A 254,001-nucleotide genomic window follows, 5' to 3' on the forward strand; every position below is an offset into this window, starting at 1 on the left:
TGCCCTGATGCCGTTGTGTGTGTGTGTATGTGTGTTTTGGAAACAGTTTGCCCTGCCCTTACAGCTTGGGAGCCGAGGAACCCAGAAACACAGCCTCGCTCTGTTCTCAGGAGCCGAGAGCCGAGGGCAAGGCAAGGGCAGGCCACAGCCTGCCCCCAAATCACTGCCATCTAGAATGAGCTGTGCTCCACTTTGAATGGCCACCCGTTCTTCCTGCGGCTACTGCGAGGAAGGTGGCGAGGTGCAGAGAGCGAGAGCCAGGCAGAACAGGTCAGAGATGGGGATCGGGTGCCAAGGAAACTGATCCTCCTCGCGCCCAAGACAGGAACAGCCCGCAGGGGGTTTCGCTCGCTGGGAAAAGCGAGAGAGGAGATCCCGTCAGCCTGGGTTTGTCAGAGGCTGGCATTGCTGTCACTCAAAAACCCCCAAAACAACCGGGGGGGGGGGGGGCAGAGAGACACCTATTTTTGCCCACAAAAATGCCCCTTTCTGGTGTGAGAGGGGCCCGTTTCCAAACTGCTGGAGGCATTGCTTGACGCCAGAGATTGGACCTTGATGTTTCTGAACTCGTCCTGTTATCGTGTTGTTTTAATGCTATTTTTGTATACCGCTTACGAGGTTTTTCTTGTTGTTTTTTTTAAAAGAAAGTCAATTAAAACAGCTTTTAAATGAATAAAATAATCTACAGTGGTACCTCAGGTTACATACGCTTCAGGCTACATATGCTTCAGGTTACAGACTCCGCTAACCCAGAAATAGTACCTCGGGTTAAGAACTTTGCTTCAGGATGAGAACAGAAATTGCGCGGCGGCAGCGGGAGGCCCCATTAGCTAAAGTGGTGCTTCAGGTTAAGAACAGTTTCAGGTTAAGAATAGACCTCCGGAACAAATTAAGTACTTAACCCGAGGTACCACTGTATTGGGATTCTCCCTCTTGTAGATGACCTTAATAACTGCTGATATGTAGTTACAGATAGGTAGCCGTGTTGGTCTGCCATAGTCAAAACAAAAAAAAATTCCTTCCAGTAGCACCTTAAAGACCAACTAAGTTAGTTCTTGGTATGAGGTTTCGTGTGCATGCACACTTCTTCAGATGTGTGTATCTGAAGAAGTGTGCATGCACACGAAAGCTCATACCAAGAACTAACTTAGTTGGTCTTTAAGGTGCTACTGGAAGGATTTTTTTTTGCTGATATGTACTATCGCTGAACTGTGTATTTGGGGTCTGTGGGCTGCAATAAAGCTGGGTGTGGTTTTTTTGAGATGGCTTTTAAGCGGGCATTAATAATAATAATATTTTATTATTATTTATACCCCGTCCCTTCCCGGTTCAAAAACCGGGCGAATCTCAAATCAAAAAATTTTGGGGGGACAGAAACGTCAAATCTTCACCAAGGCCAACTATCCAGACTGGTCCTACGTGGGCCAGAAAAAAGCCAAGGAAGTCCCCAAATAGGAGTTCCATCACAGAAGGAGAAAGGATAGAGGGGAAGGGGGTCAGGTTGATTCCAAGCCAAAGGCCAGGCAGAACAACTCTGTCTTACAGGCCCTGCGGAAAGAAATCCAGATCCTGCAGGGCCCTGGTCTCATGAGGCAGAGCGTTCCACCAGGCCGGGGCCAGTGTTGAAAAGGCCCTGGCTCTGGTTGAGTCTAATCTGACTTCCTTAGGGCACCTCTAGGGTGTTGCTATTCATGGACCTTAAGGTTCTCCGCAGGGCATACCGGGAGAGGCGGTCCCGTAGGTACGAGGTTCTTTGCCGAGGGCCGGAGGGTGGTAGGGTAGCCGTGCCTCATCAGGGGTCAGGGGAAAGGAGGGCGTGTCAAATTTTCCAACTTTCAAATTCCAAAAATGAGGGGTGCCAAGAAGCTGCAGTATGACTTGGGATTTTGGTTAAATTCAGGGCTTTTCTTCAGCCGGAACTTACTGGCACCTCACATCAAATGCAGACTTACCGATCTAAATGTTGTCCAATTGCAAAACAAAAACCCTAGCAGATCTGAATTACTCACACCCCAAAATAATATTTTAAAGACACCTCGCTGAAGAAATTTGCAGAAATTAAGTTTCACCCCCTAAAATGGCACAGGGAGCCAGTAGGGTCCCCTGTTTAAAGGCTGCCCTCCGGTCAAGTGGTTTGGATGCCGTAGTATCCGCGATGACAATCGGAACCGTTCTGGGACAGACCACCCCAAGCCAAGAAATGAAATTTCTCCCAAGGCAATAAATGAGGCAAATAAAGTATTTACTCAGGTTTCTTCAACTGTGCCCCAGTACAAAATAATCATCAATTATCATCTTTAAAGTATCCAGAAGATCAACAACAAAAAGCTACAAAGTCATCTTTACAGTATATTACAATTTAAATACATTCAGCCCACTCCCAGCTGGGGTTGGGGATACTGTTACCCTCCCGCCCATTGTTCCTCACCTTTTTCAAATCTGTACAAGTTCTATCTGATTCAGAGTAATGGATTATTCTTATTAATCACAATAGCAATAATGAATACTCTGCCCAGTAAGGGAAGGAGGGAGAATTGGTCCTCGATTTGGGTCGGCAGCTGGCGGACTTTGGTCCGGATACGCCCAACAAACTCTGGATAACTCAGTCGATACGGCGCGGGACTCTTAAATCGCATTTTTGTGGGTTTGAGCCCCACGTTGGGCAAAGGATTTCCTGCTCTGCAGGGAGTTGGACTCTTGGGGTCCCTTCCAACTTTATATGATTCTAAGGAAGGGGACGGTGGGGTCCCCTGCTGGCAATGCGGTAAGCAAAGAATATGGAGGCAGGAGGATCTGTGGCAAGGAGCATATGCGATCTTCGTCACCCTGTGTATTGGACTACGACTCCCATCAGCCCGTCTCTAATTTCATTCATTTGGTCAGCTAACGTTGCTGCCTCCTGTATAGTTTTTGGGACGTCACTCTTTTGCCAGATACTTCAGTTCCCTATTTATGCTGGAGGTTAAATGTGCAATAGGTAATGGTTTGACAAGGATACATTGAGCATGTATAACGTATTATTTTTGTTTTCCCCAGCTAGGGCCGGGGCCTTTTCAGTACTGGCCCCGCCTTGGTGGAACGCACTGTCACTGTCAAATATATAAAAGGATGTCACATAGAGGAGGGAGAAAGGTTGTTTTCTGCTGCTCCAGAGAAGCGGACACGGAGCAATGGATCCAAACTACAAGAAAGAAGATTCCACCTAAACATTAGGAAGAACTTCCTGACAGTAAGAGCTGTTCGACAGTGGAATTTGCTGCCAAGGAGTGTGGTGGAGTCTCCTTCTTTGGAGGTCTTTAAGCAGAGGCTTGACAACCATATGTCAGGAGTGCTCTGATGGTGTTTCCTGCTTGGCAGGGGGTTGGACTCAATGGCCCTTGTGGTCTCTTCCAACTCTATGATTCTATGATTCTAAGAGACCAGGGCCCTGCGGGACTTGACATCTTTCCGCAGGGCCTGCAAGACAGAGCTGTTCCGCCTGGCCTTTGCTTTGGACTCAGTCTGACCCTTATCTTTCCTTCCCCTTATGGTTTCGATCTATGGGCTACTTTTAAAATGAGGCTGCATTTTAAATTGCATTTTAACCTGTATTTTAAATTGGGGGTTTTCCCCACCTATTATGTTTTTACTGTAATTTTACTGGGCCCGGCTCTGGCCGGGGAGGGCGGTGCATAAATAAAATTTATTATTATTATTATTATTATTATTATTATTATTATTATTATTATTATTATTAGCTGCCAGTTCCAGTTTCCTCATTTCCGTGCCACATCTACTTAAGGGCGCACATTTGAGAAACCGTTCTGAATACAGAGGTACCTTGGGTTACATACGCTTCAGGTTACATACGCTTCAGGTTACAGACTCCGCTAACCCAGAAATATTACCCTGGGTTAAGAGCTTTGCTTCAGGATGAGAACAGAAGTCGTGCTCCAGCGGCGCGGCGGCAGCAGGAGGCCCCATTAGCTAAAGTGGTGCTTCAGGTTAAGAACAGTTTCAGCTTAAGAACGGACCTCCGGAACGAATTAAGTACTTAACCCGAGATACCACTGTATATTTAAAACTTGTTTGTTCTTCAGTAAACTGATCTCAAGCATTTCCCTGAATTCAAAAGAGAAAGATAATCCAGAGGCTTTCCTCATCTCGTTTGAAAGAGCATGCAATGGCTGATGGGAGTTGTAGTCCAAAACATCCAGAGGGCACCAGGTTGGTGAAGCCTGCTGTAACCAACGATTCAACACCTCCTTGGAAGCACCAAGCGCAACTTGGGGTATGCAATTCGCAGGACTACGGCAACCGGGATAGTTTCACAAAGGAGTGGTTAGAAACTGGGCCGCCTTGGAGGCAGATAAGGAGACACAAAGGGGTCCAGTTTTTCTGAATCAGACTCAAACAGACCATTTGCCAGACAGTTGCAACAGGGAACAATAAGATATCCCAGCGGGGAGGGAAAAGAGAAGGCCTTTTCCCGGGGCCTGCCCATGACACTATGCTGCCGGTGTGATGGCCTGGGATTCGGACTCGGAGGCTGAACCTGAGGAATCCCAGCCTGCACAGGATTCCCCGCCTCCAGAACCAGCTGAGCCGGGGCTGGGGCATGAGCCTGAAGGGTCCTCACCTGTGCTGGATCCTCAGGTGCAGGCACCAGCTGAGTCTGCTCTGGCTCCTGAGGGGATGGAGGACCCATTGCCTGCCGGTGCTCCACTCTCAGCCCCGTCAGGGGAAGCTGAGGTTGCCTCTGGGTCTGGTAACCCTCCAGCCTCTCCTGAGCTGCAGAGGCTCAGGGCAGAGAGGTGGAGGGAACTGAGTTCCCGCAGGAGGAGTGCTTGCCTCCAGGCCAGGAGAGGCGAGTCACCAGAGGATCGGGGCCGCCCTATGCCTCGGGGCAGATAAAAGCCAGCCAGCCCAGTCCCAGGTTGCGGGAGCAACATTGTTGGTAGCCTGTTCCTGCCTGCACCCTGTCCTGCTCTTCTGACAGAGTTCCTGACCTCACCCGACTCCCTGCCTTGGACCCACCTACAGCTTTGACGGACAGCCTCCATACCGCACCATCGACCTCGATCTGGACTCAGACCTCGCTGCACGGTTAGCCCTTGGGACCAGCACAGCCGGAGGCAAATGGCAAGATGGCGTCGCCCTGTTCTGCGTACAGATTCCAACCAGACCGACGGGCGACTCTGATTTCAACACTAGGTTGGCATCTTCCACCACATCTGAAGGTCACCAAGCCAGCTTAGGAGGTGGCGAGTCAGCTAGCTTAGGGGACTTGAGTATTGGGGTGTGTTTGTGTGGAGAAACTGCTGCCACCCCTTGCTAACTGCCACCTGAGGCAGCTGCTCACTCAAACTAATGGTAGGGCTGGCCTTAGCTCTCCACTCCGCAACTGTGCAAACTTACACAGTCTTCTGCAACAGAAACCACAGCGGGAATCTCCTAACGTGGAGCGGCTTCTACACCCCATCATGCATTAGGACCAACACCCCAGCTCATTTGGAGATTACATTTTTAGTCTCCGTTTAGACCAGGGGTAGGCAAACTAAGGCCCGGGGACCAGATGTGGCCCAATCACCTTCTCAATCCGGCCCGCGGACGGTCCAGGAATCAGCGTGGTTTTTACATGAGTAGAATGTGTGCTTTTATTTAAAATGCTTCTCTGGGTTATTTGGGGGCCTGCCTGGTGTTTTCACATGAGTAGAATGTGTGCTTTTATTAAAAATGCATCTCTGGGTTATTTGTGGGGCATAGGAATTCGTTCATTTCCCCCCCAAAAAAATATAGTCCGGCCCACCACATGGTCTGAGGGACAGTGGACTGGCCCACGGCTGAAAAAGGTTGCTGACCCCTGGTTTAGACCACTGGACCTTCCCCTTCATGGCTGTGGAGCTGGCCAGGGAGCAGGGACAGGCGTCAAGGTGCTAGATATCTATAGCCAGAACTCACCAGCTGCTGCTTCCGGAGGCTAGGAAAATTCTCGAGGACGGAAAGTCTTGCACCAAATGGCTCTTAAGCATGATGGACCAAAACTGGGCCTTCCAGAAGTTCACTAGTCTACAGCTCCCATCATCCCTGACCAACGGCCACACTGGCTGGAGCGGATGGGAGTTGTAGTCCAGTAACACCCAGAGGACCACAGGTTCCCCCGTCCCTGGCTTGAAACATCCAGGAGCACAGAGGCACTAGACTTATGGGGGGGGGGGACAGTGTGCCCACCCCCATAGGAGCATCCTCTGAGTCACCTGACAGGCTCTTATAGGCAGAAAAGATGACCTCTGGTCTGATCCAGGAAGGGAGGTCTTAGCTTTGATGCCCCGTGACAAGAGATGGCCGATACAGTTGGTGGAGGTGTAGGCCTTCGACGGGCTTCTCCTTGGCACATTTGCCACCCCTCCCAGCAGGTCCGGCCCGCAATGACGCCCGATGAGGCAGTTGCCTCAGGCGGCAGGCTGTGATGGGTGGCAAATCCGGCCCTCCAAGGAGTGTGGCACTCGCTGCTTCCTGCGCTTTTCGTCCACACCAGCCCCCTCTGCCTGCTTTTTGGGGGTCTCCATTCTTCCCCCCTGCTGCCTTCCCCGGCCCTCCTCCAGCCCCCTCAGGCAGAGGAGGAGGCAAGGGCTGGCATTTCCTGTTTTCCCTCATGGCAAAATGGCCGGCAGTTGTCAGCAACGCTTGGCCACAAGGCAATCTTCCGCCCTAAGCCCTCTGCACTCCATAATGTAGCTTTCCAGACCATGTAGCCAATCGGAGGCTAGGTCCAGATGGGCGCGGCCCAGCTCCTCCAATCCCTTCTCTCCATTCAAATCACACACACACACACCTTTAACCCCTTCGGAAGCAGAAGCAAGGTGACTTTTCATTGTCCTCCGGCCAACCTGGACTCTCTGAGAAAAGTCCGGCAGCGGAGCCAAAATCCTCCCGGCTTCCATATTGCCTTTGCCAGACTAAAGTTTGGAGGGACGGCTTTCCTCGCATCCAGAGAACTAATCTCCCCAACCGATCCCCCTTTAAGGGGCGGGGTCGTTATCCGGTGACCCAACCTGTTGGGCTTCCGCCTGCACGTGTTTCACAGAAGCTGCTCCTCGCTGCCCTACAGTGAAAGGCAGACAGGAACTCTGGCATCCTTTCCAAGTCAGAAATACAGCAGCGCTGGGCAAGTGTGGACGGACTGCTACTACAAAAGGCTTGATTGGTCAGGAAGGTGCTTTGGGGGTCGCACACCCCACTTTTGGGGGGGGGGCAGTGCCACTGGGCTCTTTAGCCCCTGGTCGCAGTGCTGACGGAGTCCTCCTCTGCGGGTCCAATTCCCCTCTCCGCCTTTTAAATTTTTTTGCACACAGCTGAAACACCGTCCCCTCTCCCGCTGCGTCAGAGCAGAGGCCTCGGCAAGGCTGGAGCGGCGTTCAGCCGGTTCAGTTTGGCCCTCTCCTCGTTGGAGATGTCTGTCTTTGGGAGCCCGCAGGGCGGGCGCGTTCCTGGGGGTCGCCCCGCCTTGGCCGTGGCCTCCTCCTCCCCGGGTCCCTGCTCCGCGTCGCCGTGGGTGAAGTTGCGGATCAGGTGGACGGCGTCGGGCTGCAGGCTGTTGTTGGTGGCGGGTTCCGGTGCGGCTGGAGGAGTCCCCTGGGATTTGCGGTGGATCCACAGCGCCAGGAGGACCAAGGTGGGGACCAACAGGACGAGCAGCGCAGCTAGCGGCAGCAGCACATAGAGGATTGTTGTGTTGGCGGCGCCTGGAAGGGAGAGGAGGATGAATGAGGCCTTGCCCGCTGGGAAACAAAAAAAACAGACATTCCCAACCTGGTCTTTCGGACTACCACTCCCATCATCCTCGGTCGGGCAGCGTGGCTGATGGGAGTTGTAGTCTGGAGGGCTCCGGGTTGAGGAAGGTGGTCCCAAATCACCCCAGAGCTCTGTAAGCAGAGCAGGAGGCCCAAAGTTCAGTCCTCGGCCTCTCCAGGGATTGGAAAGATGTTTTGCTCCCATAATCGCCTGAAGAGGAAACAGGGCTTAGTGAGCTAGAAGAGTCTGTGGCAGAGAGCAGTTCAGAAGCAGAGACAGAAGCAGAGGCTGGAGAGGAGCAAGGCCAAGAGGCAGAGATCGGGCAGGCTGGTGAGGAAGCCAGGAAGTCGCCCCCTCCTGCTTCAACAAGTTTTCCTCCTGCCTGGTCTCCCAGGACCAGAAGAGGCATCGGAGTGAAGGAATGGGTTTCCCAAATCCAAAACTGACTGTGCAGTCAGTTTGAAACAGCCCCAAAATCCCCATTTTTCCTTAGCTAAAATCCATTAACTTGAGCACTTGAGCAAATGTACAACAGAGACCCAGCTGTATAAACAAGTGCTCAAAGCCCCCTCCTTTATCAGTCTGTGACACTAATGGATGGCCTTGTCAGTTCCGAAGTGAAGACGGGATGCTGCCCCTCAGGGCTTTCCCCAGGCCCGCCCCTCACCGGCCTCACTTTGCAACCTTCACCGGGCTGGAATGTGCCCTTGAACCCAGACAGTGTTTGTTCAGAGGAAGCATGGTGTGAATTATGGAATGTAAACATGAAATTTACGGCATGTGCGGCTTTACAGGAAAATATGTGGAAAAGGATATATAGGTGGCATCTCACGCCGGTGAAATTGGCAAAGATGTATAGAATAAAAAATAGGAAGTGCTGGAAGTGTGGTGAGGCAGAAGGAGATTTATATCATATGTGGTGGGTTTGTGGGAAAGTGAAGGGTTTTGGGGAATCAATATATAATGAGCTTTAAAAAATCTTAAAGTACACTTTTCTAAAAAAAACACCTGAAGCCTTTTTATTGGGATTGACAGGGAAGGAAATTAAAGAGAAGGATAAAAATCTTTTCCTGTACGCCACGACAGCAGCTAGAACTATGTTGGCCCAGAACTGGAAAACTGATACTATACCTACAACCATGGAATGGCAGACCAAAATGATGAATTACGCAGAACTGGCTAGATTATCGGGGGAAATACGGGATCAAGACGAAAAGAAGTTTGTTGAAAATTGGAGCAAATATTTGGTGTATGTAAGAGTAAACTGTAAAACTTTAAAGACACTGGCAGGGTTGGAGTAACTCTAACAGCATAAGATAAAATAGTATTAAATAGAATACGCGATGTTATAACTATATGATACGTACCGAAGAGACGGAGGGAAGTCCAAATCTCAGCAGAGCTTAAGGTTTAGGTGGATGGATCAATGTATAATGTGTATATGTGTATGTGTAAGAATGAAAATTAATAAAAAATGATTGTAACGAAAGTGTTTGTTCAGAGGACAGAGAGGGGTGTGTATACAAGTGGTAGCCATTGTTGAACTCTCCTATAGCACTCTGACAGTGTTACCCTGGGCCCCGCCAGCGGCTCCCGGCACCTACCTTGGCACACGCCGTCGAGGCAGGCGTCTCGCAGCTGCCGGCAAGTAGCGCCTTCGGGGCAGGAGCAGACGTAGCTGCCCTCGCTGCCCACACAGGAAGCGTTGTCGGGACACGGGTTCGAGGAGCAGGGATCCACAAAGACCTGCCGGATCCAAACAACAAGGACACAGATTGGTTGCGGAGGGATGGAGAGGGGGCTGCAACCGGGTGGGGCAGAAATGTTCCAGATCGCCAGAGGTGGTTGTAAAGACGACCATCTGGACTCCACTCTTCTCTCCCCCCCCCCCCCCCGAAAAGGCACAATTTGCAGAGGCAACATTCTGCGATGCATACGTCACTCAAAGTGAGCGCATCTGCATGCATTTTGCATAACATATTCAACTTTGTGAATGCACTGCATGAAAGCATAGCTTCTGGAAAGCAAGCCTTATGAGGAAGCTGGGAATGTTTAGATGGAGAGGTGATATGATACACAGGGGAGTTTTTTAATGTTTGATGTTTTATTACGCTTTTATATTTGTGGGAAGCCGCCCAGAGTGGCTGGGGAAACCCAGTCAGATAGGCAGGGTACAAACAGTAAAAATATTATTACAGTGGTACCTCAGGTTACATACGCTTCAGGTTACATACGCTTCAGGTTAAAGACTCCGCTAACCCAGAAATAGTGCTTCAGGTTAAGAACTTTGCTTCAGGATAAGAACAGCAATTGGGCTCCGGCGGCACGGCAGCAGCAGGAGCCCCCATTAGCTAAAGTGGTGCTTCAGGTTAAGAACAGTTTCAGGTTAAGAACGGACCTCCGGAACGAATTAAGTACTTAACCTGAGGTACCACTGTAGTACTATTATTATTATTATTATTATTATTATTATTATTATTATTATTACAGTGGACACTCGGGTTGCCAACGTGATCTGTGTGGGAGGTACATTCACAACCAACAGCGCTGCATCTGCGCACGTGCGGGTTGTGATTTGGCGCTTCCGCGCATGCGCAAAGCGAGATTTAGTGTTTCTGCGCATGCGTGAGCGCTGAAACCCAGATGTAACCCCTTCCGGTACTTCCGGGTTCGGTGTGGTGCGCAACCCAAAAGCGCGCAACCTGAAGCGTCTGTAACCTGAGGTATGACTGTATTATTAAAAAGGTAAAGGTACCCCTGCCCGTACGGGCCAGTCTTGCCAGACTCTAGGGTTGTGCGCCCATCTCACTCTATAGGCCAGGGGCCAGCGCTGTCCGCAGACACTTCCGGGTCACGTGGCCAGCGTGACAAAGCCGCGAGCCAGAGCCGCACACGGAAACGCCGTTTACCTTCCCGCTAGTAAGCGGTCCCTATTTATCTACTTGTACCCGGGGGTGCTTTCGAACTGCTAGGTTGGCAGGCGCTGGGACCGAGCAACGGGAGCGCACCCTGTTGCGGGGATTCGAACCGCCGAACTTTCGATCGGCAGGTCCTAGGCGCTGAGGCTTTTACCCACAGCGCCACCCGCGTCCCTTGACTGTATTATTATTATTATTATTATTATTATTATTATTATTATTATTATTATTATTATTGCCATTTCAATTCGAAGGGCTTTCACATGGAAGATGCGTTTTCCACTACTCTGGCAGGTAGGACCTGAACCAATGGATTCCAGCGACAAGAAAGGAAATTCGGACTAAACATCAGGAAGAACTTTCTGACAGCAAGAGCTGTTAGACAGCAGGCTCCCTCAGGAGGTGATGAATTCTTTCCTTGGATGTTTTAAGCAGAGGTTGGGTGGCCATCTGCCATGGGCAGTCTAGTTGATATTCCTGCATTGCAGGGGGTTGGACTAGATGACCCTCGGGGTCCCTTCCATCTATTTTATGAAGGCCCAGGGGATCGCGCTCGGCTTTCAAGGCTTCATGAGAAACAATGCCCAGATTAATGAAAGAGATCGGCGCAGCACTGTCTCGACACCCTTGCCCTGTGATCCTTTTTAGGAACTGAAGAGTTTTAGCTTGGGTGCTTTGACCTTGCCCCACAGGAAGTCCCAGACACCCCAGGACCAGGGGACAATTACCTCACAGCGACTAACGTGCTGCCATCTGCCTTATTGCAGGGCAGATTCGAGGGTAAACCATACGTGGAACGAGTCTGCCCCTGCGGCTTGATGGAGGTAGAAACTGTCTCTCATGTCTTGTTACGCTGCCGTTTCTATGGGGATATACGCTCGGTATTTATCACTCCTCTTATACAAAAATCTCCAAATGGGTCCGAACGTCAATGTCTAAAACTCCTGGTAGAGGACAAGGATCTAGAGATCACGCCAAGGGTGGCCAAATTCTGTGCGACTGCCTTAAAACTTAGGGAACAAGCTGTACTACCAAAATGGTGATGATGATGATGATGATGATGATAATAATAATAATAATTTATTTATACCCCGCCCATCTGGCTGAGTTTCCCCAGCCACTCTGGGCAGCTTCCGATCGAGTGTTAAAAACAATACAGCATTAAAGGTTTTGAATGTCAATTTTAGATTATATTTTAGTGATCAAGATTTAACATATATTTTTAACTGCCGCTATATCTGTACTGTCTCTGTTATAGCCAATTGCAATTCAATGTATTCCTGTTGTGTTTTATGATTTTCCTGATATTGTAAGTGAACCGGAACTGGTTTGTGACCATAATAATAAAATTCATTCAGTACCTCACAGCGGCTGCCACTAAGCCCGGGAGGGCAGTTGCAAAGGAAGGTCTTGTTTTCCATCTCCTGGCATTGCCCTCCGTGCAGGCAGGGGGCGCCACCACAGGTGCTCAGCTCCGTCTCGCACTCTGCGCCTGTGAAGCCCTCCCGGCAGGTGCAGAGGTGCCTTCCACCTTTCACCTGTTGGGAACAGAGAGGAAGAGGAGGAAGAGGAGAGAGGGAGGAACTGGCGTTAGCGAGTCGTCGAGTTGCGTAGGAGGGGAATTGTGGAACACAGGAAGGGCATAGGAATCGTGGAGTCATAACAGATGGCAGCTAACAGATTGAGGTTGAATCCTGACAAGACAGAAGTACTGTTTTTGGGGGACAGGAGGCGGGCAGGTGTGGAGGACTCCCTGGTCCTGAATGGGGTAACTGTGCCCCTGAAGGACCAGGTGCGCAGCCTGGGAGTCATTTTGGACTCAGCTGTCCATGGAGGCACAGGTCAATTCTGTGTCCAGGGCAGCTGTATCCCAGCTCCACCTGGTACGCAGGCTGAGACCCTACCTGCCTGCGGACTGCCTTGCCAGAGTAGTGCATGCTCTGGTTATCTCCCGCTTGGACTACTGCAATGTGCTCTACGTGGGGCTACCTTTGAAGGTGACCCAGAAACTACAACTAATCCAGAATGCGGGAGCTAGACTGGTGACTGGGAGTGGCCGCTGACACCATATAACACCGGTCCTGAGAGATCTGCATTGGCTCCCAGTACGTTTCCGAGCACAATTCAAAGTGTTGGTGCTGACCTTTAAAGCCCTAAACGGCCTCAGCCCAGTATATCTGAAGGAGCATCTCCACCCCCATCGTTCTGCCCGGACACTGAGGTCCAGCTCCGAGGGCCTTCTGGTGGTTCCCTCATTGCGAGAAGCCAAGATACAGGGAACCAGGCAGAGGGCCTTCTCGGTAGTGGCACCCGCCCTGTGGAACGCCCTCCCATCAGATGTCAAAGAGAACAACTACCAGACTTTTAGAAGACATCTGAAGGCAGCCCTGTTTAGGGAAGCTTTTAATGTTTAACAGACCACTGTATTTTAATACTTTGTTGGAAGCCGCCCAGAGTGGTTGGGGAAGTCCAGCTAGATGGGTGGGGTATAAATAATAAATTATTATTATTATTATTATTATTATTATTATTATTATTATTATTATTGAGTTGTTGAGTTGGAAGGGACCCAGGGGTCATCCAGACCAACTCCCCGCAATGCAGGAATAACGCAAATGGGCTAAAGAGGATCCCGTTAAACAAAATTGCGGACAACTCACAGATGAACTTGCACAAAGGGAAACTAGCCCCCCAAGTATTGCTAAACCACAACCCTTGTCATCCAGCTCATTGGCCACGCTGGGTTGAGCTTGTGGAATCTGCAGTCAAAGAGGTTCCCCATGCCAGAACGAATAATTATAATAACAATAAAATTTTATTTATATTCCGCCCTCCCCAGCCAAAGCTGGGCTCAGAGCGGCTAACAACAATAAAAGTAACACAGCATTCTAAAATCAATTCAAAATCAAATTAATGGCAACCATTGGGCTAGAGTTCTGTGAGGATTACCAAGTGGAAGTCTTCCTCCAGGCAGACGTAAAGCCCACAGAAAGATCATGGGCTGGCAGATATCACAGATCTAGAATACCTAAGCTACTTTATACTGAAGCGACCCATCTACTATATATTTTGGAAAGTTGTCCATCCTGTCTGTTCTCTATAGGTTTGGCCGTCTCTTGATATCTTGTTGCCAAATTCGGCACAAGGGTTCCTTGGGGGTTGGCGGGGAGGCAATCTTTGTCTCTGTTTGGACGCCATGTTGAATCAAGATGGCGGGCCAAACTGGGCCCAACACTCAGCCCAGTCTGTGGAGATGGTGTTTTCGCTAGCAAAAAGCTAAATCCGTCTTTGAACTTTGTGATTACTGGCTGGTGGGCTTCTGCGGCAGCAGGGCAGTGGTCCAAGAAAGCCAGCAAGGCTGCGAGGATGAAAACAACCTGGCAGGATGTCTCTGCCAGCACAAGTTGGGTGGATTTATCAGGGTAGCATCCCTAAAATGGCAGCCCTCAATTCTTGATTTTGAAAGTTTCTCTTTCTCTCAATCTGACCTGAGCACCCACACACTTACCTGGCAGGTCCCTCCATTGCGACATCGTCTCCGGCAAGAGTTTTCTCCTATTTGGGAATAAGGGGGTAAAGTAGAGAATGGGTGTGTGATCACTGAAGTTCTAACCAGTTTCTGTGAGAGAAATACACTATTTATTTAAGACAGTGGTTCCCAATGGGTGCTTCCACATAATCCATTTAGGGGTTCTGTGGCACAATTCACATAACAAAAACTACCATAGAGATATCAAAATTTTCAAAAGTACAGTGGTGCCTCGCAAGACGAAAATAATCCGTTCCGCGAGTCTCTTCGTCTAGCGGTTTTTTCGTCTTGCGAAGCAATCCTATTAGCGGCTTAGCGGATTAGCGGTTTAGCGGCTTAGCGGCTATTAAAGGCTTAGCGGCTAAAAGGCTATTAGCGGCTTAGAAAAAAGGGGGGGAAGCGAAAAAAATCGCAAGACTCGCAAGACGTTTTCGTCTTGCGAAGCAAGCCCATAGGGAAAATAGTCTTGCGAAGCGCATCGAAAAACGGAAAACCTTTTCGTCTAGCGGGTTTTTCGTCTTGCGAGGCATTCGTCTTGCGGGGCACCACTGTAAAGGGGTCCATGGCTTGACTTTCGAAAAACAGTCGGTCCACAGTACTTCGCTAAATTGGGAACCACTAGTTTAAGACATTTCTATACCCCTTGATTATTCCCCTTTCTCAGCAGTGTACATAAAAAACTACCTATGGAAAACAGGCCAATAAAACAGTAACCATTTTATCTGTAAAACCAAACACTACCTTAAAATGTCTGCTGGAACGAGAAAGTCATACATCATATCCGCACTATGCGTTGAAAGTGCATCCAGTGCAGAGTTAAAGCGTGTGGCTTTCCTCAAAGAATTCCGGTAACTGTAGTTTTCCCCTCGCAGAGCCACAATTCCTGGCACCCTTAACAAACTACAGTTCCCTGATTCTTTGGTGGGGGGGCCATGGGATTTAAAAGTGTGTGGGGTGTGCTTTAAATCGGTGGTGTGGATCTGCCCTCAGTCATGTGCCTGATGTTCACGAAGGAAGCCAATCAGATTGCCAGACGGTTTTCAGCTGAGCTGTCTGGCTCGAAAGCAGCAGTGGGCAACTTCTGGTCTACAAATCCACCTTACAACACCTCCATCCCCGCTTTATCCAAACCTCTACTGTGGCTTAAAACCGCCATTTTAACACCTGCCTTCTCTTTTGCTCCCCTCCTGTACCCTGACGTGATGCAAATCCAGAATTGTGATGTGGCATCCCCAGTCCTCCAAAGGCGGCTGCGTGACGACAGCCTTACAGTTCTATGTCTATAGGAAGATAGCTGCCTGGTTTAGAGTCTCACCAGTCATCCACCCAGGGCTCAATTATCTCATCTGATTGGACAAAGGTCTCTCTGAGGTCTCAGACACAGGTTTCCCCCTAGCCTTGCTAAGGTGCGGATGTGTTCTTACCACTGGGTAACAGCCCTTCCCCTTGCTACGGGTACAAATTGCAGTGCCAGATTAAGGCTTACTTTGCCCCCACTTCTGAATGCATGTTGCACCCCACTGGGCTCCCCGGTCCTTACTGATATTGCAGTTTGTTCCAGTCCAGCCATCCAGACAGTCACAGAAATAGCCCCCGATGAGGTTTTTGCACCCACGCGCGTGGAGACATGGGTTCTTCTGGCATTCGTTCACATCTGGAAACAAGAACATGGGGAATTGGCCAAGCCAAATCAGAGCCAAGGTCCACTGAGGTCAGCACCAACAGCTTTCAACAGTGATCAGCCAGATTTCTCTAGGAAGCAGGGGCGCGATGGCCTAAGGGTTGCCTCTCGCTGGTTGTACCCAGCCACTAGAGATATAATACTCCTGTAAATGGAGGTTCAATCTAAGTATGTGACTAAAACCCAAATGCACCCTTCCTCCAGCAATATGCCCGGTCTGATTTGTAAAGCCATCTAAGAAGAGTGTATTTTGTGGCAACTGTAAATCACACCAGTTAATCGTCAGGGTTCAGAACCTCCATAATGCTTAGACAGAGGTCACGCCCAGGGACTCCAAACTAGCTGACTCAGGAGAAAAACCAGAGAGATTACACCACTTTGCAAGTATCTGGCCTCACGGTTACAGAGAAAAACCTGAAACCAACACAGAAAGCGTCTGGTATCAGCACAGGATTTAGGGCAGTGCAGGTGGCCGAGTCGAGGGGGTGCAAAATTGAAAAGATCCATAATGGGGAAAGATCCATTTGGGGGCGCCCAATTTTGGCCTTGCACAGGGCACCACATTACAAAAGATTACCAAAAGCCTGCCCCTGTTAAAAGGCTGAAAGCTCCCGGTTTTTCACCTCCCCTAAGTGGCAGTTCTACTGTGGAGCAGCGGAATGAGCACAAACATTCTAACATCTGAGGAGGAAGAAGTCACCGACTTCCAGAATGCTGAAAACAGGGCAGGGGCGGCGAGGGAAAGAGGGGTGTTGATTTGGGGGCAGGAAAGAAAAGGAAAATGACACGGGACCAGCTGGGGAAGGAGGTGGAACGTTGGGAAGAACAGAGACGTCTTTCCCATAGGGTTTAGTGGTGCGTCGCGCCAGGGCGCCGGCCTCTCAGGGGCGCCCCAGTGAGTGGGGGAGCTGCGCGGCTTTGCTGGCGGCCTCCCCTTTCCCTGCACACGCACCAGCTGCGCCCCGTCAACCATATGGCTGGTGGGCGTGCCGCTTGCCTCCCAAGCCTCCGCGGGAGGAGAGCGATTCCTGCAGAGGCTTAGGATGGAAGCGGCGCCCCGCTAACTACCGTATTTTTCGCTCCATAAGACACACTTTTTTCCACCTAAAAAGTAAGGGAAAATGTCTGTGTGTCTTATGCAGCGAATGCGTGGTCCCTGGAGCCGAATTGCCCAGGGGCAAAAAGCAAATCATGCTTTTTTTTAAAGAAAGAGGGAAGGGGGTGTTGAAAGGAAGCCGCTGATCAGCTGATCGGCAAGCGATCAGGAGAGAGATAAGGGACGCTAGTGATAAAGGAGGCCGCCTGGGAGGGGGGAGGTAAAAGCACATGGATCCTCAGTATTTTTGCATTGGGTCACCCCAAATTCGCCATCAGATCACATAGCATGTCCATGGCTACAGCCTGCACCCAAAAAAATCACGCACCCACTGTTTCGTGGTGCAAAAACGTGGTTACAAAGCACGAATCCACATGGATTCTCAGGATTTTTGCATTGGGCTACCCCAAACTCACCGTCACATCACATATCATGTCTGTGGCCACAGCATGAACCACAAAAATCATACATCCACTGTTTCATTCAGAATAATTTTTTATTGTTTCCCTCCTCTAAAAACTAGGTGCGTCTTATGGTCAGGTGCGTCTTATGGAGCGAAAAATACGGTATATGGCTGGCATTGTGCAGCTCCCCCCCCCCCAATCCGTGGTAATTTGGGGGCGCTGAGCGGATATTTGCACCCCGGCACCGCATCTGCTAAAGAAGGCCCTGGGGAAGAGGGTAGGAGGGGGGGATGTAACCCAAGGAGGAAGGAGCGACTCTGGACCACAGAACGTCACGCAACGAAGGGCAAAAATCCTCACCGATCTGGCAGGTCTTCCCTGTCCACTGAGAAGGGCAGAGGCACTTGAAGCCGTCAGCGAGGTCCTTGCAAGTCCCGCCGTGGCTGCAGGGCTGTGAGAGGCAGTCGGTCACCTCTAGGGGGCAGCAAAACAATGCGCTGTGGTTAGGAGGATCCAGCAACAGAGGCAGAGGGAAATCGCAGCGCCTTAATCCCTTAACTTTACAGCCATCTAACGAGAGTGGAATTAACGCAGCGCCCGGCGGTTTGCAAAACTGCACTTCTGCTAGCAGTTATGGCAAGCTGAACCTAATTTGTCTCAGGAAAAGAACAGAGATGTCGCTTTTTAAGATTTCTGGTTCTTACGGTTACAGCGTTGGGGAAACTGAAACCACACAGAAATTGTGTATGTGGAATTCAATGCATAAATAGTAGAAGAGTTGGAAGGGACCCCAAAGCTCATCTAGTCCAGGGGTCAGCAACCTTTTTCAGCCGTGGGCCGGCCCACTGTCCCTCAGACCTTGTTGGGGGCCGGACTATATTTTGGATTAAAAAAAGAACGGATTCCTATGCCCCACAAATTACCCAGAGATGCATTTTAAATAAAAGCACACGTTCTACTTGTAGTGATCAGGTGGGATTGCTGTGAGGAATTATAACAAATATAGAGTAAGCCATCAGTGTCAGCAATGAAAGCATTGCGTTGACTGGGTTTAAACTATTTTGATACGATTCTTGATCAGTCCACACCTCTGCATCCCTGTTCCATTTCTCTTTCTTCACAAGTCACGTACACAGCCCAGTTGCTTCGCCAGGCAGGCATCCTGGGTCAGCAAAGACAGTGGGCAGTTTCTTTGATGTAGCTTTTCTGATATATTAATCTTAGGATGTTAATCTTAGGGCCAGGAAACTGTTTTCACATAAAGGTGATAATGATCGCTGTCCTCCTGGCCATCTTTCTTATCATGTGTATTGATTGTTTATGACCTCCGGGGTTGCTGAATGCACTCCTTTGTAGTTTTCATTCATTTACCCCAAAAGTATGCATGCTTAACTAGTGTTTGTAGTTCAACTTTGTCCCCACGTGGGGTTTGTTGAATTGCTCAGAAGAAATCTGATTGGTTCTTACAAACACTCTGTAAAAAGTTCGTGAATAAAACAACCTGGGCCGGAGGGTGGAGACACAGATTATTATACGCACCCTTCCCAGAGTCTTGCTGATCAAGCCTCTGTGTGTATTCTTATTAATCAGAGTTCAATCCTTCCTTTACTTTGGGAACGCCTCACTACTCATGTAAAAACACCAGGCAGGCCCCCAAATAACCTAGAGATGCATTTTAAATAAAAGGACACATTCTACTCAAGTAAAAACCACGCTGATTCCTGGACCATCCGCGGGCCGGATTGAGAAGGCAATTGGGCCGGATCCAGCCCCCGGGCCTTAGTTTGCCTACCCCTGATCTAGTCCAACTCCCTGCAATGCAGGAATCTCAACTGAAGCATCTGCGGTAGATAACCATGCAATGTATTGTCACAATAGACTTATCAGTCCAGCCCAGCCATCACCAATCGCGTGTCCTCCAGCTGCTCTGAACTACAACTCCCATCCCACACTGGGGCTGATGGGCATTGTAGTCGAAATCAGCTGGGGGAAGGTCTCAGTTGGCTTGTTTTTTGTTGGTTTTGCTACAATAGCCCAAACATGGCTATTCTACTGGGATAAATTAATACCAGTTTAGCATTTACTGCAGCTTTGAAGTTCCCAAACTTCATCTGTCTTGCTTTGTCTCCTTTGGAAACACCTTGGGCAGCCCAATTCCCCGAATCTGAAATCCAAAAAACCTCTGACTCCTTTGCACTTTAAAAGGTAGTCTATATTTTTGATGAAGTTTAGAATTTCTGAGGCCTATCTCAATGACAAACCTAGACAGCATCTTAAAAAGCAGAGTCATCACCTTGCCAACAAAGGTCCGTATAGTAAAAGCTATGGTTTTCCCAGTAGTGATGTATGGAAGTGAGAGCTGGACCATAAAGAAGGCTGATCGCCGAAGAATTGATGCTTTTGAATTATGGTGCTGGAGGAGACTCTTGAGAGTCCCCTGGACTGCAAGAAGATCAAACCTCTCCATTCTGAAGGAAATCAGCCCTGAGTGCTCACTGGAAGGACAGATCCTGAAGCTGAGGCTCCAATACTTTGGGCCACCTCATGAGAAGAGAAGACTCCCTGGAAAAGACCCTGATATTGGGAAAGATGGAGGGCACAAGGAGAAGGGGACGACAGAGGACAAGATGGCGGGACAGTGTTCTCGAAGCTACCAGCATGAGTTTGAGCAAACTGTGGGAGGCAGTGGAAGACAGGAGGGCCTGGCGTGCTCTGGTCCATGGGGTCACGAAGAGTCGGACACGACTAAACGACTAAACAACAACAACAACATCTCTGGACTGCGTCTCATTTTTAAGCATCCATGTGTGTCCCCAAAACTCATCAGTCCTCCACTCCCCCAAAAAAGTGGGAGGAGGTCATCCCATTAGCTGCAAATACTGATGTCTGAAACATCAACATTTTGTTTTTATTTTATTTATTTCTTAAACATCTCGTTGGCATTTGCAGAGTTTTAATGCATAATCTATCAGCAAAATTAACTCGATGCAAAGTCGAATTTTGCATAACTTGAGTCTGAACCTCATTAAAGGAGAAAATAATAGTAAGAAAAACACCAAAGAAGGAAAAAGCGAGGGAAAATAGGAAACACTTATTCATCCAGCTGAGGTTCCCTTTCTACTCGGTGGAAAAAGTGAACACACATAAAAATTAGGCATGCGGAATAAATCATTAAGTAGGCTCGATCTTCTAAAATTCATGCCCATCTAATTAACCGGTCTGAACCCAGTAAAAGATCAACGCTTAATAAGCATTTTCCATTCAGATTTAAAATTTGCAAAGCTGAGTGCTCACACACATCATATGCATCCCTCCTCGAAAACTTTTACCAAAGCAGAAATTTGTGCATTTCCACCTTTGAAAAACTTTACATCTGTTCCCAAAGTTTGCAAGTGAGAGTGCTAACACTCTACTTCCTTCCTCGTAAGTAAACACCGTCATTTGTTTATTTTTTAAATGCCCTTAAGACTGTTAAAATTGGTAAAAGCAAACATCGCATTGGTGACAGCAGCCACGAAATTAAAAGACGCCTGCTTCTTGGGAGAAAAGCAATGACAAACCTAGACAGCATCTTAAAAAGCAGAGGCATCACCTTGCCAACAAAGGTCCGTATACTAAAAGCTATGGTATTCCCAGTAGTGATGTATGGAAGGCTGATCGCTGAAGAATTGGTGCTTTTGAATTCTGGTGCTGGAGGAGACTCTTGAGAGTCCCATGGATTGCAAGAAGATCAAACCTATCCATTCTGAAGGAAATCAGCCCTGAGTGCTCATTGGAAGGACAGATCCTGAAGCTGAGGCTCCAAGACTTTGGCCACCTCATGAGAAGAGAAGACTCCCTGGAAAAGACCCTGATGTTGGGAAAGATGGAGGGCACAAGGAGAAGGGGACGACAGAGGACCAGATGGTGGGACAGTGTTCTCGAAGCTACCAGCATGAGTTTGACCAAACTGCGGGAGGCAGTGGAAGACAGGAGTGCCTGGCGTGCTCTGGTCCAGGGGGTCACAAAGAGTCGGACACGACTAAACAATAACAACAACAAGAAGCCACTTACCGTGCTGACACAGCTCCCCGCTCCATCCTGGGGGGCACATGCAATGGAAACCAGGTGAGGTGTTGAGGCACGATCCGCCGTTGGCACAGAGCTCAGGAGCACAAGTTAATTCGGCAACGGGTAACGGAAGGAGAGCTGGCATTGGGGAGACACGGGAAAGAGAAGGCACAAGGCTGTTTTGCAAATGGGCCTGCCCCAAAGCTGCTAGCCCACAGTAAGGTCTACTAGCTGGCCTCCCCTTCATGCTTATGGCCACCATGGGTTGGGCATTAAAAAGGAAAAAAGCCCCCACTCTCATGAAGTTCCTCTGTTCGCCTGGGAATTATTCTGAGAAGCCGCCTAAGTTTCTATTCAAGTGCGACTTTGGTTTTAAACACAGTGTAAGGTAGTCTCTGGGACGCAGGTGGCGCTGTAGGTTAAACCACAGAGCCTAGGACTTGCCGATCAGAAGGTCGGCGGTTCGATTTCACGCGACGGGGTGAGCTCCCGTTGCTCAGTCCCTGCTCCTGCCAACCTAGCAGTTCGAAAGCACATCAAAGTGCAAGTAGATAAATAGGTACCACTCTGGCGGGAAGGTAAACGGCGTTTCCGTGCGCTGCTCTGGTTCGCCAGAAGCAGCTTAGTCATGCTGGCCACATGACCTGGAAGCTGTACGCCGGCTGCCTCAGCCAATAAAGCGAGATGAGAGCCGCAACCCCAGAGTGGGTCACAACTAGACCTAACGGTCAGGGGTCCCTTTACCTTTAAGGTAGTTTCTATGGGAGTACAGTCATACCTCAGGTTGAATATGCTTCATGTTGAGCGCATTCGAGTTGTGCTCCGCGTTACTCCCCAGTAACGGAGCGCCTTACTTCCGGGTTTCGCCACTCGCGCATGCGCAGACGCTCAAAATGATGTCACGCGCATGCGCAGAAGCGGCAAAAAGCGGCTAGCACATGCGCAGACGTGCCATCGCTAGTTACGTTTGCTTCTGGATCCGAACGGGGCTCCGTAATGGATCCCGTTCGCATCCCGAGGTACCACTGTATATTGTATTCAATTACAGTGGTACCTACCTCGGGTTAAGTACTTAATTCATTCCGGAGGTCCGTTCTTAACCTGAAACTGTTCTTAGTCTGTAACCTGAAGCGTATGTCACCTGAAGCATATGTAACCTGAGGTACCACTGTACAGTGGACTCTCGGGTTACGAACGTGATCCGTGCGGGATGCACGTTCGCAAGCCACAGCGTTTGCAAGCCACAGCTGCGCGTCTGCACACGCACAGGTTGCAATTCGGCTCTTCTGCGCATGCGCAAAGTGTGATTTAGCACTTCTGTGCATGCGCGATCGCCAAAACCCGGAAGTAACCCATTCCGGTACTTCTGGGTTTCAGCAGTCCGTAACCTGAAAAAACGCAACCTGAAGCGTCTGTAACCCGAGGTATGACTGTATAATTATTTATGGCTATTATTATCATCATCATCATCATCATCACCATCATCATCACTGTTACCTTTTCTTTGTACAGTCGTACCTCAGGTTAAGTACTTAATTTGTTCTGGAGGTCCGTACTTAACCTAAAACTGTTCTTAACCTGAAGCACCACTTTAGCTAATGGGGCCTCCTGCTGCTGCTGTGCCGCAGGAGCCCGATTTCTGTTCTTATCCTGAAGCAAAGTTCTTAATCCGAGGTAATATTTCTGGGTTAGCGGAGTCTGTAACCTGAAGTGTCTGTAACCCGAGGTACCACTGTATTTAAGTTTGCTGAAGTCCAGTCTGTGATTTCGGTGGTTTCCATTCTTCAGTAAAATGTTTTATAAAAGGAGGCTATCAGAATAATTTCCAGCGTTAACCTGAAGCACTATTTCTGGGTTAGCGGAGTCTGTAACCTGAAGCGTATGTAACCTGAAGCGTATGTAACCCAAGGTAGCACTGTACATGTATTTAAGATTGTGTATGATATCATGGACTTCAATTAATAACAATAAAAAAGTGGAGGGAAAGGGGTTGGCCAATGAGGTGCCCTAAAAATGAACTACAACTCCCATCATTCCTGACCGGCTGCGGCCAATGGGAGTTGCACGCCAAAGCATTGGGAGGACTATACCTGTAGCACACCAAAATAGTTGTCTCTGCCCCCTGAACACTGTACAGCATTGCCAAAGATTATGGGAGAGACCCAGGGGGCAACTGCCCTGGAGGGGCTTTTCTCGCCCGACATTTTGAGTCGCCGCTCACCTTCCTCGCAGTTCCGGCCGTAGAATCCATCGGGACAAAGGCACTCGTACTCGTTCGGCTCGTTGTTCGCACAAGTGCCGCCGTTTTTGCACGGACGGTGAGACCCGCAGTAGTTCAGATCTGGGCAGGGAGGAAAGCTCAGGTGATTCCTTGGTTCCAGAGAGTTTGCAACTTTCCATTATCGCTGTGCTTGATCTAATAAGTATCCAGTGGTGTAGCATGGGGGTGCAGGGGGGGCCGGCCGCACCGGGCGCAACATCTGGGGGGGGGCGCGCTCGCCGCCTCCGGAGTCGCCGAAGAGCCTCGGGCGCAGGCTGTAGCAGAGCCCCATGTCTCGTGGAACCGACGAGCTGGCAGCGGCTCTCAGCGCTCGTCGCGGTCCCCGCGCATCAGGGCCGCGGAGGGCGCGCCAGGCAGCCCCTCCTCACAGCCCCGCTGCTGCAGCTGCTGGGCCATGTTGCATTTTCCTCGCCTCTCTGCCCTCCTCCTCCTCCGGGCAAGCGGTGTCGTTTGGGTGGCAGCGCCAGCGGCAACTCACCTCAGATCACCTGACACGGACCTGCCGCTGCCGCCGTGGCTACCTTACCGTAAATACCCCAGCCCAGGCAGCAGCAAGAAGGAGCTGGCAGCAGCGGCAGGTTAGGGGTTAGAGGGCGCAAATTACTTGCCTTGCCCCGGGTTAGGGGGCGCAAATTACTTGCCTTGCCCCGGGTGCTGACAACCCACGCTACGCCGCTGTAAGTATCCCCAGTCTATTGGCACGTATGAAAAGCACTTCTATGTATCTGACAGCGGCCTTGCTATCAAGAACGTTTATGAGGGACTTGCTGGAGAGTACCAGCTTGCTTATCAACAAAATGACAGCTGCGTGCTTTAGTTCTTCCTTAATATACTGTATTTTTCGCTCCATAAGACGCACCTGAACATAAGACGCACCTAGTTTTTAGAGGGGGAATGCAAGAAAAAAAATATTCTTTAAAGGGAGCGCTGAGCAGAGCCTGTATGCATCCCAGGCTCTGCTCAGCGCGCCCTTTCACGAGCCACGTGGAGCGTGTGTGCGGCGCTTGCAGCCTTCTCCCTCCTCGGGGAAAAGCCCCCAAGATCCGCACACACGCGGCTCTTTAAAGGGAGTGTGGCTCTTGCTGGCTTTCGTGGGAGGTGGGGGAAGGGACAGAGCACGGCTAACCCAGAAGCTAGAACAGCGAGAGGGAGCGACCCCTCTTGCTGTTCTGGCTTCTGGGATAGCTGCGCAGCCTGCATTCGCTCCATAAGACGCACACACATTTCCCCTTACTTTTTAGGAGGGGAAAAGTGAGTCTTATAGAGCGGAAAATACGGTACCTGTTTCAGGTTCAGGATGCACACATATCTGGGTGTACCTCACACTACAGATTGTCATGGTTTGGCTGCTGTGTTGCATACTTAGTTTAGCAAACACTAAAGAGAAAAAACCTCCATTTAACCTTGCTGCTCAGCAAATGGACCTCTGCTTCCTGGGTCATCAGAGGTACAAAGAAAAATGGAAGAGGCCTATCCAGCAGAGAAAATGGCGACTCTCTTATCCCTGGGAATAAAAACTTCTCAGTGTGTGGCTGCAGAGCAGAAGCTGCAGGATCTTGACCTCTCTGGGTCTTAGAAGTATTTATTGTTGGGGTTTTTTGTATCTTTAGTATATAGATCTTATTGTGGTTTATGTGAAAATTGTTCAGTTTGGTTGAGTATTTGTTTAATATTTAATGTGTTGTTTATGACCAATTTTGTTATGTTGTTTTTACGTATTTTTTCATTTTGTAAGCTGCCTTGAGCATGGTTTGAACTGTGCAAAAAGGTAAAGGTAAAGGTACCCCTGCCCATACGGGCCAGTCTTGCCAGACTCTAGGGTTGTGCGCTCATCTCACTCTAGAGGCCGGGAGCCAGCGCTGTCCGGAGACACTTCCGGGTCACGTGGCCAGCGTGACAAGCTGCATCTGGCGAGCCAGCGCAGCACACGGAAACGCCGTTTACCTTCCCGCCAGTAAGCGGTCCCTATTTATCTACTTGCACCCGGGGGTGCTTTCGAACTGCTAGGTTGGCAGGCGCTGGGACCGAGCGACAGGAGCGCACCCCGCCGCGGGGATTCGAACCGCCGACCTGACGATCGGCAAGTCCTAGGCGCTGAGGTTTTACCCACAGCGCCACCCGCGTCCCGAACTGTGCAAAGGCAGCATTCAAATAAAATTATGTATGTATGTATGTATGTATGTATGTATGTATGTACTTGTTTGGGCCTGACTCTGCTCCCTTCTCTGGCTTACCATCGCCAGGCTTACTGGAGACAAATTTAGTGACCGACTTCCAGGCGCAACACAAAATAATTTAAAACAAAGGACCCTGTCAGTAGAACATGAAAAGCAATGGCAAAGAACCCCAGGGGTTGGGTTCAACATGAGTCATAGAGTAGCCTGGGGGAAATTCCAGACTGGCCAATTTCCAATAGAAGCCAAGCCTCTACTGAGCATGCTCCAAGTGGGGGGGGGGCTCACCTTTGTCGCAGAGGATGCCCCCCCAGTTGGTCTCGCAGTCGCACTTCCAAGGCTCGGTGCAGCTGCCGTGGACGCAGCCTGGGAAAAGGATGCACTCGTCGCAGAGTTGACCGGTCCAGCCATAGTGGCACCTGGGAGGAGGAAGGGGAAAGCTCAGAGCAGCACAGTGGTTATGAGCGGGAGATGTGAGCCAGCCAGCCAGCTCTAATCTGAGCAGAGAGAGGGCCTCGTCACACAGTTATTGGCTTCATCATTTTAAATGTATAATGCTAGTCTCACTTGAGAGCATCTTTTTTTAAAAATACAGAGCTACCTCGGGTTAAGTACTTAATTCGTTCCGGAGGTCCGTACTTAACCTGAAACTGTTCTTAACAAGAAGCACCACTTTAGCTAATGAGGCCTCCCGCTGCTGCTGTGCCGCCGCCGCACGATTTCTGTTCTCATCCTGAAGAAAAGTTCTTAACCTGAAGCACTAGCGGAGTCTGTAACCTGAAGCGTATGTAACCTGAAGCGTATGTAACCCAAGATACCACTGTAAAGGTAAAGGGACCCCTGACCGTTAGGTCCAGTCGTGGCCGACTCTGGGGTTCCGGCGCTCATCTTGCTTTACTGGCCGAGGGAGTCGGCGTACAGCTTCCGGGTCATGTGGCCAGCATGACTAAGCCGCTTCTGGCGAACCAGAGCAGCGCACGGAAACGCCGTTTACCTTCCCACCAGAGTGGTACCTATTTATTTATCTACTTGCACTTTGACGTGCTTTGAACTGCTAGGTTGGCAGGAGCAGGGACCAAGCAACAGGAGCTCACCCCGTCGCGGGGATTTGAACCACCGACCTTCTGATCGGCAAATCCTAGGCTCTGTGGTTTAACCCACAGCACCAGCCGCGTCCCTAATACCTCCTAATACCTCCTCTCTAAAAGCGATTCCTCTCTTTCTCCCTGGCTGTCCTGGAACTGCCTCCCAGAATGGACTGGCTGAAGCCATTTCTCTCTCCCTCTCTCTCTCTCTTTCTCTGTCTCGCTCTCTCTCTCTTCCTCCAAGTCCCTCAGAATCTACTGTTTTGAGTAAAGTCCTCTGGCACAACCCCCTGGCGCGGGCAACTGAATAGACAGCTATGTTCTAGAAAAACAACTACCAGACTTTCCGAAGACATCTGAAGGCAGCCCTGTTTAGGGAAGCTTTTAATGTTTAACAGACCGTTGTATTTTAATATTTTGTTGGAAGCCGCCCAGAGTGGCTGGGGAAACCCAGCCAGATGGGCAGGGCATAAATAATAAATTATTATTATTATTCCTCGTTTACATCTGCCTCAGTTTCGCTTCCCTTCCATCTGCGGTCTTCCCTGTGTCACATTTTAGACTGTAAGTGCCTCGGGGCATGGGACTGTTCTTTTGTCCTCATCATGCAGTGATGGCATTAATTAATAATAGAAGATGGGTTGAGTTTACTGCTTTTGGGCAGCTGTGCCCAAAGAAGTTTACAACAAACATTCGAAACATAAAAATACAGAGCACTCTGAGGGGGGAAACAAATACAGTGGTGCCCCGCAAGACGAACGCCTCGCAAGACGGAAAACCCGCTAGACGAAAGGGTTTTCCGTTTTGGAGGCGCTTCGCAAAACGAATTTCCCTATGGGCTTCCTTCGCAAGACGAAAGCCCGTAGGGAAATCTCCGGGACAGCGGGGAAGCGCAGCGCGTCTTCCCCACTGTCCTAGGACCTCCTCCGAAGCCTGGCGGCGGAGCGGGGACACCTCCTCCTGCTGCCCGGCTTCGGAAGGATGCTCCGAAGCCGGGCGGCGGGGCAGGAACACCTCCCGCCGCCGCCCGGCTTCGGAAGGCTCCTCCGAAGCCGGGCGGCGGGGCGGGAACACCTCCCATCGCCGCCCGGCTTCGGAAGGATGCTCCGAAGCCAGGCGGCGGGGCGGGAACACCTCCCGTCGCCGCCCGGCTTCGGAAGGCTCCTCCGAAGCCGGGCGGCCGGGCAGGAACACCTCCCGCCGCCGCCCGGCTTCGGAAGGATGCTCCGAAGCCAGGCGGCGGGGCAGGAACACCTCCCGCCGCCGCCCGGCTTCGGAAGGCTCCTCCGAAGCCCGGCGGCGGGGCGGGAATGCCTCCTGAAGGCCGGCGGGGGGCAAAAGTCTTTTTTCCCCCCTGCCTGCCTTCCCGGGAGAGCGGAGAAACGCGCTGCGTTTCTCCGCTGTCCCGGAAGGCTTTTGAAGGCAGGCAGGGGGGAGCAAAGACTTTCGCCCCCCGCCCGCCTTCAGAAGAGGTCCTGGACCTCTTCTGAAGGCTGGCGGGGGGCAAAAGTCTTTGTCCCCCCTGCCTGCCTTCCCAGGGGCTTTTAAATCGCCCCGGACAGCGGAGAAGTCCTCCGCTGTCCCGGGGCGATTTTAAAATGCCGCCCACCAGCATTTTAAGATCGCCCCGGACAGCGGAGAAGTCCTCCGCTGTCCCGGGGTTTTTTTAAAATGCTGGGGGTGGGAAGAAAAGCCCTTGCCCCCCCCCAGCTTTCAGAAGAGGTCGGGGGACAGACTGTCCCCGGACCTGGTCTGAAGGCGGTTTCCATAGGAACGCATTAATTGATTTTCAATGCATTCCTATGGGAAACCGTGCATCGCAAGACGAAAAACTCACAAGACGAAGAGACTTGCGGAACGAATTAATTTTGTCTTGCGAGGCACCACTGTATACAAATTAAAGAGCATGTCAGCAAATTCCTATAAAGTCATACCTCATGTTATGTCCACTTCATGTTACATTCTTTCAGGTTATGCCCCGTGGCGACCCGGAAGTACCGGAAAAGGTTACTTCCGGGTTTCGCCGCTCGCGCATGCGCAGACGCGCAAACCGATGTTACGCACATGCGCAGAAGCGACAAATCGCAACCCGCACATGCACAGACGCACCGCTGCGGATTGCGCTCTTTTCGTGTTGCGAACGGGCCTCCGGAACGGATCCCGTTTGCAACCAGAGGTACCACTGTATAATTAACAACAACACATGCCATGTGGAACAGGGGAAGAAATGGCAGATACTTATCGTATTAAGGAATTGCACAGAGAGGGGGAGAGACAGAGACGTTTCTTCCTCCCCTTTGCCTAACTCTAGAAGTCATTGGAGTCACACAATGACACTGGTTCACAGGAGATCGGAGAGGCCAACAGGCGTGGTGTTAACCTCTGGGACTCACCGCCACAACGCAGTGATGGGCACTAGCTAAGACGCCTTCGAAAGGGTGATAGGAAAAATCAGGCTCCTTCCAAGAAACATGACGGGACTTAAACTCCTACGCCAGGGGTCTGCAACCCGCGGCTCCGGAGCCGCATGTGGCTTTTTTACACCTTTGCCACGGCTCCGGGGCGGATACTAGCGAGGGGAGGAGGCACATTGTGCGCCCCGACACTCCCCACTGTGGCGGGCGCTGTACTGGCTGTGACGTCGCATGGGGGCGGTGCGTGCGTTAGTCACGCACCATCCCAACGTCACCTTCCCGCCCGCTGTCAGATCGGAGGGCAGCGGCGCGCATGCTTTAAATGTCGCAATGGTTTTGCGGCTCCCAGTTTTTTCCCCCTTCGGAAACGGGTCCAAGTGGCTCTTTTTGTCTTAAAGGTTGCAGACCCCTGTCCTACGCCAATGCAGAACAGCGACAACAACGGCTTCACCCTAAAGAACTGTGAGGGCCATCGCCTGTCCAGGGTGCTGAGAGGTGTCAGGAGACACACACACACCCCATTCCCCTCACAAAGCTACAATTCCCAGAGCGGTTTGACAACCAATCCTTCTTCGCAGGGAACTCTGGGAATTGTAGCTCTCTGTGTGTGTGGGAACCTGGGTCTCCTAACCACTCTCAGCACCCTGAACAAACTACAACTCCCAGGATCCCCTGGGGGAAGGCGTGGCTGTCTAAAGGAGGGTCACAGCGCTTGGAAACGGATGCTGCAAATAAATGCATAGCTGTCAACGTTTCCCTTTTCTTGTGAGGAATCCTATTCGGAATAAGGGAATTTCCCTTAAAAAAGGGAAACATTGACAGCTATGTGTAAATGTGGCATCGGGAACTTTCTGCGTTCCACGGAAACCCCATTTAGCCCTTTGACGCAGCCGTCGCTCGGCTTGGCTTCCCCCCTCCCAGCTTGCCAAAAAAGCCTTCTTGCCCCACCGGGGCCATCGCGCTGGGCGGCCGGTCAATATCCTGGCCGCTGCCCAGGCTTCCCAGTCAGGGGCTGGGCCTCCTTGTAACCGCAATCGGTGCCGCACCCCATCCTTATCAGCCCTGGGATCCAAGGGTGACATCATTTTTCCTGGCCGGGACCCAGAACTTCCTTCTCCTCCCAGCGGGGCTTGGCTGGCTGTTTCCTGCCCTAGGCTATTGCCCTGGCGTTGGAGAGGAGCTGCCGGGCTTCCACTTGCCGGGGCTGGCCAGGAAATCGGGTCCTTGGTGGCGAGGGGAGAATTTGGGAAGCAGGGAAAGGGGGAGGGGTAGCCCAGTTCCCAAACATTATGCACCTCGCAGGGCTGTGCAATCCAATTTTACGCAAAGAAAACCCACTGAAATTAGTGGCCCCTGATTTCAACAGGCTACATCCACACGGCATATTTAAAGCACTAAGGTAAAGGTAAAGGGACCCCTGACCATTAGGTCCAGTCGTGACTGACTCTGGGGTTGCAGCGCTCATCTCGCTTTACTGGCCAAGGGAACCGGCGTACAGCTTCCGGGTCATGTGGCCAGCATGACTAAGCTGCTTCTGGTGAACCAGAGCAGCGCACGGAAACGCCGTTTACCTTCCCGCCGGAGTGGTACCTATTTATCTACTTGCACTTTGACGTGCTTTCGAACTGCTAGGTTGGCAGGAGCAGACCAAGCAACGGGAGCTCACCCCATCGTGGGGATTTGAACCGCCAACCTTCCGATCGGCAAGCCCTAGGCTCTGTGGTTTAAGCCACAGCGCCACCCGCGTCCCTTATTTAAAGCACTACAATACCACTTAAAACACACATGACTTCTCCCAAAGAATGCTGGGAAGTGTAGTTGGTTAAGGGTGCTGAGAGATGTTAGCAGACCCCCTCTATTCCTCTCACAGTACCGCAATTCCCAGAGTTCTCTGGGAAAGAGGGGTTATTATTGGTTATTATTGGTTGGTGGTTAAACCACTCTGGGAGCCGTGGGTCCGTGAGGGGAATTGGGGCCTCCTGGCAACACTCAGCGCCCTTGAAAAACTACAACTCCCATAATTCTTTGGAAGGTTGAAGCCATCGCTACTACTGTTCCCAGGGTGTGTTGAACCACCCTGGGAACCATAGCTCTGTGAAGGGAATAGGGGTCTCCCGGCAATTCTCAGCACCCTTATCAAACTACCGCTCCCAAAATTATTTGGCGGAAGGAAGGCATGACTGTTTAAAGTGGGATCGTAGTGTTGTGTCCGGAAACATGTGGGAAATCCTGAAGGGACTGACAACTTAAATTCATAGGTAGCTGTTCTTGAAAGGAATGGCACGGGCTGCCCCTGTCCTAATGGGCCAAGTCTAAAGTCTTCCCTTTCGTCTATAAAGCACTAAACAACTCAGAACCAGGTTATTTTAAGAGACCACCTTGCCCTCTCCTCAATAGCCCCACCTGGTGCCTGAGCTCAGCTGAGGGGGCCAGCCTGGCAGGGCCACGTAGCCAGTGGGAGCAGGGCCTTCACTGTGGTGTCACCCAGATTAGAGAACTCTGTCCCCGTGAGACAGGGACCTCCTGTACTGTGCTTTTGAAAGCCTCTCTTTTTAATAATAATAATAATAATAATAATTTTTTATTTATACCCCACCCTGCCTGGCCAGAGCCGGGCTCAGGGCAGCTACCACCAGTAAAATTACAATAAAAATAAATAAATAAACCAATTTAAAATACAGGTTAAAATATAATATAAAATGCAGCCTCACTCCTTCCAGCTGAATTGTTGTTTTCGGTTTGCAGGCAGTATGATCTACAACTCAGGATTTGTATTATTACTATTTATTTACAGTGGTGCCCCGCAAGATGAATGCCTCGCAAGACGGAAAACCCGCTAGACAAAAGGGTTTTCCATTTTTGAGTTGCTTCGCAAGACGAATTTCCCTATGGGCTTGCTTCACAAGACGAAAATGTCTTGCGAGTCTTGCCAATTTTTTTCCTCTTTCCCCCCCTTTTTTCTAAGCCGCTAAGCCGCTAATAGCCTTTTAGCAGCTCAGCCGCTAAGCCTTTAATAGCCGCTAAGCCACTAAACCGCTAATAGCGCTAATCCGCTTAGCCGCTAATGGGGTTGCTTCGCAAGACGAAAAAACCGCTAGACGAAGAGAATCGCGGAACGGATTCTTTTCGTCTTGCGAGGCACCACTGTATTTATTTATTTTTATTAAATTTCTATACTGCCCTTCATCTGTAGACCACTTTTTTATTTTTTTTTATTTACGATTTTCAGGTTTATACATTTCAGTAATTTTACCGTCCTTTTAACATTTCAAAACTTGACTTCCTTCCCCCTCTTTCTGCGGTTCCTTACATTTATTTTAAATATCTTCTGCATATCCAAATTAACTCAATTCATTTATTCATCTGCTTTAAATATATACTCTTACGAAACTGCAGGTTAGTACAATAATCCTGCCAATGTTCTTATCTGTTTTACAATTTGTCTGCAAATATTCAATAAACCATTTCCATTCTTTTTTTTTTTTAAATAAAAATTTTGCTATCTCGATTTCTTATTTTTCCGGTAAGCTTCGCCATTCATCCACACTCAGCTGTACATACCTGCATTCTCCAGGCTCCTCACAGGTCCCGTGAGTTTCGTGACAACCCGGCCGGCAAATGGCTGCAAGAAACACGAGGGGAGTTTATGTGAGCGTTGCAAATTCAGCCCAGGGCAGAGCGATGATAATCATCACCATTACGATCTAATAAATTTATAAATCTAAAAGACAATCCAGATAATTAAAAGCCACAGGCCTGGCAGAAAAAAAGTGATTTTGCCTGGCGCACTAATGACGCCATGTGAGTCTCTGTGAGAGAGAGAGCTTTCCACAAGCAGGGAGCCACCACAGAAAAGGCCCTTTCCGGTGGTGCCACCCTCCGGACTTCTCATGAAAAAGGGCCTCAGATGATAATCGCAGGGTCTGGGACAGTTCCTATGGGGAGAGGCATTGGGGTCCTTGAGCTATTGGGGTCCTGAGCTGCACAAGGCTTTATAGGTCAAAGCAAGAAGTCAAATTTCCCAGAGGTCTGCTCCAAAGGTAAGCATTTAGGAGCACTGAAACACAAGGTGCTTCTGTTTCAAGAGACAGGTTCTGTTAGATAACAATGAAACTTCACAGCAAACACAGCTTAGGTCACTTGGAAAGAAGATATCTGAGCACTCCAAATCACCTGGCCAAGTACATACAAAGAAAACAGTAGAACTAGCTGGAACTGATCATTGCTAGCAGTGTTTGAAACTGAGATATGAAGGTAAAGGTAAAGGGACCCCTGACCATTAGGTCCAGTCGTGGCCGACTCTGGGATTGCGGTGCTCATCTCACTTTATTGGCCGAGGGAGCCGGCGTGCAGCTTCTGGGTCATGTGGCCAGCATGACTAAGCTGCTTCTGGTGAACCAGAGCAGCGCATGGAAATGCCGTTTACCTTCCCGCCAGAGCGATACCTATTTATCTACTTGCACTTGGACATGCTTTCGAACTGCTAGGTTGGCAGGAGCAGGGACCAAGCAACAGGAGCTCACCCCATGGCGGGGATTCGAACCGCCGACCTTCTGATCAGCGAGCCCTAGGCTCTGTAGTTTAACCCACAGTGCCACCCGAAAGCTAGGAGCTAAATGGCACCTTAAACCTAGGTTATGGGCACAACAGAATGTCTAGATGCGCTTTTTTAAATAACAGGAATACAGTGCTGGAAATGAATGAACTGCAGCTGAAACATGATGTTCATTTTTCACATGGTCTAGTAGTCCTTCCCCTGCCCACCCCCCTAATATGCTTAAGAGGGTCTCCTCTCCAGTCTTCAGAGAGTAGCTGGAAGTGGGGAGGCAGAAAAAGGTCCTCCTTTCCTTCCACTTTGCAGTTTTAATTTGAGATCTTAGGCGCACTGCTGAGCCCAGAGCTCAGAATCTGTTTGCGCTCATTGAATTCCCTGACACAAAATGCGCCTAGAACAATGGGAGTTTTGAACGCTGGTTGAAAGGTGTTTCTAGTTATTATTATTGCATAACTGTATTGTACAGTCTGAAAAAGCTGTCTAATCTTAAAAGGGACGTTGCTGTGAGGGGCAATGGGACACTTCTGAATTTGCCACTACACAAGTGGGAACATCAATGTAATGTCTGAAACTGTTTCCTAGTTCTGCTGGATCTCTCAGCGGCTTTTGACACCATCGATCATAACATCCTTCTGGACCGTCTTGAGGGGCTGGGAGCTGGGGGCACTGTCATACAGTGGTTCCGCTCCTTCCTCCTGGGCCGTGTCCAGAAAGTGGTGGTGGGGGATGAGTGTTCAGACCCCTGGGCTCTCACTTGTGGGGTGCCTCAGGGTTCTGTCCTCTCCCCCATGCTTTTCAACATTTACATGCAGCCGCTGGGAGAGATCATCAGGAGGTTTGGGCTGGGTGTTCATCAGTATGCGGATGATACCCAGCTCTACCTCTCTTTTAAATCAGAAGCAGTGAAGGCGGTGAAGGTCCTGTGTGAGTGTCTGGAGGCAGTTGGGGGATGGATGGTGGCTACCAGATTGAGGTTGAATCCTGACAAGACAGAAGTAGTGTTTTTGGGGGACAGGAGGCGGGCAGGTGTGGAGGACTCTCTGGTCCTGAATGGGGTAACTGTGCCCCTGAAGGACCAGGTGCGCAGCCTGGGAGTCATTCTGGACTCACAGCTGTCCATGGAGGCGAAGGTCAATTCTGCGTCCAGGGCAGCTGTCTCCCAGCTCCATCCGGTACGCAGGCTGAGACCCTACCTGCCCGCAGACTGTCTTGCCAGAGTGGTGCATGCTCTGGTTATCTCTCGCTTGGACTACTGCAATGCACTCTATGTGGGCTACCTTTGAAGGTGACCCATAAACTGTAACTAATCCAGAATGCGGCAGCTAGACTGGTGACTGGGAGTGGCCGCCGAGACGACATAACAACGGTCTTGAAAGACCTACATTGGTTCCCAGTACGTTTCCGAGCACAATTCAAAGTGTTGGTGCTGACCTTTAAAGCCCTAAATGGCCTCAGTCCTGTATACCTGAAGGAGCGTCTCCACCCCCATCGTTCAGCCTGGACACTTAGGTCCAGCGCCAAGGGCCTTCTGGCGGTTCCCTCACTGCAAGAAGTGAGGTTGCAGGGAACCAGGCAGAGGGCCTTCTCGGTGGTGGCACCCGCCCTGTGGAACGCCCTCCCACCAGATGTCAAAGAGAAAAATAACTACCAAACTTTGAGAAGGCATCTGAAGGCAGCCCTGTTTAGGGAAGCTTTTAATGTTTAATAGATTATTGTATTTTAGTGTTTTGTTGGAAGCCGCCCAGAGTGGCTGGGGAAACCCAGCCAGATGGGCGGGGTATAAATAATAAATTTATTATTATTATTATTATTATTATTATTATTATTATTATTATTGAATGAATCAATGAATCAATGAATGAAGGGGCTGGTTAGGGTCTAAGCAGAGCCTCAGGTTCTCTTTCCCAGATTTGTGGATGCATAACCTAGCAGTTCGATAGCACGCCAAAATGCAAGTAGATAAATAGGTACCACTCCTGCGGGAAGGTAAACGGCATTTCCATGAGCTGCTCTGGTTTGCCAGAAGCGGCTTAGTCATGCTGGCCACATGACCCAGAAGCTGTACGCTGGCTCCCTCGGCCACTAAAGCAAGATGAGCGCCGCAACCCCAGAGTCAGCCACGACTGGACCTAATGGTCAGGGGTCCCTTTACCCTTTACCTTTAACAAAGCTTCATTACTGCCAGGAGGCCAGGATGGAAAATGTCACCCGGTGCAGGACTCCTGGGTTCTCTCCCCGCCCTCCCCCGGACCAATGCAGCCCCTTCTTCCTCTCTTCCGCCCCACGCCAGCCGGACGTCCCGGGACATACCCCGTTTACATTCGTCTCCCGTCCAGCCGTCCAGACAGACCTTGTTGCCCGCAGCGTCGCAGCTGTGGTGCCCGAAGAAATCGTCGCGGGGGCGGCACAGGAAGTTGCAGGCCGGGCCGTAGTAATGTTCTTGGCAGCGCACCCGCACCCGGTACTCCAGCGAGGTGCTGCGCCCGTGATGCCACAGGTCCTGCCAGCCTTCGCCAGGGTTCAGCATTCCCGAACGGGTCACCCGCTCCATCAGCTGCCCTCCGCCTGGAAAGAGAAGGCGAGAAAGGCAGGGGGGCGGGAGAGGAGACTCACTGCATCACCCGGCAAATTTCCGAAGACAGAAGAAGAGGTGGAGGACCCAAAACTGCCTGGGTGCATCAGAAGAGAGCCAGTCGGGCAGCTGGTCCACCAGTCGGGCAGCTGGTCCACCAAGCTCAATAATAATAATAATAATAATAAATTTTATCTATATCCCGCCCTCCCCAGCCGAAGCCGGGCTCAGGGCGGCTAACAACAATAAAATAGTGTAACATTCTAAAAACATTTCATTATAAAAATTAATTAAAATCCAATTGATGGCAACCATTAAGCTTAAGTTCTGTAAAGATGCCAAAGGAGGGAGTCAGGCTGCGCCCTGACCAAAGGCCTGGTGGAACAGCTCTGTCTTGCAGGCCCTGCGGAAAGATGTCAAATCCCGCAGGGCCCTAGTCTCTTGTGACAGAGCGTTCCACCAGATCGGGGCCACAGCCAAAAAAGCCCTGGCTCTGGCTGAGGCCAGCCTAACCTCTCTGTGGCCTGGGACCTTCAGGATGCTTTTGTTTGAAGACCGTAAGGTCCTCCGTGGGACATACTAGGAGAGGTGGTCCTGTAGGTACAAGGGTCCTAGGCCGTATAGGGCTTTAAAGGTTAAAACCAGCACCTTAAACCTGATCCTATACTCCACCGGGAGCCAGTGCAGCTGGTATAGCACCGGGTGAATGTGATGTCGCAGCAAAGACCCCGTAAGGAGTCTCGCCGCGGCATTCTGCACCCGCTGGAGTTTCTCGGTCAGTCTCAAGGGCAGCCCCACGTAGAGCGAGTGGGGCAATACGCTCTGCACTGGTCGGCAGTGGCTCTCCAAGCTGTCAAACAGGGGGCATTCGCATCCCTACCTGGAGCGGCTGCCAGGGATAAAAATAAGGACCTTTTCCACACAAAGCAGGAGATTTACCACCATGCTACACTCCCACACCTGGACGGCGCTGCAAATGGGCCCGCACAAGTTACCAGTCCACAATAAGGTCCATGTGGCAGCCTGCCCGTGAGTCATTTGCGGAATGGCAAACGCATTAAAGGAACCCGAAACTATATTCATCTGATTTTGCAGAAGCTTCTTTGCCTCTGTGCCTCTACCACATTGGTGGATTATCCTCCACCAGGGCCAGGGCCTTCTCAGTGATGGCTCCGACCTGGTGGAATGCTCTGTCCCATGAGACCAGGGCCTGGCAGGATTTAATTTCCTTCCGCAGGGCCTGTAAGACAGAGCTATTCCGCCTGGCTTTCAATCTGAACTTAGCCTGATCTTTTATTCCCCTTCCTTCCCTCCCCTTTTTATGAAGATTACCCGCTCTGGGATCCCACAGCTAATTCTCCCCTGGCCTCCTCGCTGGCCCAAATAGGACTAATTTAGCCAGCTAGCCCTGGTGATCATCTAATGTTTATTGGATGGATTTCCTCCCTAAATTGATTTTTGAATTCTGAATTTATTGTTATTCCCGTTTTATTTTATGCTGTTTTTTGTTGCATCAATTCAGTGTTTTAAATTTGTTGTTAGCCGCCCTGAGCCCGGTTTTCTGAACTGAGAAGGGAGGGAAATAAATAAAAAAATATTATTATTATTATTATTATTATTATTATTATTATTATTATTATTATTAAGACAGCTAAGGAGCTCTACTGGATCAGATGAAAGGCAGTTCACCTAGACCTCCATCATGGGCAGTGAGGTAGCCCTGGGAAACCCACAAGCAAGCAGGGTTTGAAGGCAAGAGACCTCCTTTGCTGTAACTGATATTCAGGGGAAGACTGCTCTGAACATAGCTGTCAACTTACAGATTTGAAAATAAGGGACCAGCAGCCTCGAAAATAAGGGATCAGCAGCCAAAATAAGGGATCAACAATTACTTTGATAAAATACATATTTTGTTGCATGCAAATGGCTTTAGATACCTATTAGGTCCATAAATTACCATATAGCACATATTCAACACAAAAAAACAGCAACAATTTGTTGTTGACAAAGCACAGTTGGACACAGAAAGGGCCCCATTACCTTCAGTAGCTTATTTAAGGGACATCATCAATAAGGGACAGCAGCGGGACATGGCGCTGGGATAAAGGACTGTCCCGCCAAATAAGGGACGCTTGACAGCTATGGCTCTGAACATGGAGGGTCTCAAAATCCTAGCCGTGTCCCTGTCCGGAATCCCACCCTGCTGGCTCCCGCAGGTGAGAGAGCAGCTCCTTACCTTGGCTGGTGACGTCAGAAGCGTTGGCGGCATCCCAGGCCTCCAGAACCAGAGAGTACGAGCGCTAGAAGGAACAAGGCATTTGGTTACGGGAGATTTTCATCCTGGGACACCATACATGTAAAGCACCATGATCCCAATTTAAACAGCCATGGCTTCCCCCCAGCCCAAAAAAAGCCTAGGAGTTGTAGTTTGTTAAGGGCGATCTGACCTTTGCTATAAAGGACTAATTATTTTAATTTTTGTAGGAACATGCCAACCAGTGGCACAGAAATGGAAAGCATTCTGATTTTCTCATTGGAAACAGAATGTAATGGTCAACAGCTGAATCAGGAAAAACTGGCAAAGCGATTGCATGCGTTGAATAATGCAAATGCTGGAAAAGATTCTGATGAAATATAGCCTCCTTTTATAAAACATTTTACTGAAGAATGGAAACCACCGAATCGCAGATTGGAGTTCAGCAAACTTACCGTAAATACAGTGGTACCTCCGGTTACATATGCTTCAGGTTACAAACTCCGCTAACCCAGAAATATTACCTCAGGTTAAGAACTTTGCTTCAGGATGAGAACAGAAATCGTACTCCGGCAGCACGGCAGCAGCAGGAGGCCCCATTAGCTAAAGTGGTGCTTCAGGTTAAGAACAGTTTCAGGTTAAGTACGGACCTCCGGAACAAATTAAGTACTTAACCCGAGGTACCACTGTAGACTGATCCATCCCGGAAGGGGATAAAATGGGATTTTGCTTCTGTATTTTTGCTTTTTTTGCATTTTAATTGTTGTTATACAATGGAAATCAATAAAACTATATTTTATCTTTTTTTAAAAAGGGTGCTGAGAGTCATTAGGTAAAGGTAAAGGGACCCCTGACCATTAGGTCCAGTCGTGGCCGACTCTGGGGTTGCGGCGCACATCTCGCTTTACTGGCCGAGGGAGCTGGCGTACAGCTTCCGGGTCATGTGGCCAGCATGACTAAGCCGCTTCTGGCGAACCAGAGCAGCACATGGAAACGCCGTTTACCTTCCTGCCGGAGCAGTACCTATTTATCTACTTGCACTCTGATGTGCTTTCCAACTGCTAGGTTGGCAGGAGCTGGGACTGAACAATGGGAGCTCACTCCGTCGGGGGGATTCGAACCGCCGACCTTCTGATCGGCAAGTCCTAGGCTCTGTGGTTTAACCCACAGCGCCACCTGCGTCCCCTGAGAGTCATTAGGACACCTCTAATTCCCCTCACTTGTTGTTTAGTCGTTTAATCGTGTCCGACTCTTTGTGATTCCCCTCACAGCTTCCCAAAATTCCCTGAGAAGAGAGATGGATTGTAAAACCACTCCCTCAGCACCCTTCACAAACTACAGCTCCCAGAATTCCTTGGGGGGGACCATGATGGTTTTGAGTGCTATCGCAGTGCTTTAAATGAATGGGGCACGGTACTGGCGTGCCCCATTTCCCAGAAGCTGCGAAGAGGGTGGGGAAGGAGCTCTCTCTCCAGCAGCCATCCCAGTAGGGCCAGCCAAAGACCTTTTGCTGAACAAGGTGTTAACGGAGAAATCTGAGGGCTCCCTTGGACAAAAAACAAGGACACCAGCCAGGAATACCAGAGCAAAACAGCAGCCAGTAGGTCTTGATTGAAGACTGTCGCGACAGGACTCCCACCTGCCACCAGGTGGAACAAGATGGAAGCCCCAAACAAAAGAGCCCCCAAACTTTTATTAGCTGCTCATCCCCATGTTACACCCCCCCCAAACTACATCACTCATACATCACGGTTACATCATGAAAGGGGAGGTCTGGTGGCAGTAATCTGAGCATCCTGGACCCTGTTCCATGGTTCTCCTTGCCCTCCACCAAACACCCATCAAGTGAAGCAAAAGAGATATTTACATTTCCCTGTTTCCCAGCCAAGTTAATCACACCCTTTTGTCTTCATCTGGGTTTGTTATTCTGGAATGGCTACCTGTCTGGCACTCAGGTATCAGGATGCCAGGGATTATCCCTCAGGCAGAGGGGCTGCTGAGAAGCTGAGCTCACATGTCTATATGAATTTCTGAAGTTTTCCCAGTGAGCCAGTACAGAGATGCATTTATCAGTGAATTCTTACATTTGGTATCGTGCAGCAAAGACCCTTTGAATAGATAGGAAGAAACACTGATGGAGTGTTTTATGGGGACAAATCACAAAAGTCATAAAAGCGATTGTGCTGGTTTTGGTAGTTGGCTGCATGTGCCTGATATCTGCTGGAGGGGCAAACCCCCCCCCCCAACCTATACATAAATTCCTGCAACAAAGGTGAATGACAAGATGGCGGCCCCAACGTCTATCCCATTCCACATACAGAAGCCAACTGGGCTTCTTAATCTTAATCCAACACTGGTGAAAGGACCGCATGCTCCATAACACCTGAGGCGCAAATTTACGGGCAGGGCAGCAGCACGCTCAGTCCTCCAACAGAGGGGCCTGTTACTCCCCATGCCCCAAGCATTTTGCCGCCTGAGGCAGTGGCCTCATTTTGCCTAATAGTAGGGCCGGCTCCACATACCAGGAAATAAAGCAGGGCTGCCATACGTCTGGAATTTCCTGGACATAGCCAGGATTCGCCCATCAAAAATGGTGTCCGGATGGAATTTTATTATTATTATTATTATTATTTATTGAATTTATATATACCACCCTATACTCGATTTTGTAAATCGTTTTAAACGTCCGGGGAAACCTGACCATATTGGAGGTGTAGCTTTTTTTTTGCAATTTCCCTAAAAAATAGCTTGAAAACTTCTTCTTTGCAAAAAAATAAACTCAAGAGCTTTGGCCAAGAAGGAAGCTCAACAACTTTTGTGTTCCAATTTTCATTTTTTCAAATATGGCAACCCTAAAATAAAGGAAATACCAGGTTCAATGTCCTTGTAGTAATTTACCAAGCCCTGCACCCTCAAATCCCAGCTCGATCACTGAGATCAACTGCAGGAACATCGTTCATTGTTTCCCGAGTTGGTGAGGCTTATTTGACAATGACAAAAAATAAAACCCAAGCCTTTAGTGTCGCCAGCCCGGTCCTATGGAACTCTCTGCCACTAGAGATTCAGCAAGCCTCTTCTCTTTCAACTTTTGAACGCCAGCTGAAAACTCTTCCATCCCACCCAGGCCTATGCAGGCAATTTAGAGAATGAATTTTCATCCCTTTATTTAATATACAGCAGTACCATCATTTTCTTTTCTTTCTTTTATTTTTTTAATAATCATATTTATTAAAATTTTCAGAATACAGAAAAAATAAAAATAAAAACTAAAAATAAGACAAAATTGAAATTAGGAAGAACTTCCTGACAGTAAGAGCTGTTCGACAGTGGAATTTGCTGCCAAGGAGTGTGGTGGAGTCTCCTTCTTTGGAGGTCTTTAAGCAGAGGCTTGACAACCATATGTCAGGAGTGCTCTGATGGTGTTTCCTGCTTGGCAGGGGGTTGGACTCGATGGCCCTTGTGGTCTCTTCCAACTCTATGATTCTATGATTCTATGAAATACTTTTAGAATCTAATTTTCATTGCCCACTTTCCAGGACTTCCCCCTCCCCCTCCCTACTGTATTCCCCTTTCATAATGTTGGTTCTACAAGCTCTCACTCCCAATTTAAACCTTAAATTATTTAGCCCCAAATTCCAATTTAAATTATACAATCATCATCTTTCCCTTAACAAAGAAAAAATATAAATCAAAAATTCTCTCCCCAAGGCCCCCTTGGTTTCATTCCACGAATTCCCTTTTTCATTTACTAATAACACCCCAGCATAATATAAAAAAAGATTCACAGCCTTTGGATTCTGATTCTCCCCCCCCCCCAATCCCCGGTTCGCATTCCCCATGTCCATCAATCTGTCTGTCTGTTGTCTGCCTGGAAATCTTTAGTCCATACACCAATCAGTTCCACCTTGCCAGTTTCTTTTCCTTTTTTCCCTTTTTAATTTAAATATTATTTTTGTAATGTCTAATTTCAAACGTCCAATCCAAAAAAAGACCCCAAAGGGGTTCCCCCCATTGTTCTGTTCCATGTTGTTGTCAAGTTTCTTGTCCTGTTCTGCTGCTAAAGCGTTCTAATTCAAAAATTTGATGCCTCTACAGGGGTTTGTTATTCAGGAACAAAAACTTACGTCCAGTCCCTTCCTTTCTTCAATAGAGAATTCTATTGTCTCCCTTAATGTAAACACCCCTGTAGACAAAATACTTTTTTAGTTTTGCTGCTTTCTCAGGAGATAGCAAGTCCTATACAGTTCCCAGAGTATTTTTCCGCTTGTAGTTCTTGTAATGTCCCGAAACTCCTCTAGGGGGGTTGCAGTAACTTTGTTTCCTCTTGTCCAAAAGTCCAATTGTTATTCCATATTTTCAACATTGTATCCAAATCGTAACCAATTGTAACGAAATTAACTAGCAAAGTCCTCATAGCAAAGTCCTCTTTACACTTTCCGACTTTGACAGCCACTTTGACAGCTGTCAAAGTCTGCTTCTCTTTTCCCCAGGCTCTCTCGCGGGTCGCCCCGGTTCCCAGGGGGGGGTTACGTTTCCCTTCTCACCCCACTCTTCTCCTCCAGCACAATTCTTGTAATATCCCATCGTGAAATTCTTGGTTTTTATCCGAAATACGCTTCTCTTTGGACCTTGGTTACTCAGTCCTTGTTTTGAAATGCTTACAATAGGGAGGGGGGACTGACTTCCTTTTTAGATCCCCCCCGCTCGTGCCGAATCCGAAAAAAAATTTCCTTTTTTCCTCCTTTAAAACCCGGTTGCCAGATTACTCACGGGTTGTTGTTAAAAGTCCGAATTTTCAATGGAAGAAGTCGGCGCTCTCCACCGGATGGCATGCGGCTTCGCTCGGCAGGGGAAGCAGAGGACTCAAAGCACCACGCCACTCCCCGGCACCCGATCCGTAGCCTTTAAAAAGGCTCCTTCACGAGTCGGGAGGGCGCTAACGGTGCCAGCCGAGTCACCCATGTCCACGGTCTCCGTGCCCGTGGTTTTTAAGGGTCCCCGCGTCGCCGGCGCGGTAGAACCCGAGCCCTGCCGAGCAGACTCCCTCCGGAGCTCGGAGGGAGTCCGCCATTCGGCGATGGCGCCAACCCGGAAGTCAGCAGTACCATCATTTTCAAGACAGCTCCCATCAAAGCCTGGTGAATCTGGAGCTAGACTTGGATGATCTGATAACGTCAATCGTCTTTACTTGGACTTTGTTATTATTTTAACTTGCGCACAAAGTACTCATTCCTCGTGGCTATTTGACAGTTTCGTTTTTCATCTTTTAATTTCCATCCATCGTTATAAAATGAAATAGTAATTACTAAAGCAGGGTTGAGCAGTAAACGCGCTTTCACTTTGAAGTAAATGATTCTTTACTGGTGCAACGTCTCCAGTTCATATGCAGTTCATTAGGAATGTATTGTGATTTTAATGTGCGAATCACCATGAGATCTATGGATTAACAACAACAACAATTTTACCCCCCGCCCCAAAAAAAAGCACTTAACAAAATACAACTACCAGGACTCTTTGGATAAAGGGTGATGTACAAATATTATAATAATAATAATAATAATAATAATAATAATAATAATAATAATAACAACAACAACAACAACAACAACAACTTCATCCAAAAAGGATACATTTTCCCACAACGCTTAGCTGATTCCCGATTCTAACTTTTTAAAAATATTGCTTTTATTGTACGGCTTCTATGTACATTTGTTGTAAACCACTCTGATTTATTTTATTTTATTTATTTATTTATCTGATTTATTTTTGCAAATACAGTGGTACCTCGGGTTATGTACTTAATTCGTTCCGGAGGTCTGTACTTAACCTGAAACTGTTCTTAACCTGAAGCACCACTTTAGCTAATGGGGCCTCCTGCTGCTGCTGCTGCTGCTGCGCCGCTTTGAGCACGATTTCTGTTCTCATCCTGAAGCAAAGTTCTTAACGTGAAGCACTATTTCTGGGTTAGTGGAGTCTGTAACCTGAAGAGTATGTAACCCGAGGTACCACTGTAAATAAATATTTTATAATATATATAAATATTTCTATAAATAAAATTTCGGATCTGGGTGGGGCAGGTGGCTGCACCCATTTTAGGGAAGTGGAAACTGAGGCACACGAAAGAGAACAAAGGATCGGTGGACAGAATCCAGGAGTCCGGCTTCCCAAAATCCCAACGCACGCACGCACGGGCACACACACGGTCCATTCCAACTCTATGACATACCCCTTTCGCACATTACAAAATTTTCCCAACGCTTCATCTGCACTTGGGGAGATCTGGAGACAAACAAGAGAACGTCTCCCTGGCTCTGAGCTGTAGCCCTCGGACACCACTCCCTCAACCAGCACCAGAACTCCAAAGCTGGGAAGAGAGCTCAGAGAGATTGGCAAGGTTCCTCGCAAATTCCTTCGGCCCACACAAAGATCTAGTTTTGGCACACAAGAGAAGGGAAAGGAAAGGGAGAGTCGCAAGCCCTGATCGCCCCCACAGCTCCCCTTTCGGGGAAACCCAGCTTTGCTCACAGGTAGGGCAGACGGAATATGTTCACACAGGAACTCGGATCTGAAATTGGATCGGATCTGTCGAAACAGAGCTCAAGGGGGGGGCACTCTACAGAAAGCCAACCCAAACTTGGAAACGCGTCTCGTGAGATTTCCCACGTTTGAGAAACCCGATAGATGCAAGGAAACAATGAGAATTCTGGTCAGCGTGAGTCCCACTCAGATACGATATCTTTATTGTCATTGTCCCATACAGAACAATGAAATTGAAAAATCTACATAAGACATTCAAAAACCCCTAAAAACTCTGAAACCCCATTTTAAAATACAATATACTAGACAAACTCCTTATACTGTGTTTAAAACCAGAATTGCATTTGGGTAGAAACTGTTTCTCAGGCGGCTAGTCCTAGTCTTTATAGCCCTGTACAGTGGTACCTCTGGTTAAGTACTTAATTCGTTCCGGAGGTCTGTTCTTAACCTGAAACTGTTCTTAACCTGAAGCACCACTTTAGCTAATGGGGCCTCCTGCTGCAGCTGCGCTGGCGCCGGAGCACGATTTCTGTTCTTATCCTGAAGCAAAGTTCTTAACCTGAAGCACTATTTCTGGGTTAGCAGAGTGTGTAACCTGAAGCGTATGTGTCCCGAGGTACCACTGTAACTTCTTCTAGAAGGCAGAAGCTGAAAGAGATCATTTCCGGGGTGCGCACTATCCTGCGCTATCTCTGCAGCTTTCTTATGGCACCTGAAACCATAGATTTGATCCGAGGCGGGAAGAGTGCACCCAATTATTCTCTCTGTAGACCCTCTGGAATTAATGTAGGTCCATTCATTTCACTCTGGCTGGACAGAACCCCGAGGACCTGCTCCCCAAAATTTAGAATATTCTTCAGATGCGTTGAATCAAATGGGAGCGGAGGGCCTGCGTATTCCTTTAAGCAGCCAGGAACGAGCTACCGTATTTTCCTGCGTATAAGACTAAGGTGTTTTCTTTAAAAATTCGTTTTCATATTTGCCCTCGTCTTATACATGGATAGCGTGGGGGGGGTGTTTGGTTGCAGCCGTGAGCAGGAGATTTTCTGCGGTGACGGGGCTGGTGATTGGTGGGTCTGTGAAGGCCTGTTTGCGATTGGCTGTCTCTGTGGCAATAGCGCGGTTGATTGGTGGCTGTGGGATCATTAGCCACTGGTGAGCGATTTTCTGCAATTCCACCCCAAAAACAGCTCAACAACTCTGCCAGCGATGGGACAGATGGGAGATGGATTTAGCAATGCATGTGGGTGAGCAATTTTTGGCAACCTTAAAAAAAGGCTCAACAGCTCTGTGTCATCTCCCCCCCACCCCCATTTTCTTAAATTGGAGTCCCCCAAAATATGGCTAGTCTTATACACGGGGGTGGCGCTGTGGGTTAAACCACAGAGCCTAGGACTTGCCGATCAGAAGGTCGGCAGTTCGAATCCCCGCAACGGGGTGAGCTCCCGTTGCTCGGTCCCTGCTCCTGCCAACCTAGCAGTTCGAAAGCACGTCAAAGTGTAAGTAGATAAATAGGTACCACTCCGGCGGGAAGGAAAACGGCGTTTCCGTGAGCTGCTCTGGTTCACCAGAAGCGGCTTAGTCGTGCTGGCCACATGACCCGGAAGCTGTACACCAGCTCCCTTGGCCAATAAAGCGAGATGAGCGCCACAACCCCAGAATCGGTCACAACTATACTTAATGGTCAGGGGTCCCTTTACCTTTATACACGGGGGCATCTTATTGACGGGAAAGTACGGTACTCTTTTCTGCTCCAGAGAGCCCCTGCAAACTTGAGAAAGTCAGAGCCTCAGTTTTGCCATCTGTGAAAGGGGAGCACCGGCAGCCTGCCTCACAGGGTTGTTGTGAGGGCAACCAGCTCTGAGCTTGTTCTCCAGAAACTGGTACTCCAAAGGAGCCTGTCTCTGATCTTGGAAGCATCACACAATGCACTCCTTGGAGGTTTCTAAGCCGAGGTTGGATGGCCATCTGTCATGGATGCTTTAGCTGAGATTCCTGCATTGCAGGGGGTTGGACTAGATGACCCTCGGGTCCCTTCCAATACAACTCTGAGATTCTATAAGTCCTCATTCTCTGCAACCCTAACCCCACCTGCTCAGGTGGCAGCCCTACTGAAGTCAGTAGGATGTACTGAGTAGGATTGCTCCGTAAGTTTAAATGCAGGCAACTGCAAGAACCGCACCTGACTTTCCAAAGACATTTGAAGGTAGCCTTGTAATAATAATAATAATAATAATAATAATAATAATAATAATAATAATAATTTATTTGTACCCTGCTCATCTGGCTGGGTTTCTCCAGCCACTCTGGGCGGCTTCCAACAAAAATTAAAAATACATTAAAATGTCACACATTAAAAACTTCCCTTCCCTTGTATTGAGAAGTTTGTAATGCTTGGTGTTTAGTTGTGCATTTATTTTATGTTATGTTGGAAGCTGCCCTGAGTGGCTGGAGAAACCCAGTCAGATGGGTAGGGTATAAATCAGGGGTCAGCAACCTTTTTCAACCGTGGGCCGATCCACCGTCCCTCAGACCATGTGGTGGGCCGGACTATATTTGGGGGGGGGGGCGGGGAATGAATGAATTCCTATGCCCCACAAATAACCCAGAGATGCATTTTAAATAAAATGACACATTCTACTACTACTACTACTACTACTACTATTACTACTACTACTATTACTACTACTACTACTACTAATAATAATAATAATAATAATAATAATAATAATAATTTATTATTTATACCCTGCCCATCTGGCTGAGTTTCCCCAGCCACTCTGGGCGGCTCCCAACAGAATGTTAAAAACACAATATAACATCAAACATTAAAAACTTCCTGAAACAGGACTGCCTTCAGATGTCTTCTAAAAGTCAGATAGTGGTTTATTTCCTTGACATCTGACAGGAGGGCGTTCCACAGGGCGGGCGCCACCACCAAGAAGGCCCTCTGCCTGGTTCCCTGTAGCTTTGCTTCTCGCAATGAGGGAACCGCCAGAAGGCCCTCGGAGCTGGACCTCAGTGTCTGGGCTGAACTATGGGGGTAGAGACGCTCCTTCAGGTATACAGGACTGAGGCCGTTTAGGGCTTTAAAGGTCAGCACCAACACTTTGAATTGTGCTCGGAAATGTACTGGGAGCCAATGTAGGTCTCTCAGGACCGGTGGTATGTGGTCCTGCCGGCCGCTCCCAGTCACTAGTCTAGCTGCCGCATTCTGGATTAGTTGTAGTTTCCGGGTCATCTTCAAAGGTAGCCCCACGTAGAGCGCGTTGCAGTAGTCCAAGCAGAAGATAACCAGAGCATGCACTACTCTGGCAAGACAGTCTGCGGGCAGGTAGGGTCTCATCCTGCGTACCAGATGAAGCTGAGACACAGCTGCCCTAGACACAGAATTGACCTGCGCCTCCATGGACAGCTGTGAGTCCAGAATGACTCCCAGGCTGCGCACCTGGTCCTTCAGGGGCACAGTCACCCCATTCAGGACCAGGGAGCCCCCCACACTAGCCCGCCCCCTGTCCCCCAAAAACAGTACTTCTGTCTTATCAGGATTCAACCTCATGTAAAAACATATTGATTCCCGGACCGTCTGCAGACCGGATTGAGAAGGTGATTGGGCCACATCCGGCCCCTGGGCCTTAGGTTGCCTACCCCTGTTTAATAATAATAATAATAATAATAATAATAATAATAATAATAATAATTTATATTTCACTATCTTACCCCATTTTCTCTGTGTCCTTCCCCGCCCCTGCTTTCTCGTTCTTTGCAAAACGCCACGTTTGCAGACGGCTCTGTTGCTACTCTTTATTTATTACCCTCCGAAGCATTTGAATATTTAAATGCACGCCTTCGTACAATCCATTTAAATGAATGCATTCCTATTTATTAAATGCAATTACAACTTTTCAGTGCTCAGCACACTCTCGGCTCCTTGGGAGCGAGTGCTTGTGTGTGCCGAGTCGAATGACGAACCCCAAGACCCAGCTGTTGGCCTCAGGCTGTGAGCCAGTTGGTTAGGTTTCAGCTGGCTGGCCTGGGACCTGACAGAGCAGGTCAGCACGAGAACATCTAACAAAAACCACCCCGGGCGTTGTTGTGTTTTCATCTCCTGCCCGCCAGCCAAGCCAATGCTCAGAGATGCTGAAAGTTGTAGTCCCATAAAGTCCGTAGGGCCACCTCCCTTCTCTCCATGCGTCCCTGTTTCCCAGGGACAGTCCTGGATTTACAGAAGCCATCCCAGTTTCTGATTTGATCCCGAAATGTCCTGCTTTTCCTTGTTTGTTGTTGCTGTTTAGTCGTTTAGTCGTGTCCGACTCTTCGTGACCCCCTGGACCAGAGCACGCCAGGCACTCCTGTCTTCCACTGCCTCCCGCAGTTTGGTCAAACTCATGCTGGTAGCTTCGAGAACACTATCCAACCATCTCGTCCTCTGTCGTCCCCTTCTCCTTGTGCCCTCCATCTTTCCCAACATCAGGGTCTTTCCCAGGGAGTCTTCTCTTCTCATGAGGTGGCCAAAGTATTGGAGCCTCAGCTTCAGGATCTGTCCTTCCAGTGAGCACTCAGGGCTGATTTCCTTCAGAATGGAGAGGTTTGATCTTCTTGCAGTCCAGGGGACTCTCAAGAGTCTCCTCCAGCACCAGAATTCAAAAGCATCCATTCTTCGGCGATCAGCCTTCTTTATGGTCCAGCTCTCACTTCCATACATCACTACTGGGAAAACCATGGCTTTGACTATACAGACCTTTGTTGGCAAGGTGATGTCTCTGCTTTTTAGAGACATCACCTTGCTTTTCCTTAGGCTGTCCCTATTTTCATTGGAGAAATGTTGGAGAGTATGGAGTCATGCGACCCCCAAGCCAAGGAGATAAGTAAATATACAACCTTTAGAACAGGCATCCCCAACCTCCGGCCCTCCAGATGTTTTGGCCTACAACTCCCATGATCCCTAGCTAACAGGACCAGTGGTCAGGGATGATGGGAATTGTAGTCCAAAACATCTGGAGGGCCGAAGGGGATGCCTGCTTTAGAAGATATCTGAAAGCAGCCCTGCATGGGGAAGTTGTTTAATGTTTTAGTATGCTTTATGTATGTTGGAAGTGGTCCAGAATGGCTGGGGCCACCCAGTCAGATGTGCAGGGTATAAATAATAAAAATATCATTGTTATTATTATTATTATTATGGAATAGGATGTCCCTTTTATTAATCAGAGGAAATTTTGGGAGGCTTGGACTCTTAGAACATAAGAAGAGCCAATGGCCCATCTCGTCCAGAATCGTGTTCTCCCACCAGCTTGTTGGAAACCAGCAATCAGAATTCGAACTCGAGATTTGAACCAGCAACGGGTATTCAGAAGAACCGATGCCTCTGACTGTGGCGGCAGGACAGAGCCATCGTGGCTAGAAGCCATCACAGGCTTTTCATCCAGCCCTCTTTTAAAGCCACCCATCGCAGCCTCTGGTGGCAGTGAGTTCCACAGTCTATGCGCTGCATGAAGAAGTCCTTTCTTGTATCTCCGGCTCGCTGGACGTCCACCAGTTCCAGTGTCGCGAGAGACGGAGAAAAGCTTTCCTGTGTCCCGCCTGGTTTTATAAACTTCCACCCCCTCGCCTGTTCTCTAAACTCTTCCCGCTTCCTTTTCGCTGGGGTCTGAGCCAACTTCCTCACCGCTGAGCTGCCAGAAAAGCAGCAGGGAGGTTTTCCGAGCCACAAGGTGTGATTTCCTGGAACTCAAGGCAGACAAAAGAAAGTGCTTCTGCAGCCAAGAGGGTGATTAAACTACGGAACTCCCTCCCACTAGAGGCAGAGATGGCCTCGGATGGCTTTGAAAGAGGATCAGGGAAATTCGCAGAGGATAAGGCTATCCATGGCTTGTCCTACCTCCTCTGTAAATGGCTCTCTGCATGCCAGGCACTGGGAATCATTTTCTAATGTTCTGTAGGCATGTTCTGAAATAAAGGTTTTAATCTTAAATTGAATCTGCCCCCCCCCCAAGTTTAAACCCCCCACGTGCTAAAGCCAAACACTCAGTGTTAGGCCACATTCGTAATGTACATATAAAGCACTTTGATCCCACTCTAAACAGTCATGGCTTCCCCCAAAGGATTCTGGGAGCTGTAATTTAATAATAATAATAATAATAATAATAATAATAATAATAATCAGTGCTGTTTTTCTAGAAAAAAGAGGTGCCAAAACGCTTCACTTATAATGGCAATGGAGTCCACCTGAGAGGTGAAAAAGCCATGATAATAGTAATAATAATAATAATAATAATAATAATAATAATAATAATAATAATAATTTATTATTTCTACCCCGCCCATCTGGCTTGGTTTCCCCAGCCACTCTGGGCGGCTCCCAACAATATATTAAAATACAATAACCTATTAAACATTAAAAGCTTCCCTAAACAAGGCTGCCTTCAGATGTCTTCTAAAAATCTGGTAGTTGTTTTTCTCTTTGACATCTGGTGGGAGGGTGTTCCACAGGGCGGGTGCCACCACCGAGAAGTCCCTCTGCCTGGTTCCCTGTAACTTGGCTTCTCACAGTGAGGGAACCGCCAGAAGGCCCTCGGCGCTGGACCTCAGTGTCCGGGCAGATGTTGTTGATGATAATTTTATTATTTCTTGCCACCCATCTGAATAGGCTGCCCCCCAGCCACTATGGGAGGCTTCCAACAAAATATTAGGGGGGGGGGGAATATAAGGATGCTGAGAGTTGTCTAGAGACCCCCTGATTTCCCTCCCAGAACTAACATTCCCAGAGTGGTTTAACCATCAACCCCTCTTTCACAGGGAACTCTGGGAACTGTAGCTCTGGGAGGGGGAAGGGGGGGTGTCTCCTAATAACTCAGCACCCTAAACAACTCCCAGGGGTTGGGGGGGGGGAGTCACAGCTGCCTAGAGCGGTATCAAAGCGCTTTAAATTTATAGTACAGTGGTACCTCAGGTTAAGTACCTAATTCGTTCCAGAGGTCCGTACTTAACCTCAGTGGCGTAGCGTGGGGGGTGCAGGGGGGGCCGGCCACACCGGCCGCAACATCTGGGGTTAGGGCAAATCCACAGGTTAGGGGGCGCAAATCCACGGGTTAGGGGGCGCAAATTACTTGCCTTGCCCCGGGTGCTGACAACCCACGCTACGCCACTGCTTAACCTGAAACTGTTCTTAACCTGAAGCACCACTTTAGCTAATGGGGCCTCCTGCTGCTGCCGCACCGCCGGAGCACAATTTCTGTTCTCATCCTGAAGCAAAGTTCTTAACCTGAAGCACTATTTCTGGGTTAGCGGAGTCTGTAACCTGAAGCGTATGTAACCTGAGGTACCACTGTATGAACATGGTCTTCCTCTGCTTTACAGCAGCCTTGCCAAGCTACAGAATGTGGTATCAGGAATCTATTGAAACTTCCCACCCTGCTTGCCTTGGCTCTCAAATCTCCTAAATCAAGTTTCTAGTCCTTCTAATTATTAAGATAAATAGGTTAGGATGGATGTATTGAATATTATATATGAAATATGCAGCGTTTAAGGGCAAATATGGAAACCGTGGAAAGCTGGTGGGACAGGAAGTCTGTAAAGTGGTGTTTTGTTTTGAAAAATCAATAAATATTTATATATTTTAAGTTTCTAGTCCTTAAACTTGGAAGACACCTGGGAGGCACACAATACTTTTCCTTTGCCTTCAAGAAACCTCAGCTGAATCGCCTGGCTTAGAGGAAACAACTTGCGGGGCCAAACCAGTCCCCACAGCTCTGCCTTAAAAAAAATTCACAGGAGGATATGGGTTTGACCCACAGAAAACCCAGGCCCCAAAATTTGCCCAGGTCTCCACCCTCAGAGCCTTGCACAGCAGACCCAGAGCGCTGCGGCGGAGAATTAAGCCGTCATCTGGGGAGGAGGCGAGGAAAGTGACTTTGCATCAATTAAGGAGAGAGACTTTAATTAAGTTATTTATCTCCAGATCTCGCTCCTCTTCTCTGCCCTCCCCCCCACCCCAGAGGGATGGGCAGAATAACACAAAGAGCTGGGGGGGGGGAGAGAAGGAGGCGGAGGAATCCCAACCCTTCTTTGCCCTCCCAGCACTGGAATTCCCCTGGGAGAGAGAGGGAGAGAGAAAGAAAGAGAATATCAAAACGGCCACATTATAGGCTCACCTTTCCGCTGCACATGAGATCTTCATCGCATTTAGCAAGCTCATTTCCACCTTCTGAAATGCAACCCTTCAGAGGCTGTGGGCAGGTGGGGGGGGGGTTATTCAAGCCCAAGGATGCAGCACTCTGCACATGCCTAAGAGCTCCTCAGCACACTGAGCTCACAGGCCTGGCTCTGAGTTAGAGTCACATCGCAGCACCTTGAACAAATATTGCTTTGATACTACTTTAACTATTGCAGATTCCTGCAAAGAATCCTGGTTTTTTTTGAGGGGGGGTGATGAGGATCCCTGGCTTGTTGAGGGGGTGATTACAGACCCTCCAAGTGTCCCTATTTTCCAGGGACACTCCCAGATTTGCAGAAGCCGTCGCAGTTTCTGATTAGGAGTGACTCCACCCCCATCATTCTGCCCGGACGCTGAGGTGCAGCGCCGAGGGCCTTCTGGCGGTTCCCTTAGTAATGGTCAGGGGTCCCTTTACTTTTACCTTTAAGAGGGTCATGGTTCTTGGCTCAAGGAGATATGCAGGGGGGAAAAGATGTTGTCCTCCAATAGGTTATCAATGGCTCAAAACATACCAGGGCAGCTGGAAGGTGCATGAGGAACAGCGCAGGGAGTTAAACTCTGGAACTCACTGCCACCAGAGTCAGCAATAGCCACCAAGTTAAAGGTAAAGGTAAAGGTACCCCTGCCCGTACGGGCCAGTCGTGTCCGACTCTAGGGTTGTGCGCCCATCTCACTTAAGAGGCCGGGGGCCAGCGCTGTCCGGAGACACTTCCGGGTCACGTGGCCAGCGTGATGAAGCTGCTCTGGCGAGCCGGCACCAGTGCCGCACACGGAAACGCCGTTTACCTTCCCACTACAAAGCGGTCCCTATTTATCTACTTGCACTTAGGGGTGCTTTCGAACTGCTAGGTGGGAGGAGCTGGGACCAAAAGACAGGAGCTCACCCCGCCGCGGGGATTCGAACCGCCGACCATGCGATCGGCAAGCCCTAGGCGCTGAGGTTTTACCCACAGTGCCACCCCGCGTCCCAGCCACCAAGTTAGATGGCTTTAAAAGAGCATTGGGCAAATTCATGGATGGGGAAGGTTATCAGTGGCTGTGCTCTCATGGATGGAGGCAGTAACATTCTGCATACCAGTAACTGGAGATCGCAGGAGAGAGGAGAGTGATCCTGTGTTCGAGTCCTGATTTCTGGTTTCCCAGGTCAGCCACTGGCCCAATCTGGTAGAGTATTTGCTTAAGGCTGCAATCCTATGCCCACTTGAAGGTAAAGGTAAAGGGACCCCTGACCGTTAGGTCCAGTCGTGGCCGACTCTGGGGTTGCGGCGCTCATCTCGCTTTATTGGCCGAGGGAGCCGGCGTACAGCTTCCGGGTCATGTGACCAGCACGACTAAGCCGCTTCTGGCAAACCAGAGCAGCGCACGGAAACGCCGCTTACAGGAGCTCACCCTGTTGCGGGGATTCGAACCGCTGACCTTCTGATCGACAAGCCCTAGGCTCTGTAGTTTAACCCACAGCGCCACTCGCGTCCCTATGACCCTCTTAGGGCAACCATTTGTGCAGAAGGCAGTCCTCTCTTCCAAAGGTTGTCGCTGCAGTGGTTATCATTAGCAGGGTTCGAATTCCCCACTCAGGCATGAAGCTCACTGGGTGAGCTCGGGCCAATCTCCATCTCTCAATCTAACCTACCTCACAGGGTTGTTGTGAGGGTGAAATGAGGGAAGAGAACCATGTACACCACCTTGAGATACTTGGACAATAAAGGTGGGAGGAAGAGGAGGAGGAACCCTAATCTAGGACAGCAGGCCAAATGGGCACCCAGACTGCTTTCATTTCTGTTTATAAATTGGAGTTATTTCTAAATTTTCAGCTATGCATAAAAATTATGCAAATCTCTTTTAGCCCCCTTTTTTTTTTAATACAAATCTCTTTTTGGCAATGCGCTAAGTGGCCACCCTGGTGGAAGACCAACATTTGCAGAGTAAATTAATACAAAGCACAGATGGCAGAATTTGGCTTTCGGCTTGAGAAGTGAAATCTACAAGAAGCCTGTCCTTCTTTTCGCAAGTGGCGCCGCAGAACTTGTCTGCGTTCGTCCTCAGGACCGACTCAAAGTTTAAGGGTGCTTTGTCTCAACTGAAGTAGAATTGAGGGGCATCTACTCACCATTTAAATATCCCACAATGCCCTGGAACGTGGCTAAGTCCGGGGCATTCTGGGAAATTAAAATGGCAGCCAGAGGTTTGGGATTCCCAGGACTGCTCGCTGGTGGGGAGACCAGAAAGCTAAAGGGCACAGAGTGCGAGGTCTCCAACAACAAATGCCCAAGGATGCCAGATTCTGGCACCGGCTTTGCTTGTGCCAGCAAACCTTTGGCACAGCCCTGACCCCAGACAGGTCTTTCCAAAGCGATTTCCGCCATCCGCTTGGAGAAGGGAAAATGAGAGGCAGATGGAATATACAAGCCAGCGGAAGCTTTTAACCCAGAGCCAAAGCATCCCACCCACTTAGCCGTTAGCCGCCGTGCCCTTGCGGTGGGGAAAGGCATCTGGGGCGGGCCCCATAGAGTCAAAGGTCATTGGTGCTCCGTGACCTTTCCCAGGGCCGGAGGAGAGGAAGGGCTGGGCTTTCCTCGCTCTCACTGTCTTTCCAAATCCAGGTGGACCTTTTAAAAGGAACAAAACAGAAACGGCAGACCAGCCTGTCCAAACAGAGATTGTGCCCCAGAAAAGCATTGGTAGGGTGTGCTGGAGGCCGGATGTAAAGCTTCAACCCAGGCACTTTTCATCAGGTTAAAAGGAGCGAAAGAAAACGCTCTCTGCCCATTAATTGGGGAGGAGGTCTTTCCCCCGATTTGGATGACATTAAGGGACGTTTTGGTGTGGATAAAAATAAGAGGCCTCAGAATTTTCAGAGAAAATCAACACACGCTTTGTTTTTAATAGGTAAAGGTAAAGGGACCCCTGACCGTTAGGTCCAGTCGTGGCCGACTCTGGGGTTGCGGCACTCATCTCGCTTTACTGGCTGAGGGAGCCGGCGTACAGCTTCCGGGTCATGTGGCCAGCAGGACTAAGCCGCTTCTGGCGAACCAGAGCAGCGCACGGAAACGCCGTTTACCTTCCCGCCGGAGCGGTACCTATTTATCTACTTGCACTTTGATGTGCTTTTGAACTACAGTGGTACCTCGGGTTATATACACTTCAGGTTACAGACTCCGCTAGCCCAGAAATATTACCTCGGGTTAAGAACTTTGCTTCAGGATGAGAACAGAAATCGTGCTCCAGCGGCATGGCAGCAGCAGGAGGCCCCATTAGCTAAAGTGATGCTTCAGGTAAAGAACAGTTTCAGGTTAAGAACGGACCTCCAGAACGAATTAAGTACTTAACCTGAGGTACCACTGTACTAGGTTGGCAGGAGCAGGGACCGAGCAACGGGAGCTTCGAACTGCCAACCTTCTGATCAGCAAGTCCCAGGCTCTGTAGTTTAACCCACAGCGCCATTCACGTCCCTTCTTGTTTTTAATACCAGGGCTTTAAAGGGCTGCAGGTGGCTAGCATCATCTTTGTAGCATCATAGAGTTGGGACCTTAAGAGTCATCTAGTCCAACCCCCTGCAATGAAGGAATCCTCTTGGTAAAAGAGGACTGAGAGGGCACCCATTTGCCACATCAAATTATTATTATTATTATTAAATATTATTATTAGCTGCTTTGCTCATAAAAATGACTCGAAGCAACTTGCAAGTACAGCAAAAATTAGTTACAATGAACAGAATCAATGGAAACCTCAACAAGCAAACACACTGATACAAGTAAAAGGCAGGTCTAGCAGATCCTGTCCCACTAAAGCAAGTTCTTATGGGTTACATTCGAGAGAGGGGATGTCAACAGAAGCAGCCGCGCCCATAAACGCTGGGAAATCTATCCTGGCACCCATCCAGCCCGTCGCTTGGGCCACAATGTGCTGGGGAGGGGGGGTTTCCTTAGCCCCGGGACCTGTTTCAAATAACAGCTCCCCACCACGGAATACTTAAACGGCTACTCATATAGAGAAGAGTACCTCTGAACACGTGCAGAGCGTCTCTTCCCTATCCGGCAGGCCAGGCATGAGCATCAACCCTCTTTTTGGAAAACAAGGAGGACCACACCCGACACCAGATCTGGATCTGGTAGAGGCAGAGAGCAAAGATCGCTTCAGGTTAGGAGCGGATCCACGCCCTGCATTTTCACCCTTTCAAGACAGAATCTGAAAGGGAGAGCGGGTGGGCGGGGAGCCAAGAAGGCGTTTCCCCCCTCCCCTAGCAACCGTCTGCAGCTCTCGACTTTGAAAACAAGGGTTGCCACATCCAGGTCTCTGCAGGTTCTTCTGCTGTTAAGAACAGCTTGGGAAGAGAACTTGGCCAGGATGCAACTTTTGCCCTCCCTGTGTTTCCGTGAGGGGAGAAGTTGCAAGAGGCAGAATTCCCCCTTCCAACATATAATCTCAAAAGGAACAGGAGTCTTCCCGGGTCCTGGGGGTCCTGACACTAGGACCAACCCTATCCTTTACGACACAATAATCTTTATTGTCATTGTCCCATACAGAACGACGAAATTGAAATTTCCGAAATTGAAACTTTCCCACCTCCTGCAGGCATTTGGGGGTGAAGGGCGAGAAACGGGGTTCCCTCTGCTCAGAATCTTCCCCCCATTTCCCACCGGGCTAATATAATCAGAGACCTAATTAATTAGAACGAGGAAATGGAGCGCACACACAAACACACACACACCTATCTCTGTGTGTTTGGCATCGGAGGCAGCCGGATAAAAGCTCCGGAAATCAATAAATCACTAGGCAGACAGTTTGTACAGGAGCTGCCTTGCCCAGTTGATTGGCCAAGTGAGATATTGCATCTGCCTCAGTTCCCCCAGGGGAAAAGAGAGTCGAAGCAAAGTCCATCTGGCTCTCCTCTCCCCTGGCTCTCTGCTGTTCCCTCCCCCTCGGCCCCTCGCCAAGAACACCTGGGTCCCACGCTAGCAAAAGAAACTGGCTCCGATTTCAGAGGTTAACACCCCACCCTCCAAAATATCGCCACCCTTCAAAGGGAGATTTTTGTGGAGTGAATGGAAATGGTTTGCAATTGGATAGACTTAGGCAAGAGTATGCAAGCTTCTGGGTTTCACAGAGCTCTGCGCCATCCCTGACGCAATGTGCCAAAGCGTTCTGTGAATCATAGAATCATAGAATCATAGAGTTGGAAGAGACCACAAGGGCCATCGAGTCCAACCCCCTGCCAAGCAGGAAACACCATCAGAGCACTCCTGACATATGGTTGTCAAGCCTCTGCTTAAAGACCTCCAGACGGAGACTCCACCACACTCCTTGGCAGCAAATTCCACTGTCGAACAGCTCTTACTGTCAGGAAGTTCTTCCTAATGTTTAGGTGGAATCTTCTTTCTTGTAGTTTGGATCCATTGCTCCGTGTCCGCTTCTCTGGAGCAGCAGAAAACAACCTTTCTCCCTCCTCTATGTGACATCCTTTTATATATTTGAACATGGCTATCATATCACCCCTTAACCTCCTCTTCTCCAGGCTAAACATGCCCAGCTCCCTTAGCCGTTCCTCATAAGGCATCGTTTCCAGGCCTTTGACCATTTTGGTTGCCCTCCTCTGGACACGTTCCAGTTTGTCAGTGTCCTTCTTGAACTGTGGTGCCCAGAACTGGACACAGTACTCCAGGTGAGGTCTGACCAGAGCAGAATACAGTGGCACTATTACTTCCCTTGATCTAGATGCTATACTCCTATACGCTAAAGCTTGCACACCGGCTTCAGTTAATCCAGGCATTTCTCTCTTTGTCTGCTCCTCTTCCTATGCCTTAGGTTGTGAAGTCAGAGCAGTGCCTGGAATGAGTTTGTGCCCCTTCCTAGTCAAGAAAAAATGGCTGACAAGACGCCTGGTTGTATTCTCAGCTCGCGAAGGGGAATGTTACCTAGTGAGAAGAATGACAGGGAACTGGGCTTCAGATTTCAGGGCCCAAAACTGAGACCTGGGGGCGGCCCCTGGTGATGTCACGATGGGAGGCCCTAGTGATGTCACAAGGTAGACCCTGGAGACGGAAGTTAATTGGGAGAAGGGAGCAGAGAGGGGAACATTCCTCAGAGCATCTATGCGATAATTTGCAGCCAGCTCCAGCTAGGCTGAAGCTTGTAAACCGCATGCACAGTCTTCTTAATTTTTTAAAAAATATTATTATTATATTTATTTATATCCCGTCTTTTCCCCAGACTCAAGGCAGCTCACACAAATCAAAACAACAAAACACAGAAGGCTAACTACATGCAGAAGGCAATAGCTGAAAAGCAATTGAACTATATCAGAATTAAAACATTTCTGTTAAAAGAAAAATAGTGAAAACAGTGTAGAACTATTTAAATTGAAGCCACTCGCCCACCTGGAAGGGGGAGCAGGCAGACTTCAGGTCAGGCCTGAAGATCTGGCACCCTAGCGAAGTGAAGAGAGCCCCTGAGCATCTGCAGAATGCCTTTCCCCCCATCACCACTGAGCCAGGGCATCTGAGTCAGAAGGCTGCATCTGCCAGCTTCCTTAAGCTCCGGTGCTTATTTCCCTCCCTGACCCCAGAGGAATTCGCAAGCTCCCTTCCTAGTGGCACCCACACCTGCCACCCACCCACCCACCCCCCAAGAGAAGGACCCCGAATCCACCTTACCGGCCAGGCAAAATCAAACGGGATCGCCACCCTGCCGGCGTGATCGCTCTTCTTCTGGTGAGGGGTGGAGAAGACATTGCCCCCTAGGACGGGTGTGGTGCCAGCCCCCAGCACGCAGGGCCCCCCGGGCAGAGCCCGCAGCTGGTATTCCTTGAGGCAGATCCGGAAGAAGGCGTGGCACTGCTGCGCCACGGGGCACGGCGGATCCAGGCCCCCGCGGCAGCACCGCCCGTCAGCCAGCACCCCTTTCTCGTTGCGGGCAAAGCGGATCTGCAGCTCGAAGGTTCCCGCCGCCTCGGAGACCTGGAAGGGGCAGAGAAGACCGAGAGGAGAGATTGGGGTGGTTGACCTACGGAACTCATTGCTACAGGAGGCGGTGGCGGCCCCCAATTTGGGCAGCTCTGAAACAGGGTGGTAGACAAATCCATCGAGACCCCTGGCCTTCAAGGCTAGAGGCAACAATGTTTCTGAAGGCCTGTTGCTGGAAACAGCAGGAGGGGAGAGAGAGGGGTCTTGTGTTCGAATCCTGGCGGCTGGTTTCCCACAGGTGTCTGGTTGGCCCCTGTGAGAACAGGATGCTGGGCTAAAAGGGCCATTGGCCTGATCCAGCAAACTCTTCCTGTGTTCTTAGGAAACAGGCACACTTGTCATTAAAAACAAATTGAAGTAAATCAAATGAATCGATAAAATAAAAAATTGAAAGTACAAAAAATCAGCACAGTGTATCTGGGGGAGACTTCATATGAGGCTGCAAAAGTACTCAAGGCCGTTGAAACCAAATTTCATCCTGTACTGTGCACCGCTCAGCCAATGCTAAACTCCAACCAAAAACTGGCATCCAAATCTGTCCTCCTGGTCTGACAGTGATTTCGGATTTCAGTGATTTCAGACCCAAAAGATCAGCCACATCCAGAGTTCTGATGCTGTTGACAGCAGCAAGGCCAAATGCCTTTGGGTGTTCACAGGCAGGAAAAATATTTTTCGTTTTCTGAAAGGTGTTCTGAAAGGTGCTGCCCTTCTCCCCCAGCTCCACCCACATCCCATGTTGTCTGGACTTCTTGGGGGTTTTCACATGCACACACACGCACACAAAGCAGAAATTATGCCCCTAGATCTGGCTCTCAGGATCAGGGCTGGCTGTGAATCAGAGCCGGGCTCCAGAACCTTTTCCATAGATTCACAGAAATGTATAATTGGAAGGGACCACAAGGGTCATCTAATCCAACTCCCTGCATTGCAATATTTCACCCAGCACGGGACTCGAACCCACAGCCCCGAGATTAAGAGCCTTATGCTCTACCGACTGAGCTATCCAGCCTCGAGTGCCAGGGCTTGATTGTTAAGCTACGCATAATCACGGAAAGGGTGTCTCTGAGCACATGTGGAGTGCATCTCCTTATGCACAGCCACCCAAACAGCTACGGCTGTGCAGTCCCTGAGCACGTGCAGAGAGGTGCTCCTTTGCTGGAGAGAAGCCCGCCCAGGTGTTCCATTCACAGTGTCACAAACCTCACACGCGGCAGAAATTTCCAAGCTTGCCCTTGCGGCCTGATCCCTGGCAAAGGAACATCTGCACATGCTCAGGGGAACCCACTAAAAAGGAACTTGCAGAGAAATCTTACTCTCAGACTGGGAATGCCAGTTGCACATCTTTGGCTGTGGATAGGGAAACAAACTCTGCACGCGTTCAGAGGCACCCTTTCCATTATTGTGCACGTCACACTGCGAGGTCAAAGCAGGTCCTTCAGGTTGGTTGGGCCCCGATCCCAGGCCAAGATAACTACTCAGGGAGAATTTAATGCCCTTCCCCGAAATCCCCACTTACGAAACTGCTAGTAAGAATTAATGTATTTTGATCAGAAGGGAGAGTGTTGCCCGCTGGGGGCAGGGGGTCGAAATGCCCCCACCTCCTTCCCCGCTCGTAGCTGGGGAGGCCGGATCCGTTCCCTGCCCTCCCCAATGCAGAAATCCATCTTCCCTAAGGGGATACTGGGCGTTTCTGGAATCGGAGCAGGCAGGATTTCACCTCTGCCCCCCTCTCCTGCAGAGAGCCCTACGGGCAGGGAGGCTCCTCATTCTGCCCTTTGCGCCTGCCAGATGTGGAGCCACAGGGATGCCAAATGCCACCAGCGGGAGGCGGGCTGCTGCCCACCCGATGCAGCCCACCCGGCCCTTGCCAGCTCCCCACAGGACTCTGCGGCCTCCGGAACATTTGCAGCGGCAAGAAAGGAAGCTTTTCTCTCAGAAACACACACACGGACGCACCAACCCTGCCAGCCTTTTGTTTCGTGTCTGAACAAGGAAATCGAACCCGAGCCAGCAGCAGGCGCCCCAGGTGCGAAATCCACGGAGCGCCCCGCCTCCGTGCCAAGCACCACGGGACCCAATCCACCGGGAAGTTCCCATTCCGCCGAAACGAAACAGGAGGCACGCAAGTGCTCTTGCACAACGGGAGGTGGGCCCAGGGAGACAGTGGGGTGCAGTGGTTAGAGCAGGGGTAGGCAACCTAAGGCCAGGGGGCCGGATGAGGCCCATTCACCTTCTAAATCCGGCCTGCAGATGGTCCGGAAATCAGCGTGTTTTTACATGAGTAGAATGTGTGTTTTTATTTAAAATGCATCTCTGGGTTATTTGTGGGGCATAAGAATTTGTTCATTTCCCCCCCCCCAAAAAAAAATAGTCCGGCCCCCCACATGGTCTGAGGGACGGTGGACCAGCCCACTGCTGAAAAAGGTTGCTGACCCCTGGGTTAGAGTGTCGGACTAGGACCTGGGGGACCTGGGTTCAAATCCCCAGTCACTGCGTCTCAGCCGAACCTACCTGCCAGGGTTATTCTAGGGATAAACTGAGGAGGGGGCTGAACTATGCATGCCACCTTAAGTTCCTTGGAGGAGAGGAAGGATAGAAAACAAACAGCCTGGAATAACTCAGCTGGGAGAGGCTCTTAATCTCTGGGTTGCGGGTTCGAGTCCCACATTGGGCAAAATATTCCTGCATTGCAGGGGGTTGGACTAGATGACCCCGGGGTCCCTTTCAACTCTACAGTTCTAGGAAACAAAATCTGGTTGGCCATAGGATGTTGGAATAGGCAGCCCTTTGCCCTGATCCAACTTATAGCGCCCCCGCAGATGATATTAGGGGCTCCCACACGGTCCACTTTCCATGCGGCTTCTACAGAAGACCCGATCAAAGGATCGGGCCCTCAGATCTGCCTCTTAATGGCGCCCAAACCTCACCGCCTGAAAAGGCACGGCCGGCTGCGCCTCCCTAACCCGCTCTGACTTCTGAGATGCTGCCAGTCGTGGGGCGAGCTTGACTCAAAGCTGCCTCTGGGATGGGGTGACTGCTTCCCTCCCAAGCCCAGAGATGCAGCTGACTCTGGGGCGGAGCAGAGCAGCTGCCAACCTGCCACACAGCACAGCAGCAGCCGAACCAAAAGCAAAATCGCATGCCCTCTTCTCACCCCTGGTTGGTGGCAGCGGGAAAAACACGGGGAGGTCGCAAGGGCTTCTTCCTACAAGTTCCTTGGAAGTGAGCGGGGGGGGGTCAGATAGGACCCCCTAGGATCCTGCAAACAAATGTCCCAGCTGCAAACGGAAGCCCAGTACAGCAGGGTCTGATCCGGTGCCAGAGCTACCCCGGGGGCTGAGGCTGGTTCAACACCAAAGAGATGCATCCACACCTAACCAGTTTAACCAGGTTCCTTCCTCCTCCTTCCGGGACTGGGAACTGGGGGAACTGTAGTTCTGTGATGGGAAGGGGAAAATCTCTAATAACAGAGCAGTCTAGCTGCCTCGTCAAACTACAAATCCCTTTTTTTTAGAGGGGGAGGCAGAAAGTTGTTGCTCAACCGGTATATCCAGCAAACCGAGAGAAGGATCCGGCGCATGTTGCCTTCGCTGGCGCTTACTCCTAGCAGTCGGTGTGTCACCAGATGCCCCAAAGATGGTGGCATGTTGACTCAGGCAAGGGAGCCCCCCCCCTATGATCACAGATCTCTCCCCCAGTCTGTTCCCTGCCCCCCTGAAAAAACACCCCCTGCCCGCCTCTCTCAACCCCATTTCAGCAGCTTGTGGGGCAAAGACACAAAACCAGCTCAGGATCCAACCAAGCGGGCACTGGAGCGAGTGTGGAGGTGCAGACATGCTCTCCACATGGTGCATTGATGCTCCCCGCCTTGTGGCTGGCCAGCAAGACACCACGCCTAGCTCTCAAAGGGATTGCGCCGTCCAGTTCTCTCTCTGGACAGGGTGCGATGCGCAGAGACGAGAGCGCAAAGGGTTCTCTGAGGTTGGCAGGGGCAAGGTGGCACCTGGAGGCGGTTGAGAGCCCGGAGACGGGTGCAAAGCAGCCCTCGGCGAGCGGTGCCCACGCCCAGCCAAAGAGCCCGGGTGCCCTGGTGCCCCTCTCCAAATGCCACCCCGGAGAGAATTCTAGGAACCCCTACCACCCAAAACCTGCAGCTCTCAACTTGGGGTAAACAGAGGCTTGGGCATGCCTGGGCAAAGTTGGCACCTGCCTCTCCCAGCCTGGGGTTGGTGCACCCATTTCAAGCGCCCACCCCAACCGCGAGTGTTGGAGAGGCGTGCCTGGGTGCCCCAATCGGGCACCTCCCGGGCACCCAGCAAAAGGGTTCGGGTGGGTGTCCCAGAAGCGGGGGTCTCACCTGGGGCCTCGCGTAGCAGAGGAGGAAGACGAGGGTGCACAGCACGTCGCCAGGGGTCCTCCGCCGTCTCATTGTGCTGGCGGCGGTGGGTGGCGGGCAGCCCCCTGCCCCTCGGCCGCGGCGCCCCGGCAATGGGAGCCCCTGGCCGGTCGCCCAGCGCGGGGCATCCAGGACTCGCTGCCCAGGCCACGCCGCCGACGGGTGCCCAACCTCCCGGGAGCGCAGCTCCGATTCGGATCGGGAAGCGGAGCCAGAGCCGTCGCTGCTGCTGCTGCCGAAGACGCCCGGCTGCGCTCTGGCTGCGCTGGGCAGGGCCGCCTGACATCACGCGCGCCGGGGTGGAGCCTCGTCGCCCGGCCACTTTCCCTGGCCCTCCGCCCAGCCAAGGGGGCGGCGGCAGCAGCAGCATCGTTTCCCGACCCTCCGGGGCAGGGAGGGGGCGGCACCGGGACCGGCCAGGAGGAGCAACCGGTTCCTTCGCGGCGCGCGGGGTTCATTGCGCCCAGGGCGCGCCAGCCGGAGCAACGCTGCGTCTCCTCCTCCTCCTGGCGAGGGGACTCGGGCCGGCAGCGCGCCCCTAGGTGCCTGCACGGGCCGGCAGCGGCAGCAGCTCCTCTCCGGGGTTTCCTGCGAGGGACTGCCCCAGCTCTGCGCGCACACGGCTGCAGCCCTTTCTCCAAAACGAAAAGCTAAGGCGCTAGTCCTCGTGGTTAAGAAGAAAGGCGCGCGGGGCCAGTTTGCGTTCAGGAAGCGCGGCCGGGGCGGCTGCGTCTCTTCTTCTTCCTCCTCCTGGATGGACGGGCGACCCAGCCAGCCCCGTGATGTCTGCACTGGCCGGCAGCAGCAGCAGCAGCTCCTCTCCGGGATTTCAGGCGAGGGACGTCCCCAGCCCTGCGCGCACATGGCCTGATCAGGGATAGGGGTTTTTCCGCGTGCCCGGCAGACGCGCTTGCCACAGAGCTGCTTCCCTTTCTTGCAAAAGGAGAAGCTAAGGCGCTAGTCCTCGTGGTTAGGAAGAAAGGGTTCGTTTGAGTAGGCGCGGAGAGTTGGAAGCTCCAAGGGGAAGGAGGGGAGCTGCCCACCCCCCAAATCAAGTGAATAAATAAAATACTTAAGTAACCAACCAAACGCGTCGTAGATAGCTCGGTTCAGACCTCCCCAGCATAGATCCTGCCCCCCTCCTCTGCCAACATAAATCATGGCTACGACTATGGTTGGAAGGGACCCGAGCGTCATCTAGCGCAACCCCCCCCCCCCCGCAATGCAAGACTCTTTTGCCAAACGAGAGACTTGAACCCACGGCCCTGAGATTAAGTCTCTCCTGCTCTACCCACTGGGCAATCCCACCTGCGGCGGTGGGGGGGTGGGATCCATCAGGGGCCCTCCTGCCGCATTCTGTTGGGTGGTCCCAGCCCCTTCCAGTGCTGCTCCACTGTGGGTCCCTGGACTGCGACTCCCATCATCGCTAGCTAGCAGGACCAGCGGTCAGGGATGATGGGAATTGTAGTCCGGCAACAATCAGCTGGGGAGCCAAGAAGTGCTGTGGTTACAGACTCTTCAGCTAGGCCAGCCCAACTGGCTGTTGCAAGACCCCCCCCCCCTCCCATCAGCCCCTGCGGCAGCCCTCAGGGCTAGTGGTCAGGGCTGGTGAGTGTCCAACACCATCCGAAGGGACCCGCTTGGCTCCACCTGGGTGGAAGGGAGCAGGGAAACTGGGGCTGCAGCTGGCCAAGGTCCAGGGTGGATGAGGGGAGTGGCCGCTCCAACATCTGGAAGGCCGCACTTGCCGTATTTTGACTCATGGAAAGAGGTCCCTGGTGGAATAAGGGGCCGTGTTTGCCAAAACCTCAAGACACCGGCTTTTGTGAGATCCTGGAAGGAAGACAAAGCTCTTTCAATTAAGAGAGAGAGAGAGAGAGGGTGGCGCTGTGGATTAAACCACAGAGCCTAGGACTTGCCGATCAGAAGGTCGGTGGTTCAAATCCCCGCGATGGGGTGAGCTCCCGTTGCTCAGTCCCTGCTCCTGCCAACCTAGCAGTTCGAAAGCACATCAAAGTGCAAGTAGATAAATAGGTACCACTCTGGCGGGAAGGTAAACGGCGTTTCTGTGTGCTGCTCTGGTTCGCCAGAGGCGGCTTAGTCATGCTGGCCACATGACCCAGAAGCTGTACGCCGGCTCCCTCGGCCAGTAAAGCGAAATGAGCACCACAACCCCAGAGTCGGCCACAACTGGACCTGATGGTCAGGGGTCCTTTTACCTTTACCTTTATATATATATGAATATGACAGAGCCACAAAACTGGCCACTCTCCTCAGCCAGTGTGGTGTAGTGATTAAGAGCGGTAGACTCGTAATCTGGGGAACCGGGTTTGATTCCCTGCTCCTCCACATGCAGCTGCTGGGTGACCTTGGGCCAGTCACACTTCTTTGAAGTCTCTCAGCCCCACTCACCTCACAGAGTGTTTGTTGTGGGGGAGGAAGGGAAAGGAGATTGTTAGCCGCTTTGAGACTCCTGAAGGGGAGTGAAAGGCGGGATATCAAATCCAAACTCTTCTTCTTCTTCTTCTTCTTTAAATGGTGTATGATTAAAGGGAGAAACACTTTGATTTTAACCTAGAAAGTGGTCTGCACAATGGTCTCCCTGGTTGGGGGTCTTGAAGCAGTTGGTGAGCTGCGTGCTGAGAAGGCTCAAGGTGTGGCTTGCTTGCTCTGAGGAACATAAGAACAGCACCCTCTTCTCACAGTGGCCAACCAGCTGCCCTGAATGGGAAACCTGCATGCAGGATTCGAACACTCTCCCCTTCTGTGGTTTCCAGTGGAGAGACAGAACCGTCTGGAGGTGGTTGGAGGATGGCTGGCAGCTAACAGATTGCGGTTAAATCCTGACAAGACAGAAGTACTGTTTTTGGGGGACAGGAGGCGGGCGGGTGTGGAGGACTCACTGGTCCTGAATGGGGTAACTGTGCCCCTGAAGGACCAGTTCTGGACTCACAGCTGTCCATGGAGGCACAGGTCAATTCTGTGTCCAGGGCAGCTGTCTGCCAGCTCCATCTGGTACGCAGGCTGAGACCCTACCTGCCCGCAGATTGTCTTGCCAGAGTGGTGCATGCTCTAGTTATCTCCCTCTTGGACTACTGCAATGCGCTCTGCGTGGGACCCGGAAACTACAACTAATCCAGAATGTAGCAGCTAGACTGGTGACTGGGAGCGGCCACCAAGACCACATAACACCGGTCTTGAAAGACCTACATTGGCTCCCAGGACGTTTCTGAGCCCAATTCAAAGTGTTGGTGCTGACCCTTAAAGCCCTAAACAGCCTCGGTCCAGTATACCTGAAGGAGCGTCTCCACACCCATCGTTCTGCCCTGACACTGAGGTCCAGCGCCAAGGGCCTTCTGGCGGTTCCCTCACTGCGAGAAGCCAAGTTACAGGGAACCAGACCGAGGGCCTTCTTGGTGGTGGCACCCACCCTGTGGAACGCCCTCCCACCAGATGTCAAAGAGAAAAACAACTACCAGATTTTTAGAAGACATCTGAAGGCAGCCCTGTTTAGGGAAGCTTTTAATGTTTAATAGGTTATTGTATTTTAATATTCCATTGGAAGCTGCCCAGAGTGGCTGGGGAAACCCAGCCAGATAGGCAGGGTATAAATAATAAAGTATTATTATTATATCATGGCTAGTGATCACTGACAGCCTGCTCCGACATGAATTCGCCTCATCCTCTTTTAAAGCCATCTTGTTTGGTGTCCACCCCTACTTCCTGTAGCAAGGAGTTCCGTAGGCTAACCACACGCTGTGTGAAGAAGGACTTTCTTTTGTCCATCCTGAATCTTTTAGTATTCATCTTCATTGGATGCCCACGAGTTCTAGTGTTAGGAATGAGGGGGGAAAAACTTTTCTCTATCCAATTTGTCCCTGCCAGGCATGAGATTAGAAACTTCAACCATGTTGCCACTTACTCGCCTTTTCTCTAAAAAAAAACCAAGGTTCCCCGAACCTGGGTCTCCGTCTGTTGTTGGACTACAACCCCCACCATCCCTAGCTAGCAGGACCAGGGATGATGGGAACTGTAGTCCAAAAATAGATGGAGACCCAAGTTTGGGGAACCTTGCCTAAACTAGAACATCCCGAATTCTGCAAAGTTTCTGCACAGGGGAGACTCTCCACCCCCTTAATTACTTTGGTTGCCCTTTTCCGAAGCTCTCCGCCAAGATGGGTCAGCCCCAAAATACAAAAATTAAAAATTAAAATTAAAATGGGGTTGCCAGCTTTGACAGTGGCCCCTGTTCTTACGCCTTTGTTGACAGCAGTTTAAATCACAAGCATTAGCAAATGTTTGTTTCTGTCCATGCCTAAACAAGCCTCAACCCCTTATTTATTCAGATGCAGATGCTGCCGTAAAAGGCACAGCCACTGGTGCTGGTTGGAAAATTGGCAACCCTTGGGAATGTAAGAAAGTAAAAAACCTCTGGGAAATGATATATAATGAAATGAAAAAGATGTTGAAATATACATTTTTTTAAAAAACCAGAAGCATTTTTACTTGGTATTATAGGTGAGGACATTAATAGACAAGATGTTAAATTGTTTTTATATGCAACAACTGCGGCAAGAGTATTGTTAGCCCAGAAATGGAAGCAAGAAGAAATTCCGACGAAAGAAGAATGGCAGACGAAATTAACGGACTACGCAAAATTAGATAAAATGACAGGAAGGATTCGAAACCTGCGGGACCAGAGATTTACAGAAGATTCGAAGAAATATACGAATTATTTGAAGAGCAACTATAATCAACAAATTACACTAGTAGGACTACAATAAGTTTTGTAAGGAGAAATATATGAAACATTGCAAAGTAGAGAAGGCAGAGAGAGATTAGTTATGAGACTTAAATGTAATAGTGGAAGTAAGAAATGTAAATTAAGTGAATAGATTGGGAAATTTTCAGATGTGATTGATGGAAGTCAAAAAAATTGTATAAGATATAAAAGTATGTTTAATTATTGTTGAAAATGATATGTTAAAAAACTAATAAAATTTACCGTATGTATATATAAAAAAGGGAAACTGGCAACCCTATTTAAAACTGAAACCTTTCTCTCCCCATCCCACAGCATACTGCATGTTACTAAGAAGTATTGCTATGTTTAACTGGTCCTGGTAACAGGAATATGGGTATAGGATCATCTTGGGACTCCGTTTATCCGATATACCTCCAGCACATCCAGGAAGAAATTAATCCGGCCATTGCCGGATCGCTTGGACAATTCCAAGAACTTTGCCTTCTGTCCAATGGAGAAAAATCAGTGAGAGCTATGAAATTTGCTTTAGCCACACAGACACTGAAAATATCATTCATGGCAGCAAATGCCATCAACTGTCAGACAGCACACATTAAGATATACCTTTAAATATATGGGCTGCCAACCTGCACCCTGTTTGCTGGCGTGTTTTGTTTTTGTTTTACTGTGGGTGCAGCTTAATTCCCGATTTTATCTGCTTGCGGGAATGACAAAGTCTTGGCATAGGCTAATTCATTAAGCAATAAATCTTGGGCTGACTGATCTCCTTATCTATCCGTGTATGAATCTGCGCACACAGAGAGAGCACGACGGTTGTTTCTCTGCGCCTTTCTTATTCATATGTTGGCTTCATCCCCTTCACAAAGCTTGTTGTTGTTGTTTAGTCGTTTAGTTGTGTCCGACTCTTCGTGACCCCATGGACCAGAGCACGCCAGGCACTCCTGTCCTCCACTGCCTCCCGCAGTTGGGTCAAACTCATGCTGGTAGCTTCGAGAACACTGTCCAACCATCTCGTCCTCTGTCGTCCCTTTCTCCTTGTGCCCTCCATCTTTCCCAACATCAGGGTCTTTTCCAGGGAGTCTTCTCTTCTCATGAGGTGGCCAAAGTCTTGGAGCCTCAGCTTCAGGATCTGTCCTTCCAGTGAGCACTCAGAGCTGATTTCCTTCAGAATGGAGAGGTTTGATCTTCTTGCAGTCCATGGGACTCTCAAGAGTCTCCTCCAGCACCATAATTCAAAAGCATCAATTTTTTGGTTATCAGCCTTCTTTATGGTCCAGCTCTCACTTCCATACATCACTACTGGGAAAACAATGGCTTTAACTATACAGACCTTTGTTGGCAAGGTGATCCATGAAGGGGTTCACAAAGCTACACAAGCCAAAAGACCTTTGCAATTTTGATTGTTGGAAGCGTGGGAGAACACAAAGGGCAAGGAGAGGCCGGCTTTTCGTATCCTGGTTGTGAAACGCTGTTTCTGCATCTCACCTAATTCACGCCAGTCAAGGCTATCACTTTTCTTTTAATCCACTTTTGAACCTTCCGTCCCATTTATTTGCATTAATAGCTCACCTTTTTCTCCAAAGAGCTCAAAGTGACGTACAAGTTTCTCCCCACTCTTCATTTAAGCCCAACACAACAATCAGGTTAAGCTGAGAGGCAGTGACTGGCCCCTAATAATAATAATAATAATAATAATAATAATAATAATAATAATAATAATAATAATAATAATTTATTATTTATACCCCACCCATCTGGCTGAGTTTCCCCAGCCACTCTGGGCGGCTTCCAATAGAGGGTTAAAAACAATACAGCATTAAATATTAAAAACTTCTCTAAACAGGGCTGCCTTCGGATGTCTTTTAAAGATAAGGTAGCTACTTATTTCCTTCACATCTGAAGGGAGGGCATTCCACAGGGCAGGCGCCACTACCGAGAAGGCCCTCTGTCTGGTTCCCTGTAACCTCACTTCTCGTAATGAGGGAACCGCCAGAAGGCCCTCGGCGCTGGATCTCAGTGTCCGGGCAGAAAGATAGGGGTGGAGATGCTCCTTCAGGTATACTGGGCCAAGGCAATTTAGGGCTTTAAAGGTCAGCACCAACACTTTGAATTGTGCTCGGAAACGGACTGGGAGCCAATGCAGTTCTCTCAGGACCGGTGTTATGTGGTCCCGGCGGCCACTTCCAGTCACCAGTCTAGCTGCCGCATTCTGGATTAATTGCAGTTCCTGGGTCACCTTCAAAGGTAGCTCCACGTAGAGCGCATTGCAGGAGTCCAAGCGGGAGATAACCAGAGCATGCACCACTCTGGCGAGACAGTCTGTGGGCAGGTAGGGTCTCAGCCTGCGTACCAGATGGAGCTGGTAGACAGCTGCCCTGGATACAGAATTGACCTGCGCCTCCATGGACAGCTGTGAGTCCATAATGACTCCCAGGCTGCGCACCTGGTCCTTCAGAGGCACAGTTACCCCATTCAGGACCTGAGAGTCCTACACACACACACACACACACACACACACAAACACCCCTCTTGTCCCCCCAAAACAGTACTTCTGTCTTATCAGGATTCAACCTCAATCTGTTGGCCGCCATCCATCCAAAGTCACACCCAGTGAGTTTCATGGCCAAGTGGGGATTTGAACCCTGTTTTCTCCCAGGTCCTAGTCTGACACTCTAACCACCGCACCACACTGCTTCTTTAAAATGAAACTCCCGGTGCCTCCCGTTTAATTCCTCTTGATGAAGAGCTCTGTGCTTCTCACAACCTTGCACACTTCATTGCCAGTGATCTGTGACCTCAGTAGAAGAAGAAGAAGAAGAAGAAGAAGAAGAAGAAGAAGAAGAAGAAGAGGAGGAGTTTGGATCTGATATCCCGCCTTTCACTCCCCTTCAGGAGTCTCAAAGCGGCTAACATTCTCCTTTCCCTTCCTCCCCCACAACAAACACTCTGTGAGGTGAGTGGGGCTGAGAGACTTCAGAGAAGTGTGACTGGCCCAAGGTCACCCAGCAGCTGCAGGTGGAGGAGCGGAGACGCGAACCCGGTTCACCAGATTACAAGACTACCGCTCTTAACCACTACACCACACTGGCTCTCAGTAAAGTGCACTCCTGTATCTCTGCTCATTCTTTACTGATCTTTGACATACTGCCCACAGGTACCTCATCCCATGCGCATGAGCATCACAGGAGTGCCTGGCGCGCTCTGATGCTTCAGGTTACATACGCTTCAGGTTACAGACTCCACTGACCCAGAAATAGTACTTCGGGTTAAGAACTTTGCTTCAGGGTGAGAACAGAAATCGTGTGGCAGCAGTGGGAGGCCCCATTAGCTAAAGTGGTGCTTCAGGTTAAGAACAGTTTCAGGTTAAGAACGGACCTCCAGAACGAATGAAGTACTTAACCTGAGGTACCACTGTATATGTATTTTGTTTTTCTAGCTTGATCAAAATTATTTATTATTTCATAACAGGTAGATAGTTAAGAGCTTACGCGGGTTCAGTGGTGGGTGCCTGGCACCCCCCAGAATTCGGCGCCCGGGTGCCCCGCAGCCCTTGCTCCCCCAGGTAAAGACAGTCCTGTCACTGCAAACTTCCCTCAGCTGACTATTTAAGTCAGAAACAGGATGCAGTCTCCCCCTTCTGCTTAGCTACTGTAAAGACACCCACCTATTGCGGGGGAAACTGGGAATTGTTTCCAGCTCAGCAAGAACTTTATATCGGTTCCTGCACCGTGCTTGCCTTCTGAATGGGAAGACAACTGAGTCTAGCAGCACCTTAAAGGCTAAGAGATCGGTTGTGGCAGAAACTTTTCGTACGTCTCATGAAGTGCTCCCTAGTCCACCAAGTCTTTTGTTGGCATCTGTCTGCCTCGGGAGACAACGGAGGACTGCGCCACCGGGTTGTGAAGTCAAACCGTTGGAGAGTCGCAGCGCCTGTTGTGGCTGTAGAGACCGATGCAGGAGAGACATGTTTCGTTACAGGCGGGGCAAATAAAGGCGCCCGGTTTTCCTTTTACAGGTGCACTGCGGCATTTTGTATGCCTCAAAAAAATCGGTTATTGGAACAAGATGTTGGTGTTTGTTTTGCAGCAGAGAAGCATTGGTGTCAAAAGCCCCAAATGACTTAGGTCCCAAATGTCTGAAAGACTGCCTCATCCCCTGCAGACCCTCTCAGGCATTCAAGATGGACAGAGGGGTCCCCAAACAGGGCTGCCTTCAGATGTCTTCTAAAAGTCAGAGAGTTGTTTATTTCCTTGACATCTGATGGGAGGGCATTCATAGGGCGGGCGCCACTGCCGAGAAGGCCCTCCGCCTGGTTCCCTGTAACCTCACTTCTTGCAGGGAGGGAACTGCCAGAAGACCCTCAGAGCTGGACCTCAGTGCCTGGGCTGGACGATGGGGGTGGAGACGCTCCTTCAGGTATACTGGGCCTTTGAGGCCATTGAGGACTTTAAAGGTCAACACCAACACTTTGAATTGTGCTCGGAATTGTATTGTGAGCCAATGCAGGTCTCTCAGGACTGGTGTTATACAGTCCCAGTGGCCACTCCCAGTCACCCGTCTAGCTGCCGCATTCTGGATTAATTGCAGTTTCTGGATCACCTTCAAAGGTAGAGTCCAAGCGGGAGATAACTAGAGCATGCACCCCTCTGGCGAGACAGTCTGCGGGTAGGTAGGGTCTCAGCCTGCGTACCAGATGGAGCTGGTAGACAGCAGCCCTGGACACAGAATGGACCTGCGCCTCCATGGAGAGCTGTGAGTCCAAAATGACTCCCAGGCTGCGCACCTGGTCCTTCAGGGGCACAGTTACCCCATTTAGGACCAGGGAGTCCCCCACACCCACCCGCCCCCTGTCCCCCCAAGAACAGTACTTCTGTCTTGTCAGGATTCAACCTCAAAAACACAATAAAACACTAAAACTTTTTTTAAAAAACTTCCCTACACAGGGCTGCCTTCAGATGTCTTCTACTCCAACATTTCTCTGATGAACATAAGGACGTCCTGAAGAAAAAATGGGATATTCTGGGATCAGATCAGAAACTGGGATGGCTACTGTAAAGGTGGGAACTTCCCTGGAAAGCAGGGATACTTAGAGGGTCTGTAAGATTGGCTTCCCCCAACTATACACACCCTCCAACTTTCCTCCAAAAATAGGGACATTCTATTCGACATCAGCATCCCTGCTTGAGCATTTCCTACCACAAAAGTTATTAGAGCAATCATCATAATAAAAACTATAGGACCCACCCTATTTTTCTGGTTGGAAATTGTTTGACCTGATCTTAATCTAGATATTTTTTTAACGTTGTTGTAACCTGTTCTGGGATCTTACGGCAAGGGGAGGTAAATAACGTCTTAGAAGTTGCTACACCAACATGGCCTCTGGGATTTTAAATATAAAAGAGGAGGTTTAAGGAAGCTGCTCATGAGAACCTGGATGCAAGATGGGGTACGTTTTTTGGGCGCCAGATGCTCAGAGGAGGTCAAAGGTGCTTTTTTTAAAAAAAAGTTCCCTGCACATAAAAAAGTTCTTTAAAATGTGCTTCTAGTGTCATGTAGAAACATGCCTATTGGATCACTCATAGAGAAAAGGGAGTTGATGAAAAGCCTCCAGCCTTCGCTTCCCAGGATAAAAACCATCTCTAGCTCTCTGAAAGAGCTTCTTAAATCTTCATGTGATCCAAGAATGAAAGGGGGGGGGGATCAGACCAGGGTTCTCAGTTCCCAGCCAGTTGGCACTGCAGGGATCTCTTCTGGGCCGAAGTCCAGATCCCGTAAGCTGAACACAGCTCCCCAGCTTCTGCATGGAAATATTGCAAAACTATGCCTAAGGTCCCCTGGGCATGCACAGAGTGCCTTTCTCCCAAGGGAAAGCAACATCTCTCTCTCTCTCACTCACTCACTCACTCTCTCACACACACAAGCTAGAGGAAAGGGATATTTAAGCCAGTACAGAGCGGCCTTCTCCCCAGGGAAAAATAATTATAAAAACTTCAGAGAAACTGCGGGAAAATTGTCTCTGGGCACGTACAGAATGCCTTTGGCTTCTGACAGAAACGCCTGCTTAGGGAAGTGAAGGAGAGCTTCCAGTGGTTTTTTTTGGGGGGGGGCTCCCCAGACAGTTAGGAAATGATGGAAGAATCTATCACATGTACTTTGTTTCCCCATCCTTCTTGTCCTTTGAGCTGGGCTAGGAGAATGAAACTCTGCTCCACCGTCATTCACTCCACCCCCAAAAGAGTGGGGTAGCAAATGAGCCAAGAGGGGAAGAGAAGCCCTGACCCTACTCAGCTTTCGCCCCCCCCCTCCAAAATGGACATTCTGCCCCCTTTTCTGTTTGTTTAAGGCATTAGCAGAAGCCACTCACTGGAAAATCTCTCCAGAATTCCCACAAAACCTCTTTTGTTCTCTTGGAGAAGGAGGGGGGCAGCCGGCATAAAGGAGTCCATGGGCTTTAAAGCTGGGAAAAAAGAAAAGCCCCCACTGGCTGCAGCCAAGGGTCAGGCCTTTCTCGCGCCTCCCCCCCCCCGCCCAAAAAACGGAATTAACTCTCAGCTCACCAGCAAGCAGGGCTTCACAGCTGTCAACTTACAGATTTGAAAATAAGGGACCAGCAGCTTCGAAAATACGGGATCAGCAGCCAAAATAAGGGATCAACAATTACTTTGATGAAATACGTATTTTGTTGCATGCAAATGGCTTTAGATACCTATTAGGTCCATAAATTACCTTATAGCATATATTCAACACAAAAAAACAGCAACAATTTGTTGTTGACAAAGCACAGCTGGACATAGAAAGGGCCCCATTACCTTCAGTAGCTTATTTAAGGGACATCATCAATAAGGGACAGCAGCGGGACATGGCGCTGGAATAAGGGACTGTCCCGCCTAATAAGGGACTGTCCCGCCTAATAAGGGACGCTTGACAGCTCTGCAGGGCTTCCATTGCCTTAAAACAGCAGCACAGTGAATTCCACGCAGAAAACAACCCTCCCCATCACTCTGTGCTCTAAGCCTAGAAGTGTTTTGGGTGGGGTTTGGGGGGGGGAGGGTTTGCAGGGTGGGTGTGTGATTATAAGCAAGCATTGGTCAGAGAAAAGCATCCGGCAGACAATTGTAGAATTGAGAAGGACTACCAGGGGTCATTTAGTCCAACCCCCTGCGATGCAGTTGCTCTGAACCACCCGCTGAGCTGGCATGACGCAACCTCTTCTCCAGCAGGATCTCTGCCTTGGGGGAAACTGGTTTACAGCTGAGGAAGGAAATATATTATTATTATTATTATTATTATTATTATTATTATTATTATCGCTATTTTTCTGGAAAAAAGAGGTGCTGGAACTCACCACGATCATGTCCCTCGTTTTCTAAAGCCCTGATGATGATGATGATGATGATGATGGCGATGATGATTCATTTTATTTCTTATACCGCTACATTTTTTAGGGGGGGGGTCTCAAAAGTTAGAATAACTTGTAGCATACCCCAGGGATGAGTCCTAACACTAAGTCCCGGTTCTGCGGCATATAAGGCAGGACATAAATCAACCAAGAAGATAAAGATTAACCTACTTGTAGCCAGAAGTACACTTGGGACGCGGGTGGCGCTGTGGGTAAAAGCCTCAGCGCCTAGGGCTTGCCGATCGAAAGGTCAGCGGTTCGAATCCCCGCGGCGGGTTGTGCTCCCGTTGCTCGGTCCCAGCGCCTGCCAACCTAGCAGTTCGAAAGCACCCCCAGGTGCAAGTAGATAAATAGGGACCGCTTACTAGCGGGAAGGTAAACGGCGTTTCCGTGTGCGGCTCTGGCTCGCCAGAGCAGCGATGTCACGCTGGCCACGTGACCCGGAAGTGTCTCCGGACAGCACTGGCCCCCGGCCTCTTGAGTGAGATGAGCGCACAACCCTAGAGTCTGTCAAGACTGGTCCGTACGGGCAGGGGTACCTTTACCTTTACTACTTGTAGCCAGAAGTTGAAAATGTGAAACAACACCAAGAATAACAGATTGGCAAACACTCGTGATAGAGCATTTGCAATTAGCAAAGCTGACCGGAAAAGTCAGGGGAGCTTTAAATCAAAAAGTATACAGAGAATGGAAATAATGTATAAACATTTGGTTCTTTGAATTGTAATTTTCTTTTTCTTTTCTTGTTACTATTAAACTCTTTTTTGTCCTATTTTTTTCCCCTTTCCCCCTTCTTTTTCTTTTCTTTTTTTTCTCTTCTTTTTTGTGCTTAATTTTGTTGTTTGTACTTACCTTTATTGTATGATTGTATTTTAAATTAATAAAGATGTATTTTTTTAAAAAAAAAAACCAACACCTATGGAACTCCCTCCCACAAGAGGCAGTGATCGCCAACTCAGGTGGCTTTGAAAGAAGATTGGGCAAATTCATGGAAGATAAAGTCTGTCCATAGCTGCCAGTCACAATCGCTTTGCTCTGCCCTCCATGGTCCAAGGCAGAATTGCTTCTGAATCCCAGTTGCTGGAAACAACAGGAAGGGAGACAGCTCTTGAACTCAGGTCCTGTTTACGGGGTTTCCCACTGTGGCAAAAGGATGCTAGATGGGGCATGGCGTAATCCAGCAGGACTCTTCTGTTCTTAAGAAATTCAAAAAAGACCTGAACCTTAAGGGTTAGGGTGCATGTGTCATAAGAAGAGGGAAAGATGAACTCATCTCCCCCTAGAATCTAGAAGTACAGCAGTTGTCCCCCTAGATCCACAAATATTATTGAAAAGCATTGAAAGCAATTATTATTATTATTATTATTATTAGTAGTAGTAGTAGTAGTAGTAGTAGTATTATTATTATTATTATTTTTACCCCACCCTCCCCGGCCAGAGCCGGGCTCAGGGTGGCTAACACCAGTAAATGTACAGTAATAACATAATAGGGGGGGAAACCCAATTTAAAATACAGGTTATAATGCAATTTAAAATGTAAATGTAAAGGTAAAGGTACCCCTGCCTGAAGGCCAGTCTTGACAGACTCTAGGGTTGTGCGCTCATCTCACTCTAGAGGCCGGGAGCCGGCACCGTCTGAGGACACTTCCGGGTCACGTGGCCAGCGTGACGAAGCTGCTCTGGCGAGCCTGCACCAGCGCAGCGCACGGAAACGCCGTTTACCTTCCCGCTATAAAGCGGTACCTATTTATCTACTTGCACTTAAGGGTGCTTTCGAACTGCTAGGTGGGCAGGAGCTGGGACCGAACGACGGGAGCTCACCCCGCCGCGGGGATTCGAACCGCCGACCATGCGATCGATAAGTCCTAGGCATTGCGGTTTTACCCACAGCGCCACCCGCATCCCCCTACATTTAAAATGTAGCCTCATTTTAAAAGTAGCCCATAGATCAAAACCATAAGGGGAGGGAAACATAAGGGTCAGACTGAGTCCAAACCAAAGGCCAGGCGGAACAGCTCTGTCTTGCAGGCCCTGCGGAAAGATGTCAAGTCCCGCAGGGCCCCGGTCTCTTGTGACAAAGTGTTCCACCACATTGGGGCCAGTGCTGAAAAGGCCCTGGCCCTAGTTGAGACCAATCTAATCACCTTGCAGCTTGGGACCTCCGAAGTGTTGTTATTTGTGGACCTTAAGGTCCTCTGCGGGGCATACCAGGAGAGGCGGTCCCCTAGGGACGTGGGTTCTAGGCCGCATAGGGCTTTAAAGGTCAAAACCAGCACCTTAAACCTGACCCTGTACCCCACTGGGAGCCAGGGCAGTTGGTATAGCACTAGATGAATGTGATCCTGCGGCAAGGACCCCCTAAAGAGCCTCACCATGGCATTCTGCACCCGCTGGAGTTTCTGGGTCAGCTTCAAGGGCAGCCCTGCTTATTACTCAATTATCTGAGGTGCTGCCCCCACAGCAGAACCTGCCCCCACCCTAAAGAAAGATCAACAACTTTGATTTCCTTAAAAAAAAAAAAAAAACACCCCTCCGCGACCCCCACCCCAAATCCTGGCTATGCCCCTGAACCCTGCCCCCAAACACCCCAAAATGAGAAGCATTCCTTTTGAACACAGAGACCGATCCGAACCCGCCTTCTTGCCACGGTTGCAGGATTGCAGAGGGAAGCAGCTGCCCCCTCTTATGGAAGAGCAGGGCTGCAACTGGCATTTGCCAGTAGGGCCCAACCCTCCCTGGCCCTCTTCGCAGAGGGGTGTTTTGCTGGTTTTGGCCATAGCCAATAGAATTGATGCTTTTGAATTATGGTGTTGGAGGAGACTCTTGAGAGTCCCATGGACTGCAAGAAGATCAGACCTCTCCATTCTGAAGGAAATCAGCCCTGAGTGCTCACTGGAAGGACAGATCCTGAAGCTGAGGCTCCAAGACTTTGGCCACCTCATGAGAAGAGAAGACTCCCTGGAAAAGAGCCTGATGCTGGGAAAGATGGAGGGCACAAGGAGAAGGGGACGTCAGAGGATGAGATGGTGGGACAGTGTTTTCGAAGCTACCAGCATGAGTTTGACCAAACTGCGGGAGGCAGTGGAAGACAGGAGTGCCTGGCGTGCTCTGGTCCAGGGGGTCACGAAGAGTCGGACACGACTAAACGACTAAACAACAACAACAACAAATAGCTCCTTATCCAAGCGCGGTTTGATATTCTTCTCCCAGTGTTTGCCTAGACAGGCTCCTCCATCTCCCAGCTCTTGGCCTGACATTTCCTCTGTCTTGAACCTGTTCCTTCTTGCCCTCCTTTCTTTTAAGTGCTTCAATGCTTCCTTCCTCTCCCTTTATAGCCTGTCTTTCAAGTAGGCAAATGAGAGAAAGTCCTGCAGCGTTTTCCAACCTTCCTCCTGCAGAACAAAGAACATTTTCCACACTGTCCGCTCTTAACCCAGAAAACCACCAACCTTGGAACCAAAGTGGGTTGCAAGGGATTCTGGGTAGAGTGGTACCCAAGATTATAATAGGTCTGGAAACTGAGCCTTATGGGGAACGTTGATAATCATGGGTACCACTTTACCCAGAATCCCTTGCAACCCACTTTGGCTCCAAGATCGGTGGTTTTCTAGAACACTCCGTCATGGTTTTAAATGCATAATTAGGGCATGTCATTTAAGGGGGTGAAACTTAAGTTTGCAAGTTTCTTCAGTGAAAGGTCTTGAAAATATTGGGTGCGAGGAATTAAAAACTGCTCCTTTTTTGTGATTTGACAACATTTAGCTTGGTAAGTCTACATTCCATGGGGAAAGTGCATGAACTGCTTTCAGAAACCCAAAGAATCTGAAAATGTCAATGCTAAATATTAATGGATAACTGCAAGTATTTGGCAATCATTTCTAATTATTTCTAGTCAATTATACACACATTTTACAGAGCAAAACTATAAAGGGGCAGCTCCAGCCAGTTGTTTTTTTCTTGGGGGGTACACAGTACTGGCCCCTATTTTGTTTCCTAGAAGAAAAGCACTGGTTAAAAGTACTTTTCTTAGCCAAATAGATCATTGCCAGAAACAAAAACCTTTGATAATTCCAAGCAGCCTGATTGGTACAAATGTGAGCTACATTCTCTGCATGCACTCTTAATAGAGATGAAGTTTGTTTCAATCTTTTTTCTTCTAGCCTAATTGGTTCAAAACTGGGAAAGGAATACGACAAGGCTATATATTGTCTCCCTGCTTATTTAACTTACCGGTATATGCAGAATTCATCATGCGAAAGGCGGGGCTGGATGAATCCCTAGCTGGAATTAAGATTGCCAGAAGAAATATCAACAACCTCAGATATGCAGATGACACAACCTTGATGGCAGAAAGTGAGGAGGAATTAAAGAACCTTTTAACGAGGGTGAAAGAGGAGAGCGCAAAATATGGTCTGAAGCTCAACATAAAAAAAACGAAGATCATGGCCACTGGTCCCATCACCTCCTGGCAAATAGAAGGGGAAGAAATGGAGGCAGTGAGAGATTTTACTTTCTTGGGCTACATGATCACTGCAGATGGTGACAGCAGTCACAAAATTAAAAGACACCTGCTCCTTGGGAGAAAGACGATGGCAAACCTAGACAGCATCTTAAAAAGTAGAGATATCACCTTGCCAACAAAGGTCCGTATAGTTAAAGCTATGGTTTTCCCAGTAGTGATGTATGGAAGTGAGAGCTGGACCATAAAGAAGGCTGATCGCCAAAGAATTGATGCTTTTGAATTATGGTGATGGAGGAGACTCTTGAGAGTCCCATGGACTGCAAGAAGGTCAAACCTATCCATTCTGAAGGAAATCAGCCCTGAGTGCTCACTGGAAGGACAGATCCTGAAGCTGAGGCTCCAATACTTTGGCCACCTCATGAGAAGAGAAGACTCCCTGGAAAAGACCCTGATGTTGGGAAAGATGGAGGGCACAAGGAGGAGGGGGCGACAGAGGACGAGGTGGTGGGACAGTGTTCTTGAAGCTACCAGCATGAGTTTGACCAAACTGCGGGAGGCAGTGGAAGACAGGAGGGCCTGGCGTGCTCTGGTCCATGGGGTCATGAATAGTCGGACACGACTAAACGACTAAATAACAACAACAACAATGTCTGACACTTAAAATTATGGTTGCCTTTTTATGTTGAAAAGCGATTACCGGTAAACCATCAGTGAATGTCTCAAGCAAAACTACTCTGACCTGGCTGCAACAGTCCCAATGGGCTCTGACTAAAGCAGTGTTTCTCAAACTTAGGTCCCCAGCTGTTTTTTGGACAACAGTTCCCATCATCCCTGACCACTGGTCCTGCTAGCTAGGGATGATGGGAGTTGTAGTCCAAAAACAACCAAAGGCCCAAGCTTGGGGAAGCCTGGACTGGAAGCAAGGGTGGCATTCACTCAAAGTGACTCAACAATTAATAATAATCCCTTCGCCCTAAGGCCACACAGTTAAAGCACAGTGTTAAAAACAGTATGAAACAACAACCAGATGGAGGCAGGTCCTAAAAATGTTGTTGCAGGAATTTATGTCTAGGTTGGGGGGGTTGCCCCTCCAGCAGATATTATGCACATGCAGCCAACTACCAAAACCAGCACAATCGGGTTTGTGACTTTTGTGATTTTTCCCCACAAAAGACCCCATCACAGTTTCTCCCTATCTATTCAAAGGGCCTTTGCTGCACAACACCAAATGTAACATTTCACTGATAAATGCATCTCTGTACTGGCTCACTGGGAAAACTTAAGAAATTCATATAGACATGTGAGCTCAGCTGCTCAGCAGCCCCTCTGCCTGGGTGATCATCCCTGGCATCCTGATACCTGAGTGCCGGACAGGTAGCCATTCCAGAAATAACAAACCCAGATGAAGACAAAAGGGTGTGATTAATTTGGCTGGGAAACAGGGAAATGTAAATATCTCTTTTGCTTCACTTGATGGGTGTTTGGTGGAGGGCAAGGAGAACCATGGGGCAGGGTCCAGGATGCTCAGATTACGGCCACCAGACCTCCCCTTTCATGATGTAACCGTGATGTAGTTTTGGGGGGGTGTAACATGGGGATGAGCAGCTAATAAAAGTTTGGGTTCTCTTTTGTTTGGGGCTTCCATCTTGTTCCACCTGGTGGCAGGTGGGAGTCCTGTCGCGACAGTCTTCAATCAAGACCAAGCCTACTGGCTGCTGTTTTGCTCTGGTATTCCTGGCTGGTGTCCTCAACCCAAGTGTCAAAGGCCAGGTTAAAGGAGTGGGCCTTCAGCATTTGTCGAAAGCTGTACTACGAAGATGCCAGACTCACCTCGGTGGGTTCCAACATTTGGAGAGTGTTTCTCAACTACGGGTCCCCGGCCCAGTAGATGGCAGTGTGGAGAGTGTTTTGGCAGCTACAGTTGGATCTATTCAGAAAAGTACAGCATAGTACAGCATTTTGAGGGAAAATACATTTATGGAAAGATACATTTCAGTAAGGATAAATTCAGAAATACAGATACATTCATGGAAAAATACATTTCAGTGAGGATATATTCAGAAATGCAATTTTAAAGTCACTGAGAAAGGCACAGCAAAACGGCACGTTAGATACTGCGAAAATAATACATTCTCAAATGATGCATTCTCCAAGGCACAATTTACATTTTTGTAGGGTTCTCAGGCAGAGTACTATAAATTGTTATTTTATTGGTAGGGTTATTGTTATGTACTGAGTTGAATAGGATCCAAACTGCAGCAGTCTGATTGGCCCTAGAACAATAGGATCCAAATTGCAGCAGTCTGATTGGTCCTAGAACAATAGGATTCAGAATGCAGCAGTCTGATTGGTCCTAGAACAATGCAGCAGTATGATTGGTTGGCAGGAACCACCCAATCATGCTCCAGATATAAGTGAATCCACAACCTGATTGGCTTACAGTAGAATTCCAGAATTAGCCAATCATGTGCAGCCCATTGTGTAAATAATGTATATAAAGCAGATACTTTGTGGGGGGCTTTCATTCATTCCTCCTCACCACTATGAGCTGAATAAAGAGCATGAAATCACTTTGCGACTCTGAGTATATTTCAGTTATTTTCCTCCCCCCCCCCACCCTGGCTCTCTTATGACGGGGGGGGGGGGGAGGGCGCAAGGAATGGAAAGGGGCATATACGGTGCGGGGGTTAATCATCGTATTCAGCCCAGTATTCCGGGGTATAGGTTAAAGAGGGCAAGGGCAGAGCTGGGATGGGGGCAAAAAAGGGTCTCCTACTGGGAGGGCTCAGGGGGCAAGGGGGCATATGATGGGAACCTTTCAGGGAGGGAAGGGGCATATTCAGGGAGGGATTAAGGGGGGCATATTTAGGGAGAGTTTCAGGGGTGGAGGGGACATATTCTGGGACAGTGTCAGGGGCAAGGGGGCATATTTTGGGAAAGTTTCAGGGGGGAAGGGACATATTTAGGGAGGGTTGCAGGGGGCAGGGGGGCTGAAATATACTACTCAGTACATAACAGGGGCATATTCCAGAGGGGGCTGAAGGGAGAGGGAGCAGAAATATGAGACAATTTTCTGAGGGGGACTCGTGGGGGAGGGGGATATTTTGGGGGGAGACCAGAAGGGAGGGGGATACAGTGTGGTTCGAGGGAGAGGGGGACAAGGAGGAAGAAGGCAGGTTTTGGGGTGGGATCAGAAGGGTAATGGTGGGTTTAAGTGGGAGAGAGGGCTTAATTATAAGGGGCGGTCGTCGGGGGGGGCAGGGGGGTTCTTGAGAGGTGCGGAGGGTGGAAACTTGTGGGGTATGAATTATGGTTTTTTGTTGGGTGGGAAGTGTTACCGGAAAAATCCGAGGGCTCCCTTGGACAAAACAAAGACACCAACCAGGATAACTTGGAGCAAAACAGCAGCCTGTAGTCTTGCCCTTTATTGAACTGTTGCAACAGGGTGTTCCCCTCACTTGCAAGAGAGAGGAAAGACCCAGAAAGATGGTGTGCAAGACCTTATAAAAACTTTTGAAATTCCCATCCTCTAGGTCAAGCCCACCCCCAGAAACATCATGCATACATTACAGAAAGGAGGGGTTGAGGGAGGAGTTGGTGGTAACCTGAGTGTCCTGTCACCTGGCTGGTTCCTCCTTTCCCCCTCCCCATGAGTCACTTCCAGGAGACAAAGGGGAGTTGGCAGTTTCCTGCCCCCAGAGGAAAGATCTGATCATTGTCCTTTGTCCCAGTCCATGCTGAATCCACTCCCATATGCAAGTTCTTTGTGATCTTGATGGTCTTCTGTCTAGGACCATCAGGGTTGGCATAGCAACTGGGCAGGGCTCCTGTGGATGTGCTGGGATGCAGTGGCGTAGCGTGGGGGGTGCAGGGGCGGCCAGCTGCACCGGGCGCAACATCTGGGGTTAGGGCAAATCCACAGGTTAGGGGGCGCAAATTACTTGCCTTGCCCCGGGTGCTGACAACCCATGCTACGCCACTGCTGGGATGGTGAAGGGATTATGGCTGGCCTGTATCAAACCTTCCCCATTTTGTAGTCCTTCCTTCATGGAGTCAAATAAAAGTGGAACAGTGCAAATCCGATGTATGGTTGATTTTTTATGAATTTATAACAGAAGCGTAGCGTATGTAGTGTGTGTGAAGTTTGTACAAACTGAATGATTGGGGGGGGGGGGTTCCTGCTACAGAATGAACATTTTTGAGATGTCGGGGACAGGAACCCGAGAGGTGGGGCGGGCAGGTGGTTTGGGGGGGCATGGAGGGATGTTTTGGGTTTGGGGAATAGGTATAAGCGGAGCCTGGAGAAAGAGGGTGCTGACAGGTCCCGGCCCTGAACTTCGCTCCTTGGTGCAATTTCCTGTGTAGAGCAGAAGAAACAAAGAAAAGAACACACACCTTTTGAGCATTTCTGTGGCTAAAATCTCTGGAGCTAGAAGCATGCCTGGATCCTAACTTTGCCTATGTCTGCTTCCTGTGAATGGTTGCCATACGCTACATTGCTATACATTGATGGATACGTTCCGGATTTCCCCAGACATGTCCAAGATCCCAGTGACAGAATTAGCGTCCGTGGGGAATTTTGAGAAAGCAGTAAAATGTCTGGGGTTTTCTTTGAAACTTTCCTCAGAAAAGCGCAACAACTTTTGTGTCCTGATTTTTACTTCTTAAAGTATGGCGACCCTAGATGATATACCCGCTGGGATGTCGCTGACAAAAAGGACTGTGGGCTTCCTAGACCTGCTGGCGGCACCAATTTCTCAGCACGCCCCAGAGTGAGTGTGGAAAGTTAAAAACGATGGCTCCCCAACACTCCAGGACTGAGGGGCAAGATAATGGCACAGCAGTGAGGCCTTGTCACAAGTGGGGACCCTAGTAGCTGCCTAAGGATGCTATGTGCTACCAGGTTTGTGAGTTCGTGGAGGTGAAGGAGCAGAAGGGACCTGAGGAGAAGGATCAGGAGATAAAGGCAGGGAGAGATGGACTAGCCCTTCCTCAAATGCTAATTCTGGGGTGATGTATTTATGAGGCATACCATCGTCCTAGGGACGCGGGTGGCGCTGTGGGTTAAACCACAGAGCCTAGGGCTTGCAGATCAGAAGGTCGGCGGTTCAAATCCCTGCGACAGGGTGAGCTCCCGTTGCTCGGTCCCTGCTCCTGCCAACCTAGCAGTTCGAAAGCACGTCAAAGTGCAAGTAGATAAATAGGTACCGCTCCGGTGGGAAGGTAAACGGCGTTTCCGTGCGCTGCTCTGGTTCGCCAGAAGCGGCTTAGTCATGCTGGCCACATGACCCGGAAGCTGTACGCCGGCTCCCTTGGCCAATAAAGCGAGATGAGCGCCGCAACCCCAGAGTCAGTCACGACTGGACCTAACGGTCAGGGGTCCCTTTACCTTTACCTTACCATCGTCCTAGTTCTCCTGAAGCTGCTTCGTCTCAACTGCCATAACTGCTTTGCTTCTGAAGCATCGCGTTTGAATTCACTGGCGTCTCCAGGGACACCGGAACCCAGGCGTTGTGGCACAAATGGCTGCAAATCCCAGGCAACCAAACAGGGACCATCCAATTTGTGGGTCAAAGTAAACCTCCCCAGCGGTCTCCTTAACTTTGGCCATTTTCCCACCGTCACACTCACCTGGTCCATGGGAAATGATGACTTGGGCAGGAGTTTTGGATCCATCTTCAGTTAGCTGCATAGACTCAGAATCCGGTCGCTGGGTGCTTTCTCCAACTCCACCGATTCCCTCATAGATTTGGGGGCATTTGGGGACAGCACTCCACTGGTTTCTCTTCCTCGGCCTTCATTGGCTGAAATGTCAATTTGCTCAGAGCCCCCCCCCCACTCCACCCCCTTTTAAATCCTTTCCCCCCTGGATGCGAAAGGACAGTAAAGGGAGGGCTATCTCAGCAAGAAGGGGACGCGGGTGGCGCTGTGGGGTAAACCACAGAGCCTAGGGCTTGCTGATCAGAAGGTCGGCGGTTCGAATCCCCGCGACGGGGTGAGCTCCCGTTGCTCGGTCCCTGCTCCTGCCAACCTACAGGTTCGAAAGCACGTCAAAGTGCAAGTAGATAAATAGGTACCGCTCTGGCGGGAAGGTAAACGGCATTTTCGTGCGCTCCTCTGGTTCGCCAGAAGCGGCTTAGTCATGCTGGCCACATGACCCGGAAGCTGTACGCCGGCTCCCTCGGCCAGTAAAGCGAGATGAGCGCTGCAACCCCAGAGTCAGCCACGACTGGACCTAATGGTCAGGGGTAACCCTTTACCTTTACCTTATCTCAGCAAGAAGTCCCATTCTTTTCAAAGGGAAGCAAAACAACCACCCCAGTTCCAAGGCTTTCTGTGCATACTGGTGGAACCAAAGACCTTTGCCTTCCACCCCTGGCAATCCCCCAGAATAATAATAATAATAATACAGTGGTACTTCGGGTTCATACGCTTCAGGTTACAGACTCTGCTAACCCAGAAATAGTCCCTCGGGTTAAGAACTTTGCTTCAGGATGAGAACAGAAATTGTGCTCCGGCGGCGCGGCGGCAGCAGGAGGCCCCATTAGCTAAAGTGGTGCTTCAGGTTAAGAACACTTTTAGGTTAAGAACGGACCGCCGGAACGAATTAAGTACTTAACCCGAGGTACCTCTGTAATTTATTATTTATACCCCGCCCATCTGGCTGGGCTTCCCCAGCCACTCTGGGAGGCTTCCAACCAAATATTAAAATACAGTAATACATCAAACATTAAAAGCTTCCCTAAACAGGGCTGCCTTCAGATGTCTTCTAAAAGTTTGGTAGTTGTGGTTCTCTTTGACATCTGGTGGGAGGGCGTTCCACAGGGCGGGTGCCACTACCGAGAAGGCCCTCTGCCTGGTTCTCTGTAACTTGGCTTCTCGCAGTGAGGGAACCGCCAGAAGGCCCTCAGAGCTGGACCTCAGCATCCAGGCAGAACAATGGGGCTGGAGATGCTCCTTCAGATATACTGGACCGAGGCCATGGGTCCTTTATGCCCTCACTGCTAGCAGGGCAGCCAGAGCAAGAGGCCCTCTACCTTCAAGAGAGGGTCTCCATAGCAGGTTCACTCTTTGCAGGTGAACGTCCCTCTCCTGATAGGCTGGAGGAACCACATGCTACCTATTTTAAGGCCCACCCTATTCTTGCGACTGTAAATTGTCCTAACTTATTTCAAGGTTGCATTTTTATATTGTTGTAATCTCCCCTCAGACCGCGTGGTGAAGGAAATAAATTTCACAAAATTATTTCCTCCTTGCCAAAATATACAAGTCAAAATCCAATCTTTGTTGGAAACGTAAGGAGGTGGAGGGTACTGTGATGCACTCATGGTGGGGCTGCGGAAGAGTTAAAAATTGGGAGGGGGGGTTGCATTCATGAGGAATTTTAAAAGATGCCCCAAATCTCTATAGGAAAAAACCCAGAGGCTTATTTATTGAGTAGACTGGGCAAGGATATACCACAAGACAGGAAAACACTATTTTTATACGCTACTGCCGCAGCAAGGCTCCTACTGGAAAGGAAATCACATCCTCACAAAAGAAGATTGGCTAAACAAATTAACAGAATTCGTCGAAATGGCAAAACTAACCGCAGCAGTAAGATATCAAACAAACCAGAATTTATGGCAACAAAGGAAATGGTTTGAACACTATATGAGCAAACACTGCACCAAAAACAACACGTTGATCTGTTTAGATTAAGTTTGTAAAGTTGATCTAGAAAAAACAATAGTAAAACAAGAGGTTTAAGGATCAGAGATAAAAATTGCAATGTGAATAACAAAATTACACCTAAGGGAAGACGAGCCCTGGTGGAGGGAAGTCACATGGGTGTAGGTAATTTTTGTATGTTTAAGTAGGTTGTTCAATGTCTTTATTATTCTTTTCTTGGTATGTAGCGTTTGTGTGTTTTTGTTTGTTTGTATGTAAATAAATGTTTAAACAGCAACAACAACAACTATGTGTCCCCGGTCCTTGTTTGACTACAACTCCCATCACCCCTGATCACTAGTCCTGCTTGCTATGGATGATGGGAGTTGTAGTCCAACAACAGCTGGGGACCAAAGTTTGAGAATCCCTGATTTAGGGGCTGCTGCAGAGAAGGCCCTCTCCCAACCTGCCCCCCCCCCCCGAGCTTCAGAGAGAGGAGGAACCCTCCTCTGTTGATCTTAACACACCAGAGCACGCCTGTGGGGAAGGAGGCCATCTTCCAGATATTTGGGTCCGAGTTGATTGGGGTTTTAAGAATGAACCGTTTGGGAAGGAAAAAAACTGAGGCTGTACCCAACCTGGCAGGTCTTTCAATAGTTACTTTATTTTAACATCTTTTGTTTAATTACAGACAGTAAAATAGCTCAAATAGGTAGGAGGGCGAGTGGAGAGGGAATCCTGGATGTATAAAAACCCTCCATGGTCAGCATGGAAATAAGAACATCCAAAGTGCTTCTGGAATATTCGCTGGTTTCTCTTTTCGGCCACGATAGGGGAAGAAAGCAGCCTCGTTTCAGTTTGGAAAAGCCGAAATGACGATGCCTTGCCAGAGCGGGAGCAAGAAGGGGAGGTCCCAAGAAGGTGTGAGTGTTTTGGGGGGGGAGGCGGGGAATAGGAGCAACAAAAAAAACAAACAAACCACCAATTTTTTCTATTTCCCAGTTCTTCAGCCCTTTGGCAAAGCTGGTCCCCTCAGGCCTGATTCCCTCATCCCCAGGCAGTTTTATCCTCTGGCGACGAAAACTTAAAACGCTCAAGCTAGGGGAAGGAAATAAAACCAGGAACCACAAGGCAGATTATGCACATCTCCGCTGAGATTGAGGTCTTTGTCTCTCTTTCTCAAGAAGCCAAGCTTGTGCGATATCAGAATTGGAAGGTCCCAACTAGAGAGAGGACCCTGACCTTCCCGAGATCCCCCCCAGCAGCGCATCCTGGACTAAAAGAGTGATCCCGCCAAATCAGTCACAGGGAGAATGCTGAGAAAGATCTCAAGAGGATCAAAGCCCCGGAAGCGGTGTTAAGTCTCCCCACCCCCTGGACAAACGGATCCCCGAAGCCTGCAGATCTCAAGACGGGAGAGTTGTCAAAATGCCCCGATGAATTTGCCCCTCCCCGGAACGTGTAACAATCCCTGCAAGGCTGGAATGAAGGGGGCCCGAAAGCCAAGGGTCAGCCCTACACAATTCCCGAATCCCCTTCCTGTCTCCACCCCAAAATTACCAGAAGCCCCCCTCCCCTGCTCAGTACTGCGCTGGGGACGGTGGCCAGTAATAGCCCAGCTGAGGCTAATCCACAGTTGGCAGAGGTAACGGAATAGCTCTTCCCCTTGAGCTTTGAGCGCCTGGGCAAACCGAACAGTTTCTCTGCGGCGACGCAGAACCCACGGGAAAGGTGGAAGGGGTTGGGTGTATTTGCATACACCCTGATCTTCCGGGACAGCAGCCATCAGCTGGAGGAGGGGAAGAGGGGAGAGGCTGGCAAAGGCAGCCCTCAACCTCTGCCCCACTCCTCTAGGCTGGTGGGTTGCAGAATCGTGAGTGCTTTCAAGCTGGAAAAAGATGAAGGAGAGCCTGGGGGGCGGGCAGGGGGGAAAAATAATCAGAGTAGGTAAGGAATAAATACAGTCTTCCAATATATTAAAAAAAAATTGTTATCTAATGTTCTGGCTGCCGTTTTCTCGTGTTGCCTGTGCGCATTACACAACGCTAGCAAAGGCGAGGGTCGCCCTGGGACAGTATCTGCCTTCTGGGGGGTGGGTGGGGGGTATTACAGACGCAGTCCTCAGCACACACGCACCCTGCAGGAGATGCTCAGGCGTAACCACCAGCCCACCTGCCAAAATATCCCTTGCTTTGTAGTGAAGGCTGATGTCGGAAGGAAATGTAACCAAAAAAAAAAAAGGAAGGAAGGAAGGAAGGAAGGAAGGAAGGAAGGAAGGAAGGAAGGGGGATTTGTTGTTTGCCTAGCGCAGGGGTCTCCTGGCAAGAAGGTGGGGGGGGGGGCAAGCTGGCAGAGCTGGAGGGCAGCTTACATCATCCCCATTTGAAGCAGCGAATTGGCATACATCATTGGCTTGACGTTCGGATGAGGCTGGGGAAGGAGGAAGAGAAGTTTGGTTAGCAAAGGTGCGCCCCCTTCCAAGAGCAGGGGTCCCCAAATCAGGTCCCCGTCCCCTTGGCTCCATAAACTCCTCCCCGGTGCCCCATCAAAAGCACCACTCAGAATTGTAGCAAATTCTTCCAATTAAAGCTTTTTGGTTTAACTGATTCAGCAAAACCGACACACCTGATCCAGCGACACCTGCGTGGAAAATATTTTTACGCCTTCTTGCAAAAAGAAGGGTGAAGGAAATTGACAGTATAAAATGTTTTTACATGACGGCTTTCCTGAACGTGCACACACGTCTTCATCTACCACAGGTGTTCAGTAAGTAATTCACAGGAAAATCAGCTCTTGCCAATAATCGGCTACCTTGTGACTTGTGCCAACTCAGGATTGTGAATACAAACGGACTTGGGAATCTTTTGCCCAATATGGGACTCAAACCCACAGCCCTGAGATTAAAGTCCCATTTGCGTGGCAAGATCCCAGGAAGGGGGCCGAGAAGGAGTTGGGGCATCGGTGCAGGCGCACTTGAGAGCTGCGTGCGACCGCTAAGTGCATCGTTCCAGTGGGGGAAGGACTCACCACTGCTGTGAACTGGTGGAATTCCGGCCGCAAGTCTGAGCCTTGCAAGTGGATGTAGGAACCCTTATTGCCCATCTGGTCACTGGGAAAGAGAAGGTGGGGAGAAAGAAGAGGGTTAGGGCAGCATTTTCTAAGGGTTTTCAGGATATTTGATTTGGTATTGTGATTTGATATGGATATAACGAGGCGTATTTTGGATTTTTGTAATTGAAAACTAATAAAAAATTGTTTATATATAAAAAATAGGAAGTAGAGCACCACCACGGCAGCGTGTCCCCTCGCACACTCACCAGTAGTTGGGGGCAGAGAAGACAGTGACGCACTTGCCATCGTGAGCCATCTCATACCCTTCCGGCTTGACTTCGTGGCTGCGGATGATGTAATCTAGGTGGTTGCGCTCAAGGAAGCTTTTGGTGACGTCGGGCCCGAACTGGCAGCTCACGCCACGCTTGCTGATGGACCGGCCGTTCTGGGTGGAGGAGAGAAAGACACCCTTGGGTGCAACAGCAGTCTTATAAACATGAGATGGCGAGGGGTTCGGGTGCCTAGTATGCAGGCGACACCAAGAAATCCACCGGCATCCATCTGTCTCGGGAGACAGAACCAGGCAAAAAGGAGAAGAGCTCTTGATATAAAACTCTACAGCAGAATTCCCCAAGCTTGGGTCTCCTGCTGTTGTTGAACTACAAGTCCCATCATCCGTAGCTAACAGGGTGGTCAGGGATGATGGGAACTGTAGTCCAAAAGCAGCTGGACCCAAGTTTGGAGAACCCTGCTCTATAAGGCAGGATAAGAACAAGAAGAAGAAGAGTTTGGATTTGATATCCCACCTTTCACTCTCCTTCAGGAGTCTCAAAGCGGCTAACGTTCTCCTTTCCCTTCCTGCCCCACAACAAACACTCTGTGAGGTGAGTGGGGCTGAGAGACTTCAGAGAAGTGTGACTGGCCCAAGGTCACCCAGCAGCTGCATGTGGAGGAGCGGAGACGCGAACCCGGTTCCCCAGATTACGAGACTACCGCTCTTAACCACTACACCACACTGGCTCTCTCTCTCACTGGATAGAGAAGGTCGTACTAGAGGTGGTGCCGCTGTGTATATGGAAGCCGCCCAGAGTGGCTGGGGAGGCCCAGCCAGATGGGCGGGGTATAAATAATAAATTATTATTATTATTATTATTATTATTATTATTATTATTATTATTATTATTATTATATCGAAGACAGCACTCAGCCCAGCAAGGGGCAGACTCCTCCACAGAATCATCGTGGGCGGGGATACCAGGCCCCAAGAGTAATTTAGTCCCGGGGAAATGCTACTGTCCCTCCCCACCCGGTCAAAATGCCCAGGGAGATCAAGAGATGAAGAATGAAATCAAGGAAGCATCCGAAATAGGAGACGTTGTAGTCATGGAGCAACGGGCACGCAGCTCGCGAGTCTCACCAAAGCAAGACCTACCTGGGGTTGAGGGTCTGACCAGAGCAAGTCGCACATGGGACCTGCAAATGAGAAGGAGGCGAGTTCAATAGATGAGCGGGGAGGAACGCAGACACAGATAGTGAGGCCTGTGGCTGGTGGGCACCAATGATGGCTGCCAGCTGACTGCCGGACTCTGCGATTGCCAGGTGAGGCCTTGTTGGTGGTGCCACCACTGGGGGATGCCTGGCTGGTGCTGAGTCGTAACAGGGCCTTTCCTGTGGCGGCCCCCCAGTTGCGGAACGCCCTCCCTGGTGAGGTGCGCCAGACTCTCCATCACCGTTCACTTTCAGGAGGAATTTGAAAACATTCCTGTTTGCACCCAGGCACGTGGTGGCTGAAGACCACTGTTCTGGGCAACCCTAAGGTCACTGGGCGGAAGAATGGCTCTTAATTGTAACTGCTTTTAGCTGTTTTTAATTGCAGTCGTTTTGAGAACGCTTTTACCGGTTTTCAAATGTCTGCTTTTGTTTTAAATGGTGCTTCCGCTTGCTATCCAGGGCTCTTTGGGGAGTTGAGGGCAGGATATAAATTCAATCAATCCATTAATCACAGAATTAACCCTGCCTTTGCCAACTGACCTGGTGCCCTCTAGCAATGTTGAACTGCAACTCCCACCAGCCTACTGGACTCTCCTTTATTGGAGGTTTTTAAGTACAGGTTCGGTGTCCTTCTGCCATGGATGCTTTAGTTGAGATTCCTGCATGGCAGGGGGTTGGACTAGATGACCCTCAGGGTCCCTTCCAACTCTACAAGTCTATGAGTCGACTCTCAGGCCTTCTGCCCTACCCCAAATCTGCTCAGATCTAGGGTTTACACCTCTTTTTTCTCCTCCTCCAAGCATGGCTTCTCTTTCTTAACAGCAGCTGACTGGCAGCAGTCTTCCCCATCACTTTTGTCTCTATGCCAGGGAAGCTTCACCTGCCAAATTTCTGCTCCTCAAAAACAGGGGAAGCAACAGCAGGACAGCAATAAATATATGAATAACCATAGTTTAGATGTCCTGCGCCCTAAGGAAGTCAGACTATCCTCCACCAGGGCCAGGGCCTTTTCAGTGATGGCTCCAACCTGGTGGAATGCTCTGTCCCATGAGACCAGGGCCCTGCAGGATTTAACCTCCTTCCGCAGGGCCTGTAAGACAGAGCTATTCCGCCTGGCCTTTAATTTGAATTCAGCCTGATCTTTTATTTCCCTTCTCTTCCCTCCCCCTCCACTTTTATGAAGATCACCCGCTCTGAGACCCTGTAGCTAATTCTCCCCTGGCCTCCTCGCTGGCCCAGGTAGGACCAATTCAGCCAGCTAGCCCTGGAGGATTATCTAATGCTTATTTCCCCTAAATTGATTTTTGATTTTTGAATTTTATTGTTATTCATGTTTTTATACTGTATTTTTTGCTGGTTGTATAATTAAGCATTTTAAATTTGTTGTTAGCTGCCCTGAGCCCGGTTTTTGAACTGGGAAGGGCGGGGTATAAATAAAAATTTAGTAGTAGTAGTAGTAGTAGTAGTAGTAGTAGTAGGTGGGTGGAGAAAACAGAGAGACAGCTAAGCCTAAAACTTTTAGATGTCTACATCGGTCAGATTCGCCAGTCAATCCCAAAAGGTTTAAGCTAACAAAAAGGTGCCCCTAGTGAATTCAGGCAGGAAATTTGTATTTCCCCCTTCTAAGAAGGGCAACCACAACCTGCTAGGTGGGAAGGAAGTGAAGGGGGGTGAGCTGTCCTCCCACAAGGGGCGGTAAGCGTGTCCTAATTTTCAGAAAGCATCCTAGTGGAGTTTGTGGGAGAGACAACCCATCCAAGATCCCCTTCTCCACAGCAGGAAAAGCCATCCTCGTTCCCTCCCAATAATTAGCCATAAATTAAGTGCAAGTGGCGAGTGCCATCTTAAAAGAAGTGCTTTTGGAAGAGAAGATGTCTCTTCTCAGACGGTGTGTGCCGTGACTCACGCTACACATGTACATCCTCGAAAAAGAGAGAGCTGCTTTTGTTGCAGCTCAGAACAGTTTCCCCCCTCTTAGTTCTGCCAAAAAAGCTGCAAAACATCTTCATTTATGCGACAACGCCCGTGAGAGTTTTAACAGCACAAGGATGGAAGACAGAAGAAATCCCAACTAAAGAATCATGGCAAGAAAAATTGACGGACTCTGCAGAACTGGCAAAACTGACATATAAGCTACGGGACAAGGATAACTGTGACTTTAAAGATGAATGGGAACCCTTTACAAAGTATCTGAAGATGCAACAAAGCGAACTGGACTCCTTGGCAGGTTTTGAATAAACATTCACAAACCTTTTATTGATAATAATCAGCTAAATAGTTTGAGGATCTATACAACTGTGTAACATGCAGAAAACAGCATTCTTAGAGATATCAAAGACTGGAACTGAGGGAAGTCGGGGGGTGGGTGGGTTTTGTTGGGAGGGTGGGGGGAGGGAGGGAAAATAAGGATGATATGTTTCTGGATAATAAGTTTTGTTTTAATTTTGAATAAAAAAAGGTGTGTTTTTTAAAAAAAAGAACAGTTTCCCCTCTCTTGTGCAAATTTATGCCCGTTTAAATCGCTTAGTCCAGAGTTTCCTAAACGTGGTGGATCTCAGGCTGTTTTTGGACTACAATTCCCATCAACCCTGACCACAGGTCCTGCTAGCTAGGGATGATGGGAGTTGTAGTCCCAAAACAGCTGGAGACCCAAGTTTGGGAAACCCTGGCTTGGTCGACCAAAACCTGATGCAATGGATCAACAAATATTTCCTTTCGTGACTATTCCCTTGCTTGTAGCATTGATAGCCATACCCTCTGGGCCAGAGCACCAGGAAGGTCCTAGGTTCAGCATCTCCAGGTAGGAAAGCAGCTGCTGCCAGTCAGTGCGAACAATATGGAGCTAGATGGACTGTCTGGCTCATTGTAAGGCAACTTGCTTTGCTCCTACGGGTACACAAGGCTACCCAATCCCCACCAGACAAATCATTCCACCCCAGTCCCCGCCACCGCTCACCTGAATCTGGAGGTTGCCGATTCCTCTCGATCTTCCTGATATCGTCTAACGTTATGCCGTCTTCACTGAAGAGGCCACCGTGCATTATCTACCCAGGGGGAGAGAAGAGGAGAAGGAATAGCAAGGGTCACCAAGAGTGCTCAGCTGAGCTGCAGACCCCCACCCAAGCGGCCGGCTCCTCACCAAGACTTTGCCGTTGATGCACTGCGCCAGAGGTAGCCACTCAAAGACCTCGCTGAAGAGCTCAAACATCTGGGCTGTGTATTTGGCTTTGACCTCTCCCTCAAACCCATAGATCTGGTTCATATTGTCCGTTTCGTGGTTCCCTAGAAAGGAGGAGGAGGAGTTAAAAGGCCACAATGAAGGGGGATTTTGGTTCGAGTTTGCAGGAAAGGGCTTCTCCCTCCCTCCCATCCCTAAACTTCCAGGGCTGATGATATTACAGTCGTACCTCGGAAGTCGAACGGAATCCGTTCCAGAAGTCCGTTTGAATTCTAAAACGTTCGGAAACCGAAGCACGGCTTCTGATTGGATACAGGAAGCTCCTGCAACCAATCGGCAGCCGCGGGAGCCCCGTCGGACGTTTGGCTTCCAAAAATAGTTTGCAAACTAGAACAGTCACTTCCGGGTTTGCGGTGTTTGGAGCCAAAACATTCGAGAACTATGCTGTTCGAAAACCAAGGTACGACTGTATTATTTTTATTTTTATTTATTATTATCCTCATCATCCCCATCTGACGGGGTTGCACCAGCCACTCTGAGCAGCTTCCAACAAAATATTAGGGGGGAAAATTAAGGATGCTGAGTGTTGTTTGTGTTGGGATACTGCCAGGAAGACAGGGGCATCAGGAAAGCCCCCAACTGGCTCCAGCCACCGGCCGGCAACCGGTCTCCCTTGGAACAGCATCAAACAGCGACACAAGCCTCAGATACGTTTAGAGACTCGGCACGCTCTATCAGCAGAGTGAATAAATCTTCTCACAACGGAAGTGGCAGAGAAATGTGTAAGCATATTTACAGCATTTATTCAGCATAGTTCAGGAACAAAGGAAAAAACATGTCTGCTTCCCTTCGTGTCCAGCAAACAGCAATACTAGCAAAAGCAATATATAAAATGGAAGTTCCCAGCAGACTGTGCTGGAGGTAAACAGGCATGTGACACACAACAGTCATGCCTGTTTCCTTTTAAGGTGGAACGGAACTACCGTATTTTTCGCTCCATAAGACGCACCTAGTTTTTAGAGGAGGAAAACAGGAAAGCGACGCAAAGCCTTTTGAGCAAAGAGGCAGGAGCGCTCCCGCTGCACTCAAGAGGCTTTGCGTGGCTATCCCCGAAGCCAGAAGAGCAAGAGGGATCGGTGCGCACCAATCCCTCATGCTCTTCTGGCTTCTGGGATAGCTGCGCAGCCTCTTCAGGGCAGCGGGATGAAGGCTCCCCGTTGCCATGAAGAGGCTGCGCGTGGCTAAGCCCGAAGCTAGAACAGCGAGAGGGAGCGCTGCGCAGCCTGCATTCGCGCCATAAGACGCACACACATTTCCCCTTGCTTTTTAGGAGGGAAAAAGTGTGTCTTATAGAGCGAAAAATACGGTATATCCTAACAGTTTGGAGACCCCCTGATTCCCCTCCCAGAACTAACATTCCCAGAGTGGTTAAGCATCAATCCCTCTTCACAGGGAACTCAGGGAAGTGTAGCTCTGGGAGGGGAACGGGGTGGGGGGTTGTATCCTAACAACTCTCAGCACCCACAACAAATGACAGCTCCCAGGGGTCTTTGGGGGAAGTCACAGCTGTCTAGAGTGCTAGGGAGCAAAGAAGAAGAAGAAGAGGAGGAGTTTGGATTTGATATCCCGCCTTTCACTCCCCTTCAGGAGTCTCAAAGCGGCTAACATTCTCCTTTCCCTTCCTCCCCCACAATAAACACTCTGTGAGGTGAGTGGGGCTGAGAGACTTCAGAGAAGTGTGACTGGCCCAAGGTCACCCAGCAGCTGCATGTGGAGGAGCGGGGAAGCGAACCCGGTTCACCAGATTACGAGTCTACCGCTCTTAACCGCTACACCACACTGGCTCAAGTCCTGCTTGCGGCCATCCGACAGGTATCTGGCTGGGCAGATGTTGGACTAGATGGGCCAATGGCCTGATCGGGCAGGGCTCTTCTGATGTTCTTACCTCGAAGTAGGTGGAAATGATCTGGATATAGCAGCTTAAAACCGAAGAGCGTCAGGATCACCTCCACGGAGAAGGAGCCACGATCAACAAAGTCCCCGTTGAATATCTGTGGTGGGGAAGCAGCTGTGCTCAAGGGAAAAAACCGTAAAATGCAGCCTGTGGATCCATGTGGATTCCACACACCCAGCTTCTTTCTTGTCGCCTGATGCATCACTTCCCCAAGAAATGCCATGCCTTTTCTAGAGCTCTTGGGAGGGCAAGCAAGACAAGTAAACACAAACTCAAGGATAGATTGCCGTGATGCGGGTGACAATGAAAGCAGGTGCCAAACGTGGCTTCAGAAGAGCTCAGGGAGCAATGGCAGAAGCAGGTAAACGTTGCTATGCAAGGATCCTGCCCTCAGAGCAAAAAGACAAAACGAAAGGTTCACCTGGATGAACCTCCAGAACATTCCAGCTCCTGTGGTTCTAGGGAGGCTCTGAAAACAAGCTCCGAAAGCGTGACCCTAGGCATGTTTACACGGAAGGAAGTCCCATGAGCTCAGGGGGGGCTTGTTCTGTAGTAAGGGCATCTAGGATTGCAGACTGAATGTGGATCCCAGGAGCCTGTACAGAATTCTTGGGAGCCTCAACGTTCATTAGTTACAACAGGGGGTGGGGAGAGCAAAAAAAAGGGGGGGGAGGAAGGGAAAAGTTTCTATCCCTCACATTTGGAGAGAGAAATCTGAGCATGCATGGACAAAATATGTGGCAGTGGCCACTGGCCAGAGGGCATTTCCAAGTGAGATTTCCAGCTCAGAAAGTCTTCACATTGCCTACCCCCAAAATTAGAGGATTGGCAGGAATGAGCATTACAGTGGTGCCTCGCAAGACGAAATTAATTCGTTCCGCAAGTTTTGTCGTCTTGCGATTTTTTCGTCTTGCGAAGCACGGTTTCCCATAGGAATGCATTGAAAATCAATCAATGCGTTCCTATGGAAACCGCCTTCAGACCAGGTCCGGGGACAGTCTGTCCCCCGACCTCTTCTGAAGGCGGGGGGGGGGGGGGACAAGGGCTTTTCTTCCCACCCCCAGCATTTTAAAAAACCCCGGGACAGCGGAGGACTTCTCCGCTGTCTGGGGCGATTTAAAAGCCCCCGGGAAGGCAGGCAGGGGGGAGCAAAGACTTTTGCCCCCCGCGGGCCTTCAGAAGAGATCCTGGACCTCTTCTGAAGGCCGGCGGGGGGCGAAAGTCTTTGCTCCCCCCCGCCTGCCTTCAAAAGCCATCCGGGATAGCGGAGAAACGAAGGCTGGCGGCGGGAAGAGGTCTCTCCGCCCCGCCGCCAGCCTTCGGAGGAGGTCCGAGGACAGTGGGGAAGATGCGCTGCGCTTCCCCGCTGTCCCGGAGATTTCCCTATGGGCTTTCATCTTGCGAAGGAAGCCCATAGGGAAATTCGTTTTGCGAAGCGCCTCCAAAACGGAAAACCCTTTCGTCTAGCAGGTTTTCCGTCTTGCGAGGCGTTCGTCTTGCGGGGCACCACTGTACTTCTTAATTCATAACAAATTAATTAAGGAGCAGCCACACACTTTTTTACTGCCCCTAATTAGCAGGCCCCAGGGTGGGAGTGAATCATTTAAAATTCAGTACTAAAAGTGGCCTAAAGCAAGTACCGTATTTTTCGCTCTATAAGACGCACTTTTCCCCCTCCAAAAATTAAGGGGAAATGCGGGAGTGCTGCGCTCCAGAGGCTTCGCATTGCTTTTCCTGAAGCCTGGAGAGCGAGAGGGGTCGGTGTGCACCGAACCCTCTCACTCTCCAGGCTTCAGGGATAGCCGCCTGAAGCCTCCAGAGAGGCTTCACTGGAGAGGCGCTGAGCAGCTTTCCCTCTCTGCGCAGCGCCCCTTCAGCGAAGCGGGAGGAGAAATGGAAGGGGCTCCGTTTCTCCTGCCGCTTCGCTGAAGGGGTGCTGTGCAGAGAGGGAGAGATTTTTTTTTCCTTGTTCTCTAGGTGCATCCTATAGAGCGAAAAATACGGTAACAGCCACCGGAATCGGCCGGACCCTGAAAAAACACATCTCAGGCGTCAAAGAAGTGTATCTTCAGCATCTGCCAAAAGCTGTATAGTGAGGATGCCAGACGCGCTTCCAGGGTGGGTGTGTGGGTGGAAGTCCCACAACTTAGGGGCTGCCGCAGAGAAGGCCCTCACCTGGGCCACCACACACACGCACACCCCTTGAAATTTTGGAGGTTTCTGAAAGTTACCAAGATGGCTCCCTCTGCTGATCTTAAAGGTAAAGGTAAAGGTACCCCTGCCCGTACAGGCCAGTCTTGACAGACTCTAGGGTTGTGCGCCCATCTCACTCAAGAGGCCGGGGGCCAGCGCTGTCCGCAGACACTTCCGGGTCACGTGGCCAGCGTGACAAAGCTGCATCTGGCGAGCCAGTGCAGCACACGGAACGCCGTTTACCTTCCCGCGGTCCCTATTTATCTACTTGCACCAGAGGTGCTTTCGAACTGCTAGGTTGGCAGGCGCTGGGACCGAACGACGGGAGCACACCCCGCCGCGGGGATTCGAACCGCCGACCATGCGATCGGCAAGTCCTAGGCGCTGTGGTTTCACCCACAGCGCCACCCGCGTCCCTCTCTGCTGATCTTAGCACCCGAGAAAAGGTCTGCAAGGAAGGTGGCAGCCTCCAAGATCTTTTCCCCAGATAAATTCAGGTGCGCACAGAAGTTCTACAAAGTGGCCTACAATTTTCCCGGCTGGAAGGAAGCGTTTGCTCCCAGCAGGCCGGTTCTCTCACATCTGGGTGTGCGGAGAAGGGGGAATTGCGGGAAGCCCTTGCTCCCTGCCATTTCTCCCTTTCCGAAGTCCGCCCATCTGCCCCCTGCCAGGAACCCACCAGCGCAGTTCCCTTTCCACCCAAGGAGGAGGAGAAACAGGTGAACAAGGCCTACAGCGGCCCTAGAGGAGCGGCAAGAAAGGATACATATGGATTCGTTTCCGACGGCAGCCCGTTCAATTCAAATATATTCAGGAGGTCGTAATACTGTCCGTGGGTGTCTCCACAAACAGTTATTTTCTCTGTCTGGAACAAAAAATAAGCGGGGGGCGGGGGCGGGGAAGGCAGAATAAGACAACAGAGGGAAGAGGCGTGAAGCTCAGCCAGATAATGCTTATTTATAACCAACTATTTTGGGATGCTTCTCCTCATCCCACTCTTTGGATTTCCCCACACAAGACATCACAGTCTATCCCGCAAGGAGAAATCTATGCAGGGCACTATAGGGCTGGCTGGTGAACCTGCACAGAGGTGCCCTGCTCTAGAGGTTGCTGGACTCCGACCATTGGCCATGCTGGCCAGGGCTGAGGAGAGCTGGGAATCCAACAGTGCCTGGAAAGCCCAGGAGGCTCCCTGCCCCCGTTTTAAAGGGATGGGTTGCCCGCAGAATTTGCAGGCGGTGTACGCCAACCCAGACGCCTTTAACGGTTCTGGCCTCCTTTGCAGAAGGACAGCGCTGCAAATCTGCTGGCAAACCCCAAAAGAGCCCTAGGCTCTCGTGATTATTCCCAGTGTTTCCTCGGAAAGAACAGCAGAGGAGACAGCAATAAGCAGTCTGAGCCTGTAACGTGGATAAACTTTTGTGCTGCAGTGGTGGCTCATGGGGACAGCAGTCACGAAGCAAGGCATGGCTGTACTGTGTGTGTGTGTGTGTGTGTGTGTGTGTGTGTGTGGAGAGAGAGAGATCACTTGGGGAGCCGTGATCACTCTCGGAATCCGGGCATCATATGGCCAGGGATTCACCTTACTCTCAAGCTAATGGAACGTTAAGAGTTCTTAAGGATGGGATGCAGTGCAGACACTTTTGAAAGAACGACTGTTCAAAGAGTTCTGAAAACCTGGAGATCTTTTTGCAGAATGGATCTCCCAGGCCTTGATAGAAAAATGTAACTCATGAACTGCAGGTCGGAAGGAAAAATAGTAAGACTGCAGGTGATTTTCAGATTATTTTGACTGATTTTATGTCTTATGTAATGACTGAAGAAGGCATGGTTACTGCCCTGCGCATCTACAGAGCAGTATTCTGGAGCGGAATTTCTTTTGACAGCTCCCTGTCTTTTTGTAATCCAAGGAAGCTGAGGAACTGCTTTGGATATACAGTGGACACTCGGGTTGCAAACGTGATCCGTGCGGAAGGCATGTTCGCAACCCGCAGCATTCGCAACCTGCAGCGCCGCGTCTGCACATGCGTGGGTTGCGATTTGGCGATTCTGCTCATGCGCAAAGCGTGATTTAGTGCTTCTGCGCATGTGCCAAAACCTGGAAGTAACCTATTCTGGTACTTCCGGGTTCAGCGCAGTGCGCAACCTGAAAACACGCAACCTGAAGCGTCTGTAACCGAAGGTATGACTGTATTATTCTTTGTATGTTTCCTTTTTCCTTCTGGTTTGAATTTTTTACGTTATTTAAAAATCAATAAATAACATAAATTGTCCCCCAAATGGGGAGTTCTGAGAAGAAAAAAATTGAAAAAGGAGGGAGGCAACAGACCTGCAGCTTTCAATTTAAGTGTTGTGGGAGCACAGAGAGACACGCACCTCTTTTAACGTCGTTTCTACTAGGGTGGGGAGTTTTGATAGCACCTCTTTCACTTGCACCAAGATCTGCAAGGAGGAAGAGAGAAGTCAGTCAGAGAGAGACAGAGAGAGAGAGAGAGCGCACACATACAGGCACGGTGGCAGAGAAGAAATAATAATAATAATAATAATTTTTTATTTATACCCCGCCCTCCCCAGCCAAGGCCGGGCTCAGAGTGGCTTACAAGCAATAATAAAAAAAGTTGAATGATTACAACTTAAAAACAAAATTAAAATACAACATTAAAACATTGAAACATTAAAATATTAAAATGTAGCCTCATCGCAGGAGAAGGAAAAGAAAAAAGAAAGAGAGGGAGGGAGGGAATCAAATTGGCTCCAAGCCAAAGGCCAGGCGGAACAACTCTGTCTTACAGGCCCTGAGGAAAGAAATCAGATCCTGCAGGGCCCTGGTCTCATGAGACAGAGCGTTCCACCAGGCCGGAGCCAGTGTTGAAAAGGCCCTGGCTCTGGTTGAGGCTAATCTAATTTCCTTAGGGCCCGGGACCACTAGGGTGTTGCTATTTATGGACCTTGAGGCTCTCCGTGGGGCATACCAGGAGAGGCGGTCCTGTAGGTACGAGGGTCCTAGGCCGTGAAGGGCTTTAAAGGTCAAAAGCAGCACCTTAAATCTGGCCCTGTACTCCACCAGGAGCCAGTGCAGCTTGAAAAGCACTGGGTGAATATGCTCCCATGGCAGAGACCCCGTGAGGAGCCTCGCTGCAGCATTCTGCACCCACTGAAGTTTCTGGGACAGCCTCAAGGGCAGCCCCGCGTAGAGCGAATTACAGTAGTCAAGCCTGCAGGTGACCGTCGCATGGATCACTGTGGCCAGTGAAAGATGAATGCAAATTATTATTACATTTATATCCCACCTTTCTTCCAAGGAGCTCAGTCATGTGGCGTACATGATTCTCCCTCTTCCACGTTTTATCCGAACGACAGCCCTGTGAGGGTGGCTAGGCTGAGAGGCAGCGACTGACCCAGAGTCACCCAGGGAGCTTCAGGACCAAGTGGGGATCTGACCCCTGGTCTCACAAGCAGTCTAACCCAGTGGTTCTCAAATGTTTTTCCTCTGGGCCAGACTGGCTGGGGCAACCCAGCCAGATGGGCAGGGTACTACTACTACTATTACATAATAAAAGTTTGCTTGCGCCACACCTGATTGCGGCCTAGGACCCACGTACCTACAGGACCGCCTCTCCTGGTATGCCCCGCGGAGGACCTTAAGGTCCACAACTGACAACACCTTGGAGGTCCCAAGTCGCAAGGAGGTTAGATTGGTCTCAACTAGGGCCAGGGCCTTTTCAGTACTGGCCCCGACTTGGCGGAACGCTCTGTCACAAGAGACTAGGGCCCTGCGGGACTTGACATCCTTCCACAGGGCCTGCAAGACAGAGCTGTTCCGCCTGGCCTTTGGCTTGGACTCTGTCTGACCCTTATGTTTCCCTCCCCTTATGGTTTTGATATATGGGCTACTTTTAAAATGAGGCTGCATTTTAAATTGCATTTTAACCTGTATTTTAAATTGGGGTTTTTTTTTTACTATTATGTTTTTACTGTAATTTTACTGGTGTTAGCAGCCCTGAGCCAGGCTCTGGGCGGAGCGGGCGGGGTATAAATAAAATTGATTATCATTATTAAATTTAAAATTGATGAAGAAATACATTGGAGAACAAGAAGAAACAACTCCTAGCAGTGCTCAGTTCTGAAAATATCTCTATCCATATTCTGCAAAAAAATTAAAAAATTATACTATCCTATTACTACACTGAAATGTTTAAATGTTTCTTCAATTATCCTTGAATCTTCCCACCATCCTCACCTGCCACACCCTTTGAGAACCACTATTCTAACCACTACACCAAGGGGGGACGGGACGGGAAAGAAGAGTTGAGGCTTCCAGTGAGTATGGCTTGGATTAGCTTAGATCAACCTTCGCCATCCTCTTGCCCTCCAGAGGTTTTGGACTACAACTCCCATCAGCCCCGGCTAGCACTGCTGAGAGCTGACCTGGGACAGGGCCTTCTCAGTAGCCGCTCCCCATTGGTGGAACGCCCTCCCTAGTGAGGTGTGCCTGTCTCCCTCATTAACGACATCCAGGAGGAATCGAAAACCATTCCTGTTCACTCAGGCATTTGTGGGCTGAAAGATACCGTTCCTAATCCTGAAATTATTAGCTGGGAGTATATGCGCGACTGTTTTTAAATGTCCTTAATGATTTGAAAAGCGTGTTCTGCTGTCTGCCGTCCTGGCCTCCTTTGGAAGAGCAGGGGAGGCATTTAAATACAGTGGTACCTCGGGTTAAGTACTTAATTCGTTCCAGAGGTCCGTTCTTAACCTGAAACTGTTCTTAACCTGAAGCACCACTTTAGCTAATGGGGCCTCCCGCTGCTGCTGCGCCGCTGAAGCACAATTTCTGTTCTCATCCTGAAGCAAAGTTCTTAACCCGAGGTACTATTTCTGGGTTAGCGGAGTCTGTAACCTGAAGCGTCTGTAACCTGAAGCGTATGTAACCCGAGGTACCACTGTAAACATGTACCCGGCGGAAACGTCACGTGGCTGTGGCCCACAAGGGCCAATGGCCTGCTGTGGTATGTACTGTGCATGAGATATGCCTTCAATTACAGACAGGTTGCAATGATCCCCTTAGAGCAGGCATGTCCAACTCCCAAGAGATCTAGCTGGAAATCTACCGGCAGATCGTGATCTACTGGTTGGACATCCATGCCTTAGAGCAACCCTTTAAACCTCTTGCAGCTCCATGTCATAGCACAGAGAACCCAGCGTTTCTGCAGCCCTGGGGGGGGGGGGGCGGCTCTCAAGGGAGGAAGAAGAGGAGGAGGAGGAGGAGGAGTTACCTGATAGGCACATTTCCTGTGGAGCTTCTTTTGATCCTTGTACCACTGCATTAATTCCTTCATGAACGCAAGCGTCACTTTCCCGTTGTCCAGCTTCGGGCCACTGTACTCGTCCTCAATGGCTGGGGAAGCAGGAAGATGGAAGTGGGTGGAGAGGCAGAACGCAAACACAAGGCCAGCCTAGCATCACGCGGGGGGAGGGGGGCATAGCTGTCAAGCGTCCCTTATTTGGCGGGACAGTCCCTTATCCCAGCGCCATGTCCCGCTGCTCTCCCTTATTGATGACGTCCCTTAAATAAGCTACTGAAGGTAATGGGGCCCTTTCGATGTCCAGCTGTCCTTTGTCAACAACAAATTGTTGCTGGTTTTTTGTGTTGAATATATGCTATATGGTAATTTATAGGACCTAATAGGTATCTAAAGCCATTTGCAAGCAACAAATAAATATGTATTTTATCAAAGTAATTGTTGATCCCTTATTTTGGCTGCTGATCCCTTATTTTCGAGGCTGCTGGTCCCTTATTTTCAAATCTGTAAGTTGACAGCTATGGCTGGGGGGGGGGGGGGAGTCCGCCTGACCCTTGGCACCCCAAGCGACCACCCAGGTAACACCCACTGCGTTACAGGTAAGCAACTGCAGGTTCAATACCTCACTGGCCCTTGCCTTTCACTAATGGCTCCATCCCAAGCTGCCCCGGGAGCCTTTTTCCTTCTGGCAGAAGATATTTTAACAGTTCCAAGTAGACAAAACTGGGCACCAAATTGCCCTCCCTCAGTACATATTGCTTTACCACTTTTCCAGAGTGTGGGCAGGATACCTGATCCCCAGAAACAATCACAGAAATGTTGAGTTGAAGGGGACCGTGAGGATCATCTAGTCCAGTGTTTCCCAACCTTGGGCCTCCAGCTGTTTTTGAACTACAATTCCCATCATCCCTGACCACTGGTCTTGCTAGCGAGGGATGATGGGAGTTGTAGTCCAGAAACAGCTGGAGGCCCAAGGTTGAGAAACACTGATCTAGTCTAACTCTATGCAATGCAGGAACCTTTTGTCCTAAGTGGGGATCGAACCCACGACCCTGAGATCATGCTCTACCAACTGTTTGCCCAAGGTGGAGGCGGGCAAGTGTCTGCGTGTTCACCTCAGAACAGTACCGTTTCTGCAAAACCAAAGCGTCTTGCCAGGGCTCCCTTCCTGTAATTGCCACTGCCTTTCCGCTAATTGGGCTGAACTGCCAAACTCGAGGGACAGCAATTTCCCCTCCGGCTCCTCCAAATGCGGCGTGAGGAAGGCCCCTGCTTGCAGAAACAAGCTTTGAATGTAGAATCCACAGATGTCCAGGATGAAAGCGTGCAGTGGCTTAGTCCAGACAGTGAGATTAAGGGACGCAGCTCGTGCCAGCAGCTGGCCCGCAGAGGAGAAGACCAGTCTATTTATTTTTCCTGATTAAGCCTCTCCACGCCAGGGATCTATTTATGATCAGAGATCTTGATCTATTTCGGGCGCTGGCAGAGAAACCTTGGCGCAGCCTCCCGTACGAAATGGCATTAGTCACCAGCGTGAGGATGGCAGGGCTCCCTCGGAAAGGAGGGATGCTGAGATGAGGAGGGAGTGCTGCCCGACAATGGCAGTGGCCCCCAATCCAGACCAGGGGTCCAAACAAGCTAAAAAGGGGTTCCATCCAACAGAAGCTTGAAGTGGCTGCAAGCAGGAACCTTAGCCTTGCGCCAAGTCAGAGACCTCCTAGTTGCCTTTGCTTTTTTGACTTCTAACAAGCCTGATCTCTTTCCTTCTAGTCCTTATCTCAAGCCTCTCTGGAAACCTCTTTCAGACAGAGTTCTAGAGAATCCCCAGGATTTCCTAGTGAAAAGATCAGTAATGGCAGATACTTTGGCCAGCACGTTTCCGAGCACAATTCAAAGTGTTGGTGCTGACCTTTAAAGCCCTAAACGGCCTCGGTCCTGTATACCTGAAGGAGCGTCTCCACCTCCATCGTTCTGCCTGGACACTGAGGTCCAGCGCCGAGGGCCTTCTGACGGTTCCCTCGCTACAAAAAGCCAAGTTACAGGGAACCAGGCAGAGGGCCTTCTCGGTAGTGGCATCCGCCCTGTGGAACGCCCTCCCATCAGATGTCAAAGAGAAAAATAACTACCAAACTTTTAGAAGACATCTGAAGGCAGCCCTGTTTAGGGAAGCTTTTAATGTTACTGCATTTTGGGGACGTGGGTGGCGCTGTGAGTAAAAGCCTCAGCGCCTAGGGCTTGCCGATCGAAAGGTTGGCGGTTCGAATCCCCGCGGCGGGGTGTGCTCCCGTTGCTCGGTCCCAGCGCCTGCCAACCTAGCAGTTCGAAAGCACCCCCGGGTGCAAGTAGATAAATAGGGACCGCTTACTGGCGGGAAGGTAAACGGCGTTCCGTGTGCTGCGCTGGCTCGCCAGATGCGGCTTTGTCACGCTGGCCACGTGCCCCGAAAGTGTCTCCGGACAGCGCTGGCTCCCGGCCTATAGAGTGAGATGGGCGCACAACCCTAGAGTCTGTCAAGACTGGCCCATACGGGCAGGGGTACCTTTACCTTTACCTTCTAGGTTACTGCATTTTAGTGTTCTGCTGGAAGCCGCCCAGAGTGGCTGGGGAAACCCAGCCAGATGGGCGGGGTATAAATAATAAATAATAAATTATTATTATTATTATTATTATTATTATTATTATTATTATTTGGCCTGCCGTAACCTATTTTTTCTCCTGCAGTTTCTGCCAGGGGTGAAGGCAGTGGGCCTCTTCTCAAGCACATCCACTATTCACTCGAGGTGTCAGGGACTGAGTGGACAAGGAGGAGCGGTTGGAGGCACCAGCCGGAAAACCCCCAAGGGAAATCCCAGAGGAGGATGGCTCAGAGCCTTGGGATACTGAAGAAACAACAGGGTTTGGGTTTAGTGAGCAGGAGGAACCCGTGACAGGGAGCAGTTCAGACTCTGAGGCTGAAGCAGAGGAGAGGGGGGTCAAGAGGCTGCTGGAGAATTCACGGAGTCTCCCCCTCCTGCTGCGACAAGAATGCACAGAATAATGAAGAGGGCAGAACAGAGACCAGAGGTGCGCAGACACAGTTTGAGACTGCTTGGGAAACATCCGGGAGATGAGGAGCCTTAGAGTGGGTGGAAGGCAGGGACCTTCAGTCCTGGCAACTGCTCTATGGGGGTAAGACCTGCTGGGAAGTGTTGTTGAGTGGTACACCATTTCCTTGTGGAAGTGAGAACTGGACCATAAAGAAGGCTGATCGCCAAAGAATGGATGCTTTTGAATTATGGTGCTGGAGGAGACTCTTGAGAGTCCCATGGACTGCAAGAAGATCAAACCTTTCCATTCTGAAGGAAATCAGCCCTGAGTGCTCACGGGAAGGACAGATCCTGAAGCTGAGGCTCCAATACTTTGGCCACCTCATGAGAAGAGAAGACTCCCTGGAAAAGACCCCGATGTTGGGAAAGATGGAGGGCACAAGGAGAAGGGGACGACAGAGGACGAGATGGTGGGAAAGTGTTCTCAAAGCTACCAGAATGAGTTTGACCAAACTGCGGGAGGCAGTGGAAGACAGGAGTGCCTGGCGTGCTCTGGTCCAGGGGGTCATGAAGAGTCGGACACGACTAAACGACTAAACAACAACAACACACCATTTCCTTGAATAAAGAGTTGAGTTCACTGACAACCGATTCTGCGTCTTCCTGCTGACCTTCATCTGACTCCAGCCCTGACGCAGGGCAATGCTAGAGTCCTGTGTGAGCACCTTGAAGCGTGTCCCAGAATCCTCTGCAATATGCAAGAGTTCCACAGCAGATATGCAGAGACTCCTGAGCACAGGAAGTTTGAGAACCACTGGGCTCGAGTCCAGCAGTTAAAAGAGCTACTCTAGCACACAGCCTTGGGAAGAAACCGGAGACAAGCAATTAAGAGCCGTGAGCACAGGAGACGATACATACGATCATGAGCCCTGCCCCAAATCAGAGACTACGCAAAGCATGCTGGGTAATTGGGCCCTGTGGCACATCTTTCAGGCCATCAGAGAGGCTTGTTCCTGCCTCTTCCGGCCCTCTCTTTGCCTGTGAACATTACTATGAGGGTTTGAGTTACAGATAGGTAGCCGTGTTGGTCTGCCATAGTCAAAACAAAAAAAAATCCTTCCAGTAGCACCTTAAAGACCAACTAAGTTAGTTCTTGGTATGAGCTTTCGTGTGCATGCACACTTCTTCAGATACACTGAAACAGAAGTTGCCAGATCCTTCTATATAGTGAGAAGCTGCTGAATTGCAACTCATTACCAAACTTAAAACCATGGAGAGACCTGGTCTGAACAAAGACATTGGATTCTTATCTCATTATACATGACAAAGCCATTTTTCACCTTCTCACCCCTTGCTTTTTCCTGTAAGACCTATTGCAGCCGTTAAGAGTCGTCAACAGGCTCATCACAGCCATCTGCCAATCACCCGTTCCCACCACCCTTCTGAGTAATACCCCTCCCCACCTTCTCACTATATAGAAGGATCTGGCAACTTCTGTTTCAGTGTATCTGAAGAAGTGTGCATGCGCACGAAAGCTCATACCAAGAACTAACTTAGTTGGTCTTTAAGGTGCTACTGGAAGGAATTTTTTTGTTTTGACTATGAGGGTTTGGTCTCTGCACAGAGCATGTTAAAACACCTGTCAGAACGGCTGATGCCTGAAACTTTAGCAATGGGGTACTGATTACAGCCTCGCTGAAGATGTCTCATGTGGATTAGCAAGAAGCTTGGAAGCTCCCCTCTGTGTTTCAGCTGCACCTTGCCCCAGTCAGGCCGCAGTCAACCCTCCCAGTATTCACTGTACCAGCTTCCCCCGCCACAGCCTCCACAAAGAACTCACTCATGTTCTCTATGTCCAGGGAGTCAACCACAGACCGCTTGTGCTCGTCACTGGCGATGGCCCTCTCGAAAGCCTTTTGCTTCACAATCTTATTGCACTCCTGATACTTCATCTTAGCATCCTTGTCGTTCGGCTTCACCTTGACAACCTGAGGGCAGAGGAGAGAATTTATATATATTCATCATATACAAGTTGGGAATCTCGTAAATTCACGGCTGAGCCTTTGTGCGCAACACCAATTTCTCAAAATCCGGTTTTAAGCGGAAAACAATTTTATTATGCTGTATTACAATTATTACTGTGTATTTACAAGATATTGTAAACCGTCCTGAAATGTGGCCTATGAAGTCAGGTTATACACAAGCTACTTTGGCATGTTTACCTCCTCCTTTTGCTCTCCATCACAAAAAACCTACAATGTCCTCACACGCACGATGTTGGCACATGGAGCTGTATCCATTTTTTGCCGCATCTGCTCCATTTCTTGCCGAAACCTTTCCAACCAACAACACGCAGCTCCCCTTGTCCACAGGCCTTGCCTGCCACACACTCTTAAAAACTTCAGAGCAAAGAGAATGCTTATGAACATTCCTGAGCCGCTGAGCTACTGAATAAAGAAAAAGGTAAAGGGACCCCTGACCATTAGGTCCAGTCGTGCCCAACTCTGGGGTTGTGGCGCTCATCTCGCTTTACTGGCCGAGGGAGCCGGCGTACAGCTTCCGGGTCGTGTGGCCAGCATGACTAAGCCGCTTCTGGAGAACCATAGCAGCACACGGAAACACCGTTTACCTTCCCGCCGGAGCGGTACCTATTTATCTACTTGCACTTTGATGTGCTTTCGAACTACTAGGTTGGCAGGAGCAGGGACCGAGCAACGGGAGCTCACCCCGTCGTGGGGATTCGAACCGCTGACCCTCTGATCGGCAAGTCCTAGGCTCTGTGGTTTAACCCACAGAGCCACCCGCGTCCCCCGAGCTACTGGATAGGGTGGGCTTATATCACTCTGCTGAAACTGGAGGCCATCTACATTTACCTTGGGGTTTTGCCTCTCCCCACTCTTAGCACCTCTGAGGGAATAAATTGACAGAGCATTCCCCACCCCCAAAAACCCTGCATATTCTGTCCTGAACTTGATACTATTTTCATCTCTGACCATTGTCAAGGCTGGGGACGCGGGTGGCGCTGTGGTCTAAACCACGGAGCCTGTTGTGCTTGCCGATCAGAAGGTTGTTGGTTCAAATCCCCGGAATGGGATAAGCTCCCATTGCTCTGTCCCAGCTCCTGCCAACCTAGCAGCTCGAAAGCATGCCAATACAAGTAGATAAATAGGTACCGCTGCAGCGGGAAGGTAAACAGCGTTTCCATGCGCTCTGGTTTCCATCACAGTGTTCCGTTGCACCAGAAGCGGTTTAGTCCTGCTGGCCACATGACCCGGAAAGCTATCTGTGAACAAACGCTGGCTCCCTCGGCCTGAAAGTGAGATAAGCGCCGCAACCACAGCATCGCCTGTGACTGAACTTAACTGTCCAGGGGCCTTTTACCTTTTATTGTCAGAGCTCCACAAAGCCAATTGCTGGGTGGCCAATCACAATCACCCTTCCCCATCTTGCCCAGAACAATAATGCCATCTGCGCAATTCTTAGTGAAATGAAGATGTGTGTGTGTGTGTGTGTGTGTGTGTGGACATGTGTCTTCTCTCACTCTGTCCTGGAACTTGGAGAACATGGAACATCAGGAATCTGCTACGCTGCTCAAAAGAGCTTCCTTTGCTGCCTCCTACCTTTGCCACATTCTGGTGCGAATGAGAGAAGGCCCCACTCCTTCCACAAGTCTTCTGTCTGAGTAGTGGGATTGGGGAGAGGAAGAGGGTCGTGGTGGTGATGGTCTGGCATTGTCCACAAATGATGGCTGGCTAGAAAGCCGAGCCAAGATTTGTGGACTCCTGAGGAATTATTCAAAGCTGACACTGGCTTCGCAAGCTTAGCCCCATGTGAAGCAACACCCCCCGCCGCCATAGCGCCAACCCTAGATGCTCAAGAGGCTAAAACCGCCCCCCTGCTTACCGTCTCATAGTCCCGCAAGGCCGCCTTGAACTTGCCCAGGGCCATGTTGCTGGTGGCCCGCCTGTAATAGCCTTTGGTGTACTTCTTGTCCAGCTCGATGGACTTGGTGGCGTCGGCCAGGGCGTAGCCGTAGCATTCCGTCCGCAAGTAGGCCAGGCTCCGGTTGCCATAGTAGATGGCGTTGGTGGGGTTCAGTTCAATGGCCTGGGTGTAATACTTCACGGCGTTCTCATAGTCCTTTGCTGGGAGAAGAGGGGAGGACAGGCAGGAAACAGCTGTTATCAGGGAGCCAATACATGCTGCCAGAAGCACCCCTTTGGCTACGGAGCCCGGAGGTGCAACAGATGCCAAGCTTTTCTTATTTCATTAAATTTCCAATACTGCCCTTCATCCGAGGATGACAGGGCGGTTTAAAATATAAAAGCACAAAAATGCACAACAAAGTGACAAGCAAAAACTGTTATTCGCACAAGGAAGAGAAGGAAGGCGAGGTGCGAGAAGCTAATCCGTGGAAGGCTCACCTGTGCCGTTTACACGCAGGAGTGGGCTACGCACAGAATCAGAGAGCTGAAAGGGACCTTGAGGGTCAACTAGTCCAGCCCCCTGCAATGCAGGGATCTCAACCCGCTTAGCTTTGCATGAGTATGTCCAAACTGCTTTTAAAGTCATCAGAGTTGGCATGAAGAGGACGAAGAGTCTGGGGAAAAGCAGGTCGGGGTATCCCAGAGTTCTCCTCTCTTCTGTCAAGAGGAAGCAACATTCCTCCATGACAGGAAGAGGCTCCCTGGGAAGGGGGACTTAACTCTGGTGCAAGTCACCTAAATGTTCAAGCAGAAAGGCACACAGTGCATATAGCTCAGTCGGTAGAGCCTGAGACTCTTAATCTCAGGGCCGTGGGTTCGAGCCCCACATTGGGCAAAAGATTCTTGCACTGCAGGGGGTTGGACTAGATGATCCTCACGGTCCCTTTCAATTCTATGATTCTTCTATAAAGAAGAATCTGCATTTTAGCTCCCTTCTGGTGTTACCTTCTTGGCCAGTGAAAGACATTGACCTCTGCCTGAACATGACCCAAGGTCACCTCTAGACAATACCATAATAGCTTTCCCCAAGCTGCTGGCCTCCAGATGGGAGTATCAGGTTGGTGGAAGCTGGTTTAGACCAAGATGATAGCTGTATGGTGAGCAGACACATGTCTGTGCAGCTGCTTCCTTTGCTACCCAAGCCCCGAGGCATCTATGAACAACAACAACCACCCTGTTCCTTATTGCCTAAGAATCAGGAACACAAATGCAAATCCACAGGTGCTCCAGTCATCACGTGTTTCCGCTGTTCCTATTATGCCCACCCCGCAGACTTTCCCTCCCCACACTGCAATGCTGGTAAGATGGACTGTTGGCTACTCCCAAACTGCAGAGGTGGGTGGGTCTTTTGGGGGAGCATTCCCCCATCCAGGTTCACTATAAACCTCCACAGCTGCAGCCCCTCCCTCTTGCATGAATGTACAGTGGTGCCTCGCAAGACGAAATTAATCCGTTCCGCGAGTCTCTTCGTCTTGCGGTTTTTTCATCTTGCGAAGCACGGCTATTAGCGGCTTAGCGGCTATTAACGGCTATTAACGGCTTAGCGGCTTTAAGAAAAAGGAAACAAACTCGCAAGAACTCGCAAGACGTTTCGTCTTGAGAAGCAAGCCCATAGGGAAATTCGTCTTGCGGAACGACTCAAAAAACGGAAAACCCTTCCGTCTAGCGAGTTTTTCGTCTTGCGAGGCATTCGTCTTGCGGGGCACCACTGTAACCTCAGTTTCTTTGCCCTCGCCCATCTCAAAGCAGCCCCCAGACATGGTTTTAAGGTTCCCACAACCCGATCAGAGATGGACAAGAAAGGCACAGCTGCATGTTACCAGCATGCTGGTGAAATGGAAGCCCAAACCTTTGGATGACTTCCCCCCTGTGGTTCCATGTAGATGTTAGAGTGTGGGGGACAATACAGACCCCCTGGAACCTCGTAGGCTAAGGGGCAAAAAACAAGAGCTCTCCCTCACCATCATCTGGGCATGCCCGTCCAGGAAGGAGCAAAACCACCAAAGAGCCTCCGAAGTCTAGCCCCAATCCAGGCGGATACCAACGGCAGTGGTATCAAAAGGAGCTGAGGTTCAGGAAAACTAACAGAGCAGCACTCCTCACTCCATCCTCCTGGCCCACTCGGAGGTGTAAAGTCATCTGCTGGCAAAGTAAGCCTTCTTCTGTCTCATAACTGGGCCTGAAGCCAGACTGCAATGGATCCAGGTCATCAGCGCCCTCTAAGGCTGAACAACCGTCCTCAGGCCCCCTCCAGACAGAAAGGTTGATGAGACTGATCCACTACCTCTAAGCTACAAACCTGGTGAGCTGTAAAACACCAATGGATGCAGAGCTTTGGACAGCATAACAAGCAGTGCACCAACTTCCTGTGCCCAAAACGCGCAAGTTAAAAGCAGCTCCTTGCTTTGCTTTTCCACCTACAGCCTGGAAAGGTTCCCCTTCCTCAAACGTAGGTTGGGACAGCATTTGCTATTGCTCTCTCCACAGCAAAGGCAACCAGGACCCAATCCTGTCCCCAGAGCTTGTTTTTCCTTTAAAATCATTTTTAACCATGCACACGCATACCTAGGAGCAAGTCCCACTGGGCGCATGCATAGAAAGGAGCTGTTAAACAGACCTTGGAGGCCCAATGAAATTATGGAAGGAAATGACTCCTGTCTCTTGGGGCAGCTAGGAGGGGACATTCTCAATGACAAACATACTCCTCTTTAAACAAGCTCTTCTGCTTACTTGCTTAAGAACTCTGGAGAGACCAGCCAGATGGAGATATCAGTAGCCAAGATGCCGTCCAGAAATGTCCATGTGGTCACAAATAGACCCAGGCAAGCCACAAAATGCACCTAGGTAAAGGTAAAGGGACCCCTGACCATTAGGTCTAGTCGTGGCCGACTCTGGGGTTGCGGCGCTCATCTCGCTTTATTGGCCGAGGGAGCCGGCGTACAGCTTCCGGGTCATGTGGCCAGCATGACTAAGCTGCTTCTGGCGAACCAGAGCAGCACACAGAAACGCCGTTTACCTTCCCACCAGAGCAGTACCTATTTATCTACTTGCACTTTGACGTGCTTTCGAACTACTAGGTTGGCAGGAGCAGGGACCGAGCAACGGGAGTTCACCCCGCCGCGGGGATTCGAACCGCCGACCTTCTGATCGGCGAGTCCTACGCTCTGTGGTTTAACCCACAGTGCCACTCGCGTCCCTTAAACACTCTGTGAGGTCAGTGAGGCTGAGAGACTTCAAAGAAGTGTGACTAGCCCAAGGTCACCCAGCAGCTGCATGTGGAGGAGCGGAGACGCGAACCCGGTTCCCCAGATTACGAGTCTACTGCTCTTAACCACTACACCACACTGGAGCACCTAGAGCCCAGTGACGACACAATCAAATTTTCCCCAACAAATTACAAGTTATGCGTTTTATGTATGCAGTGCCAGTGAGGACAGAAACCAAGAGTACATTACGGCTCTGCTGAACTGAAATAACCAAACATGTGAATGTGGGGCAAGTTCCCGCAGCTTATTTGACAAAATATAAAGAGACAGAATTACTCCAGAAAATAGAGAGAAATGTGCACATTTCCATATATGTGAAGCTGCCCTCACTTGTCTCCATGGATCCGTAGACGCCAGAATTACGAGGCTATAAAAACATCTTGTTTCAGGGCATGAGCCAACATCACAGGGGATTAAAAGTGAACCATATTCTGAAAGTTGGCAGAGGTTCTACCAAATGCAACAGAGTCCGAGAGGCCTGGATTGTTTAATTACAGAGTTGGTCATCATGTGACCCGAGGGCACAACGAAAGGTTAAGCATCATGGCTGCGGGAAGGCAGAAAAGCCTCCCAAATCCATCTTTAAGAGCCTGGTGTCAAGGAAGGTGTTGGAGGCTTAAGAACAAGAGCTCATAGAGGCCTACTTGAAGGAAACCCCATTCTGCCATATCCCAAAATAGGAAGATGGACCAAGTCACCTTCTGCATGCCAAGCAAATGTTCTACACCTGAGCTGTCACACTTGCTTTAATAATCTGGGTCACTCCTTTACACTCTCCTAAACAACACACCTCCACCACTTACTCAGCCAGAATTTCCCCATTCATCTTAGATTCAACCCTCCTAAGAAAGTTATTGGGGAGAAAACCTCTTCCACAAGGTCATCTACTTCCTCACTGGGTGCTGTGGATCCAGCCTGTCGTTCAGCAATGCCTGCAAAACTCTGCAAATCTGCTGCCACCTCCAGAGATTAGGATCCCTTTGAATGCTAATCCTGCAAATTAATCACAATGCTTCCCCCCCTGAATAGATCATTCTAGTGGACAGACCGTGTGTCATGGGATGGAAAGTAGAAAGTCTACTTGCTTGCAATTAACAGGTTTAATGTAACAGGGAGGAAGGAAGACCATTAACCTGTAATTTGCCTGGTGTTTTTCCTACCTAGGGGACACCAAGAACCCAAGTATGGCTAATTTCACACATTCAAGTCACAGAGAGTTATTTGTTCCCTTACAGGAAGCAAGGGAAGTCATGGCTGCCCAACACACCTCACCTTTAACTCCCCATGTGAAGCACATACCTCTGCACATGTTTCTCCAAGATGACATGGTCCCTTTAACAACCCTTCTTCTCCCCCATGGAACCAGATAAGCCACCAACATCCCTTAAAAAAAACCTTCCAAGGAAGCCACTGTAGGCAGACCTGTGTTCCCATAAGTCACTCTGCCCCAAGAGGACTCTTCTTCCTTCCAAGCCAAAATTAAGTCCTTCGCTTTGCTGCAAAGTCCAGTGGGTTCCATTTACAAACATGGTTGACTCCAATTGAAGACTGGAAAGAGCCTTTTGACAGCAGGAGCTTATTCCACAGAAGAATAATGTACTTCAGAAGGTGATAGACTCCCTTTTACTGCAAGTTTGTAAGGCAGGAGCCGTCTGGCCTCCTATCAGCGGATGCTGTTGCAGCCAAATTCGCTGCTCAGCAAAGGGGTTAAGCTGGATGACCTTTGGGATCCTTCCCAATACTATGATTCTATGCCCTCTACCTATTGACCTCCCTCTCGCAGACAACCAGCCCAGGACACGTTTCATATTTCCTCCCTCACTGACTCCCACACACATCCTAAGGGAGCATCTTCCTCGAATCCTCCTCCTCCATCTAATTGAGCCAGTGATAGGGTTGCCATATGTCCTCTTTTTCCAGGACATGTCTTGTTTTTCACAGGTTTGTATTATAAGAGTCATCACAGCATTCCATGGTTAAAATCAGAAGTCGGCAAATGTGTCCTATTTTTTTATCTTCAACATATAATAATAATAATAATAATAATTTATTTATACCCCACCCATCTGGCTGGGCTTCCCCAGCCACTCTGGGCGGCTTCCAACAATGTATTAAAATACTGTAATACACCAAACATTAAAAGCTTCCCTAAACAGGGCTGCCTTCAGATATCTTCTAAAAGTCTGCTAGTTGTTGTTCTCTTTGACATCTGAAGGGAGGGCATTCCACAGGGCGGGTGCCACCACCGAGAAGGCCCTGTGTGCCTGGTTCCCTGTAACTTGACTTCTCGCAGTGAGGGAACCGCCAGGAGACCCTCAGTGCTGGACCTCAGTGTCCGGGCAGAATGATGGGGGTGGAGACGCTCCTTCAGAGCGGAGGCACTCAGATTATGAGCTCTGGACTAGGACCAGGGTTCAAATCCCCATTCGGTCAGGAAGCTCACTGGATATGACCTTGGGGGCCAGCGGCAGCCTCTCAGCCTAACCTACCTCACAGGGTTGTTGTTGCGGGGGTTCGACGGGAAGCATGGGAGGGTGAAGTGGGGGGGAGCCATGCAGATTACTTTGAGCTCTTTGGAGAAGGCAGGAAATTAATGCAATAAATAAATAAATTTATTATTATTATTAATGCTCCCCCTCATTAGTCCTCTCTCACACAACAACCCCCCCATGGGTGGCACAGGAGGCCCCTCCCTCCCTCCACCCCCCCATCTCTTTCCCCACAATGGGACCCCCTAACTCTAAGCAATAAGCCCCCTCCCCACAAGCAGCCCAGCCCTCCCACTGGCCACCTCTTCAATCAGATGCCCCTCATTAGCTCCTCCCCTATGGGAAACCCCGCCCCTTTCCCATGGCCCCTCCCCTCCCGGCTCCGCCCCTTCCCTCCCGGCTCCTCCCCTCCTCCCTCAAGGTGCCCCGCCCCCTTCCCCTCACGGCTCCTCCTCCCTGCCGGCCGCTACCTTTGAAGAAGTCGTTGGCCTGTGTCTTGAGGGCCTCGGCCCGCTCCAGCGCCCCCGGCTCGCCCTCCTGAGGCGGCCGCCCGGAGCTCCCGCCGCCGCCGCCGCCGCTCTCCGCCCGCTCTCCCTCCGCCATCGCCGCCGGGCCGTAAAGCGAGCTGCCCTGACAACCAGCGAGCAAAGGAGGAGGGGGAGAGAGAGCCCACCAGCCGTCAAGCGCGGCGGTCGCAAACAGGCACCTAGCGGGAAAAGAGCGCGGAGCGGGGGGCGGAGCCGGCGGCGACGTCACTTGACTGACGTGCGGAGGGAAAAGGAGGGGCCGCTTGGCGCCCATGCGCAGAACCGAAGCTGGGAGGAATCCTGGTGGTTTCCCTTCTCTCGCGCCGAGGAGGCGGGGCCTGAGCGACGCGCCCGACCACAGAGAGGGGAGCGGAGGGGATTCCTGCCTCAGACACCGGCCTAGAGCGTCCTCCAGGGCGAATGGAGGCGGAGCCAGCGCCATGATAGGCCTGCAGCCTTAGAAGGAGGCGTTACACGATTAGCCGTGGCGGTGCCCGGAGAGCCACGATTGGTTGCTTTGTTAGGATAGGCGGGCTTCGAGAGCGAGGTGGAATGTCATTGGCCCGTGCCCATTTGCAGCTGGCAGGGGACGGACTGTCGTCCTCTGAGCGCGTCACTTGCGTTGGGAAACAGCGGAGGGGGAGGATCGGTGCAAAGAGGGAGATCCTGCGCAGCGATGCTGATGCCTGCGAGGGAATCTAAATCATGAATCGGACGCTTTTTTTTTACTGAAGAAAACCTTCGTCCTAAAGGAATCCAGAGCAGCGTACAAAATATGTATTGTGTTGCTTTATTGTTATAGCAATATATTCAGATCATTTTTAATACTATTAATATTTATTAGGCATATATCAATTAATTTATTCGATATCAATATCTATATAATATATAGATATTTTTCTCAGTAGTGATGTATGGAAGTGAGAGCTGGACCATAAAAAAGGCTGATCGCCGAAGAATGGATGCTTTTGAATTCTGGTGCTGGAGGAGACTCTTGAGAATCCCATGGACTGCAAGAAGATCAAACCTCTCCATTCTGAAGGAAATCAGCCCTGAGTGCTCACTGGAAGGACAGATCCTGAAGCTGAGGCTCCAAGACTTTGGCCACCTCATGAGAGGAGAAGACTCCCTGGAAAAGACCCTGATGCTGGGAAAGATGGAGGGCACAAGGAGAAGGGGACGACAGAGGACGAGATGGTGGGACAGTGTATTCGAAGCTACCAGCATGAGTTTGACCAAACTGCGGGAGGCAGTGGAAGACAGGAGTGCCTGGCGTGCTCTGGTCCATGGGGTCACGAAGAGTCGGAAACAGCTAAACAACAACAATTAATATATATTAATATTAAGTATATCACTATAATAACAGTAAAGCAATACAGTGTGATAAAAATGTAGTAAGAACAGCACCTCCATAGCTTTGTCCAATCCTCCTTTAACACCATCCAAGTTGGTGGCTGTCACGAGTTCATTCCGTTGCTGAACTACGGTATGTTCTGTGTGACACATACATTTATTTCCTGCTCAGGTTTCCGTGTCTCCCTCCTTCCCGCCCCTTCTTAAGGTTGTAAAGCCGACAAAGGGGCAAAACAGAGAGGAACCTTTCTGAGTTCTCCACAGCTGTTAAATCTGAGTTCTCTACAGCTGTTAAATTTTTACAGTTTGGGGGAAACCAAACTGTAAAAATACATAAAAGTAGGGCAGATCTTGTAGCTTCGAGGACTCAATGTGAAAACTGCAAACTAATTTAATTAAGTTCTGCCAAGTATTAATGTCCACCTAAGGCTGCGTACACCCCAAATATATAAAACACATGGCCTCCCCCAAAGAATCCTGGAAACTACAATTCCCAGCTCCATTAACAAACGATAGTGTAGGCAGCTTTATCTAGGATAGAGAATGACCGGTTCTGCTGTTTGTAAGGAGGAGGGGGAAATGTGGTCAGCTGCAAGAATGGACTAAAGACAAGTGAAGAATCAACTGGACATTCAATTAGAGATCATGCGGCTATATTAGGAAATGATCGACATATGTTTGCAACAGGAGTAGGAAACCTGATTTTAAGAAATTGTATTAAAGTAATTTGGTTTGAGAGACATCACCTTACCAACAAAGGTCCGTATAGCTAAAGCTATAGTTTTCCCAGTAAGTGATGTATGGAAGTGAGAGCTGGACCATAAAGAAGGCTGATCGCCGAAGAATGGATGCTTTTGAATTCTGGTGCTGGAGGAGACTCTTGAGCCAGCCCTGAGTGCTGACTGGAAGGACAGATCCTGAAGCTGAGGCTCCAATACTTTGGCCACCTCATGAGAAGAGAAGACTCCCTGGAAAAGACCCTGATGTTGGGAAAGATGGAGGGCACAAGGAGAAGCGGATGACAGAGGACGAGATGGTGGGACAGTGTTCTCGAAGCTACCAACATGAGTCTGACCAAACTGCAGGAGGAAGTGGAAGGCATGTTCAGTTCCATGGGGTCATGAAGAGTTGGACACGACTAAACAACAACAACAATTTGGTTAAATTTGTAATAATTTGGAAAATAAGTAAAAATTATTTTTTGGGGGGGGAGAGAATGACTGGTTCCCATTTTGTACAACGTAAAGCTTGGCTGTATTCCTGTTAGTCCATACCATATAAAATCCATTTTCCTTCCCTTGCAAATTGCACATATGGTCAACTTGCAACTTTAATTTGCGTAATCACAGCTTTACATGCTTGCCGGCTGCAATCACACAAATTAAACACACGCGAGGCAGAGAGCTTAAAAGGTCTTTCTGCATGGGATCCTCCCAGAGCTTAAAATAGATCTCTGCCCTGTGTGGAGGGGGGGAAGGCTAGCTCAGCGTGCCAGCTTCAGAAATAAACGGATGGCTGTGCAGGGGTGGTTCTGGGGTTGTTTTGACTATACACAATTTTGGCTTTACACACAATCCCCGGAACATAGCCACTACATACGGTAAGTTATGAACCATCTGTGCCAATACAGTTAACTGCAGTGAATGTTATATGTGAGCCTGCCTTTGAAAATGATTTGGAAGCTTCAGTTGGTCCAAAATGCAGCAAGATAATCCACTGAGAATGAGTGATAGAACCATGTTATGTGGGTGCTCTGTCATCGACACTGGCTGCCAGCCCAGTTCAAAGCACTGTACTGGGCAAAGCGTAAAAAAAGGGACACGGGTGGCACTGTGGGTTAAACCACAGAGCCTAGGGCTTGCTGATCAGAAGGTCGGCAGTTCAAAAACCCATGGCGGGGTGAGCTCCCGTTGCTCGGTCCCTGCTCCTGCCAACCTAGCAGTTCGAAAGCACACCAGTGCAAGTAGGTAAATAGGTACCGCTCTGGCGGGAAGGTAAATGGCGTTTCCGTGCGCTGCTCCAGTTCACCAGAAGCGGCTTAGTCATGTTGGCCACATGACCCGGAAGCTGTACGCCGGCTCCCTCGGCCAATAAAGCGAGATGAGCGCCACAACCCCAGAGTTGTCCGTGACTGGACCTAATGGTCAGCGGTCCCTTGTTAAAGCGTAAAAAAAATGGGCATGGCCAAAAAGGTCATTTTTTGAGATGCAGGGCAAAGGAAAGCCTTTTGGCTCAGCGTAACAGCAGAGTTTGACCAAACTGCGGGAGGCAGTAGAAGACAGGAGTGCCTGGCGTGCTCTGGTCCAGGGGGTCACGAAGAGTCGGACACGACCAAACAACAACAGCAGGGAACCTGTGGAAGCAGTCTGTTTTTTATATGTATTGTTACATGCCATCCCACTCTCCAAGCGGTGCGAGATTTCATGGGTCTAGGCACTTACCTGAGGTTCATGTTTCCTTTGGAAATGAGGCAAAGCGGAGATTGTGGTGTCTTTATTATATATGGTTTAGGTTGGCATCCATCTGCAGGGAGTCAATGAAACAGTGTGCATTGGAGGAGGGGTGAAGTCAAACCATTGGAGAGTTACAGCACCTGCTCTAGCTACAAAAAGCAATGCAGGAGAGACATGTTTTGTTGCAGTTGGGGCAGATAAAGGGATCTGGTTGTGCTGATGTAGGTGTATCATGGCGTAACTGCTTTCTGTGTTCCTCCCAGTGGTTATATGGTTTATTTACACATATATACAACCTCAGCCTATGATGGAGGGGCTCAAAACATTACACTCCAAGAGGCTCCTGCTTCTCCCATGGCCAGAGTTTTGGATGCCGGCAGAAATCAGTCATGGATGCTCTGTCTCTGCTTCAGCTTGCTGCGTTGAACAGGCTGCCAGCATTTTCTCCTGGAACATGCCACAGCTGACAGACATCCTAAAAACTCCAAACGCTTCTGTCTCTGCCCACCAGCTCAGAGCTCAGGGCGGGGCTCCACCCATCTGCCACAAGGTTCCCACTTAATGCTTGATTAAATTCTAACACTTTCCAGGAATTGAGGGGGACCTGGCACCCCCGGCTCACGCTCAAGAATGTGAAATGTCATAGAATCATAGAGTTGGAAGAGACCACAAGGGCCATCAAGTCCAACCCCCTGCCAAGCAGGAAACACCATCAGAGCACTCCTGACATATGGTTGTCAAGCCTCTGCTTAAAGACCTCCAAAGAAGGAGACTCCACCACACTCCTTGGCAGCAAATTCCACTGTCGAACAGCTCTTACTGTCAGGAAGTTCTTCCTAATGTTTAGGTGGAATCTTCTTTCTTGTAGTTTGGATCCATTGCTCCGTGTCCGCTTCTCTGGAGCAGCAGAAAACAACCTTTCTCCCTCCTCTATATGACATCCTTTTATATATTTGAACATGGCTATCATATCACCCCTTAACCTCCTATTCTCCAGGCTAAACATGCCCAGCTCCCTTAGCCGTTCCTCATAAGGCATCGTTTCCAGGCCTTTGACCATTTTGGTTGCCCTCCTCTGGACACGTTCCAGTTTGTCAGTGTCCTTCTTGAACTGTGGTGCCCAGAACTGGACACAGTACTCCAGGTGAGGTCTGACCAGAGCAGAATACAGTGGCACTATTACTTCCCTTGATCTAGATGCTATACTCCTATTGATGCAGCCCAGAATTGCATTGGCTTTTTTAGCTGCCGCGTCACACTGTTGGCTCATGTCAAGTTTGTGGTCAACCAAGACTCCTAGATCCTTCTCACATGTACTGTTCTCAAGCCAGGTGTCACCCATCTTGTATTTGTGCCTCTCATTTTTTTTGCCCAAGTGCAATAATTTACATTTCTCCCTGTTAAAGTTCATCTTGTTTGTTTTGGCCCAGTTCTCTAATCCGTCAAGGGCGTTCTGAAGTGTGATCCTGTCCTCTGGGGTGTTAGCCACCCCTCCCAGTTTGGTGTCATCTGCAAATTTGATCAGGATGCCCTTGAGTCCATCATCCAAGTCGTTGATAAAGATGTTGAATGTCACCACACTCTGCAGTCGGACAGCTAAACCAACTGAACTGTGAGAAATGCCAGCCCAGGCTACTTGTTTAATGGGGAGACAGCTGAAATGCCCCCACAGTGAAGTTTAATGGAAGGGTGAGGAGACCCTGGCCTTGCAAGTTGCTCAGGTGGGTGGGGGTTTGGCAAAAGGGAGTAGGTGGGGTTGGTGGGCAGAGAGGGAGCAAGGGCAGAGTACCTAGTATGCTAGATGATACACAGTGGTACCTTGGTTCTCAAACGCCTTGGTACTCAAACAACTTGGAACCCAAACACTGCAAACCCGGAAGTGTTCCAGTTTGCAAACTTTTTCTGGAAGCTGAACGTGCTCCGTTTTGAGTGTTACGCTTCTGATTTGAATGACACACTTCCGTTTTCAGTGTTACGCTGAGGTCTGTCTGTTTTCGCTGTTTATTTTGCGTTTTTGTTTTTGCGGCTTTTTGTTTTGTTTTTGTGGCTGTGCAGAACCCAGTTCAGCTACTGATTGACTGATTGATTGTGTGACTGCAGTACATCGTTCTGCCCGGACACTGAGGTCCAGCTCCGAGGGCCTTCCGGCGGTTCCCTTGCTGCGAGAAGAAAGGTTACAGGGAACCAGGCAGAGGGCCTTCTCGGTAGTGGCACCCGCCCTCTTGAACGCCCTCCCACCAGATGTCAAAGAGAACAACTACCAGACTTTTAGAAGACAGCCCTGTTTAGGGAAGTTTTTAATGCTTAATAGGTTATTGTATTTTAGTGTTCTGTTGGAAGCTGCCCAGAGTGGCTGGGGAAACCCAGCCAGATGGGTGGGGTATAAATAATAAATTATTATTATTATTATTACTACATTGTTTATTGCTTTCATTTTATGGATCAATGGTCTTGTTAGATAGTAAAATTCATGTTAAAATATGGCTGTTTTAGGGGTTGTTTATAAAAGTCTGGAACGGATTAATTCGTTTTGCATTACTTTCTATGGGAAAGCGCGCCTTGGTTTGGGACTTCTGGAACAGATTAAGTTTGAGAACCAAGGTACCACTGCATAGCTGTCACATAGAAGAGGGAACGAGCTTGTCTCCTCCTCCTCTGGAGGGTAGGACTCGAACCCATGGCTTCACGTTACAAGAAAGGAGATTCCGACTAAACTTCAGGAAGAACATTCTTGACAGTAAGAGCTGTTTGACAGTGGAAAAGTCTCCCTCGGGAAGGTTGTGGACTGTCCTTCCTTGGAGGTTTTTGAGCAGAGGTTGGGTGGCCATCTGTCATGGATGCTTTAGTTAAGATTCCTTCATTGCAGGGGGTTGGACTAGATCAGTGTTTCCCAACCTTTTTTGGGCAAAGGCACACTTCTTTCATGAAAAAAATCTCGAGGCACACCACCATTAGAAAATGTTAAAAAAATTAACTCTGTGCCTATATTGACTATATAAAAAGTACAGTGGTGCCTCGCAAGACGAAATTAATTCGTTCCGCAAGTCTCTTCGTCTTGCGAGTTTTTCGTCTTGCGATGCACGGTTTCCCATAGGAATGCATTGAAAATCAATTAATGCGTTCCTAGGGAAACCGCCTTCAGACCAGGTCCGGGGACAGTCTGTCCCCCGACCTCTTCTGAAGGCTGGGGGGGGGGGGGACAAGGGCTTTTCTTCCCACTGCCAGCCTTCAGAAGGCTGTTCTGAAGGCTGGCGGTGGGAAGAAAAGCCCTTCTTCCCACCTCCCGCCCCGCAAGCTCCGGGGACAGGAGGGCTTTGCTGCCGACCGCCAGCATTTTAAAAGCCCCTGCTGTCCCGGGGCGATTTTAAAATGCTGGCGGGCGGAAGCGAAGTCTCCGCTGCCCCGAGGAGATTTTAAAATGCTGGGGGTCGGCAGCGAACGCTTCGCTCCCGCCCGCCAGCATTTTAAGATCGCCCGGGGCAGCGGAGAAGTCTCCGCTGTCCCGGGAAGGCAGGCGGGGGGAGCAAAGACTTTTGCCCCCGCCTGCCTTCAGAAGAGGTCCAGGACCTCGTTCCGATGCCCGGCGGCGGGGTGCGAGGTTCCCGCCCCACCGCCCGGCATCGGGGCATCGTTCCGATGCCGGGCGGCGGGGTGCGAGGTTCCCGCCCCACCGCCCGGCATCGGGGCATCGTTCCGATGCCGGGCGGCGGGGGGAGAGGTTCCCGCCCCACCGCCCGGCATCGGGGCATCGTTCCGATGCCCGGCGGCGGGGTGCGAGGTTCCCGTCCCACCGCCCGGCATCGGGGCATCGTTCCGATGCCGGGCGGCGGGGTGCGAGGTTCCCGCCCCACCGCCCGGCATCGGGGCATCGTTCCGATGCCGGGCGGCGGGGGGAGAGGTTCCCGCCCCACCGCCCGGCATCGGGGCATCGTTCCGATGCCCGGCGGCGGGGTGCGAGGTTCCCGTCCCACCGCCCGGCATCGGGGCATCGTTCCGATGCCGGGCGGCGGGGTGCGAGGTTCCCGTCCCACCGCCCGGCATCGGGGCATCGTTCCGATGCCGGGCGGCGGGGTTCGAGGTTCCCGCCCCCCGCCCCGCTTTGGAGCAGCGTTCCGAAGCGGGGCGGCTGGGGCAGGTGTTCCCGCCCCCCCGCCCCGCTTCGGAGCACCGGGAGAAGCGATCTCCCCGCAGCCCCTTGCTTCAAAAGAGGTCCGGGGGCAGCGGGGAAGAAGCGCAGGGCAGGATCAACCCCCCAACCCCCACTGCATTCAATGACAGTTGCTCTGGCTCAGTTTCCAATGACCCAGTGACTCATTTCCCTCGCGCTGCCTTCCCAGAGCAGGATTTAGATCTGAGCCAGACACGAGCCGTGCAGTTACAGAATGTCAAAGCAGACTTCCACAGAGTCCCGCACGCCAGCCCCGCCTCAAAGGGCTGGCGACGACTTCTGCATCTGTTTATGGTAACGTCATACTTGGAAAATTATGCATCATCCTCCTAGCGTGTGCTGGGTTTTGAAAACTGTGGTGGAATATGGGATAGACGGTGAGAATGCCATATGTTTAACCACAAATCCTACCCTCGCCCCATGTTTAACTATCCATGTTAATGTTTATCTATTTTGTGAATTTAAACCAGAGGTTGGCAAACTGGCTCCTGTAAAAGGCTTTCACTGGTGCCCAAGTAAAAGCTATCTATCTGTCTGTCTACAGATAGGTAGCCGTGTTGGTCTGCCATAGTCAAAACAAAAAAAAAAAATTCCTTCCAGTAGCACCTTAAAGACCAACTAAGTTAGTTCTTGGTATGAGCTTTCGTGTGCATGCGATGTGTATCTGAAGAAGTGTGCATGCACACGAAAGCTCATACCAAGAACTAACTTAGTTGGTCTTTAAGGTGCTACTGGAAGGATTTTTTTTTTTTTGTTTTATCTGTCTGTCTGTCTGTCTGCCTATCTATCCACACACACACCTATATGTACAGTGGATGCTTGGGTTGTGGACGTGATCCGTGGGGGAAGCACGTTCACAACCCGCAGCGCCGTGTCTGCGCAGGTGCGGGTTGCGATTTGGCGCTTCTGCACATGCGCAAAGCGCGATTTAACGCTTCTGCACATGCGCGAAACCCGGAAATAACCCGTTCCGGTACTTCCGGGTTTGGCGTGGTGCGCAACCCGAAATCGCACAACCAAAGTGTCTGTAATCCGAGGTATGACTGTACAGTATAGTCAAACCTTGGGCTGAAGTCGCTTCAAGTTAGGCCCTTTCGGGTTGCGCTCCGTGGTGACCCAGAAGTAATGGAGCGTGTTACTTCCAGGTTTTGCCACTCACGCATGTGCAGACACTCAAAATGACGTCACACGCATGCGCGGAAGCGGCAAATCGCAACCCGCACAGACGTGGGTTGCGTTTGCTTCAGGATGCGAACAGGGCTCTGGAACGGATCCCGTTCGCATCCAGAGGTACCACTGTAAGTATCCAGTCCTCCTAGAAAGTTATGGAGCAAAATGTGCTGGCAGCTATTTAGTTTAATTTTCAAGCGTGTTTTTGGTACTCTTTCTTGTATTTTTGGTACTCTTTCTTTTATTATTATTATTATTATTATTAAAGATTTTCTTGATTTACAAAAATGTTTGCAATGTCTCTCTTGTATTTCTTTTTCCCATGTAACATTTTTACAAGTCAGTTTCATTTGTTGAGACATTGGGAAGAAAAGGGGGAAAGAGGTGGAGGGGGGAAAAGATGGCTGGGGGTAGGGTCGGGTGACAATGTTTCTATTTTACTTACTATATGGAGGGTTTGGTGTCAGCATTGCTTGTGCAGGTTCTTTGTTGTTCGCTTGTGTTCCTTTTTGGTACTCTTTCTGTGCAGAGGAATGTTTCCTGTTGCTACTAGACGGCAACACCTTTAATGTGTGCACATAAAACCAATACAGTGGTACCTCAGGTTACATACGCTTCAGCTTACAGACTCCACTAACCCAGAAATAGTGCTTCAGGTTAAGAACTTTGCTTCAGGATGAGAACAGAAATTGGGCTCCGGTGGCACGGCAGCAGCAGGAGGCCCCATTAGCTGAAGTGGTACCTCAGGTTAAGAAGAGTTTCAGGTTAAGAACGGACCTCCGGAACGAATTAAGTACTTAACCCGAGGTACCACTGTATTGTGTGATCCCAGGTTCCACACAGTCGGGATCAGGAGGGCACAGTTGACTTCTCGCAGTAAGTGTAAGGTTGCCAGGGATAAAAGGTAAAGGTAAAGGGACCCCTGACCATTAGGTCCATTCGTGACCGACTCTGGGGTTGCAGTGCTCATCTCGCTTTATTTGCTGAGGGAGCCGGCGTACAGCCAGCATGACTAAGCCACTTCTGGCGAACCAGAGCAGCACACGGAAACGCCGTTTACCTTCCCACCGGAGCGGTACCTATTTATCTACTTGCACTTTGACGTGCTTTCGAACTGCTAGGTTGGCAGTTGCCAGGGATGGTTCTCTCTTAATTTTGTGTTATGCCCACATACGCAACCAGCAGCCACAGTGTGTTATGCCTCATCCCCATTGCAGCAATTTTGTGACTGGCACCCCAGAACTCTCAAAATGTGCCCAAAGGTTGGTGGACTTCCATTTCTACGATCCGGCCTTTCGATCAAACGATCTCTAAGGTACTTGCAACAGATTTTATGCAGTACTAAACAATCAACTTGTATCTTGCTTGCTATTAGTGCAGAATTTGAGAAAAAGCAAGCAAATGAATTCTTTAGTTTTACGCTGTTAAAATGTTGAAAAAGTTAAAACGATTTGATTCTTCTTTCACTTTTGATGATTCAGTGCACACAGTGACTTGCGATCTCAATCACACACAGTCTGTAGTCCGCTGGCGGTAGGAGTACAATATGGGCATGTCTTTCAGTTAACATCTTACATTAAAAACCTAACAGTACCAAACTATCGAAGGCTTTTCACCAAAGCCAGACTAAACGTCTTTCCTTCCGCAGTGTTGGATGGCAGGTTGAGAGGAGTTCCCTACCAGGACAGACTTTGCTCATGTGCTCAAGACATTGATTCCATAAAACATATTTTGTTGTACTGTGCAAAATATGAGCAAGCCAGGACTGAACAGATACTACCCTTGCTGGTACCTTTCCCGGGAAAATAAGAGGCTCACTATGTCAGGTTCCTATTGGAAGACCGGACAAATGCTAGAACATTAGCAGTGGCAAAGTTTTTATCGGTGGTTGCAAGAACCAATGATCCCTATATTCTGAACAAAATGCTTGTTTAACCTGCAGGTAGGCTGTATGAGTTGTGTATTGCTTTGTAACGATTTGTCGGGTCTCTGGACCGTAATAAAGATTGTTGTTGTTGTTTTATGATTCATATCATATACTACTTACGATGGGTCTTCTTCCAAGCTATTAAAAACTGCAAGACTGACACTCTGATCGTTTGTTTTCACAGCACATGTACCTCTTCAGAAATGCTGAATTTAGCTACGAGACAGAGCATCCTTAGCCGGCAACAACTTGAAATCACGAATGTGAACTGCTCAATTGTAATTCATGAAAACTAAGGGTAAACGCTATCAATTGCAGATTGAACCAGGATAACGGATTCTTATCACACGCTCATGGCTTAATTGGCAAGCCAATGCTAAGATGGCTGTGTTATCAAAGATTCTGCAAATGATCACTATCTAAATGTACTTTCTGCATTTCATTTCACTCCCTCACCATTCCCAATCTAAAGGTAAAGGTACCCCTGCCCGTACGGGCCAGTCTTGACAGACTCTAGGGTTGTGCGCCCATCTCACTCAAGAGGCCGGGGGCCAGCGCTGTCTGGAGACACTTCCGGTTCACGTGGCCAGCGTGACATCGCTGCTCTGGCGAGCCAGAGCCGCACACGGCAACGCCGTTTACCTTCCCGCTAGTAAGCGGTCCCTATTTATCTACTTGCACCTGGGGGTGCTTTCGAACTGCTAGGTTGGCAGGCGCTGGGACCGAGCAACGGGAGCGCACCCCGCCGCGGGGATTCGAACTGCCGACCTTTCGAACGGCAAGCCCTAGGCGCTGAGGCTTTTACCCACAGCGCCACCCGCGTCCCCACCATTCCCAATCCACACCTGCCCAAAAAACAATGTGTATGCCAGCAGGCCAGGATAACATTGATGTACTGTAGTCTACAAAAGCTGGAACCATAACAAAGAAGTCTTTTAAAGTACAGCTACATTCTTGGCTGTTGTTTTCCCCCACCCTGAAATAGAGACCCCCTCTTGAAATAATTTAAAGGGGTCATCATAGTTATGAAAGAAGTGTCTGAAGTGTAAATATGAGAGCTGTTTAGCGCACGTATAAAATGACATCCCAAAAAATGCTAATCCAAATTTTCCCGTGTGGCTGGTTGCGAAGTTTTGGGGTTTTATGGGCCATTTCTTTAATGGGTCATGACCCAGACCCATCACTCTCAACCTGCCCCCCTCCCCCTTGAAGCAGCTTGCTCAATTAGCATTCGTCCCTTATCATTCGGTAAACCTTTTTTGTGTTTGTGTGTGGAGAAAAAAGACACACAGAGACTGTCCTGTATGTTACCAGACGTATTTTATGTTTCACAACAGCGATAGATACAGACGAGGCAGGGGGCAAATCTGATCCCGCCACAGAGAGGGGAAAAATTAACCACACACAAGGGTAGAGGGAACAATATATAGATTTCTTCTTTTCTTAAAAAAAAATTATATATAAACAAATCCCCAAAGCCTTTTCAGACGCTGAAGCCTGCTACGATGTGCTCCCCTCTGAAGAACCTCTTCCTACACCCCTTTGTCATAGCCAGTCAGCACTTCCGGGATTTGGCTTGAGTACCGATTTCATGGCCCACGCAGACTGACCTGCCAGTCAGCGGCGGGTTCCTTCTGGGTTATCACCGTGCCTCGAAAAATGCCAGACCGACCGCTTCCTGCCCAAGAGCAGCAGGGACTCATTGGGAGTGGCACCGCTCAGTTCTCCTCCGGCCTCAGGAAAAGCCGCCTCGGTTTTGGCGTAAAGTCAAAGCTTGCTGGCATTCTCAACCCTGGAGGATGTGTTTTGTAGCCGGCTTAAGTTCTACTAAATGGACAGGCCTGAGTACGGTTAACAACGGATTCAATCCCAGGTAAAGGAGTTTTAAGCACCGTGGGCCTGTTTTCAAGTTTGCAAGGCCCTGACCTTATCAAAGATTTCAGTTCTGCGATTCCCCTCACCACCACCCGAAAGTTCTCTTCCTTCAGGGAATCCTCTCCACGTTGCCCATGATTCTGGTTCTACGCCCCAAGGCACGCGATCGACGCCACGCACGGCCCCGATCAGAACTCGTGGGCCTCGTTATCGCCGAAGCTGAACCAAGTGTGCCTTAGAAGTGTGCGCTCCTTGGTGCAGGGGGGCGGTCAGTACTGGAAGGCTGATTTCCTTTCAGGACGGCTTGTCCTCTTATTAGGTCTCTCTTGAGGGGCCTTTCAGAAGGCGGTTCCTCAGGAGACAGTTTGAACGCCACTGAATTTTCCATTCCGTGCTGGCCGGCGATGACAAACGCTGGGGCAGGGAGCAATGTGCGTGTGTAGGCATGGGGAGGGGAGGCGGTTGTGTCTCTTGCAGAAGTGTGCATTACGCGGCAAAACGCGGCGGGTTCTCCTCCGAGGGTTTCCCGGCAAGATGGCTGGGCCCACGCACAGCACGACTGGCTACGGGGAGGGCGCCGCTGTGCGGCCCGGTAACCAGCGTAACAGTTACAGGGGAGGGAGGGAAGGGGGCCACAGCCTCTGAGCGGCCCAGCCGCCCCTTCCGCGAAGCGGAGGGGTGGAGCACCGGGGCCTCTCCAGTGGTTCTGGAGACAGGGCGTGGCGGTCTTTGGGTACGGGGTCGCCTTCATCGGGCTGCACGGCGGCAGCGATGGATGGTTCGGCGAGAGCACACACTTCCTGGCTGAGGGATGGCCAGGACTAGACCCTGAAAAGGCGCTCGTGGCGTTGAGTTACACAGAAGGCAGAATTCGAGCACGAGCCCCCTCTTCCTGTCCCGGCCCTGTGATCGCAGTTGAGTTACAGGGCATCATACAAAGCTGCCCTAGCGTTACCAACACTGGCTGGCAGCTTCCTCCTGCATGCAGTTTCCCCATGCTGCAACCTGCAGGCACGTCCCTGGCAACCTGCCGAAATTCTGCCTTCTGCGCGGGCTTTAAAGCCTCGCCAGTTCTTTGGCTGGCAGCTGCCTGGCAAAACCCCCTTGAGTGTGCGTGCGTGAGACACAGACGGAGGGACAAGGAAGTGAGCTGAGCACCACGGCAATTGGGTATGGCTACCCGTTGCCAATACGAGGTCAGAGAGCTGAGTGAGGGCGGAGGAGCCGGGCTTGCAGCCATCGCAGGTGGAAGGGAGGCGTGAAGAGAGAGCACCACGGCCACAGCGTGGCCTTCAAAGAACCGACGCCGGGGACGGGACGTCACAGCTTTTGCGTGTATAGTTTAGCACCTCATGCGGGGTCCGCATGGCACGTCCCCGGGGGAAGAAGGGGGTGGCCCGGGTCTGCCGCGCCAGGAATGCCACTGAGCGGGCGAGAGAAGCCGCCCTGTAGGAAAACGACAGCGGATTGGGGATTGAGGTTTTGTGGAACGAGTGCTGGTCACAGGAACGAAAGAGACACAACCCCTCTTGCCCTCCTTTCTTTTCCCCCCCTTCCCTCTACAAAAGTAGCAGGACTTGTTAAAATTCGAAGGAGGGGGCAGAGGGCGCAGCGCCAGGCTTTGGGGGTGGACGAGGAAATTAAAAAAAAACAGCTACAACCCTACCAGAACGACGACATTAATCATAATAAAAAGGGTGGTGCCATAGTCATTTCACCAAAGTCTCTTGGAAAAAAGGAACACAACGAAAACAGGTTAAGGGAGGGAGGGGAAAACGACGACGGGTCAGGAATCAGAAGAACAACAATCAGAACCATCGCAATAATTAAAAGGAGAAAAGATAGACGCAACATCCTGTGTTCTTCACCCGGCTTGGGAATTCTATTGTTCTGTGCGTGTGGTCAACTGCGGCTTTCGGAGAAAAAAGAGCTGCCTGGGCCAAACGTGGCCCGTCGTTGTGAGATTGCGCATGCTTGTGTGCAGGTATCGGTGCGTTTTGTGTCTCTCTACACGTGTGTGTATGCGATATCTATGTATATACGTGTGCGTGTGTGTCTCTGTGTGTGCGTTTTGCTCGCAATGAAATTGAACAGTCTGCGTTGTTAGATCTCAATGCCTTGCGTCTGCAACTCCTACCCAGATCTCCACTCCTGCCACTGCCACGCCAACCTCCCTGCTTGGAAGTTGGCGTGAGGTTTGTACGCAGGGAGAAGAAGGGGTGTTTCGGAACAGGGAGGCAGTTGTGTAGGGGGCGGTTTCCTCCCCAATCACCTATTTCCCCTTGCTCGGGGGGGCAGGGGTGGGGCGCAGACCCAGGGGAAACGGCAGCCCGTTTCCCCCCACCCCCCATTCTCCCCGTGCCACTCACGGTTGCCCTCACCAACGCGGAAGGTATCGGAGAGGGTTGGGTGCTTCGTTTCTTCCCTCTCCCCACCCCCGTATGATGTGTGTGTTTATCTACGTATCGAACGCTCGCTCTTTTTTTTTGGTGCTGGTGTAACGAGAAGGCACAGGTGAATGGCGGACGAGGCAAAAGTGGTTTCAAGGGCAGCTATTCGTCCCGCTCAGACTGCAATTCTCAATGCGGCTCGTCAAGGAAAGAAAAAGAGAGAGAGAGAAAGAAAGAGAGAGAGAGAGCACTCTTTTGACTCCCCACCCGCCTCGGTGACAAGGGTCCCGATCCTGGCGTCGCAGGCGTTCTTGCAACCCAGTGGGGTGGAAGCAGGGGCCCCTGCCAAATACTTGCCAGTTTCTCTGTCTAAATCAAACTTTCTGAATTAACCCCTACCCCTCCGCCTCTTCCTGGGGTGGGTCAGTGAAAGATCTGCCGGCAGAGGCTGACCCCAGGGGACCCGCTATGTCCCAAATCTCCTTTCCCTCTCTGTTGGGCAGGGGCCGGCAAGGTTTACCTCGCCTGGGCCGGTTTACTCCAGCGGAGATCCCTCCATGGGCTGGATCGCGCCCGCAATTTTCAGCATCTGCGCAGACGCGATTTCCGGCGTCTGTGCATGTGCAGGCGTGATTTCCGGCGCCGTGAAAGCAAGTCTCTGTGGTGCGCCAGTTTAGCGCAGTGCGCGGGGACTTGCCGAGCGGGCGGCTCGGTTCGTGGGCCAGTTAAATGATCGCCTTGGGCCTGCTTGTGGCCCACAGACCTTAGTTTGCTGATCCCTGCTGTAGGACCTCCAGCCCACTCCTACCTCTGAGTGGGCTCCCAGATTTGCTCTGGGATCTTGAAGGAATGAGGCATGCAGCAGAAAGAGAAGGGAAAGCTTTTTTGGGGGGTGGGGGTGTCGAGAGAGCGGCTCTCTCCCTGGAAAACTGCTACGCCCTCAGCTGAGTCAGGCTGTGAGCCAGGCTGGCATACACAAACACACACGTACAGACACAGACGGCCGTGCAAAACACTGACTTGCACGGTCTCCTACGCTCCTGTTTTCACATCCGAGGGCTCTGGACTGCAGGGACGGGGTGCAGCGATTAAGCCTGGCTTGGGACCGGGTCTAAAACCCAATTAAAAAAAAAAAAAAAAACAGACACAAAACTCCTAAAAGTTGTGGTTAAAGTAACGGCGTCAAGGGCTAAGCAACTGAATTGTCAGGAGGTTTTTTAAAAGAAAGAAAGAAGGAAAAGAGAAAAGAGGGTTTTTGTTTTTAAATTGGAGACTACTGGGAAAATTTTCCCACCACACGGGCTTTCAACTAGGCGGCCGCCAGCATTCCTGTGGGAAAAGGGTTCCTGTGATTTTAAGAATGGTGTCGATGGGGGCAATCCCAGCTAGTGAGGCTTCCCCAACCGGTCAAAGGTTAAGGAAGCTGCACCTGCCAATATTCTCTTTTCTGGGTAATAATTAAAGAGGCGGAGGAAGCCCCATCCCTCCTAAAATGTTTAGCAACCCTACTATGAGCGCCAGCTAACACTACGGTGGCCTTTTATACCAAAAGGGTATAAAAGAGGTAAGGCAATTCAATCTTAGGCGACGTTTTCTAGTGCAGGAATTATGCAAGGTTTCGAGTTACGCAGAACTCTTCCTCTTTGGGCAGAATGGAAAAGTAGCTCATTTTTAAGCGCGAAAACAGGGAAAAATTGGTGGCGAATGCGAGCGTTTGCGTCGCTTCAAGTCACGGGGTTTTGCGAGTCTTACCGCAAAACTTCTGCCTTCTTTTATTTTTCGCAGCAGCCAAGAATGACCGACCTTTCCATGCTGACAGCGCATGATGCAACTAAGCTGCAATCCTAGGCATGCTAACCCAGAAGCAAAGTAAGCCCAGTGAGCACCATGGGGGCTTACTTCTGAGTAAACGTGCAAGATCAGGCTGTTTTTTTTTTAAAAAAAAGCAAGAGTCAAGGGTGGAATCTCAGTCCTGTACACAGCTACTCAGAAGTTAAGTCTCAACGTGTAAACGCGTTCAGGATCAGGGGGCAAAAAAACACGAGAAAGAGGGAGGTTTCCTCTTTCAAATGTCCTTTTCCCGCCCTGTTTTAAGTAGAACTTATTGGCAAAAATGCCATTTCCTGGCAACCTATATTTAGGCTGATTGCAGTTCAAATTTACTTTGTTTAAGAACCAATGTGATCTTTGTGGCGAGTTCCCAATCCTAATTTTTTAAAAAAATAGATCAGCCTCCCCACCCCACTTCAAATTCAGGAACTTTCTAAAGATTGTCTTTAAAAGTTTCAAGATTGTGAAAGCAACATCTAGGCTCCTTAAACTTTCCTTTTAGAATTTCGAAATCACCACCCACTGCCCAGCTACCTGTGGCTATTGTGAGGTTAAAAACCTACCTTTTTCGGTGCCAAGGTTTGTGAGAGTGGGGTGGGGGGTGGGGAGGGGAGTGGCCTGCACATATCTCACCCATTTTTAGGATTCAAGAAACTTCCCCCCACCCCACCCAAAAAAGCAACCCAACCACCCCTAAGTAGTGACAAAGTGCGGGGGGGGGGAGGGGGGGGAGGAAGGACTTCTTAAAAATTAGAAATATATCTGGTGAGGCAGGAGCAAGATATAGAATCCCATCTCTTTTTTCAAGGAAAAAAAAAGGTTTTTTGTTTGTTTTTAAGAACCAAATATTTCTCTGCTCCCTGTACAATACGTTCAAGTTTTTAGACCTTTTAAAACTTGTGGTCGCTTGACCACCAGAAACATTTCGGCCTCTTTTTATAAGCGTAAACAGACCGTAAAAGCGGGTCAAAAAATTCGGCCAGAGCACCATGGTTCCCTTCCTCTCCTCTGGGAGAAATCCATTTCCATCTCTTTTAAGTTTTGGGCCACTTCCGGGGGAAAAAACCAGTCCGGACGACTGGGAACAAAGGGGCCGGACGACTGGGAACAACACCCAAAACTTTCTTCCCCAGAAGTGCTCGTCAGAGAGGCAAGAGCAGCGATTCAGCTGCTCCCTCCCTAAGTCTTGGCGGTGCAAGAACAAGCCCAGTGCCGCCCAACCCTAAAGTTTGCCTCGTGTTTGGGTGGTCCCAGTTCCTTCTGGAATGGGTCAACTCGTGATGGAAGCCAGCAGGAGGGTCACAGCGGAGGGGCGGCTTCCTTCACATTCAGGCGTCGCCCTGCCTCCCTCATTTCTCAGGGGAGAGCGACACCCCCGTCTCCAACCCCTGACCATCCCTTCGCCCCGACTCTCCTCTCAATTTGGGGGATTTGACAGAACGGAGTCTTCCCGCGTGAATATGGGCCCCCCAACTCCTTTCCTTCCACTCCACTTCTGCTTCCCATCTCAGGAAAAGAAGATACATAAGCACCAATATTTGGGGAGGGGGAGCTGGTTTGTAGTGGGGGGGGCAGTCCCTATGAACGCAGGCTCCTAAATTCGGCTAAGCCTTCCTCCCTCGCCGTCTCCGGAGGGGAGAGGCTGCCCGATGAGGACAGGACTGAGGTAGGAAGAATTCAAAGGATGCCGGCGGAGATTTGGGGGTGGAAGGAGGTAAAGAGAGAGAGAGAGAGAGGAGGGCGTTTGGGTGGGGTGGGGTGGTTGGAAGAGGAGGAGGGGAGGGAAAGGAGGGCCCCCCTCCCCTCCTCTGCCTCTCATGGGTGATTTTGGGTGGGGTTTGGTTCTGCTTTCGTCCCATCTGCGGAGAAGGAGTGTGGCGTGAACGTTTTGCGGCGGCGGCAGCGGCAGAGGGGGCCACCACCTCAAGTGGCCTGGTCCAGTTCCACCAGCAGCTCCTCCCCCAGCTGGAAATGCTGCCCGCTCTGCACGGAGGCCTCGTCCTCGCCGTCAAACAGGGCCAGCTGAGAGAGGGCTGGTCCGTCCACCACAAATGGCAACATATCCCCCAGGAGGCCTAGAGAGAAAGGAGGGAGACCCAGGCAGGGAGAGAGAAAAGGCCAGGAGTCAGGAGAGCGATTTTTGTCCGTTTGGGAGGCACCCGGCCCACGCGCCCCCCTCAGCGCAAGGGTATCCGCTCACCAAACTCCTCTCCCCTTCCCAAATCTGCTCTGGAGGGTTGGAGGAACCCCAAGAACAGATTTAGGGGGGCATGAGGGGGGAGGAGAAGAGAGAAAGCCACGATGTGCAAGCGGAAATCCTAGTGATGATACAACCCATTGCTGTTTTTTTAAAAAAGATGGGGTCTTCAGAAGGTATTGGGGTGCTGACTTGAATGAAATAATAATAATAATAATAAATTTTATTTATATCCCGCCCTCCCCAGCCGAAGCCGGGCTCAGGGCGGCTAACAACAATAAAATAGTACAACATTCTAAAATCATTTCATTATAAGATTAATTCAACTCAAATTGATGGCAACCATTAGGCTAAAGTTCTGTGAAGATTGCCAAAGGAGGGATTCAGGCTGCGCCCTGACCAAAGGCCTGGCGGAACAGCTCTGTCTTGCTGGCCCTGCGGAAAGATGTCAAGTCCTGCAGGGCCGTAGTCCCTTGTGACAGAGCGTTCCACCAGATCGGGGCCACAGCCGAAAAAGCCCTGGCTCTGGTTGAGGGCAGCCTAACCTCTCTGTGGCCCGGGACCTTCAGGATGTTTTTATTTGAAGATCGTAAGTTCCTCTGTGGGACATACATATTGGGGGGCCCAAGTAAGCGCCACCCACATAATCGACTGCAGGATGTGGCGTGCGCCCATCATTTGAATGGCAGTGCCTGTCAACTTTGGGAGAGCCCGGCCCCCCTCAAATATTTTATTGTATCACCCCATCAGAACTGCACAATACTCACCCATCGGCTCCTCCAGCGACAGAAGCTTCTTGCCCAGGGACACACTGCCCCCGAAACCCCGCTCGGACCTGGCATCCAAACATTCTTCCACACTCAGCAGGAAACCCTGGGGGAGGGGGGCACAGGAAGCTTAGGTCAAGCCAGGCCACTGCTCCATCTGGGTCGGCCGTCCGCCTGCCAACCACATGGTGTTACCGTGGCATCGTGTAAAAAGTGCTTTGAAATCCCAGAGTTGGGTCTTCAAAGCACCTTGAAAGGGAACGGTTCCTCCCCCAACTTTCGCAGAGGGGTCCATGGATCCCCTTGCTGAAACAGTGGTGTAAAAATCATTTGTTTCAGCTGGAGGTTCTGATGCACCCCTGGTTTTGAGAGGAGTGTGTTTCAGAATTGCAAGCACAAAGGGAGTATGTTCCCAACCCCTTCTACTTAACAGGGGATCCTATGCAGCTGATAAACGAGGGTCAAATCCTGCTCGGTCTGACTGCGCGCTGCCGTTCACTGCTGGGACCAGAGGCCCGCAGCCAACACAGGATTTAACCCTGCCGTAACACCAAATGGAGGGGACGCGGGTGGCGCTGTGGGTTAAACCACAGAGCCTAGGACTTGCCGATCTGAAGGTCGGCGGTTCGAATCCCCGCGACGGGGTGAGCTCCCGTTGCTCGGTCCCTGCTCCTGCCCACCTAGCAGTTCAAAAGCACACCAGTGCAAGTAGATAAATAGGTACCACTCTGGCGGGAAGGTAAACAGCATTTCCGTGCGCTGCTCTGGTTCGCCAGAAGCAGCTTAGTCATGCTGGCCACATGACCTGGAAGCTGTATGCCGGCTCCCTTGGCCAGTAAAGCGAGATGAGCGCCGCAACCCCAGAGTCGGTCACGACTGGACCTAATGGTCAGGGGTCCCTTTACCTTTTAACACCTAACGGACAACGTCAAAAGTGACTCTTCCGGGGTTTCAGGCAGTGGATCTCTCCCAGCCCCACCTTAAGAGGCCGGGGGTTGAACCAAGCACCTTCTGCATGCCAAGCACACGTCCTGCCACCAAGCCACAGAAAGGAAAGAGGTTCCTCGCAAGGGAGCCTCCTGTGATCTGGGCAGGAGGGAGCTTTGGCAGAAATGGATTGGAAGAGGCGTCCCTCCCTCCTATGGACGGGTAATTTCAGCACCTACCAGGCTAAGGGAGGGCATCAGGAAGCCATCGGGCTCCAGGCCACGGGTGCGCTTAGGGAGCCCTGCCTCCAGGAAGACATCTCTCTCTTCCTCCACGCTCAGCTCCCGGGCCCTGTTGGGTGAACGGCGGAAGGAGGTGGGAGAAAGAAGATGATATGAGATGATGCCCAGACAATGTTACCTATGTGTTTATTTATTCATTCATACCCCACCTTTCCCCCTTGTAGAATTTTAATCATAACCTTGCTAGCGTGTGAAATGAGTGCAATTGTGCGGTAGTTGGAGCATTTTTTGGCACTGCCCTTCTTTGGGATTGGGATGTAGACTGATCTTCTCCAATCCTCTGGCCACTGCTGAGTTTTCCAAACTTGCTGGCATATTGAGTGTAGCAACTTAACAGCATCATCTTTTAAAATTTTAAATAGTTCAGCTGGAATACCATCACTTCCACTGGCCTTGTTATTAGCAGTGCTTTCTAAGGCCCATTTGACTTCGCTCTCCAGGATGTCTGCCTGGAAAAGACCCTGATGTTGGGAAAGATGGAGGGCACAAGGAGAAGGGGACGACAGAGGACGAGATGGTTGGACAGTGTTCTCGAAGCTACCAGCTTGAGTTTGACCAAACTGCGGGAGGCAGTGGAAGACAGAAGCGCCTGGCGTGCTCTGGTCCATGGGGTCACGAAGTGTCGGATACGACTAAACAACAACCCCACCTTTTTCCCTGGCGGAACTCAAGGTGGCTCACAGATAAAAATAGGATGTAGCGCGGGCACAAAGAACAGGACTTTAAAACTATAATCCAACATCCTCCCCCCCCCCCTTTTTACTCAATTTTTAAATTATGTAAAAACGAGGTGGTCAGTTAAGTATTAATGCTAAAACACTGCCAGAAACTGAGGCTACATTTAAAGCACGATGACACCACTCCTAAACAGGCATGGCTTTCCCCCAAAGAATTCTGGGAGCTGTAGTTTGTTAAGGATGCGGGAAATCCCATTTGGATTGAGTTTACGCAGAATATATTAGGTTACCAACAATTATGTGTGCATTAGAATGATACGAATATACACATCTGTATATTTACACATGGTAATGTATTTTTTCTTTCATTCTCACTTTTTTCTTTCTCTCCCCCCCCATCTTTTCATAAATGAAATTCTCTTAATAAACTAAAAAAGATTTTTTAAAAGAAGGGGGGGGGGATGCGGAAAGTTGTCAAAGTTTTTTAACGATCAACCTCTCTTCATAGTGAACTCTAGTTCTGAGAGTGGAATAAGGGTGTTGGCTTTATTATTTCTGCTCCCAATTTACCATTTCACTTCCAAGCTGCCCTGGAGGGGCATATCACTTTTTATTTAAAAATTGCTATATAAAAGCCAACCCTCCCCTGTTTTTACATGAGTAGAATGTGTCCTTTTATTTAAAATGAATTTCTGGGTTATTTGTGGGGCCTGCCTGGTGTTTTTGAATGAGTAGAATGTGTCCTTTTATTTAAAATGCATCTCTGGGTTATTTGTGGGGCATAGGAATTCGTTCACTCCCCCCCCCCCCAAAAAATATAGTCTGGCCCCCCACAAGGTCTGAGGGACAGTGGACCGGCCCCCTGCTGAAAACGTTTGCTGACCCCTGCCTTACCTCTTCCTCCCACCCACGGAGGCCGCCTGGCCATTTTGACTGTTCCCGTCCTGCACAGCCTGGATCTTGACGGACGCCACCATCTCCACCACTTGCTCTGCCCCGCATGGGGGGCTCCCTGGGGGCTGGGCAGGGCGGGGGTGGCTCAGGCTGGTGTCGCTGCCCCAGCGGGGGAGAGTGGCCTGCTCGGGTGGGCGGGGGGAGACTCCGTGGAAGCTTCTGGAGCGAGGCCGCGGGGGCGGCGAGGTTGGCCGGGTCCCCGGCCCCGGGACGCCGCCCCGTTTCTCGGCCAGCCAGGGCGGGTGGTCGGTGCTGCTGAGCTGGAAATCGTCGTCCATCGAGATGTACGGGGCCAGCATCTCCAGGTCCAGGCCTTCGTAGTCCTGCAGGGGGCGGCAGAGAGCTGTCAGCGACAATGGGAAGGTTTGCGGGGAACAAGCTCGGGAGAGGCTTGCGGAAATTCACATTCTCAAGAGGCAAAATGTCCTTTGATGAGCTCCCAGCTTCGCCGGCAGACAAGTGTCAGGCTTACTTGGCGATAGGCAGACACAGCTATGCCAAGGGCACTGCGGGAAGTTTAATGGTGGCTAGACCAAGGCTGTGCATTGCTGCTCATGACACCAGATAATAATAAAATAATACCAATAGAAAACTCAGGGAAAGCATCAGTGGGGACCAGAGACTTCATCAGCTTGTCAAGGATGCCAAATGATGGTGCCGGCCTCATAGATTCCATTTTTTAAAAGAAAACACAACATTCCTAAATTGACAGGTACTATAGAATTTAGGGGAGCAGGGAGAACAAATATTCTAAAAAATAAAATTAGTGTTTTTTTAAAAATAATTGTTTAGGGATACAGTCATACCTCGGGTTGAATATGCTTCATGTTGAGCGCAATCGAGTTGCGCTCCGCGGCAACCTGAAAGTAACGGAGCACGTTACTTCTGGGCTTCGCCGCCCGTGCATGCGCAGACCTCAAAGTGACGTCACATGCATGAACAGAAGCGGCGAAAAGCGACGCGTGTGCGCACAGACGTGCCGTCGCTGGTTACGTTTGCTTCTGGATGCGAACGGGGCTCCGGAACAGATCCCGTTCGCATCACAAGGTACCACTGTAATTTTGCAAGGAAAAAAATTATTTTGTACAGTACAGTCATACCTCGTGTTAAGTTGGGTTCATGTTGCGTCTTTTCGGCTTGCAAACGCGGCATACCCAGAAGTGTACACTTCCAGGTTTCGCCGCGCATGCGTGCGCAGAAGCGTTCTGTATGCTTTGCACATGCACAGAAGCGCTCTATCGCGCCGCATGTGTGCGCAGAAGCGGCACTCTAGTTACAGACTTTAGTTGCAAACGGCACCCCGGAACCGATCAAGTCCGTAACTTTTATATTTTATAGATTTTATATTTGCTATATTACATTTGTTTTTTGTAAGCAGCTTAGAGACTTTGTAATTGTTAAGAGGGATATAAATATATGAGCTATTTATTTTATTTTTTAAAGTAAATCCTGTGACACCATTAAAGGCCAACTGGTTGAGACGGCAAAGCTCTGTGCCAACCTTCGCCATCCTGATGCCTGCCAGTTGTTTTGGACTACAACTCCCATCAGCCCTCAGCTGACCTAAAGCATGGCTTCAATGACAGTGAATGAACTGTCTTCTCCATCTGTCTCCTCGAGAGGAGGAACGTTTCCCTTTCAAGTGCAAACTTGGGGAACTGAAATTCATGCTAATTCGAGTTAGTGAAAACAAACCAGGGTAATCAAACCGTAAGATGATATCTTGGGTTTGTTTCCTCCCACTAAATCACAGTTCCCCGAGTTCATACACAGCAGAAAGCTGTGGTTTTCGTCAGAAGTGGAACCGGAAGTTTTCACAACCCTTCTCTCGCTCACGAAGGAAGGAGAGGGAAGGGGCACAGAACAAGTACGAGGTGCCAGCTCCCCCCAGCATAGCGAGCGGTCAGGAATGATGAGAGCTGCAGCCCAATATCACTGGCACCCGTCTAAGTCATAATTTAAGTCACCTGGGCATAAACAAAGCCATTTCTATGTTCGGCGCACATGCTGTTGGCACTGAACCAATGCTGAAAGACAGCATTTTTCGCTCTATAGGGCGCACCGGACCCTAGTAGGGGGAGAACAGGGGAAATTTTTTTTTTCTTGTTCTCCTCCTCTAAAACAAGGCGCGTTCAAGGTGCATTCACCCAAAGCCTCTGGAGTGCAGCGGGAGTTCCCGCTGCGCTCTGGAGGCTTCAGGCAGCCCCCTCTCGCTCTCCAGGCTTCAGTGAAGGCAACCCAAAGCCCACTGCCAGCCTCAAAGACCAGGTCGGGGAGCAGTGCAAAGGCGGTACGCCACCTTCCCGTTGCCCCCCAAGCTTGTGGGGCTGGCGGTGGGGGGAAGCGCTGCCTCAAAGACCCCTGAAGCCTTTGGAGCGCAGCGCAAGTTCCCGCTGCACTCCAAAGGCTTCAGGCTTCAGGGACAGCCTTTGGAGCCTCCACAGGGCAGCGGGGTGCAGGCACCCTGCGGAGGCTTTGCCCAGCCATCTGCAGCGCTCCGTCTCGCTGTTCTGGCTTTGGGGACAGCCTTTGGAGCCTCTACAACTCCAAAGGCTGTCCCTGAAGCCTGAAGCCTTTGGAGCGCAGCGGGAACTTGCGCTGCGCTCCAAAGGCTCCGCAGCGCTCCGTCTCCCTGTTCTGGCTTTGGGCTTAGCCGCGCAGCCTGCATTCGCTCATAGGACGCACACACATTTCCCCTTAATTTTTGGAGGGGAAAAAGTGCATCCTATAGAGCGAAAAATATGGTACTTGAAGGATGTGCCACTCGGGACCCTGCGTACCTTGAATGTGACTTCCACTAACTGTGTACATGTGGCTTTTTCTTCTCGTTGCTTCGCAAAACTGCTTTATTGTGTTGGCTACTGGAAGCCTGCTCCCTCCCTGATGACGTAAGGCTCCCACTCTGGCTTGTGACATTTCAATAACTTGAAGGGCTAGAAACTTGGCTTGTAAAAACAAAATGAACGCTGGCATTTGAAGCTCAGTGAGTTCAGTACCAAACTGAATGAACACGCATGGGAATGGACCTGAGTACTCGGTTGGTCACCGTTGAGGGGCCTGGTAGGAATTTTTCCACTGGGCAAATTGGCACCAGCCGCTTGGTTTCCGCCTACCTCGTAGCAAATCGTCACAACTTTCTTGGTATTGGTGTTAGGCATTGGTATTGTTCTGTAGACGGAAGAGGGGAGGTAGCGCCATCGCCTGCCCCGCATATTGAAGGGTAGTCCGATAAAGGATTCCGGGGGTGTGGCCCTTTCCAAAGCCTGGGGAGGTGAGGGCCTAAGGCACGCCCCCTATCGGTGACCCTGGGGGTGTTCCTACTTGATGTGCATCAGCAGGTCTCCCCCTACTGGTGGTTAACCCTTCCCAGACTTCAAGCAGATGGGCTGAAGTCGGATATAGTCAGTTAGGACCAATGCCTAAGCCAATACCGCTCACCACCTGTAATCAATCAATTTGTGGCCTTATTTAGCCCATTAACCTTAATAATTTTGTCATGTGTCATTATTTCCACGGGGGGTGGGAACTCGCCACGCAATGGACCTGAGCACTCTCTGTCCGAGGCTGGGAGCCCCCAAAGCAGAGGAGGATTTTGGATTTGATATCCCGCTTTATCACTCCCCGAAGGAGTCTCAAAGCGGCTAACATTCTCCTTTCCCTTCCTCCCCCACAACAAACACTCTGTGAGGTGAGTGGAGCTGAGAGACTTCAGAGAAGTGTGACTGGCCCAAGGTCACCCAGCAGCTGCATGTGGAGGAGCGGGGAAGCGAACCCGGTTCACCAGATTACGAGTCTACCGCTCTTAACCGCTACACCACACTGGCTCTCACTAGCAGAGAGCCTTCCCTGCCCAATGTTACCTGCAGGGCCGTCTCCATTGACTGAGTCTCCTTGCTGGAAGCGAAGAGCTTCTGCACGTTCTCCATGTCAAAAAGCAGCTCTTCTGGCAGCTCGACCTGGAGGGGGAAACAAAAGCAAAACATGGGTGAAGATGCTCTCGCTTTGCCAATGTTTCTAGGATCAAGCCCCCGACAGTTCCAAGTGCGGATCTCAAACAGAGTAGAGTCTCATTTCTTATAAGGGAAACCTGATCTGTTGTCTTCCCATCTGTCTTGAGACAAACAGTGCAGTGTGCCTCTGGGGGTGAAGTCACAGCGCAGGGTTTTCTCCCCGGGAAGCCTGGGCAGGCTGTCTGGAGATCCTGGACTGCCCAGATGACAAGACCCTCCTCTCGGCCTCACTGGGTTGGTCCAAAGCAGCGGTGCTCAACCTGTGGGTCCCCAGGTAGTACGTGGGGCTACCTTTGAAGGTGACTCGGAAACTACAACTAATCCAGAATGCGGCAGCTAGACTGGTGACTGGGAGCGGCCGCCGAGACCACATAACACCGGTCTTGAAAGACCTACACTGGTTCCCAGTACCTTTCCGAGCACAATTCAAAGTGTTGGTGCTGACCTTTAAAGCCCTAAACGGCCTCAGTCCAGTATACCTGAAGGAGCGTCTCCACCTCCATCGTTCTGCCCGGACACTGAAGTCCAGCGCCGAGGGCCTTCTGGCGGTTCCCTCATTGCAAGAAGCAAAGCTACAGGGAACCAGGCAGAGGGCTTTCTTGGTAGTGGCACCTGCCTGTGGAACGCCCTCCCACCAGATGTCAAAGAGAACAACAACTACCTGACATTCAGAAGACATCTTAAGGCAGCCCTCTTCAGGTAACTTTTTAACGTGTGATATTTTAGTGTATTTTTGGTTTCTATGGAAGCCGCCCAGAGTGGCAGGGGAGGCCCAGCCAGATGGGCGGGGTATAAATAATAAATTATTATTATTATTATTATTATTATTATTGACTACAACTCCCATCATCCCTGAGCTCTGGCCTTGCTTGCTAGGGGTGATGGGAGTTGTAGTTCAACAACATCTGGGGACCCACAGGATGAAAAAGGCTGTTCCAAAGGAATGGGGAGCAAGGCATTTGGCACCAGCTTGGCTACAGGAGTTTCCAGAAGGAGGCGTACAAGGCACCCTCCAACTATCTTAGGGACTCTGGAAACCTGATCACAAGGCTAGGAACGCACTGTGGGACTTGGTTGGCCACTGCAAGAACAGGATGCTGGTCTAAAAGGGCTTTTGGTCTGATCCTGTCAGGGACCAGGATGAATGGTGGCGATCGCCTCCCTCTTCTCCTGTACCTTCCCAAGAAGAGGAGGACATTATAGATTTACAACGGTGGTTAGCAGAGGGTCAAAGCTCAGAGAGGGAAGAGGGGCAAAGCTGGGAAATGGAGGAGCAGAGCATCCCAGACCCTGCTTCTCCCAGAAACTGGCGAGCAGTGAAAGTAGGAGAGCAAAGAGCGAAGAGGCAATCAGCCCTAAGCAGCCACCGTAAGCAGGGTGGTGCTGTTGATGACTGAGAAGGGAAGGGCAGAGGAGATTATTTGGAGCAACGCCATTACTCCAAGAGGCAGCATTTCTACGCCTCTCTCTGTGAATATTGAATAAAAGACACTGGTAAGAGCTTCTCGTCTTTCCATTACTGGCAGCATGCTGTGAGGGAGGGGGATCCAATTTCCTGAAGCCTGACAGGTCCAGGGCCATTCCGACGTTCTTAAATGCACAGGCCTGGTCACCCTTGTCATTTGCGCAGTGATACATCCCCATTAGGGAAGCGGGTGGCGCTGTGGGTTAAACCACAGAGCCTAGGACTTGCCGATCAGAAGGTCGCGGTTCGAATCCCCGCGATGGGGTGAGCTCCTGTTGCTCGGTCCCTGCTCCTGCCAGCCTAGCAGTTCAAAAGCACGTCAAAGTGCAAGTAGATAAATAGGTACCACTCCGGTGGGAAGCTAAACAGTGTTTCCATGCGCTGCTCTGATTCGCCAGAAGCAGCTTAGTCATGCTGGCCACATGACCCGGAAGCTGTATGCTGGCTCCCTCGGCCAGTAAAGCGAGATGAGCGCCACAACCGCGGAGTCGGTCACGACTGGACCTAATGATCAGGGGTCCCTTTACCTTTACATCCCCATTCCTTCACCAAATAACCCTCCGCTTCTCCCCCTCCTTGCAGGTGACCCTGTCTCTGCAACGCAGCCTCAGGGGCACCAAATCCCCCAGGCAGGCCATGCGCCTGCACTCTAAATTCAACCCACATGGAGAAGGACTCCCTTCCTAAAGTCCACAAGCTCCTTACCGGGTTCACTGGGCTCCTGCCTCCAGAAGTGTTCTTGGCAACCGGAGCAGGCTTGGGCGGTGCGGCCGGAGGCCTTGCCCGCAGGGTCCCTGGCGCTTGGCTCTGGGCCCCGGGAGGGTCGAAGATGGGGCCCAGAAGCTTCTGGAGGTCGGGGCTGCAGAAGCGCTTGGGGTCCAGCTGCAGCTCCTCTTCGCTGATGTTGGCGGGGCGCAGGAAGGCCAGGACTTTGGGGCCGCGCAGCTCTGGGGAGAGGAAAGAGGGAGCGACGGCATCACAGGCGAGGGTCCGGCTTGCTTCCCAACCTCCCTGCCCCACAGAAAACCTCCCGCCCGTGACTCCCGCCGCCGCCACTCCATACCAAAGCTAAGGTTGATGATGGTGTCTCCCCCGTTGGCGTCCAGGTCGTCAAGGGCCCCGTCGGAGTCCAGCCCCTCGAGGGAGGGCGGGGGCAGCCGGCGGTGCTCCCCCTGCCGCTCGGTCTGCTCCAAGGAGAGCACCAAGCCCATCTCTTCCACCTGGCTGTAAAAAGGGCGTCGAGGCAAGGAGGTTGTGAACCTAAGGATACCAGATGTCCCCGTTTCCCGGGGACAGTCTCCAGATTTACAAATCAGTCCCCGTACAAAATCCATTGAAGTTGAAAAGTGTCCCCGGATTCATTGAAAAAAATCTAGTCACCTTATGTTAACCGAGCATGGCAGGGCCAATGCAACTGGCAGCTACAGATACCTGAGTGGCCAGGGAGGGTGTGGTTGCCAATATTTTACATCTCTTTTTTCCCTTCTCTCTCTCTGTGTACCCACATATCTACAGACCCACATACCTACGGGACCACCTCTCCTGGTATGCCCCGCGGAGGACCTTAAGGTCCACAAATGACAACACCTTGGAGGTCCCAGGTTGCAAGGTGGTTAGATTGGTCTCAACTAGGGCCAGGGCCTTTTCAGCACTGGCCCCGACTTGGTGGAACACTCTGTCACAAGAGACTAGGGTCCTGCGGGACTTGACATCTTTCCGCAGGGCCTGCAGGACAGAGCTGTTCCACCAGGCCTTTGGTTTGGACTCAGTCTGACCCTTATGTTTCCCTCCCCTTACGGTTTTGATCTATGGGCTACTTTTAAAATGAGGCTGCATTTTAAATTGCTTTTTAACCTGTGCAGTGGTACCTCGGGTTACATACACTTCAGGTTACATACTGTCAGAGACTGCCTCCAGGTCCCAGCTCACAGAAGACCAACGCTAGCCAGTAGAACTGTACAAAAGTCTTTATTGAAGTTTAGTTTCCATTTTCAAGCCCTAGCGTGCGTCTCTACGTCTAGACCCTAGACCAGCGAAGCCTCGTCTGAGTCTCCGCCCCCTGTACACCAGTTTAAGACTCTAGCCTTACTCCACCTTCTTCGTTTCTCCTTCCGCCTCTGGGTCCTACTACCCCCCGGGGTGCCTTCCTTCCTGGACGCCTCGGAGGCGGACCCCTCGGACTCTTCCCCCTCTCTTCGGCGGGCTTTGGGACCTGGCTCCCTATCCGGGCTGCTCATTGCGCCACCCTCTTGTACATTTGAACTTGGCGCGCGCGCGCTGCCTCTGACCTTCCTTTTGACCGTTTCCTCGCTCTCTGATGCAGGCGTGGCTAACCCTGACTCATGTCCTTCCGCTGACGGAAAGCTGCCTGCTGCCGTTGCCTGGGACTCCTCCCCCTTACTGCTCTCCGGTGGGGAAGCTGGTCCCGATTTCCAACTGCTGCTTTCTGAGTCCCCTCTGGCCCCTCCTTCCTGGGGTGTTCCCTCTGGCAACCCCCTAGCTCTGACCACGGGAGCCCCTTTCTGTGAATCCTCTGATTCGCTGGAGAGACTTAGAGACCTCGGGCGGCTATCATCGCTGACCTCTCCCTCGGATTCCTCTCCCTCGGTCTCTAATTCCTCCCTTTCCTGTCCCTCTGCTCCTGAACCCCTGACACATACGCTTCAGGTTACAGACTCCGCTAACCCAGAAATAGTACCTCGGGTTAAGAACTTTGCTTCAGGAGGAGAACAGAAATCGTGCAGCAGCGGCGCAGCGGCAGCAGGAGGCCCCATTAGCTAAAGTGGTGCTTCAGGTTAAGAACAGTTTCAGGTTAAGAACAGACCTCCAGAATGAATTAAGTTCTTAACCTGAGGTACCACTGTATTTTAAATTGGGTTTTTTCTCCTATTTTTTTTTTATTGTAATCTTACTGGTGTTAGCCGCCCTGAGCCCGGCTCTGGCCAGAGAGGGCGGGGTATAAATAATAATAATAATAATAATAATAATAATAATAATAATTGTTATTATTATTACACACACACAACATTCATATTCATTTAGAATAAAATAAGATAAGGCAGAGGCAAGGCCTGCTACCAAGCAAGGCGGGTGCCTAGCTCTTTGTCTCCTTGCCTTGAGAAGGCCTCTGATGCATAAAGTGGCAGTGGGTGAAGATTAATTCTACTGCCGGGCGGAAGAATAAAAAAAGGGAACTCAGTCGGCATCAAATCAACGACTGAGAAAGCTCCAAACCTCTGCTTTTGCTGAACATGAGTTCCCAGAGCTATCTAGCAATGAGGACACAACTATGGTGTGTGTTGGGGAGCTTTGATTACCAGTTTTGAGGCTGCCGTGTTAAACTGCAGTGGTACCTCGGGTTAAGTACTTCGTTCCGGAGGTCCGTTCTTAACCTGAAACTGTTCTTAACCTGAAGCACCACTTTAGCTAATGGGGCCTCCTGCTCCCGCCGCACGATTTCTGTTCTCATCCTGAAGCAAAGTTCTTAACCCGAGGTACTATTTCTGGGTTAGCGGAGTCTGTAGCCTGAAGCGTCTGTAACCTGAAACATATGTAACCCAAGGTACCACTGTACAGGTAACTCCCCACTTATGTGGGGTTCACATTCCGAAGCACCGTGCACTTAAGTGAAATCGCGCACACTGCGAATGACACAGAAAAAGTCAGCAAGCTACACCTCTGGAAAGTCTTGGAAAACCCTTTCAAAAATAGCAAAAATCCACTGAACTTCAGCACAATCGCTCCCTCCGAACTTCCTCGCTCAAACTCCAACTCTCCACAGGCCTCAAAGCCAGTGCAAGGGGTCCTGGGATTGCACTTGCAAAGGCTCGTGGGATTGTTTTCTCACATTTCCCCCCCCTGTTTTAGGGCCATTCTTGCCCCTTTTCGTGCCATGCATGCACATTCACATGTGCCTTGAATGTGCGTAAATGGGGAGTTGCCTGTATTAACTAGCCAGATGCAGTTACATAAATAATAATAATAATAATAATAATAATAATAATAATAATAATATTATATTATTTATACCCAGCCCATCTGGCTGGGTTTCCCCAGCCACTCTGGGCGGCTTTCAACAGAATATTAAAATACAATAACCTATTAAACATTAAAAGCTTCCCTAAACAGGGCTGCCTTCAGATGTCTTCTCAAAGTATGGTCGTTGTTTGTTTTTCTCTTTGACATCTGAACACAAGATAAGCCCTGTTGGATCCACCTAGTCCACTCTCCCTGTTTCCAAAAGTGGCCAGAGAAGCCCCAACAGAATGTGAACAGGCTCCCAAATGCCGCAAACCCAAAAGTGATTGCTCCAGTTTTGCAAACGTTCTTTCGGAACCCGAGCCTCCAATCAGAAGCCGCGATTTGGTTTTCGAACGTTTTGTAAGCCGGACGGACGTCCGGGACAGATTATGTCCGACTTCCGAGGTACGGCTGTACTTAAAAACTCAACTCACGAACTCCGTGTTGCCCAACACTACTGTTCAGACTGAAAATACAAAATTTCCCTGTCTAGGGTTGTTGACAAGATCTCCAGCTACTTCCCCAAAACCAAAATAGGAACAAGGGGGATTCCTTGTGGCTGGTAGATAATGATAAGCCCCTGGCTTTCTTTCCTCTGAAGAAACATAACACTTGCCACTGAGTAACTTAAAAACAGCACAATCCCCCAAACCTGAGGTTTCACGTTTCTCGGAAGCTTTGCCACAAGATCAGTTCCAAAAATGGTAAAAATCTGAAAGTCGCACGGGGTTGTGTGCTTTCTTTTGTTCATATGCTTTATATCAGGCATAGGAAAACTCCGTCCCTCCAGATGTTTGGGACTACAATTCCCATCACCCCTAGCTAACAGGACCAACCGTCAGGGATGATGGGAATTGTAGTCCCAAACATCTGGAGGGTCGGAGTTTGCCTATGCCTGCTCTATATGGTAAATCTCTGAGGAAAGCCCGAGTGCTAGATGACAGTTCACTGTTCCTTCTGAGCTGTATTATAGTTCTGTTCTCCGAGACTGTGACAATTTACATTTTTGGTTCCTTTGTTTTCCTTCTGCATTTCTCTACACTTAAATTTAATTAAAAAACACTCGGGGGGAAAGGAAATGTAAGTGGTAAAGGACTCCACAGTGGGAATGTTGTCAATTGAGAGAACGTAATGACAAGACCATAGTCATTTGATTGCAAGAAAATTTAAGTCGCTCTTTTCACCACCGCGCCAACAAACTAAACAAAAAAACCCCAGGGTTTTTTTTCTATATACCATATTTTTTGCTCTATAAGACTCACTTTTTCCCTCCTAAAAAGTAAGGGGAAGTGTGTGTGCGTCTTATGGAGCGAATGCAGGCTGCGCAGCTATCCCAGAAGCCAGAACAGCAAGAGGGATTGCTGCTTTCACTGCGCAGTGATCCCTCTTGCTGTTCTGGCTTCTGAGATTCAGAATATTTTTTTTCTTGTTTTCCTCCTCCAAAAACTAGGTGCGCCTTGTGGTCTGGTGTGTCTTATAGAGCGAAAAATACGGTAATATTCACTGTTCCTACAAGCCTCCCAGTCCAGGATTGTTCATTTATCTGGGGGGGGACGGAAACACAAGAGACACGCCACCCCTTCCCGGACTCTGACCTTAAGATGAAGTGTACGCAGACGATGCTCTCGGGCTGGGAGTTTTTGCTGCTGGAGATGACCGTGGCTTGAGTCTGGGTCCACAGGTAGCCGCCGTTCCTGGCCAGGAAACGGTACTGCCCGGTTACCGCCTGCCCCTTGCTCAGCACTGCCAGAAGGAAGTGAAACACAGACAGTCTAGAACAGACAGACAAACGGATAAGCTGGGAGGTGGAGGTGGCGAGACAGGAAGGCGGAACAGGCGGCAGCTGCTCGTTTACAAGCTACTCACTTACGGAACTGGAAATCCCCCACCAAGGCAGATTTTCTCCCTCTTGACGCAGAGCGTCCCACTCATCTTTAAATGCCTGCAAGGCCCTTTTCGCCGCGCTGGTGCCCTCCTGATGCATTGGGCTAGGGCTGCATCCACATTTAAGGCATTACAACTTGACACAGTCCTGGCTTCCCCAAAAGAATTCTGGGAGCTGTATTTAGTCGTTAAGGGTGATGAGGGTGTTTAGGTGAAGGGACCCCTGACCGTTGGGTCCAGTCGTGACCGACTCTGGGGTTGCGGCGCTCATCTCGCTTTACTGGCCGAGGGAGCCGGCGTACAGCTTCCGGGTCATGTGGCCAGCATGACTAAGCCGCTTCTGGCGAACCAGAGCAGCGCACGGAAACACTGTTTACCTTCCTGCCGGGGTGGTACCTATTTATCTACCTGCACTTTGATGTGCTTTCGAACTGCTAGGTTGGCAGGAGCAGGGACCAAGCAACAGGCGCTGCATACGTTTAAAGTGCAACAATACCACTTTAAACAGCCATGGTTTCCCCCAAGGGATTCTGGGAGCTGCAGTTGCTTAAAAATGTTAGGACACCCCATTGTTGTTAGGACACCCCATTGTTCTCCCGGAACTACAGTTCCCATAATTCCCTGGGCAGAAGGGTGGATTGTTAAATCACTCAGGGAAGTGTAGCTCTGGGATCAGAGAGGCCTCCTAACAACTCTCATCTCCCAGAATTCTCTGGGAGAAGCCATGACTCTTTAAAGTATGGCACGCGAATGCAGTCAAAGTTCTTCTCTTTTCCCTTTTTGCTGCAGGGAACGGTTTCCCCCAGATCAGGATCCCGCTCCGTGTGTGTGTGTGAGACACTCAGGGAAGGTGTAACTTACGGGTGTTGATGCTCTTGCTGACAGAATCAGAGTCCAGGGCGTGGATGTACTCGTAAATGGAGCAGCCCAGCAGGTCTTCAGGCGTGTAACCAGCCACCTCTGCAATCCTGCCCGGGGAGATGGCGCGTGAGAGAGACAGAGTGGAAGATCTCTACCCAAGGGTGGAGGCAACTCTTCCAGTTCACATGTACCTTTACAGAACCGCCACATCAATGGCCAAAGGGCTCAGATACCCCAAACCAACTCCCTTATTTTATTTTATTTTATTTATTTCCAGTATTTATATACCGCTTTTCAGACAGACTTTGCAAAGCGGTTTTTGCGTAAGATCATGACTACAGGAGCCACTATGGGCTCTGGATGTCCCTCATGCTTCTTTCTTCACTGCCCTCGAGGCAAGACGGCAGAAAAATCCCCCCTGATGTCAGAGAAGTCCTGTCACTGCCAATATCTCCCTCTGTCCATCACTTCCTCCTGTAACTTTTGGGGCGGGGGAGGTCCTCAAAAACTGCCAGGGCGAAGTAGGGTGGGAGAGACACCCAGCGGAGCCACAAAAGAGCTCCTAATTCTCAAGCAGGAGGCGGGCGCTGCATTGCCCATCACCGGAAAGTGCCGGAACATGGGCTCCCCAGGCTCCCCACCAACTGCCTCCAACGGACCGCCTCAGCTCATGGCCTGATCCTGGTCTTTGTCAGCCTGGTTTTCTTCCAAATGCTATGGACAACAACTCCCATCAGTTCAACGTTGAAGACCCTGAGTTAATTCTGCTACAGTCATACCTCATGTTACGCTTGCTTCGTGTTACGTTTTTTCAGGTTGCGTCCCGCGGCAACCCGGAAGTACCAGAAAGGATTTCTTCCAGGTTTCGCCGCTCGCGCATGCGCACAAAATGGCACCACGTGCATGCACAGAAGCTGCAAATCGCAACCCACGCGTGCGTAGACGCACCGCTGCAGGTTGCGTTCCTTTCGTGTTGCGAACGGTCCTCCAGAACGGATCCCGTTCGCAACCAGAGGTACCACTGTGTTTGTCCAGCTGACTGCAGACCGACTGTCTGGAGTCAGCTGGAAATTCGCTGTCAGTGAGGAAGACCATTCAGATTTGACCGTTGGAGGAGTTGGAGGGAAAAGCCCTTCTGAAGGAAGTTTACCTCAGAACGCGTGGCTGAACATGTCCCCCGGCCCTCAACTTGGCCTGTAAATACGATCCTCCTCAAGTTATATACTGTTCTTGTTCCGTTTGCCATTGGGTGAAGTACAGTGGTGCCTCACAAGACGAAAAGAATCCGTTCCGCGATTCTTTTCTTCTAGCGGTTTTTTCATCTTGCGAAGCAACCCTATTAGCGGCTAAGCGGATTAGCGCTATTAGCGATTTAGCGCTATTAGCGGCTTAGTGGCTAAGCTGTTAAAAGGCTATTAACAGCTTAGCGGCTTTGAGAAAGGGGGGGGAAGCGGGGGGGAAATGGCGAGACTCGCAAGACGTTTTCGTCTTGCGAAGCAAGCCCATAGGGAACTTCGTCTTGCGAAGCAACTCAAAAACAGAAAACCCTTTCGTCTTGCGGGTTTTTCATCTTGCGAGGCATTCGTCTTGCGGGGCACCACTGTATTAGCAGTTTCCTTTCTCTCTGGACTGCTGTTTCGCATGGCAACTCCCATCAGCCCCACCCTCCATGCCTCATGCTCACCTGTCGTCGCAATAGGTAAACTTCATGTCCATGGTGTGGCGGCTGAGGAAGGTGCCGCTGTCCAGCGGGGTCTCGATGTTAGCGGGGTGCGGGATGGCCTCACAGATCAGCACCAAACATCGCAAAGGGGGCTCCACGAAGCCGCCTTCTGCCTCCTTCCCCCCTGCTGGCTTGGCGGGCGCATAGGACCGCATATGGCCGGAGCAATGGAGCACCTGCGAGAGAAGAAGGACTGGGGCAGTTCCAACCCACCAATTCATTCACAGACCCGCCTCCAGAAGCTGTTCTAAGATGGCGCTGCCTCTCAGAAACATCCTTACATTTTCATTCATGCTGCTTGGGTTTTGAAGACTTTAATTTTCAGATAACGAGTTGCAAATACAAAACCACTCATCACACGGCTGTACGATGCGTCTATCCCACCTTAACAGTGATGGGGAAAAGAATATACAGTGGTACCTTGGTTCTCGAATTTTATCTGTTCCGGACGTCCATTCGATTCCCGGAATGGTTCGAAAACCAAGGTGCGGCTTCCGATTGGCTGCAGGAGCTTCCTGCCCTCAATCAGAAGCCGCGGAAGACATTTGGCTTCCGAAAAATGTTCACAAACTGAAGCACTCACTTCTGGGTTTGCATCTTTCGGGAGCCAAGCCATTCGACTACCAAGGTACCACTGTGTGTGTGTGTTTGTGCAAACACACACACTTGAGAAAGATAGCAGTTATATGTGCAATCCCACCCAAAAATATAAATATAGGTATTATCATCACCATCATTATTTTGTGCCGCCTTGGTGCTGGTCCAAGCCATGGTTTTCAGCCCCTTCATTTCTATAACGATGCCCTCGGTGCCGTTGCCACAGTGAGGCCCTCCTTTTTCCAGAGTGGCACTTTGCTCTAGAGCAGATTCCCAAACTTATTTGAACTAAAGGTAAAGGTAAAGGGACCCCTGACCATTAGGTCCAGTCGTGGCCGACTCTGGGGTTGCGGCGCTCATCTCGCTTTACTGGCCGAGGGAGCCGGTGTACGGCTTCCGGGTCATATGGCCAGCATGACCAAGCCGCTTCTGGCGAACCAGAGCAGCACACGGAAACGCCGTTTACCTTCCCACCGGAGCGGTACCTATTTATCTACTTGCACTTTTGACGTGCTTTCAAACTGCTAGGTTGGCAGGAGCAGGGACCGAGCAACGGGAGCTCACCCCGTTGCGGGGATTCGAACCGCCGACCTTCTGATCGGCAAGCCCTAGGCTCTGTGGTTTAACCCACAGCGCCACCTGTGTCCCTCTTTATTTGAACCCTTTTCAGGAAAACAACAACAACCAATTACTCTGTGCCCCCCTGGAAAGCTACCTTCTTCAAGAAAACAAACAGATTGATGCAGGGACAAAGTTGTTTTCTTTTATGCATGTACGCTTCTTTACCACCTCCATTATTTTTATTCAACCCTTCTTCCCTGCCCCCCACCCCTGGCCTTGCAACCGAGGCTACTACCCCTCCCTCTGGATTGTTCCAGCGCCCCTCAGTGGGGCGGTATTGCCCCACTTTGGGAAAAGAGCCCTCTTTCCCACGTACTCCCAACACAAAACCCATCTGGTTCCATGCACACCCTCTCAAGACGCATTCGCTCACTTTCCAGGTGGCGGACTTGAGGTTGACGGTGCGCCCCCTGGTCGTGAGGGTGCTCTTCATGCGCAGGGAGAAGCTGCGTTCCGTCTTCACCTCCTTCTTCTTTGAGAAACCTGGGGGGGGGGCAGATTAGAGATGGAAAGGCCTGTCAAAATCTGGGGGGCACTAGTCCAAAGGCTGGTGCAATTAGGGAGCAGGAGTTGGGAGTCTGGGGAGGGAGGAGAACGTGCTTCTTCTGTGGCAGGAAGCGGAGAAGGGGAAATCTAGTTCCAGACACACATTTTAAGCATACGAAAATGTAGGGAGGGCAGTGTCGTGCGCCAGACTAGGACCTGGGAGAAGCGGGTTCAAATCCCACCCCTCAGCCATGAAGCTCAATGGGTGGCCTCCGTCTGGTCATTGTCTCTCAGCCTAGCCTACCTCACAGGGCTGTTTTTAGGATAGCATAGGGAGGGAGGGAGCAGCGTACACTGCCCCAAGCTGGTGGGTGACCTCGGGCAAGTCGCAATCTCTCAACCTGACCCTCGCAGGGCCCTTGTGAGGATATTCCATTCCATTGCATTCCACCCTATTTTTTGTTGTTTCTCACCACCAAAAGCCACACATTCCATGCCCGCTGCGAGGGTGCGCACCAAGCAGTTTTTCAGGCCTCCCCAACTCTGTTAAAGTTCACCCTCCACCCATTTCTTTAAAAAGCGTTTTTGTACAGTGGTACCTCTGGATGCGAACAGGATCCGTTCCGGAGCCCTGTTCGCATCCTGAGTAGAGCGTAACACGTGACTGCGCGTCTGCGGGTCACGTTTCGCCGCTTCCGCGCATGACGCCATTTTGAGCTTCTGTGCATGCGGCGAAACCTGGAAGTAACGCGTTCCATTACTTCCGGGTCGCTGCGGAGCGTAACCTGAAAACGCTCAACCTGAAGTATATCTAACCTGAGGTATGACTGTACTTCTGTTACTCCTGCGAGTCTGCCGACACCTCCCTGGTTGTTTTCATGACAGTGAGAGAGTAAGGCCACCTCTGCAACATACATTTTTAAAGTCCTGTGCTACCACTTTAAACAGACATGGCTTCTCCCGAAGAACCCTGGGAGTTGTAGTTTGTTTTGGGTGCTGAGAGTCATTAGGAGACTTAATTCTCCTTTGGGAACTACAGTTCCCATAGTTCCCCGGGAAGAGGGGTTGACTGTTAAGCCACTCTGGGAACTGTAACACTGGAAGGAGCCCCCTAACAGCTCCCCTTAACAAACCACACTTCCCAGAATCCTTTGGGGGAAGCCACAATTGCTTAAAGCGGCAATGTTCCTGCTTCAAACGCACAGTGTATTAGCACACCACGAGGAGTCTGTGAGATAAAGACGCTCTGTTTGTGTGTGGGTCATGGGGAGGAACATTTCTCAAGGCCCAGCGGGCATGCATGCGAGAGGATGGGGGAGAGGCACTCACCCTGCCTTGGGCTCAATACATCTTGCAGTTCTTCTTGATCACAGGGATGAATGAAGTCAAAGACGCTGTGACCAATGAGCTCCAACTAGCGGAAGGAAAGAGAATTGGGGACATCAGAAAGCAACGCACGGGGCGGGGGGAGGTTGGAGCCAGCACACTGCCTCCGCTAAGCCTAGCGGGACACCATATGGTAGGAGCGCATGCAAAGGAGCCGAGATCTGCTAGAAAGCAGCCAGTTGGTCTGGGCTCTTCTGGAGCCAGCCAATCAGAAATCCCACCCCCTTCCTGTGTTCCCTTTCACTCTCCCACGTACGCCAGCAATTCAATAAAGCCGCATCACATATCGCGAAGGGCACATTTTCCCGAACGCCTCTGTTTTGCTTTTAGGTTGCTTTCGAGTCTCGAGCAAAAACTTCTGCAGCCGTTTCAGAGCAGGCGCTTTGCAGGAGAAAACCACCGGCCTCGGTGCAACCAGCACCGTCAGAGGGGAAGGCGAATTTTGCCCCTGTCAAGAATTCTGGTTGCTTGGGAATAAAGAACCGCATTGGTTCAACTTGGTTTTCAGCAACTTGAGGGCATTCCGTTTCCAAAAAGAGGAAAGTTAAAGGGGGGGGGGAACCCCAGCATGTTTTGAAAATATATTTTGGAGCAAATGTTAAGAATTCTCTCTCAGGATTAAGAAGAAAAGCAAGATTTTGGAAGTGAAAACTGGAAAATGCTATTTCCTAGCAGCCCTGTCCTGAGGGCAAGATCTCCACTCCCAAAATCACAGGGCTGAGTGAAACGTCAAAGGCATCATCACGCTGTAACTACTCCAGTAAAATAAAACAATCCATTCAGCAATCAATCTGCCAAAGGGGATTTTTTTTCCGCCTTAGAAAATACCCAGAGGAATGCCGACACTGAGTGCGATTCAGCAAGCATGAAAGAAAAGCGTTGTCCTTAATTTTCCAGTGCACACAAAATAAAGACAATATAAAGCCTTTGTTTCCGGACTGCCAAGTTGCACAAGTAATTTCAAAGTGCATAGCAACCACTTCCACAATGAACGGTCTCTTTCAAAAGGTCACAGGCTCTCGCCCCAAACACTGATCTTCATCGGGCTGCCCTGTTAACATTCTGGGCTGCTCTCTCCCTGACCAGGCCCACCCACAGCCCTTTGCCCTCAGGGTCTTGGTTAGGAAGCAGCTGCCTGAAGAAAAATCTTGGGGTGACCTTATCTTGAAAGTACCGTATTTTTTGCCCTATAGGGCGCACTGGCCCATAGGACGCACCTCATTTGGGGGGGGGGGTGAATAAAAAAAAATTATTCCCCCCCCCCCCAGCCGCGGGGCTGGGGCGGGGGAAGCCCGAGCTTCCCCCGACCCCAGCCCCCAGAACAGGCTGCTATCCGCAAGCCTTGCGAGCCCGCGGGAACTTCCCACCGGGCGCGCAAGGCTTGCGGACACCTGCACGAAGCACGGGGCGTCCTCCGGAGGGCATCTTTGGTTCAGTAGATGCTGTGTCTTCGATGCATGTGGTGAAAGAGAGAGAGATGGCTGCCCTGCCCTGTGCTTTTGTCATTACCTGCACAGGTGAGGCCACACCCACCTCTAGTCACATGCAGAGGAAGTCTGCCCCAGCCCAGAAGGAAACAGGAAGTTTACCTGCTGGCTGGACAAACACCCCTCCCCATGTGTAAACATGTTCACTCTAGGAATGTTGTACTTGACTGCTCTTGTGTTTCACATCCCACACATGAGACACACTTTTTTCCTTTTACAAAGCAAGGGGAAATGTCTGTGTGGCACGCTCCTGAGCAGCTCTTTGGTGGTGGTGTGGAGCTGCGGTGCTCTACCGGCAGCCTCTGCTTCCCCCTGCAGCCCCGGGAAGGTTTGGGAGCAGCGGGCAGGCTGCGCGCAGGTGCCCCGCACTCCTGAGCTGCTCTTTGGGGGTGGGGAGCCGCGCTGCTCTGTTCCTCTTGCTTCACTGAAGAGGCTTTGCGCAGCTACCCCTGAAGCCAGCACAGCAAGAGGGATTGCTGCGCAAGGGATTGCACAGCAAGAGGGATTGCTGCTGGCTTCAGGGATAGCTGCGCAAAGCCTCTTCAGCGACACGGGAGCATTCCTCCTCCCGCTTTGCTGAAGAGGCGCTGCGCTGCTCTGCTGAAACCAGCACAGCCAGAAGGAGAGCTGCGCAGCGCCTCTTGTTGTGATGCCTTAGCCTGATCCTCCCTCCTCCTCCTTCCTCTTCAACAACATTTGATTCAGAATATTTCTTTTCTTGTCTTCCTCCTCTAAAAACTAGGTGCGTCTTATAGAGCGAAAAATATGGTGGATGCCCTGGTGCATCTGTGGCAGCACAACCGGACGCCTTCCTCTGCCCCAGCTGCAACAAAACATGTCTCTCCTGCATCGGTCTCTACAGCCACAGCAGGCGCTGTGATTCTCCAATAGTTTGGCTTCTCCCCCCAAACCGCACTCTTCCTCTGTCTCCCAAGACAGATGTGAACCAACCACCAGTCTCTCTTTCTGCAGAGAGTTGCGGGGAACCCGCTTGTGGCAAATGAATGTGTTTGTGTGTGGTTTAAGTTCAGCTGCCCCCAGAGCCACGCAAGATGTCCCTTCCCCTCCCCAGCGCCCGAAATAAAATTAGCCTCAAGGAAGTTCTTGGCTGTGGGAGAATCGGAGCAGGTTCATCTCCCACCACCAAAAAAGGCCAGGACAGAAAGATGCGACTGGGAACAGAACCAACTGCAAAAAGGTAGGAGTCACACCCACTGCCCTGCCCCATTTCCCACCTGGCCCCATACATTTTTGGCATGTGGTCCCTGGAAGGGAATCTGAGAAATCAAGCTGAGAAAGGCTCCCTGCCCTGGTTAACCTGTCCAGGCAAAATACTTCCTGCCAGTTTTGTGGAACTGCAGAACAGCATCCCCCTGACTTTCGTAGGTCCCCCACCTCATCAACCTGCACAGGTGCCCTCTGGTCCTGGCCAGATGGCAGCGCCTCACCTGACTGAGGCCCAGGTGCTTGTTGACGTTCTCGGAGAGGTAGATCATGTCCCCTTCCTCAGTCAGGACCATGAGGAAGCCATCCAGGGCCTTCAGGTAATACGCGTCCACCTGCTCCTCTGCCTCCACCTCATCTCGCCATTCTCCTGGTTTTAAAGGAAGCAGAAAAGGAGTTGCTTCAGGACAAAGCTCGCTCAGGCACGTGCCATGGCACAGAGACAGGACCCTCAACTCTGGGGCAGCCTAGATGGCACATACACAAGGCATCTTGTTGGAAACAACCAATCTGGAAGTTCAAGGCTCCTGCTGAGAATGCCCCTTTCAAGCCTCCTTGCCACTCGCTCTCTGGAACTTGTGGGGTGATCAAACTGCAGCTTTCTGACCCAAGGAACGTCTTACAATGATCCTGGGCTGCAGTGAGAACTCCTTGGGCCCAGAAATGAAAGACGCTACGAACTTTAAACCTCTGGCTGTGGTACAACATTATGTGGGCATTAGCCACTGCAGAGAAAATAACTCACAAAACCCAGAACATTTCTTACGTGTCGAATTTCGATATGCAGAACTTTCTTCCCTCATCCTAATGTGAAACTTAGTTCCTTTATGTGTTTGGATGCTTTCATTTTTCAACATTATCTGCTCCCTATTTATTCATTCTCTGAACCACCCTGATATCTTGTGATGAAAGGAGGTACATCAATTTAATAAGTGATTTTTTTTTTTGGAAAATACAGTCTATGTACTGCTTCTTTATTTTGTACATTTGATTATGGTTTTTTGATTTTACATTAATAGAAATACACATACACACACTGCACTCCCGGAGCAAGAACAGCATAACAATCAACCCCTCTTCTCAGAGAATTGTAGCTCTAAGACGGCAACAGTGAGGTCTTCCAACAACTCTGAGTGTCCTTATTAAACTACAGCTCCCAGGATTCTTTGGGGGAAGCGATAACTGTTTAAAGTGGAATCAAAGCGCTTTAAATGTATGGTTTGAGTGGGGCCGATATTGCTTTACATCCAAAACTTTCAAAGCAAAATCCTTCAGGAAACATGACACAGTAGGCACAGTACGTATTTTAACACCCAGAAATTGACGAAAGCCACAGCGGAGATCACATGTCAGGGAGGAGTTGTCAATTTAAAAGGCTTTCAATGGATGCTGAAAGGCCAGTACGGTTGGCGCCTGTCTAATTTGTACAGGGAGAGGACTCCATGAAAAAAGGGATGCAATGCTAGGATGTCACAGGGCAGGACTCAGGTATCTTCAGTGACTATCACACCACCTGCCAATGAGTACACAACCTGAACAGGTATCTAGGGAACAAGAAGATCTTTCAAGTAACACAATCCCTGTGTTGTCTAGCACCTTGTATACAAGTACCAAAATTGTTGGGCCGCGGGCACACTGGCAGCCAAGGGAAGCTTTGTCAACAGTCCACCCAGAACTCATTGTAATAATTCAGCCCTGAAGTTATAAACACCTGGACAGATGTACGTTCGTTTGCCTCCAGGAAATACCTGTAGCTACTTTACTATCAGGAAGCTGGCAAAAAGCCCTTCAAGCAGCAAAGGGCAGTGGATCAGCTTGCAACCCAACAAAACTTTTGAAAGGCAGGCTTAGGAACCGTGGAACTTAAGATCAAACACTCTTTCAGTACGCGACAGTGGCTGCTAGAACTCTAATAGCGCAGAATTGGAAGACATCAAAAATCCCAACTATAAACGAGTGGCAATCCAAACTATTTGATTATTTAGAATTGGCAAAAATGACACAGAAAGTAAGAAATCAAAAAGACATAAAGTTTAACAAAGAATGGAATAAATTTACGACATACATGGAAACAGAGGTAAAAAAATCTAAAAATCACAGTAGGTGTGACGTAGCACTTGTGATGTAAAGAGTTTTTTAAGGAAAAGAAACTGCAGATAAAAAATCATATAATATATTCTGAAACCGAGATGAAGGGAAGTCAATTAGTGTTGTGTGTTATTTAGTAAATGTAACCTAATTTGTTGGTATCTTATGTTAGGAGATGTTTTTTCTTTATTATTATTTCTCTTTTTTTATGTATTTCTTTTTTGTGTGTATGTGTTATGTATGTTTCTTTCGTTTGTTTTAATGTTTGATGTAGCAAAACGAATTAAAATCAATAAAAAAAGAGGGGGGGGAAGGAACCGTGGAACTTAGTACAGATAACAAAAATGGATAATCGCAGCTCCACACAGCCCAGCCACTAGGATGCTTCTGGACAGGGAAAGCCTGGCTTCTATGCTCTGGTAACCTCTAGGTTAGATTACTGCAATGTACGTAGGGCTGCCTCTGAAGACGGTTCGGAAACTTGAGCTGGTGCAGGTTGCTCATAGGGTCAAGGCAATTTGAGCATATTACACCGATCCTGGCCTGACTGCACCGGCTGCCAATTAGTTTCTGGGCCCAATTCAATGTGCTGGTTTTGGCCTATAAAGCCTTAAACGACTTAGGAGCGCAATACCTCAAAGTCCTCTTTCCATATGAACCTCCCCAGACCCTGAGATCATCACTGAAGGTCCTTACTTGTGTCCTTCCCCCACGAGAGGTCCGGAGGGCAGCAACAAGAGAACGGGGCCTTTTCGGTGGTGGCTCCCTGTTTGTGGAGTGCTCTCCCCAGGAAGGCTCGCCTGGCACCTTCATTAGATACCTTTAGGCGCCAAGTGAAAACATTCATCTTCAACCAAGCCTTTGGCTGATTAACATCCTATACCCTTTTAAATGTGTTTGAGGGAAGCGGGGGGAGGTTATTGTTTCGTTTTGTCCTTGTTTTTATTATGTACTTTGTATTCTTTTATCTTGTATTTTAATTTTGCGAATCACCCTGAGATCTATGAATGAAGGGTGGTACACAAATTTTAATAATCATAATAATCTATTTTTGCACCCTGCCCATCTGACTAGGTTGCCCTCGCCACTCTGGGCAGCTTCCAACAGAATATACAAAAACACAACAGAACATCACACATTAACAGCTTCCTGATACAGGGCTGCATTCAGATGTCTACAGAAGGTCAAATAATTATTTATTTCCTTGACATCTGATGGGATGGTGCCACTACCAAGAAGGCCCTCAAGCCTGGTTCCCTGTAACATCACTTCTTGCACTAAGGGGACCACCAGAAGGCCCTCGGAGCTGGACCTCACTGCTTTCAGATGGCCAAACCACTAGGCATCCTTGCCCCACTCCTCAATTTCAAAACCAGCACCAGAGCTAGCCCAGGTTTCTTCCTCAGTGACACACAAGTCCCGAGATCAGAACAGCCCGTCGCATTTCCAAGCTGCCACAAACAGGACTAGAAACTTGCTTTTTTTGAGCTTCAAAGGAAGGCGGGGAGTCTCGGGTTCAAGGCTGCTGCCGGTTTGGTCCAACAGCCGTCCTTTTGTCGGGCATCCGCGGGCAAGCGCTCCTCCCCATCGGACAATGCCTGTCCACTGAGCATCCCTCTGCGGCAGCCGCTACACGGGTCTACCAGTGGGAGCGGAAAGGAGGAGGAGATTCTAGAAGTCGCTTAGTAACGGGGTCCATGGGGGGCGATAACATAAATGTGGAGGAGGCTCTAAGGGACAGGTGGCAACGCTTTTGATCTCCCGCCTACCACTTTTCCCCACCTGTTTGGGGTTCTAGCTAGCATTCGCTTGGCTGCGGCTCAGATGTTGAGTCCCAGCATTGAGGCAGAACACGGCGCACTGAGACAGCTCGTAGCATGATCCAGAACCCCCTCGAGGAGCCAGGGGGCTCAGGACTGCCAGCAGAGCAAGATTGGGGCATTGGGGGGTGGGGGGGTGCAAGGAAGAGGGGAACCCCGAGAGAACGTGGCGGCCCTCACCCGAATTCAGTAGCTTGTGCATCCGCAGGTAACTGATGGTCAGCCGCATGATGGAGGCCTTGTCCAGGTGGGCACTGACCCCCCGGGCGAAGGGCAGGGTGTGCGCCAGCTGGTAGAAAACCTCCGTCTCCTTGCTGCGGCGGCATCGCGCCGCGTCCCTCGATTTCTCCTTCCGGATTTCTGTGGTAGACCTGCAGGGAAAGGAAGGAAGGTCAGAGGTTTGTTTGTTTGTTTGTGTGTTTTTGAGCAAGAGAACTGAGCTCCCTTACCTTTTTAAAATTAAATAACACCGTATTTTTCCGTCTATAAGACACCCCCATGTATAAGATGTATTTTTGGGGACTCAGATTTAAGAAAATGGGGAGGTGTACCCGTGTATAAGATGCCCCCTAATTTTTGACATTATTTTTTAAGGGGGGAAAAACCTGGTCTTATACACGGGAAAATACGGTACTTTCTTTTTTTGTCAGGGTGAGCCAAAAATCCACCTCTATCTGTAACCCATAAAATCGTAGCTATTTCGAATCCAGATCTTTGTTCGCTTGAGTTTATTAATCACATCTTGAATTTAGCCGCTGCCCAAGGGCGGGGGGGCCACTTCAACTGGGCCCACAACAAACACACACACCTTTTTCCCCAGAAAAAGCACTGAAACATCAGGGTAAAGCAACACTTTTGAGGTAGGCCTCCAGGCAGGGCTATTATGGGATATCTGCCTGTGTCATGTTGTTCATGTTAGACAAGGAGGACTGAGGAGACACGAGTTCAAATCTTCGCGCGACCGCAATGGAGCTCCCTAGGTGACTTTAGGCTTGTCAGCCTAGCCTACCTCTCAGGGTTGTTGTGAGGATTGGGGAAAGGAACGACACATGCTAAGCTGAGCTTCTTGGAGGAAAAGCAAGATATCAATGGAATATAGAAAACAAATAAGAAAATTGTCTCAGGACTCCCATTTACAGAAGATGCTATTCTGAGTTCTATTCCCAGGTCAAGGGATGAGGATTTGACCGGTCAAATAACATTTTTGTTATGGATTTATGTTATGAGAAGAGCAGAAGACAATAGTCAACAAGTCTGACAAGTCCGTATAGTAAAAGCTCTGGTTTTCCCAGTAGTGATGTATGGAAGTGAGAGCTGGACCACAAAGAAGGCTGATCGCCGAAGAATGGATGCCTTTGAATTATGGTGCTGGAGGAGACTCTTGAGAGTCCCATGGACTGCAAGAAGATCAAACCTCTCCATTCTTAGGGAAATCAGCCCTGAGTGCTCACTGGAAGGACAGATTGTGAAGCTGAGGCTCCAAGACTTTGGCCACCTCGTGAGAAGAGAAGACTCCCTGGAAAAGACCCTGATGTTGGGAAAGATGGAGGGCCCAAGGAGAAGGGGACGACAGAGGACGAGATGGTGGGACAGTGTTCTCGAAGATACCAGCATGAGTTTGACCAAACTGCGGGAGGCAGTGGAGGACAGAAGTGCCTGGGGTGCTCTGGTCCATGGGGTCACAAAGAGTCGGACACGACTAAACAACTAAACAACAACAACTGACAAGCCACTGACAAAACGAAGGGGGGGGACGTGGACCAGAGATCCTTGTTTCACAAGATAGCCATTAGCTTCTTAAAAAGCACATCTGATTTTATTTCTTTGCACAGGGAGACCTATGTTGTCCTTTCCACCTTCACAACAACCCCGTGAGGTAGGTTAGGCTGAGATTTAGGGACCGGCCACTGTGAGAAGAGGATGCTGCGCTAGAAGGGGCTTTGATCTGAACTTGGAGGTGAGTTCACATATACCAGGGAAAGCTTTGCTGAGATTTGCTGCGGCTTTAGGGAGGAAGGAAGACCTCACTCTTGCCCCTTGCTAACAAAATAACACTCTAAGGAATTCTAAAAGAAAAATCAGGGAAGGGAAAAAAGTTGCCATCTACCAAGTGGCCTTCTTGAAATATCTGACCCATGGTCAAATAATGCATGGCCAAGCTGACAATATTTGGGGAATGCACCAACCCTACCCAGGCCCAATAAACAGAGGAGATCAGCTCTGCAACCTGGGCATTTATACCCAGGGTAACCGACCAAAGGAGGAGGCAACTCTCCCTCCAAAACACCTGACTCCTGCAACTTCACTTACAGAATCATAGAATTGGAGAGTTGGAAGGGACCCTGGGGTCATCTAGTCCAACCCGCTCCAATGCAGAAGAAAAGAAGAAGATAAAAGATTTGATGACCGTTAAAGACACATGCCATGAAATTAAAAGACGCCTGCTTCTTGGGAGAAAAGCAATGACAAACCTAGACAGCATCTTAAAAAGTAGAGACATCGTCTTGCCAACAATGGTCCATATAGTAAAAGCTATGGTTTTCCCAGTAGTGATGTATGGAAGTGAGAGCTGGACCATCAAGAAGGCTGATCGCTGAAGAATTGATGCTTTTGAATTCTGGTGCTGGATGAGACTCTTGAGAGTCCCATGGACTGCAAGAAGATCAAACCTCTCCATTCTGAAGGAAATCAGCTCTGAGTGCTCACTGGAAGGACAGATTCTGAAGCTGAGGCTCCAAGACTTTGGCCACCTCCTGAGAAGAGAAGACTCCCTGGAAAAGACCCTGATGTTGGGAAAGATGGAGGGCACAAGGAGAAGGGGACGACAGAGGACGAGATGGTTGGACAGTGTTCTCGAAGCTACCAGCATGAGTTTGACCAAACTGCGGGAGGCAGTGGAAGACAGGAGGGCCTGGCGTGCTCTGATCCAGGGGGTCACAAAGAGTCAGACACGACTAAACAACAACAACAACAAAGACAGATGCACTCTATTGGAAGAAACAAAAAGGGATAGTTCTCCTGGGAACATGGGTCAGAATATGGGTAGGGGGAGGCGGAGTCTGAAAAGTTAGAGCTCTCCCTGCTTGTGGATAGCTAGCACCTCAAGGGTAAAGGTTCGACAACAGGCGCACGCAACCTTCAAACACAAGATAAAGCAACGCAACCCTGTGATTCGTCACCCACACCAGTGTATGTTTATGGGTGGCACCAACCCACGCAGGCACACCATGTTCCACAACAGCAAAGCCACGGGTTACATGGAACAACACACCCAACATTCACAATCCCATTTATCACACAGGACTTCCCGTTCTTCTCTGAGGAGTTCACTAAGCCGATTTTTATCCTCCCGACAACCTTGCAAGGGAAGCTATGCCATGAGTGACGTTGCTCAAGGCAAGCTTCCTGGCTCAGTAGGAATTTGAGCCTGGGTTTCCCACAGTCCGTTACATCATACTCTAGGCCAGGGGTCTGCAACCTTTAAGACAAAAAGAGCCACTTGGACCCGTTTCCGAAGGAAAAAAACACTGGGAGCCGCAAAACCATTGCGACATTCAAAACAAATATAACACTGCATATATTGTTTCTTACCTTAATGTCCAATCTGACAGCGGGCGGGAAGGTGACGTCGGGACGGTGCGTGACTAACGCACACACCGCCCCCATGCGACGTCACAGCCAGTACAGTGCCCGCCACAGTGGGGAGTGTCGGGGCGCACAATGCGCCTCCTCCCCTCGCTTGTATCCGCCCTGGAGCCGCGGCAAAGGTGTAAAAGAGCCACATGCGCCTCCGGAGCCGCGGGTTGCAGACCCCTGCTCTAGGCCGACTCATGAGGCAGGGAGCTCAAGCTGAGATAGCCTGGATAGCGTGTGGCGCTGAGAACGCCAAGGTTGCAGGTTCGATTCCCAAATGGGACAGCTGCGAATCCCTGCATTGCAGGGGGTTGGACTATATTGCTCTCAAGGGCCCCTCAACTCTACGATTGTATGATTTCCCCATTAGACTTGAAGGCTTGCTTCGATCAAACTTGAATTATTCTAATTATTCGCTGTGGCTTCTGAGGAGAGCCCCCAACAAATGCCCCGTCCTCTGGGTCCGAGCCTCCAAACCAAACAAACACATAGCATACCCTCAGTGCCCGCCAAAATTGCTGCTAATGGCACGTCTAAGGCAATTTTCTTCCTCCAAGCACAACTGTACACACAAACACACAAGCCAAGCAGACACAGGGCCAAGCGCCACCCCTGAGCCTCCTTCAAACCCACAACCCCTACACAACCCATCCCACAACGGAAGCACCCTTAAAATGGGAAGTCTGTGTTCTATGTTGTTGTTTTCGTGGGATTTCCTCACAAAAGAAGATGCATGCAGATTCTGGGGCGTGTGGCGGGCTGGCGAGAGAGGTGGCAAGGCCGCTCTCTCAGAAGCTGAAAAACAGCGACACGCCTTCCTTGGATTCTGATCAACACCTCAAAAAAAGAAGCGTTCACCCCGATATTGAGACCTAGGGCCCACATGCACCTCCAAATTGCACAGTTTCTCATATGACCCAGAATTCCACTTGTCTCGACGTTGCTCACCTGGAAACACACCAATCTAGGCCTCATTGCATTGCACCCCCCCCCCAAAAACCCATTCCCGTCCAGTTCCTATTGGTGTCTGGAATCCTATTCTCTTAACAAACCCCCACAAAGTGCCCCATTTTGTTCCAGCCAGTCATTTTAGTGGGTTTTATTGGAAGTTCTTTCCGGCCCAAAATACACCCTTGCATTGTAGCATCTACCCCAAAGTCTCACAGATCTCCAAGCACCACAGATATCCAGAACCGTATTCCCTGAGCTTGCATGCGGGTGTCAGTGTCCGAAAGCCCAGGCACCCCAAGCTCTGGGCAATGGGAGGTATCCCGGGATCCACATCTCCCCCCCCCCCCAATACCACAAACGCCCCCAAACAGGGAACTGCATAAAACTTATTTGCCCAGGCTGGCTCACACAAAAAAAATCTCACACCATCAAGAAGCTTACAGTTCCTCGGGATATCAAAGAAAGAAACGCCCTTGTAAGCTCCAGGGGGGAAAACCACGCCGTTCAGAGATTCCCAAGGCAAACATTTTTAATTTCGTTTGTTGTTACGATTACGTCCCCACCTTCCTCTTAAAAAACAAACACGCAAAGGCAGGTGGGAGACTGTAGTCCCTGACCCAGAGAACCTCTGCCGTGACCCTGTGGAAACCCACCAAAAGACCCTCCTTGGCCCACGAAGGAGACCCCACACGACACCTGGGAGCCCAGAGATCTTTGAAGAATCCTGCAGAACAAGCCCCAGGGATCTGCGGGAAGCCACAAAGCCACGCCGCTTTGGAGCATGAAAGAACCACACCAGCAGCAGACCACAAAACTCTTCCACCCGAAAAGAGGGATGGGGACCTCACCTGTACCAGCTCCTGTACTTCAGCCTCTTCCGGCGCCGCCGCATCGCCGGGTGACTGGCTCTCGGTTCAGCTCCCTGAGTCGAATAAATCCGGGCTTTGATCTCCCCAGCCTTCTTGCCACCCGTCCCTCCCAGGTCCCATCCAGGGTACAGGCTGTTCCATTCCTGTCCCCTGGCACGGCGCCACTCACTCCCGGGTTGCGCAGAGCAAGCAGCGTTTTGCCGCGAGGGATGAAGGCGAGCGCCTTATCTGTGGCTGCTCTCGGCTTACTCTCCAGCAAGCGGGTTCACCCCGGGGGCCTGGCCACTGGCCAGGTGGGCCAACGGGTCACCAGACAGGGCTGGCAGCAGGCAGGAGGGATGCGGGGAATCCTCATGCGCGGCCACGTGCCTGAGACAAGCATGGGTGCGCATGGGCAAGGGGGGCGTGAACGCAGCGAAGGATCACTGCAGGAACACACCGGCCGGGCGAATGAGAGGGACGAATGCAATACAACTCTCTCCCCCCCCCCCCAAAAAAAATCAACAACCCAAAGAAATGCATTGTGGGGGCGATGTTGCGCCAGAATATGAAATCCCCGGCAGAATTCGCAAGGGAGAGTTCAGATCAGGCAGCGGTTGATTTTTAGAAAGAGGACGAGGAGCCTCTTTTTGGAAATTATACGCTTTGCCTCGGAAGCGGTTCTCGCTGTTCCTGGATATGTGAAACACATACTCCGGTTAGCAGCTGGCATCAGTATTGAAGCCTCATGCCACTTTTTTTTAAATAGTAAAACCTTTTAGGAACATTGGACGCTGCCATCCCATCGAGCTTAGAAATGCTATCTGGCAGCAGATCCCTTGGGTCACAGGCCTGAACTCTTCGACTTGGGAGATGCCAGGAATTGAACCCAAGACCCTTTGCTGCACCACAGAGCTATGGCATTTCGCCAAAGGAGAGAAACGACTCTTTGGAGAGGGTGATTGAGAGAGAAGGGGCGATTCTTAAAACTCTCCCCCTGCTCTAAATCCTTCCAAGTGACTCGCTCTCTTGCCTGTGACCCAGAATGGAATGTCAGCGTGCTCCAGGGTTAAGGAAGTGTGCATGTGAACAGAGGCACTCGACATATTATAGAGACTTGTTTTCTGGCCCATTATTGGCTCACCTAACTCTGCTGCCAATTTGACGTTCCCACCCACCCCAGTAAGGATTTTCCACTCCACTGATAAAACTGATCCAATTTAATCAGTCCTGCTGACTTGGACCAAAGGTCCGGTCCCCATTTCCCAGAATGCTCAGCGAGATGCTCCATCTGGGAAGCTGACAAGCAGACAGGATGAAGGCCTTTGCCTCCAGCAGTTGTCACTCGGGGAGATGCTGACATTAGCTATCATGGCTAACGGTGATTTATTGGGCAAACTAGTTCTGTAGCCATACCATCAGAGCACCACAGAACTTGGGTTTAGGCACAGAACCTCCGCTTGCTTTCCTGCTTTTCAAAACCAGCAGTTTCTTCTAGATTTCCACGTTTCTCTTTGTCCCTTTCATCCAACAGACCCTCTCATATTTCCATATCCGCTTCCTTCCCCACACCAAACGGTGTTTATCCTTCTTCAAACACAATCACCGAAATGAAAGGAATAGGGCAAAAACTAGGATCAAATAATCTTCACATAAATAACAAGATAGAAAGAAGAAGGGGGGGGTCACATTCCACTCCGTAATATGTGCCTTCCAAGTCTCCAGATGGGCGCCAGATGTTGCTCAGCAAACAGTTACAAGAATCTAGTCCTCAAGGATGCAAAAGGCAGTCTTGGAAGCCCCCCAAATTACCATAGAGTTGTAAAGTTAGAAGAGGGTCATCTTGTCCAACCCCCCGCAATACAGGAATGCCTTAGCCTTGGGAAATTGTTTGGGTATGCATAGTCTCGCCACCCACCCCACTTTTAAATTTATTTGTGACTTAAGGGGGGGGGGACCTATTAATGAAGAAAAGAGAGGTCTGCAAAACCACGGCAAGCAGGTTAGAAGTTGGTCAGAGGGCATCAATATACCCTATACAGCCATCTGCCATAGAAGTGCTTTGCTGTGTGCAATGTGGAACAGAGCCCCTGTTTTGTGAAGGCACCATCCTGGAGGGCGCCAGACCCAAGCGCCCTCCCTGCAGAAGCTCATTCTGCTGCACTACGGCACGGCTCGATAACAGCTGCCTACGCAAAGCTCGCATGCATCTCTGATGCCTTCTGCTCAGATCAAGCATCTCTGACGTCAAACTTCCTTCCTCCACTGAGAATATCTCAGCTCTGCACATGCAGAGCGTTGCCAGCCGGCTACTTTGCACAACAAACCGTTTTTTTTCCTTATTAGCGCAAAATTGGAAAAGTTGGGGGTGGGGTGGAGAGAGACAGAGGTGGGCAGGCAAAAACAACCCCCCCTGCACCCCCAACATCCAGCTCCACAGCACCGTAAGCTTCCCCCAAGGCGCTGCTCATCTGTGCTGGAGCGACCCCGTTCAATCAGGACAGCCAAATCGATTCTGATGAATTTCCAGCAGACCCGTCATTTGGTATTTCCATCGATCCGATCCATGCATATGGATGCCCGGAGACAAGCAACCCAAATGCCAGAGATACTGAACATCTGAAGAGGCTCGTACATTCAATAAGTTAGCTTCTCCCCACGCAGAAACCTTCATCTGAGGACAAATTCACAGAGGAGAGGGATGTCGATGGCTACTAGCCATGACAGTCAAGAGGCAGCAATGCTTCTGATGACTAGTTGCTGGAAAGCTCAAGAGGGGACAGGGATTTTGTGCTCAGATTCTGGTTTCCCCCAGGCATCTGTGGAGATGCTGGACAAGTCACCAGACTCACCCAGCCAACTCTTCTTCTGTTCTTAAGTGGAGACGATATGGACTAGCGCCAATGGATGACCAGTGGTTTGACCAGACACGGCCCGACAGGGCATCACATCTGGACTCTGGGTCGGAATTTACCCTCCCTTAAAGATCAGGTTAGGGACGCGGGTGGCGCTGTGGGTTAAACCACAGAGCCTGGGACTTGCTGATCAGAAGGTCAGTGGTTCGAATCCCCACGACGGGGTGAGCTCCCGTTGCTTGGTCCCTGCTCCTGCCAACCTAGCAGTTCAAAAGCACATCTAAGTGCAAGTAGATAAATAGGTACCGCTCCGGCGGGAAGGTAAACGGCGTTTCCGTGCGCTGCTCTGGTTCGCCAGAAGCGGCTTAGTCATGCTGGCCACATGACCCGGAAGCTGTATGCCGGCTCCCTCGGCCAATAAAGCGAGACGAGCGCCACAACCCCAGAGTCGGCCATGACTGGACCTAATGGTCAGGGGTCCCTTTACCTTTACCTTTAAAGATCAGGTTGGCTTGCAGCCCTAATGGGTGGGCTGTTTTGCCCTGCAGAGACAGAGATTGGCTCACTTCCACCTTGCTTCTGCGCCCTGCGACTGGCACAGCGTAGCAGCAGGCAGGCCAGACTCACTGACCTCTGGACCCCTTCCAAGGCTACGGCCAGCCCGTTTTACAGTACACGGTTCTATTTATATATGTGTGTGTGTGCCCCAGCCACGCTTGCAATTCCGCTTAATAAGCACTGCTCATGCAGTCTTTGGATTTCCAAGGTAAGAGGTTCAAGGGCTCAATTCTGTTCCGTTTTCTGCCCTCCACCCCATTCAGACCCTCTCCGCATGTGCAAGACAAAGGCACTTCAAAACACTGTCACCTCCAGGACTTCCTGCATTCCAGGGCTAAGTTATGGAACTGGGGAACCCCCCCCCCCCAACGAAACAACAGCTCAAATCAACCCTCACAACATGTCCCCACTTCTCAGCTGGCACACTTGGCTTGCTCCTAATCTCCTCCTTTTAAAACATCTCCCCAAATCCCAACTCCTGCAAAATTATCTGGTCAGACTCTGTAGGAAGCCGTCTTATACTCCCAGTCAGACCGCTGGCCCATCTAGATTGGTACTGCCAACACGGACCGGCAGCAGCTCCCCCCCACCCCCAGCAAGGCTCTCTCTGCTGGGGGAGTTCTGCGTGCCAAGCGGATGCCCTGCCACCACTGAGCGCCGGCCCTTCCCACTTAGCCTTGCATAGCCAGCTGCAGGCAGGCCCTCCCCTCAGGCAGGCCCTCCCCTCTCCCCGCCCACCCCCGGCACGGATCCAAGCCCCTTAATCACTGCACTCTCTTCAACAACCCGCCCCCTCCTCCTTCCACCAAGCAGGAATCCTGTTGCACGTGCTCTTGGCAGTGCCTTTAGCTGTTCTGTCCACGTCTGCCCGGGACTTTGTGTACTGTAGACGGGGACCAATGCCAAGTACTCATCATGGCTGCGGGGGGGGGGGGGGTTGGAGAGGAGGGGGGAGGAGAGGAAAGGTTGTGGGTGGGAGGAAAGATGACGCTACTGGAGGAAGAGGAAAAGATCTGCAAGCAGCGCAGCTAGCTTCCCGTAAATCGTCAGCATCACTGCTAAAAACAGGGGAGCTTTCACCTCTTAAATTTGGGGGTGCACAGCTGTGTATGTAAAATAGGGTGCATGGGGTGTGAGGGGGAGGGTAGTACCTCTGGCGGGGGACACATCATGCTCCTTCTGGGGTAGTTTGTCCACCTTGGGTCCCTATCCTGCACTCAGCTCTCACCTGGGGCTCCTAGAAGCTGTCAGCAGGCGACAGATGCCAAGAATGGCTTCAATTGGCCGGCTAAACCAGGTGAGGGTAGCTAAGGGGTCTCAAACCCTCGTTTGGGTTGGAGACTTCGCCTGCATGCAAAGGCAGGCTCTGGTGGGCTGAGCAGATGAGACCAAGAGGGGGTCCAATGGTCAAGAAGGCGGTTTCTGCACCTGCTGTACAGAGAAGGGGCAAGTGGGGTTCGTCACCTCCTCTACAGCAGGGGTCAGCAACCTTTTTTAGTTGTGGGTCGGTCCACTGTCCCTCAGACCATGTGGGGGGCCGGACTATATATTTTTTTGGCGGGGGGGGGGGGGGATGAACAAATTCCTATGCCCCACAAAATAACCCAGAGATGCATTTTAAATACAGTGGTACCTCAGGATGCGAACGGGATCCATTCCCGAGCCCCGTTCGCATCCTGAATAGAACGTAAGACGCGCCTGCGGGTCGCGTTTTGCCGCTTCTGCGCGTGACGTCATTTTGAGCGTCTGCGCACGCGCGAGCGGTGAAACCCGGAAGTAACGCGCTCCTTTACTTCTGGGTTGCTGTGAAGCGCAACCCGAAAGCGCTCAACGTGAAGCACATTCGACCTGAGGTATGACTGTAAAAGCAGACATTCTACTCATGTAAAAACACCAGGCAGGCCCCACAACTGACCCAGAGACAGTGGCGTAGCGTGGGGGGTGCAGGGGGGGCCGGGCGCAACATCTGGGGTTAGGGCAAATCCACAGGTTAGGGGGCGCAAATCCACGGGTTAGGGGGCGCAAATTACTTGCCTTGCCCCGGGTGCTGACAACCCACGCTACGCCACTGCCCAGAGATGCGTTTTAAATAAAAGCACACATTCTACTCATGTAAAAACATCAGGCAGGCCCCACAACTGACCCAGAGATGCATTTTTAATAAAAGCACACCTTCTACTCATGTAAAAACACCAGGCAGGCCCCACAAATAACCCAGAGATGCATTTTAAATAAAAGGACACATTCTACTCATGTAAAAACATGCTGATTCCCGGACCGTCTGCTGGCTGGATTGAGAAGGCAATTGGGCCGCATCTGGCCCCTGGGCCTTAGGTTGCCTACCCCTGCTCTACAACAACAACGCAACACTTGAGCCAGCAACCAAACTCCTGGAATTGTCTGAAGGCACCATGAGGGTCATACAGACCAACCCCCTGCAAAGCAGGAATACGGGGATCGAACCTGCAACCGTGGGTGTTATCAGCACCGCACACTAACCAACAGTCAGGATGGGAGAGGAATTTGATTTTGTTTGCAGGGAAGGGGGTAGAAGGGGGGGGCAGAAATAAGAGAAGGCTTTTCTGTCAGGCCATTTCCTTCTCCCCCAAACTGAACCAGGAGTGCCTGCAAAGCCAGCCCCCGCCCCGCTCCTCACACCCCCACAAGGGCCTCTTCCCTCTGGGTTGGGTGGGAACGCAATGTTCTTGGCAAGGCACGGGCCTCCCCGCCCCACAGCTTTTCCATCTGGAGTTTGTGTTTGTGTTCATAAGGGAGAGGTGAGCTACCTTTTACCTGAACTAACTTCAGGGCTGGGCAGGGCTGAGCTCGCCGGAGAACAGCATGCCACTCTCGGCTTTCAGAGCCCATCTGCTAGGATTTCCCAGCCTTTGCATTTATTAAAGGGTTATTGACATTCGCAAAACTGCCGCTTTTTATTTCTATTTCGCAGGTCAAAAACTGTGGCCAACAGAGCAAGGACTTGGTCCGGGGCCCACGGAGAAGCTAGAATTTAATCCTAAAACTTGCGGGGCCTTCAGCCAAGCCTCTATGCTCACGCACGAGACCTTATCCCCTTTCGCACTCACAATTGCTTTGTGCAAATTTAGCCGCCCCTTGCTTATTTATTTCACAGCCAGACGGGCCAGGCCGAGGGATGACTACACCCAGGCACCCGGAGTGGCAAAGAGCGCTCTGCCCTGCCATTCGCCAACGCAGGAGGGAATGTGAGAGGGGCTGTGTTTGAAACATGTGGCTTCCCCCAAGGAATTCTGGGAACTGTAGTCTGTAAAGGACGCTTGGGAGTTGGAGCTCCATGGTGGGTAAACTACAATTCCCAGGATGCGTTGGGATGGGGGGAAGTGCTTTAAATGTATGGTGTGTGCACACAGACTGGCTGATTCCATACCATTATCAGCTGATGATACCGTATTTATCGCTCCATAAGACACTCTTTTTTCTTCCTAAAAAGTAAGGGGAAATGTCTATGCGTCTTATGGAGCAAATGCATGGTCCCTAGAGCCGAATTGCCCAGGGGCGAAAAGCAGATCATGCAATGGCGCAAAAATGTGGTTGCAAAGCACGGATAAACATGGATTCTCAGGATTTTTGCATTGGGCTACACCAAACTCACCGTCAAATCACATGTCTGTGGTCACAACGTGAACCACAAAAATCATACATCTGCTTTTTCGTTCTGAATATATATTTTTTCTTGTTTTCCTCCTCTAAAAACTAGTTGTGTCTTATGGTCAGGTGTGTCTTATGGAGCAAAAAATACGGTAAAAGGGGGTGTGTTTTTTTTGGGGGGTCCCCTGTTCAACTGCCCCAGAAGAAAATGGGAGAAAAAGTCCTTTTCAACTATGCTGACAAAGAAATCCTCATTTCAATAGCAATAGTAATCATTTGTATTACAGAAACATGTGAGCCACCCTGAGATCTATGGATAAAGGGCAGTACACAAACAAACAAACAAGCAAACAAACAAAGTCAACGGAATTAACTGTTCATACACACTGAAAACAGCACTAGCATCCCGCAATGCAGCTGAGAGATCGCAAACGTTTGTTGCTTCCTCTCCCTGAACTTTTACATCCCCGGTCATAAGTAACTAAAAACTTGGACTTGAGTTTGCTTATGTCCTCATCCTTCCCAATCCGTTTGTCCTTTTGTGTCGTGTCTTTTCAGATTAAAAACCAGAAGGTAGCGGCTATTATTATTTTTTGGACTGGGGAGCCAGATTTTTTTAAAGTCTCTGAATAAATGATACACACAAACAAGTATTTCCACACACTGGGATTCCTTGAAAGCTAAATGCAGCTACTTCTGAAACACGAGCAGCCATTTATACAGTGGTACCTCAGGTTACATACGCTTCAGGTTACATACGCTTCAGGTTACAGACTCCGCTAACCCAGAAATATTACCTCGGGTTAAGTACTTTGCTTCAGGATGAGAACAGAAATCGTGCTCCGGCAGCAGCAGGAGGCCCCATTAGCTAAAGTGGTACTTCAGGTTAAGAACAGTTTCAGGTTAAGTACGGACTCCAGAACGAATTAAGTACTTAACCTGAGGTACCACTGTACTGCCATCGTCCAGCACCTTCCTTTCCACCTGCAGGCTGAGATGCAACAGGGAAAGCCAACCCTGTTGGGTTACCCGCACAGGTTCCCACGGCACGAGGGGGCCTCTCGCCCACCCGGCGCCATTTCCCCGGCTGTGCAAGAGAATCTTAAGCTCCTGAGACAAGCCGGGAAAGGCCAGGGAACCTCTGGCATTCCTGGGGGGTGGAGAGGCTCTGCGAACTGCCGGCAAGGCAGCCGAACTCCCTTGGCCAGCTTCCACGGCCTGTTCTCTGGCTGAGCCAGCAGTGGAAGCCAAGAACATACACGGCGTGTGAATAAACAGAGGAGGCCGGAACAGGACCCGCTCCCAGCCAAGCCAGATACGGAGCCAAGGCTTAGGACACCCGGCCTCGCAGATTCACCTACTGCCCTACAAAGTGCAAAAATAGAACCCAGGTGTCCGGGCGCTCTGCTGCGACTGCTATGCCCCGCTACCCTCGCACAGTGAGAGGCGGAGTTCAGCGGCTCAGATTCCTTGCTCCTCCTCTCTTCGACCCAAAAAGCCGCAGATGATTCCCATTGAAAAGGAAGCACAAGCCTCAACTCCCCTGGCCGAAACTTAGTACTCTAGCCACTAGGCTCCAAGGCCACCCCGAAGCTGAGAAAATAACCCAGATGCCCAGGGATTCCCCTCCGCTCTGTGCTGAACGGCAACCCCAAATTCTGTACCTGAACAAGGGCAGTTTCATCTCTTTGCGGCACATAAAAACAAGTTTCAGCTAATTCAGGGCAGTTATTTATTTATTGGCCAAGGATTGAAGAGAGACGAGTTTGTATTATTTCCCCTGCAGCTCAGCAAAGAACTCTTCGGGTGACCTTATGCCTCTCCCTCGCAACCTACCTCACTTTGGAGGATCCTTGTGAGGTTAACATTGGGGTGGGGAGCCCTCACGCACCACCCTTGGAGACCAAGTGGGGATAAAGATTCAATTAAAGAACTTTTGCTGCTATCAATGTCCCACAAGGTATCATGCATGTATCTTTCAAAGAGTATATTTGCATTAACCGTAAAACAAACTAATTGCAATTCGCCAAACTGCAAACAACGACATGCAGCATAAAGCAATTGCAAAAGACAAAGCATCAACGATCTTTTTTTATTCCTGCATGGCAGGGGGTTGGACTAGATGACCCTCGGGGCTCCCTTCCATCTTGACGATTCTACAAAAGGGAGTCACAGCCCGTAAACATAATCTGAGAGTTTGTACCTGGATTAACTTCTGCCAGACCCCCTGATCTCCAGCGCAACTTAATGCAATATCGCGTAACTCTCTCTTTCTAACCTTTCTTGCTGCCAGAGCACAAAAGTGCCGTTTTAAGTGTCATAAATCAGTTTGCGGCACACGCAAGAAAAAGGCAAGAAAAAGAAAAAGCCGTAGCAAGCCTGCTTCCAGGAATTAGCAAAATCGATCACTTAAAGGGCAGGTTAACAAGTCATGTGTGATGCTGTCCTGTAGCAGCTATCCAAGACACCCTGAATCTAAGCTCCATAAAGCCTGGATAGCTCCGTTAGTTAGCGTGTGGCGCTGATAACGCCAAGGTTGCAGATCCGATCCCCGTATGGGGCAGCTGCATATCCCTGCATTGGGCTACATCAAGCACAGGAAAACTCGGCCCTCCAGAGGTTTTGGGACTACAACTCCCATGATCCCTAGCTAACAGGACCGGCGGTCAGGGGTGATGGGAATTGTAGTCCCAAAACATTGGGAGGGCCGAGTTTGCCTATGCCTGGGCTAGATGACAGCCAGGGTGCTTTTCAGCTCTAGGATTCTAGGATTTAAGGCAGCAGGCATTGAGCATCTCTCTCTCTGGAGCGGCAGGGAGAGGAGAAAGCAAAGGGGCAGGCGGATCGATCTGCGCCCGCGAGCTGTTTCCAAACAGAGAACGAAAAATAAAACACACACATACACACGGAGGGAGAAAATGCAGCCATTGGGCTGCACCGAGCCTGATAAACAGTGCTATTTGCAGCCTTGCTCAGTTAGCAAAGCTTGGCCGGGCAGCTGCTGTGCACAAGCAGGGCTGACAACCGAGAAGGGGGTCTGCCTGGGTGCCGGGCCACCACCCCCCCCTGTGGAGAGGCACCGCTGCAACGGCAGGCCCAGTCCCCCGGGCACCAGGCGGGCCTTGACTTGACGCGAGCTCCGCCGAGGCCTCTGGGGCCTGCGGCCTTGGCGAGGCCAAGCTGCTCTCTCTCTCTCGGTGCCTCTCCAGCCTCGCCCCCCCCCTCCACCGCTTGGAAAGCAGCCCAGAGGCCCCTCGCTCAGGCCAGGCCTACGTGAGCCGAGCGACGGGCGGGGGCCCGGGCTAGACCAGGAGCAGCCAACCAGCGCCCGGCCTCCTTTCCTGTTTGCCTGCTAATTTCGGCTGGGAACACTGCGCTGCCATTGGGCGCCCGGCTTGAATGCGCAGAGCCCGGGCCTTTTGCCAGATGGGCTGGCGCTGGCAGGGCCGCCCGGCTGCTCTCGTCTCGGGGAGAGCTGGACACAGGGCAAATGGAGGAGCCCCCAAGAAGGAAAAACAACCGTGTGCAATGGGGGAGAGGGGACTGCATGTTCAAAAAAGTCCTCCCCCAAAGCCTCGCGAGGATCTTTCGCAGGCACCTCGAATCCTGCTTGCAACTGTGGAAAAAATAAAATACCACGCCAGATCGCAGGCAGCAAAAGTAACTCGAGCATCGCTGCTTTTTCATTTCGGATTCTGAGAGCACCATGCACGTTTTTAGAAACATAACCGAGGGTGCAGGTTCGGTTTCCTGCACTTAGGGTTAAAATAATAAAAGAGACATTATTCCCTCCCCGCACCCCCCACAATCCTCTTTCAAAAGTAATTTGAAAATTGAGCAAGGCCCATTTTAACACACATGAAACAACAACAACAAAAATGGCTTCGCATGAAATAAGATGTGGCCAAGGACTAAAGGAAAATGGTATTTTTACACCTTATTTGCACACGCAAGCTCGTATTGGAGACATGTTGGTATATATGTTTATTACTCTCTTCTCATCATTCCTGTCAGATATGCAAGTTTGCGCCGGCGTAATCTGCATTGAGTAACCCTGTGGTAACTACCACCTTGGGTAACCCTGTGGTAACTACCACCTTGAGTAACCCTGTGGTAACTACCACCTTGGTTCTGCACTCCTGACCACCAAGCTCGCTCCCCCCCGCCCCCCGCCTTTTGCCTGTAAGCATATAATAATAAAGGGGGTGAATTGGGGGTAATGTACCTATTTATCATGCTTTAATACACATTTGAGCTCAGTAAACTAAGTCATGGTAACCAGTCTGTGTTAATTACCAATCCCTCTGGAGTATGTGCTCAGGGTTGCCAGCTGCACCGTATTTCGCCAGGCCATTTGGCATTTTTGCCTCAGGTTTCGTATAAGGTATTTTACTTAAAATAAAAATAACTTCTTATTTATATGCCGCCCATCTGACTGGGTTGCCCCCAGCCATTCTGGGCAGCTCTCAACAAAAACAGTAAAAACACGATACGACACACTAAAAATGTCCCCAAACAGGGCTGCCTTCGGAGGACTTTTAAAAAACGCGTTAACTGCTTTCCTGTTTATTTAATAACTTTAATTACTTCTTTTAGTTCATTTACATCCCGTCCGCTCCTCCGAGGAGCTCAAAGTGGCATGCAGAGTTCTCCTCACAACAGCCCTGTGAGGTAGATTAAGCCCAAGGTCGCCCAGTGTCTAATGTGGCTGAGCAGAATTTGAACCCTGGTCTCCCAGGTCCTAGTCTGAAGCCCTAACCATTGCTGGATAGGAGCCAGGATTCTAGGGGAGAGAGGGAATCTTTCCCCTTTTAAGCTCATAAAGGTAAAGGTAAAGGGACCCCTGACCATTAGGTCCAGTCGTGACCGACTCTGGGGTTGCGGCGCTCATCTTGCTTTATTGGCCGAGGGAGCCGGCGTACAGCTTCCGGGTCATGTGGCCAGCATGACTAAGCCGCTTCTGGCAAACCAGAGCAGCGCATGGAAACGCCGTTTACCTTCCCACCAGAGTGGTACCTATTTATCTACTTGCACTTTGATGTGCTTTGAACTGCGAGGTTGGCAGGAGCAGGGACCGAGCAACGGGAGCTCACCCCATCACAGGGATTCGAACCGCCGACCTTCTGATCGGCAAGTCCTAGGCTCTGTGGTTTAACCCACAGTGCCACCCGCGTCCCTTTGCCACCCGCATACCCTCCTCCAAACAGGGCAGGGACCCAAAAATGTGTGAGGCTCCACTCCTTGACAAGTCAAACCCCACCAACTTAACCAGGCATTTGTAAAATCACGCGTTGGAAGCACCCGGTGGGTCTTGGAGGGCAGCGAAGGTGCAAGAATAATTCCCCCCTCCATTTTCAATGAGAGAAAACCAACTGGCCAAAAATCATGTGTTTGGGGTAGGTGGGCCTGCATTTATTTCCCTCTTGGCGAGAATCGGGTTTAATGCAAAACTCTGAAGCACTTTTCTTTCCTGCAAATGCCACCATTTTCAGCAGGGCCCACCAGATCGTGTTATTTGGACTGGAGGACGCAGGTGGCGCTGTGGGTTAAAGCCTCAGCGCCTAGGACTTGCCGATCGAAAGGTCGGCGGTTCGAATCCCCGCGGCGGGGTGCGCTCCCGTCGTTCGGTCCCAGCGCCTGCCAACCTAGCAGTTCGAAAGCACCCCCGGGTGCAAGTAGATAAATAGGGACCGCTTACCAGCGGGAAGGTAAACGGCGTTCCGTGTGCTGCGCTGGCTCGCCAGATGCAGCTTGTCACGCTGGCCACGTGACCCGGAAGTGTCTGTGGACAGCGCTGGCTCCCGGCCTATAGAGTGAGATGAGCGCACAACCCTAGAGTCTGGCAAGACTGGCCCGTACGGGCAGGCGTACCTTTACCTTTTATCAAGGCCACATCTGCACCACACATTTAAAGCGCTACGATACTGCTTTAAACAGCTAAACCATTCTGGGAGTTGTAGTTTGTTTGGGGTCCTCTATTCTCCTCACAGAGCTACAATTCCTGGGGCTGCCTGCGAAGAAGAGGGCCTGACAAACCACTCTGGGAACTGTAGCTCTGCGAGGAGAACAGGGAGGTCTCCAAACAACTCTCCGCACCCTTTGCAAGCTGCAACTCCCAGAATTCAATGCGGGAAGCCATGGCGGGACTTTAAACGTACGACGTGGCGGTGACCCCAAACTACTTTCTCGTCTGAACGGCTTCAAGACCCCTCCGCAGGGGGACTCCCCCCTCACAGGGTGAAAAGTTCAGGTCCAGCAGTTTACACCGACTGCGAAATTTCCGAGGCATCATTACGGGGGTTCAGAAATGAACGTTTTCCAGGAAGCACAAGTGCGCTGAAAGCTGCCTCAAGGGCATCTGTGCAAGACAGCCTGTGCATAGGGGCTGTGACATTTTGGCTTAGCTGTAGCAAATGTAAGGATTTTGGGACAGGAGGAAGTCCTCTTCTGGTTTTCAAGGAAGGGGAAGCTGGTTCAAGAGATAGCGAGATGTGGGGCACAAGACATGCCTCTAAAGAAAGGAATGCTCATGGGGCTATTTCAGCATCCGCCGCCCCAGGCAGCCACCTCAATCTGTCAAACGGTGAAGCCGGCCTTGGGTTTTCATGCAGTCACAAAGACGCATTGGGTCGTGGGCAACGGCGAAAAGCAAAGCCTCTCTTGAACCACATTCAACTCTCTGGAAAAGACAACTGTCCCCCCGATTTTAACCACAAGTTTATTTTCCATTTCTGGAGCAAAAGAGAGGAAGGGAGCGAAGGCACAATGTCACCATCCGATCGCCAGCCGCTGCTCCCTAGACTAGGCCATAGCCTACGAAAAACACTGGAGTGATTCAGACTTAGTCCCAAACCATGGTTTCCCACTGTGGCAAGAAGCCGGGGGGAAACTTCGGCTCAGTATCTCCAAACACCCCCTCTTCTTCCATTCCCGCTTTGAGGCAAACCCTTGCTTGCCGCTGTTCCATACAGCTTGCGCTTTCCCTGAAAACCAGGAACAAACCATGGTGCGCAACCATGGTTCGCAGGGCAGGTGCACTCCGGAACAGGCTATGGTTTGCCTCAAGCCAGGATCGGACGGTGGGGGGGGGGCTCATAGCTCACGAAGGGAGGAAGCAGCCCCCGTTTTCCTTGCCGTTGCGCCCGAATGGACTCCAGATCATGCTGATGAAGTGCTCAGGTGGTGGCGGCAAGTGAAAAGCAATTATTTGGGCAATACTGAAGTTCTGAGCACTGAAAATTCTCAAAGATAGACTCCAGACACATTTCACATGGAGCAAGAGAAATGTCTAACCGCCCCCCCCCCCGCCAGTCCATTAACCTGAAGTGAATCCGGGGCAACAAATTTTCTGGTGTGCCATTGGGCCCATTAAAATCAATGTGCGGTGATCAAAGCACGGCTGAGTAATTGAAATACCCTTGAAACTTGCCCCCCCCCATCAAGGCACTTCTTAGGCCAGATGCAAATGTCTGTTCCCCTTTAAAGGAAGGGGAGGGAAGCTTAATGATCTATAATGGGAGGAGGGTGAAGCGAAACATGGCATATCAGTTTCAGCTAGCAGACTTGCAAGCCATGATTCTAATACAGGGATCAGCAAACGTTTTCATCAGGGGGCCAGTCCACTGTCCCTCAGACCTTGTGGGGGGCCAGACTATATTTTTTTTTGGGGGGGGGTGAACGAATTCCTATGCCCCACAAATAACCCAGAGATGCATTTTAAACAAAAGCACACATTCTACTCATGTAAAAACACGCTGATTCCCGGACAGTCCGCGGGCCGGATTTAGAAGGTGATTGGGCCAGATTCGGCCCCCGGGCTTTAGGTTGCCTAACCGTGTTCTAATATTTCATTTCCTAACACTGTTTTTTAAATTATTACCCAGATTCTAGGGAGGCGGGGTTGAAAGGCAGGATCTCTAGTTCTGGAAGGCAAGCGTAGTGGTTAGAGCTTGAAAAAACGGTAGGCGCCAGGTACACGATTTCTACTCCAGATGAATTAATTCACAACAGCTGCCACCCGCAAGTTCCTCACCCACTAATCGCTCAAGCCCCTTTTCCTAATTTCAGGTGTGCGTTGGCAGCAATTCTGCACCAAGAATAGAAAGAAAGAAACTTTGCACGCTCTCAAGGAACGTTACCTTCGTTATTAAAAAGCACCCGCATTTTTATTAGTTTGAAATGTATTTGCATGGTCTATTAGGCTACAAGAGACTAGTAGCCTTGAAACTGGAGGGAGGCAGAACTAAAAGAAAATTACCAATCACTTGGACTAGAATCTTGGTTCCACTCATAAGCGTGCATTAAAACACACACACACACACTTTTACCACCCTATCTGCAGGTAGAAACTGTGCTGGAAAGTTAAAGGGCAATTCCTATGTGACCTGAATGCCCCCCCCCGCCCCCCCGGAGGTCACTGAGTCCTGTCTCCAGCTCTTGGAAGTATATAGAAGAAGACTTCTGAAGACTTGACTTTATTTTGCAATTATGAATAAACAACCTGTACAGGTTTCCTTGCACAGACTGCTGGATGCACAAATTAATTCCTATGTTCCCACAACCGCTCTGCAAGGTTGCTTGTGGTACAATCGCCAGAAAAGCAAAAGGCAACAAACAAAGTGAGACGTCCAGTGTGGCTGGAGCAGAAACAGGCTGTCCATAAACGCCCAGGGTCACATCCGTGGGCTGGTAGCAAATACAGTGGTACCTCAGGTTAAGTACTTAATTCGTTCCAGAGTTCTGTACAGTGGTGCCCCGCAAGACGAATGCCTCGCAAGACGAAAAACTCGCTAGACGAAAGGGTTTTCTGTTTTTTGAGTCGTTCCGCAAAACGAATTTCCGTATGGGCTTGCTTCGCAAGACGAAACGTCTTACGAGTTTGTTTCCTTTTTCTTAAAGCCGCTAAGCCGCTAATAGCCGCTAAGCCGCTAATAGCCGTGCTTCGCAAGACGAAAAAACCGCAAGACGAAGAGACTCGCGGAACGGATTAATTTCGTCTTGCGAGGCACCACTGTACTTAACCGGAAACTGTTCTTAACCTGAAGCACCACTTTAGCCAATGGGGCCTCCTGCTGCTGCACGATTTCTGTTCTCATCCTGAAGCAAAGTTCTTAACCTGAAGCACTATTCCTGGGTTAGCGAAGTCTGTAACCTGAAGCGTATGCAACCTGAAGCGTATGTTACCCGAGGTGCCACTGTACTAGCCTGGCCACACTGAACCTGTAACTTCAAATCGCCCCTGACTATTTCAGGTTGTTCAACAAAGAGAGAGCAGGTTTGGATCTCGTGGGTCACTGCATTCAAATCCCCTTTCGGCCATAATGCTCAATGGAGAGGGGGAAGATGGCAACAGGAGCGGTCCCTCCCAGGTCCTGTTTAGTCAAAGGCATGCAAAATGAAATCAGATTTTTTTAAATAAAAAAAACAGTGCCTCTGAGAGCGTACAAAGGCTTCTCTCTCAATGCTCCACAATTACAGACAACCTTGGCACATCAGAGGTTAGAGGAAAGGGTCTTGCTTCCTAACACTGACTCTCGCTTTATTTATGAAAACGACACCGGAAGTTTGTTTCAAATATTATAGCGCTCACAAGGGATATTACCACCTCTATGTAATCACTAGCGGAGGAGATGGGAGTATCCTCAAAGTGGGTATCCTCAAAAGTCTCTGGTCGTCCCTCCCACATATACCCAACCCTACCCACTGCTGTCAGCTGCCACGCTGAGCAGCCTTGGCCAAGTCACGACTCTCTCAGCCTAGCCTAGCTTACAAGGTTGTTATGTAGATTAAAAACAAGGTAACCCTGTGCATACCACCCTGAGATCCTTGCAGGAAGGCTGGAATATAAAGTCAGTAGCCTGAGGTTACAATGGGGTGTAAGGAAGGAATTTGTCTATGGACCAGGGCCAGGGCAGAGATGTTCAAAGAAGAAAATTATTAAGGATGCTCAATGCAGAAAGTACCTTTCATGCAGTCATCCCATCCATCCCGTAAGGCTCATAAAAAAAATATCTGTGTTTTAGGGACTGGGAATCCATATCAACAGGATGTTACCGAAAAGACCGCATGCATCTATATCAACTCACCTGAGCCTTCAGGTGTACTTTTGAAGCCCTGCTCAGGCATGCCACCTGGTAAGGTAAATTATGGTGACAGGAACACAAGGGCGAGGGCTTTTTGACGATGGCCCCACAACTGTGGAATCTGAACCCACATGGTATCAGACAAACACCATATCTAAGGACTTCTGGCAGTTTTGCATAAAGCTAAACTACTATTCTGATTTTTGGTGGCTCTGAACAACGTTTCAATGTAGCAAAGTTTGCAAATTTTAATTATTTTGAATTTTATATTGTATTGTGCATCACTTGTGAACCACGTTGGGAAGCTTTTCTTTTTCCCTTGAAGAGCAGCATGCACATTTGTGAAATAATAAATAACTAGAAGTAAGAGGGACAAGTGTTCCCCATGTTAGATTCCTGCACCACCACCCCCAGAATACAACGTCACCCTCTGCCTCCTGGAACGCTGCTTTGTGCTTTGGTGCTCAGAGGGGCGAGATTTCAGCCAGGCCTCAGCCACAGAGCCAGTCCTGAAACATGCAAACCAGTAAAAAAAAGGGCCTTCTGAGCATGCACAAAGTACATTTACCTCCCAAGGGTGCAATAGCAGCCAGCAACTTGCAGGTTGGAAGGGCATGGCCCTCATATTAGGACACCAGGAGCCCAGGTGCTCATTTTAGGAAAATACCATATTTTTTGCTCTATAAGACTCACTTTTTCCCTCCTAAAAAGTAAGGGGAAATGTGTGTGCGTCTTATGGAGCGAATGCAGGCTGCGCAGCTATCCCGGAAGCCAGAACAGCAAGAGGGATTGCTGCTTTCACTGCGCAGCGATCCCTCTTGCTGTTCTGGCTTCTGAGATTCAGAATATTTTTTTTCTTGTTTTCCTCCTCCAAAAACTAGGTGCGTCTTGTGGTCTGGTGCGTCAGATAGAGCGAAAAATCCGGTAATCGCTGGGTGCCTGGTGATCACAACCTCTGAAACACAGTGCAGGTGGGCAAGAATTCCTGCAAGGAGGGCTCCCCTATGTCTAAAATGAGCAGGACGGGAGTATTTAAGTGTTAAACAACTTACAACCACAAAAATAAGGTGGGTCTTGAAAAGTATGCATCTCAAACATCAAAAGAGGGAGGGAGTTTCACAGGCCAGCGGCTGCAGCAGAGGGCGCTCTCTCCCAGTCACCGCCCCACAAGCTTCTGAACAACAAAGAGGGTCCCTTTCAGTGATCTTAGCACCCGAGAGGGTCTACAGGGAAGGAGGCTGTCTTTCAAGTATTTGGGGCCCGAGTCGTTTAGGGCTTTAAGCGTTAAAGGAGAAAACAGTAACACAATTCTTACGTCCCGGAGGACCAAATACCTCCATCTTTTCCAGCACCCCCTGCTGGTCATTCACAGTCGCCACATCTTCCCAAGTCCCCGACATCCCATCTTTAGTTCCCTCCGGAACCCACAAAGCGATGCATAAAAATGGCACTCAGTCGGGAAGTTAGGCTGCAAGAGGGGGAAACTGAGGCACGTCCTCAAAGCTGATGGTGGAGATCTAGCTCGCTGCGAGACGAGGACTCCAGGGTCCTGGACCCCACGGCTCCTTTCTCAGAAATTCCGGGCGTCACATATTCCAAGTCTGAGCTCCAGCCGCTACCGCCCCTTCCAAAATGGCGAAAGAACACAAACGCAAAACAAGCCCTTAAGTCCTGACTCCTAGTCCACTCTTATCAAATTATCTCTCTTGCCAATCCACCACTGTCCCCATCAACAGAAGAAATAAACCATATATGTGCCACCACTTAACAAAAAAAACCCCCACCACAACCACATCATTCAGATTCCGTTAATCAAAATGCAGGTCACAAGTAAGGTGAGAAAACGTCTCACCCCGAGTTAAAGATTCACGAACATCAGCCAAAGCAGTTCTGTGATTTAGCGCCAAGACGTCTTTTCCGACGCCAATTTTTGCGGCGCCAGATTTCTCCCGCCGCTGATTGTCCTCGTCCAAGCCAAGACTGGCTTGGGAACCCCAACAAAGTCTGGGTCAGGCAGGCCTAGGGGGCCAGAGACACCCCCGTCCCACCCCCCAAAAAGTAAACCCTTCATTGGAGAAGAGCCATTTCAGCCTGGATTGGGAGAAGGAGCAACAGGGAGATCGAAAGGAAAATAACAGAACGGTTCCCGAAATTTCGAAAACGCAACGAAGGCGAACTGGATTAATTTTATTTAAAAAGGACATGGGGATGAGAAGAGAAGGGGAATGGAAAGGCCGACAGGGAACTCGAGGGAAGAAGAGAAAGGCAAAAGGCACAAAAATAAAAAGAGAGTCGAACTGTGATTGAGGAGATAACCACAAATTTGGGGTGCGAACAGGAAAAACAGAAGAACATGCCCCCCCCCCCGCCCAAGGGCAGAGAAAACAGAGGAAAGGAGAAAATTCAGTAGCTCAAAAGAAGGAAAGAAGGGGTCTGTGTGGATGAGAAAACACAAAGGACAGGAGAGGAGGAGAAAAAAATCCACGTGGATGGGAAAGTAACAGAACAGACATGAGGACGGCAGGGGAATGAGGGCACAAGAAAGTAAAGGGACAGAGGAGAGGTTGCGTGAGGACGAAAGGGGCGCAGGACAAGGAGCAGGAAGAGATAGCCAGAAGGAAAAGCGAAAAGAGAGAAAAGAGAACAGGGAGAGGAGCCAAGCCAGGCGCACATCTGCTCCTGCTGCCTTTTGCCCCTGGCAGTGCCACACTCACCCTCCGAAGGAGCCCTGCCCGCGGGCGACGTGCCTCCAGGGCCCTCTTCCTGCCCTGTTGCCCCGCCGTCCCCCATCGCCCACTGACCGCCGCTGCCAGCCCCAAGCCGAGAGCGCTGCTATCCCCAAATAGGAACTGCCCCCTACCTCCGCCCCCAGCCGCGTCACAGCCTGGCACGGGGCCGGGAGCACGTGATGTACACAAGAGCCGTCATGCGCCCGCCGTCCGGCACACGAGGTCCACCGGCTTTCCCTGCCCGGAGGAGAACAGCCAGCAGCCGAGGCTGCAGAGGAAGGACATGTGCGAGGAGGAGGAGGAGGAGGAGGCTGGGTTGGGACGGGTGCCAGTCCATTCCGCCTGCAAACTCCGGAGGGAAAAGCAGAGAGTGAGCGAGTTCCGGGGATGCCACAAGGGGGCGCCGGAGGAGGGCAGGGGGGAAAGCAGGCCGGATCTGTGCCAGGGGAATCACATGGAGGCGGAAGGAGACCCAATTCAGCAGGAACGGAAAGGGTTCAATTGCCGGCAGGGCTGGGAGAGACTCCTGCCTGAATCGCTGGAGGGCCAGTGCTGCCGGTCGCTGAAATAGACAACACTGGGTGAAATGGACCAATGGCCTGAGTCTGTATCAGGCAAATTCCTATGTTCCCAAAGGCAAGGTCTTTGGGCTGGTGCCACAAACCCAGGCGCAGCGATAGGGGACAGATAAGCACTCAAAACGGAAAACCAGATTCCACAGGTGGATTTTCCTTATCAAAAGTTCAGGGCCCGCAGCGCCAGCTTCGCAGGATCTCTGCCTTAAAGGAGAAAGTATTTAAAAAAAATAAAATTGTCAGTGGCAGCCCCTACCCCAGCCAGCAGGGGGCAAGATTGCCTTGGTGGGCAGGAAAGACGAACCAACTGAGGGGGAGCTGGGAATTGCAAAGAGGTGTGCTCTGGCTTTTAATAGGGCTTTTGGGGGGGGGGGGGAGGTTTAAGTGCTGGGGCTTGACAGACCAGGTTCCTCGGTCCAGCTCTCCAAAGGGAGCGGCGACCAGTGACTTCTTTTAAAAGGCTATTCCAGGAAACAGTCCCGTAGAAATTCAAGGGAGAGTTCTTATTTTCTCCCTTACTTTGACAGGACCTCATTCGGGGGGAATTGGGGGGGGGGTACATCTGCACCCTGGCAAGCTCCCACTCCGCCCCTGGCTTACCAACAGTTAACGAGAGCCTGCGAGGCAAAAAAAAAGGGGTTGTTTGTTTTTGGGGTTTTTTAAAAGGATAAACACACACACACAATTAAGTGCACTTTGGCTTCCTGCCCTCAGTGGCACAGTGCCAGTTTGTGTCCTACCCAGCAACAGGCTCCAAGATCGTCCACGGGACGTCTAGCGGAGCTACTTGCGCAGCCCAGAAACCAAGCGGAGCGGACGGTCACGACACACCCACCCGGGCACGTCGGCGCTGCCATGGCCACACGCCCTTGCTCGCTCCGGTCGAATTCGCCCAACGGAGCCCGCATCCAGACCCAGACACCCACGCTGGCTGCCAACTTCCGAAGACCTACTTTTCACAAAGCTGAAAAGCACACGCCGCACACCTGTGCCCCCTCTCCATATAATATATGCATCTCTCTCTCTGTCACCCTGTTCATTCTTGCCTTAACCCAATTCTGAGATGATCTCCACGGAATTGACCTACATCTGAAATGACGCTTTGGCTGCCTGGCTGGGATACCTGCTTCGATCCAGCAGCCGCTGCCTAATTTTAAATGCCCCTTTGGAACACCAAAACTTCATGCATTTTCCTGGCCAACAAACAGCTGCCACCCCCCTTTGCCCCTCTCTCTCTCTCCCCCTCAAAACTTCGTGGGCGATTTAAACAGCCTAGGCGAACAACCTCTCTCCACCACAGTACCAAAAGCGTCCAAAATCTCCAAAATCCAAGACATGTTTTTGAAAGCCAAGTTTTCCGAGTTACAAAGGTCCTTATAAATCATCGTCAATAACAACAATGGCAAATATTATTAAGCGACCGGGTGTGGATTTCACGGTCCAGGCACGTTCCCTTTCAGGGATTGCTCTCCTCCGCTACTGTACGGAGATTCCTGCCAACTCACTTCTGGCAAAGGCTGCCAGATTTACAGGCAGAGCTTTGCGAAGACGCACCTTGCAGCTTTCGCCTGCCTCGTTTTTTTTAAAAGCGTCCATTTAAACGGGTAATCAAAATTGGAGGAATGGTGCAAAAGTAATAAAAGTGGAGGAGTTTCCCGGAATATTTGTCAGGAAAGCAACAACAACAAAAACCCTTTTCCTCACCCTGTTCCATATGCACAAACCGTCCGATCTCGTATGCTTGCATTTCTCAACTGGGGTCTAAAGGCAGCCAGCAGAGAGAGAGGGAGAGAGAGGCCATGATAAAAAGATTGCAGCACTGTAAACAAGGTATGCGGGGAGATTAAGCAGCAGATCCACAAGCAGGAGGAGAGAGACATCACACAGCCTGTGTTGTCGCTTTCTTGGGCCTGTTCCATGATATTCAGCTCGCTGGCTAGGGTTGGTGACCAGACTTGTGGTTGGCTACAGAACCCTGCGCTCTCTCCTTGCTGGTTTACATTTGGCACATATCTCCACTGTAATCTACTAGATCTCCTTGCGGCCAAGAGAACATGCCCCCCCCCCTTTCCTTCTTTCCAGCTCTGCAGGATTACTGCACATCCTCCCCATGTCGTCCTCCTGCAGCCGTCGGGTGACATTGACCAGCAAGATGCAAATAAAATGAAAAGAAAACAAGCTGGCCGTTTCACTCATTAAAAAATAATAATAATGAGAATAACAAGGTCACACACAATCCCCTCCAAACACACACACACACCCCACGGCGCCAGAAAAAGCTGCTCACAAGAATGGCACCCTTTAACATACTACTGAAGACCTAGATCTAGAAGTTTTTTGGGGGGTGGGGAAGGGAGTGGGGCGTTCTCAGGGCTGCGCAAGGAAGGAGGGCTCCAACCAGCCCCTTCCATGGAACCCCAAAAGTCAGGCGCGCAAATAGGTTGTGTGTTTTAAAATACACACAGCCCCACTTTGGAATCTGATGAGTCCGCAGATTTCCCCCCCCCCCCGACCCACATATAGATAAATCGCCCAGGGGGAGGGGGGCGGCGCGCGCAAACCATTGCAAAATATCTATATATCAGGGGCGCATGCCTCCCCCTGCGTTTGCGCAACCCCCTCTCCAAAACTGGGGGGTGGGTTGCAGATTTCTCGCGCACCCGGGAAGAGTTGGATCGCGGTGCGACACCCCCCCCCCAAAATAAAAACTGGGGAGGGGGGCTTCGTGCACCCCCACCCACCTTTCCTGGTTTTTACCTTGGACACTGCAAGCCATTCTCCATGGCTGGCTGGCTCTCCTGCGCCTCCTGCCCGGGTCCAGCCGCCTCGCCTGGCTCCGCGCGCTCCGCTCTCCCCTCCTGCCTCTCCGCCTGCGCTCCTCTGCCTCTCTCGCCCCCCCTTCTCCCCCTCCTCGAAGCCCACTCCCCTTCAGGCTACACCCACCGCCCCTCCCCCATCCGTGCCATTGGCTCCCCCTCCCACCCCAAGGTGCCCCCCCCCCCACGCCCGGCGCGCGCGCGCGCCCTCGCAAGCCTTGCAGATCCAAGGCGCTTTTTGGCACGCCTCCTTCTGCTGCTGGTGCGCGCGCCGATTGGGCGCCGGGGATGCCACTCCGAGACCCAAGGAGGGGGGGGTCTTCCCCACCTACCCAACCCCCCCACCCCACTTTCTGTGTTGGCAGCTGGCTAGCGCGAGGGGGCTCCGCTGCGGCTGCGGAGGGGCAGGGAGCGCAGCGCGCAGGGTGCTCCGGCCGGCGGAGCGCTCCTCCGGGCTTGCGTTAATCCAGAGTCACACTGCTTCTGTTCCGTGCATCGGATCCGGATTCGTTCCGGGAGATTAAGGTGGCCGTCGAAGCGTCTTTACCCGGGACGTGCAAATCAGCCGGGCGTCCTACCTGTGTGCTCGGCACAAAGGGGAGTGACTCCGGATTAAAGCTGCAGGACTGTGTGCACGCTTAATTGGTAGTAGACTCCACTGAAGCTCGGGGGGGGGGGCTTTTGATTCGGAAACAAGCCTTCAGCTCAATGCAGAAGAACGGTGCGAGTCCCCCGCCCCTACCCCTCCAAGGGCCTTGTGTGGGAAAGGGAGTGACTCTGATTCTTGGAGTCAATTCGGATTTGGAAAATGCAGCGCGACGCCGTTCGTTCCCTCTCCGTTCGGTATTCAGTGATGGAGATGAGTTTACTCTCGCGTGCGTCCATGTAATAAATGTCTCACCGGATCACCTTGCTTTTTGGCTTTCAAATCCAGTTTACACGCTCATTTGGAGTCGATGTAAGCGGTGCAACGCTTTCTAAATATGTCTGCTCAGATATTCCTCCCAGATGAATTCAGTGTGACTCCCTGCATCGAGCCCGGAATTGAACGGGTTTGGCCCGCGAAGCCCCCTCCAATTCAGCGACTCCACACCCAGACATAGTGGATCCAGATATATAGGATCGCAGCCTTTAAAACAGTTGCCTGAAGATGTTAAAACGGTTGTATAAATGCGCCCCCGTGTGGTGAGAGAAAGCGCCAGCAGCCTTTTCATTGCCTTTAAACATATCCAGCGTCTGAAATGTGCTGTTTCTACACCCTAGGGATGCATAGTATGCAATGTTATGATATAATTTTGAATGCATTTATATATTTGCTTGATTTGAAGCACTTATTTGCTCCTCTTCAGCCAAAGATCTCCAAGTGTCTTACAATACAATACAATACAATACAATGCAATACAATACAATACAATACAATACAATGAGGTGATAAAATCTATATAAAAGGTTTCTGTGTGTGTGTGCAGACTTCATGCTTCTTTGGGGGAATCTTAATTGAGGTCTGTTTGTTTTGCTTGTTTAATTTGTTGTTATTTAGTCATTCAGTCGTGTCCGACTCTTCGTGACCCCCTGGACCAGAGCACGCCAGGCACTCCTGTCTTCCACTGCCTCCCGCAGTTTGGTCAAACTCATGCTGGTAGCTTCGAGAACACTGTCCAACCATCTCGTCCTCTGACGTCCCCTTCTCCTTGTGCCCTCCATCTTTCCCAACATCAGGGTCTTTTCCAGGGAGTCTTCTCTTCTCATGAGGTGGCCAAAGTATTGGAGCCTCAGCTTCAGGATCTGTCCTTCCAGTGAGCACTCAGGGCTGATTTCCTTCAGAATGGAGAGGTTTGATCTTCTTGCAGTCCATGGGACTCTCAAGAGTCTCCTCCAGCACCAGAATTCAAAAGCATCCATTCTTCAGCGATCAGCCTTCTTTATGGTCCAGCTCTCACTTCCATACATCACTACTGGGAAAACCATGGCTTTAACTATACGGACCTTTGTTGGCAAGGCGATGTCTCTGCTTTTTTTAATATAGCCCCTCTATTTCAAGCACGGGTGAATTGACTCTGAGAGGAAGGGACTTGCCCAAGGCCACCCCATGAATCCTTGACAGACAGAATTCAGGCTCTACAAATCCCAAATCAACCCTTTCCCCACTGGCTTCACCCAGAAAAAATCCCCGGACCAAGGTGAGAACACAAAATACAATCTTCTCCATCAATTCCCGCCCCCCTCCCCTAAAAAACACGCCTGAAGTTAAGCTGGGCTGTAGCCTTCCCAGACGAATGCTGTAAATGGCTCTTCACCACAAGTGTCCACTTGTTAGGATGTTTGTCTTGTTTAAAATCACAGAATCATAGAATTATAGAGTTGGAAAAGACGCTGAGGATCATCTAGTCCAGGCATGGCCAAACTCCGCCCTCCAGATGTTTTGGGACTACAACTCCCATCATCCCTAGCTAACCAGTAGTCAGGGATGATGGGAATTGTAGTCCCAAAACATCTTGAAGGCCAAGTTTAGGCATGCTTGATCTCTAGTCTAACGCCCTGCAATGCAGCTGTATTTCTCCTTTTTGAGTTTTTTGTGCGGCAGGGCCTAAACCATGGGTAGGCAAACTAAGGTCCGGGGGGCCAGATCTGGCCCAATCGCCTTCAAAATCCAGCCTGTAGACGGTCTGGGAACCAGTGTGTTTTTACATGAGTAGAATATGTCCTTTTATTTAGAATACGTCTCTGGGTTATTTGTGGGGCCTGCCTGGTGTTTTTACATGAGTGGAATGTGTGCTTTTATTTAAAATGCATCTCTGGGTTATTTGTGAGGCATAGGAATTCGTTCATTTTTTCCCCCTTCAAAATATAGTCCGGCCCCTCACAAGGTCTGAGGGACAGTGGACCGGCCCCCCCACTGAAAAAGTTTGCTGACCCCTGGAACTCCCTGTCTATTTATTCATAACAGGCAGGCACCTTCTCTGCCCTCTTTCCAGCTCCTGTGGGCTTATTTATATGAACGAGGAGAGTGCTAGTTGAAATAAGAATTTATCAATAAATATATGTACAAGATGCCTGAAAGGGTTGTGAAGGATTGCTTTGTGGAAGAGCTGTTCCGGGTGTTTTAATGGTTCCAGATATATAAATGACTTTCCCAACCCCACAGCTTCAGAGTCCAGACGCTGCAGATGTTTCATTTAGGAATACAGACAGCGGCATTGCTAAGTTTCCCATCCGAATGCACCCACTTAAATTAATGAGCGTGGCTAGCTTTGGGCTATTAATTTCAGCAAGTCCACTCTGAGCAAAATTCGTTGAATGCCACCAAAAGTACTTAAAAGATTTGGAACATGGGCCCACAGACAGAAATTTGCATGTGATTTTCATGTGCCCGGTTATACACGTAAGAGGCAAATTCAGAATTAAAGTGTCGCAGAAGGCTCATTTTACATCCAAATAACCCTCAAATAAATGATTCATTGATTTGCACTCCACTGCAGATCACCCAGAACAATTCCTCCTCTTCAGTTCTTTTATCCCACAAATTCCTGCACCAAATAAATTGCTTCCCCCTTCAATTCCCCCTATTAATTGCCTCCAAATAATCTCTAGATGAGGTCATTTTAAATTACGTTTTTCTTCAAAAATTAATATCCTTCCAGTAACCCCCCCAATTTGTACCTTATCCAGAAATTATTGGACTACTCAATAAAAGACTTTTGAGCAGCACTTTTGAGTAAGGAGAGGAGCAAACGTCTTCCTCTGATATATTTCAGAGAAGGGAAAGAACTGCCAATAAACAACATTTTCCCATTGTCCACCAGAGGGCACTGTTGGCTCACAATCAAGGTTCCTTGGGGAAAGCCAGTGGGTTGCCTGATTGGTTATTAAAACCAGAGAAAAGGGACCTGATCCAACAGTGTAGCTGAAATTCCATTGTAATGATTCCCTTTTCCACAACAGGAAGAAATGTACCAGTACGGAAGTGCAGCCTTTGCTAACCTGATGCCCTCCAGATGTGGGTGATGGAAGTTGTAACCCAAAAAACATCTGCAGGGCGTCATGTTGACAAAGGCGGCTGCAGTTTTGTCGTCCACACATTTGATTTTCCCCCTGAACCAAGCAGGGATTAAGTCACAGTGTTTTCCCGTCTTCAAAATAATATTTTTCAGTCCTTCTCAATATATTTTCTTAAGAAGCCGGTACAGTATAAGCTTTTGCTCTAACGCAGCAACTTTTGTCAGATCAAATTATCCACACAGCTCTCTATCATGTTAAAATTTGCACAATCACATTATTGCACACCGTTTTTTGAATAATGTAATAAAAGGCTGCCATGTTGCCCTTAAAGTATCTGAGTTTAACATTCCTCTTAACATTTGAATGATTACCTCTTTGCAGGAAACAATAAATGTTTCTAGCACACAACTGAAAGAGGGATTTTGTAAAACCACAAATGTCAGTGAGATAAAAACTGGCATGCAGTTATCATGTTGCAACGCTCATTTAGTACATTCAGATTAATGGCCGTGATAAAATTAGGGAAAGATGGCAAAACTATTGAGCCATAGAAAACGGGGGAAAGTTTATCCAGTACAGTATTGCAAGAGAAGCAGTTTGTATGGAAATGTGGACTCACAGAGATTGCCACTGTAAAAACAGAATTGATAAAACGTGCCCTTTCTCTAAAAGTTCCTTTTGAAAAAATCTTTTCTACTTGATTTTCTTTATACATCCAAACTAAGTACCGTAACAGATGGACGTTTTATGTGAAATTGTATGACAGTCGTATATTTTAGCAGTGTATTATATTAATTTGTTCAAGTTTCACCCTGCCTATTCACCAAACATTCTGGGTAGCTAACAGCAACCTTTGCAAATACAACCCAGTATAATGAAATTCAGTTAAGAACATCAACAATATGCAAAGTAAAAAAAACAACAAAAAAGGCATGTAAACATCCATTTTAGACATCCAGTTATTGTTACAGTGGAGAAGGAAAAAAAGCTTTATAAGGACATTATTTTTAACCACCTACGTCAAATCTGAAAGCACAATGTACTCTTGTTTTAAAAATTGTTTGTTAAAGAAATATTTTAAACCACCACTGGTTATAATAAGCAGCACCATATGTACAGATCAACTGAAAGGCCAGAGACCTGACTAAACTGAAATGCTTTTGCCTGCTGGCAGATGATCATCACCAGAGACTTATTGTAAGTTTGGAGTCTTTTAAAAAAAATGCTAAAATAAAGATTGTTTTGAAACCTAATTAATCTATTAGCCCAGTACCCCTCGGCCGTTTTCCAGAGATGTTACAGGGAGAAGTAGGGGGGGTTGCTTTCATTTTTTTTTTTTGCCAAGGCATATCATTGCAGCTACAAATAAATATTATTCACGGGTACAATCTTTTTGAATGTCACCCAGCAAAATAATTCTCAGTTCTTACCTTCATGGATGCCTTCAGGTGCCAGTCATTTTCTGCAGTATACTTCTCATTCCAGGGCTTGACTGATTTTTTACCCTTGAGACGTGGATACCTCTGACCAGGGCTGGGGAATCTTTTTCATCCCGGGGGCCACATTCCCTTCAGGAAGACCTGTCGAGGGCCACATCCCAGGGGTGGACAGAGCCAAAGGAGCAAGTGAGTGGAGCAAGGATTATAAATTGTACCTTTGCAAAGTAGGCTAGCTTCTACACACAAACCCCTCTCTATGGTCAAGACAGATGGATGCCAATAACCCCTCTCTATCCCCCATCCAGACAAACAAATTACACTATCAGGGTTCTATTCCAGCCAGGGGGAAAACACTCAAAAGGGTGCAAAACCGGGCCAGTGTGGGTCCAGATAGAGTTGGTTGGAGGGCTAGATGTGGGACCCCGCACCTGTGGCTTCCCTTGCTGTTTTAAGGTGAAGGTAAAGGGACCCCTGACCATTAGGTCCAGTCATGGCCAACTCTGGGGTTGCGGCACTCATCTCGCTTTATTGGCAAGGGAGCCGGCATACAGCTTCCAGGTCATGTGGCCAGCATGACTAAGCCACTTCTGGCGAACCAGAGCAGCGCACGGAAACGCCGTTTACCTTCCCGCCGGAGCAGTACCTATTTATCTACTTGCACTTGGATGTGTTTTCGAACTGCTAGGTTGGCAGGAGCAGGGACCCAGGAACGGGAGCTCACCCTGTTGCGGGGATTCGAACCGCCGACCTTCTGATCGGCAAGTCCTAGGCTCTGTGGTTTAACCCACAGCACCACCCACATCCCCCTTGCAGTTTTAGCTGTTAACAAAAATGTAAAGGCAATGCGCTGGCTAATAACTGTTAGTGAATATACCATCTGTTGTGATGTCATTCAAAATATACCAATAAGCCACCTCAAAATGATGTATATATCATACAACACATCTCACAAAATATACAAGTCCCGTATTTTTCGCTCTATAACACGCACCCGACCATAACACGCACGTAGTTTTTAGAGGAGGAAAATCTGTAGGCATGCCGCACGTAGGCATTCCCTCCATAACACGCACAGACATTTCCCCTTACTTTCTAGGAGGAAAAAAGTGAGTGTTATGGTGCAAAAAATACGGTAACTACAAGTTGTTATATGTATCAGAGCCAAACAAAGAATCAAACAAATCAATGAATAGCGAGGAATGCCAGGCCGTCTCTCAAAGGAAGAGGTCTCACAAAAGTCTTGAAGGAAAACGTCTATCCAAAGTCTGTCCGAACTGATCCACTAGCATGATCCCCACTAGTATGAATATTTCATTGATAATTATTCGCTGATGAAGACTTTACAGTGGTACCTCGGGTTAAGTACTTAATTCATTCCGGAGGTCCGTACTTAACCTGAAACTGTTTTTAACCTGAAGCATCACTTTAGCTAATGGGGCCTCCCGCTGCTGCTGTGGCACCGAAGCACAATTTCTGTTCTCATCCTGAAGCAAAGTTCTTAACCTTAATTTTTGAATTAGCGGAAGTCTGTAACTTGAAGCGTACATAACCCGAGGTACCACTGTATTCCAAAACAGTTGAACTATTCCGGATATACTGTCCTTTTGAGACTTCGGAGAGACGTCTTCCTTGTATATTTTGAGAGATGCGTTGTATGATATACAGTGGTACCTTGGGTTACATACGCTTCAGGTTACATACGCTTCAGGTTACAGACTCCGCTAACCCAGAAATATTACCTTGAGTTAAGAACTTTGCTTCAGGATAAGAACAGAAATTGTGCAGTGGCGGCAGCAGGAGGCCCCATTAGCTAAAGTGGTGCTTCAGGTTAAGAACAGTTTCAGGTTAAGAACGGACCTCCAGAACGAATTAAGTACTTAACCCGAGGTACCACTGTATACATAATTTTGGAGTGGCTTGTTCGTATATTTTGAATGACATCACAACCGAATATATATATATTCACTAACAGTTATTAGCCAGTGTGTTGCGTTTGCATTTTTGTAGGTTGTTACATTTTGCAGCAGGGACACGGGTGGCGCTGTGGGTTAAACCACAGAGCCTAGGACTTGCCAATCAGAAGGTCGGCGGTTTGAATCCCCATGACGGGGTGATCTCCCATTTCTCGGTCCCTGCTCCTGCCAACCTAGCAGTTCGAAAGCACACCAAAAGTGCAAGTAGATAAATAGGTACCGCTCCGGCAGGAAGGTAAACGGCATTTCCGTGCGCTGCTCTGGTTCGCCAGAAGCGGCTTAGTCATGCTGGCCACATGACCCGGAAGCTGTACGCCGGCTCCCTCGGCCAATAAAGCGAGATGAGCGCCGCAAACCTAGAGTCGGCCACGACTGGACCTAATGGTCAGGGGTCCCTTTACCTTACATTTTCCAACACAGGGGTTTGTGTTTGCTCATTTTAACTGTTAAGGCACAATTCCTCTACGTTGTGATCCTGAGTAAGCACTCTCAGTGAACAGCCGAATGTTGCACCTTGTTGTAGCAAAACAGGTGTGAATCTGATCAGGTACCACCATCCCTGAGATGTGTTCGCTGCCCACACTCAGGCCCACAATCAGCTTGTGAAAATAAGCTAGTCTGTCAAAAAATACAAAACTTTGCTAGAAGATCAGAGGATGGCCCTGGCGAGAGACCCTCCCAAGCTCTCGCCTTGAAGAATTAATCCCGTGCTGAAACCATCATCTTAATCTGTCGTTCAGCTACATTGCATTTTCCGTTTTTCTCCATCTGTGGAAGCCACAATAGAAGTGCCGGCTTTATGGGAATATCTTGCTGATGGATAAATCCCGTCCGTCCTCACCAGAGGGCAGCGAGGCAGACAGGTCCCCTCTTAACCTCATCACTTAACTAATGAGGTTGTTGAAAGAAAGCCCTTTAGCAGAAGTCAGCGGGCAGACCCGAGCAGGAGAGCGTGAGGCTAAACAATTGCTCCTTGGGGTGTAGCGGGATGAGAGGGAATTGGGGTGGTGAGAAAAATATATATACACCTTTCTGTGACAAAGTTGGAGAACCTGCGGGAGAGAAGAGGTTTCTTAACAGCTCAGAAGTTCCTGTGTCCAGCCTTCTTGTGACACCCTCAACGTTTCCCCAAGTGGTGTGGAGTTCCACAGGAGCTCTACCTCTGGATGAGACAACGTTGCGAGAGATGCCCTTCAGGAGTTTTGGACCACAACTGCCATCCATCCTTCTCGGTTTGCAACTTTTAAAAAAGTCCTCATGAAAATTTGTCAGCATTTTAGTATGAATTTCTGTACTGTATGCGATATTGCTAGATGTGCCTCTTTTCTGCAAGCAATTTTTTTCTCAGTATAATGCATTTTCATACGCTGTTTTCACAGATACATTCAACGCGCTCTTTAATGGTGTGCGAATTTCGGCACGCAGTTTTTGTGTGGGGGACTTCACTGCAAAATGACGCCATTTTTGTACATTATGTTCGCTAACGTATACATCTGTGTGCATTAACTCGCTCTACGCGGGGCTGCCCTTGAGACCGACCCAGAAACTCCAGCGGGTGCAGAATGCCGTGGTGAGACTCCTTACGGGGTCCTTGCCACGGGATTATATTCATCCAGTACTATACCAGCTGCACTGGCTCCCGGTGGGGTACAGGATCAGGTGTAACGTGCTGGTTTTAACCTTTAAAGCCCTTCATGGCCTAGGACCCTCGTACCTACGGGACCGCCTCTCCTGGTATGTCCCACAGAGGAACTTAAGGTCTTCAAACAAAAACATCCTGAAGGTCCCAGGCCACAGGGAGGTTAGGCTAGCCTCAACCAGAGCCAGGGCTTTTTCAGCTGTGGCTCCAATCTGGTGGAACGCTCTGTCACAAGAGACTAGGGCCCTGCGGGACTTGACATCTTTCCGCAGGGCCTGCAAGACAGAGCTGTTCCGCCTGGCCTTTGGTCAGGGCACAGCCTGACCCTCTCCTTCGGTAATCCTCACAGAACCTTAGCCTAATGGTTGCCATCAATTTGAGTTGAATTAATTTTAATGAAATGTTTTTAGAATGTTGTATTATTTTATTGTTGTTAGCCGCCCTGAGCCTGGTTTTGGCTGGGGAGGGCGGGATATAAATAAAAATTATTATTATTATTATTATTATTATTATTATTATTATTATTATTATTATTACTTTGCTGGGATTTTTTGTGCAATCAGCTGGATAACTTTGTTGCAAAATCTGGAGAGGTGCGGATTTCCGAAGATGGCTGGCTCTCCTGCCGTTTCAGAAGGTGCAAATTAGCTAGATTAATTTCTCAATGCTAACTGAACCCAGTTCCTTCCCAACCCTATGACTGCCACTGTACTCAGGACATACACCCCCCCCCAAAAAAATCCAATTCGTTTGCAAGCCTTTTCTCTGAGCCTCGAAATCCTTGGTGGGTTCCCCCCACCCCACAGTTGGCTCAAGACCCTCATACAGGGACGGGAGGAAGAGAAACCTTAGCCTCTTCCTCCAACCCCAAGCCTGGCAGCTGCCCCTCTCTCCTAATGGGGTATAGGGTTACCTTCCTCTCTGCCTTTTGTTACCAGAGTGGAGTCTGGGGAGGGGGAAACCAAGGCGCAGCCTTTTCATCTCCCCTCCTGCAGCACCCAGGAATAGGATGGGGAGCCTGGGGTTGCTGGACTCCAAGTCCCATCAGCTGCAAGCACATAGCTGTCAAGCGTCCCTTATTTGGCGGGACAGTCCCTTATCCCAGCACCATGTCCGCTGCTGTCCCTTATTGATGATGTCCCTTAAATAAGCTACTGAAGATAATGGGGCCCTTTCTATGTCCAGCTGTGCTTTGTCAACAACAAATTGTTGCTGTTTTTTTGTGTTGAATATATGCTATCAGGTAATTTATGGACCTAATAGGTATCTAAAGCCATTTGCACACAACAAAATGTGTATTTCATCAAAGTAATTGTTGATCCCTTATTTTGGCTGCTGATCCCTTATTTTTGAGGCTGCCGGTCCCTTATTTTCAAATCTGTAAGTTGACAGCTATGTGCAGGCAGCATAGCAAGCGATTGGGGTGATGGGAGACGTAGTCCTGATATAACAGACACGGCTAGAGGAATGTGGAGCCAGGTCGACACGTTTAGGCAAAATAAATCTCCCTGAGTTCCTAAGAACATAGGAAGCTGCCATACTAAGTCCATCTAGTTCAGTATTGTTGACTCTGACCGGCAGTGCCTCTCTAGGGTTTCAGGCAGAGCAATATTTGCCAGCGCTTCTTAGAGATGCCCTAGGGATTGATTTCAGAGACCTTCATTTGTCATGCGGCCCCCGGAAGGTTCCCAACAGGGCAATGCGGCCCTCGAACCAGGAAAAAAGGTTTCGTTCCAGGTAAATGTGTTTAGGATGGCAGCATTGGCACCGCACTGAACACCCAGAAGTAGCTTGCATTTGAGCATGGCAGCGCAAAGGGTCCCTTGCTCATTCGGAAGCCTCTGTTCTCATGAATACACCAACCCTGTGGGGTTTTGAGAAAGAGTCGTGGGCGCCAGCAACAAAATGGCTGCCTTGCGCATTGCACAAAATGGCCGCCACAACCCTGGTATTCAATTTCCAACCCTGGTGTTCAGTGAAACGTGGACCTGTTCAAGGGGATGTGTTATCAGAGAGGCCTCGTTAGCAAACGAGGACTGAGGAGGAAGAGGCGACCATTGTTTTTCAGGGGAAATGTACTGAGAACTTTGATGGGCGCCATAGGAGCCGCTTGCAGGGACGAAGACACCACATCGGCAATTCCTTCCGCATGATCATTCCCTTGCACTGATGCCAATCTCTCAAAAAAGAATAGAGACAGGCATTTGAGGCGTAAATGCCACCCTCCTTGGCTGCCTTTGATCCTTCCGCATATTTCATTCCTTTGTGTGGAGTTTCAACCGTGGGTGATGCAATAATAATAATAATAATAAAGCTCTGACGTTTCCAGAGCTGGGTCTATATTAAACTGAAAATGTGTTATGCGCCAGAAAGATAGGAAGGACTCGAGTGCCACATTAGTCTGGTATCTGGCTCTTGCAGAGAAACCGACTCTGAAACTTAAGAGGGCTCAGAAGATAACTGAAGAATTAGTCACGATATGTGGCTACCAAGCTCGGTAGCCATATTCCCCTCACAGAACTGCAACTCCCAGAGTTCCCTGTGGGTCATAGCTGTCAACTTACAGATTTGAAAATAAGGGACCAGCAGCCTTGAAAATAAGGGACCAGCAGCCAAAATAAGGGATTTTAGTCAACCAGTTAAAAGGGACCAGATAATTTTGGAGAGCAGCACCGGTTTTTAGCCCTTCGTTTCCAGAGGTTGCTGCTCAAGACACCAGCCGATGAAACACTGCAATTAAATAACTACAAGCAGCAACCACTTTTCACGCAAAACAAAGTCCAAGCTACGAAGATGCTGCTGCAGTTCTGTATCTTTTCTCTCGTGCTCCATCTGCAGCGCTCAGTTCCATCAGGTGGGGTGGGAGGACAGGGGGAAATAGCGCCCAAAGTAAACCCGCAGATCAGACCATCTATGCTAGTCTACCACTACAAATCTATGGGAGAAGCGCTTGCGGTCCTTCCCTTGTAGCCCTTGGCACAACTGCCCGCGCCTCCGCCTCCTCCTCTTCCTCCTCTCTCTGAACTGCTTTCTCTATGGTTGCCCTCGCTCTCCTCTCAAGGCTCCTCAGCAATTCATAGGCCATGCCAGGCTGCCCATCTCATCCGGGTCCTTCGGCGGCACAGCCGCAGTACGGCCTAGCACAGGGGTCTGCAACCCGCGGCTCTGGAGCCGCATGTGGCTCTTTTACACCTTTGCCGCGGCTCTGGGGCGGATACTAGTGAGGGGAGGAGGCGCATTGTGCGCCCCGACACTCCCCACTGTGGCGGGCGCTGTACTGGCTGTGACGTCGCATGGGGGCGGTGCGTGTGTTAGTCACACACCGTCCCGACGTCACCTTACCGCCCGCTGTCAGATCGCGGCTCCGGAGATATATTTGTTTTAAATGTCGCAATGGTTTTGCGGCTCCCAGGTTTTTTTTTCTTCGGAAACGGGTCCAAGTGGCTCTTTTTGTCTTAAAGGTTGCAGACCCCTGCTAGCAGGAGTGGCGGCGATGGGCAGAGGGGAGGCCACAGGCAGAGACGCTCTGTTCAGGGGCCGTGAGGAGGATGGCGGCGGAAGGGCCCGAGGCTCCCGCCAGTCCCGGCGGGGAGGGGTTCCCGGGGGCCGAGGCTGGTGAGAGGAGGCCGGAGGGGGCCGGGCCGGGCAGCCAAGCAACACACTCGGAGCCTCCCTCCTCCCTGGCCGGCAGGGAGGGAGGGAGAGGAGCTGCTTACTTTGAAGCCCGGGAAATTTAAGGGACATCATCAATAAGGGACAGCAGCAGGACATGGCGCTGGGATAAGGGGCTGTCCCTCCAAATAAGGGACGCTTGACAGCTATGCTGTGGGTGTTAAACCATTCTGGGAACTGTAGCGCCGTGAGGGGAATATGGGTGTGTGTGTCTCCTATCAACTCTCAGCACCCTTAACAAACCACAGTTCCCATAAATATTTGGGCGAAGCCGCCGCTGGTTTAAAATGGTACCACTGTGCTTTGAATGTATGGCGTTTTCTGTGGCCCAAGGCACCAAAGTGAAAGAAAAGGGTTTAGGGTGGCAAGGTTAGAAGAAGCAAACTTGTCAGCGCATTTGCTTGAGGCAGCGAAACATGGAAGCTGTTGTGTCAAGAGAAACTGACGTCAAATTTTGGGAGTTCCTGGCCAGACATAAGGGATGTTTGTTGGGGTTTTTTGTCCCCCATGTTGAAGTCCAGGCAAGATGCTGGGACTCTGAAACAAGGCAAAAGGAAAGAAAAAGGGGGAAAAACACAACCCTGTGCTTTTATGTTTTGAACCGACCTGAGATCTACGGGTATAGGGCAGTATACAGATTGATTGATTGATTGATTGATTGATTGATTGATTGAATAAATAAGAATAAAATAAGAATAGCTTATGAGGCCTTTAAGCCCAGGAGCTGACACCCAGTTACACTGAATGTCCTGTTGAGGCCTCCTAGAATAAGTTGGAAATAAAAATGATTTGCCCCACAAAAGGACCATCGTTAACATGGCCTGCCATACATCCTTAATTTCCTGGACGTATCCGGGATTTGTCTGCCAAAAATAACACCCGGGTGGAATTTTCAGAAATCGGTTAAAATGTCCAGGAAAATCCAGGTGTTTGGTAGCACATATCGAAAATGTTGGGGTGTGGTTTTTTTTTTGTTTTTTTTTTGGCAAATTTCCTTAAAAATATAGCTAAAACCTGTATATATTTAATTTTTTGGCGATTTTGGAAAGGAAAAAAAAAGCCCCATATCGGGGTTAGTTAGTTAGTTTGTTTGTGAATTTCCTCAAAAATACCTCAGAAACGAATTTTTATTAGCTCAACCACTTTTGTGGCTGGATTTTCACTTTTGGAAATATGGCCACCCTATCTTAGCCCCAGCGCGTTCTGCCTTGTTTCCCAAATGGCTCCCACACGACATGTGAGAGAGAGACTCAACGCACAATAAGACAGCACTAGGCGCTGTGGCGGAATCGCCGCCCTCCATTTTGTGCCAGTAGTAGCAAAGAGAAAGGGCTTTGGGAGGCGGGCGTCAGGTGAAGAGGCCCGGAAAATTCACCGATTCTGACAGGAATCTGATCCCGGCTGACGGGAGCCCAGCCATGCCTCCTCAGCTGCCCAGATGCTGAGAGACGGGAGCAGGAGGGCCGCCAAGTGCGGAAAGATGGCCGGGGCCTGACAGGAGCTGAAAGAAGCCGATGGGCTGGCAGGAGTTGACAAAGCGGCGCTTTTAATGGACGTGAAAGGATCTGATGGTGACAACAACAGTGGGGGAAAGATGGCCAGTGAAGAAACTCAGGGGCTGGAATGGCACGTTGTTCAACTCAAGGCCTGTGAAAGCCATTTGGGGGCCTGAGGTGGTGACAAATCAAAATGGCGCCCACTGCTGCTCGCACTAATTCATGTGGAGTTGTTGTTGAAGATAAGGCACATTCGTGTTTGTGGGTCCTCTTCTGCGTAGTCTAGGCATTCATCCACACCGTTGCTTGTTGCGGACAGGGAACTTGCCATGCCTCCATTATTTCTCTGCGGCCATGTGGCATTCCCTTCCAAATTTTATGATTTATTATAATGAAATATACCCGGAGTCGAGAGTGGATTTTGTGCACTTTATTCAGCTCATAGTGGTGAGGAGGAATGGAAGTTCCCCCAGAATGTCTGCTTTATATACATTATTTACACAATGGGCCCCACGTGATTGGCTAATTCCGGAATTCTCCTGTAGGCCAATCAGGTCGCGGATTCACTTCCACCTGGAGCTGGATTGGGTGGCTCCTGTGGACCAATCAGACTGCTCCATTCTGGATCCTATTGTTCTAGGACCAATCAGACCGCTGCATTCTGAATCCTATTGTTCTAGGACCAATCAGACTGCTCATTTTGGATCCTATTCAACTCAGTACATAACATACATTATTTATTATTTGTATACCGTCCTCCATGGGTGGTTCAAAATATAAAAATGCAAGATAAAAGCACACAAGCGGAAAAAATAAGAAAAACAAGTACAAAACATAGAAACCGTCTTCCGACAGCCTTTCCACACTTCCCTCACTCTGGATTTTCTCATGCCCTCTCATTTTCGGAGCATCCCTGGTACGGGAAAATCCGGATTGTGGGAGGAGAAGGTGTGAGGGATTTGGAGCAGAGCGTCATAAAGACGATGGAAAATTAGTGGAGGTAAAGGAAGCTTTGCCATTCACACGAAACAGCAAGACATAGATGAGCTTCCTATCAGGGTGGGATCTACTTGGTAGAGTGATCTGAAGTCGATTGGTGAGGATTTCTGGTCCCCAGCTTTTTTAAGAACAGCGATAACAAAACGGCTCCCTTCTCTGCAAAACCATACTGTTGAAATGAAGATACAGGAATTGGTTTTTGTGTGGAAAGATTGTAAACTCCAGTTCAGTTCTGGTATTTGGAAATAATGCCCGGACGCAGGATTTGTTCACTCTTAAGGGCATGTCCAGAGTATATCGCTATATACAGCAGAGATCCCATCACACAAATTCAGATCACACAATTATAGTTGTCTAGTGCAACAAAGCTGCTTCACTCAGATTTGCTTTTTGCAATGAAGCAAACTGACGGTGAAATGCAAACTGTGGGATAACTCTTGCTTTGACACAATGTCATCTAACCTCCCCGCAAACAAATCAGAGTAAATGCTCATTTAAACAACCATTTCCTTGCAATCAAATCATAATGAATGCCCAGTGTTTGGTCAGCAGGAATTGCCCTAAGGGTGTGTTTTTCCCCCTGTTTGGACACAAGTTGGCATATCTTTTGGTGCTGATAAAAAAAACAAAGTAGATGCCGTAAGCCTGAGACTGTTATAACCTCCTGGTTATACACATGACAACAGAAAATGACACACACACAAAAACAGATCTTTAGGGAAGGGGGACGGGAAACATATTGAGTCCTGAAACAAAGCTGCTTTCAGAAGCATCAAGTTTTTTTTCTTGCCCTAGATAGAAATGATACAATTTTTTTTGTAAGTACTTGTTAGGGATGTGAAAATGTTGATAATAGCAGAACAGATCCCTTGCCTTGTGGGGGGGGGGGGAGTTTATTATCTCTTATTTCTCTGTTCTTAGGTTCCCAAGTTGACTAGTTTCACAAAGACCGCAATAAAGACTTGTGAATCTCACAAGAAGCTGAGAATTTTGTTCTCGGGACCATTCAAACTGTGCTCTGCAACACAATTTAAAGTGTTGTAAATATTGTATTAAAGCTAGATCCATAGTATATGTGGCCAGCTATGCAAAATTCATTCTGATTCTTTATTCAGAATGATCTGCTTTTTAATTTCATTGTACACAGGTTGTACAATGACAAGGTATTATTATTATATTCCTTATTCATTTGCCAAAATTTATTTGTTTAAATAAAATTATTTGTTTCCCTTTCAAGAGACACAGCTCCACTCCAGCACTTACAATCCCTTCCTCTTCTTTTTCAACACAGGAAAGAGCTAATTGCAAACCGTTATTTAATTTAAATTATATACTTTTGTCCCCTTCGAAGAATAACTCATTTAAAAAGGGAAAAAAAAGTTTCAAGCAAATATTCAAACGGTAACTTTTATTAAAAACAATGTGGAAACAATTTTATGGGATTTGGATATTTGGTTATTCCTACTGTTTCGTTCCCTGATCAAACCTTTTAATAATGATTTTACAAGAGCTATTTAGGCAATTATTATTTGCAGGTTTCGGTTGTTAACTCCATAGTGCTCCTCTCCCCTCCAGTTCTCTTAGATTGCGTCCAAACCCTACCTTTTGGTTCACTTTGATTGACAGTGGATGACATGCCATGACTAGGAGCTGAAGAGTGATGTGACTCAAGCCCAAACCTCTAACATGTTTATGTTGAACAAACTCCCATGCTGTAAACTGCTTTTAAAACACATTTTTCACGGGTTTCACCAGTCCGGCTTGCAGGATCACAGTTCGGAGGACACAGGATCCGGACGTCTCCTTTAGCCCAACAGAACAGGGTAGTTATTTAACTGTTGATTATGTCCAGGTATTTAGAGATACTGGGAATGATTTTATCTGTAAAAAATAATCGGAGCATAATTCGCTGAAGACCTTTTGCCTGGTTATTTGTAGGAGTTTTGGTCCGTAATAAATTGCCTGCCACTTTATTTTTGTGTCTGTTCTTGATTTTATTGTCTCATCTTTTTGTAAACCACTCTGAGGGTTTTTGTGTTTTTTGTTTTGTTTACAAATGAGTGGTGTATAAATATTATGAAATAAATTAATAATTTGTTGTAGGAAGAATGGTGATTATGAGATCATAGTGATGCAAAAATTACTGTTCAAGACATTAAAGATCCAAGATGTTGTTAAAGCTATTAAAGGAAAACCCTTGGAACGTTACAGGAGAAAATCCAGGCAAAAAATGGGAAAACGTGAGGGTGGCTCGTTAATTTGGGGGGAAATTATTGAGATTTTTTAAAGTCCAAAATTTATTTTAAAAGAACTAGAGTAAGTAGGGTGAATTATCAAGATTTTTTTTTAAAAAAAAATCTAGATTTAAATAAAATAAATGTTTCTTTAATTGGACAGGGTTTAATGAAATGAATTATGGTTTACTGTCTGTGCAGTGGAATTTTGATTGCATGTAATTAATTCCACATTTTCTAACAAATAGTACATTGTTTTAAGATATTAAAAGGGGGAATTTTTTCCAGTGTCCATATGACATTGGTGTCATCAAGATATCAGCCTGTCATAATATCAGTCCCCAATTTATATCTGGATATACCCTTTTAAAAAATAAATCATTTTTTTGCAACAAATAAATCTTTCCAACAGTCCATTTGTGATATCACAATGACCCATTCACAGAATTACGTCTCCATCAGAAAGCAACTTAAGAAAATGTTCTCTTCCCAAATATTTGAAGGAAATATTTAAAGCACATTAAAAATCCACTGAGTAGCATTTAAACAAAAAACTAAAAACTGAATGCAATTAAATAGTTGGCTTTTCACAGAAGTGCTCTAGTTCTAAAGTGCATATAAAATCAGAAAGCTTTGGGGAAATAATCATAACTATTGTTTTTAAAAATGCTTTGGAAAAATAATTTATAAGTTTTGGTTTTTGTTGTTATTTACCCACCCTTCAACATAAGGGCGGACTACAACAAATTAAAATACAACATTAAAAACAGTGTAAAACAGCTGCACAGAGACCTGGTTTTGTTTGTTTAATTATGATGTAATATGGAAAATCACACACGACCCAGGAAAACAGGACAGTGGGTGCCTCTGAGTGTCACTATTTTTGGGAGGGATTAAAATGCTTTCCATGAATTCAGACTTGTGCAACTGGAGTAAATGCTCTGTTGACTCTCTGTAACATATGCACTTCTTGTGGTCTGGAAACTGAAAGAGAAACGCATTGAAAGTGGGATGAACAAATTATTAACAGAAGACGTTCAACCCCCGAAAGCAAATAGAGATTATTGCAGGATGAATGCTTGTTGTCATATAACCACGCTGGAAACAAACTGTAACAAATGCTCCATAAAGAGCGAGTACAATTATTCCTGCATCACTGAATGACTGGCAATTACTATTGCAGACGCTCCTGTGCATTTTCAAATAATTTTCTAGTTGGATCTGCAGCTCTAAATGTGTTCTTCCAATGTTGTTTGATGTGCTATTTTAGCTACATATTCTTTTATCTATTTTCATCGTTACCAACCACTTCGTGGAATGGCGGGTGCTATGTCTCATGTGGGAGAAAAGGCAGACAAAGTGTGAAAATAAATACACGGATACGCAACATTATCGTATTTCAAAAGGCATAATTTAAAATATACAGGTTCATATTTCTTGAGAAAATATAATCGTCAAATTTCAGGCAATTAATTATTCACTATGGTTTAAGCCCAGGACGGGGAGGGATTATTTTGCAAAATGGATTCAATCTGTCCCCTGGGAGCTGGAAAGCAAATACTGTCGGACACTGTCTTGTTTGTAGATATTTTTTAACAATGGGGAAATTATTATTCTCCCTCCCTACCCCACCCCACCCCACCGCTCTCCCTAAAATATCTTATAAAACACTGGTAGTGTTCTGTATGCTGGGTTTTATATCAAGCAATGCATTTAAGATTCAGGCAAAGGAACTGTGGTATGTCAACGTAGAAAATGGGGCAGGAATTTGCCACATTGCTGTTTGATCAATCAATAAGCAATTAACAGCAAATACGGACTCCAAACAATAATCAGTTGCTACTTCTATTGCTCTTTAAAAAACAAGACATTAAGTCTGGGAAAGATGACAGTATCATGGATATTTCAAAGAATCAAGTCAGGCTCCAGCAAATTTTTTCAGCAGGGGGCCGGTCCGCTGTCCCTCAGACCTTGTGGGGGGCCGGACTATATTTTTTTGGGGGGGAATGAACGAATTCCTATGCGCCACAAATAACCCAGAGATGCATTTTAAATAAAAGGACACATTCTACTCATGTAAAAACACCAGGCAGGCCCCACAAGTAACCCGGAGTCCGAGGATCAAGAAGCAAGGAGTCATGAAGTCAGGGGTCCGAGGATCAAGAAGCAAGGAGTCATGAAGTCAGGGGTCCGAGGGTCAAGAAGCAAGGAGTCAAGAAGTCAGGGGTCCGAGGGTCAGGAAGCAAGGAGTCAAGAAGTCAGGGGTCCGAGGGTCAGGAAGCAAGGAGTCATGAAGTCAGGGGTCCGAGGGTCAGGAAGCAAGGAGTCAAGAAGTCAGGGGTCCGAGGGTCAGGAAGCAAGGAGTCAAGAAGTCAGGGGTCCGAGGGTCAAGAAGCAAGGAGTCATGAAGTCAGGGGTCCGAGGGTCAGGAAGCAAGGAGTCAAGAAGTCAGGGGTCCGAGGGTCAGGAAGCAAGGAGTCAAGAAGTCAGGGGTCCGAGGGTCAGGAAGCAAGGAGTCAAGAAGTCAGGGGTCCGAGGGTCAGGAAGCAAGGAGTCAAGAAGTCAGGGGTCCGAGGATCAAGAAGCAGGGAGTCACAAAGCCAGGGGTCCGAGGATCAAGAAGCAAGGAGTCAAGAAGTCAGGGGTCCCAGGATCAAGAAGCAAGGAGTCACGAAGTCAAGGGTTCGAGGGTCAGGAAGCAAGGAGTCAAGAAATCAAGGGTCCAAGGATCAAGAAGCAAGGAGTCACAAAGCCGAGGTTCAAGGATCAGGAAGCAAGAAGCCAAACACAACAAGGCAGGAAGCGTGTTCCTGTGGCAAAGAGCCAAAGGGAAATGCTGACCTTATATCCCTTCCCGGCTCTTGCCACCAGGTGCTGTGAGTTACCAATCGGCCTCACCTGTGAGGCCACGCCTTGCCTCTCCAGAACAAACTTAGGAAGGCCCCAGTCCTGCAAAGTCCTACTGGTCACAGGGCCTGGCTCCTGCACGCACACCTGACAGTAACATTATCCCCAGCTGCGATTCCTAGCATCTGGCACCCAGAGACTTTGTTGACTCCGATACGGGAGGTAGGGAGCACCCATCACGACCAGCCGTTTCATCTGTGAATTTGTCTAATCCCCTTTTAAAACCTTCCAGGGTTGGAGGCCATTACAACATCTCGTGGCGTTGAAACCCATAGTCCTGTGGCAGTGCATTCCATAGGCAGCAAATCTCAGTGTGTCTCTGTGTCTGTGCGTACACTTCTGGATTCCTTGAAGGAAAGATGGGGGAGCAGTGAATGCCGTCATCATATTTATGTTAATCTGGGCGGGATAGTATATTTGCACTTCTTTGGGAGGCGAGAAAGGAAATGTCATCATCACAGCTAAATCAACAGTGTGTTAGATATGGCAGTTGACAGGAGCATAAAATCATAGAATAGAATCATAGAGTTGGAATAGACCACAAGGGCCATCGAGTCCAACCCCCTGCCAAGCAGGAAACACCATCAGAGCACTCCTGACATATGGTTGTCAAGCCTCTGCTTAAAGACCTCCAAAGAAGGAGACTCCACCACACTCCTTGGCAGCAAATTCCACTGTCAAACAGCTCTTACTGTCAGGAAGTTCTTCCTAATGTTTAGGTGGAATCTTCTTTCTTGTAGTTTGGATCCATTGCTCCGTGTCCGCTTCTCTGGAGCAGCAGAAAACAACCTTTCTCCCTCCTCTATATGACATCCTTTGATATATTTGAACATGGCTATCATATCACCCCTTAACCTCCTCTTCTCCACGCTAAACATGCCCAGCTCCCTTAGCTGTTCCTCATGATTTTGAGATTTCAGTGATAGACTATTAAACGCTAATTTCCGCTTGGCCTCTGGACCAAATCAGTACTTTTCTTCCCGATGAACTTAACAAAGTGCCCATTTCAGCAGAGTGTGTGTCAGTGGCCGCCTTGGTAATCAAAGCCGGAGAACTGCAATCTTGTTTCCGCCGCCGCCCGCAAATGAATGAGGATTTGGAGAGGGTTTGGCCATCAGCGTCACATAGGTGGGATTGGCTAGAGAGCAAGAGGCCGGGCCACTTTGACTGGCTCAAAAAGAGAGGGAATTTGGTGGTGTCGATGGCAGTGGATGAGATGGGAGTGGCTCCTTTGCCTCCGGCGTTAAGCAAAACATCCAGTTGGTTTGCTGGCCAGGTTGACTGGGGCTGTTGGCCGGACCTGGGAAGGCCCCAGCAACGTCCACCTTCTCTGATGAGCGATGGAAGGGTTAAACACAAACAGCTGGGTCCTGAAATCTCCATTCAGCATCACTAACCTACTCCAAGATGTGGCCTCAAGCGGCGCTCCCAAGGGACCACTGTCATCACCGTTGTTGAGGGAAGACGAGAACGTCGTAGCAGCAGCAGCAGCCGCTGGTGATGAACGGCAGAGGTTGAGAAAAGAAGATCTTTCTGGAGAAAGGAGAGGAAAACATGAGAAGCCACCTTTCAGCTACAACGCCCTGATCATGATGGCCATCCGTCAGAGCCCAGAAAAGCGCCTCACTCTCAATGGCATCTACGAGTTCATCATGGGCAGCTTCCCGTACTACAAGGAGAACAAGCAAGGCTGGCAGAACTCCATCCGCCACAACCTCAGCCTCAACAAATGCTTCGTCAAGGTGCCCCGGCACTACGACGACCCTGGCAAGGGTAACTACTGGATGCTGGACCCTTCCAGCGAGGACGTCTTCATCGGAGGCGCCACCGGAAAGCTGCGCAGGAGGCCGTCCACTTCCCGGACCAAGCTGGCCTTCAGGAGAGGAGCTCGGCTGGCTTCGGCTGGGGTAACCCTGGCTGGATCTCTCTACTGGCCTCTGCCACCTCTTTACGGTGCCTCCTCAGCCTACCTGAGCCATCCCCCTGGTTTCTCTTCCATTTTCGCCCACCAGGCTATTTCTCCTCCAGCGGAGCACAGACAGTTGGAAGTAGATGGCTCCTACAGCAACCACCAGCAGATCGCCACAGCGATGTTGGCCTCGGCCATCCCTTGCAGCCTCTCCTCACCCGACTGCCTGGACTCCTGCTCTGTCAACTTCCTGGCCGGACAGGCGAATTACATCTTCTCTCAGAGACATCACACCCTGCCATTGAGCCCTCAGGCTGTGCTTCCATCCAAAGCCACCAGAGATCTCCTCGGAAGAGGTCCTCCAGCTTTCCCCGGGCGGCTTTCTCCAGAACTTCCAAGCTACTTTGCTTTTCAGAATCAGGGCGTTCTTTTTCATCCAAGCCTGCCTTGACTGTATACCCCACAAGCCTCTTCTTCCCTGAAAGAAACATTATTATTTTTTATTTCCTGCCTGCTAATATTTGAACCCAGTCAGCCTTCTGTTGTGCTGCGTGCTGCGTTGGTTTTCCACCCGTGGTCCGTGAAAAACTCTGGAGAAATGTTGACTTTTCACCCGACGTGTTTCCTTCTGACCCTTCACCGTCTTTTCTGGTGAAAGCGAGGGCATCTATCAACGTTTACCAACGTGAACTAATTTCTTTGAATGCCTCTCGCTAACCTGAACTATGAGAAAATCTTTGAGGGCTAAGACAAGTCAGCAAGTTCCCGTGTAGGTCCGAGCTCGGCTTTGCTGCCGACATTTGGCATCAAGACTGGCACTCTGAACGCCAAGTGAGACAGAATTGCCCCAGGAGGTGCCAGTCAGTTTTGATGCCCATAAATTCTGCACATTTCCCCTTGCCTTGACTCCACTTCTACCGTCCCAATGCCTTTGATCAACGTACTTTTGAACAGGCACAAATGAACAGCGGTAGCTGCCTGCTTCCTTGCAGAGCATGAAATATGGCATGCCTGATCCTTCACCCAGCAAAGTTCTAACTTAGCAGGGCTGCTGTGATTCAGCCATTGAGCCTCTCCTGCGATTACGACCTTTGAGCTGTGTGATCCTCCAGGGCACCTTGGTTTAGGAGCCATCGCAATCAGCAAGACTTGTGCTAAATATGTTTAAGGGCTGAAGAGCCCTTGGGTCTCGGACATCTTTGTGTGGCAGGTTTGGGGGTTGCTTTTTTTACTGATAATTCATAAGCAGCATCAACGTGCATGGCATTTTCTGAGGGGTGTGTGTGTGTGGAACCACCAGATCCCTATCCCCCAAGGACTATAAATTTCATCAGTGCAGTAAGCTAATAGCAGAGGGTGGGAATGGAAGATAGAGAAGAAAACACAGTTTGATTGCCTTAGTGTCAAGCCTTCTCAGCTGCAGCTGTAGAGCGTGATCTGGAAGAAAGAAGAATTCAGGGCAAGGCAGGTATGTTCGTCGTCCCTTCCACCTGAGCACCTCTGCAGGCAGTGCAGGAAGCCGGCAGGTTGAATACACAACTTGCAGTGGTTCACACAACTCACTGGAATCATCACAGGGCAAAGTGCCCCATGTTTCTGGACTTGGGAGATTACCAGTGCAATAATGCCTTTATAAATCGGCCCCAAAGGCCCATCTAGTCTATCATCATGTCTCCAGCAGAAACGGGAAAGAAAGCTCACACACCAGTGTACGAGGGCATATGCACCCTCTGTGGATTTGTCCCTATAGCATCTCGGAATCAGTGGCGCACTGCTTTTAAACATGGACATGTAATTTATAATTATCAGTGGCTGGTGGACATTCATAGACTTGCCTTCTTTGCAAATGTAACTTTAAAAAACCCAAAAAAACCCTAGTGAATTCACTGTCTGGCCATCACCACAGCTCGCGTCAACAAATTGCTAAAGTCAATTATGTGAAGCATTTCATTTGTGCGTAACCTGCCAATCGGCTTAATTGGGAGAGGCTAAAAATCTGCCGTTTTGACAGAGATGGAGGGTAATTGCTTGATGCTTGCTCTGTCTCTCTGAGCAGCACATCCAATTCTTAGAATTTGAGGTACTGGAGAAAATGCAGTCAGGTTGCAGTTCTAAGCGTTTGACGGAAAAACCTACTATAAATGTGCTCAGTAGGATTTGCACAAAAGAGTGTGTCAGAATGTGCAAATTCCCTTCTGGATTAAATTGCTTTGTGAATCAGGCTCCAGTATCCCCAGATTTCTGCTGGACTTAATTCTAAGTAATTAATCGTGCTTTTAATTGCCGCTTGATAATTGATACCCCAGCCCTGAACACATTTACACAGGGGATCAAAACAATCAAGTCCCATTGATTTAAGGGTTGTGGTTTTAGGCTCTGTGGGTTTGGAAGTGAATTTAGAGGCAATCCATTTCTATAGTGTATTTATTCCAAAGTTTTTGCAGTGATTGTAATAGTACTATTATTACTTAGTTCCTACAGTGTGTGTGTGTTTAATTATCCTTTATTCATGTGTGTTTGTGTGTTTTACGACCCTTCATTCAGAGAAAACACAAACTCTTAATGTGCGGCAAGAACTTTAGCTTGGAAACATCACACCCTGAGGGAGCCAACATTCAACTATTCTGATTTTTACTTTCATGTGCATGTCTGTTTAAGATTTGGCTGAGAAGCGACAGATGATATGCTCAAAAGAGAATACAATTAATGTTTTAGGACATAATAAATCTTCTTCTTCATGGCTATTTTTAATGGAAAAGCTCAAATGTGCAGGCTGAGGCTAATTTTTAGGGTGCTTTACTTGCTTATCTACATTATTTCCAAACTGTGCGCTAGTTTGAATTGGGATGGGAGGGAGAGAGAGGATGAAATCCATCAAGCATGTCTTATGTCCATAAAGCCGATAAACATGCGATATGCACAGCAACTGTGTGATCAGTAGACCTGCAATTTTGTTGAAATTAATTGTGTTTGCATGGGAGAGAGAAGTTCCGTGGAATGCACCTTAGAACGTCCGATATCGCGAACCACAAGTGAGTTTTACCCTGCGTGAAACAATCCCACAATAAAGATACATACTGATCCATTTGTTTCCCAAACCCGACGGCCGTGTTTGATTGTGAACTTTTGTGTCGTTTCATTTTGGTCAGTACAAGGATCCAGGAATCGAGATGCAGGGATCATTAGGAAAGGAACCCAAAATCAAACTGCCAATGCGAATGAATGAATTAATTTTATTATTACGGTCCCAAACCAGTTCCGGCTCACTTACAATATCAGGAAAATCATAAAACACAACAGGAATACATTGAATTGCAATTGGGTATAACAGAGACAATTCAGATGTAGCGGCAGTTAAAAATATATATTAAATCTTAGGGAACAAGCTGTACTACCAAAATGATGAAGGTTTTAAATGACAATTTTAGGATATATTTTAATGATCAAGATTTAATAAACTGCCAATGTAATCGCGCCATTATACAAATCTGTGCTGCAACCACATTTGGAATACTGTGTATTATTATTATTATTATTATTATTATTATTATTATTATTATATTTTATTATTATTAAAATTGACAGAGAAAAGTTTTTCCTCTTTCATAATACTAGAGCTTTTGGGCACCCGATGAAGCTGATTGCTGGAAGATTTGGGACAGATAAAATGAAGCCCTTCATCACACAGCCCATGGAACTCCCTGCCACAGGAGACATGGATGGTTGGCTTTAAAGAGAGGATTAGACTAATTCATGCAGCATAGGGCTACCGATGGCTACTAGCCACGATGGCTATATTTTGCCTTCACATTTGGAGGCAGTGATGCTTCTGAATGTCACTTGTTGGAAACCGCGGCAGAGAGGAGAGGGCTCTCACGCTCGGATCCTGTTTGCGAGTTTTCCATGGGCATCCGGTTGGCCACTGTGAAAACAGGATGCTTGGCCAGATGGCCCACTGGCCTGATTCAGCAGGGTCTTCTTCCGTTCTTAAGACTGACCGGCCTCACGAAACTGCACAGTTCATTAATACATACACAAATGGATCTATTTGAATAACAGATGACCTGTTTATTGAGCCTTCCATATTTCTAGTTACAGGTAGGTAGCCGTGTTGGTCTGTTGTTGTTGTTGTTTAGTCGTTTAGTTGTGTCCGACTCTTTGTGACCCCCTGGACCAGAGCACGCCAGGCACTCCTGTCCTCCACTGCCTCCCGCAGTTTGGTCAAACTCATGCTGGTAGCTTCGAGAATACTGTCCAACCATCTCGTCCTCTGTCGTCCCCTTCTCCTTGTGCCCTCCATCTTTCCCAACATCAGGGTCTTTTCCAGGGAGTCTTCTCTTCTCATGAGGTGGCCAAAGTCTTGGAGCCTCAGCTTCAGGATCTGTCCTTCCAGTGAGCACTCAGGGCTGATTTCCTTAAGAAAGGATAGGTTTGATCTTCTTGCAGTCCATGGGACTCTCAAGTCTCCTCCAGCACCAGAATTCAAAAGTGTTGGTCTGCCATAGTTGAAACAAAATAAAAATAAAAATTCCTTCCAGTAGCACCTTAGAGACCAATAACAAACTTAGTTGGTCTCTAAGGTGCTACTGGAAGGAATTTGTTTATTGAGCATTCATCCTCATTTGCTTTCACAAGGTTTATGCAGAGGTTAGATTATATCTGGTCTTTAATAGGTTTATGTCTATATGTTGTTGTTGTTGTAGTGGTAGTATTTATGCCCTTCCCATCTGATTGGGTTGCCCCAGCCACTCTGGGCGGCTTCCAACAGATATAAAAACATAATAAAACATCAAACATTAAAAACTTCCCTATACAGGGCTGCCTTCAGGTGTCTTCTAAAAGTCAGACAGTTGGAGATGTTTAAACCATTATCTTTTATATGTTTCTTTTAGCTTTCTGGACTTTTATCTGTGTTGCTTTAATTTGTTTAAGCCATCCTCAAGTCCCAGTCTGGGAAGAAGGCAGGAAATAAAATAACAACAGGAACAATTTATTGAGCATTTATTCTGATCTGTTTGCGGGGCAATGACCACTCACCTCACTTTGCTTGTGGGAAGTTTATACATCTTCCCATTAATCAATTGTTCACCTCACACTTTCCAGAGGAGCATCCCCATCACTCTCTTAACCACGACAAGTTTGCGTGGGGTTTTTAAAAGTGGATTTGTTACACTGGAGCAACAAAGCGCTTTAACCCACTTTGACTGCACAAACCTACATTTTTTGGTGTGTGCTTGAATCCCCGCCTCAGAAATAGTGACCGTTTAGAGGAGCTTTATATATCCAACAAGTTGAAACGTAAAGGCAGCATAAAACAGAAATAAAAAATCTTTATAACCTCAGAGTATAAAATGCAGTCACCTTCACACAAACCCTGAGAAGTCGTTGCTTTTTAATGTGCTTTAATGTGTTTCTATATATGTAGAAAGGAGAAAAACAACATGTGCACAACAAAATAAAATAAAGAACACAAATTGAATCCCAACTCTTTCAGCTGCTGACATGTAAGATTGTATGCCCGGTGTAGCAGTACTGTATATAAAATAAAGCTCTACCATACGGCACTGAACTATAGTGACTTCTTGCTGCCTTGTGCTAGGAGTATATATAGTTTTGAAAAACTTGGGTTTTAGAAACAAGGACCATAGGAATAATAAATTGATACAAATAAATAGACCAAGTCTTCTCATGTCATTTGTATATCACAAAAATTACTAGGTGTATATAACGAATGATTCCCCCCCCCCCACACAAATGCAGTGATTGACCAAAATTTACTATACCAAGCTTGGGTGATTAAATGCTCCAAGACAGTGGTTCTCAAGCTTTTTTCCTCTGGGCACACATTCAGAATAAAAATTTGCTTCTGCCACACAACAAAAAGGAGCAACTAGAAGTGCTTTGTTTTTAACCTAGAACACACCTAATTTATAATATGATCATGGGATTATTTTTTTTAAAAAATATTGCAAAATTAATGAATGTTAGAAGGATGTTGGAATGAAATTATATGGTTTTAGCAGAAATGTAATAAAGAATTAAGTAAAAGTTGATTGATAATGGGTAAAAATGGAAAAATTAAAGGTTAGACCGTTAAGATTAATTATAGAACAAAAATTGAGAAAGATGGAAAGAATTTGCTGAAATAGTTAACTGAACTAGAATACAAAAAGGGAGGTGTGAGGAGGTCGATGAAACAAGTAAATGAAAGGTAAAGATACGGAATATTGGATGTGTTTTTAAATGTTTTTGTTTTTAAATGTTTTTGCTTTTTTGTTCTTATTGTTGTGCTATACTGTTTTTTTTATTCTGGTTTTTATTTTCTTTTGATGTATTGTATTGTAACTTTTTACTGTCTTTTTTCCCTTTTTTTCTGTAATTGTTAAACTTTTAATAAATATCTTTTTTAAAATATATATATATATATGATATGATCATGGGACATCCAGAAAGTATAAAATAATGCAGGGATGTCAGAACATGAATCATTCCCAAAATATAATTATAAACGAGCCTCTTACATATGTACCTTAGGTACATATGAGAGGTGTGAGATTGCTTTTGCCAGGAAATCTCATTTATATTAGGTCTGTTTTGAGACAGACAAACTCTCATCTCATCCACACAAATAAGCCTTTTTTCCTTTTCTAATCTTTCATATTTGTCGGAGTTGAAAATCCCGGTTTGTGGAGAACTATAGAATAGCCAACGCTCTTCAAGAGAGAGACGTGAATACTATTTCTGCTTGCATGGATACAGATAGCGATAGAGATCATAGGGATAGAGAGATACTACAGTGGTGCCCCGCAAGACGAATGCCTCGCAAGACGAAAAACTCGCTAGACGAAAGGGTTTTCCGTTTTTTGAGTCGTTCCGCAAGATGAATTTCCCTATGGGCTTGCTTCGCAAGACGAAACATCTTGCGAGTTCTTGCGAGTTTGTTTCCTTTTTCTTAAAGCCGCTAAGCCGTTAATAGCCGCTAAGCCGCTAATAGCCGTGCTTCGCAAGACGAAAAAACCGCAAGACGAAGAGACTCGCGGAACGGATTAATTTCGTCTTGCGAGGCACCACTGTACACCGAAATGTTAAATATTTGTTTTGTTTTGTTAAAAATAAATTTTTTTAGTATTTTCCACATAACAACAACACGAAAGATATCAAAAAATAACGATACACAACACACAAAAATCAACATTCGAATACTAAAGAAAGCAACAACAAAAACAAATCCATATCTTACAAGTTAGTATTATATTATAAACAACAACAAGAAGACATTAACTTCTACCAATCCCACAGCACCTCCTTTATCTCTCATTGTGTCTTCCTGTTTTCTTGTTTTCTTTATCATCTCTATCCTAACATCTAGATATAAATCCTTATTTCATATTTATTTGATTGCCCTTGAATATTCCCACCATACTTGCCATGTTCTCCCGCCACATCCGTGTGGTGTGCGACACCCTTTGAGAACCACTGGTCTGAGAACGGCAAATCAAGGTGATGGACTATGCCAAAATAGCAAAACGAACTGGGAAGCTCAGAAATCAAGAAGACAAGAATTTTAAAAAAAGAATGGGAAAAGTTTATAATTTATATATGAGACCACTGCAGGCAGGTTAAAACACTGGCAGAATTTTAATCACGCTTGTAAAGTAATGGAAACTATGGACAATTTAGAAATAAAAATATTTGGATATATATTGACATGCAGTTGTAATTATTTTTACTCGGACCCATGGAAGGAATGAGGGGAAGTCAGGAGATTCAAAATACAGTGGTACCTCGGGTAACAGACGCTTCAGGTTACAGACACTTCAGGTTACAGACACCACTAATCAAGAAATAGTACCTCGGGTTAAGAACTTTGCTTCAGGATGAGAACAGAAATCGCATGGCGGCAGCGGGAGACCCCATTAGCTAAAGTGGTACCTCAGGTTAAGAACAGACCTCCAAACGAATTAAGTTCTTAACCTGAGGTACCACTGTAATCGCAGTATTTGGTTTTGAATTGATGCTTGTTGTGTGTTTATATATATATTTAATCAAATAAAAAATATTTCTTTAAAAAGAGAACCACTGGTCTGGGGTCACCCACAGTCCTTAGATGCCATTTTTGATATAATTTTACATAAAGTATTTTAGATGAATGCCCATTTCTTTATCCAGCTAGACCATGGGTAGGCAAACTAAGGCCCGGGGGCCGGATCCGGCCCAGTCGCCTTCTCAACCCGGCCCGTGTACGGTCCGGGAATCAGCGTGCTTTTACATGAGCAGAATGTGTGCTTTTATTTAAAATGCATCTCTGGGTTATTTGTGGGGCAATGGAATTTGTTCTTTTTTTCTTTTCTTTTCAAAATATAGTCCGGCCCCCCACAAGGTTTGAGGGACAGTGGACCGGACCCTTGCTGAAAACGTTTGCTGACCGCTGAGCTAGACCATAGTCCCAGGCTTCCTTAGATTCCCACCAAAGCAGGGAGTGCCCCCCACCCTCCATTCCTGTTGCGGCACCACGCCAGAGGGACGCAAGCAAAACAGGCGTCTGCCCTTCGAGGGAGCTGTCTGAACACGCAGACATGCGAGATGGGGACGCAGCTGACGGTAACCAGAAACTTCTGTGGATTAAACACAAATTCTGTCTCTCTCTCTCGCTTTCTGCCTGCTTGCCTGGCTGGCACCTGTTGACTTTTATGGTCCTCAATTCATCCACAAAGCACCAGCCACTTCCGTGCCCCTCGGGCGCAGTGACGCACCATTCATAAAAAGGGAGGCCAAGGCAGTTACAAAAGAAGTCTAAGCAGGTTTCACTGGGGAAGAGCTACAGCTCAATGGTTTGCATGCAGGAGGTTGCAGGTTCGACCCCAGCATCTCCAATTCATTGAAAAAGCCAGCGTTGTGCGGAGTTTACTGCGCTGAGCTGGGCGCATTCAAATCCCTACCCAATTATGTGTGCCCTTGGGACCAGCCACTCTCTTTTGGGCCTGACCTACCTCTCAGGGTTCTTGAGAAGATAAAATAAAGGAGCGGGAAAAGCTACATATGCCAACCTGAGGGGTTTTTTGGTGGTCTTTTTAAAGGGGAAAGTGGAATATAAATATAAAAAATAATAATGGTTGTCATCTGGCTTGAATTTTCTTTTTTTTTAAAAGATATTTATTAGAATTTTCCATTTTTATACAAACAAAGAGAAAAAGGCAAAAAAGAAAAAAGATAAATATTAAAAACACATAACCTTCACAACTTATTTTTCAATAACATGTTTCCCTGACCTCCTCATACCTCCCCTTCTTGTATTTCCAGTTCAAATTATTTGTTCAGCAAATCCTTATCTCAAAGCATTACAGCCTTATTTTCTAACCAACATCTTGGGTTATTATAACCTTAAATTTTTACTTGTAAAAAACCATTTTTTCATATTCCTTTATACCATTACAGCTAGAAACCACTTAATTTCCATCCAGAATGTCATCTGTCTTGAATTTCCCGGGCATAGGCGGAATACTGCAGTGGGAAGCAGTGTCCGGGAAAATCCAGGTGTATGGTAACCCATGTCGGAAGACTAGATTTTGGCGAATTTCCTTAAAAGTACCTCCACAACTTCTTTTTTGGGAGAGAGAGATTTTAGGAAAAACTAAAGCAAGCTCAACAACTTTGCTCCAAAACGCTCAGCAACTTTTGTGTCCGGATTTTCACTTTTTGAAATATGGCAAGCATCCTTTCCCTTTATTTTTGCTGCGGGTTGACTGATTTAGGAACGCCTTTCCTCCATTATAAATGGAGTATTATTATTATTATTATTATTATTATTATGCAATATCTCTCTCTCTCTCTCTCACTCTCTCTCTCTCTCTCACACACACACACACACACAAAAGTACAATGTCTGCAGGTCAGATTTCCTCGAAAAGAAGGTCCAACAGGGTCTCTTTTCCCAAAAAATGCATTGGAACCCATGCGAGTAAACATCCCACAGGCAGGGCAAAGCCGTTTCGCGGGGTATTTTGGCTCTTTTCGCGCGCCGTAGGCGCAAAGCCATAGAGATGGTAGGCCAGGAAGGGCCGGGCAGGCTTGGAAATGCCCCGGAAGCGGAAGCTTGGGAAGGCGCTCACATTTGCAAACCCGCGACGGAGCAGTTCGCCGAGCGAGTCGACGGCTAGGAAGACGATAAGGGCCCAGCCATGTGAGGACGGGCCGGGGATGGGGGGGTGGAAGAGAAGGAGCCCGGGTTTTTTGGGGGGGCGGAGGTCCCCTTTCTTGTGGGTCAGGATTTTTTTTGGGGGGGTCCTCATCTCCACTATACCGTAAATATTCGAATAGGCGCCCCTGTTTAAGAGCGTTATAATTACTGCCGTATTTATTTATGCCCCACCTTCAAGAAGGCTTACAAAAAAGAGAGAGAAAATTTAAAAAATGCCTTCCAGTAGCACCTTAGAGACCAACTAATTTTGTTATTGGTATGAGCTTTCGTGTGCATGCACACTTCTTCAGATATTTTAGTTGGTCTCTAAGGTGCTACTGGAAGGATTTTTTAAATTTTATTTCGACCAGGGCAGACCAACATGGCTACCTACCTGTAAAAAAGAGAGAGAAAGGGAGCAGCTAAAAACATAGTGGGAGTAGTGGTGGAAACCAGTCATTAAAAAAAGCATTCATGGAATTAAATGGCTCCCACTGCCTTTTTAGAAAAGCTACCCCCAGCTATTCCCATCGCCCCCGACACCATCATCTTCTCTGCCGCCCCTTGGCCGTTTGCAAGTGGGAAGGGGGAGTCATGGCCTTCATGAGCTGCCCCTGGGCTTCCCTTACAAGCAGCTTGTTGGCCGCCTTAAGAACAGAATGCTGGGGCTCGCTGCCTCCCCTTCCCCACTTGGGTCTGATCCAGCTACTGGCCTCTTCCTCATGCCCAGGGTCCCCAGATTCTTCCCTCTTGGCTTATTTGGCTGCTTCCAAGATGCTTCCCAGTGGCTAGTGGAATAATTTTGCCGATTCAGATGGGAGGGGTCCTGCGTTAGCATGTTTCCAACCACCTTACCTTTACAGTCGTACCTCGGGTTACATACGCTTCTGGTTACAGACTCCGCTAACCCAGAAATAGTACATTGGGTTAAGAACTTTGCTTCAGGATGAGAACAGAAATCGTGCTCCGGCGGCACGGCAGCAGCAGGAGGCTCCATTAGCCAAAGTGTTGCTTCAGGTTAAGAACGGACCTCCGGAACAAATTAAGTACTTAACCCGAGGTACCACTGTACTTTGGTAAAGGGCGCTGTGTAAGTAATTGGGTGCATATTTTAAAGGAACCACCTTAAGAGTTTATGACTCTTAACTTGTTTCAAAACTGTTTTTTAATATTGTGTTTTGATCACTGTAATCTGCCCTGGGACCTTAGGGTTAAGGGTGGGTAAATAACAACAACAGTTAGGATAATTTTATTCCCTGTTAGTTATGAGCAGCAGAGATTTTGCTTCCACACTAATCCCATCGCTCCCCTGCACAGGAGACTTTCAGTGGGTTGTGTCTACTGCCTTAAAATATTTGAGTGGAGGAATAATGATTCTTGGTAGTTAGGATCTTTCTCTTTTTTTCCTTCCACCGCCCCTGCACCACAGTGCTTCTTCCATGCTTGCAGTGAAAGGATGAGTCGTATAACCGCTAGAACATATTTTATATTGCCAAGTCACATTTAGTTGGTGCTGGATGTTGTACACCAGATGCCTGCATAGTTATCCTATGGGACTTGACAAGCGCCGTCTCTTTTCTTCCTCCTCAGGAGCCTCTTAAACAAGCCCAAGAGTGAGATGACCCCAGAGGAGCTCCAGAAGAGGGAGGAGGAAGAGTTCAACACGGGGCCCCTTTCTGTTCTCACCCAGTCTGTCAAAAACAATACTCAGGTGCTAATCAACTGTCGAAACAACAAGAAATTGCTTGGCCGGGTCAAAGCCTTTGACAGGTAGGATCCTCTGTTTGCTCAGAAGTAAATAAAGCCAGATCAAGTTCAGACTTTAAAAATAAGTGGCAGATTTCCAGTTTAAGTTTTCCTCTTGGTAGTTCCATCTCCTTCAGAAGTTCAGGGAGAGGGGTGTTGGCCCAGGAGAGGGAATTCTCTTGCAGCCACAGAGTTGAGGAATGCTCTCCCCACAACGATGTGTCTGGTTTCTTCATTACAGCGCTTTCTTTTCTTTTTTTTAAATGATATTTATTACTTTTTTCAACACAACACTACAAACAAACAAAAGAAAAGAAAAAGAACAATACAAATACAATACAATACAAAAACACTACATAACACCAACGCATTAAACTAACAAAACAAAGCAAAAACAAACAAAAACAGTTTAAAAACACCTCAAACATTTTCAATATCTTATCTTTCATTCACTTATTTCCAACGACCTCCTCACACCTCCCTTTTTGTATTCCACTTCTATTAATTGTTTCAGCAATTCCTTTCCATCTTCCTCTGTTTTCTATCCTGTAATTATCTGAACACATTCTTGCCTTATTTTTTCCTTTAATTTTCTATTAATCTATTTATACTTCGTTCCTTATAACATTTCTACTAAAGCCATATAACTTCGTTCCAACACATTACAGCGCTTTCCAACAAATGCTGAATACGCATCTCTTTACCCTGGTCTTTGTCAACCGACATGTGTGTTGATAGTGCCCTTCCTATTCCGTTTATAAATTTAACAACAGTATAAATTTGTGCACTCTGAATTGAACGATTCCCCTTTGAGGTTCTTCTGGACTCTCTAGTCTAGAGAATGGGGTTGTTCCTTGGTCACAGAGAGAGGGGTGTTTTGTTCCCTCCCCATTTCTTGGCAGCAGGAAAGAGAGAGCTTTGCATCCAGGTAACAGCTTCCTCTCTCCACCAGGCACTGCAACATGGTGTTGGAAAACGTTAAGGAGATGTGGACAGAGGTGCCCAAGAGTGGGAAAGGCAAGAAGAAATCGAAACCTGTCAACAAGGACCGCTACATCTCCAAGATGTTCCTGCGTGGAGATTCGGTCATTGTGGTGCTGAGGAACCCCCTAATCGCTGGCAAATAATAGGCTGTCAGCAGGCTGTAGGTGCTTGAGAGCCTAGTCCAGTAAGGTGGTCTAATCAAGAAACCAGTAAGAGGCTGTTAAGGTGCGCTGATGGCTTTAGCCAATAGCATCTTCTTAGCATTTGCAAGTATTTTTGAGCAATGAGTACCCAGTGCCGCGATGAAGGAAAGTGCAAGGCTTCTTGCTATTCATAGAGGTGATGATGACATTTCCAATCCCCAGACACCTGGTTATGTCCATATATGTTGCCCGATGACCTTTTCTTTTGTAATAAACATTTTGTTAAAATCCTCTTTCTGCTTTTTTGTTTGGCACAGGCTCTTCTGCCTGGTGAAGTTTTTGATGGCAATGAAGGGAATAGGAATCTTGTGGCTGGTGGGAGCTGAGCTGTGGGTTACCGTATTTTTCACTCTATGTTGTTGTTGTTGTTTAGTCGTGTCCGACTCTTCGCGACCCCCTGGACCAGAGCACGCCAGGCACCTCTGTCCTCCACTACTTCCCGCAGTTTGGTCAAACTCATGCTGGTAACCTCGAAAACACTATCCAACCATCTCGTCCTCTGTCGCCCCCTTCTCCTTGTGCCCTCCATCTTTCCCAGCATCAGTGTCTTCTCCAGGGAGTCTTCTCTTCTCATGAGGTGGCCAAAGTACTGGAGCCTCAGCTTCACAATCTGTCCTCCCAGTGAGCACTCAGGGCTGATTTCCCTAAGAATGGATGCGTTTGATCTTCTTGCAGTCCATGGGACTCTCAAGAGTCTTCTCCAGCACCATAATTCAAAGACATCAATTCTTCGGCGATCAGCCTTCTTTATGGTCCAGCTCTCACTTCCATACATCACTACTGGGAAAACCATGGCTTTAACTATACAGAACTTTGTTGGCAAGGTGACGTCTCTACTTCTCAAGATGCTGTCTAGGCCTGTCATTGCCCTTCTCCCAAGAAGCTGGCGTCTTTCGTGGCTGCGGTCACCATCTGCAGTGATCATGGAGCCCAAGAAAGTAAAATCTCTCACTGCCTCCATTTCTTCCCCTTCTATTTGCCAGGAGGTGATGGGACCAGTGGCCATGATCTTCGTTTTTTTTGATGTTTTCACTCTATAGGACGCACTTTTTCCCCTCCAAAAATGAAGGGGAAATGTGTGTGCGTCCTATGGAGCGAATGCAGGCTTCAGGAAGCTATCCACAAGCCTTCGGAGCAAGCCTTTGGATGGATCCCGCTGGCTGTCTAGGCTTCTTTACTCTTAGGGCCTGGGGGGGGGGATATTTTTTTCCCTTTATTTCCCCCCCCCAAAAAAAACCAAACACCTAGGTGCGCCCTATAGTCCGGTGCGCCCTGTAGAGTGAAAAATACGGTACATGCTTGGAGCCTGAAGTCCTCTGTGCTGAGAGCATTAGGTAGGAAAAGAAGCCACTCCCCAAACTGAAAGCTTTTGACTTCTCCCACTGATACAGGTCTATCCGTATCCCCACACCTGATCAGCATTCCCTACAGTTGACCAGCAAGTGCAGCAAAACATCTTCATTTGGTATGAGAACAGAAGTTGTGTTCTGGGCCCTGGTGGCTTCACTGACTTGGACAGAGCTGCCTGCAAGTCCTAGAGTTTGGAACAAGCTTGCTGTTGAGGCATGTAGTTTTTAGCTAAAAGGTAGAGAAAGGTTCTTCACTTCTGTTTTCCCCATTCCTTAAAAATATCCCCAGGCTCTTAAAAACTTAACATGTATTGTTCAGAACGAAACCTAGAGACGGAATAATACAATATGCCTGTTCAGTCGTGCCTTGGTACTCAGATGTTTGGGCTCCTGAACGCCGCAAACCCAGAAGTGAGTGTTCCGGTTTGCGAATGTTCTTTAGAACCCGAACGTCCGACGGGGCTTCCACAGATTCTAATTGGCTGCAGAAGCTTCTTGCAGCCAATCGGAAGCTACCCTTTGGTTTCTGAACGTTTTGGAAGTCGAACGGACTTCCGGAATGGATTCAACTGTACTTGAAACAAAATTTGCACCAATTTGCAGTCTTGGGAATTTTCAAATTCATATCCAAAAACATTGCATAAATCTATTGATCAGCAGCGGCGGGTGGAGGGATTATTGGGTTGTCTTTGTTCTTATTTTTATGGTGTATTTTGTGTTTTTGATATTGTAATTTTATGTTGTGAACCGCCCTGAGATCTACAGGTATAGGGCAGTGTACAAATTTAATTAACAACAACTGCAGGGGAGGGATGCTTCTGCATCAATTTGCCAGCATCAGTATTTCATCGTATATTCTTTAAAAAATTGAAAGCATCCTTGGTGAGTGTTGTAAAATCGCACAAACGAAGTGACCATTGCAATTTATTTTTACCACAATTTATTCATATACTGCTGTTTGGGCTCCCAAAGCTTTGAACAGAGTATTAAAACAGAATATACAACGGAGCACAAGAAAGTGCCATAAATCAGTCGTCAAGCCAAAGAGCAGAACCGCAATGAAGAAATCCTTCCTAAGATAGAAGATTAAAAGCTGTTCTCCCCAACTGCGCATCCCACACACCTGGGAGCTGGAAACTTGGAACAGACAATGAAATATTCTGGGGTTTTTTAAAAAAATACAAAATTGAGTTAGAAAAATGTTTCTCCAAGTTCAATTTAGTAGCACAGGAAGCTCCCTAATATAGACCATTAGTTGATCTCCCTCAGTGCTGACTTCACTGAGTGGCAGCAGCTCTCCAGGGTTTTTAGACTGGATACAGTCTCCTACTTGGGAGATGCCAGGGACTGAGCAAAGGACTTTCCGCATTCAGATCAGATGCTCCAGCACTGAGCTGCGGCCATTTCCCTTTGCCTCTTAAGTTGAACAATGAAAGGTAAAGGGACCCCTGACCATTAGGTCCAGTCATGACCGACTCTGGGGTTGCGGCGCTCATCTCACTTTATTGGCCAAGGGAGCCGGCGTACAGCTTCCGAGTCATGTGGCCAGCATGACTAAGCCACTTCTGGCGAACCAGAGCAGCGCACGGAAACGCCGTTTACCTTCCCGCCGGAGCGGTACCTATTTATCTACTTGCACCTTGATGTGCTTTCGAACTGCTAGGTTGGTAGGAGCTGGGACTGAGCAACGGGAGCTCACCCCGTCACAGGGATTCGAACCGCCGACCTTCTGATCGGCAAGTCCTAGGCTCTGTGGTTTAACCCACAGCACCACAATGTAACTCTTCATAAAACATGACTCTTTGGGGCTGTTCTTCCTGTAACCTCCTGCTTACTGAGGCTAACGGGATTTGCAGTCCGAACCATCTGGGAGGCCACCAGGTTGAGGAAAGCTAGGATTGTTCCTAAACCCCAAAGCTGCCTCCCCATATTATTTCTGCCTGCTTGTTGTGCTGATGGCTGTGCCTAGTATCTATTCCTCTCTATTGTGTGTGCATCTCTTCCTCTCCCTATGTCAGCATGAGCTCATTCTTTCGGCCCAGCTGGCTTCCTCCCAGCCCCCAGGTGAAACCCTAACCCTCTCCAGCCTCTGAAAGTGACTTTGTCTTGCTTTGATACAGGGCAAACCTTTTACCGCCTAGTGCGTCCTACGAGCCGTGTCTTAACAGAGCTGCAGCGTTGCTTAAAAACAAATTTACTTAAAGTATCAGTTACCCCCTAGAGGAGGGCAGTCAGTCTGCGGGGCACAGCAGCACAAACCTGCTGCTACACTGGGGAATTTTATACAGGGACAGATGGACGAATCGTCAGAAGGTGCCCGGCGGGGGGTGGGGGGTGGACCCAGGCTACTTGGGGTGCCCTGTGCTTTTTTCAGCATGGTAGATACGGAGGAAGGGATTTGAGAAAAGATTTCAGGTACATAGGCACAGCATTGAACGAGGAGTGCAGAGGCCCATCAAATTAAGAAAGACTTGGGATATTGCTCAGGTCTTAAAAACTAACCACTGCTCCCTGAAGATGAAACACAAAATGTGCACCTCGGCATTTTGAAGCTCAGTGGGAACTCTTAACAAGCTGGAAATGTTAATTACCGTATTTTTCGCTCTATATGACGCACCAGACCACAAGACGCACCTAATTTTTGGAGGAGGAAAACAAGAAAAAAAATATTCTGAATCCCAGAAGCCAGAACAGCAAGAGGGATCGCTGCGCAGTGAAAGCAGCAACCCCTCTTGCTGTTCTGGCTTCTGGGATAGCTGCGCAGCCTGCATTCACTCCATAAGACGCGCACACATTTCCCCTTACTTTTTAGGAGGGAAAAAGTGAGTCTTATAGAGCAAAAAATATGGTAATTACATGTCTGAATCTGGTGAATTTTGGCATTCACAGGTGAGCGCTGATGGTTCCAGGTTTTTTCTTACATGTCTGAATAATGGGTGTGCTTTTGTGCTTTCTGGGTGTAACAGTCCTGGAAATGCTAACTGCTGAATTTTGAAACTTCCCAAAGCTCATCCATTAAGTCAGCCCCACTACTCCGTTCTAACGCCCCAACTCAGATTCTGCACCCGAAGCCGTGAAGGGTGGGGGTGGTTTGTGACGAGAGGATGCTGAGCTCGAAGGATGCTGAGCATGATCTGAGCTACTTATCACTCAAGAGCCTTCCACATAGGGGGAAAAGGTGGTACTTGGAAATGGTAGCTGGAGTCTGGGAGTAAGAACTGGGTCCTCCACATTCAGTACATTTCTATCAAGAGACTCGAGGTGGGATAAATAGAGTCACCAACTTGTTTCCTATCCAGCCGCTGATGAAACTGGCTGTGCCTGCTTACTTTCAGCAATGCCCCTCAGGTGTTCAGAGTGGTCTTCTTTGGCAATCACTCATAGCCGAGTAAGATTGTCTTTCCAAAACACGCCTTTAACAGTGAGTCCGTAAGTGACTGTGGAGGCTAATTCTGGATCCACACGTCCTTCCACAGTGGGGACACAGGTTTCCAGGCGGGAGTTGATCACGGTGAGGGGTTTGCCAAACGTGCCTTTTAGCACGTTTCTCCCTTTCATCCTGAATTCAAACGTCTTCAAAGTCCATGACACCTTTGGTAAAGGCTGTTCTCCAACTGGAGCGCTCGCAGGCCAGTGTTTCCCAGTTGTCAGTGTTTATACTACATTTTTAAAGATTTGCCTTGAGAGAACCTCTTTTGTTGTCCACCAGCATTACGCTTTCCATTTTTAAGTTCGGAATAGTTTTGTTTTGGAAGACGATCATCAGGCATCCGCACAACATGACCAGTCCAACGAAGCTGATGTTGAAGAATCATTGCTTCGACACTGGTGATCTTTGCTTCTTCCAGTACACTGGCATTAGTTCGCCTGTCTCCCTAAGTGTAAAATTTTCCGGAGACACCATTGATGGAATCTTTCGAGGAGCTGGAGATGGCGTTTACAAGTGGCCCATGTTTCACAAGCATACATGTTTCACAAGCATACAGTATGCATCATGGAGCAAGTGCACTTTGGACTTTTAAGCAGGTTGTGGGTGGGGAGACCACCCTGACTGCAGTTTCAAAGTGGCCCTCCAGGAAATATATCCGATATGCAGATGGTATAAGTTACTTCTGCACATCTATGGAAATTGGTGATTAGCAGACTTCCTGCAAATGATCCTGGGCCTGAGGAAATGGGTACCTTTCACAACAGCAGGTTGACTCCTCTGCTTTGCAAGGTGTGAATTGGCCCGTAGTGAATAAGCCTTTCGGAAATGTTTCAGAGTCCCCTGGTAAAGCAGGAGGCTCTGGCCAGTCTCCTCGATATCTCTCTTCTCTCCCCCCAACATCCCACCCCCTCCCCCAGCCAGCCAGCGCGGCCATCCACCCATCCAGGCAAGGAGATCCAGCTCAATATTGCAGCTCGGGTTTAGCGCAGGACGGGGCTCCAATTTCGACAAGTCAGAGGTTTCTGCAGAGGCGACAACTGATGTTCAGGAAACGGGGAGACAGCGGAGTCCTGATGATTAATTCAGGACGAAAGGGAGAGGAGGCTGATAAGGGGAAGCTTGAGAACTGCCAGGTCCTGGCTGAACCCATCGATACCTCTCGCCAGCTTGAAGCCCAAAGCACCGGAGAAGACCATAAGAAGAGGGTCAGGCCAGTGGTCCATCTCATCCTGTTCTCAGGTGGCCAAGCAGATACTTCTGGGGACCCTGAGCACAAGACCAGCCCCTCAGCTTGTAGTCCCCAAAGACTAGTATTGAGAAGCATCACTGTCTCTGTCAATGCAGGTGTACCACAGCCATTGCTGTCGTTTAGTCGTGTCCGACTCTTCGTGACCCCCTGGACCAGAGCACGCCAGGCACTCCTGTCTTCCGCTGCCTCCCGCAGTTTGGTCAGACTCATGCTGGTAGCTTCGAGAACACTGTCCCACCATCTCGTCCTCTGTCGTCCCCTTCTCCTTGTGCCCTCCATCTTTCCCAACATCAGGGTATTTTCCAGGGAGTCTTCTCTTCTCATGAGGTGGCCAAAGTCTTGGAGCCTCAGCTTTACGATCTGACCTTCCAGTGAGCACTCAGGGCTGATTTCCTTAGTAGCCATCAATAGACCTCTTCCTCCTTGAATTTATCGAATCCTCTTTTAAAACCATCCAAGTTGGCGGCCATCTCTGTCTCTCGCAGGAGCGAATTCCATAATTTAACTCTGCACAGCATGAGGGAGGACTTCCTTTTATCTGTCCTGAATCTTCCAACCTTCAGTTTGGATGTCCCTGAGCTCTAGAATTATGAGAGAGAGAGAGAAACCTCTGCCTGCTTTCGCCATGCCATGCGTAGTTTTTATACACTTAAGCAGAGGTTGTATACCTGAAGGAGCATCTCCACCCGCATCATCCAGCCCGGACACTGAGATCCAGTGCCGAGGGCCTTCTGGCGGTTCCCTCACTGCGAGAAGCCAAGTTACAGGGAACCAGGCAGAGAGGGCCTTCTCGGTGGTGGCACCCGCCCTGTGGAACGCCCTCCCACCAGATGTCAAAGAGAAAAACAGCATTAAAAGACAATGCTGTGTTGCTTTAATATTCAGTTGGAAGCTGCCCAGAGTGGCTGGGGAAACACAGCCAGATGGGCAGAGTATAAATATATTATTATTATTATTATTATTATTATTATTATTATTATTACCCGACCCATCTGGCTGGGTTTCCCCAGCCACTCTAGCCGGCTTCCAACAAAATATTAAAATACAATAATCTATTAAACATTAAAAGCTTCCCTAAACAGAGCTGCCTTCAGGTGTCTTCTAAAAGCCAGAGAGTTGTTTATTTCCTTGACATCTGATGGGAGGGCCTTCCACAGGGCGGGCGCCACTACCGAGAAGGCCCTCTGCCTGGTTCCCTGTAACTTCACTTCTCACAGTGAGGGAACAACCAGAAGGCCCTCAGAGCTGGACCTCAGTGTCCGGGCAGAATGATGGGGGTGGAGACGCTCCTTCAGGTATACTGGGCCTTTGAGGCTGTTTAGGGCTTTAAAGGTCAGCACCAACACTTTGAATTGTGCTCGGAAACGTACTGGGAGCCAATGTAGGTCTTTCAGGACTGGTATTATATGGTCTCTTGTAGTTTCCGGGTCACCTTCAAAGGTAGCCCCACGTGGAGCGCATTGCAGTAGTCCAAACAGGCGATAACTAGAGCACGAACCACTCTGGCGAGACTGAATTTGGGACTGGAAAAATTAGAAAGCAGGAGAAACTGAAATTGTCAGGTTTGGACAGCCCCACTCAGGACAGCGTTTCAACAGCATACATAGGGAAATGTTTCGATTCCTCACTCCAGCTGAGTCTAGCTGGTGCTCTTGCTTTCTCTCTTCGGGAATTAAAAGTGGCGATGGGCAACATAGGAAGGGGCATGGGGACTTCAATGTGTGCGAAGTCTTGGAGCACCCTCTTGTGGAGAACGTAGATACCAAACCTCATGCAGCAACGGGTTTACAAAACTAATGAAAGGTGGGAAAGGAGCAGGTGCTATTCCCCACCTCCCCATAATCCTAGCCGCCCCCCAGCACACAAATCAAGGGCCTTGTCCAATTAAAACAATGTCAGATGGAAGACTTTCCCACAGCACAAAATTCATATGCTATGTATTCATATGCCTCCATCTGGGAAAGATGGAGGGCACAAGGAGAAGGGGGCGACAGAAGACGAGATGGTTGGACAGTGTTTTCGAGGTTACCAGCATGAGTCTGACCAAACTGCGGGAGGTAGTGGAGGACAGGAGTGCCTGGCGTGCTCTGGTCCATGGGGTCACGAAGAGTCGGACATGACTAAACGACTAAACAACAACAACAACCAATAGCAAAACTGGTATATTCTGAAACAGTCAAACCTGTCCTCAAGGGGGAGAGGAACTTTGGAGAAACTTCCCAACTTTGCATAAGTCTTTTGGGGGAGGGAAACCCTATGGTGGGGGAGGTTTAGAAACCCAAAAACACCCCATTGGCGACTGAGCATGCCCAGGGGACAGGGGATGCAACTGATTGTTGGGTAAGGGACAAAATGGAATTAAGTGGAACGGAGTGTCCAGGAAAGGGCATGACTGGCCTGGCTGGAACCCTGACCTGGAGCGCTCTTAGGGATGGGAGGGGAATTGGAGTCACTTCACATTTAAAAGCTTGTACTTTCTGAAATGTGGACCGAAACCCAGCCGTCCTTTGAAATTTGTAGTTCTCTGAGTTTTGCAATGCAAAAAGTCACGTGGCACAAAAATGCCCATATTGTAGTGTGCATATTAAGGCACAGATGAGCAACCATGATGTTCCAAAATGCGTTATGTTGAGGGAAATTGCCTTGCAAAAATGCATCTGTGAGGGAAAGGTGCATGCAAAACGTGTACATGCAAGGGAAATTTTCACTAAAATGCTGGTGAATTTTCGTGAGGACTTCTTAATGGAGAACACTAGCTGTTGTGGAAATGTAGAGAGCAGAATTTAAGGTGGGAAAGGTTGGAAACGGAGTGAAATTCGACATCTTCGCCCATCTGTGTTCTGCAGGTGGACGGTCACAGCAGGAAGTTGCAGCAGAGGCTGGTCCATTCGGGTGAACGGGGGCACTGCCCCACCAACCTCAGTCACCCTCAGCCAACTCCCTACTTGCCTGCCTCCTCGCATACAACCTGCCATCATCTCTAGCACCACCTGCTGTCGGCCTCCTGCCTTGCACCCCCGCCAGCCTCAATATGAGACGCTGCATTCACTTCCCCGGCAAAGACAGATTCCGAAGAGGCACCTCCGAGACGTTGGAAGGCGTTATCCTGGAGGTGGAGAAGGCATCTGTGGCGGGGGAGGAGCAGATGCCTGAAAAGGCGCTCTCGAAGGCTTTCCGGAAGGATCTCATGCGGAAGACGTAGATGACCGGGTTGATGGCGGAGTTGGCATGCGAGAGGATGATGGAGGCCAGGATGAGTTGGTTCGGGATGGGGCAGGTGGGGCAGAGCAGCATGACCGTGTTGAGAATGTGGACCGGGAGCCAGCAGACGGTGAAGAAAAAGAGGATGATGAACAGCGACGTGGCTGTCTGCAGCTCTTTGCGGACAATCATGCGGCGCCTCTCCTGGGCGCTGACGTCCACCTCCCCCTCGGCCACCTTGCGGATTTGCTGCTTGACCTCCAGGAAGATGCGCCCGTACAGGACCATCATGACTAGCAGAGGAGCCAGCATGCAGGCCATGAAGTTGAAGTAGACCATGTAGGTGTTTGTGATGATGTCGTTGAAGAGGCACTCCCCGCTGGCCGGCAAGGGCTTGTGCCAGCCCATCATGGGCAGGAGGCCGATCAGAAGAGCCAGCACCCAGGACGCCAAGATCACCAGGAGGGCGTTGAGGGGGCTCATCCAGGATTTGTACTGGAAAGGCTTCAGGATGGAGATGTACCTCTCGACGGCGATGGCCAGCAGCCCGAAGACGGAGGCTTGCGTCAACACCAGCAGCATGCACAACATCAGGAGGCAGAGCTGCGACCGGTAGCGGGGCAAACCCAGGTCGGTAAACTGGGCAAAAGGGATGACCACTGCCCCAACCAAGACGTCTGCCACGGCCAGCGAGACGAGGAAGTAGTTTGTGACGACGGCCCGCAGCTTCCGGCTCTGTAGGACGACGGCGCAGATGAAGACGTTGCCCACGATGGAGAACAGCGCGATCAGGCTCTCGCTCAGCAAGTAGGGGACGTCCAGGGCCGGAGGCGACGTGGCGTTCACGGCTTGGAGGAGCTGCTGCTGCATGGACGGCGAATGGTCATAGGCAGCCATTATGGAGCAGCAGCCATGTTGACGCTGTTAGGGAAAAGCTCACCAGTCTCTGCAGGTCGCTGGGCCCTTGTGAATCCTGAAGAAGCCCAGGAGTCTGTGAAATGGGGCAGGGAAGGGGGAAGAGTTCAGTCAATTTATAAATAGGTATTACATACCCTCCAACGTTTCTCTGAGGAACATAGGGACATCCTATTCAATAATAATAATAATAGTAATAGTGGTACCTCGGGTTAAGAACTTAATTCGTTCTGGAGGTCCGTTCTTAACCTAAAAGTGTTCTTAACCTGAGGTACCACTTTAGCTAATGGGGACTCCCACTGCCGCCGCTATTTCTGTTCTCATCCTGAAGCAAAGTTTTTAATCCGAGGTACTATTTCTGGGTTAGTGGAGTCTGTAACCTGAAGCATCTGTAACCTGAGGCGTCTGTAACCCGAGGTACCACTGTACAGTGGAACCTCGGTTGTCGAACGTAATCTGTTCTGGGAGACCGTTCAACTTCCAAAACATTCAACAACCGAGGCGCAATGGGCGGTTGGCAAATTCCATTGAAAAAATGGAAAAACACATCTTGGAAGCTGTTCAACTTCTGAGGTGCGTTTGGAAACGGAAGCATTCACTTCCGAATTTTCGGCATTTGAACACTGAAACAATTGGCTTCCGAGATGCTAAAAAACCGAGGTTTCGTTGTAATAATAATAATAATAATAATAATAATAATAATAATAATAATAATTATACACTGCCCTTCTGACTGGGTTTCCCCAGCCACTCTGGGCGTCTTCCAACATATATAAAAACACAAGCAAACATTAACATTTAAAAACTCCCCTATCCAGGGCTGCCTTCAGATGTCTGGTAAAGGTTGCATAGTCACTTATCTCCTTGGCTCGGGGATCACATAACTCCATACCCTCCAACATTTCTATGATGAAAATAGGGACATCCTCAGGAAAAGTGGGACATTTTGGAATCAAATCAGAAACCGGGACGGCTTCTGTAAATCCGGGACTGTCCCTGGAAAACAGGGACACTTGGAGGGTCTGTTACTGCTGCATCTACTACATATTTTGAAAGCTGTACATGTTTCCTATACATTTGAAACCCCTTAAGAGACCATAATCAAGTTTCGCATGTTGGTTCTTGAGATCGAGAAGGAAGTTTGTCCTCTGTGTTTGGGTGCCATTGTTAATTGACGTGGTGCTGGGCTGACCCTTTCAGAACTGCACTGATTTTTCACAATGCACTGAATTTTTGGATTTATCAGAATTCCTGAGCAATGCTGGGTACTATATATTAGGGGCGCCTCTCAAGATATTGTAACCAAGTTTTGAATGATGGTTCCTGAGAATGAGGAGATCTGTGCCTGGAAACTGTTGGACACCATATCAAATAAAGATGGCAGCCGGAACCTTTCAAAACTACACTGATTTCTTTTGTTTCTTTCTTTCTTAGAACTCCCAAGCGACACCAGGAATGAGGCATGTTATTATTTACTTATTATATATTACTATCTGCTCTTCATCAGAAGGTCTCAGGCTGGGTTACATTAATATAAAATACAACCTTTAAAACAGTTTAGTGGTACCTCGGGTTACAGACGTTTCAGGTTACAGACGCTTCAGGTTACAGACTCCGCTAACCCAGAAATAGTACCTCAGGTTAAGAACTTTGCTTCAGGATAAGAACAGAAATCGTGTGGCGGCAATGCGGCGGCAGCGGGAGGCCCCTTTAGCTAAAGTGGTGCTTCAGGTTAAGAACAGTTTCAGGTTAAGAACAGACCTCCAGAATTAATTAAGTTCTTAACCCGAGGTACCACTGTACTTGCATTGACTGACCCAAACTTCTCTGATAAACCAGGACTCTCTTTTGCACCGAAGGCACCTTAAAACTGGAGTCTTTGCAGCTGATTCTTCCACTTCCACTCAGACCGTTCCACTTACAAATATATGACAGCGTTCCTAGATTTCATCCTTCTTCTGTACCTGTGGTTTTCCAGACACTCTTCATTCGGGGAATGGCACCCTTTCCACATGCACTCATCTGCTGGGCGAGGTGTGAGAGCGAAAGAGAGGGAATCTGCTCAGTGAAGAGGATTTAGGGGGAATGTGCTAAACTGCACCCTCAATTCACTCCAGGCACTGTTTGTGGCATCATTGCTCCCCTCAAAATGTACCCCAAATGCTTTAGGTAAAGGTAAAGGGTAAAGGTAAAGGGACCCCTGACCATTAGGTCCAGTTGCGGACGACTCTGGGGTTGCGGCACTCATCTCACTTTATTGGCCGAGGGAGCCGGCATACAGCTTCCGGGTCATGTGGCCAGCAGGACTAAGCCGCTTCTGGTGAACCAGAGCAGCGCACAGAAACACCGTTTACCTTCCCGCCGGAGTGGTACCTATTTATCTACTTACACTTTGACGTGCTTTCGAACTGCTAGGTTGTCAGGAGCAGGGACCGAGCAATGGGAGATCACCCCGTCACGGGGATTCGAACCGCCGACCTTCTGATCAGCAAGTCCTGGCTGTGGTTTAACCCACAGCGCCACCTGCGTCCCAAATGCTCTAGCTAGCAGAAAATTGCAGGGGAAGAATGCTAGCGGCCAACAAACATTATCACTGCCATTATTTATCTTCTCATTAAGGAAGCTGATAAGTTGCCAGGAAACCCAAGGGGGTCCTGTCTGAAGAACACAGAAACGTGGGAAGATGTTCAGACTCTTGGTCTATCTAGTTTGGTATGGTCTATAGCACATGGGTGGCGCTGTGGGTTAAACCACAGAGCCTAGGACGTGCAATAGGTACCGCTCTGGCGGGAAGGTAAACGGCGTTTCCGTGCACTGCTCTGGTTCGCCAGAAGCAGCTTAGTCATGCTGGCCACACGACCCGGAAAAACTGTCTGCGGACAAACGCCAGCTCCCTCGGCCTGTAAAGCGAGATGAGCGCCGCAACCCCCGAGTCATCTGTGACTGGACTGTCAGGGGTCCCTTTACCTTTTTAGTGCTTTAAATGGGAGGCATGAAAGCGTCCCAGCTCAGCCTGTTTGTCCTTCTGCCTCTGTTTTGTCTACGCTGACTAGCCAGCGACACACAACATCTGTCAAGGGTCAGATGGCTTCCTCCCAGGTTTCAGGACCGTTCTTTCCCATACTTCCTCCAAATATATAGAATCATAGAACTGTAGAGTTGGAAGGGACCCTGAACATCATCTAGACCAACCCCCTGCCATGCAGACGGCCCATACGGGGTTCGAACCTGCAACCCTGGCGTTACCAGCATCTAACCAACTATCTCCAGCTTCAATCTGACGCAAATATGTTTGCCAATCACTCTTAAGACGTAAGAGGAGGACACACACACAACCCCAAACCCAAACTAAATATTAGTTATGTATTTCACAAAAAAATCCGGGGCACAGATTTTCCCTCGAAAAGGAGGTAGTTAGATGTTCTGGGTTTTCCCCAGCATTTGCGTGGAAGGGAATTTGTGGGGAGTAAAATAAGTCGCATTTCCAAAGCCTGCTTCAAGGCGCAACCACCAGTCCTCGCATTCCCCTGCCCTCAGTGTGTTGCCAGGTGTTTGGGGCAAAGGCCCATAGCACAAGTTGGCACAATAGTTCCATATGCTAATTTGTATGTCAGGCTGCCTGCTGGAAATGAAAGGGATGGCCGGCCGATCTCTCACCAGCAGTGCCCTTTGCGAACTACATAGCTGCTTTTCCTGCAGAGTAAAAATAATATTTTTTAAAGGGCAACCCCCCAAGACCACCCTTTAACCCCTGCCTCTTTCCCCACCGTTTACACGGCCACACTTTTAATTAACAGCTTCCCCTCACTGTTTGCTAACTCCTCCCCACCAACGATGATCTCTGGGTCCAGCACCAACAAGTCCAAATCGGGCAACATTATTTTTAGTTTCCCAAGTGTTAAAGAGGCCAAGCTAGGAGTGATAAAGGGGGAATTTAGACCTCCGGGCAGTTGGCATAGCACAGCCTAGTTCAGGTCTTAAAACAGGGGTCAGCAAACTTTTTTAGCAGGGGGCCGGTCCACTGTCCCTCAGACCTTGTGGGGGGCCGGACTATATTTTTTTTTTGGGGGGGAAATGAACGAATTCCTATGCCCCACAAATATCCCAGAGATGCATTTTAAATAAAAGCACACATTCTACTCATGTCAAATAACCCCACAAATAACCCAGAGATGCATTTTAAATAAAAGGGCACATTCTACTCATGTAAAAACACACTGATTCCCGGACAGTCCGCGGGCCGGATTTAGAAGGCGATTAGGTCGGATCCGGCCCCCTTAGTTTGCCTACCCATGTCTTAAAAGTTTTCATCCTTGTTTCATTGATGAAGAAGCAAAAGGGATCTCTGACTCACCCACAGATCTCTGTCCCTGGACCGGCTGCTGTTGAAAAGATCAAGATTGGGTTGGGGTGGGAAAAGCAAGCTCACAGCCCACCCCCAAAGCGCTTCCACAGCCTGTGCTGCCTGTTCCGTCTGCGTCTTTGTCCTTTTTTTTGTGGCGCCCGTGTTGTGATGATTACAAAAGTCAGATCTGATAAGTGGCGGTTGGCATACAAAAGCACCTGTATTTTCCACGGAAAGGGATGGGCAGGCGGCTGGGCAGCCTGGCTCCGTGGCAGAACATCTGCTTTGCATGCGGAAGGTTCCGGGTTCTATCCCCGGGTTCTCCAGGGATCCAGCGGATCTGTCAGTCCCGGATTCCCGCCGTTGCTCGTTTCTCCCCCAACTCTTCCATTCAGTTCTCTGGGATTCTGCAAATCCGGAGGGGAGTCCCTAAGGCGGTGGTATGGTACCTCGTATCATCATATTTTTTAATTTGTATACCGTCTTTCTATCTTACAATACTCAAGGCGGTTTACAAGCTGAAGGAACAAAAAATGTACATCTTATAACAATCTAATACGATAAAATGTGATAATAAAACATAACTTTAAAATAGGCAACCTGCATCAAAAAACTAACATTCAACAATCATTAAAGGTAAAGGGACCCCTGACCATTAGGTCCAGTCGTGACCGACTCTGGGGTTGCGGCGCTCATCTCGCTTTACTGGCCGAGGGAGCCGGCGTACAGCTTCCGGGTCATGTGGCCAGCATGACTAAGCCGCTTCTGGCGAACCAGAACAGCATGGAAATGCTGTTTACCTTCCTGCTGGAGTGGTACCTATTTATCTACTTGCACTGGTGTGGTTTCGAACTGCTAGGTTGGCAGGAGCAGGGATCGAGCAACGGGAGCTCACCCCGTCGCAGGGATTTGAACTGTCAACCTTCTGATCGGCAAGTCCTAGGTTCTGTGGTTTAACCCACAGCGCCACCTGCCTCCCCAACAATCATTAGAATAGTATAAAATAATAATAATAATATCAACATATAAAAATTAAACAGAAATCCACTCAATAGTTACAATAAATAATATCTAAACTATAATCAATAAAACAACGGCAAGCCACAGTACATAATACAATACACATTGAGAAGCAGAGACTAGAGCGTAGAGCAAGGCAGGTGGAAAGAAGCCTTGCCTGATGGAGTCTCTTCCCTTGCAGGTCTTCCTTCTTCCGGCAACTCCGGCAGCCAAGCTGGGGCCAAACGTCTTGCTCTGCTTCCCTTTGGACCACAGCAGCGAGACTGGGAGGGGGGTCCTGTTGCCTGGGCAGCCCAGGACCTCCATTAACACTGCCCAGGCTTGGGCCCCAGCAATGATGCTAATGCAGTGGTTTGACTTCACCGCCAGAGGCAGCTAGACTGGTGACTGGGAGCGGCCGCCGAGACCACATAACACCTGTCTTGAAAGACCAACATTGGCTCCTAGTACGTTTCCGAGCACAATTCAAAGTGTTGGTGCTGACCTGTAAAGCCCTAAATGGCCTCAAAGTATACCTGAAGGAGCGTCTCCACCTCCATCGTTCTGCCCGGACACTGAGGTCCAGCACCGAGGGCCTTCTGGCGGTTCCCTCACTGCGAGAAGCCAAGTTACAGGGAACCAGGCAGAGGGCCTTCTCGGTGGTGGCGCCCGCCCTGTGGAATGCCCTCCCACCAGATGTCAAGGAAATAAACAACTATCTGATTTTTAGAAGACATCTGAAGGCACCCCTGTTTAGGGAAGCTTTTAATGTTTAATAGATTGTTGCATTTTAATATTTTGTTGGAAGCTGCCTAGAGATAATTTTGTCAGGCATCACAGTGGACACCGCAGAAGTCAGAAAGAGGAGAATCACCAGCTTTTTCTTCTTCCAGCGCTTTCTTGCCTTAAGCAGCAGCCGTGCACAATGAATGAACAGATCGACCTTTTCTCCTTGCAGGGAGATGTAATGAAAGGTAAATCATCACCTGCAAAAGAAAAAGAAAAAGTCTCGTTTGCTGGCTCTACCTAGGTTTTAGCAGCACAGGAGCCCTGCAAGATATAAAGAGTTGGCCACACCTAGCACGGCGCCTGTGCCGAATTAGGAACAACACGTCAGTTTATTCTCTGCATCTGGGTCAGCAAACAAGTCTCCTCTAATTTGCTTTATTTTTAAAGTTATTTACTTTTACGTCAAACGAGCCTATAAATCTCTTATCTGGGACCATGCCTGATGTAGAAGGAGAAGGGGGGGCACACAAACCATTGTGAGAGGCCTTTTATCAAATGGACGGCTCATTAAACTCGTTACGCTTCTAAAAGTGATGAAGAGAGCCGGGCACAGCTGTGGATACAGACTGGATAAATAAATACACATTAATAGGAGGTGGGAGCCCAGCCTGATTTCATGTCCGCAAAAGGGGAACATTGGTGGGTTTCTGTGAGGAAACATAGAGGGTTGGGTTTGTTTCTCGGTTGCGTAATCTATGTTCTGTGTTTTGCATTGCCTTGGTGATAAACATAAATATTGGTTGAATGAAACCTTGCACATTATGTGAGGGGGTCAGGATGTTAAATGAAATTCAAAGGAGCGCAAGGGGGCAGAGAGGCATAATCTCTCGCCATAGCGCCTTTTATTCCTGGACTGGCTATAATAATGATTTTTATAATAATGTTATTATTCCTACTCCGCCCATCTGGGCTATCATTGCCATCATCATAAATTTACTGCATTTATATCCAACGTTTTCTGCAAGGAGCTCAGGGTGGCTGGCGGGCATGGCTCTCCCCCTCCCATAGCTGTCAACTTACAGATTTGAAAATAAGGGACCAGCAGCCTCAAAAATAAGGGATCAGCAGCCAAAATAAGGGCTCAACAATTACTTTGATAAAATACATATTTTGTTGCATGCAAATGGCTTTAGATACCTATTAGGCCCATAAATTACCATATAGCATATATTCAACACAAAAAAACAGCAACAATTTGTTGTTGACAAAGGACAGCTGGACATAGAAAGGGCCCCATTATCTTCAGTAGCTTATTTAAGGGACATCATCAATAAGGGACAGCAGCGGGACATGGCGCTGGGATAAGGGACTGTCCTGCCAAATACGGGACGCTTGACAGCTATGCCCCCTCCTCATTTCATGCCCACAACAGCCCTGTGAGGTAGGTTTGGCTGAGATGTAGGCCCAGTGAGCTGCATAGCCAAGTGGGATTCGAACCCTGCTCTCCCAGGTCCTAGTCCGACACTCTAACCACTGTACCACACAGCCTTATAAATTTCCACCTCACCGTTTAGCTCCAAGAATTCTCAAGATGGCAGAGATGTAGACAGACAGATAGATGTTTTATTTTTATTTGTTTATTGAATTTATATACCGCCCTATAACTGGAGGTCTCAGGGCAGCTCATAGAACAAAAACAAAATATAAAACCACAAAATATAGAATAAAATATAAAAAAACAACCCAACAGGAAGGCTTTTGTTGTTATGGATTGCTATGTGTGCTTGCCTGTTCAATTTTAAGCTGTGTTTGTCTATTCTTTTCTATTAGTCTGAATCTTCTTTCTCCAAGGTGGAATGCAAATCGATCAGTTAGATAATGTGGGTTCTTTACTAGGCCTTCATTCTGATTTGCTTGCAGGAAGGTTAGACGATGCTGTGTCAAAGCAAGCATCATCCCACACTTTCCAGTGCATTTCCAGGGGGCCACACTCTGTCCTGGGCAATGTTTCAGGGGCCGCATCCTGGTGGTGGGCGGAGCCAGCATCAAACACGGGCAGCAGAGCAATTCCATGTTAAACGTCGCCGTTGTACGTGGGTAGGCAAACTAAGGCCCGGGGCCCAAATCCGGACCAATCGCCTTCTAAATCCGGCCATGGACGATCCGGGAATCAGCGTGTTTTTACATGAGTAGAATGTGTCCTTTTATTTAAAATGCATCTCTGGGTTATTTGTGGGGCATAGGAATTCGTTCATTATTTTTTTCCAAAATATAGTGCGGCCCCCCACAAGGTCTGAGGGACAGTGGACCGGCCCCGTGCTGAATAAGTTTGCTGACCCCTGCGGCTTTGTACAATAGGCTGGTTCCTGCAGATATCCCCCCCCCCCCGCCCCGAATCTCTACCCTCTATTATGCAGGCAAGCCAGAGACATTACCAAAGTTTTGGGACACATTTCAGCCAGGCATAAGGAGGGGAGACAAAGACTGTGGGAGACAAGAGTCCTGAGGGCCAGTCTGCAAGGCATGGAGGGCCGCATCCGGGCTGTGGGCCTGAGGACCCCTAATCCTCTTAAAGCACAAATAAACATTGTAAATGGATCTGAAATGAAAAAGTGGGGTCAGGGGAGAAGTCTTTGCCGGCCTGGTGCTCTCTGGATTTTTTGGACTACAACTCCCATCAGCCCCAGCGATGGGAATGCTTGGGGCTGATGGGAGTTGTAGTCCAAAACATTCAGAGGCCACCTGGTTGGCAGAAGCTAAAGGCAAAAAAAATGAGAGGCACAAATACAAGATGGGTGACACCTGGCTTGAGAGCAGTACATGTGAAAAGGATCTAGGAGTCTTGGTTGACCACAAACTTGACATGAGCCAACAGTGTGACGCGGCAGCTAAAAAAGCCAATGCAATTCTGGGCTGCATCAATAGGAGTATAGCATCTAGATCAAGGGAAGTAATAGTGCCACTGTATTCTGCTCTGGTCAGACCTCACCTGGAGTACTGTGTCCAGTTCTGGGCACCACAGTTCAAGAAGGACACTGACAAACTGGAACGTGTCCAGAGGAGGGCAACCAAAATGGTCAAAGGCCTGGAAACGATGCCTTATGAGGAACGGCTAAGGGAGCTGGGCATGTTTAGCCTGGAGAAGAGGAGGTTAAGGGGTGACATGATAGCCATGTTCAAATATATAAAAGGATGTCATATAGAGGAGGGAGAAAGGTTGTTTTCTGCTGCTCCAGAGAAGCGGACACGGAGCAATGGATCCAAACTACAAGAAAGAAGATTCCACCTAAACATTAGGAAGAACTTCCTGACAGTAAGAGCTGTTTGACAGTGGAATTTGCTGCCAAGGAGTGTGGTGGAGTCTCCTTCTTTGGAGGTCTTTACGCAGAGGCTTGACAACCATATGTCAGGAGTGCTCTGATGGTGTTTCCTGCTTAGCAGGGGGTTGGACTCGATGGCCCTTGTGGTCTATTCCAACTCTATGATTCTATGATTCTATGGCAGCTTTCACAGGACAGATGCCACCTTGCCAAATGCATAAATTGTTGTCTCTCCCCTGGAATATAGGAAAAATGTCTATATTTTCCCCTTCAAATGCCCACATTTAAAGAGTCCCGCTTATCTTGCATCTGGCACTCACTGAAAATTGTAAGGTTACTTACTAAATAAATAGGAATATGTTAACAATAACAACCTCTAAAGGGGCCTGTTTCTTTGATTCTGGAAGCAAACTGTCTGATGAAAAACTGGTGGATGCCACACGGCTGCATTTGCGCAAATTATTTCCCCTGAAGGCCAGGGGGACCTGGGATGTAATGTCGGCTTTAGGAACATTTTATCCCCGCTGCCTCGGCCCGGATTAACGGAGTAGCTAAACACTCTCCAGATAAGGTGGGCCTCACATCTGCTAGCTTTCCCAGAGAAGCGTGTGCTAGAAAGAAAAATAAATAAATGGGTGTGTCCTGCTTTGATGTAATTCAGATTAACCTTTCCATCAGTAGCTGTTTTAAGGAGGATGCATCGGGACTTTCCCCCACTTCCCTCCAAGCAAACAGCCCCAATTTCCACAGCCCCCATGATTCTCACTTCTCTGGGGGTGTTAAAGGAGAAATCTGAGGGCTCCCTTGGACAAGAAAATAAGGACACCAGCCAGGAATACCAGAGCAAAACAGCAGCCAGTAGGCTTGGTCTTTATTGAAGACTGTCGTGACAGGACTCCCACCTGCCACCAGGTGGAACAAGATGGAAGCCCCAAACAAATGAAGACCCCAACTTTTATTAGTTACTAATCCCCCAAACTACACCCCTAGAACTACATCACAACTACATCATCGACACATCACAAAAAGGAGGGGTTGAGGGAGGAGTTGTGGAGGTAACCTGAGTATCTTGTCACCTGGCTGGTTCATTTCCAGAGGACAAAGGGGAGCTGGCAATTTTCTGCCCCCAGAGGGAAGATCTGAAGATTGTCCTTTGTTCCAGTCCATGTTGAGTCCACTCCCATATGCAAGTCCTTTGTGACCTTGATGGTCTTCTGTCTGGGGCCATCGAGGTTGTCATGCCAACTGGGTAGGGCTCCTGTGTATGTGCTGGTATGCTCATGGGATTATGGCTGCCCTGTATCAAACCTTCCCCATTTTGTAGTCCTTCCTTATTGGAATAAAATAAAAGTGGAACGGTGCAGATCCGATGTATGGTTGATTTTCTATGAATTTATAGCAGAAGTGTAGCGTATGTTGTGTGTGTGTGTGTGTGTGTGTGTGTGTGTGTGTGTGTGTGGTGTTTGTACAAACTGAATGATTTGGGGGGGGGGGTTGTTTCCTGCAACAGGGGCAACCGATGGTGGGAGGGGGCAACTAAGACTCCTCATGCAGGGCAGATTTGGCCCTGGGGCTTCCAGGCTGCTGGTCCTCACTGAATTACTATCATGGCCCCCCAAGTATGAAATATCAGGGACCCTATGATCAGCAGCTGAGGCCTTCTTGGTGCTCCTGCCTCCAGTGGGGGGCCGATCGGTTGGTGTGTTGAGCTGTGACAGGGCCTTCTCAATGGTGGTTCCCCATTCGTTGAATTTCCTCTGTAGCGAAGTGCGCCTGCCATTTTCATTCTCGATTTTCATGGGGAATTTGGAAACATCCCTGTTCACCCAGGTATTAGGTGGCTGGAAGATAATGTTCCTGGCAACCCTGGAACCAGTGGTTGAGAAAATGTGATGATTTTAACTGCGTTTCCTGTGCTGCAGGGGGTTGGACTAGATGACCCTTGGGGTCCCTTCCAGCTCTACAATGGTATGATTCTATGATTAGTAGTATATATTTATTTAAACCCCGCCTTTCTCCTTAACAGCATCTCAAACCAAGTAACAGATAAAAATACGAACAGCTAAAGTGTGGGGGAGAATTGTTACAAAAATGATTAAACATTAAAAGAATTAAAACTATCTCTTCATTTAATATATTTAAACCCTACAAACCAACACAACACCAGCCCTTTCATTAAAACCGGTCAGTTCCCCAAAGCCTGCTGGAATAAGGAAGTATTTACCTGCTGGCAGAAGAACAGCAAGGAGGGAGCCAGTCTAACTTCTTGAGGCAGAACAAAAAAAAATCCTTCCAGTAGCACCTTAAAGACCAACTAAGGCTACCTATCTGTTCTTGAGGCAGAGAGTTCCAAAGTCTGGGAGCAGCCACCAAGAATGCCCTGCCCCATCTCCCCTCCAAGGGAATACCGTCTTTGTTATTGATAGGTTATTGATAGGTTTGCTGCTTGGACTGCTTTGGGAGGAGGGTAGCTTGTAAATTCTATTGTTGTTTTGGTTGTTGTCAACTGCAGATTTTTTTATATGGGATAGCATCTGGATATCTGCACTTTCCGGAAACAGGCTGAATAATTTTTTCTGAGCTGGGAAATGGATCTTTACCGCAAACATCCAATAGTTAGGGTTTTAGCCCTGTTTTAAACGTATGTGTTGATGTTTTTTGCATTTTAAACGGGTTTTTAATTATCCTATATTGTGTGTGTTAATCTAGACCAGTGTTTCCCAACCAGTGTTCCGCGGCACACTAGTGTGCCGCGAGACGTTGCCTGGTGTGCCGCGAGATGTTGCCTGGAGGGAGGCGGGCGAGTCGGGCAGCGAGAGGCGGGGCGACGGCGGCGAGGAGACGCCGCCCAGCGCGGGGCTCTCGCCGTCTGCCTGCCTGGCTGCCTGCGTGGCGCTGACGTCACGGGGCTGTAACGTGCCCCACATAGGCACACGCGGGGCGGCGAGCGAGCTCCCTCCCACATCCCATCGCCGCTCGCTTCGGCCGGCCTACTGGGCTGTCGCAGGCGGAAGGCCTGCGCATGCGCGAGGTTTTCGCGCCTTCGGGATTCCCTTCACGCCTTCCTCCTCCCGGGTCCTTGAGAGCGCGGGAAGCGGCAGCGCGAGACCGGCGTTGAGCCTGGTAGGTATTGCGCTTGCCAAGGCAGTCATTTGGGAAATGAAAACTTGCAAAGCAAGCAACCAGTTCAATCTGAAGTACGTGTATGCTTAATATCCTGTATCTGAAACCTGTTCTGCCCCCTCCCCCACACTTGGTGCCATTTTCATCTACACATGCAGCAGAGTAAGTTGACCCAGAATAGTACCAATTCAGATGGCAGATGGGAGAATGACAGTGCTGAATGCTTTCCCATGTAGAACAGTCCCTGCACATAAAAACCTAGCATATTTGGAAGAGGGATGCTAGCCTAACCATTACCTTCTATGCTGTTACTATTTTTTTATTTTTTTTTACATAAGTAAAAAGTGACCTTTCCCCATCTGGCATGGTGGTGTGCCTCGAGATTTTTTTCATGAAACAAGTGTGCCTTTGCCCAAAAAAGGTTGGGAAACACTGATCTAGACAACATCTTAAAAAGTAGAGACATCACCTTACCAACAAAGGTCCGTATAGTTAAAGCCATGGTTTTCCCAGTAGTGATGTATGGAAGTGAGAGCTCGACCATAAAGAAGGTTAAGCGCTGAAGAATTGATGCTTTTGAATTGTGGTGCTGGAGGAGACTCTTGAGAGTCCCATGGACTGCAAGAAGATCAAACCTCTCCATTCTGAAGGAAATCAGCCCTGAGTGCTCACTGGGAGGACAGATCCTGAAGCTGAGACTCCAATACTTTGGCCACCTCATGAGAAGACTCCCTGGAAAAGACCCTGATGTTGGGAAAGATGGAGGGCACAAGGAGAAGGGGACGGCAGAGGACGAGATGGCTGGACAGTGTTCTTGAAGCTACAAACATGAGTCTGACCAAACTGCGGGAGGCAGTGGAAGACAGGAGTGCCTGGCGTGCTCTGGTCCAGGAGGGCACGAAGAGTCGGACACGACTAAACGACTAAACAACAAATATTGTGTGTGAACCCCCCTGAGACGGCCGGTGATTAATAAAACTCTAATCATCACACCCACT

General features: G+C 49.2%; 5 protein-coding genes and 1 pseudogene across 7 annotated transcripts; 2 read left to right on the forward strand and 4 right to left on the reverse strand.

Annotated features, from left to right (window-relative positions):
• Positions 1-2,225: 2,225 nt before the first annotated feature.
• Positions 2,226-65,174, reverse strand: LOC114603267 (protein jagged-1-like). Its single transcript, XM_028742139.2, has 14 exons — positions 64,852-65,174; positions 60,186-60,488; positions 38,769-38,832; positions 36,271-36,525; positions 32,967-33,027; positions 26,195-26,325; positions 23,673-23,792; positions 21,455-21,589; positions 17,762-17,875; positions 15,761-15,874; positions 14,200-14,246; positions 12,053-12,229; positions 9,378-9,519; positions 2,226-7,724 (listed from the first exon to the last, which is right to left on the reverse strand). Exons 1-14 carry the CDS (start codon positions 64,921-64,923, stop codon positions 7,363-7,365), a joined length of 2,097 nt encoding a protein of 698 aa, XP_028597972.2. The 5' UTR covers positions 64,924-65,174; the 3' UTR covers positions 2,226-7,362.
• A 24,633-nt stretch (positions 65,175-89,807) lies between these two features.
• Positions 89,808-120,087, reverse strand: PPP5C (protein phosphatase 5 catalytic subunit). Its single transcript, XM_028742138.2, has 13 exons — positions 119,574-120,087; positions 113,266-113,507; positions 111,203-111,350; positions 106,310-106,431; positions 103,410-103,475; positions 101,800-101,898; positions 98,832-98,937; positions 96,848-96,990; positions 96,665-96,752; positions 93,650-93,690; positions 92,484-92,662; positions 92,194-92,275; positions 89,808-91,596 (listed from the first exon to the last, which is right to left on the reverse strand). Exons 1-13 carry the CDS (start codon positions 120,070-120,072, stop codon positions 91,534-91,536), a joined length of 1,878 nt encoding a protein of 625 aa, XP_028597971.2. The 5' UTR covers positions 120,073-120,087; the 3' UTR covers positions 89,808-91,533.
• Positions 120,088-132,004: 11,917 nt separating this feature from the next.
• On the reverse strand, positions 132,005-195,052 carry HIF3A (hypoxia inducible factor 3 subunit alpha). Of its 3 annotated transcripts, none has more exons than XM_077932285.1 (15): positions 194,908-195,052; positions 166,473-166,663; positions 162,609-162,754; positions 159,617-159,701; positions 158,175-158,284; positions 156,545-156,759; positions 154,861-154,967; positions 153,711-153,858; positions 149,159-149,319; positions 148,801-149,042; positions 146,481-146,576; positions 142,561-142,943; positions 140,927-141,038; positions 139,761-139,866; positions 132,005-138,871 (listed from the first exon to the last, which is right to left on the reverse strand). In XM_077932285.1, exons 1-15 carry the CDS (start codon positions 194,931-194,933, stop codon positions 138,720-138,722), a joined length of 2,280 nt encoding a protein of 759 aa, XP_077788411.1. In that variant the 5' UTR covers positions 194,934-195,052; the 3' UTR covers positions 132,005-138,719. The 3 variants fall into 3 exon arrangements, with proteins under 3 accessions (XP_077788411.1, XP_077788412.1, XP_028597969.2); XM_077932286.1 differs by lacking the exon at positions 194,908-195,052 and adding an exon at positions 191,561-191,686; XM_028742136.2 differs by lacking the exon at positions 194,908-195,052 and adding an exon at positions 171,725-171,861.
• A 21,496-nt stretch (positions 195,053-216,548) lies between these two features.
• Positions 216,549-220,336, forward strand: LOC114603273 (forkhead box protein G1-like). The gene has a single exon (XM_028742144.2). It carries the CDS (start codon positions 216,665-216,667, stop codon positions 217,682-217,684), a length of 1,020 nt encoding a protein of 339 aa, XP_028597977.2. The 5' UTR covers positions 216,549-216,664; the 3' UTR covers positions 217,685-220,336.
• A 6,953-nt stretch (positions 220,337-227,289) lies between these two features.
• SNRPD2 (small nuclear ribonucleoprotein D2 polypeptide) lies at positions 227,290-230,576 on the forward strand. Its single transcript, XM_028742134.2, has 3 exons — positions 227,290-227,413; positions 229,001-229,180; positions 230,109-230,576. Coding segments are annotated over exons 1-3 (357 nt in total). The 5' UTR covers positions 227,290-227,411; the 3' UTR covers positions 230,284-230,576.
• A 7,061-nt stretch (positions 230,577-237,637) lies between these two features.
• Positions 237,638-240,540, reverse strand: LOC114603008 (adenosine receptor A1 pseudogene; annotated as a pseudogene).
• Between the last annotated feature and the right edge of the window lie 13,461 nt (positions 240,541-254,001).

This window comes from Podarcis muralis, chromosome 7, assembly GCF_964188315.1.
Source record: "Podarcis muralis chromosome 7, rPodMur119.hap1.1, whole genome shotgun sequence".
Lineage (NCBI taxonomy): Eukaryota > Metazoa > Chordata > Lepidosauria > Squamata > Lacertidae > Podarcis > Podarcis muralis.

What these genes read in the sequence shown, in the direction of transcription:
- LOC114603267 (XM_028742139.2), bottom strand. Translation starts at nt 64,923, where the DNA reads ATGAGACGGCGGAGGACCCCTGGCGACGTGCTGTGCACCCTCGTCTTC. An exon ending in TTCTGACGTCACCAGCCAAG is followed by an intron (nt 36,526 to 38,768) that starts GTAAGGAGCTGC and finishes TTCTCTTTCCAG; the next exon opens with GCGGAGGGCAGCTGATGGAG. An exon ending in GGGCATCCTCTGCGACAAAG is followed by an intron (nt 23,793 to 26,194) that starts GTGAGCCCCCCC and finishes CTCCCTGCCCAG; the next exon opens with ATCTGAACTACTGCGGGTCT.
- PPP5C (XM_028742138.2), bottom strand. Translation starts at nt 120,072, where the DNA reads ATGGCGCTGGCTCCGCCTCCATTCGCCCTGGAGGACGCTCTAGGCCGG. An exon ending in GGTCAGACCCTCAACCCCAG is followed by an intron (nt 92,663 to 93,649) that starts GTAGGTCTTGCT and finishes TCCTCCACCCAG; the next exon opens with AACGGCCGGTCCATCAGCAA. An exon ending in TTCTCTGCCCCCAACTACTG is followed by an intron (nt 92,276 to 92,483) that starts GTGAGTGTGCGA and finishes TCTCTTTCCCAG; the next exon opens with TGACCAGATGGGCAATAAGG.
- HIF3A (XM_028742136.2), bottom strand. Translation starts at nt 171,768, where the DNA reads ATGCGGCGGCGCCGGAAGAGGCTGAAGTACAGGAGCTGGTACAG. An exon ending in AGCACCTGGGCCTCAGTCAG is followed by an intron (nt 159,702 to 162,608) that starts GTGAGGCGCTGC and finishes TCCTTCCGCTAG; the next exon opens with TTGGAGCTCATTGGTCACAG. An exon ending in TGTATTGAGCCCAAGGCAGG is followed by an intron (nt 158,285 to 159,616) that starts GTGAGTGCCTCT and finishes CCCCCCCCCCAG; the next exon opens with GTTTCTCAAAGAAGAAGGAG.
- LOC114603273 (XM_028742144.2), top strand. Translation starts at nt 216,665, where the DNA reads ATGGAAGGGTTAAACACAAACAGCTGGGTCCTGAAATCTCCATTCAGC.
- SNRPD2 (XM_028742134.2), top strand. An exon ending in CGGGTCAAAGCCTTTGACAG is followed by an intron (nt 229,181 to 230,108) that starts GTAGGATCCTCT and finishes TCTCTCCACCAG; the next exon opens with GCACTGCAACATGGTGTTGG.